Source organism: Salvia hispanica, chromosome 1 (genome assembly GCF_023119035.1).
Source record: "Salvia hispanica cultivar TCC Black 2014 chromosome 1, UniMelb_Shisp_WGS_1.0, whole genome shotgun sequence".
Lineage (NCBI taxonomy): Eukaryota > Viridiplantae > Streptophyta > Magnoliopsida > Lamiales > Lamiaceae > Salvia > Salvia hispanica.
In genome coordinates, this window is record NC_062965.1 from 17,676,812 (window position 1) to 17,897,402 (window position 220,591).

At 36.9% G+C, this 220,591-nt stretch overlaps 32 protein-coding genes, 1 long non-coding RNA gene and 1 pseudogene across 38 annotated transcripts; 25 read left to right on the top strand and 9 right to left on the bottom strand.

Moving 5' to 3' along the window:
• Positions 1-14,790: 14,790 nt before the first annotated feature.
• On the top strand, positions 14,791-21,365 carry LOC125215651 (putative disease resistance protein RGA3). 3 transcript variants are annotated; one of them, XM_048117144.1, is made up of 3 exons: positions 14,791-16,176; positions 17,187-19,451; positions 21,011-21,365. In XM_048117144.1, exon 2 carries the CDS (start codon positions 17,913-17,915, stop codon positions 18,954-18,956), a length of 1,044 nt encoding a protein of 347 aa, XP_047973101.1. In that variant the 5' UTR covers positions 14,791-16,176; positions 17,187-17,912; the 3' UTR covers positions 18,957-19,451; positions 21,011-21,365. The 3 variants fall into 2 exon arrangements, with proteins under 3 accessions (XP_047973101.1, XP_047973109.1, XP_047973093.1); XM_048117136.1 differs by having other exon boundaries at positions 14,791-19,451.
• Positions 21,366-23,209: 1,844 nt separating this feature from the next.
• LOC125202733 (berberine bridge enzyme-like 22) lies at positions 23,210-25,115 on the top strand. The gene is made up of 2 exons (XM_048101178.1): positions 23,210-23,727; positions 24,165-25,115. The coding sequence occupies exons 1-2, from the start codon at positions 23,218-23,220 to the stop codon at positions 25,014-25,016; spliced, it is 1,362 nt and encodes a 453-aa protein (XP_047957135.1). The 5' UTR covers positions 23,210-23,217; the 3' UTR covers positions 25,017-25,115.
• A 1,811-nt stretch (positions 25,116-26,926) lies between these two features.
• On the top strand, positions 26,927-29,272 carry LOC125211413 (tetrahydrocannabinolic acid synthase-like). The gene is made up of 2 exons (XM_048111190.1): positions 26,927-27,762; positions 28,182-29,272. The coding sequence occupies exons 1-2, from the start codon at positions 27,046-27,048 to the stop codon at positions 29,064-29,066; spliced, it is 1,602 nt and encodes a 533-aa protein (XP_047967147.1). The 5' UTR covers positions 26,927-27,045; the 3' UTR covers positions 29,067-29,272.
• Positions 29,273-31,723: 2,451 nt separating this feature from the next.
• Positions 31,724-33,449, top strand: LOC125219830 (berberine bridge enzyme-like 18). Its single transcript, XM_048121906.1, has one exon. The coding sequence runs from the start codon at positions 31,724-31,726 to the stop codon at positions 33,302-33,304; it is 1,581 nt and encodes a 526-aa protein (XP_047977863.1). The 3' UTR covers positions 33,305-33,449.
• Positions 33,450-37,287: 3,838 nt separating this feature from the next.
• LOC125204434 (berberine bridge enzyme-like 8) lies at positions 37,288-39,555 on the top strand. Its single transcript, XM_048103102.1, has 2 exons — positions 37,288-38,038; positions 38,544-39,555. Exons 1-2 carry the CDS (start codon positions 37,334-37,336, stop codon positions 39,420-39,422), a joined length of 1,584 nt encoding a protein of 527 aa, XP_047959059.1. The 5' UTR covers positions 37,288-37,333; the 3' UTR covers positions 39,423-39,555.
• Positions 39,556-47,173: 7,618 nt separating this feature from the next.
• On the top strand, positions 47,174-49,002 carry LOC125216988 (tetrahydrocannabinolic acid synthase-like). Its single transcript, XM_048118793.1, has one exon. It carries the CDS (start codon positions 47,266-47,268, stop codon positions 48,862-48,864), a length of 1,599 nt encoding a protein of 532 aa, XP_047974750.1. The 5' UTR covers positions 47,174-47,265; the 3' UTR covers positions 48,865-49,002.
• Positions 49,003-50,645: 1,643 nt separating this feature from the next.
• On the top strand, positions 50,646-52,402 carry LOC125218948 (berberine bridge enzyme-like 28). Its single transcript, XM_048120767.1, has one exon. The coding sequence runs from the start codon at positions 50,653-50,655 to the stop codon at positions 52,261-52,263; it is 1,611 nt and encodes a 536-aa protein (XP_047976724.1). The 5' UTR covers positions 50,646-50,652; the 3' UTR covers positions 52,264-52,402.
• A 5,680-nt stretch (positions 52,403-58,082) lies between these two features.
• On the top strand, positions 58,083-59,856 carry LOC125202003 (berberine bridge enzyme-like 18). The gene has a single exon (XM_048100314.1). The coding sequence runs from the start codon at positions 58,143-58,145 to the stop codon at positions 59,808-59,810; it is 1,668 nt and encodes a 555-aa protein (XP_047956271.1). The 5' UTR covers positions 58,083-58,142; the 3' UTR covers positions 59,811-59,856.
• An 812-nt stretch (positions 59,857-60,668) lies between these two features.
• Positions 60,669-66,151, top strand: LOC125201330 (tetrahydrocannabinolic acid synthase-like). 2 transcript variants are annotated; one of them, XM_048099394.1, is made up of 2 exons: positions 60,676-62,008; positions 65,678-66,151. In XM_048099394.1, exons 1-2 carry the CDS (start codon positions 60,744-60,746, stop codon positions 66,003-66,005), a joined length of 1,593 nt encoding a protein of 530 aa, XP_047955351.1. In that variant the 5' UTR covers positions 60,676-60,743; the 3' UTR covers positions 66,006-66,151. The 2 variants fall into 2 exon arrangements, with proteins under 2 accessions (XP_047955350.1, XP_047955351.1); XM_048099393.1 differs by lacking the exon at positions 65,678-66,151 and having other exon boundaries at positions 60,669-62,478.
• A 1,060-nt stretch (positions 66,152-67,211) lies between these two features.
• Positions 67,212-68,780, top strand: LOC125188818 (tetrahydrocannabinolic acid synthase-like). Its single transcript, XM_048085879.1, has one exon. The coding sequence runs from the start codon at positions 67,212-67,214 to the stop codon at positions 68,778-68,780; it is 1,569 nt and encodes a 522-aa protein (XP_047941836.1).
• Positions 68,781-71,377: 2,597 nt separating this feature from the next.
• On the top strand, positions 71,378-73,105 carry LOC125202066 (berberine bridge enzyme-like 18). Its single transcript, XM_048100387.1, has one exon. It carries the CDS (start codon positions 71,392-71,394, stop codon positions 72,976-72,978), a length of 1,587 nt encoding a protein of 528 aa, XP_047956344.1. The 5' UTR covers positions 71,378-71,391; the 3' UTR covers positions 72,979-73,105.
• A 1,749-nt stretch (positions 73,106-74,854) lies between these two features.
• On the bottom strand, positions 74,855-76,615 carry LOC125202065 (berberine bridge enzyme-like 18). The gene has a single exon (XM_048100386.1). It carries the CDS (start codon positions 76,589-76,591, stop codon positions 74,987-74,989), a length of 1,605 nt encoding a protein of 534 aa, XP_047956343.1. The 5' UTR covers positions 76,592-76,615; the 3' UTR covers positions 74,855-74,986.
• A 2,630-nt stretch (positions 76,616-79,245) lies between these two features.
• Positions 79,246-81,240, bottom strand: LOC125202605 (berberine bridge enzyme-like 18). Its single transcript, XM_048101039.1, has one exon. It carries the CDS (start codon positions 81,215-81,217, stop codon positions 79,487-79,489), a length of 1,731 nt encoding a protein of 576 aa, XP_047956996.1. The 5' UTR covers positions 81,218-81,240; the 3' UTR covers positions 79,246-79,486.
• Positions 81,241-84,222: 2,982 nt separating this feature from the next.
• LOC125190355 (berberine bridge enzyme-like 18) lies at positions 84,223-85,952 on the top strand. Its single transcript, XM_048087675.1, has one exon. It carries the CDS (start codon positions 84,223-84,225, stop codon positions 85,828-85,830), a length of 1,608 nt encoding a protein of 535 aa, XP_047943632.1. The 3' UTR covers positions 85,831-85,952.
• Positions 85,953-88,656: 2,704 nt separating this feature from the next.
• Positions 88,657-90,393, top strand: LOC125202521 (tetrahydrocannabinolic acid synthase-like). Its single transcript, XM_048100926.1, has one exon. It carries the CDS (start codon positions 88,690-88,692, stop codon positions 90,283-90,285), a length of 1,596 nt encoding a protein of 531 aa, XP_047956883.1. The 5' UTR covers positions 88,657-88,689; the 3' UTR covers positions 90,286-90,393.
• A 1,440-nt stretch (positions 90,394-91,833) lies between these two features.
• LOC125216776 (tetrahydrocannabinolic acid synthase-like) lies at positions 91,834-93,683 on the top strand. The gene has a single exon (XM_048118544.1). It carries the CDS (start codon positions 91,882-91,884, stop codon positions 93,508-93,510), a length of 1,629 nt encoding a protein of 542 aa, XP_047974501.1. The 5' UTR covers positions 91,834-91,881; the 3' UTR covers positions 93,511-93,683.
• A 2,847-nt stretch (positions 93,684-96,530) lies between these two features.
• Positions 96,531-98,371, top strand: LOC125215387 (berberine bridge enzyme-like 28). The gene has a single exon (XM_048116794.1). The coding sequence runs from the start codon at positions 96,603-96,605 to the stop codon at positions 98,220-98,222; it is 1,620 nt and encodes a 539-aa protein (XP_047972751.1). The 5' UTR covers positions 96,531-96,602; the 3' UTR covers positions 98,223-98,371.
• Positions 98,372-98,932: 561 nt separating this feature from the next.
• LOC125202456 lies at positions 98,933-100,806 on the top strand (annotated as a pseudogene).
• Positions 100,807-101,956: 1,150 nt separating this feature from the next.
• LOC125217818 (cannabidiolic acid synthase-like) lies at positions 101,957-103,929 on the top strand. The gene is made up of 2 exons (XM_048119358.1): positions 101,957-102,715; positions 102,948-103,929. The coding sequence occupies exons 1-2, from the start codon at positions 102,005-102,007 to the stop codon at positions 103,809-103,811; spliced, it is 1,575 nt and encodes a 524-aa protein (XP_047975315.1). The 5' UTR covers positions 101,957-102,004; the 3' UTR covers positions 103,812-103,929.
• Positions 103,930-104,820: 891 nt separating this feature from the next.
• LOC125212727 (berberine bridge enzyme-like 8) lies at positions 104,821-106,947 on the top strand. The gene is made up of 2 exons (XM_048112969.1): positions 104,821-105,546; positions 105,809-106,947. Exons 1-2 carry the CDS (start codon positions 104,836-104,838, stop codon positions 106,700-106,702), a joined length of 1,605 nt encoding a protein of 534 aa, XP_047968926.1. The 5' UTR covers positions 104,821-104,835; the 3' UTR covers positions 106,703-106,947.
• A 3,367-nt stretch (positions 106,948-110,314) lies between these two features.
• LOC125202306 (berberine bridge enzyme-like 8) lies at positions 110,315-111,578 on the top strand. Its single transcript, XM_048100684.1, is given in 2 exon segments — positions 110,315-111,055; positions 111,058-111,578. Coding segments are annotated over 2 exon segments (1,122 nt in total). The 3' UTR covers positions 111,439-111,578.
• Positions 111,579-111,764: 186 nt separating this feature from the next.
• On the bottom strand, positions 111,765-113,763 carry LOC125212977 (cannabidiolic acid synthase-like). Its single transcript, XM_048113302.1, has 2 exons — positions 113,039-113,763; positions 111,765-112,796 (listed from the first exon to the last, which is right to left on the bottom strand). Exons 1-2 carry the CDS (start codon positions 113,747-113,749, stop codon positions 111,906-111,908), a joined length of 1,602 nt encoding a protein of 533 aa, XP_047969259.1. The 5' UTR covers positions 113,750-113,763; the 3' UTR covers positions 111,765-111,905.
• Positions 113,764-114,810: 1,047 nt separating this feature from the next.
• LOC125201634 (berberine bridge enzyme-like 8) lies at positions 114,811-116,516 on the top strand. The gene has a single exon (XM_048099822.1). It carries the CDS (start codon positions 114,887-114,889, stop codon positions 116,477-116,479), a length of 1,593 nt encoding a protein of 530 aa, XP_047955779.1. The 5' UTR covers positions 114,811-114,886; the 3' UTR covers positions 116,480-116,516.
• Positions 116,517-120,908: 4,392 nt separating this feature from the next.
• Positions 120,909-122,659, top strand: LOC125201848 (berberine bridge enzyme-like 21). Its single transcript, XM_048100114.1, has one exon. It carries the CDS (start codon positions 120,935-120,937, stop codon positions 122,531-122,533), a length of 1,599 nt encoding a protein of 532 aa, XP_047956071.1. The 5' UTR covers positions 120,909-120,934; the 3' UTR covers positions 122,534-122,659.
• Positions 122,660-126,667: 4,008 nt separating this feature from the next.
• On the top strand, positions 126,668-128,555 carry LOC125200971 (berberine bridge enzyme-like 13). Its single transcript, XM_048098824.1, has one exon. The coding sequence runs from the start codon at positions 126,828-126,830 to the stop codon at positions 128,457-128,459; it is 1,632 nt and encodes a 543-aa protein (XP_047954781.1). The 5' UTR covers positions 126,668-126,827; the 3' UTR covers positions 128,460-128,555.
• A 16-nt stretch (positions 128,556-128,571) lies between these two features.
• LOC125200972 (dihydroceramide fatty acyl 2-hydroxylase FAH2-like) lies at positions 128,572-131,206 on the bottom strand. Its single transcript, XM_048098825.1, has 7 exons — positions 130,960-131,206; positions 130,273-130,346; positions 129,862-129,954; positions 129,577-129,773; positions 129,358-129,463; positions 129,089-129,235; positions 128,572-128,967 (listed from the first exon to the last, which is right to left on the bottom strand). Exons 2-7 carry the CDS (start codon positions 130,321-130,323, stop codon positions 128,848-128,850), a joined length of 714 nt encoding a protein of 237 aa, XP_047954782.1. The 5' UTR covers positions 130,324-130,346; positions 130,960-131,206; the 3' UTR covers positions 128,572-128,847.
• A 7,312-nt stretch (positions 131,207-138,518) lies between these two features.
• LOC125200794 (C2 domain-containing protein At1g53590-like) lies at positions 138,519-143,038 on the top strand. 3 transcript variants are annotated; one of them, XM_048098563.1, is made up of 12 exons: positions 138,519-139,041; positions 139,129-139,203; positions 139,795-139,938; positions 140,030-140,125; positions 140,195-140,326; positions 140,412-140,564; positions 140,650-140,691; positions 140,788-140,836; positions 140,974-141,066; positions 141,134-141,317; positions 141,536-141,659; positions 141,829-143,038. In XM_048098563.1, the coding sequence occupies exons 1-12, from the start codon at positions 138,913-138,915 to the stop codon at positions 142,834-142,836; spliced, it is 2,229 nt and encodes a 742-aa protein (XP_047954520.1). In that variant the 5' UTR covers positions 138,519-138,912; the 3' UTR covers positions 142,837-143,038. The 3 variants fall into 3 exon arrangements, with proteins under 3 accessions (XP_047954520.1, XP_047954521.1, XP_047954522.1); XM_048098564.1 differs by having other exon boundaries at positions 138,520-139,041; positions 141,832-143,038; XM_048098565.1 differs by having other exon boundaries at positions 138,681-138,768.
• Positions 143,039-158,646: 15,608 nt separating this feature from the next.
• On the bottom strand, positions 158,647-158,982 carry LOC125188827 (dachshund homolog 1-like). The gene has a single exon (XM_048085890.1). The coding sequence runs from the start codon at positions 158,980-158,982 to the stop codon at positions 158,647-158,649; it is 336 nt and encodes a 111-aa protein (XP_047941847.1).
• A 6,365-nt stretch (positions 158,983-165,347) lies between these two features.
• LOC125188837 (loricrin-like) lies at positions 165,348-165,746 on the bottom strand. The gene has a single exon (XM_048085901.1). The coding sequence runs from the start codon at positions 165,744-165,746 to the stop codon at positions 165,372-165,374; it is 375 nt and encodes a 124-aa protein (XP_047941858.1). The 3' UTR covers positions 165,348-165,371.
• A 5,723-nt stretch (positions 165,747-171,469) lies between these two features.
• Positions 171,470-174,923, bottom strand: LOC125188846 (glycine-rich cell wall structural protein 1.0-like). The gene is made up of 3 exons (XM_048085909.1): positions 174,554-174,923; positions 173,294-173,531; positions 171,470-171,767 (listed from the first exon to the last, which is right to left on the bottom strand). Exons 1-3 carry the CDS (start codon positions 174,921-174,923, stop codon positions 171,470-171,472), a joined length of 906 nt encoding a protein of 301 aa, XP_047941866.1.
• A 3,881-nt stretch (positions 174,924-178,804) lies between these two features.
• On the bottom strand, positions 178,805-179,158 carry LOC125188854 (glycine-rich protein 5-like). The gene has a single exon (XM_048085919.1). The coding sequence runs from the start codon at positions 179,156-179,158 to the stop codon at positions 178,805-178,807; it is 354 nt and encodes a 117-aa protein (XP_047941876.1).
• Positions 179,159-187,344: 8,186 nt separating this feature from the next.
• Positions 187,345-188,225, top strand: LOC125188863 (polyphenol oxidase, chloroplastic-like). The gene is made up of 2 exons (XM_048085931.1): positions 187,345-187,692; positions 187,830-188,225. The coding sequence occupies exons 1-2, from the start codon at positions 187,345-187,347 to the stop codon at positions 188,223-188,225; spliced, it is 744 nt and encodes a 247-aa protein (XP_047941888.1).
• A 2,752-nt stretch (positions 188,226-190,977) lies between these two features.
• Positions 190,978-192,226, bottom strand: LOC125206759. Its single transcript, XR_007173916.1, has 3 exons — positions 192,056-192,226; positions 191,571-191,635; positions 190,978-191,068 (listed from the first exon to the last, which is right to left on the bottom strand). It is a non-coding gene; the product is annotated as an uncharacterized LOC125206759 (long non-coding RNA).
• Positions 192,227-201,247: 9,021 nt separating this feature from the next.
• LOC125216681 (polyphenol oxidase I, chloroplastic-like) lies at positions 201,248-203,208 on the top strand. The gene is made up of 2 exons (XM_048118443.1): positions 201,248-201,859; positions 201,952-203,208. Exons 1-2 carry the CDS (start codon positions 201,258-201,260, stop codon positions 203,060-203,062), a joined length of 1,713 nt encoding a protein of 570 aa, XP_047974400.1. The 5' UTR covers positions 201,248-201,257; the 3' UTR covers positions 203,063-203,208.
• Positions 203,209-220,591: the final 17,383 nt, after the last annotated feature.

A 220,591-nucleotide genomic window follows, 5' to 3' on the forward strand; every position in this document is an offset into this window, starting at 1 on the left:
TTGGTGAAATTTTGGTGGGCTCTCATAATGTGAAGCTAATATGTTGAATTTGGGCTAGGGTTTTGAGAAATTGCTTGTCTTGCTATGTTTGTGCTCGTTTTTTACGATCTCTGGTATATGTTGAGCATGATTCTTGGTGTTTCTCATGATTGGAGCATGTTGTAATAGTTATATTGTGATTCTTTATGATGGGTATGAAGTTTTGGATTGGGTAATATATGTTGATTGGGTAATATATGATTCTTGCTCTATTGTGTTGATTGGGTAATATATGTTGCTCAATTGATAAATTTTGCTTGTTGAGAAGCTTTGGATTATGATTCGGTGATGTTTTTGTGCTACATTGTCAACTATGGAGTTGTTGCTTGATGTTGGGTGTGAAGCTTGTTGGTTGATTACTTGTTCCATGATGGGGGGTGAAGTTGATGATTCTGTAAGCTTTAGGGATTGAGTCTATCTCCCTAGCATGATTTTTTGAAAATTGGGCATAGGGATTGAGTCTATCTCCCTAGAATGGTTGTGTTATGTTTTGTTGATTTTAGAGATTGAGTATATCTTTCTAAAATTCTTCTTCTTGCTTGCTTGCCCTTGATTTTAGGAATCGAGTCTATCTTCCTAATATCACCTTGTCTTGTCTACGTTTATAAATCTTTGATTATGGACTAAAGTTTTGGGGAGTTGGCTGTTTGTTGTGGTCTAGGTACATCTAAGATGGTCAAATTTGCAAACCCCCGGAATGTGAACGTTACCTTAAGAGGCAAGGATGAGAAGACAAGATGGGCAGCTCTTGCACCGTTGGATAGTATGTCGTCCCGATACCCGGTCAACGACTTGATCACAGATATGGGCATTCAAACATCTTGGGAAGCCCTCTTGGAAGCAGGCTACCTCCACTTCCTCTTTGCACACCGGTACGGGTGGTACAAGGCGTTAACCTTGGAGTTCTTATCAACTCTTCAGGTGAACTATGTCCACAAGGCCTTGACCTCCATCACCTTCCGCATGGAAAACGTCGAGCACACACTCACGCCGGCAGAATTTAACTAAATTTTTCATTTGCTCGACGACAATGAGGAAGGATATATTGAAGAGCCCCAAGATTATGACAGGAATGATTTCTGGGGCCGCATTACACTTGAGGAGGCTACATCTAGCCAAGGCCCTACTTTCTCTCCCTCCTGCGCTAAAATAAACTCCATTCGGAATCCGGTTCTGAACTACATGGCTAAAGCATTGGTTTGCTTCCCGTTCGCACACAAAGAAATAGGTAGCATATCCTACGAGATGCTTTTCATTCTATGGGGCATGTTGGTCACCGGAGGATCAATACCGGATATTATATGATAAAGCACTTGGAGAGACACGCAAAGAAGAAGAGTGGAAAATTATGCTGCGGAGGTGTGATCACTTGCTTAGCCCTCCATTTTCAGGTCGATTTGGATGAGCGGGATGCAGATTCGGGGCCCATATCCATTGATTGGGACATTCTGAAGAAGTCGGGTGTAATCACTGTTGATAGAAAGGGCGTTGAGTACTTCGTTATCGCCCCGAAGACATAATTCAGATTTCCCGACCCTCTACTTACTTCAGTTGGAGGTTGGACCCATCAGGCCAATTGGAAGATGAACTCTGATGACCATTTGGCGAAAATGGCGAGTGATCCTCCCCAGGGCGACGGTCAGCGACCGATGCGTGTAGATGCACATTTACTCCCACGCCCTGAGATCTTGGACGAACCCCTACCAATTCAAGAGGATGCATTGGACAGAGAGGATGAGGATGAAGAGGCAGCCACGGAGCACGAAGTAGGGGAAGGCAGCCGGCCGAAAAGAAGCCGCCCAATAGGCCGCCCTTCTGGGGACAGCCGAATGGCAGACATAACCTCCGGGATCCACCGCCTGCAGCTCGGCCAGGACAACCAATGGAAATTTTTGCGCTAATGGAGAGAGGAAAACCAGCTGATGATGGCCCGACAAGAGTCTCGCCTTGAGGTATGCGAGACGCGGATAGATCATCTCCAAGCTCAGGGTGACGCCAGGTGGGCCGAGGCTCAAGCGTTCTACAAAGCCTACTATGCTAGATTTCCGCCTCCATCTGAGTAGAGGTACTACACCATCCACTTCTCTTCAAACTTATTCATTCCTTCGCATTGAATAAGTTTGGGGGGGGAGGGCTGACGTGGATTGGTGATGCTCTCCCTTCTCACTCTCTCTGTGATGATGAAGCTTTGATTTGGTTGATGTTTGTTGAACTATTTGTGTTAATTTGTTTTTCTTTTTGATTTTTGTACGTCCCTCCTGTCGGACTTGAACTTGGGCATGTACTAATCTTATAACTTTTCATATTATGAGGTGTTTACTTTGGGCGCTTATGATGATTTCTTGTGAAAAATGCTTTGTGAAAATGGTGGGAATATGCGTTATTGGTTATGATTTACTTTTGAGTGAATTGCTTGTTTACTTGTTCAATGCCGATTCCCAATGAGATTTGAGCCAAACCTTCATTTCCGTGTGATTTTATCATATACTTGTTGTTGTCTCTAGAACTTGCTCCCAATCATATTAAGTCTACATAGTGAATGTGAGTTTAGGAGATGACGTTAGGCCCTCTTTGTTTTTCACTTCACTAATGTATATATTTTTATCCCTAGTTAACCCTCCTAGCCTAAAAAGTTCTCCAATGATTTTGATTGTTAATTCACTCTCAAACATTTTCTTTCTTTTATGTATTTGATTGAATCCATTGTTTGGTTTTCATGAAGAACATGAGTAGCTAAATTTATTGTGGAGTTTTGGTGAAGACTACAATGGGTGTTTGTGTTTAATTCAAGGACTTTTTTTGATTGCTTAGCTCTTGTGATTTCTTTGTTCATTCTTGTGCCGTTTCAAATTAATTGCTTAGCTACCAATTGAGTTTGTTTACCTTTATAGTTGTAATCGAGAGATACCTATCTAGGTTTGATAAAAGAGTGAGCATCACTTTGATAATCTACACTCGAGAGAGGGGACCTTTGTGAGGGCTTGGGTCTTTTATTCTTTGGAGTTAATCTAAACATATTAGAAGGAGAATTTGATATTAAGGGTTAATCAACGGGGTGAGTACACTCATGAGGGGGCTCAATCTAGACTAGCGACTTTCCTAGTAATCCTAGAGACATAAAATGGGTAATCGAAGTTGTTGAATCAATTGCATGACAATTCCATTGTAGTTGGATCCAAAACTCTACTCTCCTCTTTGTGGTACCTTTTCACTTGTGTTTATTTCCTCTTGTTACTTTTAGTTTCTTTTCATTGTTATATGCTTATAGTAGTGTTAGAACAAAACCATTTCTCTTGGATTGTCTAGATAGTAATTGAAATTTGTTCATGGTACTTGAGTTGATACAATCTTGTATCTGTGGGATACGATACTCTTGCTTGCTAATTGCTACACTAGCCCCGTACACTGACGGGTATTATTTGTGTTAAAGTAAGTTGAGTCACCGACTTAATAACTCTAGAGACCGTAATTCAATGAAGTCAATTGTGTTTTGAATCCTTAAATTCTACTTTCTTACGCTTGCTTTGTATCATTGTTTTTATGCTTTTTGTTATTTGTTTATTTATTTTCTGTCTAGTTTAATTAATCCAAAACCAAAACCTCTGTGTCTCTAGATAGTATGTGATGCTTAGAATATTGTAGTCAGTTGCAATCTTATTCCCTGTGTTCGATATCCCGGTATTGACCTTTAGCTATACCAGACCTATCTTGTATGCTTGCAGGTATTTTTAGTGCTAATAAATAGTGCATCATTGGTGCATAGGTCATCACCTCTGGCACTCAGGATAAGGCATCAGCTACTGAATATTCTATGCCCTTCTTGTATCTGATCTCATAATCAAATTGCATAAGTTTGGTCATCCAGGCTTGTTGAGTGGGAGTGGTAAGCTTTTGCTCTATCAGATACTTCAGACTTTGATTATCTGTCTATAACAAATTTATTTGCTTTGTAGATAATGGCACCACTTTTTTACTGCCATAAGAATAGCTAGCAACTCCTTTTCATAGACCGATAAGGCTTGATATTTAGGAGAAAATGATATGCTAATAAAAGCTATTGGATGCTTATCTTGCATTAAAACTGCTCCAATACCAACAACCGAAGCATCTGTCTCCACAACAAATTCTTTGGAGAAATTAGGCAATGCTAGCACAGGCGCTGTGATCATAGCATTTTTCATATTATCAAAGGCATCCTGAGCTTCTGGTGTCCATTTAAACACATTTCCTTTAATCACTTCTATCAATGGTCTAGCTATCACCTCATAATTGTGTACAAACCTTCTATAATAACTAGTTAAGCCCAGAAAACTCCTCACCTGCTTAACTGTCTTAGACTGAGGCCAATTTTTTACTGCCTAAATCTTTTGTTGGGACTACCGCAGCGGAAGACACGGAAAACAAACAAATCCTTAACGGATCTATTTAGGTGATTATTCGTTCGATTCCAATTTCATGCAATAAACTAAATCTATAATCAAATAAACACATATACATGCTAACTTGATGTAGATTCGATTGTTACCTCTTGATCCATCAAAGGATCGACATTGCTAGCTCCACCACCTTGAGATCCTTGATTTATCGACCACGAATCTTCCATACTATTCTCGTGTCCTTGATTATTCATCCGTGTGAGCGGATCTTGAACAACCGAATAAAAGTGATATGAGATCTAGGGAAAACCAATCACAAAAACGAGATCGTCTCAATCTAATCCTATGGATTAGGATAGAACAAGAACAAAGATCAAAACCCTAATTCTCCCACGTGCTAGACATGAAATTCGAGACCAAGAGGGAGAGAGAGAGGCACCGATTTTGGCGGCTAGGGTTAGGGTTTAGAGTGTGTTGTCTTGTGTGGTGTGTGTACTAGGGTTTCTCATCTCTACACTATTTATAAGCTTGGACTTGTTGGGCTAGTATGGGGATCAATAGAATGAAATAGATATTGGGCTCACCCATTAGATAAATATATAATTAAATCAAATGACCCATGATTTAATATATTATCAATGGAATATTATTTTGTTCCACTAAAGAATAATATTGCACTCCCATCTAAATCACCAAATTACAAATAACTTGGGTCCATTTTATTTTACAATATTTCCCGCATTTAAGATTATCTTGATTCGTCAATTTAATTCTTTGGTCTACCATGTGACTTGAATTAAATTAATTTTCTGAAGAGTTTTCTAGTTTGAAACTTTATTTATTATTCGTGGAATAAAATTTCAATTGCGCAGATTTTTGAATAATAAATTCCTTTTTCAAACAGCTCTTTGGGGATCACCCTTTTAGGGATTTAATCATACCACACTGCGCATGCAAATTATATGAAATAATATTTCAATACCTTCATGTTATTCAATTACTACCACCCAAGATATCATGTTTGAGTTACGTACATACTCTCCCATATTGATAAGTCAAAGTGGCGTTTGATTAAATAAACAATATTGATATTAATATCATAGACTAGAAAATACTAAACTTTCTTAAATATATTCTTACAGTAGATAGCAATAAAGAATACATTTCGTATTAGATCCTTTTAATGCTTTACCACACCGGTGTTACTAATCTCTTCTTAGGTAAAAGAGAACTATCACAAACACCGCAACCATACCAATAGGTAGCCAAAGCCTATCTAGGTTGTGAATACGTTTTTCTTCTTACTAGATCCAGTCAAGTCCTCTACTGGTGAACACATGGAAACCATCATATCCCCTTACTTTAACCTTCTTAGTAAGAAACCTTAGACTTGTTTATTATTTCAATAATAAAAATTTATATTATACTCCCTCCGTCCCTTAAAATTTGGCACCATTTGACCCGTCACAGGTTTTAAGAAATTTAATAGAAAGTGGGTTGAAAAAGTTGGTGGCATGTGGGTCCTACTTTTATATATTAGTTTTAAAATAAAATGTGAGTGGAATGAGTTAGTGGAATGTGTGGTCTACCACCAAAAATGGTAAGAGTGAAAGGTGATAAATTTTTAGGGACAGACGAAAAAGGAAATAGGTGACAAATTTTCAGGGACGGAGGGAGTATTATTTATTCTCGTAATTAGGTAAACAAGTGGATATGGCGTTTCTTGTATACGAGCATGAGCTGACTGTACAAAGACATGTACGCTCGAAGCATCTTTTAGTATACAAACCCCAACATCTTTCCCTCATCAGTAGCTATACCCTCAGCTGATATCACATGGCCAAGATACTCTACCCTTCTACACCCGAAGGTACACTTACTTCTCTTTGCCAATAAGCTGTGACTCCTCATCAATTCCATTACTATCTTCAAGTGATATTTATGTTCTTCCTTACTGCTGCTGTATACAAGAATATCATCGAAGAAGACCAAGATAAACTTCCTCAACTAATCCCTAAAAACTATATTCATTAGATTTTGAAATGTAGCTGGGGCATTAGTTAAACCAAAGGGCATTACCAAAAACTCATAATGACTCGGATGAGTTTTGAATTCAGTTTTATTTATATCCTCTGGTCTCATCCTGACTTGCCAGTATCCAGACCTCAGATCTATTTTTGAAAACCAAGCAGCCTTTCCTAACTCATCAAGCAACTCCTCTATTACTGGTATTGGGTATTTATCCTTAACAGTTATTGTAACAGCCCATCATTTCTAGGGTATAATAAATACGGCGACTGTTAACTAGGCGAACTTAAGGCGACAAGAATGTAGACTAGGGTTTCATTTAAAGAGATTTGACCAAGTGTTTAATGAGGATCAAGGCAATAAGTCAACGGCTTTAAATACGAAAAACAAGATTTAATAGCTAACATAGGCTAAGCTCAAAAGTCAAGGGTTTATTGTAACTCCAACACAAATGCAATATCTCACAATATTCTAATTCAAAGAAATGAGTTCAAACCAACCAAAGATAATAAGTTTCAAAATATTCAGCGGAAGCATTTCCAAGAGAAAGCGAAGCCATGTATGAGGACACGACTACACTCAAAATCCCAACCATCCATATTATTCGATTCAACTGTCTCAACACCACCGACCGCCCATCGCCGCTCAACCTGCACATAGGGAAAACACATGCAGGGTTGAGTATTTTAAGCATACTCAGTGGACTCATGCTAAAACATTTTATAGTTATGTCACCCTTACCATAGTGAACTCGAGGTTTAGCATTTAATTTAGAAGATAGCATCGAGTATCACAAAATATTTCATGGACTGGCCAGTCAAATAATACCTCCCATTTTCTCATCAATCAACATTTCATATGGTGCGACGAAGTATGGCCACACTTTCACCCACGAGACCGGCCGACTAGCAAGGACGGCTCCCGATCTCCCGTGTACACTAGCCTGATAGGGTTTGCGGCCCTACTCAGACCCGAATTCGTTTATATAGCCCTATAGCCTAATGGAGCGCACACGCAAACTAGGCATCAGGCACACACAATATCCAAAATAATCATAGCCATGGCATAACAGTTTAATCCACCCTTATTGCTCCACTTTCATAAATTTGCAACATAAGAGAGAGTTTAAGAATAAAGCCCACCTCGATTTCCTTCAATTTCAAGTACGTACTTCTTCTTGTTTTCACACCGAGAACGCGAGCTATCACCTTTAGTTCATGTATTTCAAATAAGTCTCAATCATGGATCAAAATCATGCATGTCCTCACGTTTCCCTTTTTTCCATCGATTATTTTCAATATCATCATCCAAAATCAAAGTACGATTATCATATCATTTTTATTCACACAACAACTCTAGATTTAACATCAAATCGTGTCACGCATGAGTGTTTTCCACACACAACGCACGCACACACACACCACCCATGTACACGCCTACCGAGGCGTGCACACACACACGGTCACAACACATACACACACGATCACACACCCACACGGTCACACACCCGCACGGTCACACACCCACACATGCATCCAAATTCATCGATTAATTCCCTTTCACTCGATCTAAATGCATGTGGACTCAAGAACACCGATTGATCGGTAGAAGAAGAGAAGATCAAAATAAAAGTACCTTTTCAATAGAACAATCGGTACAAAACAAGTAGGATCTTGATTCTTCAACGAATTCTTGAATTTCAGCTTCGATTCTTCTCCAAAAGATGAAGAATTAATGGAGAAAGTAGAAGAAAAATTTGAGAGAGAGTGGGGGGTGTGATTTTGTGATCTAGGGTTTAGGTCTTCTCTCTTATTTATAGAGTGCAAGATATAATATCTTTAATTAAATAAATTAAAGATTTGGAAGAGATATGGAAGAGAAGTGGCGTTAATTTGGTTGAGAAGATAGGGGATTTCGAATTTCTAGACTATTTAATTAGCCTATGATTTAATTTGAATATTTCACGGAGTAAAATAAAATATCACGGAGCAAGAATATATTAATAAATCTCCCCAACATATATGGAAAGTGGCGTGTAGTTTCAAATCCTCAAAAGGGATTTAATAAAAATCCTATTTAAATTAGGATATGGTAAGATCTTTTTAGATTTGGCAAGATATGCTAGAATATTTGAATTTATTTATGGAAGAGAATAAACAAGGGATCAAATAATATAATAAAAATAATTCCTTCTCCCATAATAAGAGATTTTTTAAAATCTCCAAGAAATAATAGGGGTTTCGAATTCATCATGGAATAAATAGGAATATCCGGACTTTGAATATAATTCGGATAATTATCCCAAGCAATAATTAAATCCAAAAAAAATAGGATTTCTTTCCAATAAATAGGAGGGGTCGAAAATTCCACATAATTAAATAATGCTCCTATTTAATTCTCACTCATCCTTAGGAAAAAAATTCACCACAATTATTATTTCACCCCGCATCAAAATATTCACATATTCGAATTTCCACCTCCACTTCACATTTTCCAACGACTTTGACCATTCCACGGCCACGTCATATTTTCCACCATGTTGACTATTCAATAGCCACGTCACATATTCAACAAGTTTGACTATTCAACTCAAACTCAACTCCATATCGCAATTAATTACTCATCATTTAATCCACATATATCATAGCATTAAAAGCATTTAATGCAAAAATTTCCACGTCATAAAAGTTAGGGTTCGAAAAAGCGGGATGTTACAGTTATGGCATTCAAGGCTCTATAATCCACACACATCCTCCAAGAAGAATCTTTCTTTTTAACCAACACAATAGAGCTTGCAAAAGAGCTTTCACTGTGTCTGATTACTCTAGCATTCAGCGTATCTTCAATCATAGTTTCAATCACATCCTTTTGTTACGCAGCATACTTATAAGGTCTCATATTCACTGTCTCAGCACCCTCTTTCAATATTATCTTGTGATCTTGTTCTCTCTGTGGAGATAATCTTCGGCTGATCAAACACTGCTGCATACTCTTCAAGAATCAAGTTAAGACCAGGCCAAATCTCTTTTGTACTTAATCTCATAACAGCAGTTAAAATCTGTTTCAACCAAAGGCATCCATTGGCTTATCTTTCTTTCATTTACATCTTCTTCCCCTTGGTTTAAAACATGTAAGTAGTGAAGCTATTCAGCTTTTGGTGACCACCTTTCTCCTAGAAGCTTAACATCTTCCCCGTCCATTTCAAAATCCATACTGAGATTGTTGAAATTCCACTTAATCTCCCCTAAAGTGGATAACCATTCTCCTCCTAATATGAGATCATGAATCTCCAAGTTAATAAGATAGACTTCCCCTTGAAACATGGACCCTTGCATCTCCCATTCCAGATTATTACACTTTTATTTACATTGTAGAATTTGCCCATTGGCTACTTCCACTGCCTTTGAGTTAACTGGAAGTAATTCACAATCAATCTTCTTTGCTGCCTTAGCACTTAGAAAATTATGAGTGCTACCCATATCTATCAAGATTCTTATAATTTTTTCTGACATTTCCCTTTAATCCTCATGACTTGAGGACCATCTTTTCCCCATACAGCATGTAGAGACAGCTGCAGATCAGCCTTCTCTTCCTCTGTCTCTTCCTCAACCTCCTCTGACTCTTCAGCCTTAACTACTTCCCCCACTTCCAGCAATTGTATAACATAAGATTTTCTTTTATTGCACTGATGATTGGGAGTGAATTTCTTAGGGCACCAGAAACATTCTTTCCTTGCTCTCTTCTCATCCATCTCTTTAGGTGTTAAGTTTGTGCTAGCTCTCACCCCCCCCCCACTACTGTCCTTATTTCCTCCATTCCAATTGCTTACATCTCCTACAACCTTACTAGTAGCTGTAACTGCAAGAGATTTACTACTCGAATAATAGCTGCTACTAGCTTGCACACCACTTTGAGTCACTTTAGATGTAACACCTAGAGCCTTAACAGTAAGCTCTTGTAATTTTGCTAAAGAATAAGCCTCAGCTAACCCCTTAGGTCTAAACATTCGTATAGGCATTTGCAATTCATCAATTAATCCAGATAGAAAGAAACTCAAATCTTGATCCTCTCTAATTCCACCCTCGGATATAATTCATCAAAAGTATCCATATAGTCTTGCAGCGTACCTTTTTGTTTGAGATTTCTGAGATCAGCCAGTGGATCCTCATAGGCATGTGCTCCAAAACACGCAGCTAAGGATGAGCTATAGCAAGGCCAATCCGCATATGCCACATCTCCATGCAAGCTCTCAAATCCTCGATGCCATTGCAACGCCTTTCCTTAAGATGAATCGCTGCTATTCTCACTTTCTCCTCATCCGGCACCTTTGCTACTTGAAAAAAATATTCTGCTCTCATCATCCATCCTTCAAATCCATCTTCGTCGAATTTGGGGAACTCATACCGAGTGGATCTTCCCCAGTCATTTCCCCCTTCATTCCGATTTCCTCCACCTTCATTCCGAATTCCTGTGAACTCGAGTTTTAAGCAGTTACAAAAGAAATATCACGAGTATCACAAAATATATTTTCATAGACTGGCCATTCAAACAACTTCCCAATTTCCTCATCAATTTTCACAATCACAACATTTCCATAGTGCGACGAAAGTGTGGCCACACTTTTCGCTTATGAGACCGGCCGACTAGCAAGGACGGCTCCTGATCCCACCGTGTGGCACAGCACTGGTAGAGGCTTCTTGCGGCCCATACTGCAGACCCGAATTCGTATAAAGCATATCCAACATCACATTAAAACAAACATAGGCATGGCATAACAGCTTAATCCACCCTTATAACACCAAACAACATTTTGATAAAATAAAAGAGAGTTTCTAGAGTAACGCCCACCTCGACTGCTTAGTTTTCAAGTAGTTTCGCTTTTCCATTATCCGGCTTCGCAACCAAAGTTTCACCTTTTAATGACATAGGCACATATCACAAATTAGGTTCAATACTACTCTTACTCATGCGACTCCACGTCATCACTAATAAATTCTAGGGCTCTAAAATTAGAGTTCTAAATTCCGAGATGTTACAATTACAATGATTTGAAAGAAAGGAAACTCTCTAGATCCACGATCTAAGCTCAGCAACAACACAAAAACACACGTAAAGAAAAGGCAATGGCTCTCTCTTTTGTACTCTATTCTTAGCTCGGTTAGTCACGCATTCCTCGCCACTTTCCATGTCACCTTCCACGTCAGCTTCTTCTTCACATGCAAGCACGCCCTTTCCACGTCACAAGTGCCACGTTTCTGCCACCTCAGCTGCCACATCCCTGCCGTCTCAGCCTCTATTTAATATGTGCCGCATGCTTCAACTATTGATCAAGCATGGCTTATTATTACTCTTCGTTGCATGCATGTGTGATGTGTAGATAATATCATGCATGCAACATATATCATGGTCTTTTGTCTTACTACTATATTATTGTCACTTGTAATTTGTGATGGATTCATAATTTCGATCTGGGGTGTGCCGGACACTTTGTGTTGAGTATTGCGTAGCTATCAGGGCCATTGTTGACAAGTATGCAGCGACAACTAGACAGCCACGCAATGCAATAGTTGAGTGTCGGCTCTTGTTTTCTGTTTTTCCTTCCTTTTTTGTTCTCTCCCCCTACTTTTGAATAGACTGCGGAAATGTGGTTACATGGGTTATGGAGTATTGATGTTGGTCGTTGGATTATAGATGGTACTCCATCCGTCCCACAAAAGATGTCACACTTGTGGGATGGCACGGGATTTCAGGAGGTTTTGTTTTGTGTGTTAGATGGAGAGAGAAAATATAATTTTTATATTAATGTGAGAGAAATTTTTTCAAAAATGGAAATGTGACATCTTTTGTGGGACAAACTTAAAAAATAAGTGTGACATCTTTTGTGGGACGGAGTGAGTAGATGATAAGCTTTTGAATTAAAACCAGGGAAGCACAATTTGATTTATACTAAATGCCTCATAATAGCTCCCCCCGTCCTTAATTAATCGTTCACTTTTGTCTTTTTGTCCGTCTCTCATTATTTGTCCTCTTTCACTTTTTACTACAAATGATAAGTAGACCTTACATTCCGTTAACATATTTCACTCACATTTTATTGTAAAACTAATATATAAATTAAAAATGAGACTCATATTCCATTAGCTTTTTCAACTCAATTTTCTTTATTCTATTTCTTAACTTTTGTGCCGGAATCAAAGTGAATAACTATTGAGGGACGGAGGGAGTATATAATACTAAAAAATAGAGTAGTTGTGTGACTAAATAAACATACAATATTGTACTCCATCTGTCCATTAAAAATGAAACATTTTTTAAAATGAAAACATTATCATTTCTACCTTTTCATTTCTCTTACTTCATTCTCTCCTCATTGATTCACAAAATAGCGCTACATACAATCTCTTGCCGAAAAGCAAATGCTACATTTCTAATGTGACGGGGGGAGTATTAATGTGGAGATCGAGTGTGCGCCGGCAATGCCGAACACCTTGCGCGACTGCGGAAAACGATCCCATCATAATCCTATAGTTATAATGCTATATTTACTTCATTTAAAACTAGAAGGTGATATCATGTGTTTTATACTTTCCATTTTCATCCGTCCCACAAAAATATATGCATTTCATTTTTGGAAAGTTATCCTAATTACATAACTTATATACGACGTATACCACCATTAAACACTATTTATAATATGGGTCTCACTATTCACTAACACTACTTTACCTATCCTTCTCCTCTTTCTCCAGCTTACTTTACCAATTTTATCTTAATTTTCATGTCATATTTATTGCCCATATTTTTAAGGGAAGTAGGTAGTACTGTACTATTTAATTTCAAATAGTTTAAATGCTATTAAAGTTATAAATAGCTCTACAGTATTATAGTAAAGCTAGTAACATTAATTGTAATACTTAGATAAAATTTACTCTCTCAATCAATAGTCCTATTTTTTCGTTATTAATCATTTTAATAATTAATCATTTTCTATTTTAATAATTTTCTCATTCTAATAAAATGAGTCACATTGTTCAATTATGTTAATCACTTCGGAGTTAAATTAATTATGTCAGTCCAAGCATTTAAATTTCCAGCCCACAATCTGGCAAAACAGTCGGCCCATTTATTTAAACAACTCCAACCCCACTAAACATTAGTTTCAACATATAACAATTTAATAGGCCCATCTTAAGAAATTTCCCTTGTGCAAAAACTAAATACATGTTCCAAACAAAAATTAATTGGTCTAGTTGGCCATGAAAATCAAATTCCCAGCCCAAGTAAAATACTTCCCAATCAAGATCAAGAGCAGGTCGTATCAAAAAAACTACTCCCTCTGTCCCGCTCAAGATGACTCGTTTTTCTTTTTAGTTTGTCACAACTAAAATGACACATTTCATTTTTTGGTAACTTTCTCTCTTCAATTAATACACTCAACCACTTTTTCTCACTCCTATTAAAATATTCATCTTTCTTTATCTCTCTACTTTAATACTCACACCCACCTTCTCTCTCTCCAATTAAACACTTTAGCCAATAACTCATAAAATACCGTGCCGGCTAAGCAATGTGTCATCTTAGTCGGGACGGAGGGAGTAATAGTGACAGAAAAAAACTACTCTCTCTATTTATGAATTATGAAATATTGCTCAATTTTGCCATTTCGATCTGTCCGCAAAATGTTATCAGCTTTGTTTTTTTACCATTTTTGGTAAATGAAACTCATGTTCACTTAACTCATTATACTCACATTTTATAATAAAAATAATATATAAATATGGGACCTAATTCCACTAACTTTTCCACTCACTTTTATTCATTTTTGTTAAAACTCGTGCCAGGTCAAACTTGGACAACATTTCGTGGATATAGGGAGTGAAAAATACTAGACTAAAACTTAAAATTGGATAATCTATAGTTCTAATATAATAGTAATCCAAAACCAATTTCATTTTTTATTTTTGAACGAAAATATCTATCTAGATTTAAACTAAACCAATAATTTTTTTTTTCAAATTTTGTTAGTAATAAAGACAACATAGAGAATATTCTTTTAAGTTTGAGTTTAATGTAAAAGCATCTCCAATCATTTTTACTAAACTCAAACTCATTTTAGTATAAATATCAAATCAAATATAATTTTACTCTAATAATTTACACCAAATTTAAATTTATAAAATTATTCTCTATATTAAGTCTTTTTTACTCTCAAAATTTTAAAAAAAAGTTTATAATTTTTGTTTAGTATAAACTTTAAGATAAGTATATTTTTCACTCAAACAAAAAAATAAGATTGATTATAAATACTACTATAACAGTTAATTACCTATTTCATTTTAAGTTTGAATGTATAATAAAAAATAAAGTAAAATGGTTGGAGTAAAATTACAATGCTAAAATTAAGCTGGAAATGCTTTGCAAACTTAAATCCCAACCCAAATCTCAAATTAGAACCAGAGTCTAATTCTATTCTCCGGCGGAAAATCAGCAGCTGAATCTCCTCCCCTTCTCCATCTTCTCACAATTTCCGAATCAACAGACACCAAACTCTTTTTCTCAAACTCTCGCCTCCTTCGACTTCATCGCTGCTGCTGCTGCCGCTGCCGCTGCCGCTGCCTCTCCATCTCCGAGCTCCAGCCGCCTCGCAGCCGCTGTCACCATCGCAACGCCCTCAGCAGCCCATTCACGCCAGGAGAGTTTCTCCCCCTCCTCTTTAAAATAGTTTAATGTTTTTTTCAAAAATAACTCGTGTTTTAAATCCAGCCTTTGATATTTTAATTTAATGATTGTGATTTGATCTCTAATTATACATTAGACTTTCCTGAACTCTACGTCTTCAGTTCCATAAGAATATGCATTTTGGATTGGGTATGAGTTTTAACGCACAATTGATGAAGTAAGGGGAATGAGTACTAGAGAAAAGAGTTTTCGGAATTGGAAGGTGAATATTTTTGTGGGATAGGCTAAGAATGATAGAGTACATATTCTTGTGGAATAGAATGAGTACTATCTTTGTTTCTCAAATATTTTTTTTTTTAAACTACATGAATTTTTAATTCATGTAGTAAAATAAGAGATGAATTGAATGAAAAAGTGATTAGTATCATTAGTAGAAAATGATATTCATATAAAAATGATAACCATGTCATTGAAAAGGAAAAATTCCCTAAATATAAAGTTTCTAGTTTTAATGTCAGGAGCAAAAATAAAAATAGTTGCTATTTCGATGGAGGTACTATGTTATTTGATTATCAAACCACAGTAGTACTATTAAAGCAAAAAAAAGCAATTGTCAATTTCTTGAAAAAGAAAAGCATATTAGAATGAATGGCTCCGGAGCTCTTCAGTTGCATATCTTATCCATTTCTTTACATTAGTGCATCAATTATTAATTTCCATTCCTAAACCATAACCCTTCTCTCTGAGACAGCTCTCAGCACAAAGAATGGAAGAAGCTGCCGCCGCCGCCTTGCTTCAAGTTCTATTTGAAAGCCTCAAGAATGAGGTCTCACTTGTTCGAGGTTTCAGACTTGAAGCAGAACAGTTAACTCAGAATCTGGACATGATCCAGAAATTCTTGAGAGATGCAGATATGAGTTCCGTCTCCGGTGGGGCTGTCATGAAGTGGCTCGCGGATCTCGGAAACGTGGGGTTCAATGCTGACAACGTTTTGGATGAAATCAAATATCATCAACTCTCCAAACATGTCAAGGCGGATACAATGAAACAAAAGGTATTATCATGCTTCTCATTCTGTCTTCATATTTCACGTTCTCGAAGTATGGCTCTTCAAATCCAACAAATCAATCGGAGTTTGGGATCCATTAACACCCTGGCGACCGGTCATGGCCTCACCATGAGACTTGCTGCTGCACCGGCATTGGTTTATGCTGCTCGCGAAACTGACTCATTCTCTCTTGATCCAATTTTTATTGGAAGAGATGAGATGAGGTCAGAAATAGTTGAACAACTTACCGCTTGTATCACAACTGATGAACCTATTTCTATCCTTGCCATTGTGGGAATGGGAGGATTGGGGAAGACAACTTTGACTAAGGAAGTCTTCCATTTTATCAAAGAAAAGAATCTGTTTGGGTCACATATTTGGTGCATGTTTCTCAAAATTTTGATCCACTCATTCTTTTCAACATAATCGTCAACGGATTGACTTCTCCTAGTCAAGTCGAAATTGGGAATAAGGAAGGTGTTTTAAAAAAACTTGAAGATGTTTTAAAAAATAAAACATATCTTCTTATTCTTGATGATATTTGGAATGAAAATGTTCTCACATGGGAAAAAAAATTTCATCCCATATTGAACCTTAGTTCTATGAAAGGTAATGCGATTGTTGTTACCACCAGAAGTATGGGCGTCGTTTCAATTATGAAACCACTTCATTATACCCATGGGCTGCAAATTTTATCAAATGAAGATTGTTGGTCAATTATCAAAGAAAAAACCTTTGGAAAAGGGAATGTTCCTTCAGCATTTGAGGCCTCTGGAATTAAGATTGCAGAAAAATGTAAAGGTTTGCCATTAGCTGCTAGCGTAGTTGGTGGAGTACTGTATGGTAAACCTGAAGATAAATGGCACTCAATCAAAGAGAATTGGCTTTCACGTAGTGATGAAAATGAGATCGCACAGATATTGAAGTTGAGTTTTGATAATTTGTCTCTACCATCGCTCAAAAAGTGTTTTGCATATTGTTCGACTTTTCCTAAAGGTTACGAATTTGAAACACAGAATCTGATTGAGTATTGGATGGGCGAAGGATTTCTTGAAGCTGATGGAAGCAGTGACATGGAATCTATGGGAGAAGAATTTATCTATGTTCTTCTACGCAACTCTTTACTGCAAATTGTAGAAAGAGATGCTTATGGAAATGTGAAAAGTTGTGTGATGCATGATCTTTTGCATGATCTTGCAGCTTCTGTGTTAAGAGGTTCTTTTAAGAAAGATGAAGATACCCAAGTTCGATACATGTTTCTCAAAGAAGATTCAAGTGCTGTTTTGGAAAAAAATGAAAAATATTTACGCACATTATTTTCCATGTATTACATTAATGATTACATGTTCTCAAACTTCGAATCTCTTCATGTTTTAACTTTTGGAAGTTGGGAAGTAAAAGAGTTGTCAAATGAAATCAAGAAGTTGATACATTTGAGAGTTCTTGATATTGAACGAACGTCTATTGAATATCTTCCGGATTGAATAGGTGAACTCTTTTACTTGCAGACATTGAGAGCGTGTAATTATGATTTAAAGCAAATTCCAAGTACTTTGAAGAACTTGAGAAACTTAAGGCATCTTTATATTAAGAAAAATGTAGAGTTGTTTGCCAAGATTGGTCTGTTAACTTCTCTCAGGACCCTAAAGTTTTTTAGGGTGGGCGACAAGAATGGCTTCAAAATTGAAGAGCTCGGAAGTTTGAATTGTCTCAAAGGAAAACTGCAAATTGATAACCTTGAAATGGTTTGTAACAAAGAAGAGGCTGAGAAAGCAAATCTATCTAACAAGCCAAAATTATTGGAGTTGTATTTGGGATGGCAGACTGGTAGAGAAGGTGAAACTACAAATGATGTGAATGTGTTGGAAGGCCTTCAACCTCACTCTCGTCTGGAGAAGTTGGAGATTTCTGGATTTGCAGGCAGAAGCTTTCCATCATGGGCTCGAAATATGGAAGTTGATAATGGACGTCAAGGTTCTAGGCTACCACTTAACAAGATGGTTAACATAACACTCTCCGATTGCTCAGAATGTGAAGAAATCCCAATGTTTGGGAAGTTGCCAAATCTCAAGTATCTTCGGTTGCAAAGATTGAGTAATGTGAAGTCCATAAATTCTTCGTTCTATGGATCATTGAATGATGAGACACGTACTGTTTTCCCAGCACTAGAAGATCTCGTGTTGGATACCTTGCCTAAGCTCACAGTGTTGAAGGGAATAGAATCAGTGGATGCAAGTGTTGTCAATGTATTTCCTCACCTTCAACACTTGATGATCGCGGATTGCCGTGTGTTGATGAGTTTTCCTACCCATTTTGGGTCTTCCCTCAAACATTTGAAGTTTCGTCGTATTGGCAGCTATAAGCCTTTGGCAGACATATTTCATACGGAATTAACGTTGCTAACAGATCTCTTTATAGAGGAAATACATGATGTAGAAAGTCTCCCAGGTTGGCTATTCTATAGTAATCCCAATCTCTCAAAGTTGGATATAAGGCTGTATTCCAATTTGAGAGAAATACCAGATGGTCTAGGCACCCTCAATTCTTTGAAAGAGTTGCGCATATCGGATTGCCCAAATCTGAAACGGATAGGAGATCTTGGCGTACAACAATTACAAGAAAGTCTCAGATCCCTTACAACTTTGGAGATCTATATGTGCAAGGCTTTGCTGTATTGGCCATGTGAAGTGCTTGGTTCCTCACTCAAGTATTTGGAGTTGGAGGATTTAAGTAGCCTAGAGAATCTACCCGAAATAATTGCCCGTCTCCCAAAATCCCCCGTCTAATACATTTGGCAATTGTTGGTGTTCCTCAATTCATGACCACTTGTTTTGATGAGATTCGGCCTCGTTTTCGTAGCTTGGCATCGTTAAGAATAGATGTCAGTGTGGGGGGATTAATGGAGACTGTTAATTGCATATTGCAAGGATGCAGCTTACTTAAACGCTTAGAATTGAAGGGGATGGAAAGTTGGGAAAATCTGCCGGAATCTATTCAACATCTCACTACTCTTTCTGAGTTAAAGCTGGAGAATTTTGGAATGGAAGAGTTTCCTGAATGGTTGGGAAACCTCTCATCTCTGAGGGAGTGGCGTATAAAAAATTGTAAGAAGTTAAGGCGTCTACCCTCTACGGATGCAATGCGGCGCCTCACTAAATTAAACTTCTTAAGTATTGAGGGATGCCCAGAAATATGTCCTGAAAAGGCAAGTGATGCAGCTGATTCTCAATGGCCCCAAATTTCCCATATTCCCTACATCCAAATTGATGGACGATACATCGGTGAGTTTAAAAATCTTTTCTTGGTTTGTATTTTGTAAAGAAATATTGGTCTCTAATACCATAAACTTTGGCTAAATTTAGTATTTACCACGGACTTTTTAAATTGATCTTAAATATCACAAGCTTTACATGTTGTTTCTTATTTCCCAATCCAAGCCAAACAAGATATCTGAACCGAAAAACTTATTTTACGTGGGTAACTATAAAATATTTTTATGATATTTTTGAATTCTTTTTAGTTTCGTTGCATGTAGGATAAAAAGCCACATAGAAAACCTTGTTGATTTAATAGCGCCAAATGGGATAAAATATGCATATAAGCGTGTTGGATATCATGATTGACATGCTATGGGAAATAATAAACAAAATTTAAAATTTATAATATTTAAAATCAATTTAAAGTTCGTGGAAAATATCAAATTTTGTCAAAGTTTATTATTTTAAGGACCAATATCCCTTTTCATAAACGGTTGCATGTCTATTTCCTCATCACCACTTTATTAATTTATAGGAACAATTATGTCCGTACATTTTTGTAAATTATCTACCCCCATAGTCACGACTAAGACCATCTCCAACCATTTACACCAAACTCAAATCCATTTTCGAGTATACGTCACACCAAAAAGTAGTTTTACTCCAACCATTTACATCAAATTCAAAATTTACACCATTTTTGGGTTTTTGTCTCACAATTTTTTTTATGTCTCTCACATAAAATATGAAATTGTGTTGTTTTGATATTGGTGCTACTAGGTTGGAGCCGGTCTTTTCAAAGTTGATATTCAATTTTATCTCATTATTTTAGGATTTTAATAAAAATGTCTCATCCTAAATGTAAATGAAAAACATACCATCGTTTTAGGATTTTAATTAAAATGTCTCGCGGTTGAATTTTATTTGCAGTTACCTTAGGATGGACATTTTCTTTAAAACGTTAAAATGATAAGACAAAATTGAATATTTAGATATATACGTACAAAATTTCTGGCTTTGTCTCTATGGTTTGTGGTAGATCATAGATGCTACTTTTGGATACTAATTTTGGATGTAAGTTCTTAGTTCAAATAGCGCATAGGAGTTGGGACTCATTGAGCTGGCAATGATCTTTAGGGTGATGATTATAAAGAAATAAATATGGAGATTTTTTGTTTTCTGATTGGAAAAATTCCAAATAAAATTTTTATTACTAAACAATCTTGTAAATAATTTATAACTAAAACGTTTATAATTTTTAGGTGCAAAATTGTTTTCTTATAGTACCATAATTTAATTATAAGTTGATAAAGTATATAAATATTATTAATGAAAAATGAACTTATATGTAGTGAGCTAGTAAGGTTTTATAATACTATATTTTAATGTGATTTGCTATTGTGCCATGGTCTTGTTTACTTGTTCTTTAACTTCTAATATTGTCTAGGGGATGATTCTAGTCTGGAGCTAGTATTATTTAGTACATCAACTTACAAAGTTAAGTTTTGACACACTTAATCCCAAAATGATTAATCTAACACTACTTTGTCTGTTTGTCACTATCTTTTTCGTGTTTTATATAGATCGTCGCCGTGCTGAAGAACAAAGCAGAAGGAAAGGTTCGTGTTTGAGTTTGAGTTGCTTCTAAAGAGTGAGGAGGTGAAGGAGTGTGTGCCCATTAATTTTCTCCAACATGATGTCAACATTTTCAAATTCCTGCAGGTAAGATTCAGTTTCACAAACAACCCCCTATTCTTTGATTGTTATATATGATTGTATAGTGTGGATATATATAGATATATATACTCTTGCGTTAGCACTAGGATTTTTCGTTGGACTTCGCTAGGTTGTGTTCTTGTTGTGGTGGTGGTGTTGTTGTTGTTGGACTCTTCCTTATCGTTGTTTGGTTGGAGCCTCTAATTTATCAAAAATTATATATAGGAGTATATTAAATTTGTGACTTTATTAAGTGATGGATTCATAATTTCGATTTGGGGTGTGCCGGACACTTTGTGTTAGAGCAATTGCATTGTGTAGCTGTTGAGTCATTGCTAGCAAGCAAGCAACGACAACTCAAAAGCAACGCAGATGGGGTGTGTTGTTGGTAGAGTGCCGGACTATAATCTAGAGCTGAGTCGTAGCCATAAGGTAGGTTGGCATAGCTAGGCTGGGAAATCCAGTGGATTGTGGCTGCCCGGAGGGTCCCAGCAGGTTGCAGGCCTTTGTTGGACCTGGTGCGGTGGTTGGTTTGGTGGCGGCAGGTTCCAATTCGAATTTGGCAGGTATGGTGGCAGTGCGGATAGGACCCCAAAGAGGGCCCTGGAGCGTAAAAGCAGGGCGCCGGAATCGGACCGGCGTTGCCTGTGTTGCTGCAAATCCACGAAAATCAGCAGCGTTAATTGAGGATTCCAGTTATCTGCAAATAACAACCTAGGACTCGTACATACTCCCTCCGTCCCAATAAATATGTAACGTTTGCTTTTCGGCACAAGATTTTATGCAGGTTTGTTTTATGAGTTAAAGAAGAGAGAGTAATGTAAGAGAGAGAGAAAAGTAGAGATAAAGTTATTTCTATTTTAAGAAACGTTTCATTTTGAATGGAACAATCAAAAAAAGGAAAACGTTTCATTTCTAGTGGGACAGTGGGAGTATATAACAATAATTTTCAATTTGATAAATTTGGGAGTTTTTATTTTCATTGAAAGTTCATAAAAGATGGGCCAACTTTCTAATAACCCAATTTATATGTTTTGAATGCTCAATTTAATTAACAACCCAAATTAGTTTGGCCACCCAAAGCCCACTTAGGCTCAATGTCCAATAAGCACATTGTCTGGGTTACTTAGGCCCACTAAATGATTTCTCCCCTTGTTTCCTTCGTACTTTTGCAACCATTCAATCTAAAGTAGCATCCGCCATCACAACGATCTCCTTGGCATTCTCGACAATCAAATTGACAACACTCTTTTCGACATTGGTCTCGGCTCTTCTCGTGTATGCTCGTCCGTTCCATATCGGCAGCTTCTCCTCAGCTTTTCCCTTCCCAAAATTCTCATTTTGTTGCTCGACGATAATATTGCAACTTGCAAGTAGTGCTTGAACTTATGGGTTATTTTTAATGGACCGTTTAATGGGTTATAAGGATAATGTCTTTTTTTTTTCACTTTTTGATTTTCTGGGATCAAAAGCCAACAGCTTCTTAAGAATATTACTCCCTTCGTCCTACTTAAGATGACACGTTTTCTTTTTTAGTTTGTCCCAACTAAGATGATATATTTCATTTTTTGGAAACTTTCTCTCTCCAATAAATACAGTTAAACACTTTTTCTCACCCCTATTAAAATATTCATCTTTCTTTCTCTCTCTATTTTAATACTTCCACCCACTTTCTCTCTCCAATTAAACACATTAACCAATATAACACCTAAAATCTCGTGCCGGCTAAGGAATGTGTCATCTTAGCCGGACAAAGGGAGTAGATTTTATCTAATACTCTTTGAATATGCAATTTGATTTTAACATTTGTAATTTTATCCCTATTGTGTGTTCTTAACACAAAAATAAAATAATATATAAAAAAAACTTATATTTCAATAATTTTTTCACACACTTTATTTTACATTTATTTAAATTCGAGTCTTTCAACTTGTATAATTAATGGCAAATGGAGAAAACAATAGTTATTTACTATACAATTAAGATTTAATTATTACTCCATTTATATAGATCTCCAGTATGCTGTAAGCATGAGAAATTTGGAAAATTATTCAAATTCTTTCTACAATGCATAATGAACTATTGTTTGACTTTGAACACTAAAACCCCAGAACACGAATCCCAGATCCCGCCAGTCATATACTGTGCCAAAGAGAAGGGCATGCAAGTCAGAACCCGAAGTGGGGGCCATGACTACGAGGGGCTCTCTTACGTATCACAAGTCCCTTTTATGATCATTGATTTGATCAAATTCAGTGAAATAACTATTGATGTTGGTGAGAAGACGGCGTGGGTCGGATCCGGGGCAACCACTGGTTCTTTATACTACAGGATTGCAGAGAAAAGCCCGGTTCTTGCGTTTCCCGCTGGTGTTTGTACGACGATTGGCATCGGTGGCCACTTCAGCGGAGGAGGCTACGGAACGTTGATGAGGAAATATGGCTTAGCTGCTGATCAAGTTATCGATGCAAGAATAATCGATGTTAACGGCAGGATTCTTGATAGAAAATCAATGGGCGAGGATATGTTTTGGGCCATCAGAGGCGGCGGAGGTGCTAGCTTCGGCGTCATAGTTGCTTGGAAGGTATTACACGAAATCTATACAAGACCGTTTACTTTTCATGTGTTAATAAAATATTATTTAATGTGTTCTAATTTTATGTATTACTTATATTTATTAGTTTACTTTATTGTGTTGGTTTATTATAATATATGATAGAAAATGAGTACTCCTTTCGTCCCAAGGAAGTTGACCCTTCCTTGCGCGACACGAGATTTTATACAGCTTTATTTTGTGTGTTAAGTAGAGACAGTAGAGTAAGAGAGAGTGAATAAAGTTAGATAAAATGTGTTTCTAATTTTAGTAAGAGGTCATCTTAGTTGGGACAATCCAAAATGAAAAGTTGATCATCTTCAATGCGACGTAGAATATTATTTTTGTTTAATATTGGACGTCCCAAAAATGGAAAAATGAAGAATGAAAAGTGTGTGACATATAATGGGGTTGAATGATTCCAACAGGTAGAACTGGTCGACGTTCCAGAAACTGTCTCTGTTTTCAACGTTGCCAGAACACTAGAGCAAAATGCTACTCAACTCTTTCACCGCTGGCAATACGTAGCTTCCGAACTCGACAAAGATTTGATCATCGGAATCACGGTAGCCAAGACGAACACAATCACCGTTTCCTTCTTCTCACTCTTCCTCGGTGGAATCGACAGACTCCTTCCACTGGTGCAAGAAAACTTCCCCGAACTCGGGCTGGTAAGAGAAGACTGCATCGAAACGAGCTGGATCCGATCAATCCTATTCCATTACGGTTTCCCCATTGATTCTTCAAAGGAGGTGTTGCTCAACAGAACTCAACGCAGCGTCACAAACTTCAAAGGAAAATCGAATTACGTGCAGAAACCCATTCCCGAACACGGGCTGGAAGGTATGTGGAGGCTGTTTAGCGAGGAGGAGGCCGCGGGCGCGTCCCTCATTATTTCCCCGTACGGGGGCAGAATGGCGGAGATTTCTGAATCCGCCATTCCTTTTCCGCACAGGGCGGGTAACTTGTACAAAATTCACCATATAGTATTTTGGGGCGAAGATGATGCTCAGAAGTCAGATATGTACATAAGTTGGACTAGGAGGTTTGACAAATACTTGACTCCTTTCGTCTCGAGGCGTCCTAGGGAAGCGTATCTCAACTATAGAGATCTGGACCTCGGAGTTAACAACGTTGTGGGAAACACTAGCTATGCTCAGGCAAGCGTTTGGGGGAAGAGATATTTCAAAGGCAATTTTGACCGGCTGGTTCGGGTGAAAACTGTTGTTGATCCCGAGAATTTCTTCAGGAACGAACAGAGCATTCCGCCATTGCATTAGTGTGTGATTCACTCTAGAAGAAAAAAAATAATAATAAAATAAAATTTGTAAAGCAAATTCTCAATAATTTACTTATTTTGTACTGTGTTTTATGCATTATTGTTTGAGTTGAGCTATCTCATTTTTATTATCTTTGTACGGTCCTCATTAAATGTAGTGTATTACTTTTGCTATCTTTGGTAAGTGGATCTCATATTCATATAACTCATTCCTTTCACAATTTTTATAAAGGTAATATATAAAATATAACTCACATTCCATTAATTTTTTCCTCCTACTTTTCTTAAACTAGTCAAATAATTTTTTAAAACCTGCACAGGTCAATTATAAGACAATTAATGGAAAAGGAGGGAGTATCTTACAACATCAACAGTTGGAGAGAGACATAGATCATGTGTGCCTATATAGTTAGAAAAGAGTAGATTTGTAATAGTGAAATCTATCAAAATTAAAGTGAGCTAATGTTATAGTGAACGAAGTTTGGAAAAAGTTAAAATTGACTCAGTTGCTGATGTGACAATTATGATAACACCGTAGTGGATGTTCTTGGTGAATGAATGTGCAATTGGAAAAAACTTAAATTGATAGCTAGGGTAGATCATCATGATATATCTTGTACAGAAACTGCTATACTATATATCATATGGCAAATTCATGAGTAAAATCATATCATTATCTTACTATAACTCGTTATACAGAACTTTCGGTCGTACTAATTTAAATATCGATACCATTCCAAAATTAATGCAGTATACCAAAAATTTACTGCATGCTGAATTTCCATACGGTATACCACAGTACCATTATAGAATATTATATTATAAATTTATTTATGTAAATATGTTCTGTATTTATGATAAAACTTTTACAAAATATATTAATGTCGGAATGAACGCAAGCAAACACGTCATCCGCTACTTAGTAGATGGCTTGCAACAAAACAAGACTATTTTCGATAGTTTTCGATTTTTTTAGTGCTCGCGGTGGATAGAATTATGCTGAAGCAGGGTTAAAACGGTCTAAATTGTGAAGGCTAGGAAAGTCATTTACAAGTCTCTCAGGGTTAGTTTGCCGTATTTGTTGTAGGTATACATACACAGGTTAAGCAATTATTTATTTATGTATACTTTATCTTTTGTGTTGTTATCTATTATCAACATGAAATATAAAATGAAATTAAAGAAGACGAGGCGTAATAATAATTTGGAACATTGTAATATTTTTCCAATACATAATTGTTTGAGATTGAAATATGAACAACTACAATTGACTAACTTTTATGATAGCTCAACTTTGGTTTATTTAATTTGATTTTATATCTTATTTTATTCCATGATGGTTATTAAAATATGGCATAACCCATCTAGAATTCCTTATGCTGATATATTTTAATTTATTAGATCTATTTATAATTTTTATGCCATTAAGTCCTTATACAAATGAATTGTTATTTAAGAAGTTATTTAATTGGATTTTTATTTAATGACTTCAAATTTTAATTCACTTTGCCTATTAATTAAATTTTTGTATCTCTTATTTATTTTGAAGATAATTCAGTTGGAATATTATTGACTAAATAATAATTGGAAATTTGAAAAATTTATAAGTTGATTATGACATGCGATATCAATATTTTTTTTTTATTTTGAAAAAAATATTATAAGAAGACCCAATGAAACAAAATGAATTAGTACAATTACCTAATATAACAAAATTTTGTTAAATTAAGGGCCTAATGAATCCACTTGTATCATTAGTACAATGACCTCATTAGACATCGATGACAATTAACAAGCAATAATATATGGCATAAAGTTTCATTGGTTCTGAAAATTTCGCGTGGCAATATGTCCGAACCACTAACTATTCACTCATAATATATTTATTAGACTATCTGAACATTAGTACTATAATATGCTCATTCATCTAATCCCATCTCTTTCCACCTGAAGATAACATGATACCTTAACTTTAATTCTTTATGTGATTGACTTATGCTTGTGACCAAAATTAAGATCATTTCTCAGCTATGAAGGCAAGTTTTTTCACCATCACTTTAATCCTTCTTCTGATTAATGTTTCATGCTCAAAAGAAGTATCTACTGATGACTTCCTTGAGTGCCTCTCCCATCAATTCAACAACTACTCTTCCATTTCCAACCATGTCTACACCCAAATCAACTCTTCCTTTTCTTCAATCCTATTGTTTTCCATTCAAAATCTGAGATTCGCCTCGGATTCTACTCCAAAACCACAAGTGATCATCACCCCAGAGCACGAATTTCAGATCCCGCCAATCATATATTGCGCTAAAAATAAGGGATTGCAAATCAGAACTCGAAGCGGTGGCCATGACTTAGAGGGGCTATCTTATGTATCACAAGTCCCGTTTGTGATAATTGATTTGATCAAATTAAGTGAAATAACTATTGATGTTGGTGAGAAGACGGCATGGGTTCAATCCGGCGCAACCCTTGGTTCTTTATATTACATGATCGCGGAGAAAAGCCCGATTCTTGGGTTTCCTGGTGGTGTGTGTCCGACAATTGGTGTCGGTGGGCACATCAGTGGAGGAGGCTACGGACCGTTGATGAGGAAATATGGCTTGGCTGCAGATCAAGTTATCGATGCAAGAATAATCGATGTCAACGGCAGGATTTTGGATAGAAAATCAATGGGTGAAGATCTGTTCTGGGCAATCAGAGGCGGTGGAGGCGCTAGCTTCGGTGTGATAGTTGCTTGGAAGGTATTACTCAAAAACTAGTAGAGTATTTTCCAAAAAGTCTCTGAACTTAACTTACTAGATAACACTATTTGAAATATTCTGATTTGCTTTGAATAAGAAAAGGGAATAATTTAGACCAAAACTGACTAGTAAACAACCATAATTACACTAGAATATACTATACTATTTTCAATTTGCGAGATAAATTTTAAAGCAAAATTAGTAAAGTAATAGCTGGAATAAAGAAAAAAAAATAGCTGAAGTATTGTTAATAGAAAAGGAGGTTCACCTTAACAGAGAGATAAATTTACAACAAAATAATAGAAGGTGATTAATTTTTCTGGACGACTCAAAATAGCAAAATATTAAAGGACTACTTCGCACATTCAATTTTAATATTTTGTATTTGTAGCATTCGATAGCTTGAATGATTCCAACAGGTAAAATTGGTGGACGTTCCAAAAACAGTCACTGTTTTCAAAGTCGACAAGAAACTAGAGCAAAATGCGACTCAACTCTTTCACCGCTGGCAATACATAGCTTCCGAACTCGACAAAGATCTACGGATTGGGATTGCGGTAGCCAAGGTGAACACCACCCAGCAAAGAAAGAACCAGACAATCAACATTTCTTTCATCTCACTCTTCCTCGGCCGAATCGACAGACTACTTCCAACGATGCAAGAAAACTTCCCCGAGCTCGGGCTAGTAAGAGAAGACTGCATCGAAACGAGTTGGATCGGATCAGTCCTATTCCACTACGGATTCCCCATTGAATCTCCAAAGGAGGTGTTGCTAAACAGAAGTGAAAGCAGCGTCACAAACATCAAAGGCAAATCGAATTACGTGCAGAAGCCCATTCCCAAAAAAGTGCTGGAAGGAATGTGGAGCCTGTTTCGCGAGGCGGAGGCTGCAGATGCCTCGCTCATCATTTCCCCGTACGGGGGAAGAATGGCGGAGATTTCTGAATCCACCATTCCTTTTCCGCACAGGGGGAGGAATTTGTACAAAATTCACCATGTAGTATTTTGGGATGAAGATGATGCTCAGAAGTCTGACAAGTACATAAGTTGGACTAGGAGGTTTGACAAATACTTGACTCCTTTCGTCACGATGCGTCCTAGAGGAGCGTATCTCAACTACAGAGATCTTGACCTTGGAGTCAACAACGTTGTGGGAAACACGAGCTATGCTCAGGCAAGCGTTTGGGGGAAGAGATATTTCAAAGGCAATTTTGATCGGCTGGTTCGGGTGAAAACTGTTGTTGATCCCGGTAATTTCTTCAGAAACGAACAGAGCATTCCGCCATTGCATTCAATTGTGTGATTGTGCTACTCTAATTTGATTTTACATTTTATGTTGTCTTAGAGTATATATGTTGTTATAGTAACATACTCTAAAGCAAAATACTGTGTAATACTTTACGTTTCCAATGTATCATTACTTTTGGACATGTGTAATTGTGTATTAAGAATTGTTATTGTAAATCTGTGAAGTTCACTATTGGGAATAAATTAGTTTTTGTAGAATGAGTAACTTGTAATGTAATGATTCGAAAATGAAAACATGTCATTTTTATTGAAAAAGGGAAATCAACTAATTGTTTTATTACCAAATTGATCACCTTTTAATTGCCTTTTTTTTAGACTCTGAGATTGACTGGAATTGTACTAAAACTTCTTGAAGATTTTGGTAATTTTCCCCATCTATAATGATTATCTCGGTTTTGTCTCTGTTTTTATAAGGGTAAGAAATAAGAAAATAAGTTCAAGCAAAATATAATATTGCCTCCTGAAAAATTATTTAATACTATAAATATTGATCCCAAGCTCAATACCTCATGCATATATTTTCCACTAAGGCGGCCGGAGTTGTGGCGGCGGCGGCGGGCAGCGGCAGCGGCGGAATGAAGGATATTTCCAATTGTCTTATATGAAATTGGTAAATTTTCATGGGATGATTCTACTTCACGATAGTTATTTTTATGTTTCAACTCATAAATATTACTCCCTCAGTCCCACTGAAGATCGACCTATTTTTCTCTTTGATATGTACTACCTCTGTCCCTGAAAATTTGATACATGAGTTTACTATTTCGGTCCGTCCCTGAAAATTTAATACACTTCACTTTTACCATTTTTGGTAGTGGACCTCATATTCCACTAACTCATTCCTACTCACATTTTATTATAAAACTAATACTTTAAAAGTAGGACCCATATTCCACCAACTTTTTCAACTCACTTTCCATTACATTTCTTAAAACCCGTGTCGGGTCAAAGTGTAGCAAATTTTGGGGGACGGAGGTAGTATATCTCAACCAAGATGACTCATTACTAAAATAAAAACATTTGTATTTCTAATTTATTCCATCTCTATTACTTTATCCTCTCTATTTAACACAAAAATAAAATTGCTAAAAATCTTGTACCACCCAAGGAAGGAGGTCATCTAGTTTGGGACGGAGGGGGTACTAAGTTATTTAAAGTTTCAGTCCACATTTGATGACCTGCTCTGAAATTTGATTATGTAAATCTCACTTTACAAGTTACAGTATTTGCTTCAAATATAGATTTAGAAGAAGATGGATACAATAGGTCGTCTATAAGACTATAAATGTTGAAATTTAGACATGTTTTGCACAATGTTTTATGATCAGTATGTACTAATAACTTGAACGAAAGAACATAAAAAAAATAACGTGAACGCAAGCGTTGAATCATGAATATAAAGTGATATGATTAAGTTTGAATGAAGAAAAATATTACCAATTAAATAGAATAATGGGACAGTTGAAATCTCAAAGTGATATGATTTAAGTTTGAATGAAGAAAAATGTTTCCAATTAAATAGAATGGGACCTTGGCCTTGTGACGACTTTAACCCATGACCTATAAGATTAATAATAGTGTCTTGCCCGCTAAAATTAAATTCATTTGCCTATAAAAATAAAGAGTGTCTTACTAACTAAGTGATTTAATTTGTATCAATAATGTAATTTAGAATACTGATATGTATATTTTTCAATATCACACTATCCACATGACATATTTAATGCCAATGAAATGATACAATGAAAATAAAATAAAAATTGTAACTTACGTGACAGTATGAATTATGAAGAGTGTGTCGCCGAAATTACGCATTGGGTCCATGTTCTATTTTATTTTATTCATTATTGTCGGAGTTGACAGTTTATATCACTTCATCGTATTTGATTTTTCATCTTCTCGTGTTCCACAAAGGCTATTAAATTATCAACACATGATGCATGGGATGACATGTGTATAAAACTAAGAGGTGGTCGGTCGGTGGTGCAATAAGAACATGTGTGGGGGCTGTCACTAACAATGTATGATGCGGTGGATTATGGATTCTGAGAGAAAGTGAATTAATCTACAACACAACAACGATCAAACTCGATTCCTTTTATTCATAGGATTACGGTTCATTACTTTTACCACTATGGTATCAAAGAAATTATATAGTGAATCTGTGACTTGACATTACCCTAGACTACTGTCATATTGAAGTGGGTAATCAATTCATGGTGAACTATGAGTTCAGCAACAACTTTAATAATTGAATTTAATAGAGTTTTTCGTTCAAGATGTGATAATAGTTCTTCATCTCAAATGAATAATCTATTGTCTAAACATAAAAGTTGATTATTCAAACATTGTAATAGTACTTCTTCTGTCCCACAAATATTGTCTTATTTTGATTAGACACGAATTTTAAGAAATGTAATGAAAAGTGAGTTGAGTTATGGAATGTGAGTCCTATTTTATATATTAGTTTTATAATAAAGTGTAATTAAGAATGAGTTAGTGGAATATGAAGTCCCCTACCAAAAATGGTAAGAAGTGAAATGAGACAAATTTTGTGGGCGGACGGAAATGAAAAATTGGGACAATCTTTATGGGACAGAGGGAGTACTATTTAAATGTTCATTTCTCATCCCTTCCCATTATCTCTCAAGCATGAAGACTAGCATTCTCTCTGTTGCTTTAATTCTTCTTGCTTTCATTTCATGCTTAGCCGCCTCATCTGCAGACAAATTTCTTGAATGTCTGTCCAAACAATTCAACAACTATTATTCCATATCCAACAATGTTTACACCCCAATCAACTCTTCTTATTCATCAATCTTGGAAACTTCCATCCAGAATCTGAGATTTTCCCCCTCAGATTCAACTTCAAAACCGCAAGTGATCATAACCCCAGAACACGAATCTCAGATCCCGCCGGTCATTTATTGTGCCAAAAGGACTGACATACAAATTAGAACCCGAAGCGGCGGCCATGACTTCGAGGGACTATCTTATGTCTCACAGATCCCGTTCGTGATCATCGATTTGATCAATTTTAGCGATATCACAGTCGATGTGGAGACGAAAACCGCGTGGGTTGGACCCGGTGCAACCATTGGTTCTTTATACTATCGGATTTTCGAGAAAAGCCCGGTTCTAGGGTTTCCCGGCGGCAACTGCCCAACCATTGGCCTCGGCGGGCACTTCAGCGGAGGAGGCGTCGGCCTAATGCCGAGAAAATACGGCCTCGCCGCAGATAACGTCGTCGACGCGAGAATAGTTGATGTCAGCGGCAGAATCCTTGACAGGAAATCGATGGGAGAGGATCTTTTCTGGGCCATTAGAGGCGGCGGAGGCGCCAGTTTCGGCGTGATCACCGCCTGGAAGGTGCAACTGGTGGATGTTCCAGAAACGGTCACTGTTTTCAGAATCAGCAGGGCGCTAGAACAGAACGCGACTCAACTGGTCCACCTTTGGCAACACATTGCTCCTAACCTCGACAAAGATCTGCTCATCGCAGTCGATGCTTCGAGGCAAAATGACACCATTGAGGTGTTGTTTTACTCTATGTTTCTTGGCGGGATCGACAAATTGCTCTTGACCATGAAACACAGCTTCCCGGAGTTAGGGTTAGTGAGAGAAGACTGCACCGAAATGAGCTGGATCCAATCCGTGGTGTATATAGCTGCTCGTTTCCCCATTGAAACATCGCCCCGAGTTCTTCTCAATAGAAACAATCCGTTTAAAGGATACTTCAAGGCCAAGTTGGATTACGTGCAAGAGCAGATTCCTGAGTCCGGAATCGAAGGCGTCTGGAGACATCTGCTCGAGCTGGAAGCTGGGCAAGCTCGTGTCGAGATGGTTCCTTATGGTGGAAGAATGGCAGAGATTTGCGACTCTGCCATTCCTTTCCCGCACAGGGCGGGAAACTTGTACGAAGTCATCCAGATGGTGACTTGGGACGAAAAGCAGAATGAAGATTCGGAAAAGTACATAAGCTTTAGCAAAAGGCTTGAGAGTTACTTGACTCCTTATGTGTCGAAGAATCCGAGGGGAGCGTATCTCAACGCCAGAGATCTCGACCTTGGAGTCAATAATGTTCGAGGAAAGACGAGCTACGAGCAAGCTAGCGTTTGGGGGAAGAGATATTTTAAGAACAATTTCGAGCGTCTTGTTCGGGTGAAAACTGTGGTTGATCCCGAGAATTTCTTCAGAAACGAACAGAGCATTCCGCCGTTTCACTCGCATTGAGATTGGATTGTGTTTCCGACACATAATGTTTCGTCTGCAGATTTCTTCATGTGGCAAATAAAATCAGACATCTTCTTTTGATTGTTTTTGGTTGTGGAAAATATGCATGTAATAATTATTTTTAAGTCAATTTTTTTATAACAAAGTGGCTTGTTTGTGGAAACTAATTTTACATGATTGTACTCGAGCATGGTCACAATTTTTTATCCTGAACAATATATTGATAGATTCATGTCCTAGACATTATGAATTGATGCAATTTTAATCCCAAAATATGATTACTTTATAATTTTATCTAGAACATTATCTTTTCTCTCTTTAGTTGTAAATATTATGAATTGGTTCAATTTGTATCCTAAAGAGTAACAAAGCCGTAAAATTTGAACAGTAGTAGGTTTAACTCATGGTTTTAGTGGCTTCTTGGTATGATGGAATGGAATGATGGAATGGAATGTATACTTCCATTCTATTCATTTACTTGGTGTGATGGAATGAATGAGTGAATGGATGAAAATGCAAAGAAAATCCAAGGAAATTGTCATTTCATTCCTATCTTCATTTCATTCCAACCTCTATTCAATTCCACCCTCATTCCATTCCATTATACCAAGCATGCCCTAATTAATTATATATATATAGTTAATTTTTATTTTTTATATATCTTTTATCAATTATTAATAATATATTGGTACTTGACAATATAATCTGAACTAACCATTTGAACTTTGAACATGAAATCATTTGTTTATCACAAATTAGTTTATTTTCGACATTAATATATGTCAGAATAATAACATGTATTGATGTATACCAATTAAAAATATCACTATGCATATGGGAGCATTTATGTAATACAAAATATTATAATGTCGCGTTGATCGCACTACTAATTAAAGAGTATGTTGACAACTTGCTTTTAAGTGATTCGATCTAATTCGTTTTTATTACAAAATCATTCAATTATGTTCACATGGATGCCATGTCAAGCAACTTTAAGCAAAAAATTTGATTGATAAACATATCCTCAAGTTCTTGTATTTCAAAATTTTGTTTATTTTAGATTCTTTCGCAATTTTCGGTTTCAATAAATCCTCAGCATTTTATATTTATACTATCAAATCCTTAGTTAACATGCTCAATTATTTATGCACTTAAACTTTTATGTTACTAAAATAAAAACATAATTCATTAATATAGAAAATAAATTCCACATCAGTTTACATATGCTAAAAACCTAAATCTAAATCCCTAATGAGATGAGTAAAATAATGAATAATGTGCCATTTAAGTAATTGAGAACTTAGCCGAATAATTTTATTCCGTTAGATAATAATTTTACTCCCATCCCATCTCATTCCATTATTTTCGTCATAACTCGAATCTCAAATTTGTTTGTATTAGTCCTCCTTAATTGTTCTGAGTTAAAACTATTATTCTGTTATTACGAAATAATAGTCCTCTTTAATTTGTTTGTATTAGTCCTCTTTAATTGTTCTGAGTTAAAACTATTATTCCGTTATTAGTCCTCTTTAATTTGTTTGTATTAGTCCTCTTTAATTTTTTTCCGTTAGATAATAATTTTACTCCCGTCCCATCTCATTCCATTATTTTCGTAATAACTCGAACCTCAAATTTATTTGTATTAGTCCTCTTTAATTGTTCTGAGTTATAACTATAATTGATCCGAATAACTTCTTTCGAAACGAACAGAGTATTCCGCCGTTGCTTTTAAGGTTAGTTGAATAAAGCAAAAAATGTTGTAATAATAGATGATGTTGTATTTGCATTAGTGGATCAATAATGATTTCTCATTTATTTTCGTAATAACTCGAACCTCAAATTTGTTTGTTGTATGGAAAGCGTTTTGCCAACTAAAAAGCATTTCATCTTTTGATATTAACCTTGTTTTATTCATTGGAAGATTCCTATAATTTTTTCATAATAAGCTTCCTATGATTAGTACAGTACAGTCCAAAAAGAAATGTTCTACACTTATAAATTATACATAGTACATCCGATTTTATACAATTTGATACACTATATTCTTTTGTATCTAAGTTGCGAAGTAAGAATTCTAAAACTACGTGCTTGTTAAATTGCTTCAACATATTTATTAAAAAATTAAATTTATGTAAGTCCTTGAAATTGAGTAATAATAATTGCCGTTTTAAACAGACTTAATAATATTCTAATGCTCATTAGTTGAAGCCCACTTGCCCTTGCTATACGGCCCACTCTTTTTTCGCCTTCTTTACATTTTTTATTTGATTTCGATTTCTTCTATTTCTACTCCATTTATTAAAAAATTAGGGTTAGCTATAAGAATAAAAATTATTTCATCATTTAGTATTTAAATCTATAGTCAATTATATTTAAACACATAACAGCTAACAAGAAACGATGGTCTGCGTGTACGCCAAATCGCAATAAATAAATTATTGTCCATTTTGACAAGTCAATTTGCGTGATCATGTTTTATTTTTATCTTTGGCCATTTCTTATCTTTTATGTTTATTTTAAAAGTTTTTCTCTGTTTGAATTTGAATTATCTACACGCGTAACACACTCATCCGATTTAATCAAACTTTCCAAGAAAATGTGTTTAAATAATTATATATTGGTTCTTGACAATGAAATCTCAACTAACACCAATAACAAGTAATTTAAAAATTCTATGAGATCTCATGGATTGGGACACATAATAGTTTAAATCTGATAGGAACCAATTTTTCAAAGATATGTTTGTGGATAGTAGACTATCAATAATTTAGAAATGCATTATCTTAATGAATCATAAGTTGATTTCACTTTATATGGCATCGTTAGTGCAATAATTAAAGCACGCACGTCATATAAAATGCCCTATCTTAAAATAGCAAAGTTGATTCACCAAACAAGTCATATACTATAATAATAGAAGGTTATTTTCCACTTTATTAGATGTATTGATATAGTAAAACACTTTTCCTCCAACTGTCGGTTGTTCGATTACTATTACCGCGAAAATTTGAGTCACGGTTGAATGAAAAATTATATTGATTCTTTAAAAATATATTTCCCCACCCCACGCAAAACAAGGTGTTATTTTATTTGTGAATGACATGAGTTTTAATATATTATTTTTAACGTCGCAGATAGGCCAGTAAAATGCATATAATAGGAGAAAGAGAGAGAAAAACTGAAAAATGTGCAAGGAAATAACACTAATTTTGATAAACAAATCACAATGAAAAAAAATAATATTAGTGATAACATAATTCATTTTGGCAATTTGGTCTGTTTACTAATACTATTATTTTTCTTTTACTTTTACTATATAGGGCTCCATTCATTATTAAGTACGTATACTATGTGTTGGAAATAGAATATGAAAGTCTCAAGATTGTGAGAAAGAGTAACTTTAGGATCTCAATGGAATAGGAGTATATCATTATTATGGTAGAGATTCTAAGTTTATAAATCCCTAGACACTTTATTTCTCTAGTCCTATAAATAGAGACGTAGAATGTATCTCAAATAATAATTCAACCTTAATATAATATAGTCGAAAAAGTCTTTAGCGCTTATTTTTTGCATTTTACTTTTCAGCCGTATGAATGTTCGTAATTCATTCCACTTAAATTTATTATTAAAATACTGTAATTTTTTCCACTAAAATTAGTTATGTTCTATTTTTAGTATCAATAGTATGCGTACGTACGTGTCTAAGACTCTAATGAGTTGGGACATATTTGTACCACCGATACTCTAATTAAATTTTTTTGCTCTATCTTTCTTTTATTTTACGTATAAAAGTGTGATACATGTTCTTTTAACTTTTTTCGACGCAAATTATTTCAAATTCTTGCAAACGAAGTAAATAGTACCGAGTCTTTGATCTAGTCAATTATTGAGGTTCCTTTTATATTTTTTTTATCAGTTTAAAAACACGACCTATAGATTAATTTAAGTCGAGTAGATTTGATGACAAATTTTCTATAAATCTAACATAGAAGAAACTAGTTTCCACAAACAAATAATCACACAAACATGAAACCTTCAACCATTCTATCTCTCATTTTGCTTCTTCTAGCCTTCATTTCTTGCTCACAAGCATCATCTCCTTCTAACAATTTTCTTCAATGCCTATCCAAAAAATCCATTTCCAACATCATCTACACCCCAACCAACTCCTCATATTCCTCCATCTTACAAATAACCCTCCAAAATCCAAGATTTAACACAAATTCAACCTCAAAACCCTTCGCAATCATCACTCCCGAACACGAATCCCAGATCCCGCCTATAATCCTCTGCGCCAAACGCAGCGGAGTGGAGACCAGAACCCGAAGCGGCGGCCATGACTTCGACGGGCTGTCTTACCAATCCCAAGTCCCGTTTGTGATCATTGATTTGATCAATTTTAATGAAGTGACGGTTGATGTCGAGCACAAGACCGCTTGGGTCGGAGTTGGCACGACGCTCGGTGCTTTCTACTATGCGATCGCGCAGAAAAGCCCGGTTCTAAGCTTTCCAGCGGGGATTTGCCCTACCGTTGGCATCGGCGGGCACATCACTGGCGGAGGCTACGGTGTAATGATGAGGAAATATGGTATCGCGGCTGATCACGTGGTTGATGCTAGAATAGTCGACGTTAACGGCAGAATCCTGGATAAAAAGTCAATGGGTGAGGATCTGTTCTGGGCAATCAGAGGTGGCGGTGCAGCTAGTTACGGCGTGATTACTGCTTGGAAGGTACTCATAGATAATACTCACTCCTTCCACTAAAAATAGACTAGTTTTACTATTTTGGGGTGTCCACCTTAATTACACTAAGTCTAAAAATGAAAACTTTTCAACAAATACTAACCATACACGTCATTCTAAATGTGGACCCCACAATCCACTAACACTCATTCTACTACCTTTTCTTTCCTCTTTCTTATTGTACCAATTATACACTAAAACACAGTCATTCACAATCTTGTCTATTTGTCATAGATGGAAGGAGTATAATGCAGAAAATAAAAGACCGAAAGAATCAAAATACTATATTGTATTATGCTCTTGTTAATCAACTTTAACGCATCAAACTCTTTATAAAATTCTATTCTACATTACAGGGAAAATAAATAATTTATTTATAACTCTGATTATCTTTTGATTGATCTAATTAAATTGATTTCTACCTTTCTTAAATAGGCTATAATTGTGCGGTGATTATTTCCTTCAATCACACATATTCTCTTTATTCCAACAGGTAGAGCTAGTCGATGTTCCTGAAACTGTCACTGTTTTCAGAGTGAGCAGAACGTTGGAACAGAACGCGACTCAGATCATTCACCGCTGGCAATACGTGGCTCCTCACCTAGACAAAGATTTATTCATCGGGATCACTTTAACCACAGTAAACTCCACCGAATCCACCAACAAATTGACGATCAACGCCAATTTTTTCTCGTTGTTTTTTGGTCAGATCGACAAATTGCTCCCGTTGATGAAAGAAAAGTTTCCAGAGTTAGGGTTAGTAAGAGAAGACTGCACAGAAGTGAGTTGGATAAAGGCGGCCGTGTTTATAAGCGGTTTGCCCGTCGAAACTCCAACAGAAGTTTTGCTCAACCGAACCTATGCCAACACAAGAAGACCCTTCAAAGGGAAATCGGACTATGTTCAACAACCCATTCCCGAATCCGGGCTTGAAGGCTTGTGGAGGCATTTCTTCGAACCGGAAGGCCGTTTTGCTGCGTTCGCAATGAATCCTTACGGGGGAAGAATGGCAGAGATCTCAGAATCCGCCATTCCATTTCCCCACAGGACCAGAAACCTGTTCAAGATATTGCAGGTGAATTTCTGGAGAGAAGACGAGAACAGAGATTCGGAAAAGTTTATAAAGTGGAGTCGGAGGGTTAATAGATACTTGGCTCCTTATGTTTCAAGGAATCCGAGGGCAGCATATTTCAACTATAGAGATCTTGACCTCGGAGTCAATAATGTTGAGGGTAAGACGAGTTACGAACAAGCTAGTGTTTGGGGGAAAAGGTATTATAAGGATAATTTTGATCGTCTTGTTCAGATTAAGAGTGTGGTTGATCCCGATAATTTCTTCAGGAACGAACAGAGCATTCCGACGTTGCACTAAATGTTTGTGTGTGATTTGCTTTAATTGCTGCATTTAGTATTTGGATGAATACTTGTAATAATTATTATGTTCTTATTTTTATGTAGTTATCCATACATATATAAAAGACGAGTTTTAAGCCGTTTTTTTTAAATATTTATAAATTGTGAGCTTCAATTTGAATATTTATAAAAGTGCATAACCAATGCATCATTATAAGAAAAAAAAAACATCCTTTTTGTGATTCAACATTTAAATTCCACAATTAATATTACCCTACCTACATAATGATAGAAAAACATGTCATTATAGCTTTGACCACTAATCAATTTTTAAATTTAATTTTCAGTTTTGTAACTTATTTATCACATTTAAAGGGGGACGTTTATAAGTTTAGAATTTGGAAGGTAAAATGCATTTTTCGTTATAAATGGAGGAAGTGAAAAGTTATGGAGAGGCATTTATTTTTTACTATAAATATGTTGTTAGCTAGATTTTAATCCTCACGTTCCTATCTTTTTTTCATAATATTCTTTGTTGAACGTTTTGCATAAATTTGAATTGATTTTAGGTATGTTTCTTACTCTTTGTCAATATTGCTGTAACATGAAATTGGTTTTCTATATGATTTTTTTTTCATTAGTTTAACATGAAATCTGTTGAACGTTGTGCATAATTTAAATTGATTTTGAGTATTTTTCTTATGATGATTCTTTTTTTTTTTCATTTGTGTATTAATAATGTTTGTTTTGCAACTCCAATCCACCCATTTTTTCTATTTTTTTTGTGGTTGGAGAATTATTATTTTTATTTTGTTAATATGATTTTTTCAATTCAAAATTCAGAATGTCACCTTTAATTTCCCATGATTTTATGCACTCTTTATTTTTTTTAATAATGTATTTGATGTTGCTGAGAGTTTTGATCTTATATCTTTAAATCTACTAATTTTGAGTTTGATTTTTTAAAATATTTTTTAAACCTACTAATTTTAGTAGATTATATTTAATATAATCTATGATTTTTAATATAATCTATGATTCTTTCTATTGTCCTTTTCAATTGCAGAACTATTACTATGTTTTATCTTACAAGAAATTAAAAGATTTTTATATATATGAGTTTTAACGGTATGTTAGGGTGTAAAGTATCATTGGATGTTCTAAAATCTTTACTCTCTTTCATTTCACCACCAAGAAATGGTATACTAAAGAGTTAAAGAACCGAAAAAACATCTAACCTACTGCGCGAAGAAGAAAAACAAGTGTGGATATATGAAAAACAAAAATATAGCATAAAACATTTAGTTTATTATTGGTTTATATTTCTTTATTTTAGTCATGTAGTGAGCTAAGGTTATATTTTTTTATCTTTAACAATATGCCTTGATATAAAATATTGTTATATTCTTATTGATTTTTTTACATTCATTTGTGATTTATTTTGACTATTTTAATATTTAACACTAATTTAAGTTTGACATGTTAATTTCAACTTTAATTTCATTGATTTTGTTTTCTTAGCTCAAACCAATAGGGGCTTTAATAACAAACAGGCTGCTAACGGTTTCAAACGAGAGGTAAGTCGGACGTTGCTTTGGCTCCATTGCCTGTTCATCAATCGTGGAAGTGTCTCCTGGGCTTCCTTCTGCTTCCCTGGTCTATTGATTGATCGGACGTAAACGAGCATCCCAAGAGTCATTCGTTTGAAAAATATATAAGAAAGTCATGAGAACACACAAATAAAACAAAAACTAACCATAAGAATATTAAACCCGTTTGATAAGAAAGGTAGGATATGAGAAGATATGTAAAACAAGATAAGAAATACGGGTTTTATGTCAAGGTATGTGAAAATAATATTTTTTTTGTTGTTGTTTGATAGAAAAAAATTACTATTAACATTGGCTTAACTTGATAAATTGGTGGGTTACATAAACATGGTTAAAGTTATATGATAGACCCTTGATCTATCGGACTAGAGCACCAACGATTTGTAGTCAAAAGAAGAACAAGATAAACCCTAGTTGAGGTGCTAGGGGCGGCGTTCACGCCAAGAACGGGAATGAGGGGCAGCAACATCGCGGCAAACAACATCAGAGAAGTGCTGCCCATAATCTACCACCTGTCTCGTGGTATTCCCCTCGATATACAGCTTGTTGTTAATACATCCCCAACTGCGCAAGTGTTTAGGTTCCTTCTCATCAGAAACATCTGCTATCAATCTCGGAGTGCAAATAGACTCGCCAGGGTCCCATGTAGCCGGCACTTCCTCCTCATCTTTTTCACATAAATGATTTATAACATAGGAATCAAATATCATAGCGGGCACATTGCTTCGACCAATTAAATCTGTTGAGACTCCCTTGTTCGCTGCTTCTTCTAGTGGATCCTTTGGACCACCTCGTGACAACAGGGGTTGTGAATCAGCTGGAAACTCAGATTGGGGGTTGACTGAATCAAGAAATTCGGTGCAGAAATAAGTCTCGGCAAGAGCTTGCTCCTCAATATCCTCGGCAGCGATGACTCCATTATTAATACTCAAATTCTTGCAACAAGCTTGATCAATGTGACTGTCATCTATGGGATTTAAATCAACAGAAATACAGTCCCTATTACATCCGTTGTGCTCCTTAGTGACCATATCCACATATAAGGTATTCATGCCCATATTCTCATCGCAAATAATTGAATTGGCACCACTCTGATTAGCAAAATTATTGCTAGAAACAGTCACATGTAGAACACCAAATTGATTGACACTTACTTGTGTGACCTCCTCTTTACGCTGTTGTGGCTGATGATCGAGCTCTTGATTCGCAACTAGGCACGCCGTTTTGCGGTTGGGCTTCCGCTGGTCTCGGCTGGTCGCCTCGTATGGTTTGTAAAATTCGGGATCGAACCGTTGCTCTACTGCCCACAAGAAATCGTCCCAGTTCTTTCCTTTGTTAGTTACCTCCCAATATTCCCTCCAATCCGATGCTGGGGGATCGAATAAGTATTGTGTAAGATAAAGACGATCATCTAGCGGTGTGTAGTGGTGGTTATAGTACGTTTGGATCTTACGTATCCAATCTGGGGCATTTTCTCCGTCGAATCGTGGTGGTTCGAGGCGAAGGCGTGGTGGGGAGTGGGGCTTGATACCCTGCTGTGCCTGCGTGACCGACGGCGGAAAAGACCAACGCCGTATAGGCGCCGCGATATCGGGTGGTCGCTGATGCAGAGGTGAGTACTCAGCAAGGTTGTCCGGAGACTCCCTGATCAACGTTTGTGGCTCGAAACTTTCCGCCAAGGTTTGATTTTGAGTTTTGATCATCCGCCTTAATTCCAAGAGCATATCATCAATGGTTGGGTGGTGAGATTCCTTGAGAAAAGACATGGAAAATATGATTTCTTTTCCAACAAGAACGATTTCCAAACAAAGAAACAATTCTAGGGTTTTGAGATAAAACCCTAATTTGCCGTGAATTTTGAGAGAATAGTTTGAGAAAAAATTTGGAGAGAGGTTGGTGGGAGAAGAGTAAATCAATGAAGCACCAGTTGATAGACCCTTTATCTATCGGACTAGAGCACCAACGATTTGTAGTCAAAAGAAGAACAAGATAAACCCTAGTTGAGGTGCTAGGGGCGGCGTTCACGCCAAGAACGGGAATGAGAAAAACGTTTAGTTTATTTCTCAATGGTTTTGACTCTCTAATGGACTCCATTATTTATAGAGTCCGGACCCTACTTGATTCGACTTAAGATTCGGGAAAGAATCAAGAAGAAAACCCGAAAAGATTTGATAATATCTAATCCTAATCAAAACGTGAATATCTCAAAAATAAGGAAACATAATCATAACAAAATAAAAGAGTGATCAACTAAATCAAACGCAATTATAATTGCGGTCACGAGCGGGCCTCGATGTCTTCCTCTTCGGCCCTTCTTCCCTTGGGCCCACGTCCTTGGCTGCTCCCGCTTCAGGTCGACTCGTAGGTGCAGTTGTCTCGGCATTGTCTTCGGGCCAATTGATTGCCGTCTCTGCCGTAGTTGTTGGAGCATGTACGTTGGAGTCCCTATCTGTAACATCCCGGAATTTAGAACCCTAATTTTAGAGCCCTAGAATTAATTGTTAATGACGTGGAATCGAGAATGCTTTTATTTCATGAGTTAATATGGTCGAATTGAGTTTAGGGTTTGTGTTGAAAGTTTGAAAAGTCAAACTATTTGATTTAATGACGTGGCATGTGATTTATTTATTGGTGAGATTATGTGGCAATTATTTGTTTAAGGGTGAGTGAGAATATTAGAGAAAATTTCCATAAATACTTGTCACCCAATTCTTGAAATTTTCGAACCCTAGCCCCCTTTGAAGAGAAATTCTATTTCTTCCGGAATTCATTTAATCCTTGGGATATTTATCCAACTTAAATTCCAAGAGCCAATTATTTCCTTGTTTAAAGATGGAAAAATCGAGCCCCCTTATTTTCTAGTGATTTTCGAAAATCACCATATTTGGGAAGGAAGGAATTATTTTATTTTATTTGACTCCTTACTTGATTTCCTTCCATACCTAGAATTTAATTATTCTACTCTCCAATATTTTGCTATCTTTTGGAGAAGAATTGAAGTTTAATCCAAGAACTTTGAAGAATCAAGGCTAATACTTGTTTTCTACCGATCGTTTTTCTCAAAAAGGTATTTTTGTTTAAGAGTTATGCTTGTTCTTCTTCTACTTCTTCTTTTTCTTCTTCTAACCGATTAATCGGTCTTCTTGAACCCTCATGCATCTTGGTTGAGTGAAAGAGGGATAAAAAGGGATGTGGGAACATGTGTATGTGTGTGTGCCGTGAGTGTGTGTGTGGCGTGTGTGTGTGTGTGCCGTGTGTGTGTGTGTTGTTGTGTTGTGTAGTGTGTGATTGATAGTTAAATAATCTTGTGTGATGAACATGGTCTTGATTAATTGGTAATGATAAGATGAATCGTTGGGAAGAGGGGAAAAGTAATGAGACATGCATGAGTAAGAGTAGTATCGAACCTAATTTGTGATATGTACCTATGTGATTAAAAGGTGAAACTTTGGTTGCGAAGCCGGATAACGGAAAAGCGAAACTACTTGAAAACTAAGCAATCGAGGTGGGCTTTACTCTTAAAACTCTCTTTTATTTTGTCAAAAGTATTGATTGGTGTTATAAGGGTGGTTTAACTGTTATGCCATGCCTATGTCTGTTTTATTGTGATGTTGTGTGCCTGATGCCTAGTTTGTGAGTTCGCTCCATTGGGCTATATGGCTATGGATATGTTTATACGAATTCGGGTCTGAGTATGGGCCGCAAGCCCTACCAGGCTGTGTACACGAGGGGATCGGGAGCCGTCCTTGCTAGTCGGCCGGTCTCGTGGGCGAAAAGTGTGGCCACACTTTCGTCGCACCATGGAATGATTGTGATTGTGGATTATGTTGAGGAAAATGGGGAGTTATTTTGACTGGCCAGTCTATGGAAAATATATTTTGTGATACTCGTGATATTCTTTTATAACTGCTTAAAACTCGAGTTCACTTGGTAAGGGTGGCATAACTTATAAAATGTTTTGGCAATGAGCTCACTGAGTATTTCAAAATACTCAGCCCTGCATGTGTTTTCCTTATGTGCAGGTTGAATGATGACGAGCGGTGGCGGGTGTTGAGCAGCTTAATTAATTAATATGGATATGTTGTACTCTAAGTGTAGTTGTGTCACCATACATAGCTATGCTTTTCTCTTGGTCGTTTTCTGCTGAATTTTTGATACTCTTTAGAATTTCTTTTGGGATATTTGCATCTTACTTTCGGTTGTGGCCTTAGCCCTTTTCTTGTGATTTTGTCTTGGATACTATGTCGTACTCTTAAGGTTTTGACCATCATTTATGATATCTATCTTCCTTTGAACTTCTAGGTTAAGTTATTGCATTAAATACTCTGATATTCCTTCCAATTCTTTCGGTTAGTGCTCTTTAAATGAAACCCTAACCTATGTTTACTTCTTTTGAGTCGGTTTCGGGTAGCAGCCGCCGCATTTATTGTACCCTAGGAGGGCGGGCTGTTACACTATCATTATAATTTTGGCAAGATTGAGGCGGATCCTTGTCTTCTGTTGGACTTTGAGTTAAGTTTAAATATGATACCAAACAATTAGAAATGTCCAAATATATTCTCTATATTTTGGTATCACTATCTTATCAAATACGTCTAATTGGAGGAAGCTTCCCATGAATAGTAAGAAACTCAAAATGTGTTCATCTATAAATTATACACTCATCCCGTTTAAGCATAAGCTCATCTTAACCGGAGGAAAAGTCTCTTTTTTATGTAATTACAATTTAAAAACTAGATATTTCTTAAAAAAGTTAATTTACCTATGTCCTTCAAATTGAGCTTAATAAATGATAATTGCCATTTAAAACGGACTTAATAATACTCGAATGCTCATTAATTGAAGCCCAATTGCCCTTGCTTTTAGGCCCACTCTTTTTGTCGCTTTTTTATTTTTATTTTTATTATTATTTGATTTCGATTTCATGTGTTTTTTTGCATTTAACATATTAAGGGTTCAATATAGCCATAAGAATTTAAATTGATTTGTAGCATTTAGTTTATAAATATTTAGTTAATAAATTTTAAATACATAACAAGTTACAATGGTATGCGTGTACGCCAAATCGCAACAAATATGTTATTATCCATTTTACCAACTCAATTTGAATCATGATGTTTAAGTTTTAGCATTGACCAATGCTTATCTTTTATTTTTATATATATGTTATCTATGTTTGAATTATCAAACCACGTAACCTTCATAGATTCAAAAAGTATTTGTACAAACTTTCCTTGTAAATGTGTATAAATAATATATTGGTTCCTTACAATACAATCTCAACCATCCAAAATAATTTATAAAAAATTATGACAGATTTCATTGATTTGGATACATAATGGTTTAAATCTAGTAGATCCCAATTTTCAAACAAAGGAACTGGTATAGAAGAAGACTATCTGTATTTTAGTAATGCATTATCTTAGTTAATCATAGTTTGTATTCACCTTATGTGTTAAGGTTAGTGCAACAAGCTACTTAAATCACGCACGTCATATATAATGTCTATCTTAAGTGGGAAGTGATTCACCACAAGTTTATTATACAATTCATTTAGATATTTTAGTCTGTCCAGTATTACTTGTTACATTTAAATTTTTTTAAATGTGATAAATAGACCATATATTATGTTCAATTAATAGTTTTTCTGTTCACAACCATTAGATATGTTTTTATTTTTCCTTTTAGTTCGTCTACAAAAATTAGTCTTTTTCTATTTTTAATAGTATCGAATGATGTGTGATCGATTGTCCATTAATAATACTAAAACTATTTTTTCTTCCAAATCTCTCGCTCTTTACTAGTATTGAGTTTAAACTCGTATCATCACTGCAAAGACTATTAATGTTGGACATATAGGTGGTATTCGATTTCCTAGATAAAATAGTACGAATCGATATAATCTAGGATTGAGATGTGAAATTATTTTAGTCACATGGAATTACCTATGACTAATTAATATACATGATTATTCATCTAGGATTGAGTTGTGAAATTGAATCTCATGAACCAAACACACTACATATTTAATTTCGGGATACAATCTTGCAAATCGAACACCCCCGTAAAACCCCCCACAGAGTATATAAACGTATCTCACATGGCCACAAACGTTTGACACATATTTTGAAATTCGAGCCGACATAAATAGTATTAAGTCGTCCATCTAGTACACAATTATTTTGGTTCCTAGTAATTCTATAAATCGAACATGGAATAAACTAGTGTCTACATACAAACAACAACTCAATCATGAAACCTTCAACCACCATCTCTTTCATTTTGGTTTTTCTTGCCACCATTTCTTGCTCACAAGCATCATGCCGTGCCAACAATTTTCTTCAATGCCTGTTCCAAAAATTCAACAACTACTCTTCCATTTCCAACAACATCTACACTCCAATCAACTCTTCATACACATCCATCTTACAAATAACCATCCAAAATCCAAGATTTAACACAAATTCAACCTCAAAACCCCTCGCAATCATCACTCCCGAACACGAATCCCAGATCCCGCCTCTAATCCTCTGCGCCAAACGCAGCGGCCTGCAGACCAGAACCCGAAGCGGCGGCCATGACTTCGAGGGCCTGTCTTATCAATCCCAACTCCCGTTTGTCATCATTGATTTGGTCAATTTCAGTGATGTTTTGGTTGACGTTGACAGCAAGACAGCCTGGGTCGGATCTGGCGCAACCATCGGTTCTTTATATTACGCGATTGCCGCGAAAAGCCATGTCCTGGGCTTTCCAGCTGGCACTTGCCCCACCGTCGGCGTCGGCGGGCACTTCAGTGGCGGTGGTTACGGCGCAATGATGCGGAAACACGGCCTCGCGGCCGACCATGTGGTCGACGCCAGGATAGTCAACGCCAACGGTACAATCCTGGACAGAAAGTCAATGGGCGAGGATCTATTCTGGGCAATCAGAGGCGGCGGTGGGGCCAGCTTCGGCGTGATCACTGCCTGGAAGGTACAGCTGGTGGATGTTCCAGAAATTGTCACTGTTTTCGGAGTCAGCAGAACGTTGGAACAGAACGCGACTCAGATCGTTCACCGCTGGCAATCTGTGGCTCCTGAGCTAGACAAAGATTTGTTCATCGGAGTCTCGTTTTTAACCGCAAACTCAACTCAATCTGGCACGAAATTGACCGTTGTAGCTAATTTTTTCTCGTTGTTTCTCGGTCGGATCGACATACTGCTTCCGTTGATGAAGGAGAAGTTCCCGGAGTTAGGGCTAATGAGTGAAGACTGCGCGGAAGTGAGCTGGATACAAGCAATGGTGTTTATAAGTGGTTTGCCCGTCGAAACTCCGCCGGAAGTTTTACTCAACCGAACCGATCCCGCTACAAGAATTCCCTTCAAAGGGAAATCGAACTACGTGCAGAAACCGATTCCTGAATCCGGTCTCGAAGGGTTGTGGGAGCGTTTCTTCGAAGAGGAAGGCGCGAATGCTGCGTTCGCGTTGAATCCTTATGGTGGAAGAATGGCGGAGATCTCAGAATCCGCCATTCCGTTTCCTCACAGGGCGGGAAACCTGTACAAGTTGTTGCAGGTGGTGTTCTGGAGCGAAGACGAGAACGGAGACTCGGATAGGTATATAAAGTGGAATCAGAGGGTTGAGAGATACTTGACTCCTTATGTTTCGAGGAATCCGAGGGCAGCGTATTACAACTACAGAGATCTCGACCTTGGAGTGAACAATGTTGTAGGTGAGACGAGCTATGAGCAAGCTAGCGTTTGGGGTAAAAGATATTTCAAGAATAATTTCGATCGTCTTGTTCAGATTAAGAGTGTGATTGATCCCGAGAATTTCTTCAGGAACGAACAAAGTATTCCGTCGTTGCACTAATTGTTGTGAACAAAACAAACATCTTGATTTTTGTATGTTGATTTGGTTTGCTACATTTTGATGTTTGGGAAAAATGCTTGTAATATTTACTTAATGTAAATAATTCTTCTAGTCCATAAAAATTTTCATATTTTTTCATTTTGGATAATGACTGACGACCCCATTATACGAACCCACTTTCATTGGACCACTCGTTCAAGCCCAATCATTTTCAAGCCCACGCACCTCGAGCTAATTTAGGCCCGCCCACGATGATAAATCATAAGTGGGTCTAATCAATTATAAAGAATTTAACTTTAGATTAAGACTTGTTAGAAAGAAAAGTTTATGAAACATAAAAATGAACTAGTTTTAAAATCCCAAAAAGTCAAAAGTGAGCTATATTATTTTTAGGACGGAAGGATTATCATATAATTTGAAATTGATTTTCTGAGGTCAATTTTGTCATTTTATACAGAACAATCTATTTTATTCTGGTTGCTATAGCTTTATTCCAATTAATTTAAGCCCATTTTATAAATTAGGGTTCATATAACCGATTAGAATATAAAATATTTTCAGCATTTATTTTTTTTAATTTGTAGTTAATAAATTTTAATGCGTAGCAACTAAATGGTCTGCAGGTACGCCAACTCGCAATAAACAAATTATTATCCATTGTTTTGACAACTCAATTTGCGTAATATATCTATTTTAATTTATGTTTATTTTAGAAGTTATCTATGTTTATACTCCTTATCTACTCACACATCACATATTAAAAAAATATTTAGATTGGCACAAATTTGTTTAAAAATAAGTATAAATAATATACTGGTTATTGAGAATACCATCCCAACCAATCCAAATAACAAAATAATTTTAAAAATGTTACAAGATCTCATGGATTGGGATATGAAAGAAAAGTTTTGTATGTGCGTTGTGTGCACATGTCCTTGTTAAGAAAGTTTCAAATTTCTACTTCCCAAAATACTACTTCCTCTCCTCTGTTTATAAAAAATATTTTTGGTAATGAAAAACACGGATTTTAATGCAAAACTAGTAATGTAATAATAAAGTGATGAAAAAAGTAATTGAAATATTAGTATTAGAAAGTAAGACCCATCTTATTAGAAAGAAAAAAAATCTAAAAAATAAATAGACATTAAATTTTGTGACTAACCCGTATAAGTTTAAAAAATTATTTTGTGGATGAATACATGTCAAATGATATCCCATGATTAAAAAGTTTGGCAACACTACCACGCTCTAAATTAAGGTTAAGGGAAAAATATAAGAAATATAAATTATACTTACATCGAAGGTGGGATTTGGGAACAACTTTCTCAACTAAAATACAGTAAACTAATCAGAGATGTAAGTCTCTTGATACGATTTTATTTTGGGATGTCCCACTTTAAATGACATATTTTTTTAAATAAAAACATCAATCCCTATATTTTAGTCTCTATCCACTTAACTCACAAAAAATGTAACATAAATTCTCGTGCTACATAGGAAATGATTCACTTAGAGTGCGACGGAGGGAGTATCAATTATGAGTCCAAAAAATTATGTGCAAAACTAATAAAACGAATGGGATAGATATGACATAAAATAGGTTGCCAACTTTATATTTTGGTATTTGTTTATCTTATCATCTAGTTCATGCATTCAATTATTGATAATTCGTATTAACATGAGGTTCCTTGTTACTATGGTTTTTCTAAACTCGAACTAGTGACTATTACTTCTATAAATCAAACATGCAAGAAACTAGTTTCCACCAACACATAATCACACACAAGCATGAAATCTTCAACCATTTTAGCTCTCATTTTGACTCTTCTTGCCATCATTTCTTGCTCACAAGCATCATCTTCTGCTCATAATTTCCTTCAATGCCTGTCCAAAAAATCCATTTCCAACAACATCTACACTCCAATCAACTCTTCATATTCATCCATCTTACAAATAACCATCCAAAATCCAAGATTTGACACAAATTCAACCTCAAAACCCTTCGCAATCATCACTCCTGAACACGAATCACAGATCCCGCCTATAATCCTCTGCGCTAAACACAGCGGCGTGCAGACCAGAACTCGAAGCGGCGGCCATGACTTCGAGGGTCTATCTTATCAGTCCCAAGTCCCGTTCGCAGTCATTGATTTGATCAATTTCAGTGAAGTAACGGTTGACGTCGAGAGCAAGACCGCCTGGGTTGGAGTTGGCGCAACCGTCGGCTCATTGTATTATGCAATTGCCGCGGAAAGCCCAGTGCTGGGCTTTCCAGCTGGCATTTGCCCTACCGTTGGCATCGGTGGTCATTTCAGCGGCGGAGGCTACGGCGCCATGTTAAGAAAACATGGCGTCGCAGCCGATCACGTGGTTGACGCCATAATAGTCAATGCTAGCGGCAGAATCCTGGACAGGAAATCAATGGGCGAGGATCTGTTCTGGGCGATCAGAGGCGGCGGAGGCGCCAGTTTTGGCGTGATTACTGCTTGGAAGGTACAACTGGTGGATGTTCCAGAGACCGTCACTGTTTTCAAAGTGAGCAGAACGTTGGAACAGAACGCGACTCAGATCATTCACCGCTGGCAATATGTAGCTTCTGAAGTCGACAAAGATTTGTTCATCGGGATCATTTTGTCCACAGCAAACTCGACTCAATCCAGCGAGAAGTTGACGATCGATGCTTCGTTTTACTCATTGTTTCTTGGCAGGATCGACAGATTGCTACCGTTGATGAAAGAGAAGTTGCCCGAGTTAGGGTTACTGAGAGAAGACTGCACGGAAATGAGTTGGATACAAGCAATGGTGTTTATAAGTGGTTTGTCTGTAGACACTCCGCTGGAAGTTTTGCTCAACCGAACCGATCCTGCCACAAGAAGACCCTTCAAAGGGAAATCGAATTACGTGCATCAACCTATTCCGGAATCCGGGCTTGAAGGCTTGTGGAGACATTTCTTTGAAGAGGAAGGCGAGTCTGCGGAATTCGAGATGAATCCCTATGGTGGAAGAATGGCGGAGATCTTAGACTCCGCCATTCCGTTTCCCCATAGGGCTGGTAACTTGTATAATTTGCTGCAAGTGGTTTTCTGGAGAGAAGACGAGAACAGAGATTCGGACAAGTATATAAAGTGGAGTCGGAGGGTTGACGAATACTTGACTCCTTATGTTTTGAGGAACCCGAGGGCAGCGTATGTCAACTACAGAGATCTTGACCTCGGAGTTAACAATGTTTTTGGTGAGACAAGTTATGAACAAGCCAGCGTTTGGGGTAAGAGATATTTCAAGAACAATTTTGATCGTCTTATTTGGATTAAGAATGTGATTGATCCTGAGAATTTCTTCAAGAACGAACAAAGCATTCCGACGTTGCACTATATGTCACAAACAAAACAAACATTTTGATTTGTTATGTGATTGCTTTACTGCATTTGGTGGTTGGATTGATGCTTATAAATTGTAATAATTATTCTGTATCAATAATGCTATTTTTTAGTAGCTTTAATCTTATCTAAAATATGAGCTGGTGGACAGCGTTTGCTTATGGACACAATGTCTCTACACAATCCCCATAACTATTCCTCTTACATCATTCGTTTTGGTGCAAATGTGCTGTAAGAATGATTGAACAAATAGAGAAAACATACAAAAGCCTAATTTCTTGAACTCAAAATATATTAATAATGATAAAAAATTATCCTTGAAAAGTATGAACATTTAATTTTTTATACTTATGTTTTAATATATGATGTCGGAGGTCTGAAATCCATCATACATCATGGCTAAAGCCATATAGGTTTGACTCGTCAACTCATTTCGTAAGCACAGTATGAATTTCAAATCATTTTAATACAGTTGACGTTTTCAACGTTTTGGTATTGAGTAACAGAGAATTGCATCACATTGTGATACCCCCAAGTCTTCCGAGGCAAGAACTTGGAGTATCGAGGGATGTTAAGGATTTGTAAACTTGCGAGAGAACTTAAGCGAAAGAAGAAGAATTCAATTATTCCAATTCTTTCTTATTGCATAATGAATGAAGTAGGACTATTTATAGGACTAAGCTGTCCTACTCAAAAGGAAAGAAAATATCTCAAAAGGAATTAAATAATGTAAGCTAATAAACTAAACTTGGAAACAATAATTAAAGAAAATTTCCATATCTCTTGGGCGGTCCACAATTCCTTTACTGTCTTCCTTCGATCGCCGCGGGCTGGTGAAGATGAGGCTGAGGCAGAGCCTCCGCTTCTTGGGCTGATGGTTGTTCTTCGCACTGCTTTGACTCCGTATCAACTCCCCCCTGTTAGCAACAGCCTTGTCCTCAAGGCGGACGTCGGGAAAATGTTGTTGAACATGATCCCTTGGCTCCCACATTCCTTCATCGTTTTCATCATTTGTCCAACGTAGTTTCCATTGTTCTTGCGGAGTGTTGTTGACCAGAACGGTGCGACTTTCGGTAGCTGTAACAGGTACCACCACTGGTCGATTGCCCAATGCGTCTCGTGGCAACGTCGTACTCGTAGGTGGGGAGGTTCCTGCGACAAACGGCCTAAGGAGGCTCACATGGAACACATTGTGAATCCGAGCATCAAGCCGCCTGCTTCTGGGTTGAGTACTTGTTACTTGACATGCGAGACAGGCACCCATAAAGGCGCGTATATCCTGCCGCATATTTGGCCAGTAAAAAACTGCCGCAAGCTTATGAAATGTATGATCAATCTGATGTCCTGCCACTGGGGAACCTGTGAAATTCCTCCAATAATCTAGCACGGAGCGGAGAAATGGGGCTGATGTATATTCCCGTTTGTATTATAGGAGGCCATCCTGTACTGATATATGGCACGGGCTGTTCCCGCTTTGATCATGGAGTGCAAAAGACGGAGGTGATCATCTTCCCTATTTTCCGTCTGAGAATGGGCCAAGATGTTCGGAATTGGTTGATCTACGACGTGAACAGAGTCGCCAATGTTGCTCCTGACTGCCTCCCTTCCGTGACAATGCATCTGCAGCTTTATTTGACGCTCCTGCTTTTATATTCGATGTAAAATTTGTAACCCATCAATTTTCGAATGTAGAATTGTTGGTCCGGGGTTTGAATGACTTGGAGCAAGAGCCCTTGAGGCTGTGTTGACTGTGTTTCTACCACAAATTCACGGCTACAAATATTGCCTCCACTTTTGAACTGTTTCACGATTGCATGGGTAGAGTTCCTTGTGGTATGTTGATGCGATGGCGCTGAGGACCGAATTTCTTACTAAAGAAGGCTATTGGTGCCCTCTTGTAACAAGACTGCTCCAATACTTCAAGTTGTGAGGCATCTGCTTCCACGATGAATATTTGTTGAAGTTTGGAAGACGAAGGGCCGGTGCAGTAAGCCGCTGCTTTCTTCAAATTCTCGGTTACGAAGCGGACTCGCCCCAGATGAAACTGGTCTTTCTTGGAGCAGGTCGTGAGTGGGGCTGCGATCATTGCACATTGACTTACAAACCGATGGCATGACTCCCGGAGCCTAAATCTCGCAATTGTTTAACTGGTTAGGAACTGGCTAACTGGTCATGGCTTGGATTTTAGTGGCGCTCCGCTTGTAAATTCTCAGCGCCGATGATGTGTCAAGGTAATCTATTGTCGATTTGCAGAACGGTAACATTTTCCAATTTCACGAAGAACGGTCGTTGGTGGAAAGTATAGTGAGTAATTTCCATTCAAGTGTTGAATATGCTCACGATAGTGGTACTATTGACTAATATATCATCAAAGAACACAATTACGAATTTTCTTTGAGTGAATGGCCTAAAAATTGCATTCATTGTGCTTGAAAGGTGGATGGAGCATTCGCTCAATCCAAATGGCATCACCAAGAACTCGTAGTGTCCCGAGTGCGCATGGAATGCAGTTTGAAATGTCTTCTCGTGCATTCGCATTTGTTGGCACTGACTGAGATCCAGCTTAAAAAGCATCGCTACTGCACCTAGTTCATTTAACAGCTCGTCAGCGCCGCCGGAAATGGAAAATGGAAATGTCATTTGTGGGCCGCATTTAATGCTCCTATAGTCAATACAGAAGCGGTAAGCGCTGACTTTTTGGCGACGGCACGCGCCCGAGGATGAGGAAAAGGTGAATTGGTTGCCTTCTGACGAATCTCCAGTCCCACCCGCCTGCCCCGCTGGTCCCAGTTTTTTGATCGTTTTTAAAAGTTATGATATCAAGGGCGCCATTGATAGGCGCTTTATGACTGTAAATTGATTCCGCCGTGGCGACGGGGCAGAGCTTCCGGCAGATCGAAATACCTGTGTGTGCGCGTGCAGCACTTCGAACAGAAGGGGGAAGATCCATTGGGAGTTCGGCGACTGCGTTATTGCTGTCAGGGATCGGGTCCTTTGTACTGCACGAGCTCTGAACAATTCAACGTCGTTATCTTCTGCCATTAGCTACCAAGTCAAAGCGCTGAACGAAATTGGCTCGACGCATCCGGCGGCCGTGAGTCGGACCAACTGATCCCTCCAATAAAATTTTGACAGTAAGATTTGCATAATCATGAGTCACGTCACCCAAGGTTTGCAGCCACTGAACGCCGAGGACAATATCTGGTTATGGCCTTGGAGTACTATTGGTGTCTTCGGGCAGAAGGCCGTGCAGGTGAGGGAATCACCGTTTCCGACGTAAACACGGAACGGATTGACCGTTTTTAAAGGTAAGCTTAGCTTCTCCACAATAGATGGGTGAATAAAGTTATGAGTACTCCCTCCGTCAAGTAAGACCTGGAACGGAGTGTCACGGATAAGCCCCACTATCCGAAGCGAGCGCGGGTTCTGCATGCCGTACAAAGAGTGTATGCTAGATACGTCCGCAGTGATGACCGTAGGTTCCATTGTAGTAGCCTCGATCAAGTCTGGTGGTGGCGGTAGCATTGGAATCTCCGGGCAGGCTGTACCGTCGTCGTCACCCATAAAGGCGAGGAATGTGCTGCTGCACTTGTGGCCTGGGATCGACTTTTCCTCACAGAAATAACACAGACGCCGTCGCTGGCGATCCGCTTTCTCAGCTGGTGATACGCGAACAACTGGTATTGTATGCGGCGATGGAAAAGCAGTCGCCCGGTGGACTGGTGCTGCGGCTGGAATGACCGGCTTATTACCTGACATTGGGTAGTTGTTTTGCCATTGTCTTCTAGATTGGTGTGAAACCGACGGAGCAGCTGCTTGGTGACACGCCTCCAGTTCCCGAGCTAGAGCGAAGACTGCCGAGAGAGTAGTTGGGCGGCGAATATTCAACTCGCGCTGAACCGGTTGCTTGAGCCCTGCGATGAATAACGAGATCAAAGTTGACTCCGCCGTTCCGGAAATCTTCTCTAAGTTGCCTTCAAAAGCAGCTTGATAGTCTTGCACAGAGGTTGTTTGCTTGAGGTTTGAAAGGACACCCACATAATCCACATAGTAATCCGGGTCGAAACGATGGCGGATCGCTTGAAGGAAGTCCTCCCACGATGAGTCGCAATTGTTCGCACGGTAATAGCGAAACCAAGCTGAAGCCGGAGGGTCCATGAGCATTCTAACCAAAAAAAGGCGTTCTGTAGCTGGTGTCTCATTGTAATCGAAATATGTCTCGACATGGTCGATCCAATCCTCCGTATTCTCACCGTTGAAGCGTGGAGGATCGAGGCGAATTCTTGGGCCGGCATCTGGTGGCTTGTCCTGACGGTTCCGGTTGCGGAAATTGTTGTTGCCGTTGTTATGATTGTTGTTGTTGTCGTTGTTCCCGGCAGTCCCGGCAGTCCCGGTGAAGTTGCGGACAGCCGCACGGAGGTTCACCTGATCAGCTCGTGTGTCGGGGAGGACCTTGTTAGTTGTACCCAGCTCCGATGTCAAGTGCGTGATGGCTTCAAAGAGCTCGTCCAGGCGGCTGGCGATGCCTTCCCCTGAGGACGTTGATGGTTCCGTGATCACAGGCATGACGGTGGTGTTTAGAGTACAATGATAGAGAGTTCGGGATGAAAGCACCAATTGATACCCCCAAGTCTTCCGAGGCAAGAACTTGGAGTATCGATGGATGTTCTACTAATATTTGGAATGATTGATCCATTTTACAGATAGTATTTCACAAATTTAAAACAACAAAAGCCTCTATTCATAAGTGGGTTTGAAACTCAAGAGTAAATAAAATGCAATTATAGAAATACAAAAATGCCGAAAAAAGAATAGTATGATGATTTTGCCCCTCTAAATGATGTCGGAAGTCTGAAATTCATCATATATCATGGCTAACGCCATAGGTTCGACTCGTCAACCCATTTCATAAGCACCGTGCAAATTTCATATCATTTTAATACAATTGACGTTTTCAACGTTTTGGCATCGAGTAATAGAATTGCATCACATTGTTTACATCCCTGCAAACGTAATGGATTCGAGTCTAATTCTACTCCTAAACCACAAGTGATCATAATCCCATGAGGACATTTCCGAGCAAGTACGGCTTCAATAGGCAATGTTGTCCATGCAAGAATAGTCGATGTGATCCATAGAATCTTTTGGAAAATGAAAATAATAAATATCTCACATTGATATAATGAGTGAATTGAAACCATTATATAAGTCTAAGAGTTAAAAATTTAACTAACTCAACAACATATACGAGGTGATAAAATAATGACTGACCCAAGAGTACACGAGTCCGATTGCCACTAATAATTTCTTAGCCAGCAACAAAATCATTTGTCCTTGAAGCTTGACTCACATTGATTATTATGTCATGTGTAGGAAACAACTTTACATGATATACGTATCCCACCAACTTTTTTCCTACAATCAAATAAAATACTCCATCGGTTCTTTAAAAATAGATCATATTTGTCATTTTGGAATGTTCCTTCAAAATAGACTAATTCTATTTAACGAAATTAATGAGGTGAGTCTCATTCACCACTAACAATACTCCAATAACTTTTTCTTTCTATCTCTCTTAGATTATCAATTGTGCATTAAAACATGTGTTATTTCAAATTTATCTATTTTTTAGGGACGAAAGGAGTACTAATATTTATTGTAAAAATAAAAAATTGTAAGATGAAAAAAAAAATGATCTAATCAATAAAAAAAATTAGATTGAATTTAGTCCATACATATATTGTGTGATAGATATTGCTGCTTTTTCGGTTGTTAATGAAACCGATATTGTCGTTTTCTCTCTATCATTTTTCTCCTTTATGAGTTGTTACTAATATTTGGAATGATTGATCCATTTTATAGATAGTATTTCAGAAATGAAAGCTTTATTCAATCTCAATAATGATTCATGAACACTTTCATCTTCTTCTTCTGGTCATTTGCTCATGCTCATGGGCAGCTTCTGCTTATGGCGCCGACAATGATTTTCTTCACTGTCTCTCTCAACAATCCCATAACTATTCCTCTTTCTCCACAGTTGTTTACACCCATGTAAACTCTTCCTACACTTCCGTCCTTCAATTCTCCATCCGAAACCTCAGATTCGAGTCCGAATCAACTCCTAAACCGCAGGTGATCATAACCCCGCGACACGAATCCCAGATCCCGCCTGTCATATACTGTGCTAGACAAAGTAGTTGGGAAATCAGAACTCGAAGCGGCGGCCATGACTTCGAGGGTTTGTCTTACGTATCCCAACTCCCGTTCGTGATCGTTGATTTGATCGGTCTCAGTGACATCAAAGTCGATGTTGAGGAGAAAACCGCATGGGTCGAAGCGGGTGCAACCATCGGATCTTTATACTACAGGATCGCAGAAAAAAGTCCGGTTCTCGGATTCCCTGCCGGCTTTTGCCCGACGGTTGGCGTTGGTGGCCACTTTAGCGGCGGGGGTTATGGTACAATGCTGAGAAAATACGGATTGGCAGCTGACAACGTCGTTGATGCAAGAATAGTCGATGTGGAAGGCAGAATTCTGGATAGAAAATCAATGGGTGAAGATTTGTTCTGGGCCATCAGGGGCGGTGGAGGTGCCAGTTTTGGCGTGATCACTGCCTGGAAGGTACAACTGGTGGACGTGCCAGAAATAGTCACTGCTTTCACAGTGGTAAAGACACTGGAACAGAATGCGACTCAACTAGTTCACCGCTGGCAATATGTGGCTTCAAAACTCGACCAAAAGTTGTATATCGGCGTCACCATGATTATGGTTGACGCGACGTTCCAAGCGATTTTTTGGTTGCATTTCCTCGGCTCTGTCGAGGAAATGCTTCCGATGTTGCAAGAGAGTTTCCCTGAGCTGGGTGTGGTAAGAGAAGACTGCTCCGAGATGAGCTGGATCCAATCTGTCGTGTATTTCTCCTCGGCCCCGTTCAGGCCGTCTTCCCCGGAGCAGCCACCAGAATTTTTACTCGACCGGACTTTGTTTGTTGCACCGAACGCGAAAGTGAAATCCGACTATGTGCAGAAACCCATTCCTGAAAGCGGGCTCGAAGGCATCGTGAGACTGCTCAACGAAGCGGGAGGAGAGGGAGCGATGGTGTACACAATTCCATATGGTGGAAGAATGGCCGAAATTTCTGGATCCACCACTCCATTCCCGCACAGGGCGGGAATCTTGTACAAACTTGCTTGTATAGTGAGCTGGCTGGGAGACGAGGCTCGGGATTCGGACATGTACATGAGTTGGAGCAGGAGGTACTACAGGTACATGGCTCCTTATGTTTCGAGGAATCCGAGGGAAGCGTACCTCAACTACAGAGATCTCGACATTGGAGTCAATAACGTTGGAGGTAAGACAAGTTATGCGGAGGCGAGCGTTTGGGGGAAGAAATATTTCAAGAGTAATTTTGATCGGCTTGTTCGGGTGAAGACGGTGGTTGATCCACACGATTTCTTTAGGAATGAACAGAGCATCCCGCCGTTACTTTCTAGATACAATATTAAGAAAGGGACTAAGATGCATGCTTCAGAAACTGTAGATGGTGATGTTCTGAGCTTAATAATGTGATGTTATTTGTCATTGGGGCAATAAATGGTTGTATGTTTATGTGTTACTACTTTCTATCATTTTCTTTTATTAATTATAGATTCATCAGTCTCACTTTTCATGACACGTATTCTTTTATATACGCCACAACTAGTACTCATGGATTGATTTAAGGACAAACATTCTTCCCTCAAGATAATACACTCACGGAATGACGTACTGCCTCCAGAAGTAAAACGACTTTCTCCTATGTAGAAGCAACTTGAACACCCTGAGGACCGTCGAACTTAACATAGTGGCTAAAGGCCTCGACTACCAAAAAACGAAAAGTCTTGTCGTCATCACAATTCGAAGAGCAATGGTCATTATTCGAAGCCCGATGCCCGTGTAGGGCTTGTAATGTAGAAATAGGAAGGATATCCTTGTAGCAAGAAGAATGAAATGGACTAGGAAAGTACCTACTTGATCAACATGTCGAATAAATACCATTTTTTCAGATACTCTAGATTGTCATTTGTCATGATCCTGTCTTCATGTGTGAAATAAACTATACTCCATATTTATATTTTATTCAGTCATTCAATGAATCTGATGAGACGAAGAAAATATTACTACATGTTGCATTTTTTCCAAATAAAAGAATTGAGATGGAGAGTGAAGGACTACCACTGAAAATATTATAATATGAACTGCTGTTTCCACTCTCCTTCAAGAAATGAAGAAATGTCAAAGAAGTTTAAATAAAAAAATGATTTGTTGAACTAACACATTGAATATAACCTTGTCTGCCTGAAAATTTGTAACATAGTTTCTTGATAAGTAATTATATTTCCAGAAGCTTTCTAGAAATTATTTCTTCCCCCTTAAAACTAATAACTAATCATTATAAATAACCACAACTACATTCCTCTGAAACACCACAAACACAATCTCATCTTCTCAAAATCACAAGTCATGAAAACTTCTTCAATAACTCTCTCATTCTTTCTTGTTTTAATCTTGTTGAGCTCATGGACAGTTTTTGCCGATGAACAAGATGATTTTCTTGAATGTCTCTCTCAGACATGCCAAAACTACTATTCGATTTCCAACGTTGTTTACACCCCTGCAAACTCTTCCTACACTTCCATCCTTGAATTCTCGATCCGAAACACGAGATTCATGTCGGAATCTACTCCTAAACCGCAAGTGATCGTAACCCCTGAATACGAATATCAGATCCCGCCTGTCATACTCTGCGCCAAACAAAGCAGTCTAGAGATCAGAACTCGAAGTGGCGGCCATGACATGGAGGGACTGTCTTATGTCTCACAGGTCCCGTTCGTGATCATTGATTTGATCAATCTCAGCGAAGTCACGGTCGACGTTGACGCAAAAACGGCCTGGATTGAAGCGGGCGCAACCACCGGCATCGTATACTACAGGATTGCGGAAAAGAGCTCCACTCTGGGATTTCCTGGAGCTATATGCGTAACGGTCGGCGTAGGCGGGCACTATAGTGCAGGAGGCTACGGTGCAATGTTGAGAAAACACGGACTAGCAGGAGATAACGTTATTGATGCAAGAATAATCAACGCGAACGGAACAATTCTTGACAGGGCATCAATGGGCGAGGATCTGTTCTGGGCAATCACAGGCGGTGGAGGTGGCAGTTTCGGCGTGATCACCGCCTGGAAGGTACAACTGGTGGACGTTCCAGAAACTGTCACTGTTTTCTCAATCAGTAGGACCGTGGAAGCACAGAACGGCACCGGACTCTGGCACCGCTGGCAATATGTTGTGCCTCAAGCCGACAAAGATTTGTTTGTTGGAGTCATTGTTTACAGGGTGAACTCGACGGTTATTGTTAACTTCTTCTCAGTGTACCAAGGTGGCGCCGACGCATTAGTTTCATACATGCAAGAAATCTTCCCTGAGTTAGGACTACTGAGAGAAGACTGCACGGAAATGAGCTGGATCCAATCGACCTTATTTAGCAACCAAATGCCGATCGATCCACTAGAAACTCTTCTCAACCGGACTCAGGCCGGTATCAGCCAGCTCAAAGCCAAATCCGACTATGTCCGAACACCGGTTCCTTTGGACGCGATTGAAGGTATGGTGACTATGTTACGCGAACCGGAAGCAGATGGGACTATTTACTACATGGTTCCGTATGGTGGAAGAATGGATGAAATACCCGAATCGCAGACTCCATTTCCCCACAGAGCCGGTGCACTCTACAAGCTTGCCGGCCTAACTTACTGGCCAGACTCAGAGGCTGCTAACACGGACAGTTACATAAGCTGGAGCCGAAGGTATTATGAATACATGACTCCTTATGTGTCGAGCTCGCCCAGGGAAGCGTATCTCAACTACAGAGATCTCGACCTTGGAGTTAATAACGTTGTTGGTGAGACGAGTTATGAACAAGCTAGTATTTGGGCGAAGCCGTATTACAAGGATAATTTCGATCGTCTTGTTCAGGTGAAAACTGCCGTTGATCCGGACAATTTCTTTAGGTACGAACAGAGCATTCCGCCGGTGTCGACTTATGTTGCGGATATTTAAGAAGTTAGATTTAGACTTTTGCTTTTGTTTGTTTAGATTTGAATAAGGATAATTAATTAACCTTCTGTATTAGTCTTTTTTCTGGCTGTTTAGTCCTAAATAATTCCATTGTATCGGTTAAGATATTCCTTGAAGTTTTGATTGACTAGTAATAGTATTTATTTAGATATATACACATCAAATATAGTTAATTCAAGAAAATGTGATGCAAAGATGAGTTGGGGCGGCTATAGGATTTGAATAAGTACATAATTGAACAAGATATGAATGTGACAGTTGCTAGTGTGCAATATTAATAAGTCCAAGTATGATCAATAATGAATTTTATATTATGGGATGATTATGTGTATGATTGATGTCGTAAATAGAAAATATTCTATCGCTTAGAGGCGATCGAGGATAATTACAATTTACAATAACATCACGATCACATTCTTGAGGTACTAATCAATTTTTCATTTATACTTGCAACGATAGAATTCCACAACATATTAGATTAAGAAGAAGCGTTTTGCTAACTAAATTGAGTTTTTCATCAACCCATCAACTTCAAGCCACATCAATTGACAATTCTCAACTTGTAACTTTGGTTGGTAAATAAGGTTGATTGGATCCAGCTCATTATTTATTACGTAGATCGGTTTCGGGTTTCATGTTCTGGGGTTATGATCACTTGCAGTTTAGGAGTTGGAACAGATGCGAGTCTCGTGTTTCCGATTTCGTATGGTGGAATCTAGGACGGAGTCGTAAGAAGGGGTTGAAGGAGATATTCAAGAAAGGATGAGACGTTTTAGGTTGAAGGAGTTTTCATAGTTTGTGATACATTGAGAAAATGAGTTTGTGTTGTGTATATGTCTTGTCTCTTTGTGTTGAGAAATATTAATGCATTGCACCCTATTTGTAAAATTCTTAAGGGAAAATTTCGACCATTGAAAGTTTCTTGTAGAGTATAAACTTATCAAAAAAATCATATTCAGTTTTATTGCAGACACGCTTAATTATTTGTATCTATTCGAAATTTATTATTATTATTTCTAGACTTCTTTGACCAATAGAATTTAATGAGCTACGTTGACTGGTCAATTAAAATATCAATAATTCACGTTGCATATTTAATTTATTTCATATATCATGATTAGCTAAACATAGCTATCAATAGAATTTCGACTCATCGATTTTCTAGACTACAATATTGCAGCATAAAGCCCCACTAGCAAAGGAAAGTGTGTTGAGAACATAAGGTGTCCACAAAATTTTAATTTCTTTTGCTTTCTAAGTCTGCTTCATATTTGCATCATTTAATTTTAATTGGGACTCTTTTTTGTTGAACATAAATTAGCATGATTAATTGAATAAAATATGTCTTTAGCCATTTTTTTTCTTCAGTGCACCTAGTTTTCAAACCTTCCATTGAAGGTACTCTTGAAAGCTCGAGATCAAGAAACTAGATTGTGGTTATACATTAAAAGAAACATATAGAAACGAAATACTCTCTCTGTCCCATTAAAAATGTAACGTTTTCCTTTTTTGGTTGTCCCATTAAAAATGAAACGTTTCCCAAAATAGAAACAACTCTATCTCTACTTTTTCATCTCTCTTACTTTACTCACAAAACAACACTACATAAAATCCCGTGCCGATTCCCAAATGTTGCATATTAAGTGGGACGGAGGGAGTATTTGTTTTTCGCCATGAGATTTTATGTAGTGTTGTTTTGTGAGCAAATAAGGAGAGAATAGAGTAATAGAGATGAAAAAGTATAGATGATGTTGTTTCCATTGTAAAGCGTTTCATTTTTAATGAAAAAATCCGAAAAAAAAAATTTCATTTTTAATGGGACAGGGGAGTATGTCCTTAGCCATACAACTACAACGTTTTGTAGAAATTTTAATGAAAGGTTCCGCTACCATATAGTTCTCTCAAATAAAGAACAACGACCGATTAAGGGACTTAAGATCTGATACAAACCAAACAGAAGAATTCATCTGAAAAAACTAGTCTGTTAGGAAAGGGAGCCCATTCAGTCTATTTACCCCACATCAGTTGTTCTTACGATCAATGTGAGAATTGAGTCCGTAACAAGCTCTTATCAATCTCTTGATTTTATTTTATCATCACATTTGTCAAAATTGTGAAAAAAAATATCTCTGAGTTAATGGTTACCCATGTTCAAGGCAGCCGTGGGATTCGCTTGATGGCGATGTTTGTGACGATTGTGATGCTTAGCTAATTAGGATAAGATAATAATTAATATGCAACTTGGATCCTAGAATGAATTATCGATATTTTATTTGATATCTCATGAAATATTATTGGTCAGAGCAGTCTAAAAGGTAGACCTAATAAAATTCAAATAGTTTTCAATTAAACGTGTCTCTGCTTCGGAAAATTGACCTTGGCTCATTTGTTATGTTCATACAATTTCAAGGAACTTTCTATGGTGAAACTTTCCACCGTAACAAAACATTATAAATAGTGCACAATGCATCTCAAACACCACAAACAAAAACGCAGACACAAACACAAACACAAACACAAACACGAACACGAACACAAACACAAACACATTTTCTCGAAATATCATAAACCATGGAAACTCCTTCATCAGCCTCAAATGTCTCATCCTTTCTTGAATGCTTCTCTCAAGAATGTGAGAACTACTCTTCCATCACCAATATCATTTACACTCCTTCGAACCCTTCATACGAGACCGTCCTTGATTCTGCCATACAAAACTCGAGATTCACATCCGAATCCACTCCCAAACCGCAAGTGATCATAACCCCAGAAAACGAAGCCCAGATCTCATTGATCATACGTTGCGCCAAAAAGACCGGTCTGGAGATCAGAACCCGAAGCGGAGGCCATGACATGGAGGGACTGTCTTTTGTCTCGAAAGTCCCGTTCGTGATCGTTGACTTGGTCAACCTCAGCAAGGTCACGATCGAGGTCGAGGAGAAAACCGCATGGGTCGAAGCAGGCGCAACCACTGGCATTGTAGGGTACAATATTGCACAAAAGAGCTCCACTCTGGGATTTCCCGGGGCCATTGCTCCAACCGTCGGTGTCGGCGGGCACTACAGTGGAGGAGGCTACGGCACGATTTTCAGAAAATACGGCCTGGCCGCGGATAACGTAATTGATGCTAGAATCGTCAACGTCAATGGAGACATTCTCGACAGGGAATCAATGGGTGAGGATCTGTTCTGGGCGATCAGAGGCGGAGGAGGTGCCAGTTTTGGCGTGATCACTGCCTGGAAAATCAAACTGCTGGATGTTCCAGAAACAGTCAGTGTTTTCTCAATCAACAGGAGCGTGGAGGAACAGAACGGCGTTGACTACAAGCTTGCTAGCTTGACATACTGGGAAGACTCTCAGGCGGCTGATTCGGATAAATACATAAGCTGGAGCCGAAGGTATTACGAATACATGACTCCTTATGTGTCGAGCTCCCCCAGGGAAGCGTATCTCAACTACAGAGATCTCGACATTGGAGTGAATAACGTTGTTGGTGAGACGAGTTATGAACAAGCCAGTGTTTGGGCGAAGCCGTATTACAAGGACAATTTCGATCATCTTGTTCGTGTGAAGACCGCAGTTGATCCGGACAATTTCTTTAGGAACGAACAGAGCATTCCGCCGTTTCCACGTGCCGCAGATATTTGAGTATGGGGATTTACATATTTGGTGCCAATTTGTGTGTTTATTTTGTTAATGTACCATTTTTACTTGTAATATTTTGTTTACGTAACTATTGTATTAAAAATCATTTTCTTGTTATTCAATTATAAAGATTTCTTTTGTTACATGTCCCAAATTCTCTTCATTAGTCTCTCTAAAAGGCTTGATTTGGTTTTGCTTATTAACTTGGTCAACGATGGAAGGCAGCACATCAAATTGAACCTCAACTTGCAATTTTCCGTTTTTTTCTTTGTTCAAGTAAAATTCATTAATTTTAACATTATGAATATTTTTATTAGAAATTAGATGAATTGATCAGTTACTCATGAATTATTCGTATTTGAACTTGATAAACTTATTCCAAACGTATTTAATAAAGGTAATTACATATAATTAGTAAACTTTTTTAAGAATTTCATTTTCTTATAAGAAAATAGTTACAACTTACATGAAGTATCAATTTCTTATAAAAAATTGAATATACTCATAAGTCTCAAAGGAAAATTTGAACTAAATTCCAAAACAAAGCAATATTCCATATTGAGTTTTCCTGTCAATATGAACTCAATTTCGCCACTTATAATTCAGTGCTTCATTAATCGTCATGATGATGTGATTAGAATTGAATTTTTAATTTGAATTCGAATTTGCTAATGGCACAAATGTATTTTTTAATTAGTAAAAATGTTTGTGATTCAAGTCTCACATAATTATAATATTATTTTATTTGGGCATTTGTCTCGTGTGTACTAATTTTAGTTGTTGCGTGATTATCTTTGTCATATATTTGACTTATTAGTTTTTTATTAGGCGTATTCTTGAAGCAAGACAAAAAAATTGAAAAGCGGTAGGAAAGGTAACTACTATTCTACTAGCATTAAGTTTTTACTTTTTAGAGGTTATAAGCTGTTTCAAAAAGTTATAAGAGGTTTTAGTCTTAAAAACTTTTGTGAAAAAACTGAATAATTGTGTGTGTAATACATTACTTATAAGACTATTAATACCTAGAGAGAATTACTTACAAACACCACTTACATTGCTTGTAAGATTTTTAAAAAGTACATTGAAATATAGGGAATCAACATTTCTAAGCACAATATTTTCGTTAAGAATTAGTATTATAAATAGGGTGCAATGAATATACCTTTCAAACACCAAACAAACAAACTCCTCTTCTCAAAATCATAAATCATGAAAACTTCTTCAATCTCAACTTTTACATTCTTTATTTTATCAATCTTGTCCATCTCATGGCCAACTTCTGCTGATTTTCTTCAATGTCTCTCTCAAACATGCCACAACTACTCTTCGATTTCCAAAGTTGTTTACACCCCTTCAAACTCTTCTTACACTTCCATCCTAAGATCCTCCATCCGAAACTCAAGATTCCTGTCGGAATCCACTCCTAAACCGCAAGTGATCATAACCCCAGATCACGAATCTCAGATCCCGCCTGTCATACTCTGCGCCAAACAAAGTGGCCTAGAGATCAGAACCCGAAGCGGCGGCCATGACATGGAGGGACTATCTTACATCTCACAAGTCCCGTTCGTGGTCGTTGACTTGGTCAATCTCAGCGAAGTCACAGTCGACGTCAAGAAGAAAACAGCCTGGATCGAAGCGGGCGCAACCACCGGTGTCGTGTATTACAGGATCGCCGAAAAGAGCCCCACTCTGGGATTTCCCGGGTCTCTTTGCACCACGGTCGGCGTCAGCGGGCACTACAGTGGAGGAGGCTACGGAGCACTAGTAAGAAAATACGGCCTCGCAGCTGACAACGTCGTAGACGCAATAATCATCAACGTCAACGGAAAAATCCTAGACAGAAAATCAATGGGCGAGGATCTGTTCTGGGCAATCAGAGGTGGCGGAGCCGCCAGTTTCGGCATCATCACTGCTTGGAAAGTACAGCTGGTGGATGTTCCAAAAACAGTCACTGTTTTCTCAATCAACAGGAATGTTGAGAAACAGAACGGCGCTGAACTGTGGTACCGCTGGCAAACAGTGGTGCCAAAAGCCAACAAAGATTTGTTTTTCCGTGTCATCGTTTCCCGGACGAACGCGTCAGTCATTGTCAACTTCTTGTCAGTGTTCCAAGGCGGCGCGGACAGATTAGTTTCATACATGCAAGAAATCTTCCCTGAGCTAGGGATAGTGAGAAAAGACTGCACGGAAATGAGCTGGGTCCAATCCACCTTATTTAGCAACCGATTGCCAATCAATCCACTAGAGGCTCTGCTTAACCGGACCCGGCCCGGTCTCAGACAATATAAGGCCAAGTCGGATTATGTTCGGAAACCCCTTCCGTTGAACGTAATCAAACACATAGTGAACATGCTACGCGAACCGGAAGCGGGCGAGACTACTTACTGGATGGTGCCATACGGCGGGAGAATAGAAGAGATATCAGAATCGGAGACTCCGTTTCCTCACAGAGGTGGTGTGCTTTACAAACTTGCTGACTTCACTTACTGGCAAGACTCTCAGGCTGCGGATGCGGAGAGTTACATAAGCTGGAGTCGAAGGTATTACGAATACATGACTCCTTATGTGTCGAGCTCACCCAGGGAAGCGTATCTCAACTACAGAGATCTTGACCTCGGAGTTAATAACGTTGATGGTGAGACGAGTTATGAACAAGCTAGCGTTTGGGGGAAGCCGTATTATAAGGACAATTTCGATCGTCTTGTTCGGGTGAAAACCATTGTTGATCCGGAGAATTTCTTCAGGAATGAACAGAGCATTCCACCATTGTTGTAATAGTTGTTATGAAAAAATTATACTGCTCCCCGTCCTTAATAATTTGTCACCATCTGACCCAGCACGAAAATTATAAAAAATGTAACAGAAAATGGATTAAAAAAGTTAGTGCTACGTGAGTCCTACTTTTATATATTACTTCCTCCGTCCACGAAAATTTGTCCCAGTTTTTCATTTCCGTCCGTCCCCCAAAATTTGTCCCATTTCACTTTTACCATTTTTGGTAGTGGACCTCATATTCCACTTACTCATTCCTACTCACATTTTATTATAAAACTAATACTTTAAAAGTAGGACCCACAACCCACTAACTTTTTAATTCACTTTTCATTACATTTCTTAAAACCCGTGCCCGGTCAAACTGGGACGAATTTTCGTGGACGGAGGGAGTAATTTTATAATAAAATGTGAGTGAGTGGACTGTGGGTCCATTACTAAAAATGGTAAATATGAAAGGTGACAAATTTTTAGGAATGAACGAAAATGAAAATAAGTGACACATATTTAGGGAGGGACGGAGGGAGTAGTAATTTTCATGAATTTACTATAGTATTACTATTTTACCAAGCATGAGTTTATATGGGCATAAATGTCTTTCATTAAGCAAATGTACCATCATATGATAATATAAATAGCAATACATTTATTTACCTACCGTTAGTGGGGCAGCTGATATGTCAATGGTCTTTTAATCTTAGTCTAATAGCCGCCTTAACTCTACCTACTTCTATTTGAAGAAAAATATATCTTCTAAGTCGAATGTGAATCACGTAATTAGAGTAATATATTTTGATCACGAAACAGGACAATTAATAGCCAATTGAAGAATTTGGTTTAGGCAAGGAAATACTATTAAAAAAGACTTCCAATGAAAAATTGCTGACGCGTGATAAAGTGACAAAGTAGGTAATTTTAATTAATTATTCAATATAATTGGCTTGGTGGTTCAACACCTCATACCTCATCTTCACAATATTTTATTTTATAGTAATTTATTAATTAAGTGAATTATTAAAACTAGAGATGGTGTTAGTTTGGAGTTTATTAAGTTGTTCGACTTATTTATCTTATTAATAACATTTGTTGCTGGGCCATAATAATCATGCCATATCAAAGTGGGCTCTGCCTTAGAATAAAAATATGGAAAAAAGGAAACGTATGAGCCCATTCTAGGCCCAATATAACAACTCAACGAAAATGACTGGTGCGAGACGTGCTACATATTAACATCTAAAAATATACTTAAATAAAATATTAAAAGGATATTTTGAAATACTAACTATTCAATATAAAATTCATATCGTGTATCAAAAGACAAAAAAAATTACATAATGTTCAATTTTTCATAATCTTCTTCTTCTTCAAAGCGATTAAAAACATTTCTATCGAAAACTTGTGAAAATTTAATGAAAGTCACTAAATAATTATTCAAAGATGACCATTATTTCAAAATGGCAACACTCTTTCGACATTTCCGGCAGTAAACCAGAAGAATTAAAATAAACCTAGTACTGTGAGATCTTCGGCCTTAATTCTCAAACTTGGTCAAGCAGAATTAGTTGAATTCCGCCAAAGACGACTTCGGAATGCCTATGGTCAAACCCCCCAAAAACAACCTAATCAGCAAAACCCAGAAACTAGATTGTTAGACCAACAACATATTTGTTGAATTGTTAATATTATTTGTGTAATTTTCTAGAAGCAAAATGTATTTATTATGCTATTCATAAAATATATAGAATGATTTGAAGTAAACGTCTACCGTTTCCAGAAAGAGCAATATTTTAATCTTCTTTTGTTTTACATTAAGTAAAATTCAACATGTTAAACTTTCATAAACGCTCATGATTTCAGTGTTCGAAATTGAAGAAATTTAAAAGGGAAATTGTTTGGGAGTAATTATTTCATGATAATTTACATATTAATTGTTTGAGAAAAACTATTCATAGTCAATAGAGTAATTAATCATTATCCTACCATTCATCCAATAAAAAATCATAACATTCAATTTTTTTCTTCCCAAAGACTGACAAGATATGTGGATTTTTAACTAACTACGACATAAAAAAACGTAGGGTGTACAACACCGTAACAAGACCTACTATTTCCAACTATATGGAAAATTTTACATTACGCCAAATTTTTAATGCAGATTTGGTAAAATATAAAATATAGAGAGAAAAATTGGTTATAGTAGAAGGACGGCCCCACATCATTAAATTTTACTAGTATTGTTTAGTAGTATTAAATTAACCAATTAACTTGGAGTTTTTATAGCTCTAATTGTTTTGTCAAGCGCACCAACAAATTATAAATTTTCTTGTACACAGTATAGTGCAATAAAATATGAGATGAAATACCAATTTTCAATGTAAATAAGAAAAGGGTTTAAGATTTGAAGAAAAATGCAGCAAAATTAAATTTCAAATATAGCTGCCGCTGTTTGTCGGAATTTAAAGGTGTGAGGAATGTGTCAGAATTGATTATTCAAATCTCTTTGCAACATTAATAATAGTACTATATTCTAATGAAAAGCCTTATAAATAGAAAGACAACATTGCATGCAATTCTCAAACACAAAAGTACAATTACATCTTCTCAAGTCACAAAAATGAGTCCTCCATCAATCTCAACTCTCTCTTTCTTTCTTCTTTTCGTATCGTCGTGCTCATCTGCAGTATATGCGGATGGCCACGGCGATTTCATCCAATGCCTCTCCCGGCAATCCAACTACTCGTCCCTTTCGAACGACGTTTACACTCTCGCAAACTCGTCCTACACTTCGATCTTGCAATCCACCATCCGTAACACAAGATTCGCGTCCATATCCACTCCCAAGCCGCAAGTGATCATAACCCCTGAACACGAATCCCAGATCTCGCATGTCATATCATGCGCTAGACAAACCGGTCTGGAAATCAGAACCCGAAGCGGCGGCCATGACATGGAGGGACTGTCTTACGTCTCGCAAGTCCCGTTCGTGATCATTGACTTGGTCAACCTCAGCGAGGTCACGGTCAACGTTGACGAGAAAACAGCCTGGATCGAAGCAGGCGCCACCACCGGCACTGTATACTACAGAATCGCAGAAAAAAGCCCTATCCTCGCATTCCCCGGAGCCATCTGCACTACAGTGGGCGTCAGCGGCCATTTCAGCGGAGGAGGCTATGGCCCATTGATGAGAAAGCACGGCCTCGCTGGGGATAATGTCGTCGACGCGAAAATCATTGACGCCAACGGCAAAATCCTGGATAGGAAGTCAATGGGCGAGGATCTGTTCTGGGCGATCAGAGGCGGCGGAGGCGCCAGTTTCGGCGTGATCACTGCCTGGAAGGTACAACTGGTGGATGTTCCAGAAACAGTCACTGTTTTCTCAGTCATCAGGCCACTGGACCAGAACTCCACTGAACTGGTCCAGCGCTGGCAATACGTGGCGTCTAAAGCCGACAATGATTTATTCGTTGGAGTCTACCTATTCAGGGTGAACTCCACCATCCAAGCTAACTTATTCTCCCTCTTCCTCGGCCGCGCCGACAGGCTACTTCCACTGATGCAGGAAACCTTCCCAGAGTTAGGGTTAGCAAGAGAAGAAGTCAGAGAAATGAGTTGGGTCCAATCCACATTATTCCTCAACCAAGGTCAACAAGAGCCGCTCGAGGTCTTGCTAAACCGGACTCAACCCGGTCTTAGACAGCTTAAAACTAGATCCGACTACGTGCAAACCCCCATGCCAGAAGATGGATTCAATGGCATTTTACGAATGCTTTCTGAACCGGAAGCAGATGAAACCCTAATGTACATGGTCCCATACGGCGGGAGAATGGACGAGATACCTGAATCCGCCACTCCATTTCCGCACAGAGCCGGAAACTTGTACATGATCGCTAGTTTAGTTTACTGGCAAGACAACGAGGCTCGGGATACGGAAAGGTACTTGAGCTGGAGCAGAAGTTACAACAGTTACATGATTCCTTACGTGTCGAGCTCGCCTAGGCAAGCGTACTTCAACTACAGAGATCTCGAGATCGGAGTGAATAACCCTAATGGGAAGACGAGTTATGCGGAGGCCAGCGTTTGGGGGAAGGCGTATTACAAGGATAATTTCGATCGTCTTGTTAAGGTTAAAACGGTAATTGATCCGACTAATTTCTTCAAGAATGAACAGAGCATTCCGCCGTTGCATTCTAAGTGGACTTAGAAAGAGCAAAAGAAGTCATCGGTTGTTTCTTCTATTTGGTTTTGAATAAGGCCTCTTTATTTTTGTTAATTTATAGAGGAGGTACTAATAAATTGATGGATTAGTAATAGTAATATTCTATTTTCAATTTACACGATTTTGATGCAATTATAATATTTATAATGAATGGTACTATTATTATTACTATTATTTCTAATTTCTTATAAGATTGCTGGAGTTATCCCATCTTGTGTGAAAAAATAGTAAAAGTCTATAAGACCAAAACGCTTTCTACATTGACCATATACGTTTTGTGAAATTGAATCCAGATTGTTATGATGATTAATTAAGTGGTTCATGAAAGAAAAGTAGGAATTTGGACTTGGACTTAGACTTGGTCATTTAGTTTTTACCCATAATATTTTAATGGTTATTTATTCTGAATATACCAGTTTTCAAAGTGATCATTGGCTTGAAATGTTCAACTTGGTGGATGTTTCCAGAATCAATAACAGTTTTTTCGATCATCAATGGAACATAACTCGGACTCAATTTATCCAACCAAGTAGATTTGTCAAGTGTCGGCCCATCAGTAAAAAAGGGAGCTTGTGTGGGACTCATAAAAGATGGGCTTAGCCCATCAAATACTCAACCTAAGCAAACTTAGGATCAGCCCAGCCCAACTCAGGCTCAAGATTGGCTTCGCTAATTTTTATTATGTGTCTATCATAATTATTTCTATCTATTTACATTTATCATATTCCTCCTTCGAATTGATAACTTTAAACATCCATATATTTGATTAATAAATATTGATATAGTATTTCATTAAATCATAAAATCATCAAACGATTGTATTTGCGCTAGATGAAATTTTACTCCACTTGATGTTATAAACAAATTTATGTTGCATTTAACTAAAGCCTCGTTTAAAAATAAACCTACGAAAGTTTTGTTTGGTCTAAAGAAAGGTCTCATTTATATTTAAGGGAATTCTAGTTTATGAATAAAAAGTCTTAATTTGTTGATTAAAATTGTATATATTATAAAAATCTTATGTATGTTTGAGTATAGTCTTATCTGTAAATTTAAAACAATAAAAAATAAAAAAATAAAAGGTCGAATATATTGATAATATATTTGAATCCCTAAAAATAAAACAATGCAATTTTATCAGCGTTGAATTTCTCCCCTTTCCTAAATAATTAGATCAAAGCACTTTCTATTTAAATATTTGAGCTATGGAGAAATCCTCGAATTGAAGACATATAAATAGTCAACTTGACCAAAAGTTATGACTTGACTTATAAATGAAATCAACAGCTTTGATATGGTCTTACAACACATAATTAGGACTACGAATGGAAAAGGTATTTTTACTTACACATTGTTGTATATAGGATTGAATTCACATAAACCTTCTTAAAATAAGAATGTTAGATTATGTAAATTGTATTTATAAATTACTTGAATTTCACATAAGAGGCCCTAATTATAGTTTTATCATACATATTGCACACAGTTTATGCATCTGAAGTATTATATATGAAGAGATATAATGTTAGGCAACATATTTTATGTGAGCATCCTCCGCGAGTATTTCTATAATTTAGTCCATTGCATTATTCGTTTTATTATAATACCTTGTAAATTTTTATTGATATTATTATAATGCTAATTGCATAAAATTTGTTGTTTTATTATCAAGCAAGTTTTTGGGTTTTGATTTTCATATATACTCTACATGATTAGTAGATAATACAGACTATTGAATAACATCAAAAAATTGGATATGAGACTAAATAAAGAAATCAATAAATCGAACAATCAAAAAGTTGACACAAAACAAGAATTTCTATTGCAAATCAATACATTTATTAGTACACCATAACGAAATTAAAAGAAAAAGATCTTTATCAATACAATTCACCTTGCATGAATAACAAATACAAACATTATTGTTAACAACATAAAAGAATAATCAGAAAGCCTTATTCAGAAAAAGTTGGCGGTTACTGCAGAATATAACTCAATTCCCTTTCTTAGTCCACTTCGCCTGCAACGGCGGAATGCTCTGTTCATTCTTGAAGAAATTGGTCGGATCAACCACTGTCTTTACCCGAACAAGACGATCAAAATTATCCTTGTAATACGGCTTCCCCCAAATGCTGGCTCGTGCGTAACTTGTCTTCCCGTTAGGGTTATTCACTCCAATGTCGAGATCTCTGTAGTTGAAGTACGCTTCCCTAGGTGAGCTTGAAACATAAGGAGTCATGTATTCATAATACCTGCGGCTCCAGCTTATGTAACGGTCCGCATCTGCAGCCTCCGAGTTTTGCCAGTAAGTCAAGCCGGCAAGTTTGTAGAGTGCACCGGCTCTGTGAGGAAATGGAGTCTCAGACTCTGATATTTCATCCATTCTCCCACCATATGGCACCATGTAGTAAATAGTCTCATCCGCTTCTGGTTCGCGTAACATGGTCACCATGCCTTCAATCGCGTTCAAAGGAATGGGTGTCCGAACATAATCTGACTTGGCTTTGAGCTGTCTAATACCGGCTTGAGTCCGGTTGAGCAGAATATCAAGTGAATTGATTGGCATTTGGTTGCTAAATAAGGTGGATTGAATCCAACTCATTTCAGTGCAGTCTTCTCTTACTAGCCCTAACTCAGGGAAGATTTCTTGCATGTATGAAACTAATCTATCTGCGCCGCCTAGGAAAACTGAGAAGAAGTTGACTTGGACCGTCGTGTTCACCCTGAACACGATTACTCCCACAAACAAATCTTTGTCGGCTTGAGGCGCAACGTATTGCCAGCGATGCCACAGCTCAGCTCCATTCTGTTCTTCCACGTTCCTCGTAATTGAGAAAGCAGTGACTGTTTTTGGAACATCCACCAGTTGTACTTTCCAGGCAGTGACCACACCAAAACTGGCACCTCCTCCGCCTCTGATGGCCCAGAAAAGATCCTCGCCCATTGATTTTCTATCAAGAATTCTGCCATTAGCGTCGATTATTCTTGCATCAATGACGTTATCACCAGCAAGGCCGTATTTCCTCAGCATTGTGCCATAGCCTCCTCCACTGTAGTGGCCACCGACACCGACAGTAGTGCAAATAGCCCCGGGAAACCCTAAAGTGGAGCTCTTCTCCGCAATCTTGTAGTATACGATACCCGTGGTTGCACCTGTCTCAGTCCACGCCGTTTTCTCCTCCACATCGACAGTGACTTCGCTGAGATTGATCAAATCAATGACCACAAACGGGACATGGGAGACATAAGACAGTCCCTCCATGTCATGGCCGCCACTCCTTGTTCTGATTTCCATACCACTTTTCCTGGCACAGCGTACGACAGGCGGGATCTGGGATTCGTGTTCTGGAGTTATGATCACTTGCGGTTTAGGAGTGGATTCCGAAGCGAATCTAGGGTTTCGGATGGAGAATTGGAGGATGGAAGTGTAAGATGAGTTTGAAGGAGTGTAGACATCATTGGAAAAGTAGGAGTAGTTGGTTGTTTTGGAGAGACATTGAAGAAAGTTGTCTTGCTTATCCGCAAAAGCTGCTGATGAGCATGACAAGATGAGAAGAACAAAAAAAGAGAGATGAGTTGAATTTGAAGGCATTTTCATGGTTTATGATTATGAGAAAATGAGTTTGTGTTTGTGTTTGAAGTGTTTGAGAAGCATGAATTGTGACCTATTTATAAGAACATTATGGTTTGAAATAATCTTCATGTCCGTAAAATATTTATTTCAGATATGTCTATCCACATAGCATTTCAAAAGTCAACTGTCTCAATAGCTGCTTTATTTGAACTTTGCTACAGTCAATATATTTATATTAGGATGTGTAATATTGCTAACTATTTAAATTGCTAACTCTACTAACTCATCAATGTTGTGTATTAAAAATTTCAAAACGGTGACATTAATGTCAACACATAATATCAACATATTATATTGAAGTTCAATAAAATTATGTGTTGACATTTTAATATAAACGTATTGACATTTTTAATACGCATCGTTGATGAGTTAGCAAGTTATTAACTTAAGAAAGTTAGCAATTGATCACACCCTTACATTATCTTTAGATTCCATTTCTTATGAAAATATAAAAGTATTTAATTCACTATAATGATTTAATATTTCCTTGTGATTGAGAATTCATTTCTGAGTCCCTTGCTTATGAAGCTAGGTGCTATCTTCTTGGTAAGCTTAATTTAATTAAGTAAATTGATTGACCGATTTCAAGTTGCAAAATATTTTTAGATAAGTTAAATACCAATTGCAAGTCATGGTTATTATGTGGAATGGTCAATGATTGTTTTGACTTTCAGTTCGCAGACAATTTGAATGGCTGGGACACGGCTTCATTGTAAAAGTTGTGTTTGTGGTATTTGAGAATTGAGAGCGTTTACAATATTTCACACACACGGTGATGATTCAGGCATATTCGAGATTGAATTCTTCTGAGATTAATTTTGTAATAGTATTACACCAATTAAGGTTTTGAATAGTGTTGCGGAGTGGATCCCGCGCGATGTGAAACTAGGGTTTCAGATGGATTCATTGGCAATTATCTTACGACAAATTCTTTCGATGAAATTGTACGTTTATGATATTTTAGCAGTGAAATCAGACGTAGATATCACCGTCACTGAGTTAAACAAAATTGTCTATTCATATCATTTTGTTGAAAAACATAAACAGGATATACATGTAGTCATTGTTTTTTCGCTATGGGTAATTGCAAACAAATTCGAACTTCATAGTTTTTCCGCACAACTTTTAAAGTTGTGAGATGGACATTCAAGAATTGTTTTTGATCCGATCATTATGAATCAATAGAATAGTCAAATCCCTTATTATACACCAGATATGGCTCGGTTATTGATAGAGTGAATAGATTTACCTTTCTTAAAATCTCTCTTTTGATTCAAAATCGTGACTAGAATTTGGCCAAATATCATCGTTTCATTGAAAATTTTCCCTCTTTAGAATTTCGAATCATTAATTTTCTTATACGCATTCCACTGTGAAGATTTGGTTTTGCACAACAATTGACACAAAATACCGAAAATTCGACCGTCAATGCTCATAAGGTATGATTAATCCTATACGGAGTACTCTATTAATTTGCTTACCACAAGTCCACAATCGAACAGCATATTATTTAGATCAAAACAACTTCTACCTGCAGTCGATAAAATAAAAAAGGTTTTCCATGAATGAAGAAACAGAATATTGTCAACTTGACCAAGGTTAAAATGTCAAAGAACCTAGATAGTTATGACTTGACTTGGTTCATAAAATAAAAAGAGCAACCTTGACTTAGTCATAAATTAGTATATACGTATTTAATAAAGTAGAGCAATAACGGAAATACAATAAAATTATATACTACGTACGATTAGATACCAGTTTTGAATGTCAAATCCCAGGATTTAGGTTGGAAGAAAATTTAAAAGTCAATATAGATTGATCGTTTTCATTTTCCTTTTTAAAATTTTAATTTCTTGTGCTTAATTATGGTTGATGATATTGATATCCAAACAGGACATATAATTAATATTATACACTTCTTTCCGTTCCATGTTAATAGAGATACATCTTTTATGCACATGGATTAAGAAATAAATATTTAATATGTGAAGTGGAGAGAATAAAGTAAGAGAGATGAAAAAGTATCAGAGATAGTGTTTTACTTTTTACCAAATATAGAAATAAGTCGATTATGTTGGAACGTCCCAAAAAAATGAAAAACGACTCTATTAACATGGAACAGAGAGAGTATCATTTGATCTTTATATTTTGTATATTATTAGGGCTAAATATTCCGTTATTACTTTAGTATATAGAGTACCAACATTACACCTAGTGAATGTGCGAGCCACACCGATTCTTTGAAGAATCAAAAGGTAACCTTCTTGAAACACATTTTATTCATGTATACTATATAAATTAGATGTGTGTTTGCATAGATGTGTTTGTTTTATACGAAAATAAAATTAATCTCATAATCACTTAAACAGATCCGTATATAGGGATCCGTTTGCTAACAGCTTACTTCCGCTACGCTATCCCCAACACACCCCACCGATCAATTTGATTGTTATCCTTGTCGTTCTGGGACATGAGCACAAGGATGAAAGCACCAGATAATGAGCGTAGGAATCCTTCTCGAACGAGCTAGCACCACAAACCTGCAGCAATTCACGCAAGAAAATAGGCGAAAACATGGGTTTAGTAATTTCCTTTTTCGTAAACTTGAGAGAGAAGTATTTGGAGAAAATATCAATTTTATTATTGTATTTTTGTAGTGAATATCGTTGATCTCCATATTTATGAGAAAGAAAAAAGACCTAGACCTTAGCGGTTCGACATAACCAATAGGTTTGGGAAGAACCGTCAAGAAAACCCAAACGGGGCCGTGAAAGCCCGACTCATTACATAAATTAAATAACAAAGTAACCCAAAAGGAAATAACTCAAAACGGAAAACTAAAGCTACGATCAGCTTCTATCACGGCGCGTAATCCGTAATGTAATCACGCGGCCTCTTCTGTCGGCGTGGTCTCTCGTATGGCGATTTTACTACATACTTTGATACCTCCGCTCGAGCTATCGAAGAGCCTGTCTGTTCATGTGCGTCTTCTCCCACTCCCATGTTGGTACTATTCGTATTAGGAATGCTCTGTTCATTCTTGAAGAAATTGGTCGGATCAACAACTATCTTCACCCGAACAAGACGATCAAAATTATCCTTGTAATATTTCTTCCCCCAAATGCTGGCTTGTGAATAACTCGTCTTCCCATTAGGGTTATTCACTCCAATGTCAAGATCTCTGTAGTTGTAGTACGCTTCTCTGGGCGAGCTTGAGACATAAGGAGTCATGTATTGATAATACCTACGACTCCATCTTATATAACTGCTCGCGTTCGCAGCCTTAGAGTTTTGCCAGTAAGTCAAGCCGGCAAGTTGGTAGAGTACACCGGCTCTGTGAGGAAATGGAGTCTGCGATTCTGGTATTTCACCCATTCTTCCACCATATGGAACCATGTAGTAAATAGTCTCATCTGCTTCTGGTTCACGCAACAAAGTCACCATGCCTTTAATCGCGTTCAAAGGCATGGGAGTTCGAACATAGTCCGACTTGGCTTTGAGCTGCCTCAGACCGGCCTCAGTCCGGTTGAGCAAAGTTTCAAGTGGATTGATTGGCAATTGGAAGCTGAATAAGGTGGATCGGACCCAGCTCATTTCGATGCAGTCTTCTCTCACTAGCCCTAACTCTGGGAAGATTTCTTGCATGTATGAAAATAATCTGTCGGCGCCGCCTAGGAATACTGAGAAGAAGTTAACAAGGACCGTCATATTCACCCTGGATATGATTACTCCAACAAACAAATCTTTGTTGGCTTGGGGCGCCACGTATTGCCAGCGGTGCCACAGTTCTGTGCCGTTTTGTTGTTCAACATTCCTGTTGATTGAGAATACTGTGACTTTTTTTGGAACATCGACCAGTTGGACCTTCCAGGCTGTGATTACGCCAAAACTGGCACCTCCTCCGCCTCTGATGGCCCAGAAAAGATCCTCCCCCATTGATTTTCTGTCAAGAATTTTGCCATTAGCGTTGATTATTCTCGCATCAATAACGTTATCTCCGGCTAGGCCGTATTTTCTTAGCAATGTGCCGTAGCCTCCTCCACTGTAGTGGCCACCGACACCAACGGTAGGGCAAATACCCCCGGGAAACCCTAGAGTAGGGCTCTTTTCTGCAATCTTATAGTATACGATACCGGTGGTTGCACCTGCTTCAATCCACGCTGTTTTCTTCTCCACGTTGATTGTGACTTCACTGAGATTGATCAAATCAAGTACCACAAACGGGACTCGGGAGACATAAGACAGTCCCTCCATGTCATGGCCGCCACTCCGCGTTCTGATCTCCAAACGACTCTGCCTGGCACAGCGTATGACAGGCGGGATTTGAGATTCGTGTTCTGGGGTTATGATCACTTGCGGTTTAGGAGTGGATGCCGACGCTAATCTAAGGTTTCGGATGGAGAATTGAAGGATGGAAGTGTAAGATGAGTTCGCAGGAGTGTAGACATCATTTGAAAAGTAGGTGTAGTTGGTTGTTTTAGAGAGACATTTAAGAAAGTTGTCTTGCCTATCAGCAAAAGCTGCTGATGAGCATGACAAGATGAGAAGGAGAAAGAAAGAGAGATTGACTGAATTTGAAGGAGTTTTCATGGTTTATGATTATGCGAATATGTGTTTGTGTTTGTGTTGTTTGAGAAGCATGGATTGTGGTGCTCTATTTATAACAACATTGAGGTTAAAAATATTCATAGTATGTTAAATGTTAACTACCTCTATGGCTGCTTTGCATGAAATTCTTCTTTAATTAATGCTTTTTGATTAATGTGTCATTCTTATCCCATTGCCTATTTGATTATTGGAGGAAAGATGAAAGTATTTTCATTTTAAACGGTTCATAGCTAGTCCCTTGCCAATCTCTAGTTTATTTATTTTCTACTACAATGAAGGAGTTATCTTATTGGTATATAGCTAATTACTAATATTGAGTAAATTGAATGAATAAATACAAGTTGCTAACATTAATTACCAATCCCAAGTCATGGTGATTATGTCGATTCTATTATAGTTTTGACTTTCAATCCGCAGACAATTTGAATGGCTAAGAGCGTTTACAAATAATATTCACATAGATGGTGTTCGGATATTCGAGATTGAATTCTTTCGATATTAATTTTGTTATAGGAGTTACAACATTTAAGGACGGGATTCGTGTGGTGGGATTATGATCAGTTATTGTTTTGGTGTGGAGGATTCCGACGTGAATCAGGGTTTCGGATGGAGAATTGCAAGATGGAAGTGTAAGACAAGTTTGCAATGGAGTGTTGGTTTAGGAGTATATACTATAAATCACAAATCGCCGAAAAAAAATCCACTAAATTTGATCGAGTTCTGCTATGTCCTGCAACTTTTAATGAGCAGATGAAGTTTGAATTTGTTGGCAGTGAGTTAAATGTTTTCTTATTGTAAACAATTAACACCAATTGGTTAAAAATTTAACACTCCCTCCGTCCCACGTTACTTGAGTCACTTCTTTTTCGCACTCGTTTTGAAAAAATAATAATAAATAGTTAAAGGGAAGAAAAAATAAAGTAAAAAAGAGAATACTATACTTAAGACTCTTCTCTACATTATTATCTCTCTTACTTTTCTTTCTCTCCACTTTAACTATTTATTATTATTTTTTCAAAATGAGTGCAAAAAAGAAATGATTCAAGTAACGTGGGACAGAGGGAGTAATATATTACACACAAGTGACCAGATTTTTCACTGTGGGGTAGTTGCAAGAGAATCCAAATTTGATAATGTTTCCGAGTAATTTTTAAATTTATAGGCCGGGCTAGAAACTGACCAAATTTCATGATTTTTTCACCGAAATTATAAGTTTCAAGTTTTAAATAGAGAGTCAATAATTATTATGTATTTCATTGGGAAGATAGGGGCGGCTTTCGCACAATTATTCACACAAAATATAAAAAATTTAACAATATTATAAAAAAAAACACGGCTTCCCCATCTTGCTTTTATATGAGACCATCAAGGCTCATAAGGTAGAATTAATCATACAATATTATCTCGAGACTAAGTATTGAATCGCGTTCACTACAATCGAACAAAATTTGATTTAGATCCAGTGGTGGAGGGTGGGGGGGTGAGGGCTCCGTGCGACTATTTTCCCGTTATCGGGACGTAAAATTATCATGTCTGCCCCCTCCGTTTGCCTCCGGCATCACCCCGAACAACGTAAAAAATAGCATGTCCGCACTAAATCAAATTAATACAATATATTCCGCCCCCTCCATTTTCGGATTTGGATCCGCCACTGTTTAGATCCAAACACCTTCTACATGCTGTCGATAAAATAAAAAGGTTTTCCATGACTTGAAAAGCAGAAATTATTGTCAACTTTACGAGGGTATGAGAACCATATGGTAACGACTTATGACTAGGTTCATGGAATAAAATTAATATACTATATATCTAGTTAAGTAGAGCAATTAATGATGAAAAACGTATCTTTATTGTACACGTTGTTTCCTTTTTTTATTTAATTAAAAAATGAACAACGTTTTATTATTAATTATGCCAAATAGAACATATAATAGTTTATTGTGTTTAATTCAATTTTATATTGTCAATTATGGTTGATTATGTCCACATAGGACATATAATACCTTTTATCATTTAATCTTTATGTTTTATTAACTGTATTGGACTAAATATTCCATTATTAGAATGCAATTTAACTTTTAAACTTATTTTCAACTATATTATTAATTAAAGTTGATTGTCTAAATATTCCATTATCGAGTTTCAATTGTAATCTTGAATTGATTATGTGCAAGACGATTTTCTTCAATATGTCCCAATAATTCGAGAACTACTTGACCCTTATCCCCAAATTAAAATGTGTTTGACTTATTCTATTCTCTACGGATTGAATATCAAAATATCACAGAAAATACATGTATATCAAGACCATGACTTGGTTCATAAAAGAAAATCAGCAACCCAGCATAACTAGAAGTTATTCCAGCAACTTGAATTTGATATCATTCAGTTGATATAATTAATTAAGCATATATACCTAATTAATCGGAATCCAATTTTCAATGTCAATTAATTAAAGGTAGGGACTCATCATTCAACATAAATAATGCAATTCAGAGTCATAATTAATTGAAATTCGCACTGGGATTTCGTAACAGGCTGACGTGTCAAACTTATCATGTTTCGTAATTTGACATCATTTAAGGAGCGAAATCATAATTTTATTGTTTTTCTTGTTTTTATTTTAATTTCTGTGTATATAATTGATTTCCTTTTAATTTTATATTGTGTCCAATCTTAGTACTTATGAAAAATGGGTTTGATAGCAAACCATAAAAGGTGTAAACTCGAAAATGACCATGACTTGACTAGTAAAATTAACTTGGAATTTAAAGAAGGGTATATTAAGAATAAAAAATTTGTGCAGGTCAATTTCAAATAAAGCTGCAACAGTGGACTTTGAAAGCTTCATTATTTACGCGGCACATAGTATATATGATTAATTCAAACATTAACTTAATATTCCTATAAATAGGGGAGCCATGCATGCCTTTCAAACATCACAAACACAAACCGTTACTCATAATCTCAAAACAAAATCATAAATCATGAAAAATCATTCAATCTCAACTCTTTCATTTTCTCTTCTTCTCATATTGTCATGCACTTTGGCAGCAAATGCTGATAGACAAGACAAATTCCTTCAATGTCTCACCTATCAATTCAAGAACTACTCCTCCATTTCGGATGATATTTACACTCCTTTAAACTCCGCTTACACTTCCATCCTCCAATTCTCCATTCAAAACCCTAGATTCGCATCGGAATCCACTCCCAAACCGCAAGTGATCATAACCCCAAAGCATGAATCCCAGATCCCGTCTGTCGTACGTTGTGCCAGACAGAGTGGTCTGGAGATCAGAACTCGAAGTGGTGGCCATGACATGGAGGGATTGTCTTACGTGTCACAAGTCCCGTTCGTGATCATTGACTTGATCAATCTCAGCGAAGTCACGGTCAACGTGGAGGAGAAAACTGCGTGGATTGAAGCAGGTGCGACCACCGGTATCGTATACTACAAGATTGCAGAAAAGAGCCCTACATTAGGGTTTCCTGGGGCTATTTTCACTACCGTTGGTGTCGGTGGCCACTTCAGTGGAGGAGGCTATGGTGCAATGGTGCGAAAACATGGCCTCGCTGCAGATAACGTTGTTGATGCGAGAATAATCGACGTTCATGGAAGAATCCTCGACAGGAAATCAATGGGCGAGGATCTATTTTGGGCGATCAGAGGTGGCGGAGCTGCCAGTTTTGGCGTGATCACTGCCTGGAAAGTGCAACTGGTGGATGTTCCAGAAACAGTCACTGTTTTCTCAATCAATCGGAACGTGGAAGAACAGAACGGTACAGAGTTGTGGCATCGCTGGCAATACGTGGCGCCTCGAGCAGACAAAGACCTGTTCGTCGGTGTCATCGTGTTAAGGGTGAACACGACGGTCCAAGTCAACTTCTTCTCAGTTTTCCAAGGCGGCGCCGAAAGATTAGTTTCATACATGCAAGAAATCTTCCCAGAGTTAGGGTTAGTGAGAGAAGACTGCACAGAAATGAGCTGGATCCAATCTGCCTTGTTTATCAACCAAATGCCGATCGATCCAGTAGATGCTCTGCTCAACCGGACTCAACCCTTCGGCCTCAGACAGCTCAAGACCAAGTCCGATTATGTCCGGAAGCCAGTTCCTTTAAACGCGATCGAAGGCATGGTGACCATGTTACGCGAACCGGAAGCAGATGGGACTATGTACTATTTGGTTCCATATGGTGGAAGAATGAATGAAATATCAGAATTGGAAACTCCATTTCCTCACAGAGCCGGTGCACTCTACCAACTAGCTAGCCTGACTTACTGGCAAAACTCCGAGGCAGCGGAAGCGGACAGATACATAAGCTGGAGCCGTAGATATTACGAATACATGACTCCTTATGTGTCAAGCTCGCCCAGGGAAGCGTACTACAACTACAGAGATCTCGACATTGGAGTGAATAACCCTAATGGGAAGACAAGTTATGCACGAGCCAGCATTTGGGGGAAGCCGTATTACAAGGATAATTTCGATCGTCTTGTTCGGGTGAAGACAGTGGTTGATCCGACTAATTTCTTCAAGAACGAACAGAGCATTCCACCGTTGCAAGCGAAGTGGACTAGGAAAGGGAATTAAGATATATTTTTCCGTAACTGCCAACATGTTCCATGCATGTTGCTGAATATGACTTTCTGATTATTATTATTTTGTAATTCTATGTTTGTATTTGTTATTTAACGCCATATTATACTAGTAAATTGATTGATTTGCAATAAAAAATTACTAATATTTTCAAATTGTGCAATATATATTTTAGCCAAGCCCATAAAAATGTTGGGCTTATGTTTTTGTTGGGATTAACTCTGGGCCGTAAAATGAAACATGTGTTTTGGGCCTACCAATACAGATTGTAGATAACGGTTTTACATGTTATATGACTAAAATTTATAACAAATAGTATTAGTTAAAAGTTGATTTTATATGAATTATTTTTTTCGATGATTGTCGATGGTTTCAAGAAACAGACATCGAGAGAAAAATATCAAAATTGGGGTGAAAATATTATGGGGTAGTTTGGTCCAATTATAAATATTGTTAAGGAAATAATTATAAAAAAGAAGAGAAAAAAGAGAAAATCTTTTATTCTGAAAAATTTATATGCCTCAATCTCATATTCCGAAAAGTCAATGAATTTAATCCCAAATTATAAAAGGTAAACGAATTTAAGTTTTTCTTTTTCTGAAAGCTCTCCTTTTTCTTAATCTCAACTGATCAATTTTAAAAAGCGCGATTTCTATTTGACCTTTCAAATGCGATTTATATTGCCTTGCCGCCCATTGGTTAATTTAATTTTGGCAGCCTCTCCTCGTACATAACTTTCTTTTAAATAATTAGATTTTGGTAAGAATGTTGTAGTTGATAATTCTAAATGTGAAGTAAATTGAACTATAATTTCTATAGATATAATATCATTGTCTAATTAGAGCGTCAAATAGGTAAGAGTAATATTATTTATATTGCCTTGCCGCCCATTGGTTAATTTAATTTTGGCAGCCTCTCCTCGTACAGAACTTTCTTTTAAATAATTAGATTTTGGTAAGAATGTTGTAGTTGATAATTCTAAATCTGAAGTAAATTAAACTATAATTTCTATAGATATAATATCATTGTCTAATTAGAGCGTCAAATAGGTAAGAGTAATATTATTTGTTTGGTCTGTTTATGTGTTTGTATATGACGCCGTGAATATTTTTTATATTCAAACTCCATGAATTCTAAAATATTTACAAGAAAAAGTCAGCTCTAAAAAGCCAAATACAACTAATATAACCATTAAAATCTTATCAAATAATTATCCAATATAACTATTTTCATTATTAGAACTTGCGTTATAAATAATGACGAAATACGGCCTAGCTAGCTCTAGAGATAACACTATTGATGCAAGAATAATTGACGTTCATGGAAGAATTGTTGATAGAGAATCAATGAGTGAGGATGTGTTCTGGGCAATTAGAGGAGGGGGAGTGGCCAGCTTCGGCGTGGTCACTGCTTGGAATGTATAGCTGGTGGATGTTCAAAAGTTGTAACTATTTTCTCAATCACGAGGACTATGGAAAAATAGAATGGCACTAAACTGTGGCACCGCTGGCAATACGTAGTGCCTCGGGCCGACAAAGATTTATTCTTCAGAGTCGTCGTATATCCAGGGTGAACACGATGGTCCATATTAGCTTAAAAGAGGGAGTACTTAATAGTCTTACTTGATTAACATTTCCAAAAGTATCATGAGTTAAAAATAATATATTGCGTGAATAAAATTAATTTTATGCATTTGTAAAATTGGGTTTGAGTTTAATACCAAACTTTTCATAAATTCGTATCGAACCCTACACTTTATTTACGCCTACAATTATAGTATTTCCCATCATCAGTCCAGACCCATAATAGTTATTTGGGCTTTAAGCCTTTAACTATTGTTGGGCTTAGCTCTAGGCAAATATTATAAACATTTTAATCACCTTATTCAATTTTTTCTATTCAATTTATTGTACTCTGTTTTTACTTTTTAACTATAGGATTGAGCACAATTTATATATAATAGGGTATGAATTTCCAAGTTTGATTGCAGTTCATATAGCATGATCATTTATACATAATTTATCTTCTTTAGAAATTTTAATTTTATTTCTAATTTTCAATCATTTATTTTAGTTTTAGATATATAAAAATTTAATTATATTCTAAGTGAAGATAATGCACTAAGTGACACATTAAAAAGAAGAACTGTATAAAAAATTTTGTGGTTAAAATATCCGTACATTCTTCCTCCCATAAGTATATGAATAAAATATACTTATTAAATAATATAGCTTCAAATTTAATAATGTTATGGTCATGGTCTGGACGATTTACTTGACCTTGATACCTAAATTATTTTTTTATTGACGTATTCCATTGTCTCTACAGATTGTACGTCAAAATATCATAAAATAATAAGTTTGTCACTTACCAAAACAATGACTCGGTCAATACATTCTTCATCTTTTGAAAATTGAAACTTACGGCACGAATTTAAATACATGTGAATAAGATTGAGAAAGAAACAATATACTATTAAAAATATCACAGAATCCTTCAATTAAATACTTCCTTACATAGGAATATATAATTTAAAGATCGATCAAAATAAAAATAATCGTTATATTTAAAGGACAGAAAAAGGAAATCAGCATGATTAAATATTCTAGTCAATTATCTCATTAAGTAGACCCAGAAAATATTCAGCCATCTTGGGTAACCTATCGTCGATGTCGCATTATTAAATTGAATAAAGATTGGATAAGCACTCAAAATTCAGAATTCAGAAATCAACCGTTGAAAATACTCCATAAATTAATAGGCAGAATAATATTTATAAATTGGGAAGCCATACATGATTCTTAAAAACAACAAACACACACTTAAAACTCTTATTATCAAAACCAAAAAATCATGAAAACTCCTTCAAACTCAACTCTTTCGTTCTTTCTTCTTCTCATATTATCATCAACTTTGGGAGCTTTTGCTGACAAACAAGACAAGTTCCTTCGATGTCTCACCTATCAATTCAAGAACTTCTCCTCCATTTCCAATGATGTTTTCACTCCTTCAAACACCTCTTACACTTCCATCCTCCAATTCTCCATCCACAACCCTAGATTCGCATCGGAATCCACTCCTAAACCGCAAGTGATCATAACCCCAGAGCACGAATCCCAGATCCCGCCTATCATACGTTGTGCCAGAAAAACTGGTGTGGAAATCAGAACTCGGAGTGGTGGCCATGACACGGAGGGATTGTCTTATGTGTCACAAGTCCCGTTTGTGATCATCGATTTGATCAATCTCAGCGAAGTCAAAGTCAACGTGGATGACAAAACAGCGTGGATCGAAGCAGGTGCAACCACCGGTACCGTATACTACAGGATTGCAGAAAAGAGCCCTACTCTTGGGTTTCCGGGGGCTATTTTCACTACCGTCGGTGTCGGTGGCCACTACAGTGGAGGAGGCTACGGCGCAATGATGAGAAAACACGGCCTGGCCGCAGATAACGTTATCGATGCAAGAATAATCGACGTGCATGGGAGAATTCTGGACAGAAAATCAATGGGAGAGGATCTGTTCTGGGCGATCAGAGGCGGTGGAGGTGCCAGTTTTGGCGTGATCACTGCCTGGAAAGTGCAACTAGTGGACGTTCTAGAAACAGTCACTGTCTTCTCAATCACCAGAAGCGTGGAAGAACAGAACGGCACTGAGCTATGGCACCGCTGGCAATACGTAGCTCCTAAAGCCGAAAAAGATCTATTTGTCGCTGTCATCGTATTAAAGGTCAACACGACGGTCCAAGTCAACTTCTTCTCAGTGTTCCAAGGCGGCGCTGACAGATTAGTTTCATACATGCAAGAAATCTTCCCAGAGTTAGGGCTAGTGAGAGAAGACTGCACAGAAATGAGCTGGATCCAATCCACCCTATTTAGCAGCCAATTGCCAATTGATCCACTAGATACTCTGCTCAACCGGACTGAGCCCGGTCGGAGGCAGTTCAAAGCCAAGTCGGATTATGTCCGGACACCCATTCCTTTAAACGTGTTTAAAGGCATGGTGAGTATGTTACGCAAACCGGAAGCATCAGACGAGACGATATACTACACGGTGCCATATGGTGGAAGAATGGATGAAATATCGGAATCAGAGACTCCGTTTCCTCACAGAGCTGGCGCACTCTACATGCTTTCTAGTGTGGCTTCTTGGCAAAACTCTGAGGCTGCGGATGCAGAGAAATATATAAGCTGGGCTCGAAGGTATTACGAGTACATGACTCCTTACGTCTCGAGCTCGCCCAGGGAAGCGTATTTCAACTACAGAGACCTCGATATTGGAGTGAATAACCGCAATGGGAAGACGAGTTATGCACATGCCAGTGTTTGGGGGAGGAAATATTACAAGGATAATTTCGATCGTCTTGTTCGGGTGAAGACCGTTGTTGATCCGACCAATTTCTTCAAGAATGAACAGAGCATTCCGCCGTTGCATTCTAGGTGGACTTAGAAGCAAGTATAGGCAACTAGTTCTTATATTGTACTTTAAACTGATTAATTTTCAAAATAAATGTTAGATTTTTCAAATTGTGAAATGTATATTTGAGTCATCTTTTCATTGCAGATCAATCAATAATGACATGTGTTAAATACTACTAATATACTGCATTATTAATCATGAGTGGTGAATGTGTTGGTCTTGATTAAATTGAAAAAAAAAATGTTTTACTTAGGCCTTTTGTGATGGTGGGCTCAAATTAAATCCCTAACCTATTCATAAATTCGTAACCCACTAGCTATAATATGTAGACCAACCAATTCAACAATTGGGCCCAGTCTTTATTTTATCCTCTTTAGTCCTATGAACTATTTTCCATCATCAGCCCACACATATAATTTATTAGGCTTAAGATATTGATTGGCTTCTTGGGCTACCTTGGGCCCAAAATAAAACATGTGTTTTAGGCCCATAAGGATAAAATCATACTCCCTCCGTCCTTGAAAATTTGTCACTTATTTCAAATTTTTTCCGTCCCCAAAAATTTGTTACGTTTCACTTTTACCATTTTTGGTAGTGGACCGACCCCACATTATACTAACTCATTTCCACCCATCTTTTATTTATAAAACTAATATATAAATGTATGACTCATATTCCATTAAATTTTCAACTCTCTTTCTATTGTATTTCTTAAAATATGTGGCGGGTCAAATAGTGATAAATTATTAGAATGGAGTGAATAATAGTCTATCTATCCCAATATTCATTGATCAAAACATCGGTTGAATTTGATGTACTTTGTAGCTAGTTTGAAAAGTATTTTGACCAAAGTAATTTTGTTTAATTTAAGTGATTTAAAAAGTATTTATACACTATTTTTCATCATTTGACGATGAATATGATTTTTTTTTCTTTGTACTTGTGGCATATCTATCTTTTATTTTTAAAACTAAAATTTTAAGGATTGTGTTAGAGTTGATACGACCTCCAAACTTTGAAGTAAGACATTAATCACTCTACCTCTATATGAACACTCATGTCTATATTTTATTTTGATTCATCAATTTTTATGGTGATATTACTACATAATTTATCATACGAGAAAATGAGTGAGTTTAATGCAAACACCGTGCACACACAACATAATTAAGTAACTAGTAATATGCTATCATGTTATTTGCATATGTCACACACAAAATTCATCTTGTGCCAGCTACTACATCGACAACGATAGGTTGCAAGTAATACTTTTTTATCCTAATTAAACAAATGGTCCAAATAAGTGACTAAGAAATGACCAAGAAACCTACACACTTGTGGAAATAACATTCCAAGTAGACTGCTGGTGTGAGCCGCCAAATATATACTCTATATAATAAACAATTATAATAAATAAAAATTACTACCTAATTCTCTTAAAAAATGAAAATCAAATAAGGCTGCACTACATGTTTGAACAATGAGTAACTATTAGTACTTCAATACTAACATAAAGCAATTAAATAAACAAAACTAACACTAACTTCCAAGCCTCATATTCTTATAAATAGAAACTTCCATCCCAACTGCCATACAAACCATCATCTTCTAACACAGTCACTAACCATGAAGACTCCTTCCATCCCATCCCTCTCACTCACTCTCCTCCTCATCTTCACGTGCACCTCGGCAGCTTCTGCCAATGCGCACGAGGATTTCCTGACATGCCTCTCACACGAGTCCATGAACAACACCTACTTCGCCAACGACGTCCACTCCACCGCTAGCTCGTCCTTCGATTCCGTCCTCCAGTTTTCCATCCGAAACCTGAGGTTCGCGTCAGAATCCACTCCCAAGCCGCAGGTGATCATAACCCCAGAGCACGAATCCCAGATCCCACCTGTCATATACTGCGCCAAGCAATATGGTGTCGAGATCAGAGTCCGAAGCGGTGGCCATGACTTGGAGGGATTGTCCTATGTCTCTCAAAATCAGTTTGTGATCATAGATTTGATCAACATGAGTGAAATCAACGTTAACGTCGAGGAGAAAACCGCGTGGGTCCAATCCGGCGCGACGCTCGGTACTTTATACTACAGGATCGCGGAAAAGAGCTCCACGCTAGCGTACCCTGCCGGCCTCTGCCCAACCGTGGGCGTAGGCGGGCAGTTCAGCGGAGGCGGCGAAGGCACATTGCTGCGCAAATACGGCCTTGCCGCCGATAACGTTATTGACGCGAGAATAATCGACGTCAACGGCAAAATCATGGACAGGAAATTAATGGGCGAAGATCTGTTCTGGGCGATCAGAGGCGGCGGAGGCGCCAGCTTCGGCGTGATCGTTTCCTGGAAAGTCCAGTTAGTGGACGTTCCAGAAAAAGTCACTGTGTTCACAGTAAACAGGGCACTGGAACAGAACGCAACTCAGTTGATACAACGCTGGCAGGAAGTGGCGCCAAAGCTAGACAGGGATTTATTCATTGGAATATTCTTTTTTGGGCTGACCGCCGCCCAAACCGGGGCAAACCCGACAATTCTCGCCTCTTTCTTCTCTCTCTTCCTCGGGGAGGTCGACAGACTCCTCCCCATACTGGAAGAGAGATTCCCTGAGCTGGGCGTCAGAAAAGAAGACTGCTCAGAAATGAGCTGGATCGAATCGACCGTGTACTTCGCCACGGCCCCCATCATCCCGCCACCCGAGCCACTTCCGCTCGAGTTTCTTCTAAACCGGACCCAACCCGGTCTGAGACTCCTAAAAATGAAATCCGACTACGCGGTGAAGCCAATCTCTGCAGAGGCTCTAGAAGGCCTCTACACTCAATTCTACGAGCCCGAGGCGGCCGAGTCCTTCGAGCTCATGCTCCCATACGGCGGAAGGATGGCGGAGATCTCAGAATCCGCCATCCCTTTCCCTCATAGGAGCGCTTACATGTTCAAAGTTGCTTTAACAGTGGCCTGGGAGGAAAGTTTGGCTCATGATTCTGTAAAGTACATCAGCTGGAGCAGAAGGTACCACAGTTACATGACTCCCTATGTTTCGAAGAATCCGAGGGCGACGTACTATAATAACAGAGATCTCGACATTGGAGTGAACAACGTTGATGGGAACACGAGCTACGCGCAGGCTAGTGCTTGGGGAATTAAGTATTTTGGGGATAATTTCGATCGTCTTGTTCGGGTGAAAAGCGTGGTTGATCCGCACAATTTCTTCAAGAACGAACAGAGCATTCCGCCTTGCAGTAAGAAAGAAGATTGAGAATTGAGATGATTTGTTACATTTGAATTTTTTTTTTCTGGTAATAATGATTTATGGTTTACTCTCCTTATGTAGTAATTGAAAGTTGTTTTAGTTTTGGAGTTGATGTAATGAGAAAGCAAAATATCTTTGGAGTTAATGAAGAAATTTTATCATGGAAAACAAATTTTGCATGTGTTTTTCTCTCTTATTAGTGAACATATTGATATTTGTATATATTTATTATAATTTTTTTACATAAAATTTCAAGGTGCAAAATGTGATTTTTTTTTATATTTTTTATATGTATGCATGCAACATTCTTTGAATGAATGTTTGCCCACTTGTGTTGTGTTGGTAGTTTTGTTGAAAAGAGCATAAATTTTTAGGTCAAACAGTCAAACGAAGTATATAGCTTTATTAAATACTCTTATTATTGTTAATTTGTTATGTCCTGAGTTAATTTTATAGTTTATGATAATACCAAATTTTACCAAAAACATATTTTTATAATAACAGTATAGATTTAGCAGCAATAATGCTAGTCAATTATTTCGTTAGTATTATTATATGTTTCGCATTAACATAAAATTAAGCAATATTACATCGATATAACCGATGCAATAAAATGATAAATATCCAAATTATACCGATATATTCACAAATCACAATAGACACAATGTATTAAGAAAAATATTTGATTAATAAAATGCATATGTACCTTATATGAGCATCGTTCTCGTTTAGCGCATGTTTAGTATTGTTCGTTTTGATTTATATATTTAGTTTAATTTTAATACACTGAAAAATGTTATTGAAAATTTTAATTTTATAAATTCATAAAAAAATCAAAGTTCAATTTGCAAGATATAATACTATAACATGCGTTGCCAACTTTGAAAAATAAAAGAAATGTATTAAACAATTCTTTGTTCAAAGAGATTAATCTTTTGACTTTATATAGAATGATCCTATAATGAGTTACTCATTTGTTTTATTTCCAGTCACCTTTAAGTCTTAATCATGTAGATACATGCATATTAACAGAAATAGTTTAATATAACTCTTAGAATAATATATATATATACATATATATATATTTCATTTTTTTAATCCGCCATTCCACATTTGTTTAATTTAAGAAGTGGTTGGTTTATTTGCATGAAGATATTTTAATAATAGTCCTAAAAATTGATGGGCTTTTTATGGATAGATTTAGCAATGGATATTCATTGCCTCAATTGACAGGCCCATTTTGTAAACCAATTAGGTCACAAAAATAAAATAAAATTGAATGGAAAAATTATTGATTATTGTTTTTCAAAGTTGAGTTAACTAATTAGTCAATTATATCCAATCTTATGATGTAAATTTCTAAGAGTACCCTCACCAAATTATTATTACTATCGTTTATCCTCAATTTGTTGAAGGAAAATGGTCGACGTTGATGAGCGATCAATCTCTTAATTTTTGTCCTAAATCATAATTAATGTATCATCGTGTGGATAATCCTCTCACTAATCAGTTTTTTTAAGGAGGTAAGTGACTCATTTTTAATAGAGTATATATCGAGAAAGTTGTTTGAAATGAAGAATATAATGGATTTTTTTATTTGATAAAGTGGGAAAAAAAAAAGAAATTATCTATTTCTTTCAAATAGTTTCCGCTCCGAATTTCGAGCAACCGAATGTCGAATCAATTTATTATACACATAAAAGTGATAAAACATTAAAACCGACCTCCATTATTGCGTTTCTCATTATTAAAATAAAAGTTTATTTTCTTTATTAAAATAAAAGTGGCTATTTTCTCTAAAGTCTAAACACTCAATTCCAAAAAAATACTTCCGCGTTCCCTCATAGTTGAGTCATTTTTCCATTTCAGGAAGTTCCTCATAGTTGAGTCATTTCCATATATAGTAATTTTTTCCTCTTTCTTACTTTACTCTCTCTTACTTTATTCATCTTTTACTTTATTCTCTCTACATTTTTCTCTTTCTTACTTTTCTATCTATTTATTTAACACACTCAACATTCATTTCTTAAACTCCGTGCCAAAGAGTTCCGCCTCAACTATGAAGGAACGGAGGGACTACGACACTCATTGTATAACACAAATATGGGTCATACAGCTAGCTTATGCGATAACTGATATGCTTTCTTATGTACTTATTTGTTTGTCGGGCAATTGTTGGAAGAATAATGAATTAAGGTTAAATTCTGCCTATTTCGCAATTATAAAATTAGCTTTACTAATCATTAATTTTAAATTGATAAAATATTTGGGGCCTTTATATTTTGAATTAGTGGTGTGTTGATGTATTTGCTAAAAATTGTGTTAGAGTAGAACTGAGATAATGACAAAAATTACTCAGGCAATCTAATTCTCATAGAATTTTTCAAATGACATACAATTTCATCGAAATTAGATCTCATAAAAATTTGAGAAAAAATATTAAAATTCAAGGTTTTAAGGCAAATTTTTAAAATTGCGAAGCTAGTATTCGATTAAAATTCATGATTAATTCACCAATTTGTCCTTTTTCAATTGTAAAATTTAAAAATCATCAGCATTTTCTAGGAACGGCCGGGATGTGTGTAAAGTTCACAAAACCAAATCAAGTGAAAAAGGGTATTATAAAAATTTCAAACTTGAAAATAGTTACTGTGACAAATCGTATTTTTAAACTGAAATTCGTCAAGTATGAGATCACATCACAAATTCTATGTCCAAAACAAATAAAATATCTTTTATATCCACATGTTTATAGTGATCAAATTGAATTATAACACTTGAGCCGCTGGTTGAACCTTGTGTGGTTGTAGGTCAAAAGTTGGTCTGCAAATGTATCAATTTTAACTTTTGTAAAATGTTGAATAGGAAAACTTTCATACACACACAAATCTTATCATTTTGAATTTCTCTATGGAAATTTTGTACACACTATATATGGTGCTTTCATAAGCAACTTTTTCAATTTCAACTTCCTCCATTTCCAAAATATCTATATGCATACATATGATATATTAATATCTAATTATGACACTACTGAATGTTCTAAAAAACTATATATAGTTATAAGATAAGACCTACTATCCTACAAGAAGTTAAAGATGAACACTACTACCACTTCATCTCTTACTTTCCTTCTTCTCGTGCTCTTTTCGTGCTCGCCGGCGGCATATGGCGACGGCCGCCGCCTTTTTCTCGATTGCCTATCCCAAAAACTCCATAACTACTCTTCCATTTCCAACAACATAGTTTTCACAAGAAACAACCCTTCTTACACTTCCATCCTCCAATTTTCCATCCGAAACCCGAGATTCGCCTCAGAGTCTAACCATAAACCATTCGCGATCATAACCCCACAACACGAATCTCAAATTCCGCCTGTCATATACTGCGCTAAAAGCTCAGACATAGAGATCAGAACCCGAAGCGGAGGCCATGACTTCGAGGGACTATCTTATGTCGCACAACTCCCCTTCGTGATCGTTGATCTTATCAATCTAAGCGAAATAACCGTTGACGTCAAGAAAAAAACTGCGTGGGTCGGAGCTGGCGCGACCATAGGCGCATTATACTACAGAATCGCCGAGAAAAGCCCGGTTTTAGGATTTCCCGCCGGTTTCTGCCCGACCGTCGGGGCCGGGGGACACTTCAGCGGCGGTGGCTGGGGCCTCATGATGAGAAAGTACGGCCTCGCTGCGGATAACGTCGTCGACGCGAGAATAGCCGACGTCAGCGGCAGAATACTAGACAGAATGTCAATGGGCGAGGATCTGTTCTGGGCAATCAGAGGCGGCGGCGGCGCCAGCTTCGGCGTAATCACTGCCTGGAAGGTACAGCTGGTGGATGTTCCAGAAACTGTCACTGTTTTCACAGTGAGCAGAACGCTGGAACAGAACGCGAATCAACTCATTCACCGCTGGCAATACGTAGCTCCAAATATCCACAAAGATTTGTTCCTCGGAATCACGATAAGCAGAGTGAACTCCAATGCCTCCGGCCATGGCGGGAGGATCATGACGATAAATGCTTCTTTCTTTTCGCAGTTTCTCGGCGGCGCCTCCCGATTGCTGGCGTTGATGCAAGAACATTTCCCCGAGTTAGGCCTTAAAAGAGAAGATTGCATAGAGATGAGCTGGATCCAATCCGTTCTCTACGCCGACGGAATCCCAACTGAATCTCCGCCGCAAATCTTGCTAAACAGAACTCAACCAAACATAGCATTCTTCAAAGGAAAGCCGGATTACGTGGAGAATCTGATCTCCGAGAAGGAATTTGAAGGAGTCTGGCAATATTTCTACGAGGACGAGGGGGCCTCGGCCTTCGTGCTGATGGTGCCTTATGGGGGGAGAATGGCGGAGATTCCAGACTCCGCCATTCCTTATCCCCATAGAAAAGGGAATCTATACACATTTGGAAGCTTAGTGGTGTGGCAGGAAGAGGAAGATTCCGAAAGGTATATCGGTTGGATTCGGAGGCTGTTCGATCACATGACTCCTTATGCTTCGAAGAATCCGAGGGGGGCGTATGTCAACTACAGAGATCTTGATATCGGAGTGAACAACGTTGATGGAAAGACGAGCTATGCGAAAGCGAGCGTTTGGGGGAAGAAGTATTTCAAGGATAATTTCGATCGTCTTGTTCGAGTGAAAACGATGGTGGATGCAGATGATTTCTTTAGGAACGAGCAGAGTATTCCACCGATTATTAGCAAAAAAGCATAAGCATCCCACTGGTTTCTTCCCTTCTGGAAATTTGTTCTCTGTCCATGGTATAACATGTATTGCCATAAAATAATTTATATGTCACTAATCACATGAAAAATGACTAATTACTTATTGAATATCGAATAATTAAGCTTATGTTTGGTTGATGTGCTTATCTTAAATGAGATATTGATAGCATATGATTGGGACATCAGCATTGACATTTTAGGTACATGAAATTTGGTTTCTTAATGTAGATCATGAACTTGAGAAAAGATAGGCTGTCAATTTCAAACTATATATTTTTTGTGTTTCTATATATATATAAACAAAGACAATCTTCTTCCATATATTGAGAACTGGATAATTTAATTTGACCTAAACTTATACTCCCTCTGTCCTATTAGAAATGCAACGTTTTCCTTTTTGGATTGTCCCACTAAAAATGAAACGTTTCCTAAAATGGAAACATCACTCTCTCTACTTTTCCCTCTCTCTTACTTTACTCTCTCTTCATTAACTCACAAAACAACACTTGCATAAAATCCTGTGCCGAAAACCAAATGTTTCATATTTATTGGGACGGAGGGAGTATTAGTGAAGAAGCATAGGATTTCAAACTAGTAATTTTAGTTTAATCAAGCTTTGATGCAATGTTTTGCCAATGCTCCATCTATAAAACAAAAAAGAAAAACAGAGGACACAAACACATCTCTAAAGTCTAAACCATGAAAACCTCAACTATTTCTTTGATTTTTCTTTTCATCTGGTCTTCCTCATTGGCAGCTTCTGCCACCGATGACTTCCTACAATGTTTGTCCGAGAAATTCTATAACTACTCTTCGATTTCCAACGTTGTTTACACCTCAAAAAATTCATCCTACACTTCTATTTTAAAATATTCCATCTTCAACCTTAGATTCGCTACGGACTCTTCACCAAAGCCGCTGGCGATCATAACCCCAGAACACGAATCTCAGATCCCGCCTATCATACACTGCGCTAAAGAAGCTTGCCTTGAAGTCAGGACTCGAAGTGGGGGTCATGACTTCGAGGGACTTTCTTATGTATCACAAGTCCCGTTCGTGGTAATTGATTTGATCAATCTCAGCGATGTTACAGTTGACGTGGAGGCAAAAACTGCGTGGGTTGAAGCCGGTGCCACCATCGGGACTTTGTATTACAGAATTGCTGAAAAAAGTCCAGTTCTTGGATTTCCGGCAGGTGGTTGCCTAACTATTGGTGTCGGAGGCCACTTCGGTGGTGGAGGCTATGGCTTAATGCAAAGAAAGTATGGATTGGCTGCCGATCATGTGATCGATGCAAGAATAGTGGACATTAATGGCAGAATTCTCGACAGAGAGTCAATGGGCGAAGATCTGTTCTGGGCCATCAGAGGAGGTGGAGCTGCCAGTTTTGGTGTAGTTGTTGCCTGGAAGGTATTATATACTCCTTCCGTCCCCAAAGAGTATAAACATTTAGTTCGGCACAGGTTTTAATGTATATTTATTTAAAATTGATAGTTCATAAAAGCATGGATAGTTATTTCAGTTACTATATCCCTTTACAATGATGATATATGTTTTAAAATTAATCTAAACAGGTACGACTAATGGATGTACCTGGAAAGGTCACGGTATTCACCTTAAACAGAACTTTAGAACAAAACGCAACTCAACTCATCCACCGCTGGCAATACATCGCTCCCAACATCGACGAAGATTTATTCATTGGAATCTTGGCATATCGGTCGAGCACCGGGCCAGGACAAACCAATCCGACCATCCATGCCTACTTCTTCGCCCTCTTCCTCGGGGGCATCGACAGATTGCTCCCGCTGATGCAGCAAAGCTTCCCGGAGCTCGGCCTAATGCGAGAAAACTGCACCGAGACGAGCTGGATCAAATTCACCGTCGCCTTCGCAGGAAACCCTATCGAAACACCGTTGCAAATCCTTCTCAACAGAACTCAGCCCCAAAAAGAGTTCTCCAAACAGAAATCAAACTACGTGAAGGAACCAATTCCACAACAGGGCTTTGAAGAGTTATGGGAACAATTCCACAAAGCTGAAGAACCTATGGGTGGTTTATTAGTCCTCGTTCCTTATGGCGGGAAAATGGCGGAGATTTCCGAATCCTCCATTCCTTTTCCTCATAGAGGCGGGAATCTTTACATGATCTCTCATCTCATCAATTGGGAGAAGAGAATGCTCGGGATTCGGAGAGCTACTTGAGGTGGTCGAGGAGGATTGAGGACTACTTGACTCCTTACGTGTCGAGTAATCCGAGGGAAGCGTATCTCAACTACAGGGATCTTGATCTCGGAGTTAACAACGTTGTGGGGGAGACGAGCTACGAGCATGCTAGTGTTTGGGGCAAGAGATATTTCAAGGACAATTTTGATCGGCTTGTTCGGGTGAAAACCATGGTTGATACCGGGAATTTCTTCCGAAACGAACAGAGCATTCCGCCGTTGCATTACTAGTGGAAAACAGGGGATTTCGAAATTATAGATTTAGGCATATTGTGTATGATTATGAATAAGACGTTGTAAAATATGGTACTATATTCTTTCGAATTCAAGAAATAGATTTTAATGTAGTTATTTATTTTTGAAGTACATTAAAAAAAATTGTTATTATTTGTTTTTGAAGTATATTTAGTAACTTGAAAAATGTTGTACCCAATCCAACTCAACAGCATCTTCATCATTTGAGCAATCGAATTACATTCATTTTATGTGACACGTCTCTATATTATGTGTCGTTCTCATTCTTGGAACTTAAAAGAAAGTCTTTCAAATAAGGTTTGCCAATCACATAAACATTTAGGTGGTGTTCGGTTCATAAAATAATAATAGGAGGATACAATACAGGATAAGATAAGATAGGCTTTATTTGAGTTTAAGGCAATAGAGAATAGAGAAAGGTAGTAGTAAGATTAAATAGTTGGAGAGTCTAGGCTGCGATGGATTCTCATACTTGAAGACTAAAAATGGTTATTGGCAGACGGGCCTATTGCGGGCTTTTAATTAGTAGTGGGCCATGAAAATTTTATAACTTGCCAACTGAACGCATGATTTTGGCTTTAGTCAAACTTTATCTTGGACCAATCCTGTTAACCGAACTGGGCCTTAGAGTACTACCTTCGGTCTCAGTCTCGGTCTCGGTCTCTATTAACCGTCTCATTTTGTATTCCACCGGTTACTAGCAAAAAGTCATAAAGATTTGGGATTAAATAAATAAAGGATTGATTTTTTGATGGTGAAGATCAATAGACATCCCACTTGTTTCTTCCCTTCGGATAATTCGGATTTCTCCAATTGTGCTCTGTCATTAGTATACCATGTATTGAACTAAATTAATGTATATGTCATTAATCACACGCAAAATGACTCATTAATACTGAATATCGAATAAATTTATGTTCGTTTGATGTACAATTAAACGAGATATTGATAGCAATTGATTAGGACATCGAGCATTGACATTTGGTATTTTGATGTATGTCATGAACATGAGTAAAAACAAATACTCTATTCGTTTTCATTCAATATTAATTTCAAAGTTCAAACTGTATAATTTTGTCTTTATTGGTTTTTATATACAAACAAATACAATCTTCTTCTCTATTGAGAACTGGATAATTTAATTTGACCTTAACTTATCTTAGTGAAGAAGCATATGATTTCAAACTAGTAATGTTAGTTTAATCAAGCTCTGATGCAATGTTTTGCAAATCCTCCATCTATAAAAAGATCAAAAAAAAAAAAAAAAACACAACCACATCTCTAATTAAACCATGAAAACTCCAACCATTTCTTTGATTCTTCTTCTCATCTTGTCGTGCTCATTGGCAGCTTTTGCCGCCGATGACTTCCTACAATGTCTGTCCGAGAAATTCGACAACTACTCTTCGATTTCCAACGTTGTTTACACCTCAAAAAATCCATCATATGCCTCCGTCTTGAAATATTCTATCTTCAACCTTAGATTTGCTACAAACTCTACACCAAAGCCGCAGGCGATCATAACCCCAGAACACGAATCTCAAATCCCGCCTATCATACACTGTGCTAAAAAAGCTTGCCTCGAAGTCAGGACTCGAAGCGGGGGCCATGACTTCGAGGGCCTATCTTATGTATCACGAGTCCCGTTTGTGGTAATTGATTTGATCAATCTAAGTGAAATTACCGTGGACGTTGAGGCAAAAACTGCGTGGGTTGAAGCCGGGGCTACCATTGGCTCTTTGTATTACAGAATCGCGGAGAAAAGTCCGGTTCTTGGATTTCCAGCGGGTGGTTGTCTAACTATTGGTGTCGGAGGCCACTTCGGTGGAGGAGGCTATGGCTTAATGCAAAGGAAGTATGGCTTGGCTGCCGATCATGTGATCGATGCAAGAATAGTTGACGTTAATGGCAGAGTTCTCAACAAAGAATCAATGGGCGAAGATCTGTTCTGGGCCATCAGAGGAGGTGGAGCTGCCAGTTTTGGTGTAGTTGTTGCCTGGAAGGTATTATTCTAAAACTTCACTAAAATCAAAGAATAAAGGTCAAAGGTCACATATGCCGTTGGATCAGATGTTTTCCTGTTTTACCCAAATAATGTTGTTTGGTCAATTAAAATTTAAGCCTAGTATTTCATTTTAAAATCAATTGGTGATTATTAAAATAATCCATAAAACATATGTAGTCATTTTAAGTTATTTCTACACGATACATAAATTTTTAAATTTATCTAATCAGGTACGACTAGTGGATGTACCCGAAAAGGTTACCATCTTCCAGGTAGACAGAAAATTAGAACAAAACGCAACTCAACTCATATACCGCTGGCAGTACATCGCTCCCAACATCGACCAAGACTTGTTCATCGGAGTCATGACATCCCGATCGAGCAATCGGACCGTCCTCGTCTCCTTCTTTGCACTCTACCTCGGCGGCATCGACGCATTGCTCCCGCTCATGCAGCAGAGCTTCCCCGAGCTCGGCCTAGTGAGACAAAACTGCGCCGAGACGAGCTGGATCCGATCCACCCTCGCCTTCGGCGGCTACCCCATCGAAACACCGTTGCAAATCCTTCTCAACAGAACTCAAACCACAAAAGCATTCGCCAAAGACAAATCAAACTATGTGAAGACACCTATTCCTCAACATGCCTTTGAAGGCATATGGGAACACTTCTACAAAGCAGAAGCTATGAGTGGTTTATTCATCATCATGATGCCGTATGGCGGGAAAATGGCGGAGATCTCCGAATCCGCCATTCCTTTTCCTCATAGAGGCGGGAATTTATACCTGATCAATCATGCCATCGGTTGGTTAGAACAAAATGCTCGGGATTCGGACATCTACGTAAACTGGTCGAGGAGGCTTGACGATTACTTGACTCCTTACGTGACAAGTAATCCGAGGGAAGCGTATCTCAACTACAGAGACCTTGACCTCGGAGTTAACAACGTTGTGGGCGAGACGAGCTATGAGCAAGCAAGTGTTTGGGGCAAGAGATATTTCAAGGACAATTTCGATCGTCTTGTTCGGGTGAAAACCATGGTTGATCCCGGGAATTTCTTCCGGAACGAGCAGAGCATTCCGCCGTTGCATTACTAGTTGAAAACAGGGGATTGAGAAATTAAAGATTTAGGGAATACTCTGTATGATTATGACTGAGATGTTGTAAAATTTGAGTTGTGTGTTGCTTGGATAATATAAATCAGTTGTTTATTTAGTGATTTGCTTATGATTTAGGAGATTCACATATCTCAATAAACCTTTAAACAATTTCAAACTTTTAAACATTTTCAAACCTTTAAACACTTTCAAACTTTGAAATAAGGATACCTAATTAATACTACTAGATGTTATGTATCACCTTTTGCATATAATTCTAGTTTTTCTGGAATTCTTTTATTCCACTTTGTTGAAGGCTTTATTTAATATTATTTCTGCTTTTAACTTTATAATTTCATAAGAATTCAACCATTTTACTTTTACTTAATATTTTCGCCGAAAGATTTCAAGTCGCGCGTACTGTCGCATGTCCCTTTACACAACGCAATTTGACAAATTATCAGTTTACTTTTTTGGATTAAAATTTCAAATTTGATTTAACTATAATAGTTCCAATTTAGCCTAGTTTAATTTCTGTATTTTCTTCCTTTACATCCAAATTTGTCAAGTACTACTATTTGAAAAGTGAGAACAAATTGATAATAGGATCGTATGTATTTTCTTTAGACGACGGCGGGAGGAAAAACTTCTTTCAACGTTTTACTAACTGAGTTATGCTTCGTCGTTCACGTAATTAACATCTATAGCAACAATTAATGTTAATGTGATTGCTTAAATATAAAAAAAAAAGTATATTTGTAAAAAATCCAATTCAAAATGTCTCCTAGCTATTGAATATCGAATAAGTCTATGTTTGGTTTATCTGCTATTCTTAAATGAATTATTGATAGCAATTGACTGAACTATGATTGTATAATTTAATTTGACCTGAAAAGTTCTTCATAGACAAGCTAAGGATTTCAAACATGATGTCACATTCTAACAAACTTGTATTATTACTTTAAAAAAGCTCCATCTATAAATAAATCACAAAAACAAAGAACAAAACACACATCTCCAAACCATGAAATCTCCAACCATTTCTCTGATTCTTCTCCTCATCTTGCCGTGCTCATTGGCAGCTCCGGCCGCCGGTGACTTCCTACAATGCCTGTCGACGAAATTCGACAACTACTCTTCGATATCCAACGCTGTCTACACCACAAGAAATTCATCATACACTTCCATATTAGAATCAACCATATACAACCTAAGATTCGACACGGAATCCACACCTAAGCCACAGGTGATCATAACCCCAGAACACGAATCTCAGATCCCGCCTGTCATACACTGCGCCAAAAAAGCTGGCCTCGAAGTTAGGATTCGAAGCGGGGGCCATGATGCCGAGGGACTATCTTATGTGTCACGAGTCCCGTTTGTGGTCATTGATTTGATCAAATTAAATGAAATTACTGTCGACGCCGCAGCAAAAACTGCGTGGGTTGGAGCCGGTGCCACTCTCGGCTCTTTGTATTACAGGATCGCGGAGAAGAGCCCAGTTCTTGCATTTCCGGCAGGTGGTTGTCTGACACTTGGCACCGGAGGCCACTTCGGTGGAGGAGGCTATGGCTTGTTGATGAGGAAGTATGGCTTGGCTGCCGATAATGTGATCGATGCAAGAATAATCGACGCTAATGGCAGAATTCTCGACAAAGAATCAATGGGCGAAGATCTGTTCTGGGCCATCAGAGGCGGCGGTGCCGCCAGCTTTGGTGTAGTTGTTGCCTGGAAGGTAGTTTTCTCTAAAATTATTACTCTTTATTATATCTAAGTCAAACCCTTTTAGGCATTTGACTTTTTTTCTTTGACCGGCCGTCGTACTGATTTAAATTTGAAGTTCAAATATATTGTTAGATTAGACTTTTTTCTGTTCGTTAAGATATTGTTGAGTTAATTAATATTTGAGTAGATAGTCAAAGTTTCATTATGAAACTTATCAGTATAATTAAATTAGTCTATGAAACTTATATAGTTGTTTAAATTAATCTAAACAGGTACGACTAGTGGATATACCGGAAAAAGTCACTGTCTTCAGAGTAGACAGAACACTAGAGCAAAACGCAACTGAAATCGTCCACCGCTGGCAATACGTCGCTCCCAGCATCGACAAAGAATTATTTATCGATGTAATGATATCCCGATCGAGCACCACCCAATCACCAACCAACCGGACCGTCCTCGTCTCATTCATCGCACTCTACCTCGGCGGCATCGACACACTGCTTCCCCTTATGCAGAGAACGTTCCCCGAGCTCGGCCTAGTGCGAGAAGACTGCAACGAGACGAGCTGGGTCGAATCAACCCTCGCCATCAACGGCTTCCCCATCGAAAACTTGCAAAGCCTCCTCAACATAACTCAGCCCAAAGGCTACTCCAAACAGAAATCAAACTACGTGAAGAAGCCAATGCCAAAACAGGGCTTTGAAGGGATTTGGCAAAAGTTCTACAAAGAAGAAGCCAAGGATGGCTTGATGTTCCTTTTGCAGCCCTATGGCGGGAGAATGGCGGAGATCTCCGAATCCGCCATTCCGTTTCCTCATAGAGGTGGCAATCTTTACCTCATCACTCATCTCATCAATTGGGGAGAGGAGAGTGCTCGGGATTCGGAGAGCTACGTGAGGTGGTCGAGGAGGATTGAGGATTACTTGACTCCTTACGTGTCGAGGAACCCGAGGGAGGTGTATCTCAACTACAGAGATCTCGATATTGGAGTTAACAACGTTGTCGGGGAGACGAGCATCAAGCAAGCTAGTGTTTGGGGAAGGAAATATTTCAAGAACAATTTCGATCGTCTTGTTCGGGTGAAGACCATGGTTGACCCAGGGAATTTCTTCAGGAACGAACAGAGCATTCCGCCGTTGCGATCCAAGTGGAAAAAAGGGGAGTGAGAATTCTAAGATTTAGGTAATAATTAATAAGACCATTGTGATGTTTTATGTTATGCTATTTATTTAATCCTAATTTAATCTAGAAATAAGGTTAAGACATTGTTGTTATCATAATCTATTTGTAATTTCTCTATGAATAATTTAGTGTAGGTTGTCTTCCATGTAAAATCTTGATATCGTTTAGTCTCTTTTGTTATGTACGACATTTATAACAATCTATGGTTGTATTGATGATACAGTTTCAACTTTCAAGTGTTTTCTATGTTGTATATTCAGAGTAGTATTTTTTTTAAAAAAATCAAGTAAATTTCAAGTTCATGCAAATTTAAAAAATTGAGTTAATTGGCATGTCAATCTTGAATAAAACTTGGTCAGAATTGATTGACAGATTGATAATACTATATTTAGAATATTCTGATCTTAATTCTTAATTGTTTTAGAATTATTTGAGGCTGTCTAATTTGACGAGTTTGTATAATTTTGATTCAATTGGGAAGATATAAAAGACAAAAAGAATATGAAGTCATTTTGTGCACGTGTGAAATGTCATTATCCATCATCATATTTTACACCTGTCTAGTTTAAATTTGCAGAAACGTTTTGTTTAAACCAATTTGTGATCGTTCTAGAAAAAACATGATTTGACAATGAACATTGAATTAAGTCATTATAGATGGATCGATTGGTTAATGAAGTTGAAGCTCTATAGTTCATTCGTTTATAGGAGTATTTAATTATTCTTCCAATGTTAAAGCTTTACTATTTATCCTCATTGGTTTCATAACAAAATCATCCTTTAAAGTTATTAGTGTAAAATAGTACAAGTACTATAAGTTATCTAAAATTATACTAGTACATAAGGATTAGTATTAATTAAATAATTTATGTAGAAATAATACTCTTGTCCACTATATTTATACTATTGTTAATTACATCATATAATTACAGTTAGATTATAAGTTAATGAAAAGGTGATAAAACTATGGCCCGCCGTAGCCTAATTTGCAAATATCAAACAATATCGCTTTGAGATTTACAAAAAATATTCTGAAATATCGATTTTCTCTTACTAATTTTAAAATGAATATCTTCTTCTCACTCTCGTTTACTAAAGCTGCAAATTATTTATCGTCAATAATTTTAAATTATGTTCTAGATCAACTTTGGCGAATAATAAGTCAAACTAATATTCATGTGACGCACGCATATACGAACGAAATATGAAAAAGTCAACTTATTATGATCGAGAATAATTTTGTGTATTTCACTATATAAAATAATCGATATGCCCATTTAGTATTTTGCTAATGGACATGAATTGGGCCTCACTTTTATACTTTTTTAGACCGTTTTAGATATATATCATTTCAAAAAGTTTCACATTTTTTATTTTTTAAATTAAAATTAGTAGTATTTTTTTCTAGTGTCACATTTTATATTTTCAAATTAGAATTAGTATTTTTCGATATTATGTTTTTTTATATTTGGGTGGTTGGTCTATAAAATTACAAATTTTAGTTGAACTTAAAATTTGATCATAAAAATAATGAACTTATGGAGTGTGGTGAATTTCCCACGTTTGGAATTCCAGTGAAATTTCAAAGAAATTTTTAAACTCAACTAACGTGCAACTGTGTACGCCCCTTAGAAGCCATATTGTTTCTTAAAATAAATGAATATATTATACTGTCATACTGTCAAATTATATACACATGTTAGCGTAATCCAATTATGATTGTTAATTCGATAACACTAATCTAAGCATGTTTCCGCACTTTCTATGTATCCAAATGGAATTTGGACACATCTACAAAATCAAGCTTACAGAACTCCAGCATCGTATCATAATCCTCTATCCCTTTATTATAAATAATTATAATCTTGTTATTTAAATGTTAATTTGATTTCGTGCAAGCTATCAAGTACTCCTTCCGTCTCACATTATTTGAGGCATTTCTTTTCGGTACGAGATTTAAGAAAATTATTTTTACTAAGTTAAATAAAGTAGATGGGAGAATAAAGTAAGAGAGAAGAGAGATGATAAAATAAAAGAAAGAATAAAGTAAGTGTGATTAGATGTTTTGTTTTTAGCGAAAAAAAAAGAAAAGAAAATGACTTGTGTAACTTGGAACAACCCAAAATGGAATACGAATCAAGTAACTTGGGACGGAGGGGGTATAAACTTGGTTTATTTAGGTTTCACTTAATTAATATATGTGTGCAAGAAGTTCAAACACATACGAGTAAAAGGGTTTACTTTTTTATTTTTGATTTTTTGAGTTGCTATTAGGATGGTTTTAGGGGATACCAATATATTTCTAGAACCTCAACTTAATCAATTAGCATATAAGTATTGACTAGGAATTACATTAGGGATTAATATTAGTACATATTTGAACTACTTCATTAAAGTAGGCTATATGATGAAGTATAGCTTGGTAGACGTGTCCTTTCAATTTATATTTTAAATAAGCTACAATAAACAATATACAAATATACGTTAAACAATATACATATAAATGTTAAATTAAATAGAAAATTCTTCTACAATATATGCAAATCCTTTTTTCAATAAATACAGATTTGATTTGCTATAAAAACACAAAAATGGCATGTGTGCATTAGATCTTAACATTCATCGATTTAGATTTGGTCAATTAGCATAGTATAAGATTTGGCTCCCAATTGAGTTCAAATTTTTATCCAAAATATAGTCTGATTAATATTATAATTCCCAAAATAAATAATAAATAAATAATTGTAATAACATAGGGAACTGTTGAAGTCAAATATTTAATCTCATCCAGTTATCATTTTACATTGGACAGTTTTTATATGTTAAGGAATCACTTCTTATACACTTTCAACGATCTCATTCATCTATTTGAATATATTTTCAATTATTGATGTATCTACGCCAGCAGTATAATTACCTATCAAATTAGTCAACTAAGAATTCCATTTATCGTTTTTAAATCAGAATCATCTCTATTAGTGGGAGATTAGGCTGACGTATTTTCTGTTAATTATCACGTAATCTTTAATAAGTAGTGGTCATGCATAAATCCAAAAATGAATAGCTTATATTTTTTTTAGGAAAAATATTACATATTGTTACAAACAGTAGTAGTATTCAATTGTGTAAATAGCAACTACTGTAGACATTTTATACATTGATAAAATAATTGAAAAGAAGAGAAGTACTATAAGATTAGTTCTACCTCCTTATTTTCAAACCCAATTTAATAGCAGCTAATTTAGACATTTTATACACTCATAAATGTCAAAATTTCATATTAATTTCCCTTATACACTAAAAACAATTAACATTTTGTATACGAAAAATTAGTCATCTCAAAACACTACATATAAATAAATACGCACATGTCGCCTACAATTCTCTCATAAATCAAATATTCACGCAAGAAATTAAAATCATGCTAAACCAAACATTTTGACATTTGAAATTTTCAAATGTCAAATGTTAGACAAATTTTGTAATGTCAAATTGTTATCCAATTTGCATCGAACGTGTCTGCCCTTACACTCCAAAATTTCCTATATATATTCACGTCAAAACCCTCATTACAAAATCAAAACATTTTTCACACAATGAATTATTCAAGAATTATACTATCAATCTCTCTCCTCCTCTCCCTTCTTCAATCTCTCTCATTTGCAACCTCATCCCACGATGCATTCATTCAATGCCTTGAAAACCATTCCAATTCTTCCATTTCTTCTCTAATTTACACTCAAAACAACTCCTCATATTCCTCAATTCTCCAAAACTACATAAGAAACCTTCGCTTCAATGAATCCTACACTCCAAAACCCCAAATCATCATCATCGCCGGCCAAATTTCCGACATTCAAACAGCCATCTTCTGCGGCAAAGCCCACAAAATGCAGATGAAAATCCGAAGCGGCGGCCACGACTACGAAGGCGTGTCGTACTGGTCCGACGAGCCCGACTTCTTCGTCTTGGACATGTTCCGTCTCCGCTCCATCGACGTGGATGTCCAAGACGAATCCGCTTGGGTCGAGGTCGGGGCGACACTCGGCGAAGTCTACTACAGAATCGCCGAGAAGAGCCCCGTCCACGGCTTCCCCGCCGGAGTCTGCCCCACCGTCGGCGTCGGCGGCCACCTAAGCGGCGGGGGCTATGGCAACATGATGCGGAAGTTTGGCCTCACCATCGACAACGTCGTCGACGCGACGATGGTCGACGTCCGCGGCCGCCTCCTCGACCGGAAGGCCATGGGCGAGGAACTCTTCTGGGCCATCACCGGCGGCGGGGGATCGAGTTTTGGCGTCGTGGTGTTGTATAAAATAAAGATCGTCCGCGTCCCGGAAACGGGAGGATGGCCGACATTCCGCCGTCGGAAAAGCCGTTTCCGCACAGGGCTGGCAACATTGCGAAGCTGCAATACGCGACGAACTGGAACGAGCAAGGCGCGGAGGCTGCGAACCGGTACTTGAATCTCACGAGAGAGCTGTACGAGTTTATGACTCCGTACGTGTCCATGGCGCCGCGCGAAGCCTTCTTGAACTACAGAGATCTTGACATCGGAGTAAACCACAATGGGAGGAACAGCTACTTGGAAGGTCTGGTGTTTGGCACGAGCTATTTCAAGGAGAATTTCAATAAGTTGGTGAAGGTGAAGACGAGAGTTGATAAGGATAATTACTTTAGAAATGAACAAAGTATTCCGGTATTCCCATGGAAGAAATGATCGAATTAATATATGTATATGTGATTGTGATTGGAATTGGACTAGTATAGCTAGATTTTTTTTATGGAATTGAAGAATATACATGTACAGATGTACTATCATTTTATTGTAATTAATAAATTTATTAGGCTATTCATGTATCTTGTTTTGTTTGTACGTTTCTCTAAAGCTCGGCCAGCGACAATATATTTTGATCTATCTAGTACAAAAATTACATTTGACTTGTACGTCCCTTTTAAAAGTTACTCCATCCAGTGCCTAATAGATGTCTCATATATGACTGCTACGGATTTAAGAAACTATTTAACTTTATGAAGAAAAGCGTATAAAAGAATAACAAATTCATTATATCATCAAAGTTAGCACAGTATATTACCCCAACAAAAGATAATACAACACAAATTTAACAAGGCCTTATTCATAATCAAACACATTAGCACAGTATATGCTTCCAGACAACAATCCCCTCATTTCCACTTGGAATGCAACGGCGGAATGCTCTGTTCGTTTCTGAAGAAATTCCCCGGATCAACCATGGTTTTCACCCAAACAAGACGATCAAAATTGTTCCTGAAATACTTCCTTCCCCAAACGCTCGCCTGCGCATAGCTAGTCTCCCCCACATCATTATTAACTCCAATATCGAGATCTCTGTAGTTGAGATACGCTCCCCTCGGATTACTCGAAACGTAAGGAGTCATGTAATCCTCAAGCCTCCTCGACCAGCTCACGTACCTCTCCGAATCCCGAGCGTTTTCTTCCTCCCAAGCGATACGATGCGAGATCATGTACAGATTCCCGCCTCTATGAGGAAAAGGAATGGCGGATTCGGAGATCTCCGCCATTTTCCCGCCATAAGGAACGAACAACAAAAAACCTCTCGTAGCTTCCTCTGCTTTGAAGAATTGTTCCAATAATCCTTCAAAGCCCTGTTGAGGAATTGGTTCCTTCACGTAGTTTGATTTCTGTTTGGAGAATCCTTTTTGGGGCTGAGTTCTGTTGAGCAGGATTTGCAGCGGTGTTCCGATGGGGTTTCCGGCAAAGGCGACGGTGGATTTGATCCAGCTCGTCTCGGTGCAGTTTTCTCGCATTAGGCCGAGCTCCGGGAAACTTTGCTGCATCAGCGGCAGCAATTTGTCGGTGCCGCCGAGGAAGAGCCCAGTGAAGGAAGCACGGATGGTCGGAGTGGTTCCATTTTGTGTGGTGCTCGACCGGGATATCATGACTCCCATTGACAAATTGTCATCGATGTTGGGAGCGACATATTGCCAGCGGTGGATGAGTTTTGTTGCGTTCTGTTCTAACGTTCTGGCTACTGAGAATACTGTGACTTTTTCAGGTACATCCACTAATCGTACCTGTTTATATCAATTTCAAAATATATCTCTCAATAGTGTAAAAGACATAATTTCAACGACTATCTAAATTTTATGGGCTATTTCATTTATCATTATTTTAGTCTTTTTAGTCTGTCTCAAAATAATATTACATTTTCATTTTTGAAAAATCTAAATCATCATTAATATTTTACTTTTTAGTTTGTGGACTGCAACAAATATTAATTAACCCAACAGAATATCTGGACGAATATGAATAGTACCTTCCAGGCAACAACTACACCAAAGCTGGCAGCTCCACCGCCTCTGATAGCCCAGAACAAATCTTCACCCATTGATCCTCTATCTAGAATTCTACCGTGGACGTCGACTATTCTTGCATCGATCACATGATCGGCAGCCAAGCCATACTTCCTAAGCATATAGCCATAGCCTCCTCCACTGAAGTGGCCTCCAACACCGAGCGTTAGGCAAACACCCGCCGGAAATCCAAGAACCGGACTTTTCTCTGCGATTCTGTAATACAACGAGCCGGTGGTGGCCCCAGCTTCGACCCACGCAGTTTTTGACCCGACATCGATTGTGACTTCACTGAGATTGATCAAATCAATGACCAAAAACGGGACTCGTGATACATAAGATAGTCCCTCGTAGTCATGGCCCCCGCTTCTTGTCCTGATTTCGAGGCCAGCTTTTTTGGCACAGTGTATGACAGGCGGGATCTGAGATTCGTGTTCTGGGGTTATGATCGCATGTGGCTTCGGTGTAGATTCCGTATCGAATCTGAGGTTGTAGATGGAAGATTTCAAGATGGAAGTGTATGATGAATTGCTTGCGGTGTAAACAACGTTGGAAATCGAGGAGTAGTTGTCGAGTTTCTCAGACAGACATTGTAGGAAGTCACCGGCGGCAGAAGCTGCCGATGAGGACGAGAAGATGAGAAGAAGAATCAAAGAAATGGTTGGAGTTTTCATGGTTTAGAGATGAGTTTGTGTTCTTTGTTTTCTTTTCTTTTTCTTTTTATAGATGGAGAATTGGCAAAACATTGCATGAATACATTATTAAACTAATAGGGCAAGTTTGAATAGGTAAAGAGGTTTATTATATTTTTATCCGGCAACAAATGATTTGGTCAAAGTAATTATCTAATTCTTAGGTATATACGGAAAAAGATTTTTTTTTTTCGTATATAAAGACAAAAAAGACAAAAATACAAAAGTTATTCAAAGACCTAGCAATTTATTGAATTAACTAAAGTTGTTAGGAGTACAAATTTTGAGCTGGTGTCTAAAGGGCATATTAACCGTCGTGATTAATTTTTTAAAAACTTTTTACTTTTTTTTAATAAAAGATTAGTAGGAAAATGTTTTGAAATATTCAAAAAATTTAGGTACTTGAAATTATTGTTAGGAGTTTTATTAAATTTGAATATACTTTATAATTGAAAAAATTTGAGAAAATAAGGTGGTAGGGGATGATCTCATTCCATGTTCTATTTGTGATAGGAATGTTGGATTGATTTAAAATTCTAAATACCATGACAATTTAATACTACTCTATTCGTTCACCATTTAAAGAACTATTTTGCAATTTTTACTTATCCATGATTTATAAAACCATTTACTTTATTACACTTTTAGTATACGCACCACATATATATCTATCAACTTTTTACACTCACAAATCACAATCTAATATAAAACTAATATTTTAAACGGTCTCACATTCCACCCACTTTATTCCTTTAGTTTCTTTCACAAATCAAATAATTTTTTAAAATATATACCGAATTAGAATGAATTATTTAAATGGTGGACAAAGAGAGCATTAGATCAGTCAATTTTTTTGACTCCGAAAGATGATCACAGTCTAAATGACTGTAAACTGAATAGCTCAAAATTCAATAGGATTAACCCGGAATTTGTTAATTATTTTTAGTTTTCAACTTTCATTAAACTTCTAAAAGCTAGGAAAAAAATATTTTAATTTATTATTTGAAAAATACAAGAAGAGCTAATACCAATGTGTATGCCTGTCGATACTATCTAAAATTCATCTTCTCAATTTATACTGCAAATCCAACTCAATCCAATTTCAGAGAAACAATAAAAATGGAAATTTCAATAAAAACAATTTCAACATTCTCTCTCCTCTTGCCTCTCTTATTTTCTCTCTCATCAGCCTCAACAGTTGACCAGTCTTTCCTCCGGTGCCTGGACGACCACTCCGACCCCTCCAGTCCGACCTCTGCAGTTCTCTACAGTCCAAACAACTCCTCCTTTTCCTCACTCCTCCAAAACTACCTCAACAATCTCCGCTTCAATTCCTCCTCCACTCCAAAGCCCCAATTCATCCTCACCGCTCTCAACGTCTCCCACATTCAGGCCGCCGTCGTTTGCGCCAAATCCCACAGCCTCCAAATCAAGATCCGCAGCGGCGGCCATGACTACGAGGGCCTCTCCTACCGCTCCGATTTCTCCGATTTTTTCATCCTAGACTTGTTCAATCTCCGCGCCGTCGACGTCGACGCCGGCGCCGGAACGGCGTGGGTCGAGGCCGGCGCGATCCTCGGCGAGGTCTACTACGCCATCGCCGAGAAGAGCGCCGTCCTCGGCTTCCCCGCCGGAGTCTGCCCCCGGGTCGGCGCCGGCGGCCACTTCGGCGGGGGCGGCTACGGGAACATGATCCGCGCGCACGGCCTCTCGGTCGACAACATCGTCGATGCGCGGCTCGTCGACGCCCGCGGGCGCCTTCTCGACCGGGAGGCCATGGGCGAGGATCTGTTCTGGGCAATCACCGGCGGCGGCGGGTACAGCTTCGGCGTCGTAGTGTCGTATAAAATCGAGCTCGTCCCCGTCCCGCCAAAAGTGACGGTTTTTAGAGTCACACGGTTGTATACCGAGAATCTGACGAATCTCGTTTACCGTTACATAGAGGCTGCGGCGACAGAACTGCCGCCGCAGCTTTTTATCAGGATGAGCCTGGACGTTGTGAACGTCTCGAATGTTGCGACGAATCGGGCTAGATTCGTAGCGATGTTCCTTGGTGCATCAGGGGAATTATTTTCCCTGATGCACCAGAAAATTCCTGAATTGGAATTGAAAGAGACAGATTGTCAGGAAATGAGCTGGATTGAATCAGTGCTATTTTGGAGTAGTTTTAAGCCGGGAACTCCGACAACTGCTCTTTTAAATCGAAAACCTCCGAAAGTCGATTACCTAAAAAGGAAATCGGATTACTTAAAGAAGCCGATTCCAAAGCCAGATGTCGAGCTCATGTTGAGGAAAATGGTGGAACTCCAAGCTCCGGAGTTGGTGCTCAACCCCTATGGCGGTAGAATGGCGGAGATTCCGTCGTGGGCGAAGCCTTTCCCTCACAGAGCAGGCAACATTGCAAAGCTACAGTATGCAACCAATTGGGAAGAAGGCGGCGAGGTGGCGGCGAATCAATACGTGAATTTGACGCGTCAGCTATTTGATTTTATGACGCCATACGTGTCAGCCGCGCCTAGGGAGGCGTTTTTGAACTATAGAGATCTGGACATTGGAATCAATGATAACGGCCGAGATAGCTATGAGCAGGGAAAGGTCTACGGCCTAAAATATTTCAAGGAAAATTTCTATAGATTGGTGAAGATCAAAACAATTGTTGATCCCGATAATTTCTTCAAAAACGAGCAAAGCATTCCGGTTTCACTCAAATAGAAAATGGATAATTTTATGATAAAATGCAACATAGTTGATTAAATGTTCTCTTTTGGTCTATAGGTTTTAAAATAAAAAGGGAACATCTTTTTTGGTCCACAAACTTTGGCAAAGTATCATTTTAGGTCCGTGAACTTTGAAAATATCATTTGAGGTCCATCAACTATGGGTTAATATCATTTGAAATACTTTTTTACTATTTTCAAGTTTTTCTAGATGAAAATACCCTCAATATCTTTAAGGGTATATATTTTTAATAAACTTATTATATACTCATATTTTTTTATAAATATCTTTACTATATATTTTTGATGAATTTTCTAAATATAATTTGACCTTCAATATTATCACTTAATTTTGTGGCATGCAAGAAAATATCCTTATTCAATTTTTTATTGTTAAAGAAAAGTTTTTTATTCAACCTTCAATATTATCACTTAATTTTGTGACATGCAAGAAAATATCCTTATTCAATTTTTTATTATTAAAGAAAAATTCTTTATTCAACTTTCAATATTATCACTTAATTTTGTGACATGCAAGAAAATATCCTTATTCAATTTTTTATTATTAAAGAAAAATTCTTTATTTAACTTTCAATATTATCACTTAATTTTGTGACATGCAAGAAAATATCCTTATTCAATTTTTTATTATTAAAGAAAGTTCTTTATTCAACCTTCAATATTATCACTTAATTTTGTCACATGCAATAAAATATCCTTATTCAATTTTTTATTATTAAAAAAGTTCTTTATTCAATTTTAAAATTCTTTAATATAAAAAATTGAAGAAGCAATTTTACTTGCATGTCACAAAATTAAGTGATAATATTGAAGGTCAAATTATATTTAGAAAATTCGTCAAAAATATATTGTAAAGATATTTATAAAAAATATGGGTATATGATAAGTTTATTAAGAATATACCCCCTTTAAGGTATTGAGGGTATTTCGTCCAGAAAAACTTGGAAATAGTAAAAAAGTACTTCAAATGATATTAACCTATAGTTGATGGATCTCAAATGATATTTTCAAAGTTCATGGACCTAAAATGATACTTTGGCAAAATTTGTGGACCAAAAAAGATATTCCCTCTAAAATAAATGGATGGCTTGGCCCATTAGCTCTTCTAACATATTATTGCACATGACATTTTTCCTAGTAATAACCACAACCTATAATGTCTATTGGGCCTATAAATCGGATGATGGGCCACGGTCTACTTTTTACTTTCTCAGGTCTCAACATTACAAAAGTTGGGGGATCGTGATTTCAAACTTTATTCTCATAATTAAGATTTTTAAATGACTTTAATCAAACAATAAGATCTAATATAAACTTACTTGACTAATAAATCTATAGACATGACACATGAACATAAGAAAGTGAAATTTTTATTCTAAATCCTTGAAATATTTATAACGTATTTGCTTGTAAATTTATAAACTTTCATTAAATTATAATTAAAATCAAACTACTGATTTTATGTATCAAAACTTTAAAATACGTTTATAACCTATCGAACTATTGATTTGCATCAAAACTATAGTGATAAGGTCTGATGACTACTTACTCACGCCAAAATGACGTTATTTTGTAGGTAGCCAAACAACGTCATATTATACTAAATTTAATAATTTCATTTGCTGTACTTTCTTTTACCACAATCCTTGTTTCTCGTTTTTTTTCTTTTCCATCACATTATTTCTTAATATAACTATAATTTTCGACAAAAAAAATCATTTAATTTAGCATACTACATCGGAGTTTCTTTGTCTAAAATATAAAAATGTTTTTTTTAACTTTCGATAGTACCACGTAAGTAAGTCATAAAAACATGTTAGCGTCAAATTTTGATTGCTAACAAAATCATAATCAATTCAATCGTTCAATAATTTTTAGGCATTTTAAACTAAGTATGCGAAACCAGAATTTAGTGAGAGATTAGAAATATACGTCCAAATTATCTTCATAATATTCAAACTTATGACCTCTCAAATCTCAATTATAATATCGTGGCTCTATCAATTAAGTCATCATTCCATAAAGCAGCAGTTTCAATGCTTTTGTATACAAAAAAAAATGAAATGTCAAATGTTAAAGGGTAAATGTCACAGCTCATAACTCTCAACAGGTACTTTTCTTACATTTCATTTTCATATATAATACTTTTCCTTTTAGAAAATACTTTTCATCTATATCATCTAGAAAATGCATATGACGACAAACTCAGTAGAATAACATTTTTCAATTTTCAAAAAGTTCAAAATTTAATATGCGGCGTAGACATTTGGCAGGTGTTAAATTGAAGTAGTTTACGCGACTAAGATATACCGCAATTTTAGGACACTGCTACCACATAATTTGGAAGAGACCAAGTCAAACATTAAATAACTATATAAGGTGTTTGACTTTGGAATCGTTGATTCTTCCCCTAATTAATTCCATTACCTACCAATTGGACCACAAATAAGTTTTTTTAACTAAGCTATTATTTTTAGAATTTAATTAATCGAATGGATATAACCAGTAAATTATTTTAAACTTACAGTTTTATTAATATGCACGAATTATTATACTGTATCAATTTTTGAGCTTGTGTTTGCAAATAAACACACCCCATAATGACTCGAATCACAATCACCTTTTAGATGTATGAGCATTTTACTAGTTAAGATTAACTTTATAATGAAATGATTTAAAACATTTTTTTTCCATCTTTTTTTTATCATAATGGTTTTCTAGAATCACAATGATTAACTAGATATACGAACGTTTTACCGGTAAGATTCGCTTTATGGTCGGTCAAATGATTTAAAACGTTTTTTTATCTCTCTTTTTATCATAATGGTTCTTTTTTTCACAATCCGAACCATCAATCTATTAGATAGAAATAAAATATATTGGGATTGTTCAGTTCACAAAATTATATCTCAAATTAAATACTCCCTCCATTAATAGAGTCATTTTATCATTTTGGTACGTTCCATAGTAATAGAGTCATTTTTCTTTTTAGTAAAAATCAACACATTTTTCCACACCTACTTTACTCTCTCTTACTTTTTTATCTCTTCATTTCTATACTTTTTTCATTTTCCACTTTATTCTCCCTTACTTAACTCACCTAACACAATATTTCTTAATCTTCGTGCCGAAAAGAAACGTCTCCATTATTATGGAACGGAGAAAGTATTAAATATATATATATTTGGTTCATAAGATTGAATTTCACAACATAATCTTATACTACTATATATGAATAATCATATGATAATAGATAATTGTTTGATAATTACATATGTAAACCGAACGTCACCATTATCAAATTAAACTGTGCATTACCGTTGACCAATTTAATAGGAGTATATCTTTCTCCGTACATAATTTCCACACGTATAAATCGTCAAAACCTCACATGGAAATTAAGTAAACTGGGTGCACAAGTCCACCAAGGAAAGCGTGTTCATTCGCCTCCAATCATGCAATTATGAATTATCCATCAAATCATACTGTTAATCTCCTATGATTAGTCGCTATATGTAGTCACTCAATTAATTAGTAACGGCAATCTAACAGTATTTGGGTTCAAAGTTTAATTATCTTCTCAAAAACCAGTAATTTATAGTAGTAGTATATATTTAACAGTAAAGGCAATCTAACAGTATTGGGGTACAAAGTTGTGAAATGACATGGGAATAATTGATAAAATAAAAGAGAATAAAAAAAAATATATGCATAAACAGATATGGATTATTCGAAGAAGCGAATGAAAAGGAAATAAAGCATATTTAAATGAGAGGGAATACATATTTTTCTCTCTTAATTAATTTTACAATAAATTTTTATGCACCATACCATATACTACTATTACTACTATACAGTGTTATTTGATTGCTACGACTTATTATCATATAATTATTCATCTAAATTAAATTGTTAGATTATTTAATTAAACATGATGGCTATGACTCATTATCATATTATTATCCATTTACGATTAAGTTGTAAGATTATTTTAATTGGATGATCGGTAACTATAATTCACTATCATATAATTATCCATCAATAATTAAGTTATGGGATTATTCGGTTAAATGGCTATAACTCATTATCCATGGTATGATGAATTAAATTAAAAAATTAATTTTAATTGAATAAAATAACTATAATTCATCATTATAGTTGTGAGTTTTATTACCAAATATAATACCTATTCAATTATATACATTGAAGATATAATTTCATGAATTTCCTAAAAAAAAGTTACCAATATGGCTCCCGACATATACATGGCAATTTGTCCTTACCAAATTGAATACTTTTCCATCGTGACATTAGCCGAATCAACCCCCACTCATATCCTTCCTTTTATTCCCACTCTATCTAAAACTATCTCCTCTATATATATACTTGTGTACAAACTAAATTCTTCACCAATCTTTCTCTTACTAAAATGACTAGATTTTCGCTCTTAATAATCCTCCTAACTCTCACAATCACCCACACTTCCGCGCAAGATGTCTACGACTCGTTTGCCCAATGCTTCTCCGACACAAAAATCCCCCAATCCGAAATAACCACCACCCTCTACTCCCCAAACAGCCCCTTATTCCCCACCCTCCTCCAATCCTACATCCGCAACCGCCGCTTCAACCTCTCCTCCACCCCCAAACCCACCACCATCATCACCCCCACCTCCGACCTCCAAGTCGCCGCCGCCGTCTCCTGCGCCAAGCGCCTCAACGTCCTCCTCAAAATCCGCAGCGGCGGCCACGACTACGAGGGCCTCTCCTACGTCTCCGCGACTCCCTTCGTCGTCCTCGACATGTTCAACTTCCGCTCCGTCGAGGTCGACGCCGCTGCTGACTCCGCTTGGGTCGGCGCCGGCGCCTACCTCGGCGAGCTCTACTACCGGATCTCGGAGCAGAGCCCCGTCCGCGCCTTCCCCGGCGGCGTCTGTCCGACCGTCGCCGCCGGCGGCCACATTAGCGGCGCCGGCTACGGTACCCTGCTGCGGAAGCACGGCCTCAGCATCGACCACATGGTCGATGCCAAGATTGCCGTCGCGGACGGCCGCATCCTGGACAGATCCTCAATGGGCGAGGATCTGTTTTGGGCCATCCGCGGTGGGGGCGGGGCCAGCTTCGGCGTAATCATTAGTTACAAAATTAAGCTGGTCCCAGTCCCGGCCACAGTAACCGTTTTCCGCCTCGAAAAGTACGAGGCGGACAACGCGACGGACGTCTTCGGCCAGTATCAGAATTTCGCTGATACAACCGATGACAATCTCTTCGTCCGGGCTCTTTTACAGCCCGTGACAAGGAGCAAGAAACGGAGCGTGCGCGCGACGTTTATCGGGCTATACCTCGGCCAGGCCGACGAGCTTCTCCCGATAACGGATTTGGATTTCCCGAAACTCGGGCTTAAAAAGTCCGATTGCCGGGAAATGACATGGATTGAATCAGTCCTATTTTGGGGGAATTTTGACAACAAAACATCTCCGTCAGTGCTGCTGAACAGAACGCCGGATTCCGTCAACTTCTTGAAACGGAAATCGGACTACGTGAAGAAACCGATTTCAATTTCCGATTTGGAAACAATTTTCAACAAAATAGTGGAAATTGGGAAGGTGGGGTTAGTGTTCAACCCATACGGCGGGAGAATGGCGGAGATTCCGGAATCTTCGACGCCATTTCCTCACCGCGCGGGGAATAAATTCAAGATTCAGTATTCGGTGAATTGGGACGAGGAAGGGGAGGCGGCGGACAAGGACTACGTGGAGCAGATAAGGGAGATGTACGGATTCATGGCGCCGTACGTTTCGGAGAATCCGAGGGAGGCGTATCTGAACTACAGAGATTTGGACATTGGGACGACGGATAACGGCGAGAACAGTTTCGCTGACGGAAAAGTTTACGGCGTGAAGTATTTCAAGGGGAATTTTGATAGGCTGGTGAAGGTGAAGACGGCGGTGGATCCGGATAACTTTTTTAGGAATGAGCAGAGTATTCCGGTTTTGCCCTTTCGTGGAGGGAGGAAAGGGGGGAAATAGAGGGGTAAATTTGGATAAGTCGTTATACAGATTTTTTGTGCTTGTTTATATTTTGTATTTTTATTAGTTTATGAAATTTTAATGGATTCGGATATTATATATTGCTATCCTTTTTGGCTTTCTCGATTTTCTTGTGGTGGTGAAAACTTTGATATTGCTTTATTAGTTGGATGAAATACCTTTTTATCATTGTGGGTGTAGATATTAATATACAAGTAACGAGTGTGTGGAGCATAACTACCCTATAACTGCATTAGTTAGTTGCCTAGTTACTTAAATCTCATTCTTATTACTCCATCATTATTGTGTGTGTACATATACACATTTTCGTCCCATAAGAACACCCGTACTTTTTATTTTCATATGTACCAAAAAAATATGTTCATTCATTTTTAAAAAGTTATATCAATTTAATAATATAGATTGAAGAAGGCATTTGAGGTGTGCTCTTTTGTGGTTTTGTTGCTTTTTCTCTCTTTCTTTCCTCCGGTGTCTGCTTTTCTGTTATTGGTGTCTTGTTCTTGGTTGAGCTGGTGGTGTGGCTTTTTGTTGACGGATGGCTCGTGGTCGGGTTGCTGCTGCCTTGTAGTGTTTCTTTGCTTAGCTTATTAGTTTTTGTTTCAGTGGCAAGTTCGTGGGGGTTTTCTGCTTTGTTTTTAGTTGTCTTTTTGCTTTGTTCGTTTGTTTGGTATCGACTGTTTTGCTCGCTGAGCCCTCAGCTTGAGCTTTTCTCTTGTATCAAAAAAAAAGGTGTCCTATCCACTAACACTACTTTGCCATATCATTCTCATACTTTATCAATTTTGTCTTAATTCTCGTGCTATATCCACTGCCCATATTTTTATGGCACGGAGGGAGTATAAGATTGATGGAAAAGATATTGGAGTATAACTTAGAAAGGGTTAATTGTAGTGATGGAACCGGGGAACGAAAATTCATGGGTTCAGACGTGATGAATGTTATTGCAAAAATCTGTCGTCAGGCCTAATCCGATGTTTCCGTTGGCGCGGATCAGACCGAGGGACTTTCAAAAAATAAAGAGGGTGATGGCAAAGATAGATGCGACGACCTGCATCATGACGGGGTTTTCATGGAAGTGACATGTAACAGCCCTAGTGCTAAACAAATATCTCTCTGTTAAGCATGCCAACTATTCCTAACTGCACTAGTTAGTTGCCTATTTACACAAATATCATTCTTATTACTCCATCATTATTGTGTGTGTATATATACATATGAGATTGAAGGAAAAGATATTACTCCCTTTCATATATATACTTAAATAATCTTGATTACAAATGAAACTGCAGAAAAGAATTAGAAAAGGCCTAATTACCAAGTATTAAAACATTAGCAATGTTCTTAAACATATATTTTATTTTTCTCGTGTGTATTATACGCATATTACATCATACACAAAAAAAGTAGGACACAAAACCATCCAATATGACCATTATTAATTAAGCCCATAAATATTTTAAGGGAAACCCTGTATATGATCCATTAAATATCAATGGTTTATGGACTCATATTAAGCCCACAAGGCATAACCAAGATGTGTTTTTCTTTGAATTCAACTAATTAAGTAGATATTTATACTTGTAACTCTAATTACATACATCAAAAACCAACCTACGTACTGTCACGAAAGACCCAATTCATTTGCTGCGAATTTCCATTTTACTATCGTTAATTTTATTAAAGGGTGTTGTTTATATACGATTACCATTTATTAAATTGCGATATGTTGATTTCATTAATGTCATACATAGGATTTCTAAAAAAATGTACATAAAACAAATTTTGGAAGCAAGTAAGTAACGAAATAAAAGAATTATAGTAGCAATTCTCAGTAATTAGGGGCTTAGAGTGGTTGATCACAAATAAGTTATGTTACATACCTTATGTGACCTCAGTAACACTATAATTAATTGTTGTATTAAGTGTTATTTAATTAAAATTAATAGTGCCAACAGCAAATTTTACGGTGTTAGATCAAAATAAATGTCATTTAAAAATGTTACACAATATAAATCTATACCTACCACTATAGTACATGGAAATTTTGTTTTACGTCACTAGTTTAATTTGCACTAAACTTGACAAGAATTGCTGACAACTAAGTGGGATTCATCTGAGGAAACTACTTTGCGGCAGTGGACGGCTTATCATTCATGATAATGCAGAAACAACCACTCCACTACCAAGTTAAATTTCATTTTTCAAACAAGTGGGCTTAAGTTTCTGCAAAAATCTCTAGATTCTTACAAATTTGTTTTCTTTTCCCCTCAATTTTGTGGTTTAGAAAATGATTTAGTGGTGTGTAGCAAATAAGTACTCCCTCCGTCCGCCATTAGGAGTCTCATTCATGGACGGCACGAGTTTTAAAAAATGTTTTAAAAAGTGGGTGGAAAAAAGTTAGTGGAATAGGAGTCTCACTTGTATATATTAGTTTTAAATGAAATGTGAGTAGAATTAGTTAGTGGATATGGTGGAACCCTATTACCATTTATGGTAAAAGTCAACCGGGACTCCTATTCGCCGACAGACTAAAATGGAAAAACGGGACTCCTATTCGTGGACGGAGGGAGTATGATTTAAACAAGTAACTTTGTGTGTTTGGTATGATTGTGTAAGATTTGAACACCTTGAGTTATAATTTAGATATTGGTTTATGCTCAAATCATGTGTTATTACTATTTGATTGTGTTGATAATTCCAAGGGCTAACTTGTCTTGAAATATCATTGTATGAACACATTAGAGTATTTAGATTCTCGCAATAATAATGAGCACACACTGCAATCATTTTGCTGTTGTTGTAGTCATGGACTCATGGTTTTCACACATTAGAGTATTTAGATTCTTGAAATCAATTATGTCAACTTTCTATTGTTAGAAATCTTTTCATCACACACGTTACACTATTAATAAAGCGTGTGTTACTATTAACTAACACTATTTAATTAAATTATTTTCTCATTCTCTCATATTTTTGACAATTTGGCAGTAAAACTTGTGTCGTACCAGAAGCTCTATTTTAGTAGATAGAAGTATATAATTTTTCTTACGAAGGCTTACAAATCAAGCATGGGTTAACGATTTAATTAGTTATTGGGCCACAATTATATGTCCAATAGTGAGTTGTATTATAAGGATAAAATAAAAATTAGGAGTACAATTATCAAAATTTTATATAAATATATTAACAAAAATATTAAAAAATTATTGTTGTATCCCTTGTTTTACAGTCGGACTCAATAATAATCTACTCGTTCAATTATAGACACCTCGAAGGATGAAGCTGTAGACCGAGAAATTTAAAGTTGTTCCATACTCAGAATCAACTATCGATCCTCCTACGTTCGGATAAGAATGGATGAGTCTCTTTTCTCAACTACTATTAAATTTTAATTATGGTTACTATATAAACTTTAATTGCGACACTTTGTATTAGAGGCTTTGTGGTGTGCACGCGATAATGGACAGAACATCCACGAGCAACCCATTACCCCAACATTTCCATTTGGGCCAATCAATTAAATATATCAATATTTTTTATTGCATTTTTTCATTTCAATATATATTGCTTTCTTTATTTCAGCATCACTAATATTAATGGATAATATAACGAATATATATGCACGCGAAATCTATATTTTCCTCATTAGTTAATAGCTTATTTTAACAATGAGTGTTGTTTAGTTACAAAAAAAAAATCATTTATCTGCATTTAGAGAATTTCTATTTTCTATTACTACCGTATTTGGAATAATTTCTTGCCCAAAAGTAACAGTCTATTGCTAGCATTCATCACACATTATGCATAAATTCTCTCCTTTATTAATTATTCAAGTATATTTTAGTCAAAAGTTAATGATTATTTCCCCATAAGATAGAGTGGTATGATCAATTTTTTTTCTAAAACTCCAAATCTGAATCAATAAACTTGACCAATATATTAATGTGGCAAAATGAGTCCAAAAAGAATCAATTAACATGACATCTTAGCTACCTCATAGGCACCCTTGAAGCAACAAATGAGATGATATTAGAAGGCAAGAAACATAATTCCTACTAGAAGAAAATAGTGTCTTTACAACATGGCCTAAAAAAATCTTGCAATTTCCCAAAGCAATTTGTGCTTCAATCCTCGGACAAATAATCACCAAACTCGCAAATGTCCAAATCTTGCTCGTGACAATGAAATTAGGTCACACCACCATCAACCAAAGAGACCACCAAAATCTATATATAGTCCCTCTATCTCTTCAAAACAAAACCAATTAAGCAACATGGGATCTCCAACCTCATTCCTTCTCACACTTACCCTAGCAATTCTTGCACTATCTTTGCCCACATCTTCCCAAACCATCCAAGACAAATTCTACCAATGCATCACTATTAATTCCGAGCTCTCCATCCCTTTCTCCACCGCCTTCTCCGCCCCCGACAACGCCTCGTTCACTGCCCTACTAGAGTCATCCGCACAGAACCTCCGGTGTCTGGTCTCCTCCGTGCCCAAACCCGAGCTTATTTTCACCCCGTACACCGAGAACCACGTCCAAGTCGCGGTCACCTGCGCCAAGGACCTCGGGGTCCAACTCCGGGTCCGGAGCGGGGGCCATGACTACGAGGGCCTCTCCTACATCTCCACCGCGGCAAATGAGCCCTTCATCATCCTAGACCTCTCCCGCCTCCGTTCCGTCACGGTCGACCTCAAGAACAACAGCGCGTGGGCCCAGGCCGGCGCGACCGTGGGCGAGCTCTACTACAGGATCTCCCAGCGGAGCAAGACCCACGGCTACGCGGCCGGCCTGTGCCCGAGCCTCGGCATCGGCGGCCACATCACCGGCGGCGCCTACGGGACGATGATGCGGAAGTACGGCCTCGGCGCCGACAACGTGATCGACGCGAGGATCGTCGTCGCTGACGGCCGGATCCTTGACCGCGAGTCGATGGGCGAGGACCTCTTCTGGGCCATACGGGGCGGCGGCGGGGCAAGCTTCGGCGTCATCCTCGCGTGGAAAGTCAAACTCGTTCCGGTCCCCGAGACCGTCACCGTCTTCACAGTTCCCAAGACACTCGAGCAAGGCGCCACCCAGTTACTCTACAAGTGGCAACACATCGCCGACAACATCGACGACGACCTTTTCGTCCGAGTCATCATCCAGCCGGCAAAAGCCGCCGGAAAAGACGAGCGGACGATAATGACGCTCTACAACGCTGTCTTCCTCGGACGAGCCGACCGACTACTCCAAGTGATGCAACAGAGCTTCCCGGAACTCGGGCTCACCAAGAAAGACTGCACAGAAATGAGCTGGATCCAATCCGTCCTCTACATCGCCGGCTTCCCGGGCAACACGCCGCCGGAGATTCTCCTACAAGGAAAATCCCTCTTCAAAAACTACTTTAAAGCCAAGTCAGACTTCGTTAGAACTCCCATACCCGAAGAAGGGCTCCAAGGGCTATGGAAGAAGCTTCTAGAAGAAGACTCGCCATTGTTGATCTTCAACCCCTACGGCGGAACAATGTCGAAGATCCCGGAATCCGAGATTCCGTTCCCACACAGAAAGGGAGTGATCTTCATGATTCAGTATCTCAGCCTTTGGAACGACGACAAGCCAGAGACGGCTGCGAAGCACGTGGATTGGATCCGGAGGCTGTACAACTACATGGCAGCATACGCCTCCATGTTCCCGAGAGAGGCGTACATCAACTACAGAGACCTCGATTTGGGAGTGAACACAAACGCCACGAGCTTCATACAGGCGAGCTCTTGGGGTGCAAGGTATTTCAAGGATAACTTCAACAGACTCGTCGAGGTGAAGACGAAGGCCGATCCCGGTAATTTCTTCAGACATGAACAGAGCATTCCCACTCTGCCATTGATGAAACAGAGTGAGGAGAAGAGCATGATGCATTGATTTCTACTTGCTTAGTACATTAATGTAAGAGTTTTAGAAGATATATGCTATGTTTGAATCTTAATTTTATTATCAATGATTTCCTTTTTCATTTTATTAACTTTAATCACCCTAAAAAACAATAGATCATCTCAAATTGAATGGAATTTTTAAAAAATTGTACATATTAATAGCAGTTCCTAAACAAGTAGCTAAACACACATTCACTCCATAGCAACTTATACAATTGGATCCACAAATTACAAAGGTGCAACTGCTCGGAAACTGCTAAGGAAACACGACGTACATTTTGAAGCTTGACGAACCAAATGGTGGATACGAAAAGCTTTTCCAGAGAAGGCGATTTTAGTAACTTATACTAATGAAAGAATCCACTGCAAAAAAATATTTATCGACTCTTCCCTTCGACTTTTGATGGTGGTAGAGTTCCGAAGACCTTGTCCCAGAACGAGGAAGTGATGCCGTAGCCTTTGTCATGGATGCGGAAGTGGTGGTTTAGGTGATATCTCTGCATAACAAACAAGGGAAAGTCGCGTTACAGCCACTATTCGAGAATATGGCCTATTTAGTCGAACAAGAGATGGAATGATTCTTTCACATGTTTACAAGGAGAAAGGCCTCATTTTTACCTTGAGATTTTTCGGGAATTCGCTGATTGGCTGCCCGTGGTGCACGTAGTAATGAGTAACGTCGTACATCACGTAACCGAGAAGTATACCAGCGAATAAAGCAGGAGCAGTGGAGGGAGCAGACACCAATTTAATTAAGTTCCAGAACTGCAATTGATGTTTGGTGAATAAATTGAAAAATTAGTGACATAATTTGGAAGAAAGATGCAATCTTTTTGGCTGGAAAAGGAGAGGAGTGTTTGTTTCTTTAAAGGCAAGAGAAAACATACGGGAACCAAAAGAATTGCAGTGGCGGCAGGTGGAAAAACGAGGCGTAGGCCATCCATCGGGTGCTTGTGGTGACAGCCGTGCAGAAGATAATGAAGTGTGTTGCCCCTGCAGGTCGTTAAGAATTTCAGTGTGTTTAGTAAAGACGAGATGGTAGGAATCGAGATACATACATGGAGGCTAAGATGATGAATTGGAGAAAGGTGTAAGAGCAAACTCACACATAAGTCTTTGTCTCAATGTGGAAGAGGAATCGATGTAGGGAATATTCCATCAACGTCCAGGTGAAAATGCCAAGGGCCGCCACTAAGGCCACATCAGGAATTGTATTACCCATATAGATGGACTTAACGAGGAACCAAGCAACGACCGGGAGCCAAATGAGAGGAATGTACCACCATTTATTTTTTGTCAAAAACTGTTCAAAGAGAGTGTTTAGTAACTTAAAAAACAATGGAAAACAATTGCATAGCTATAAATTTCTTCTCAGTGAATAACATCAATACCTCAACAATGTCATTTCCAAAAAATCGAGGGCTTTCTTTGCAGACAATCGGCTGGTGAATCCACTCCTGATAGTCCTCACCAAGATGGCCAACCTATGAAAGATCAGAGAAATAATTTAGAACAAGAAGAACGAGTGATGTACAAACAGGATTGAATACTCGAAATACTTTTTCCTAGGCCACCATCTGAAACTGTGACAACAACCATTTACTTTACAATCTCAGACTACCAACATTATGGAAAGAGACATGTATAGCATCAAAGGTAACAGCCACCATTCGACTACAGATGATGGAAGAGAAAAACACGAAAGATTCTAGGCACTACCCAGAAAGGGTATAAACTTCAAGTTCAAAAACACAAATACAACCAATCCACTCATGATTCATCAACAAGCAAACCAATCTTACTTGGAAAACAAGGGGTTTGTTTAAGTCAACTATAAATCCCTTTGCCACCATCTCCGTTCACGTAAACTTCGCCCCTGCAGAGTAGACGGTAACACCACAATTAGGCATAGTATACATAACAGGTTTTGGTAATAAATCATTCTCAATGCTTATAACTAATCAAAGAACAATTTTTTCAGTTACAAGAACATCTAAAACTCTCGAAAACGGCTAAATTTAAATTCGAAATCCTCAAATCTCTCGATGGGAAGCTACTCCCACAGTCAGATTTCAGAGCTACACAAGCCATTATCTTGAAGCACATTCAAGAGTACTAATCTTTCCACTGAGCTAATCCAACAAAAGCAAGAAAAAATACAAAAACCATTCAAAGCTTCTAAACATCTACAAATTCAACTAACAAACGACAATCAATAATCTACAATGCTTACATCCAATCAAAAGCTGAAGAAACAACCGCAGCCACACACAGATCTAAATGTCAATATCAACTATCCTAATCACAAAGAAGAATTACTTGGCATTGCAATTAAAGCAAAATCAATCAGTGGGTCCAAATCCCCAAGAGCTATTTCCCATCAAAACCAAACCCAACAATCAAGATTCAATTTTTTCAAAAATCAAACTACCGAAATCCAATTTCAGCAAGAAATCACAGATCCAATCCGAAAAAGACTCAAACTTTACCACGAAAGGAGTGAGATAGAGACGAAGCGAGGACAATGCGGGGAGACTGAATCCACAGTCGTCGCCGGCTGAGGCAGTTGAGCAGCTGCGGATGAAGTAGAGAGTGAAGGAAGAAGGATGGGAAATGGAATTGGATTTGTTGATAGAATAAAGAAACAAATAAAAAATGTTGTTAAATCGGGATTGGGGAGAGAAGATCGTGGCCGCAGAAGAGAGGGAATCGGCCAGCAGATATTCACGTTGGATTCCTAACCGGTTCACAGGCTGGCGATTTCATGTTCACAGCTCAAATATCATCATGTGATGCTGACGCTTTCATTTCTTTATTTATTACTCCATCGTCCTATTTTTAGAGTCTCAGCCACTTTCACACTCATTTTATAAAAATCACGGAATAATAAATATTTAAAGTGAATAAATAATAAAATAAGAAAGAGAATAATTTAGATAAAAGTCTTCTCTATATTATTGTCTCTTTTACTTTATCATTTCACAATTTTAACTATTTATCATGATTTTTTATAAAATAGGTGTGCATAAGTGATCGAGACTCCTAAAATGGAACGGAGGAAGTAATTTATTAAATCTTGTTATTTTATTTTGTTTTATTGATTATTATTGTGATGATATGTTGGGAAAAAAAGTTTGAGATCATGACCCCAACACCTGTCGTCTTTGTTCAATTATGTTGGGACAAGGTTGTATTAATTCAAATTGACTATTTTATTTATACTTACTATATTTTTCATGTTATTGTAATTTTGAATAAGATTGATAGACTCTTTCTATTCTATATATTTTATTACAAAATTTTCAATTAAATCGTCTTAAAATTACAAACTTTATTTGAAATTTGGTAGTATCATAAATGAACTTAATAATTGGTCACAAAATAATAATTTTGATATTTGTAGTTAATTTCTCACTATTTAAAATTCTTGCGAATCAAAAGAGACATGGCAATACAAAATGTTGAGGTGCCTAGTAAATGTATAAGGGAATCCACAACCATATCTTTTATTAATCTCTCCCTTTACTAATGCCTTAGATCAAAGTCCATAATTTTTTTACCAATTTTTAATTTAGTAAAAAATATCAAATTTAAGCCAATGTTTCTTATTTAAATGGCATTGTTTGATAGATTGACTTCTCACTTTAACTTTTCCACCTCAAATTTCGACTTGTCACGTGATTCAGTATCGTGGAAAATTGTCGCAATATTAAATTTCATTGTTTTTCCTGACAATTTTTAAACTTCGTAAAAAATATCAAATATCGAGCAAAATGCAGGATTTCATGGCCTGGTTTCATAAATATATTCAACATTTTTCACGTATATCAAATCACATTTCACAACAATTATCTTGAAACCAAGATTACAAAACTCTTTTTCACAAACCATGTTGACTCGGACTGCTATGTCTATTATTTTGGGATATGAGAAGTTCAAATCTGCAAAGTCCTAAATTTCATCAGCAATTCTTGAAACTGAAAATATATGATGAATTTCCATGAAAATAACCTCAGCGTCAATTACAATACTTGCTATTATATCTTCAAATGTTTCCTGATCAAGACCAGAAATCAATGATATTAGTACATATTGTGTCATAGGTGGTGATTTTATTTGCAACACACCCAAAAATAAAAAAAAGGGAAATTTATCAGAAAATTCACAAATATGTTAAATTCTGATTCATCCCACAACTTTGAAAATCACCCAAAAAACCATGGAATTTGGATTTATTCTCAATTATCACATGACAAAAAAATACGGTCGCCAACGTATAATATAATGACGACGTCTTTCAACCAAACGATGTTGTTTTTGTTTGCGAATAGACGACATCATCTAACTCAATTACGATGACGTCTACATATGATTTCTCGCCTTCATGTGAGATACAAGTTCACCTATGGTTTTTGCATCAAAAAAAGACAATAAATGATCGATTTATTGCCTTTTAAAACCAACTAAATGCAATAAATGATCGATTTTTGCATACATGAGCTTCAAACCCAACTCCCTCACAGAGAAACATCCTTATCCACGGTCTTGTCTACGGGGTCTTCCCAACTACACGAAAATCACGAAATGCTAGTACATGAATCAAGATCTCAACTAGAAAATGTAAGAAATCAAAAGTTTCTATATGTATAAGAAAAAAGCTTAAAAAAGAAATCAAAAGTTTCTATATGTACACACAAAGAAAAAGCTTATAAAATCATAAAGTTCGGGCGAATTCTTTGAAAGTGTGCAATTTTCCCAACAGGACACAAATAGAATTTTTTTGCCGATTTTGATCCTATGTGGCTAGTCACGAAATATATTTGGCTTAGTCTGAATTATACATGAAACGAAGTCATTTCGATATCCTAATTCTTGAATTCGACGTTGATAGGATAAAATATGTCTTATGGATCTGCCAGGTTTTATGAATAACCGCATGTGTCACCAATTTTCAAGTTTGTGATTTTTAAGACCACTGGTTCACAGGAAATACAAGAATTCGCCCAAAAATTATAATTTTTAAGACCAGTATCCCGAGAAATTGATCACATTCTTCTCTATGACCAATAAAAATTGCCATAGCTCATCCCAACTCTTCAATCAAGTAATGGGAATACAAACAGTTTTGCATGGATTAATTGAAATGACATTGTGGGCTTTGTAAAAGTTTAAATGTTAAAGGGCCGTTTTATTTTATTATGGCCCAATTCAAGCCTACCAATTTATACTGCGGCCCAGATTCAAGCCCGCCAATTCATGCCTAGTTTTTAATCATAATAAAATAATTTACTTGAAAAAGATGGGTTGAATGACAACAAGCTTCATGGGCTTTTAGCCTATTCAGTTTTAAGAGTTTAACTGAATAATATGGACATGAAATTTTTATTAAAAATTTTCCCTATACTGTATTGCAAGTTCAATAGATGCGAGGTTTCATAATTTGATATGCGTGTATATATTTTCGCTTTTTTTTTGGTTTGAAATAACACCACGTCACGTGTTTTACTCCTCACAAATTAACAAGTGGATATGATATTTTTTTTGTATGAATTAATGATGTACAAGAAATTGCCATGTTGACCTAGAAAAAATTCAGCGGTCCAGGCATACTATATTGGCACGATGACATGGTATGTTCGGCAAACAATATTTTAACAAGTGGAAGTAGATCCATGTCATACTCTGATGAATTTTCTGTACATAAAATATACTTCACTCCATACAAGTAATATAAAAGCAACAAATTTAAACTATGATCATACTTTTTAATTCTCATTTCTCACGCATTTATATACTGCATATAATAAGAGAGAAAGCAATTTCATATAATTTTCAAATTAATGGCAAAATATAAATACTCCATTTTAGATTATTACAAATCGTCACATATGCGGTTATATTGCATAAATGGAGAATTGATATGCTGAGGGACAATTAGTAAGGGATGGTGAGCGCCTCATTCCATGTCAGCAATCTTTATTTATTTATTTTTCCTTCTACAAAATTCTCTCTATTCTCCGGTTCTCCCCTACCGCTATTTAGTACTACTATTTACTTTATCCAAAATTTCGTTGCTCTCCTATAATCTCTCTTTCTTTAATACAGTACTTAACAAAATTTCTCTGCATCATTTCTCTTCCCACCACTTCTTAATTTTTAATCACAAATGAAGAGAATGATAACAAAAAAAAAAGTAGGAGATGAACAAAATTAGTTTGAATTCAATTTTACTAATGCGCAGATTCTCCATAAACATTCACTTTTTATTTGCAAATTCTCCATAAACATCTCATACAAAACTCATTTGTGTAGTTGAGGGAATTTGTTGAATAAAATCTATTGTGATGCAATTTGGTTGGATTTGGAACTGCAATGGAGGATGATGGATATACTTGAATAGAAGTTGATCACTCTGTACGTGAAAATGATGTCAAACAATTATTGAATACTGAGAATGACTTTGGCAATTGAATCTAGAATCTAGAAAGGAGTGATTTGAGATTGTGAGGAAATAAATTGAAATTTCTTGCAACTCAACTGTTTGTAAAAATGCTTTAAGTAATTCTAAAGCATAAATTTTTTCTGTGATGTATACTTGTGCTGTGTTTACTGACTAATTCATGAGATGGACATGGAAGATGAGAAAAAACGACGAAGGTCGTTAATTTTTTTGGGGAAAAAGGATAGTAAAATATGGTAGGCATATAAATAATAAAGATATGGTGAATCTTCATATTAAGAAAGGGAGGGTAAATTTTGTATGAGGAAAATAATAATGAAAAGATTGCTAATATGGAAGGAGAGCTCACCATCCCTCACCAATTGTCCCTCGGCATATCAATTCTCTCCATAAATGAATATGTGTGTGTATAAATATAGTATAGGAGGTAAAAAAACAAAATGTTTCCATATTAGAAATTTAGAAGTAAATCTACGTTTAATACGGATATTTAATTGAAAGTAAATCTTCTACAATTCCATATGTCAAATTGTCATTAGTGAGACATACCATGTCATCATGCCAACGTGGTATACCTAGATCATTCAATTGTTTCTCATGTTGACCAACTATAATAAGTCATTACAAAATCTTTCTTTTATTTGTTAGACCAGAAAGCATAATATAAATTTTAGGGAAAATGTTTTAGAGACATAATGTCTCCAAGCCATAATGCCATAATGAGGGTGAAATAGTAATATTACATTATATTTTATTTTTAATAAAATTTGTAATTTATAAAGGTTCTTTTTTGCCCCTACATCTAGAAAATGGAAAATTTGAATAAGGGGTATTAATTACGTATGATATAACTTCATTATGGGAACTATATATATATGGAAGATATGGATTAATATTCCAATACATTCCTATATAAGTTCGAAGATTATTTGTCTAAGGGAATAATTTTTATACATAGTTGATTTATTTATTTTTTTAATTTGCTAGAAAAATAAATTAATGAATGTATAAGTAAAAGTTTATCAATTTTTAGCTATTTTCCATTAATATGAAAAAATAATAAAACAAATAATTTTAAAATATTAAAAAATCAAATGCTTTAATAATTTTACAAAAAATATAAATTTAATATTTGCTCTTTCGGACATATTAATTTTGGTCCGTCCACTGCAATTAGTACCCTTTTTATTTGCGGAAATTTGTTCACACTTTTGATTTATTGGTATAAATTAAGTTTGTGATTTTGATTTTAGGAATTACATAGATTTTATTGTAATTCTTTACGATCCCAAATTTAATTTCATTAATTCTTCATTTTTGAAACTCTATAGTCATATCTTAATAAAAAAAAAAATCTTATGTTATTAACTCATTTATTATTTACTATTTTTAAAACTAAAAACATTGAGTTATTATCACCATAATATTCAACTTCAAAGTCATACATATTATAAAATTAAAATAGTTACTTATTGTATAGCACAATTAAGAAAACAAGTCATATCATATAAAACTAACAATATTATAATCACAAAATAAAAAATAAAAATACAAAATACGGAGTATATCTTATATAAAAATTAAAATACAAACTAACTAATGGTATATAAAAGTATAAAAAATAGAAAGAAAATCAAACTTATACAAAGCACATTACGAATATAATTAAGATATAAAAATAATATAATAATAAGATATACTAGCTTCCTAATACTACTACTTATATAATAAAATATAAAAATCTGCCTAATATTTGTAAAAATAATGTCTAATCTAATGCATTAATGAAAACGGAATATTACAATTTAGCTAAAATCAATACGGATATATATCTAATTTGATTTGGCATGTATAATCCAATTAGGGTATATTAGTCCATATTTGAATTAATCTTACGTCAGAAAGACATAAGAGTATTATAACTTGGAGACATTATGTCTCTAAATCACTACTCAAATTTTAGATAGAATGGAATTAGTGGATTACGTAGAACTACCATTTTTCCACACCTAGCATATCAACAAAACAAAACAACGAAAATAAATAAATAATTTTGACGGCCTAATGGTCCAAATTATTAGTTAATTCTTCTAAAGGATAATTTTTGTGTTTGCAAATTGCAACTGCTCCATTAATTCTTTGTCAAATACTATATGTCGCAATAATTAATAATTTACTCCTACTCATTTAATTCTACTGACTTTGATATTATTACCAAGGACCAAGCAGTCTCCTCAATTGCCAAACTTTATCTATTACTGACATAATGATAACCACAATTGTGCATTCAACCAATAAATTCTATCAGCAGTGTGGGCCGTTGAACATGTTGTGCTCGCACGTTGGTTCGTATGCGGGCATAAATATTGTCCAACCCGAGTCCGCACATGGCATTATTTTAGTTTTTTTAATAATTAAAAAAAAATCAAATATTAATTAATTTATTTTATTCTTATTTTTTCATCTTTAGATATACTTATTCCTAAATTTTAATCTAGATGCAATGCATGGTGTTGCACAATTGAGGGTTCCACGTTACCCTTTCTTAAAATCTAGACTATAGTATTTGACAAAATTATATGATCAGAAAGTGACTTTATTTTTTAAAATAGTTGCAATTTGCAAAGATATGAAAGTGATATTTTTGCCGACGTGCTAGTAGTCTTTTGTGGGGCATTATTATTTATTGTCAAAAAAGTACAAGTATATAAAGTGGAGAAATAAAGGAAAAAGAGATAAGGAAAGATATTTGTCTAAAGATCAATTCATATGACTCATTAGATTAATTAAATCACTTAAACAAACAAAGAAATAATTAAATAACATAATTGAATTATTAACCCAAATCCAATTATTTTTAAGGCATAATACATTTATTATATGGCACCGTGGCGCGGGAATGACGATAGCTATGAGCGCGAGCACAGGCAGAGCTACTATGAGGTGTAAGTGCATGACTAACAATTTTTGCAAATAGTATATTTATACCAAAATTTTGTATATACTGATCTAATGACTTAATTTGATGATTTGGATCTCTTTATAATGTTTAATATCGTATTATTTTAACAAAAATTTAAAATTTAATAATAGAAAAATATTTGTATAATTGATCAAATAACTAACAGACTTTCTTACTTTAATAATAGTACGAACGGAGAGAGTTTAAATACAGTATACTACTATAATATTAGTGATTTAAATTAAAAACTAGTAATATTTTTTATTAGTTATATTTAATTCCTTTTTATTAACTGAATTATCTAATTTGTTGAAATAGTGTTGTAAGATTTCAAATTTTAGGATATTCTGTATGCCACATGCAAACTTATTCCATATTTTGTCTCCATCCAATCTTGTTGCAGGATATTCTTCGTTCGCATCCTTACAAAAACTTTTTTTTTATACTTTTCAAATTTTGTGTCGACTATCATACATCGTTAAATCTCCATTTTAGTGTACTTCTATACATTTTTAATTAAGATTTTACAAAATTATCCACTTTACCCCGCGTTGTGGGCCCCTTACGTGGCACCGACACGTAATCCCTTTCTTCCCCAATTTTACAAATTTTCCAAATTCAGAAAAACATTTTAATTATTCATCAGAGCTAACGGAAAACCAGAAATCCAACCTTCCCCGCCGCCGGAACCGCCGCCTTCTCAGCTAAATCTCCGCACCAACACTCAATCCACTATCTCAATCAAACAATTCCCGATCATAATCAGTCTTTCCCCGCATCCACCGCGTCAATTGTTCATTCAATACGACGCCGTCGCCGGAAAAAAAGAGAGTTCGCCGCCGTCGTTTTATTCGAAATCGTGAATTGGAGTCAACGGTGGGCCCCCCGTGAACAGTAGACCGGGGGATTTTTGAAAAGATCGTTTTTTTTGTCTGTTAGTTCAGTTTTAGTCCGTGAGATTTTTTTCCTATTTGGTTTTGTGAATAATAATTGAGAGGGTTTTTAGAGAGAGAGAGAGAAATGGGGAGTGTTCTCGACTCTACACTGCTGCATCATGTGTGCATTGTGCTGATTTTTCTCTGGTTTCTGAATTCATTCAATTGGTGCCATCCAATTGCGTATTTTCTCTCTCTAATTTACCTCTATTTGGTGAGTTTTTTTTTTTTCTCTCTCTCTCTCCCACTCTTGTTTATTTTCAGCTCTGTGCGATGGTGAATTTTCTGTTGATTTTTGAAGGTTCATGAATTATATGTGCTGAAATTGAGAAAGAAATTGCAATTTGAGGAGAAGAGAGAGTCTGATCAGAGACGGGTAATTCTCATTGAAGGATAATTTCTGCTTTTGGAATTTGGGGTTTTTCTTCCATTTTGTTAAAATATGCCCTTTTTAGTAGTAATAGTAGTCTTGGTTGATGAGGTTGACCCCTTAATAGAATTTGGAGAAAGAGATATTCTTGATGCTTGCCTTGAAGGAGTTAAAGAAAAAAGAATAATTTGATACACGAAATTGGAATTAGTATTATGTGGAATTGAATTTGAAGCAATTCAACCAAATCCTTTGTTTGGTAAAAAATGACTCAATTGATATAAAATTGAATTTGATGAAATTATATAGTGTGTGTGCATGTGAGTAGTATGTGTGTGGTGTGTATGCAGTGAGTGTTGCGTGTATAGTTTGTGAAAGTGTCCAATTTTATAAATATTTGGAATTCCAGTTATCTACTTTTGATATGGAATTCAAATTCTGGAATTGGGAGCACAATTCTATGATATTGAATGGAGCCTCAGCTCTTTATATCTTTGGAAGTTCTCAAACTTTTCATGACAGATTTTTCAGTAATTTTATTTGTACTCTTTCATTGAAATCTATTGTATGCACTTAATATTTTCTGTGGTTCGGTAGGTGCTTTCAGATTCCGAGTCTCTTAGATGGTTGAATCATGCTATTGAGAAGATATGGCCGATCTGCATGGAAGAGATCGTTTCTCAGAAAATTCTCCTCCCTATTTTCCCATGGTTCTTGAAAAAGTACAAGCCGTGGACCGTGGTATGTGGCTTGAAACAACTCCTCCTTTACACTTGCTGCCTAGTTGATTGTGCTTCTAATATTAATGATAGTTCCGTTTGCGTAAATGCAGAAAGATGTTGATCTTCAGCATCTTTACTTGGGAAGATCCCCGCCAATGTTTACAGAAATGAGGGTTCTTGGTCACTCCAATGGCGACGACCACTTGGTAAGTGAGGCTGGTGAGCAATGCAAATGAGGTTGTGACGTTACTGATATTCTTGTTGAACTTCTGCAGGTTTTGGAACTAGGTATGAATTTCCGAACTGCGGATGATATGAGTGCTATACTTGGTGTGAAACTGAGCAAGAGATTGGGTTTTGGAATGTATACTAAATTGCATATGCTAGGAATGCACGTTGAGGGAAAGGTGAGATGAAGTCATTTGACGTTGTGATCGTATCATCCTTTGTTTTCATGAAAAAATGGTGAAGTGATCGAGATGTTTCGTGTAGGTATTGGTTGGGGTTAAGTTCCTGCCTCAATGGCCTTTCATTAGCCGCTTGCGTGTGTGCTTTTCTTCACCGCCATATTTTCAGATGACTGTGAAGCCTCTCTTCACTCATGGTCTCGATGTTACAGAGATTCCTGGGATAGCCGGCTGGATAGTAAGTACATAGCTATGTCATTCACCCACACACGGAGAGAGACTCAATCTTAACTTAATATACTAATATATGTTTCTTGTTCTAGGATAATCTTCTGGCCCTCGTCTTCGAACAAACTCTAGTGGAGGTGAGAAAATGTGTTTGTGTGCTATCAAAAGCATTGTTTCACTTTTTTCTCCGTAAACACTACTGGTTTGCTAACTAGTCTCTGTAATTTCCGCAGCCTAATATGCTGGTGGTTGACGTTGAAAAATTTGTGTCACCACTACCAGGTACTCATGTCCGGATATAGTCATTGAACTCGTTGTCTTGGGGAGTTCGGTTTTCGTTTCCAGCCTGCTATAATTGTAAATCTGATACGAGCTTGAATGATTGGTTTATCTCCTTAACCTCATCTTTTGCATGTTAGGAAATTGGTTCACAGTCGATGCAAAGGCATCAATAGCGTTTGCTACCGTGACAGTTCTTGAAGCTACTGAACTGAATCCATCGGACTTAAATGGTTAGTTTTAGCGTTTCTTCTACAATTTTCACAAGATATACTGGTTCAAACACGAGTTGATTTTCAGGATTGGCGGATCCGTATGTTAACTTACAGTTGGGGCTTTCAAAATTTCGGACCAAGACTAGGAAGAAAACTCTTTCGCCAAAATGGCAAGAGGAATTCAAGTTTCCTATCTTCACTTGGGAATCAGATAACTTGCTTGTTTTCGAAGTTCTTGATAAGGACCACTTATATGATGACAAGATGGGGTGTGTTCTCGTTCGACTTTATTCCTTCATGTCCAAGGGTTATGCTGTTGCTTTCTTTCTATTTGTCTTCGTATCGGTGCCATATTCCATATTTTCTCCGTCTTTGCATTTGCAGTTGGTCTTGTTTTAAATTTATTTCTCGTTGAAAAACTACGTTTGTCTAATACTGTTGTGTGCACCATCTGATTAGTCGTTGAAACGGTCTTCAATCGTTGCAGAGAATGTTGCATAAACATCAACGAGTATCGGGATGGCCAGAGGTATGACTTGTGGTTACCTCTCAAGAATATAAAGACAGGAAGATTGCATCTTGCTGTAACTGTGTCCGATGTGACCGAAAAGGTACTCCTTAAAATGTAAATTAGCACGAACTTCTACCTTATTGAGATGTCTCATGCTTGAGTTCGAAAAAAAGAGCGTAAATTAGCCAATTGTATGATGTGACTGCTAGTTTGCTGTTGTTCGTTTTTACTGCAATAGCCGATGTGCTAACATTTCGAGCTGCTGAAAGAAGGCTGCAGAGTGTTCGCCCGGTGAAGAAGATGCCGGTGGTGAGAAAAGGAAAGACGAGGTGGGTGGTGAAAGAAGCAGAGGCTCCTTCGCGGATGACTCATCTCAGAGAGTATCGTTCTCATCTACAGCATCGGATAAGTCCCCGAAAGCAGGAGATACGTTCGACCCAATTGACGTTGAAGGGCAGTCCGAGACTGGGATTTGGATCCACCATCCGGGCAGAGAGGTCACACAAGTGTGGGAGGCAAGGAAGCCGAAGAATAGCAAACATCACGAAATCAGCAGACAAGTTCAAGTCGAGTTCGGTGATTCAGTCGGTGGGCGGACTTCTGGTCAGAACGAGGGCAGCAGCGCGGACGAGAACTCGGATTCTAACAAGCCGCAATCAGGTAATCCGGTCAAGAGAGGTTTGAAAAAGATCGGGTCAGTTTTCAGACGGAGCCCGAGGGAAGCTGACAAGGCGACCTCGCCTAGAGAGTCCGAACCGTCCCCCAAAGATAATTTCAACACCACGGCGTCGTCTAACCTCAAGAAAGGTGGTGTCAAGGTGATAATAGACGACTCCGTTGTGCCCCCACCTTCCAAGACTCAGAAAGGTGACGAGAAAGACGTGCAACCTCCGTCTTCCAAGACTCCGCGTGAAGAAACCGGGCCGGAGAGCCCCAGCCAGAGGAACGGCAAGGACATGGCGAAGGGCATTTTGAAACATGCTGGAAGATCTGCTCGCGAGCTGAAGTCCTCGCTCTCTCGGAAAATAAGAGGAACGAAGGGAGAGATTCCTGAGGAGTCGGGTTCAATAGATGATGAGTCGGTTACATCATCCATGGATTCTGCGGTTACGGATGCTGGTTTAGTCTTTCCAAGTTCAGCCGCTTCCCCTCCAGCGCCGGCTTCAAATGACGACTCGTTGAAGTTGAAGGACAACATTCAGACGGAAAACCTCTCCGTTAGCAACACCTCCGTGACCGGAGATGTTGCGGTTCCAACCGGCGACAGGGTTTTGTAATGTTTGTTTGGAAATGCGAAGGGAGGATTCTTGTATGTGTTAGTATTGTATAATGGTGTTTTGATGGAAAAAAAATAAAAAATAAATATAGAAATGTAATGAGGTTTGAGTGTATCATCATTTGTACAAAGGAGTTGCACACAACTTTGCATTGCAAGTTGTTTGTATGATCATAAAATTTTCAAGTAGAAGACTTTTGTAATTTTTTGTGTTTTCTTTTGATTGCAACTCTTAGGATGTCCAAGTCTAATAATTTTGGCATTATAAGTGTTTAAGCAACAAAGGACTAAAAAAATAGGCACAACAAACGTGACTTTGTCATACAGAGATCTTTCATACTTTGACACTTCTGCAGAATAAATCCACAGCGAAAGCAATTGTCATCAACATTCTACAAAATACAAATAGAAATTAAAGAATATAATGCCACATGTCAAAATCTAATTGGTACTCCTTCGATAACACTATTTAAAATCGAAATTCATAAATACAGAAAGATTGGCAGTCTTTGATGATAATTGAATTGTTGTGAGCTGCAACGTCTAAAGGGTTTAAAGAACTCAAACTCTCAAGCACTCTAGCATCTAAGTAACCAAAGAGAACCAATGTTCAATTTTTCAAGATTTTAGTTGAGTTTACACATATATAGAAGATCGATAGTTCATTTCAGAATTTTTTTTGAAGTCTAGACATAGAACTATATCAATTTTCAAATACATTAATATCTGTTGCGATCATAAAATATATCAGTTCCTGACTCAAACCGAAGCTTAGCTATGCTCTTTATTGCGTTTATTTGTTGGAATAATATGAGTTGAAGCATTGGCCACATGGACAGCTAACCTTAGTGATCATATTACCATTCATGTACCACTGCACTATTAAATGATTTGGTGAAGTATGAATTACGATTATATATTAAAGATTTCAGCGAATTATAAATGGTCACATTGTCATGAAATTTCCCAACATTATGCTGATCACTGCCGCAGACAGTCTAACTGAACACCATATATTTTATAAAATAAATTTTAATATTAAAATTGCTTCTACGTACTGCAAAAGAAACATTTCTGGTCGGTTGAATTTTGTTTAAAGTAGAGTTATCTTTTTTGGCTAAAGGCATTTAGTTATTCCAATAAAGTAGTAAAAACCCCAATATTCGAGGGGTTTCAGGGAAAGTGCAATACACAAAATGGGTCAGATGTGTATATATTATTAAAAATTTGTATGAATTTTCATAAATGATTTAATGTTTAAAAATGACTATATATACTAAAAATAGTGATAAATGATTGAGTACGGAGTATTTTATTTTGATGGATCCCAAAAATAACCAAAAAGCCCATATAAGTAGATAGATTTTGCCATAATTATATTGATACTTTAAAAAATAGACAGGACTTTGATTTGGTTTATTTGTCAAGTGAACAAATATTAAGAATAAACAAATCACAAAAACTTGTGTGATTATTCTTATTATTAAAAGTGATAATTGTGTAAAAAATTTGTGTTGAGAATAAAAAATTATATTCCTAATAAATATGACACTTGTTATTAAAAGAAATATAGTTGCAAAATTATTAATTATTCTTGTTAAGAATGAGTATGTAGATGGATCATTTATCATCCATCTACGCTTTGCATAAATAAGTACTCCCTTACTTATTCTCTAGAAAGTAGAAACAGTTCCCAAAATATATAGTCAATTTGCCCTCATTTTGATGGAATGCCAAGTTCATGAATTAGTGTATTAATTGATTAATGTATCTACAAGGGTTTGGAAGACACACGTGCACGGAATGAACACATCTATAAAAAAAAATTACATTAATGTATGATGGATCTAAAATTAATTCTTTTTATACAAATAATTTCCATTTAAATCACAATCTTTGACGTGCAATCTAATTTCGACGTAATTCATAAGAAATTGCACACAACTGTCATTCGAGTTCGAAATTTTTGTAGTGGTATATGAATTTCAAATTACTTTATTCAAATTAACACTCATGCTATTTTATCTGCCTCAATCAAGATAACAACTTTCTTGTATGATGTAATATTTTAAGTTCAATTATAGAGTGTAATAATATATACTCCCTCCGTTTCATAGTAATAGAATCATTTTGTTATTTTAGTACATTCCATAGTAATAGAGTCATTTCCCTTTTTAGTAAAAGTCAAATATTTTTTCACACCTACTTTACTTTCTCTTACTTTTTTCTCTCTTCATTTCTCTATCTTTTCATTTTCCACTTTATTTTCCATTTACTTAACTCACCTAACACAATTTTTCTTAATCTCCGTGCCGAAAAGAAACGTCTCCCCTATGGAACGAAGGAGTAGATTATATTATGCAACATAATGACTTTATTATACCACTATACTATAGTGATTGTAGCATGAAGGTATGTTGATTATATTATAACACTATATACTGATCATATAATATAAGCAATGTTTGGTAGAAGTGATATATTGTAAGGCAACGATATATATAAACTATATATAGACATTATTAGAGACTTATTTTCTTCTTGGAGTTGGGGCAATAAATCGAGGAGAAATTGAGGTTAATTCTCATGACATCTTGAGAAATTTATTGTCCACATACATTATGAATCTACATGTAAGCTATTGATCATACTCAAATTGCACATGCCAAAAGTCTTGCTCATCTTCAAGAAGAGGAGAAGGGTTGTTCTTCATTAAACCAAATTGATCATCATCATTATCATCAATCACCCCTTGTCCATGGTGATCCATGCCCCAACCACCACCACTAGGTGAAGAAGGCATCTCCACATCCATCCAATCAAGGTGATCAACGACTGCCATCGAAGGAAGTCCTCGACTGTACGATTCATCATCGTTCGATGATTGACAATCCACCAAATGATCACTCTCCCATGCATAATGATCCACACAATCAAGCTCATCTTGCAAAGATTGGATCACTTTTGTTAGCCTTTCATCATCACACTCATCAATTTGAGTTTCATCGAGTAACGACATGAGGAGATTGTGGTTTCGTGGCGACAGCTCAGAGTTCTCTGGCCAATCTTGGCCGTCCACGCACCCCCAATTCTCACCTACTATAGAGGCCATAGTACTCAAGAAACTAGCAAAAAGATAATTCTACACTAAACCCTAATTAATGAAAATATTTTGAGGAGAAAAATGTAGTTTCGCACTTAGGCAAGTTTCTTGTGATTCTTCCAATTGAACAAACACAACCCCTTTTATAGGCAAATGATACTAAGGAAAAAGAGTTGAAGAATGGTTGTGAAGAGTGGCACATGGTCTTCTTTTTCAATGTCAAATATCTACCCACCAATCAGAAATTAAATTTGAGTATTATAAAGGCAACCAATCATGTGACGTTGTATTAAAAAAAGAGGGACACTTGCACTAACAAAGGCTATAAAATTTAGATAAAATGTCTCTGTCTACCACCAAGTGACTCTCAAAGGACACCTAGAGTATTATTTCATGTATGGTCCAAACAAGGTAGCAAAATAATGCATCAAAAGTACAACCACACAATATCTTCAAGATTATGTTTCATCAAATAGCTGCAAAGTTTAGTGACCAATTAACTTATCCCATTTAGAAAAAGTGAATGACCGGATATGTGGAAAAGATGATGCCCGGGTTTTTATGGTGTGGTATATAAAAGGCTAAAGCTTAAAGAAACACATAAACGCATAAACAAAAGCATAGGAGCAACGCACATCATGGCGTTATTAGTCAAATCATCATTCACCAAAAAAGCCTGTCAATTTTCATATACCAAAGAGAGAGATCTAGTAATGGTTTCACCGGCCCTCTAAACAGAATGAGGAGTTCCAATAATAAACTCACGACAATTATTTTGTGCCGCCTACCCAAACATAGAAACGCGGATCATAAATATGTTGGGTGACAATTAGATATACAAAGATTGATGATTAATTCATTTTCTATTTTATATGTTAGTTGACACTAACTTTATGTTCATGAATGGTTACGTAGGGTATTATCTATCTATCTATCATGATTCGAGCATTTCATTTTTTATTTGCTTTTTGTGATTTATAGATAGATTATATATGAGCTTTATGTAGCTAGGGAGTTACTTTTTAGGCCAAGTACTACTACTTATAATATCTACTAGTACTAACTTTTTTTAAAGGTTAGGTTGAGAGACTTTGCATCAATTACTTCCTATAGCCTAGTTATAAATGTAACTTTATTTTTTGTGATAACATAAAATATATAGTTCTTTAAGCTTTTGTTTATCCTAAAGGATGGTTGGATACGCACTTTTGATTATTTAAATCAACATGGAGTATTAAATTTTATTATGTGCATTATTAAATTTTATTATGCATTGTTCATCATTACAGAATATTACACAAAATAGCCACTTAATTTTTTAAATAATGAATAGATATTTATGATTTTCTATTTATGTAACGAACTTACAAAAATATATTGATATGCGATTATTTAGTTTATTTCTTATAACAGAATATGCATATTTATATTAAAAATAATAATATTATACTACTGAACAACTAACTAATAATAGAACAAACTAAAGCTAGTACAATACATTAATTTAATTTTTATGTAAGCAATTTTATTGATTTTGCTTTCTATTCTTCAATTTGACATTTTTTTTATTTCTTATTTCTCAACCAATTTTTTACATCTTTTGCTTCTTTCTCAACCCTTTCAACCTTGATAATTGATCTTCATTTGGGTCAATTTATTAAAGAGTAATAATAATTTTAAAAAATTTCAACAAAATTATTAATAGAACTTTATAAAAGAAAAGAAATAAGTGCTCAAGTCCCTTCACCGTTATAGTGTGTTCATGCCATTGATTAAAGGAATATACTATTAAAGAAAATGCATTTTTCATTACAAAAATATAAATATATAGTGGAAGTTGAATTTATTATTATTATTATCTACATATATTCCTTTTGGTATGATAAGTGGAGGCATGGATGGATCACAAAATGTTAGGTCAATAACAAAAGATGTGATTCTGCACCTTTGACACCAAACATTTGCCAGGTGACCAATTTAAAATGCTTATATATAAGGAATTCCACAAACATAAAAATTGCACCTTTATTGTTCATATACTATTGACTATTGATTATAATGATTTTGCAGCTTTTGACTTAATAGATGTTATTTTTCAGCAATAACTGATTGGTGATAATAATTAGTGGATATTTAAATGTACTATCAACTTAAATAGAATCTATTAATTAAAATTAGGATGGAAGGAGTAGGGAGGTAATCAATTGCTAACTAATTATCAATATCAAATTGAGACCAATTTTCAACTATTAGATTAGAAGATCTTGTGGTTAGTATAATGCCAAGTGTAATATATTTTAAATTTAAATAATTATTAATTAAATAAAAAGGGTATTAATGTCAAATCCTATATGTAGTAATTATAACTAACTACTTTCTCTCTCCTCAAAATCATCTCAAATCTTTAAATTTACGTAAACTCTCTCAATTTAAATTATTTTTTCGCAAAAAATATATCAAATTAAAGATAATTTAATAAGGATTCCAACGAGATCTCAATTGCATATGTTCCGACGATGTTCGGGTGATGAAATTTGATAAATTATATTTCAATTTTCGTACATGTTGATAAGCAGGCTTTTATCAACAAATGCAACAAAAAATCTCAATATATTGTAGGCAAAATCTCAATATTATGCATGTCCAATCTCAATAAAAATGTGTTGATATTTTCTTGTCCTTGTATTGATATTCTAATGTCATATTGTTGATATTTGTAATACACAATGTTGATATTAAAAAACACCCACGAAAATTATCATATGATAACATAATGACGATATTACCCTTTTGTTGATATTTTGTCTACTATTTATTGAGATTTGTGAGCTTTAACTCCACTCATTTTAAAATCCAATAATGAAGATTTAGTCTTGATTTTAGATTATGGTGCTATAAGCATTAGAATAGGACCCTACTTAAAAATATTTTATATAATATTTTCTTCTTTAGATTTATTTGTCAATCCCAAGTCCTAAAAAAAAAAAAAAGGCTCATGTTATTGCTGAAATTGCTTTTAAAAGGACGTTATTATATAAATTAATTAAGGTTCAACAATTACTATAAACATATATAATGGCTGGTGAGTCAAACCCAAAAAACAATTTGATATGATTCGATATCTTGTGGCCACCAAAATCCCACCTTTTTATCACATCAATCTTATTTCTCCACTTTGTTAGTCTTATCATAGTAATACACTGATTCTTGAATAGTTATTCGGTGGAGGCATTACATAGTAAATGAAAAACAATTATTAATTATAAAAAAAATATAAACGGAATACTTAATGTTTGTGCATGAGCATATGTTAGCCAGATAGTAGAGTAATTGATCAAGCTTATACAGTTACTAAAAATAATTTGATTTTAATTATCTACACTAAATTTTAAACTTTTTTTTTTACAATTTCCCAACATCTCTATTTCTACCTATAAATACGGAAATGCCCCGTTCACCCATCTTTTTAAATAAAATTATGAATTTAATTAATTTAGAATATAAAATTAAAATAATAAACAAAGAAATGAGTACAATATTAAATGGTGGAAACCATTAATACTTAAGGAAAGAGATGGTGGATCGTATATATTACTCCCTCTGTCCCGGTTAAGATGACACAATTCTTAGTCGGCACAGGATTTTAGGAGTTATTGGTTAATATGTGTTTAATTGGAGTGAAAAAGGTGGGTGTAAGTATTAAAATAGAGAAAGAAATAAAGATACATATTTTAATAGGAGTGAGAAAATATGGTTGGATGTATTAATTGGAGAGAGAAAGTTACTAAAAAAGAAAATGTGTCATCTTAGTTGAGACAAATTCAAAAGAAAAACGAGTCATCTTAAATGAGACGGATGAAATATTTTTTAAGTATGAAATAAGGGGGAAAATGTTGTGGGTGGAATAGAAGATTAGATACGCGCATTGTGGTTGACCTTAATAGAGAGAAAATGATGCAAGTGTGCCACAATAATGATGAAGACAATATTTATTTTAGTTCATCAATTGTTATTTATAAGGTCATAAGAAAATAAAATAATATTGAGGAACTTGTTATTTTTATGAGATTATTTTGAATTTGGACTACTAGTTGATGCTATTTAATTACCATACCATTAATTATTAATGTACTAGGATTGTAGCCTTTTAATATTCAGAACTCTTAAAAGATTTGAAATATATCAATGCAAAGTATTATTATACGGTTATACCATTATTAATATAGGCTTGTAGCCTTTCAATATTCAGAACTCTTTAAAGGTTTAAACTATTTCACCAAAGCTATTACATATGCTAATAAAGTCAATTCTAAAATTAAATCCTCGATTGTTTGAGTTGTACCAAAAATATCAATGAATTTGAAATTATACCAATAAAATATCAACATCACACCAAAAGGTGTGTAAGGATAATTAATTACGGAAAAATCATAATGTTTTATCGAATTCGATTCATCCGCAAATAATTTAATAATTACTTGGAAAACCATAAAGTTTGAATTATTTGTGTAGCTATTTCATCTCGAAAAATTTCAGTCTCCAGTGTGTAATTGGAATATATTATTGTGCTTTTTCAACCAAATGACATATTTTATCATGAATAAACGACGTCGTTTAACTCATTAGCAGTGATACCTATGTATGATTTCTGGTCTGTTATAATAAAATTTCTTAAAAAAATATTTGCTATTGAATAACTGTGAACATATCCAAATTTCATATTTTTTCGACTGACTTTTAAAATTATAGGAAAGCTAGAATTTGTCAAAATTTATAAAATTTTCAAATATTTTCCATAATAATAATAATATGACGAAATTTTATTGGAGAGAGAATCAATTATGGTAAATGGTGAAATTTATATGATTTAACTAATACTTCGTCCGTTCATGATTAATTGCCACTAATTTTTTTTTCATCCGTCCACGATTAATTGACACTCATATTTTTTTTTTCTATTTTTAATAATAGACCCCACGTTCCATTAACTTTATTTCACTCATATTTTATTTTTAATTTAATATTAAAGTAAATTTCACCTTCCACTAACTTTTTCAATTCACTTTCCACAATATATTCCTTAAAACCCGAGTCGAGTCAAACAAACTTAATTAATCATGGACATGGGAAGTAATAAATTAATATAGTACATTGACTTAACTTATTTTTAACACAAGTATACCCGATCCCAAGCTACAAATTCCATCAAGTTAAGTCGTCGAATTATGCACTTTACCACTACCTAACTCGTACTCACCTTGGATTCATGCTTCACTCGGGATGTATATATGTTTATATTCTCAACTTCAACCATTACCAAAACACTTCTAAAAAATAACTAGACTTTGTCTAATTTCTTCCCAACTTCCAAAGACCTTGAATTATTCTCTATATACTATTTTTTTTCTTTTCCCAATTTTTTTTTATTTTTTCTTTCTTTGCTTCTCTTTTTTTTTTCTAAGTACAACCAATTTCCAACTTGATAAGCTAACAAACCCAATTTCTTTAACAATAAACTCTCGATTTATTTTCAGAAATATATATAGATACAGAGTCAAAGGTTATTACTTGATTAGCTTGGCAAAGAAAAGGCAATAGGCTCAAACATGGCTATCAAGGGTATTATTATAGCTTTAAAGGTAAAAAATGAAATTTAGCAATGATAGCCTAACATCTTTCCTATCTTTAAGGTCACGTGAACTCAACAAGACAAGGAATACTTCTACAAAAACACGTACACAATTGATGATAAATCACCAAGAAGAATTAGCTCAAGTCTCGGGAAAATAGTATATTCAATGAAACAAACGGTCGTTACTTGTATCTCTATGGCTCTCAAGTCAATAATCATTTAGCTCAAGTGAGTTAACATCATAGGCGACTGCTTCACCAAATTACTACAAGTTTTTCTGTTAGATTTCAATTTACTCTTGATAATCCCAAACAATCAAAACAACATTTCCAAGAGTTAACAAAATAATTCTATTCTAAAATAAAATAAAGCAACAAAAGCAATAAGATACGTGCCTGAATTATTTTTATCCACCATATATCCCATAAACTTATTCCGACTAACCAAATAATAAGTTTGAAAAGTTGAGTGGAGAAGGGGAGCTTACATAGTAAGCAACAACAAAAAAAAACACACCAAGAAACATAGTGAAAGCATTAAAATTTAAAAGTTAACACACTGAGTTTACCTCCCTATAGTGCCTTTGGTTATGTGTTCAGCTCGACGTCCTCCATGAGCTACTGGCATTGCTGTCACGCCATAAATAGTGGTGTTGGATTTTTCTATCAATCTTGGAAGCATACTTCAATCTCTTCTTCCACAATAGTTTTCAAAGCTCCATCCTGAGAATTTTGGTTTCCACTTTGGGTGAATTTTCAGTTTTGTTTTCTTCTCCTTCACTTTGGTTGATGCGGTCTCTTCTTTTGAAATTGGTCTGCATGAACAAACATCCCATCCATGTGAAACCTCCCCAATGCGCACTCAATTTAACTACTGTCTTTTGGACCTCTGGCAGCCACTGCGACTTTGCCTCCATCTTCATAACAAGTTTCTCGTCTTCACGACTCTTCTTATGACTGTCTCGATAGACAAAATGATTTGTTGCCCATAAAGTATGCATTTCTCTTTTGCTATATCGTGCTTTTCCCATTGCTAGAATGACCCTAGGATAAGCGGCACATTCTGCTTCCTTCCTCCATATCTGACACTTCCCCACAAAATGTGTGGAAATATGAAGTGTTGGCACCTTCCTGAGAACATCCTCAACGGTTCCTTTGGGATAGTGTGATCTCATATCTATATGAGTGTGATTATAGTGGTTTGAGGTAAGGTCTTCATCTTTAAAATGATAATGACATCTGTTATCTCTTGATCACCGGTGCTTTTTATCCCATTCTGTCATTTTCAATGGCCTTTGAAATCTCAACTGGATCTGCTACAAACTTGGGTAGCTTCTTTTGAATTGTCGCACCAGTTTTCCGGATATGTTCACCGTCTCATAATCAATCCACTTCTTCTTCTTGGAAAGCACTTGTTTTAGGAACTTTGCATATGTAGGCATCTCTTGCGAGCTTCACCAATGGTATAATGGAACCTGTAAAAACATCGAGAAATGCGGAGAATTGCTCATCCAACTTCTTAACTGTACATAAATGGGAAGGGCACCAGCATCGTAGGAATGGAATGAGGGAGCGGCTTTTCTGGCATTGCGTCTTTCTTGGTGCGAATGTCCACCTTATTCTTTCCTTAGGTGCTGCACTCGACATCTTCCTATTTGGAGTACTCTTCTTTTCCTCTGACTGGAAGGTCCTTCATAGCTTTTACCACCTCTCAAGTGTATGGCCTTGGAGTCTTTGGGATTGTTTATGGTCTTTCTTTGGAAATTGCCTGGCTGATGTTGGACACCTACTGACTTGAGAAATTTGACTAGCTCCCAATATCAAATGTTCTTCATATGCACATTCAAGCTTTGCACGTCGTTTCGACCTTCCCCGACCTTTGACTAGTGCTCTCCCCTGCAACATGGCTTTTCTCCATGTACTTGGTAGTCTGATTCATGAATGCTGCCAGAATATCTTCGATAGTAGGCTTTTATTGCATGTTCTACCAATCCATTGAACAACGTAGATCGGCGGTGGTTGCTGAGCATTGGATTCAATAGAGGTGGGATGCGCTTTGTTACCATAGTTGTTATAGTTACCACCACCTTGGTTGGGGCGATAGTTGTTGAAGTTTATGTTATTCCTCCTTGGTGCACATAGTTGACACCTTCAACTCCTGCTTAGGTTCTAGTCCCGGGTTGTCTCATATCCATGATCCCGAGTTGAGTGGTCAAAAGATCTAGGCTGAGAACTGAGTTTGTCTATTACATCATCTTCAATAACGAAGGCCACCACTGTATGACTTGTTTCTTTCATTATTCCATCCTTCATCGATTAGGCTACTCTCTCAATCACTTGCATGGCATCATTCTCTCCTAATTGAAGGAGTGCTCTCACAGCTCAGTCCCAGTTCAGCGTAGCATCTGAATTACACCACAGCAAGAAGTTATGAGCTTGGTGTCTGAACTTAGACCATGCTTGGGGCATCTTTCAGCGGTGTCTTGAATCGCCCATGCTTCTCGGATTGTCTCATGAGATTTCATCTGGGCGGAATTATCTCTTTGTTATTGCAATAGGAGTAGGCGGTTCTATCTTAAGAGGCGAAAGTGATCGCCCTTGGTTGAGCCTTCTCTGAGCGTTTCTCCTTCGGTTGGATGCTTCGATCTCATGATCGAATAACTCTAATGGTTGCCCCTTAGAGCGAGTGAGCATACAACCTGAAAAGAAAAACAAACACAATGGTGAGAATAACTCAAAAAGAAAAGAAAAAAAAATAAAGCAAGTAAAATCTAGATTAGTAATCTTAATTTTTATCACGATATTAGGCTATAGTAACACAAAATTGTTCCCCGACAACGGCGCCAAAAACTTGACTCAACTTACTTTTAACACAAGTATACCCGCAAGTGTACGAGGCTAATGTAGCAAATAGTAAGAAAAGAGTATCGTATCCACAGAGACAATCAGTGTCAACCTAATTACCACGAACCAACTTCAACTACTATCTAGATGAATAGGAAAGTTTGGGTTTTTAAAATCTACTTAAAAGAGTAAAGCTGGCACGGGGGTTTGGTGTCCATACTGCTTCGGAAGCAAAACAAATAAATCAGGCGATGATCTATTTGACCGATTATGCGATTAATCAATTCACATGTTAAACATATAATTGCATGCTAGAAACCAAATAATTCATGCTCAAAGAAAGTAAATCCTAAAACATGAATTCTACGGTTTAGAGTTACCGATTTGATTCTCCAAAAGAATCGACGATTGCTCCGCCTTCTCCACGTGATGATCTTCAATACTAGACCACGGATCTTCTCCTGTTCCCGACTATCTGATATCGGGGTGGGCTGATCTTATCAAAATACTAGGACTCGAATAAAGAAGACAGAAGAAATCCTTTTGGGAAAAGAGTGGAATTCGAAAATTCCTACGGCTCGGGAAGCTAAAATTTTCGAAAATTACAAATAATGAAATTGTGATTCTTAGTCTCCTTTATTCTCATTTATATTAAGTTCGTTATGGGCCCGGACAGGATCTATGGAAGGTTTTGGATATGGGATCGCCCATTTTATCAAGACCTAGTCTTTAAGTCAGTAGATAGCATAAAGACACGTCTTGCTGTTAGATCCATTCAGTGCTATACCACACCAATGTCAAATTATTTCAGTAAGGCTTAGGAATATGCGGACTGGCATTGCAACCTTTCACGATAGGTGGCCAAAGCCTATCTAGGTTGTGAAATTCTTCTTTTTCTTTTGCAAAGCATTGCATAGATCTGACCGTGTTACCTTAAAGTGGACGACGCCCACAACCGGTCTACTAAGCAAAAGACTTAGACTTTGTTTACTTCTTATGCATTTAAATGTTTGTAAAACATCTTATAAATGTACAAGCAAACACAATGTAATAATAATAGTGATTCTATTCGTGCGAGACTGCTCGAATAATACTGAATCGGGTTAAAAGTGGATTGTAGAGTTTTATGTATACAAGCAAGATTCTATTCTCGCGAAACTTGCTCGAAACATGCTTTTCAGTATACCAAACCTAACAAAAACAATTACAAACAAGTAGAGAACTAAAAGCAAATAAGAAAACGGATGTAGATCAAGGATGAGAAGGGTAGAATCCTACAGGATCGATAACAATTATCCTATGCACAAGTAACTTCCTAACTACGCCAACAAAGGGTCTCAAGGGTTATTAAGCTATCACTAAGTTGAAACTATATCTTTTCTCAAAGCATATAATTTGTAGATTGCTACCTAGAACCGAAGTGTCCTTCCTAGAACTAAGGTAACAACTCCTAAAAGCTCCTAAGATACATAGCTCCATTCAAAGGCTCAAATCTGTCGATTATATTGGCAAAGACGTCAACTTCTCTTCTTTCAAATTAAACTACTCACCTCCCGAGTGTTGTAGTAAAATCCACATGCATTTATAAGGTGATCAATCAAATAAATGTATAAGCACAAAAAAAAATCAAAATAACCACATGAGCCAAAACATAGAAAAAGGAAATCAATTAAACATAAGAATCATTGTATCTCCCCCGTAGAACTCTACGAAGGATTTAGCTACTCATGTTCAACACAAAATTCAAAGAAATATTAAAAAACATTGTTTGAACAAAAATAAAACTAAAAGATGAACTCCTGGAATTGGATTGGGCGATTGGAGGCCTCGTCTTCAATCTTGTGATAAATACTCGTCCTCTGCTTGTTCTTCTCTTCTTTCTAGGTGAAAAATTGGTATTTTTGGGGTAGGAGGCGTGTAAGTTGTTTTTGGAGGCGTTTCCTAGGCATATATATACCTAGGGTTGACTTTGGGCCCGAAATAAACTGTCGGACGAAGCTGGCGGGTCGCCAGGTTGGTTGTTCGTCGAAGCCAGCTGGCGAGTCTCCAGCTGCTTACGACATTTTTCTCGTCTTTTGCTAGAAGGTCGCCAGGTTCGTTTGCATGCGAACCTGGCGGGTCGCCAGCTATGTCACTGCTCTATGCAATCTTGGTAAAACGACCATAACTTCTTCTACCGAATTCCGATTAAGACGTTTAAGATATCCACGCGAAGATCTTTCGAAGACAAAGAGAATGGTATGCATTATGTGCGAATCGGGCTTCAAAATCTCCAGAAAAACTGTCTTGAACCAAAGCTGCTGCGCATCCACCTATTTTGTACATTTTTCTACACATTCTTCACAAAATGGTCAAAATACCAACATAATAGAGAAGTAGCTATAACCATGTCTCAAAGTACACATTATATGATCAAAACCAAATAAAACTACCCTCTAAAACCATGTAAAATCCAAGTGAATCATACGTCAATGGTATAACCTTAATATTACAAAATATGCACATATTCTAATAAGAAACTTCATGTGTCCCATTATAAACGAGTCACTTTACTTTTTTAGATGTCCCAACTTCCACCATAAGTGAACAATTTCCTTCTTAGCAAAAAAGTAATACATTTCCTCTTTGTTACTTTATTCTCTCATGTATTTTATTCTCTCCACTCTTTTAACTCTTCAAATATTAAGTACACTCAATATTTATATTCGAAATTAAGTGGATTTGTAGTAAATTTACTCAACCTCCACAGCCACCGCAGCCTCCTCCACAGCCGCAGCCTCCTCCATGAACTATCATGCCACCATCCTTGGCTCTTTTTCTAGCCACTTTATCATCTTTCTTGACGTTGCGGTGGCGGTACACCAGCTGGGGACAAGGAGGAGGCAGATGAGGGGCGTTCACGGCCGTGGGCCGCGTTTTTTTCCGGCGATAACTGCATAAGCAACACATGTAGTCGTGAATTAATTGCATATCTAATATTATGCCAAACCACTCATTTTTATATAATGATACCCAATGAATAGTTTATTTTTTTATAATTATTTTACAATAAAGAGAAGGATGAAACAAGCCTGAAATTTACTAAAATTCTTCACCAACATTCACTAAAATATTATGTGGAAATGTAGATGAAATTTTATACTTGGATTAAGATTCCAATTTCCACATGTAATACCTTGATACTTAAAAACGCAATTTAATTTTCCGAGGGAATTTTTCTTTGGTAATTAAATGATTCATATTTCTTTTTTATTGTACCACTATAATTATGACATATTTTTAGCAAAAAACTATATATTTATTTTTTCTTACTTTTTTCTATCTTGATTTATTTTATCATACTTTATTCTCACTCTTGCTTTATTATCTTTCCAATATCATTTCATTAATTTTGTGCTAAAAGAGTGCCCCACTTATATTATTTCAATATCTCTTTTCGGAAAAGGAGTTAAAAAATACTTAAAAGGTTAATAATTACTCCATCTGTTCTATTAGAAATGAAACATTTATTTTTTTGGTTTGTCCCTTAAAAATAAAATGTTTCTAAAAATAGAAATAATACTTTCTCAACTTTTTATTCTCTTACTTTATTTTTTTTCCAATAAATCATAAAATAACACTGCATAAAATCTGTTACTGAAAACCAAATTTTCATATTTAATGCTACGGATGGACTAGGGAGTATAATGACCCATATTTCGTGGGCCTTTAGCCCACTTCAACCTTAATAAAGAATTAGTAATTCGGCCCACGCCAATGAATGCATTGAGTTAACTTATTTCAAAGAAGAGAAATTTTGGGATTCAAATTTCCCTTTCTTCTTGCTTTCCAAACCCTTCGGTGTTTTAATAACAAACTTATAATATTTGGTTTTCGGAAATCATGTTTGATTAACATGGGGTTTGTTAACATATTCAATAATTCCATTTAGCTTTTATTACTAAACAATAAACTTATTTAGAAAATAAAGTCTAGACTGAGCATATAAATGCATATAGTATAATACAGTAGTAATCATTTTTACCATATTTTTGTACTCGAGACGGTATAAGAGGCCACTAAATAGAACACTATCATCACATGTTCAATATACAAGAATTATTATACATATTTTGAATTACTTTGGCGTAATGAAAATAAAGAAATACATTAATTACAAGTCGATTAAAACAAAAGAAATACTACTTAAGTATACATAATATTTATATTTACTCAACCTCAACAGCCACCACCTCAGCCACCACCGCCTCCACAGCCTCCTCCTCCTCCACAGCCACCACCGCCTCCTGAGTCAACGCCGTCGAAGCCCCCTCCGCCAGTTACAGCAGCCGCTGTGGCGACGGCGGCAACAGCAGCCGCCCTTGCTCCAAGGGCCATCATCCCACCATCCTTGGCTCCACTGCTTCCCACCTTATCTCCTCTCTCGACGTCGCGATGCACCGGCTGAGGAGGAGGCGGACGAGCGGCGGGCTGCTTATTTTTCCGGCGATCACCGCATAAGCAACTCAAGACTATAATTGCTGCGGCGACAGATCCAAACACGATTAGTACAATTGCATATGTTTCCATTTTGTTGAATATTCATTAATTACATAGCTAATAATATTCCTCCATCCTATCCTTTTTATATATTGTTATTGTTAGCCTAATTAGTCAACTACTTATCACTTTATTTTTATTATTATTATTATTATTATTATCATAACAAAAAGAGGAGCGGTACAATTCAAGCCTACAATTAGCAAGATATATAGGTTGACATTGACTTCGGAAATTCCTCACTTATTTGTTGGTAGAAATGCAATTTTGTGGCCCAATTATTCATGTTTTTACTTTAGGCCCAATACTGAGCCCAATACAAACTTATAGCCCGTTTTCGCTCTAACCCGAGATTTGCCCCAGTGGGATTCCGTGTCTTTTGTTCACGGAATGAGAGACAAACCATTTCTCGATTCATGCATGTCATCCTTGCGCAGGGGGAGACGGATAGACCTTATAATGATTATCATGTAAAAATGACTTGAGCTATGTTGATGACTAAATTTAGAGAAAACCCTAAAAAATTAAGTGAAACTTTCAATTGGATTGACATTCCGTATGTAAACTTTCTATCATTACACGTATATATAGGGCTGACAAATTGTGCGGGTTGGATCGTTAACAGGTTATCAACGACCTTACCCATGAAGAGCTAACCCGAATCTGACTTATTAGGAAAACTCCCATCCGGAACATGAGCCTAACATTCTACCTTCAAATCCGCACATGACTCATACATGTTAGTCACACGACAACAATCCATTATCAACACAATATAATTTGGGTAAACATAACAATTGAAACTTGATATTACACTTAAAAACCATGATTTTTAAACATAATGTAAACTTGATTTACGTAAACTTAGAGAACAAAATTAAATAATAATTTTTTAAATTAGAATTAAAATACTCCATCTGTCTGTGAATAGGAGTCCCGTTTTTTCATTAAAAAAAATTAGCTAATTGGCCTTCTGATTATTCAAATATAAATGAGTGAACTACAAAAATGGTCCCTGGACTATGGATTTGTCTCGCCCATAGTCCCTGGACTTTAAAAATATCCAGTAGTCCCAGGACTAAGGGTTTATCTCGAAATTGGTCATTTTGGCTTTTTTTGGTACGAAAATACCCTTTGATATTATTTTTGGGGGTTTGGGCAATTTGGTCTTTTTACACTTTTAACATTTTAAATCTGATACTCCCTCCGTTCCCTCATAGTTGAGGCGGAACTTTTCGGCATGAAGTTTAAGAAATGAATGTTAAGTGTGTTAAATAAATAGATAAAAAAGTAAGAAAGAGAAAAATGTAGAGAGAATAAAGTAAAAAGTGAATAAAGTAGAGAGAATAAAGTAAGAGAGAGTAAAGTAAGAAAGAGGAAAAAGTTACTATATATGGAAATGACTCAACTATGAGAAAACTTCCCGAAATGGAAAAATGACTCAACTATGAAGGAACGGGGGGAGTATTATTTTAGTTATGTACTAACTTTGATATTATTTCAAAATTATCATTCTTCTTCCATTTTGTTATCCTTCACTGAATTTGTTTTTTTTATATTTCAATATTAGATTTAATTTTATAAAATTAAATTTAATATTTAGATTTTTAAATATCAATAAATTTTTTTAATGAAAACTATTAATTCATGGACACTATAAATATTGATTAAAACTATTAATTTTTGTTATTTAATATAATATTCAATTGAATTGAAGAAGTACAGAAAAATAATATTAATCATGATGGAAAAATAAGAGTTATTCTATTTAGCCTCCGTTCGGTTGTTATAATTGCTTGTGATTAAATATTATGAAGTTGACTAAAAATTTGATCCTACTTAAAATTTTATATAGGAGTATTTTTGTTGAAATTTTCTAGTAAATTTTGATTGATTTCAAATTAATAAACGAAAATTATATTAGTCTTACATTAGCTGCATATTTATTTCAGAATAAATTGTGTTATATAATCTATTTATGATTAAAGCTTAAAACTAAGGCGTTGTCATCCCTTATTGATTACATAGTACTATACACTATCAAATATTGATTATAATTATTAATTTTTGCTATTTAATAATTTTTATAATTAAAAAAATTTATTGATATTTAAAAATTAAAATTTTAAATTTTGTAAAATTAAATCTAATATTGAAATAAAGAAACAAAGTGAAGGATGACAAAAGGGAAAAAGGATGATAAATTTGAAATAATATCAAAGTTAGTACATAACTAAAATAATATTAGATTTAAAATGTTAAAAGTGAAAAAAGACCAAATTGCTCAAACCCCCCAAAATAATATCAAAGGATATTTTCGTACCAAAAAAAGCCAAAAGGACCAATTTCAAAATAAACTCTTAGTCTAGGGACTACAGACGATATTTTTAAAGTCCAGGGACTATGGGCGAAATAAACCCATAGTCCAGGGACCATTTTCGTAGTTCACTCGGTATAAATATAGTTCAAGGCTACAAGACCCTATATTTGTGTTTTTTCTTGTCTTTTTCATAGGAGGATCTGTAGACATTATTAATAATTAACTAGAAATTTCATCATTAACATCGATGCAGTCGTGAATTAATTGCATATCTAATATTATGCCAACCTCTCCTTTTTATATATTGATACCCAATTAATAATTTTTTTTATAGTTATTTTACTATGAAGAGAAGGATGAAACAAGCCTGAAATTTGCGAGATAGTTTAACATTGACTTTTCTTCACCAACATTCATTAAAAATTAAGTGGAAATATATGTAGGTAAAATTTTATATTTGGATTAATAACCACATGTAATACCTTGATACTTAAAAACGGAATTTAATTTACCGAAGGATTTTTCCTTTGGTAATTAAATCCTAATAATCCGCCGGCATTTATCGGATGGATCGATAGAGTTGGTAACATATTTACTGATGGAAAAGCATGTTAATTGGTCATGAATTTTACCGAAAATTGTGTTTGTTGGAAAATTTCATCCAGTAAAACATTCTCTAAAATTTACCGACGGACTATATATCCGTCCCACTATAAGAGATTCATATTTCTTTTTAATTGTACCACTCTAAATATGTCATTTTCTTTTTTAGTAAAAAAGTACATATTCATTATCTTCTTACTTTTTTCTTTTCTCTTACTTTATTTTATCTTTACTTCTCTACTCTATTCTCACTATACTTTATTATCCCTCCAGTAAACATCATTTCATTAATTTTATGCTAAAAAATGCCTCACTTATTTTTCAATCTCTCTTTTTAGAAAAGGAGATAAAAAATATGAGGTTAATAATTATAATGGCCCATATTTCGTGGGCCTTTGGCTCACTCCAATCTTAATAAAGAATTAGCAACTCGGCCCATGACAATGAATGCGTTGATTTTAACTTATTTCAAAGAAGTGCAATTTCGGGATTGAATGTTTGATTAACGTGGGGTTTGTTAACATATTCAAATAATTCCAATTAGCTTTTATTACTAAACAATAAACTTTTTAGAAAATAAAGTCTAGACTAAGCATATGCACATAGTATATTCTAGTACGTACTTATTAAAAAGTCTAGAACGAGATGCATATAAAATTATTAGTATTACCATATTTTTCTACTCAAGATTGTATAAGAGGCCAATAAATAGAACAGTATCATCACATGTTCAATATAAAAAAATTATTATACACAATTTGAATTACTTTGGCACAATGAGAATAAAGAAATACATTAATTACAAGTCGATTATAACAAAAGAAAAACTTAATTATACATATTATTTATATTTACTCAACCTCCACAGCCACCGCCGCTGCAGCTGCTGTGGCGACGGTGGCCGCCCCTGCTCCAAGGGCCATCATCCCACCATCCTTGGCTCGGGCTCCACTGCTTCCCACATTATCTCCTTTCTCGATACACCGGCCGAGGAAGAGGCGGACGAGCGGCGGGCTGCTTATTTTTCCGGCGATCTTCACATAAGCAATGGTAGACTAGAATTGGTGCGGTGAGAGATCCAAACACAAATAGTATATATGCATATGTTTCCATTTTGACTAATATTCATCCATCCTCTCCTTTTTATAGCCTAATTAGTCAACTACTTATCACTTTATTTTTATATTATTATTATTGTAATGAGGAGCAGTACAATACAAGCCAACAATAGGTTGACATTGACTTCGGAAATTCCTCACTTATTTGTTTGTAGAAATGCAATTTTGTGGCCCAATTGTGCATGTTTTTACTGAGGCCCAATACAAACTTATAGCCCGTTTTTCGCTCTAACCCGAGACCTGCCCCAATGGGACTCAGAGCATCCACATTCATGTTCTTGCCAAAGAGTATGAATGTGGGCCCGGACTTACATTTATTCATTTTTAATTCTATGCTCTTTCGCAAGAGCACAACACTCACATTCATGCTCTTCCGCAAGAGCATACTCTTAGGAGATGTTTAACTTTCCCGATATACTACGATATGCCATGTTTTGGGATTATTTCTTTGCAAAATCATGTGTTCAATATGCATGATTCATTTCTGCCATGCCCAAGATATGAGGTCCAGCCCTCACTATTCATTCAACAATTCTCATGAATTAAAACAGAACAAAATAGTGTTATTCAAATCTGGAGTGGACTATTGATCTAGAATTAATGGTGCAAAAGACTAATTTATTCCTGCAAAAGTCAAAATCATCCCCAAAATTGAAAAATTCAAGGAGATTTTTGTCCACTCGTGTAAAACGGTAGAGCTGCACATTTTTCACTACTGCTACAAATCGTAGTTACCAAATAGAGAGTAATAATACCACTTGGTGGGCCACCTTTCTTCAATTCTTTCCCAGTTACATATATGATCACTTTCAAAACAGACAAAGTGAATGGGTCCATCATTTTATTATTCAAGTTAAATACTTCAATTACTAAAAATATAGAATGCATTCAAAATATCTAAAATAATATTATAAATTACTAAAAAATTTAAAATTATATAATTAAAATCCTAAAATTTAAAATTACATCCGTGGAAATTTAAAGAAGACTAGTTTGATGGCGGCTGTTGGATGGGGTTGGGGGGCATCCCCAATTGCTGTCAGGGGAAATATTTTGGAGTAAAAATAATAAAAAATAAATTAAAAGTGGAGAAAAAATGGATATATTTTATTGGAAAGTGGGAAAACATATTTTTTATTTAAATCTGAAAAATTCGGATTTTTGAATTTAAAAAAAAATGAAAAATGGCAACTGCATTGCCGTCAGCGAATCGCGTTGCACCACGTCGCCGAGTTTGTCGGCACGACGCTGCTCATTGGCAAGAACACATCCATGCCATCGGCAAGAGCACAACGACGAGCAGCGTGCTTGCCGCGCCGACAGCACGGCACCTGCTCGTTGCAACGAGCAGCGTTGCGCATGCTCTCAGTGTCTTTTGTTCGCGGAATGAGAAACATACCATTTCTTGATTTATGCGCGTCATTCTTGCATAGGGGAGACAGATAGACATTATAAGGTTTATCATATTAAAATAATATCCCCTTCGTCCCACCATAAGCGAGTTACTTTCCTTTTTGGGATGTCCATCAAAAGTGAGTCATTTCAATTTTAAGCTAAAAATAATCTCTCTTACTTTATTTTTCCTCCTATGTTATTCTTTTCACTCCTCTACTTTTTCCTCTCTCATACTTACTCTCTCCATTTTAACTCTTTAAATATAAATTTCTTAAATCTTGTGCCAAAAGAAGTGGTCTGCTTATGACTGAACTAAATACTTTTATATTTTTAATAGGTTGTACTAATCTCGCAATCCAACTTGAGGTTCCTAATCGGTCGACATGGAATTTGCGTTTTCATATCAGTATCCAAAAGTAACAGCCTTTTGTTCAAGGCACAAAATAATCATCAATATTGATGATTATACAAGTGTTGTATGTTTATGGCACTCAAATCAATTATACTCCCTCAGTCTCTATTAAGTGTCCATTTTTGCTATTTTCCTACATCCCCGATTAATTATCTATTTTCACTTTTTACTATAAATGATAAGTATGTCTACATTCTATTAACTCATACTACATACTTACATTTTATTATAAAACTATAATACAAAAATGTGACTCATATTCTACTAACTTTTCAATTCAGTCATTTATATTTTTTAAAATTCATGTGAAAACTAAAATGGACAATTAATGGGGACGGAGAGAGCAGTTGAAATCAGTATCTTGAATTCATGTAGGAGTACATAATTGATTTATTTTGGCACGTTGAAAATGAAAAAATGCATTAATTACTGAGTAGAAGGAAACAAAGATACACTTATGCATGCACAATAATAATAAATTTAGTTTTTCAGTGTAAATTCAATTACTTGTAACGGAACGGAGAGAGTAACACATTTATACTTGTATAGAGTAGATTTATAGTAAATTGACTCAACCTCCACAGCCACCGCAGCCTCCACACCCTCCTCCACATCCACTGCCACCATCTCCGCCACCGCCATCATCTCCACCTCCGGAGTCAAGGCCGCCGCAGCCCCCTCCGCCGGTGACAAAAGCTGCTGTTGCGACGGCAGCAACAGCAGCCGCGCCTGCTCCAAGAACTACCATGCCACCATCCTTGGCTCCACTGCTTGCCGCTTTATCTCCTCTCTCGACATCGCGGTAAACCGGCTGAGGAGGCTGACGATGGGCGGTCACGGCGGCAGGCTGCTTCTTTTTCCGGCCAATATTGCATAAGCAACACAAGACTATAATTGCGGCGGCGACGGACCCCAACACAATTAGTACAATTGCATATGTTTCCATGTTGTCGAATTTTAGTTACATATCTAAAACTCATCCAGCCTCTCTTTTTTATATAGAAATGCTAGTCATTTAAATATCGAAACTTGGTACTATAATAGGAATGATGATATACATAGTATCTAATAGTAGTAGTCATTTAAATATCAAAATTTGGTCAAATTCTAATAGATTCATAATGTTTATTGAAACGAATTAAATATCTAAGTTACCAATTTTCATTTTTTTCTCAACTAAAATAAGTACTTTCATTCTTTTTTATTTTCTTTTCATATTTAAACTAAATGTTGTTTTGGACATCATTAAATTAAGTTATCGTTTTATACACCGATAAGATAATTGAGAAAATTGAAATGTTTTGCTTTTAAAATTTCGTTTTTAAATTTATGGAACTGATCTAATCTAACCAAACTTTGAAATTTAAATCACTACTATCTCTTTTTGTATTTTTGTCATAATTGGTAGACTAATTGAGGCTTAATTTTTATACTATTTTATTGTTATTAAGAGTGGTACGAAACTAGCTGAAAATTTCCAACATTGACTTTCGAAATTCTTCACATAACTTAACTTTGTTCTGCGCAGAAAAAAATGTTTATTTAAGACTTAGATGCAATTGCTTAAATTACTTTTGATAATTGAGCTATGACGTTGACGAATTCAACTTTAGAGAAACCCCTTTAATATTAAGAGGAAATTAAGATGAAATTTTCTATTTGGTTGAGATTCCATACTATAAACTTGACCCTTTTTTGATAAGTTTTATGAAAATTGTAGTGTGGTTACTTGTGTTGGAAAGTAGTTTACTTGATTAACGGCTGGAAATTCAACTATCCTATCCCATTTTGAGAGCTAGGATAAGCTTGAGTGATTCGATTCTATAACTTGAAATGGTAACATTCATTTGTGAAGATACTATTATAAGTTGAAGACCATATCAACAAGTTTCGTCTTGCATATTAGGCACATACTGTCTTGCCAATTTATTTTGAAAGAGCCAACTTCAAAATTGATCGCTAAAAATGGTGTTTGCATATTTTAAGTACCTGAATCTGAAAACTCACACCACAAAACTATGAAAAGTGCAAATTCTAAAAGCGTAAATGTGTTTCTCTTTTCTCTTTCGCGGCGATTCAATGTGCTAGTGGTTTTTAGGGGTGAACCGGACCGGACTGCTTTTCGGTTCACGGTCGAACCGGCCGATCTGGTCCAGTTTTTAAAACACTGAGTCACTCTTTATTTTGGCGCTATTTTGTCGCTTACTTTAATTTTACATTTATGTGAAATATATACAAATCATTCTTGGTTATAACTATAAAATAGTATTCCCTTTGTTCCCTCATAGTTGAGGCGAAACTTTTCAATACATTGTTTAAGAAGTTGATGCTTAATTAATATGTTAAGTAGATAGATAAAAGAAGTAAGAGAGAGAAAAAAGTAAAGGAAATAAAATAAGAGTGGTAAAAAGTGTTAATTACTATGGAAATGACTCAACTATAAGTAAACTTTATAAAATGGAAAAATGATTCAACTATAAAGGAACAGGTAGAGTATTGTATGTTAAGAAAATTTTGTGGCACTGTAGAATAGTTGAACTAAGTTTTACAAAAACATTTTTGATATTTTACCTTCACTATGTATAGATTTTGCCTACACTAGATTGATATTTTTTTTCATTTATTGATAAAATCTGCTTATCAACATGGATGAAAATTGAAATATAATTTGTCAAATTTCATCACCCAAACATCGTCGGAACATATGCAATTGAGATCTCGCTGGAATCCTTATAAAATTATCTTTAATTTTATATATTTTTTGCGAAAAAATAATATAAATCGAGAGAGTTACGCAAATTTAAAATTTTGAGATGATTTTGATGAGAGAGAATTGACATTAATACCCTTTAAGTTTATTTAATAATTTTGTTAATTTAAAATATAATCCATGTGTCATTATTTCAACCACTAGATTTCCTAATCCAATGACTAAGATTTAATCTTAATTTGTGATCGCTAATTAGTTAGTAATTGATCTTCCCCTTGAAAAATAGTATTACAATTTTTAATTTTATAAAAATCAAAGTACCATTTACTCGTTTTTTCTATAATTTTAAATAAATTATTAACAAAACAACTAGTAGTCCAAATTAAATACTCCGTTATTTGTTGTAGTAATTGAATTAGTATGAAAATTGTAGTGTGGTTACATGTGTTGGGGTTCGTTTAATTTACTTTAATGTTATTCGATTGATTACAATTTGGATGATTCACGAGTTTGAAAATAAAATGGACTGACTCATAACTTCAAATGATATAAATGTGTGTCATGAGTGGAAATTAGGATAATTAAAGTATTAAACAAAGTTTGAGTTACATTAATAAATCTTTTTGGAAAAAGAGTTAAAAAAAAGGGGAGTGTTAGGGTGCCACCACCTTTTAAAATAACATCATACCACCATTCCTAGCCAATCATTTGTACACGTGGACGAATAATAAGCTGCCACGTGGCAAAAAAAAAAAAAAACTAAAAAAGACGGCCAACAATATGGTATACACTATACAACAATTTTTCTTGGCCAGCAATATCCGACACACTATACATTAATCTATAGATTGCTGTGTAGTGTTTATAATATTGCTGTGTAGAGTTTATAATATTACAGTATATGTGGTATCACGGTGTCACTTTAAGAGGTGTTTTCATTTTAACACAAACCGTTAAAAAATACTTAAAGGTTAATTGGGGGCCAAACACTTGACAATGAATAGCTTGATTTAACTTATTCCAAATAAGTGAAATTTTGGGACTGAATTTTCCCTTTCTTTTTGCTTTCCAAACCCGTTGGTATTTAATCAAAAACGTATACTTAGAGCATCCGCAATGGTACTTAGGCCAGTCATAAGCCAGCCATTCTCTCCTCTGCCACGTCAGCAACACTAAAAAAACCACCTGCCACGTCAGATTTAGGCCAGCCATAGGCCAGCCGCAATAAAAATAATTCAAAATATACTACATTTACGGAATTAAATTTACGACACATATACGGGAAAAATAATCCATTCCATTAAAAAAAGTACAAAGATTTAAAAAAAAAAGTACATGATTTTTTTTAAAAAAATAGGGCTTCAACAAACGAGCCCCGCCACTCTCTACTCCTCATCGCCGCCGCCGCCGCCGCTGCCGCCACCCGTGGTATCTGAGCCCACGTCGGAACTCCCCAGCCGTGACCTCGCGATCTCTAAATCAGCACGCATGCTCTCGAGTATCTCGTAAAGAAACCTCTTCTCCGTGGGTCAGTGGCGTTCTTCCACTCTCGGAAGACCTGTAACATCTGAGCCCGCGTTTGGTTACGCGAATGGAGAGTGTACTCGAGTGGGGCGGCTGGGAGGGTGGAGGACTGGACCTCGCGGGGCGATAGGGGGGATCCGCCCCTCGCAGCCCGCTGCGCCCGCTTCTCGTCCAACCGGGCGGGACCAGTAAATGAAGGAGGGGATGGAAACTCCTCGGCATCCGGGGGAGGTCGTGGGATCCGCCGGCTGCTGCCGCTGTAGTCGCCGCTATAGTTCGATCAGCTGCTTTTCGGCCACCCAGCGTCGCACCCCGCCCGGAACTTCTCGGAGTCCTTCAACAACAAGAAGCACTCCCGAAGGTGAACTCCTTATACTTCCCCTCCAAGGGGAACTGACTCGCGGCTATCCTCCGGGCGTCGTCCTCGGTCTGCCCACTTCTGAGCTGACGAAGGGCGTTGGCATACAAATTCGCAAAATGGCCCACCGCGGCCCTGGTGCGCTCCCACCCCTTCCGGACCTCCTCGTTGCTGAAGTCCTTCCCGTGCGGGCGGTGCCTCTTATAGGCAGCTCTGATCTTCGCCCACATGTTGACGACCCGCTGGTTGTTCGCAACCAGCGGATCGTCGCACACCTCCAACCACCCCTTGGCCACCCCGGCGTACTCATCCTCCGTCCACTTCCTCCGGCCGGTGGCAGCGGGCTGCGATGACTCGCCGACCGCCTTGCCCTTCCCCCTCCCCCTCGTCTTCTTCTTCGGCGCGGTCGGCGTCGCTAGAACGGGAGTATCATCGTCCCCGAGATCGATCCCCATATCATGCAATGACAGAAGGTCATCGCCAGAGAACTGCGTCTCCACCGGGGTCGACGTGTGAGACGAAGCCGTCAAAAAATCAAGCGAGGGCCGATATACCGCGTCCCTCCCGGTGACCCACAGAACCCCCCTCCCCCGGCATCCCGGGATGCATACCGTGCGGCATCCCCCCCAAGCATCCCCCCTTGCCACATCATCCCCATCATCTGCTGCAGCATCATCTCGATCTTGCATCTCGGGGCATACCCCCACCCGGGCGGCTGACCCCGCCCCTCCCCGCCCGCCGCCCAAGCCATCCCCCACGGCATACCCCCGGCATACCCCCTGGTTCCCCCCCATCGCACCCCGGGCGCACCAGCCATCATCCCCATCATCTCGATTCCAAGGAATGTTAAACCCCGGGCCCATCTGCCCCATCCAGATCCCACGGGTACCGTGGGAGTCTGAGAGCCGCTCGTCGCCGGACTGGACTCGTTGTTGTGATCCATCACTCGATGATGCTCTTGAACAGAAAGTTAGAGAGAGAGAAAACTCGTTAAAACAAGTGGTGCAAATGAAAATGAAACGAAAATCGCGTTTATATATGATTTAAAAAAAAAATAATAATCGAAAATCGGCGCTGGCCGATCGGGCCTCCACAATAGCGGCTAGCCGATCGGCTAGCGCTTCGGCCAGCGACGAGCGATCGGCCAGCCCACGCCGATCCGCTCGCCGAAATCGCGTTTGCCGATTGCAATGGTTCGGCTATCCGATCGGCTACGCGACGAATCGGCTAGCCGGTCGCTAGCCGACCATTGCGGATGCTCTTACTCAGTTTTTAAAAAGTAAGAATTTTGGAAACGACAAAGAGATAGAAACAGAACAAAAATAAAATAATTTCTATTTTAAGGAAACATAAATGATTTTCGGAAATCATGTTTGATTAACGTGGGGTTTCTTAACATAAATAAATAATTCGAATTCTAATTAGCTTTTATAAATTACTAAACAATAAACATAAGAAAATAAAGTCTGGACAAAAGCATATGCACATACAATACAATAGTACTCCATCAATCTGTCACTAGTCGTCACTAGTCGTCCCGTTGCATTTTCTGCACCCATTTTATAAAAATGATAATAAATAGTTAAAGTAGAGAAATTATAGTGTAAGAGAGAGAATAATGCTACATTATTTTCTTTCTTATTTTACCATTTCTTCACTTTAACTATTTATTATTCCCTCCGTTCCTTATAATTTGTCAGCATGCGATCTGTCACGGTTTTAAGAAATGTAATAGAAAGTGGGTTGAAAAAGTTAGTAATATGTAGCCACGTGAGTCATAATTTTATATAGTACGAAGTATCAGTTTTATAATAAAATGTGAATGTGAATGAGAATGAGTTAGCGGAATATGAGGTCCACTATAAAAAATGGTAAAAGTAAAAGATGACAGATTTTCAAGGACAGTTGAAAATGGAAATAAACAACAAATAAAGTATCATTTTTATAAAACAAGTGCAAAAAATTCAACGAAATTCCTAATGGCAGACGAAGGGTGTATTAAAAAATCTATGAACGAGTATTGTCTACATGTAAACTTATTTATTACTCCTTACCATATTTTTCTACTCAACCTACCTTAATAGTCACCTCCTCCTCCAAAGCCACCACCGCCTCCTCCTCCAAAGCCACCACCTCCTCCTCCTCCAAAGCCACCGCCGCCTCCGCAGTCAACGCCACCGCCACCGCAGCCCCCTCCGCCACTGACAGTAGAGTCTGTGGGGTCGGGGGCATCAGCAGTTGGCCCTGCTCCAAGGCCATCCATCATGGGGCCACCATCATTCTTGGCTCCACTGCTTTTGAAATCATCCCCTCCCTTGCCGTCGCGATCCACCGGCTGAGTAGGAGATGGACGACCAGCGGACTTCTTATATATCCTATCAACGCAAAAGCAACATAAGACTATAGCTATAATTGATGCGACGGCACCTCCAAACATAATTGGTATAAATGCAAAGTCATTCATTTTGTTGGTTAATATTCGTTACATGTCATATCTAATAATATTCCTCCATCCTCTCCTTTTTTATAATATTGTTATTGTTAGCCTAAGTGGTCAACTAGCTATCACATTATTTTATAGTATTATTATTGTTATAATGAGCGGCTACGATACAAGCCTTCAATTTCCGAGCTAGTTATATATGTGATTGACTTCAGAATCCACATTTATTTGATTGTAGAAATGCAATTTTGTGGCCCAATTGGACTCCGTGTCTCTTGTTCCCGGAATGAGAGACGGATCACTTCACGATTTATGCGTGCATCCTTGGACAGGGGAGGTAGATAGACTTTTGAGAATTTAGAAAAAGCCCTAGAAAATTAAGAGAAACTTTCTATTGGATTGACATCCCGTATGTAACTTTCTATCTTCACATTTATAAGAAGGACTGATAAATTGTATGGGTTAGGTCGTTAGCAAGTTGATTGATAACTATTCTATCCAAGAAGTGCTAACTCGAAATCGACTTATTAAGAAAACTCCCAACCGAAACATGTTGCGGACAAATCCATATTTCATGATTTTTTCGATTGACTTTTAGAATGATGGGATGAGTTAAAATTTGACAAAATTGGGAGAGAGAAATAATTATGGTAGAATGGTGAAATTTATGTGACTTACTCTAAAAATAAATTAATTCTCTCTCTCTATCCCATTAAAAAGGAAACGTTTTCTAAAATGAAAACAACATAATCTCTATTTTTCATCTCTCTTACTATATTACCTTTGTTAACTCACAAAACAATACTGCCTCTGTCACAACTAAGTTGAGTCGTATTCCTTTTTGGAATGTTACAACTAAGTTGCGTACTTTTATTTTTTAACTAAAAACAAAACATCCAATCACTCTTACTTTTTTCCCTCGCCTACTTACCTACTTTACTCTCTCTTTATCTTTCTTACTACTTTATTCTATCCCTCCTACTTCTCAACACAATTTCTTAATCTCCGTGCCTAAAAGTTTTATATCAACTTACTTGGGACGGAGGAAGTATTATATAAAATCATATGCCAAAAAACAAATATTTCCTTTATAGTGGGACGGATGGAGTACAACCAACATACACCAATTAAGTGGTATAATCCTTTGTACATATACTAATTAATAAGGTACGCCTTGTGTTTCACATGTGAACGAGCTATTTTCTTTTTTGAGATATTCCATCATAATGATTAATTTTCCTTTTTAACGGAAAAAATAAATTTCATCAAAAAAACAAAAAAAAAAATACATTTTCTCTCGCTTACTTATATATTTAATTATATTCGAAATTAAATGGATTATTTGTAGTAAATATACTCAACCTCCACAGCCACCGCAACCGCAGCCACCGCCGTAGCCGCAGCCCCCTCCATGAACTATCATGCCACCATCCTTGGCTCTTTTGCTTGCCACTTTACCATTTTTCTTGACGTCGCGGTGGTGGTACACCATCCTTGGCTCCTCCTCCACAGCCACCGCCGCCGCAGCCCCCTCCGCCAGTTACAGCAGCTCCTGTGGCGACGGCGGCCGCCCCTGCTCCAAGGGCCATCATCCCACCATCCTTGGCTCGGGCTCCACTGCTTCCCACCTTATCTCCTCTCTCGACGTCGCGATACACCGGCCGAGGAGGAGGCGGACGAGTGGTGGGCTGCTTATCTGTGTGGCGATCACCAAATAAGCAACACAATACTATAATTGATGCGGCGGCAGATCCAAACACAATTAGTACAATTGCATATGTTTCCATTTTGTTGAATATTCATTACATATCTAATACTCCTTTTTATATATTGTTATTGTTAGCCTAATTAGTCAACTAGTAATCTCTTTATTTTAATATTATTATTTTAATTATTATTGTAATGAGGAGCAGTACAATACAAGCCAACAATTTCCAAGATATATATATCTTGGGAAATTCCTCACTTATTTGTTTTTGGAAAAGCAATTTTGTGGCCCAATAGTGCATGTTTTTACTGAGGCTCAATATAAACTTATAGGCCCAATCACTTGCGCAGGAAGACGGATAGACCTTATAAGGTTTATAATGTTAAAATAATACCCCCTTCATCCCACCATAAATGAGTTACTTTCCTTTCGAGATGTCCACTAAAAAGTGAGTCATTTTCATTTTAAACTAAAAATAATCTCTCTTACTTTATTTTTCCACCTACTTTATTCTTTTTATTCCTCTAGTTTTTCCTCTCTCTACTTTCTCTTTAAATATCAATTTCTTAAATCTTGTGCCAAAAGAAGTGGTTTGCTTATGGTAGGACGAAATACTTTTATATTTTTAATAGGTTATACAAATCACGCAATCAAACTCAAAATTATTAGATTCCTAATCGGTCGACACGAAATTTGCGTTTTCATTTCCGTGTCCAAAAGTAACAGACAGCCTTATGTTCAAGGCAAAAAATAATCATCAATATTGATGATTATACAAGTGTGGTATGTTTATGGTACTCAAATCAATTATAGTAGAAAATCAGAATCAAGAATTCATGTAGGAGTATATAATTGATTTATTTTGGCACGTTGAAAATGAAGAAAATAAAGATACACTTTATGTATGCACAGTAATTATAAATTAAGTTTTTACAGTAAATTCAATCACTTGCAGTGGGACGGAGAGAATAGCACGTTTACAGAGTGGATTTATAGTTAATCGACTCAACCTCCACAGCCACCGCAGCCTCCACACCCTCCTCCACATCCACCGCCACCATCTCCGCCACCGCCATCATCGCCACCTCCGGAGTCAACTCCGCCGCAACCCCCACCGCCGGTGACAACAGCGGCTGTGGCGACTGCAGCAACAGCAGCCGCGCCTGCTCCAAGAACTACCATGCCACCATCCTTGGCTCCACTGCTTGCCGCTTTATCTCCTCTCTCGACGTCTCGGTAAACCGGCTGAGGAGGCGGACGAGGGGCGGTCACGGGGCCGCGCCGCTTCTTTTTCCGGCCAGAATTGCATAAGCAACACAAGACTATAATTGCGGCCGCGACGGACCCCAACACAATTAGTACAATTGCATACGTTTCCATGTTGTCGAATATTAGTTTCATGTCTAAAACTCATCCAACCTCACCTTTTTATATAGAAATGCTAGTCGTTTAAATACGAAATTTGGTATTTAATAGGAATGATAGTTATTTAAATATCAAAATTTGGTCAAAACACGAATTAAAGTACCAATTTTCATTTTTTTTTCTCAATTAAAATAAATACTACTACATTTATTTCCTTTTTTTTCTTTTCTTATTTTAACTAAGAAATGTTATCGTTTTGGTATATGGATAAGAGAATCGATAAAAATTGAAATGTTTAATTTGCTTTTAATATTTCGTTTTTAAATTATGGAACTGGTCTAATTGATAGGGACCTGTTATTTTATTTTATTCCGGAAGGGAGCTGATAATCTCTACGTATAATTAGTTAGCTTATTTTATGTTTAATTATTTAGTTGTTATGATTTGATTTACTTGCCCTAGTGGTTAGGATTCGATTTACTTTACTAGTTTATAGGAGATTTTTTTGTACCACACATATTATAAATATGTGTGAAGTCTTTTATTATTATCAAGCAGAATGAAGAATTAAATTATTAATCTCGTTCTCTCGGTTCTCTCTCTTGGAAAAACCGTCAATCTACGCTATTTTCCTCCCTTTGTGCTCTCTTTTCATATTCAATATTCAATTGGAATTAATCTCATATTAATTGAAATTAAATCACTACTATCTCATTTATATATTTTTGTCATAATAATTGGTAGTCTAATTAAGGCTTACTTTTTATACTATTATTATTGTTATAAGAGCGGTACGAAGCAAGCTGAAAATTTCCGACATTGACTTTGGAAATTCTTCACTAACTTAACTTCGTTTTGCAGGAAAAATGATTATTATAAGACTTAGATGCAATTGCTTAAATCACTTTTGATAATTGAGCTATGTTGACCAATTCAACTTTAGAGAAACCCCTAAAATATTAAGTGGAAATGTAGATGAAATTTTCTATTGGGTTGAGATTCCATATATAATAAAATTGATATTTTTTTGATGAAATTGTATGAAAATTGTAGTCCGGTTACTTGTGTTGGAGGGTCGTTTACTTTGAGTAACGACTGGCATGGAAATTCAACGATCCTATCCCATTTTGAGAGTTAGGATGAGCTTGAGTGATTCGATTCAATAACTTGAAATGGTAACAATCATTTGTGAAGATATTATTATTATTTGAAGACCATATCAACGAGTTTAAGATATAAATTGTCTTGGCAATTTTTTTTGAAAGAGCGAACTTTAAAATCGATCACTAAAAAATGGTGTTTGCATGTTTTAAGTAGCTGAATTCGAAAAATTACACAACAAATCTTTGAAAAATGCAGTCGCCCTATATTTTGCTGCTATTTAATCACTTCTTTTCGGGCATGAAGATTAAAAAGAGATTTTAAATATATTAAGTAACGAGATAATAAAGTAGGACAGATAAAAAAATAGAGAGAATATAAAGTAAAAGAGGAAATAAAGTAATAGCGTTGAAAAGTGTTACTCCCTCCGTCCCAAGGAAGATGACCCCTTCCTTGGGCGGCACGGGATTTTATGCAGTTATATTTTGTGTGGTAAGAGGAGAGAGGGAATAAAGTAGAGATAAAGGTGTTTCCATTTTAAGTAATGAGTCATCTTGATTGGGACAAACCAAAAAAGAAAGTGAGTCATCTTTAATGGGACGGAGGGAGTACTTTTTACTAAATAAGGAAGTGACTCCATAATAATGGAATGTCTCCAAATGGAAAAATGATTCCATTATCGTGGACGGAGGAAGTACGTGAGCCGAAAATTTTTGTGCCATGAATGGAATAATTGGACTAAGTTTTTCGAAAACTTTCTTGGATATGGACTTTTGTGATGACATTCTCCCATCCCTAAAAGAATTGGTTAAAGGTTAATTAGTATAATGGCCCATATTCTCACCTAGAAAACAACATCAACCTAAATTTTATTCGGCCCATAACGATGAATGCCATGATTATAGGTTAATTGGTTATTACCGATAGAACCGATACAATAATTGTTTGGAATTAAGAAATCGAGAATCAAGCGAAGAAAATCGAGTCAAGAATTGCAATCAAGAAGAGATTAAACCTAGAAATGATATACCAGTAAGGAATTAAATACATTGATTGGTAGTGATTTACAATATTGTAAAAAAAAGAAGTAATGTAAGTAAGTTTATATGTTTTTGCCAAATTATAATTTGCATATCAACGTTAAAATTTATTTGTAAATTATCAAACACTTATTTGTGTTAATTATCCCTAACATGCTGAAACTATAGATTTATTTTGATTTTGCTACCAATCATACTATAAAACCTAATTCATGATTTTTTTTTATGTCAGTGGAATTTTTTTTAACCGTTCCATAATCATATTTGAAGGAAATTATGTATGATACCGCAGGGACAAAATATTAAACTATTTAAACATTATCGTCAAATACACCTAGTTAGTCACATCTCTAATTTTAAATAGGTACACGCCACGTACGTCAACAATTTTAGCTCGTAGTACACCTGAATTTTTAGTCATGGGATAAGTAAGAAAAATGTAAATGATATACTAGTAATTAACCATTTTTAAAATTAAGGGAATGACAAAAAATGACAAACTTTGTGAGTTTTTCCACCAACTTGCTTTTTATGAATGAGATGATTAATTTAACCGTACAACTTGAATTTGTGTTCAAGTGGCTAATTGGCCTTCTAATTATTCAGATATACATATATAGTTGTGTTTCTCTTGTCTCTTTCGTTGGAGGATCTCTAGGCAATATCATGGTTAAACATTTAACAATAACTAGAACTTTCATCATCAACGATGATTTATATAATAAATTACTCCCTCTGTCCCATTAAAAATGCAACGTTTTCCATTTTGGGTTGTCCCACTAAAAATGAAACGTTTTCTAAAATAGAAACATCACCCTCTCTACTTTTTCCTCTCTCTTACTTTACTCTCTCTTCATTAATTCACAAAACAACACTTGCATAAAATCATGTGCCGGAAACCAAATGTTTCATATTTATTGGGACGGAGAGAGTACATGACAATCTTAGGAGTTGGGTTTTTCAATGTTTATTTTAAATATTTTTTTTAGTAATGAGGCTAAACTTTTAATAACTTTGTACTTATAACTCCGTCCACCGTGACGCGGTTTCAAAAATTGGATGGTAATATTTACCCTACTCATATTTGACACATACACAAAAGGATGAGATTATAAGTGTAACAAGATTACGGTAATTAAATATATAATATTTACCATATTTTTTTTCCTAGTAAATGAGTTTAAATATTAGATACATATAGAACACTAATAAAACGATATACCGATATACGGATATACTAATATGCTAACTAATTTTAAAGTGCTAACGTACATCCAGTCACGTGCTGCCACGTGGCACGAAAAATGCAATATTATATACAGAAAAATGCAATATGCATGTGTAAAAGTTATAATTGAATTTCAACAGATTGCATTTTTATTATATGTAGATTGCATTTTTTATTGTTGAGTTTTGTATTTTCGATATTAACTATTTAAAATGCAATTTATGTGAAAATGCAAAACTTAACAATAAAAAATGCAATTTTCCTATAACTAAAATGCAATCTGCGGAAATGCATGAACAACTTTACAAATGTGTATTGCATTTTTATATATACAATATTACATTTTTCGTGCCACATGGCAGCACATGGTTGGATATATGTTAGCACTCTAATTAAGGATGCGCCCTAGTGCTCCCCTACCGATATATATATAACTTTGGGACAAAGGAGAAAGTACATAACAAGTGATTCACGGAAATGACAAAATTAAAGAATAGTTCCACAGAGTGAATTCGTTGTAAATTTACTCAACCTCCACTGCCACCGCAGCCTCCTCCACATCCACCACCACCATCTCTGCCACCGCCATCATCGCCACCTCCGAAGTCAACGCCCCATCCGTCGCCAATGGCAACGGCGACGACGGCGACAGTAGCCGCGCCTGCCCCAAGAACTACTATGCCACCATCCTTGGCTCCATTGCTTACCGCCTTATCACCTCTCTCGATGTCGTGGCGAGGAGGTGGAGGCGGACGAGGGGCGCCCACGGCGGCGGGCCTTTTCTTTTTCTGGCGTAAACTGCATAAGCAACACAAGACTATAATTGCTGCGGCGACAGACACTAAAACAATTACTCCTAGTACAATTGCATATGTTTCCATGCTAGCGAATATTAATTACTCCCTCCGTCCCAGATAATTCGACCCAGTATTTCATTTCGGGGCGTCCCACATAATTTGTCTCATTTCACTTTTACCATTTTTGATAGTGGACCTCATATTCCACCTACTCATTCCTACTCACATTTTATTATAAAACTAATACTTTAAAAGTAGGGCCTACATCCTACCAACTTTTTCAACTCACTTTCTATTAGATTTCTTAAAATCTGTGCCGGGTCAAAGTGTTCCAAATTATCTGGGACGGAGGGAGTACATAACTATCATCCAACCGCTACATTTATATAGGAGTGATATTCATTTAAATATCGAAATTTGGTCTAAGTTCTAATCAGTCTCAATAGGTATAAAACGAGAGAGTATTAAATTGTAAATTTTCATTTTTTAATAAAAATTTCCACCAAATTACATATTTCGTTAAAATAATACGTGCTTCTTTTTTATTACCTTTCTTATTTTAATGCGACAATTTCGATTTGAGCTCATCAAATTAGTTATTGTTTTTTACATAGATAGACAACTGAGAAAAATTAAAAGATTCTGATATAATATTTCTTTCTAAACTAACTGAACTGATCGTAGTCTAATAAGATTTCGATATTTAAGTGAGTTTAACTACCGTATCTTTTATCTTGCGTTTGTATTTTAAAAGAGTGGATCTATCTTTTCATAATGATAGAAATCCATATGGTTCTATGACTTCTATCATACAACCAATTGGTGTCGGGAGTAAAGACTCATAGATTTATATAGTGGTTTTAGTTCCCTTTTTATATCGATTTGAGATAGTTTTATTTTATTTTTAGATCATAGTATAAAAATAAATATAATTTTTTTTTTTGCAACTTGGAGTATATACATTTTATCATATAGATTTAATTTTCTCGATTTCTCTCAGTGCACGCATATAGATGTACCTACCCCTCCCATATGTACTACTCCCTCCGTCCACAAACAATAGATCTATTATTGTTCGGCACAGGTTTTAATGTAGAATTGGTAAAGTAAGAGAGGGGGGGAGAAAAAGTAGTAAAGTAAGAGAGATAGGGAGAAAAAGTGAATAAAGTATGAGAGAAGGAAGAAAAAGTGAGAAAAGTATGAGAGATAAACTTTCCATTTTTAGAAAGTGATCTATTTTTTGTGGACGTCCCAAAATGACAAAAATGATTTATTTTTTATGGCCGGAGGAAGTAGATTGCATCTAGGGAATTTGTTGGATAGCACAATTCTCGTTAACCTCGTTGCTGATTAAAAAAAGTCATACTAGTGTTTTTTTAAGGGAAAAAATTTGGTTAATTTTTGTCTAACTCCACAACTTTTGAAAATGACTGAGTATCCATGATATCATACTATTTGGTGGAAATTGTGTAATAGTATGGAAATTGTGTATGATATGATGGATGAAACATATTATGTGGACAAAATGTCATGCTACTTAAACGGGCATTGTTTGATTTAATAGTCAGTTATGTCTCTAATTTTTACACAGGTACAAACTACGTCAATAAATTTGGACTCATAGTGCGGGCTGATTTTTCGTCACAGGATAATTAAATGCCAAAGTTGTGATATAATTGACCATTTTCAAAACTACAAGAATGGCCAGAAATGACAACGTTGTATGTTTATTCGTCAACTTGAGTACTTGACCTTTTTTTTCAACTTGCTTTTTTTAAATGAGATGATTAATTTAACAGTGCCACTTGAAATTTTCGTTCAAGTAAGCTAACTGGCCATCTAATTATTCAAATACTATATACTAGTTCAAGGCTACAAAACCCTAGATTTGTGTTTTTTCTTGTCTTTTCCGTAGGAGGATCTCTAGACATTATCAATAATTAATTAACTAGAAATTTCATCATCAACAAAGATTTACACATGACAATCTTAGGACGTAAGAACCTAGTGAAAAGTTAGAAATGTGTACACGTTGGATTTTGAAATGGTCTGAAATTTTTTTATGAGATAAACTTTTTATAACTTTATTCATATAATGTTAAAACATGATGCTATAAATTTACTAAACCTCAATAGCAACCTTCACAGCCACCACCGCCGCAGCTCCCTCCGCCAGTAACAGCAGCCGCGCCAGCGAAAAAAGCCTACAAATTTTATATAGTTGACAAATTGACATTGGCTTTGGAATTTCCTCACTTATTGGTTTGTATAAATTCAATTTTTGCGTATGTGATTTTTGGCCCAATTATTTTTATATCGAGGCCTACTAATAAAAGCCCAATACGTACTTAAACTCTCTTACCTTTGTAGTATAGGCCCAGAACTAATAAAATGCAATTCAACGTGTTGCGAGATATGTAAGCGAGATAATAAAAAGATACTCTTAACTCTAATAAACTAATTAGTAAAGTAAGAAATAAAAGTAACTATAATAATAAGATTAATTATCAACGGGTATCCAAACTCGACCCAAACTCAATCGAAAATTGTCATGTTCTTACTGAGTCGATCGAGTAAGAAGACGGATACGATAAAGTTTGACACTAATTCATTAATTTCATGCGTATTCATATTGCATCGAATATTGCAAACCTTAATTTTAAATATTATTCATTTGTGAAAGTTCCCCTAATAGATTGATGACCATATCAATGGTTTTTTTTAAATCTTATTTTAGTATCCAAATTAATTATTACTCTGTTCTTCTTAAAAAATAATCTTATCTCGCTATTTTGGTATGTCTATCAAAATTACTCCCTTCGTCCCGCTTTAGGAGTTCCGGTAGATCAATTCGGGCGTCCCACTTTAGGAGTCCCGATTGGGATAAACTAATAAAAAATATCTGCAAAGTAAGTAAAAAAGTGTTACAAGTGGGTCTCAACATCTACTACAACATTTATTTATTACACACTCAATTAAAAGTGGGTCCCAACATTCATTACAACATTTATTTATTACACACTCAAACACGGGACGGAGGAAGTAGTTTATTTATGTTTCTATAAAATTTTCCATCACGCATTACCGTTCTCACTATCCACTGATGCATTACAGTACTTACAAACTTCGCATTAAAACTAATTTTGTCCTCAAAATCTCTAAGAAAGGGGGACGAATTAAGAAAGGAGTACCATATAAATTTAAATATTATTCCCTCCGTTTTTTAAAAATAACAACTTTTCATTTTAGTCCGCTCTTTAAAAATAGCAACTTTAAAACTTTCTATTTTATGAAATCTTTACACCCCTATACATCAATTTATTTACCACTTACACCACTACAATTAACAACTTAAAGTGGACCCCATGATCTACTAACATTAACTCCATTACTTTTTTCGATCCCTCTTTCTTATTTTATCAATTTTTTATTTTCTCTCTTACTTTACCAATTTTTTCCCCTCTCTCTTACTTTACAAAATTATGCATTAAACCCCGTGCCGTTTCAAACCTACATATTTTTTAAAAAAGGAGTGAGTAAATTAATTGTCATTTGCCATCTTATCGGGCAACCACGACATATAAATACAAACAATCACATTATATATATAAAAACGCTTTCGGTCTCCTAATAAAACAAATACTATAATCTATTTAATAAAACGATGTGGTGATGAGAGCAATTCCAATTATGCGTGTTAGAATTCCTATTTTTGTATACAATAGTAATATTAAATAAGGCATGGTGCACATGGTATTGAATGCTTCAATGATGACAAAATTATGTATCTAAACCATGGGAAAAAACTGTGCTCACCTAGAATTAATAATCTTAAATGAATCCAATATATGTAGGCTCAATTCGGTTATGAAGCTAGTTTTGGTGTCTTACTATATCCAGTCCATCCCAACGAAATTATTTTATTTTTGAAATGTTTTCAAATGTAGTCTACTTTATTAACTTGAAATGTGGGGGAAAGATAAATAAGTGGCACGTATAACAGTTATATATAAATTACATTTGTCAATATTGAACATTAAATTTATTCTAGTTATAATATGCGTTAAAAAATTGAAAGTGACTATCATGTGGGACATTTTCTTTCAACCGTTCAAGGAGTCATTTAGGTGAACGATGGATGTTGCTTTTTTTTTATGTATTACAAAACGTTCAAGCTGAGAAAACAGCAAGCAATAGAATAGTAACATTAAAGAAATAGTAGTTCAATAAAAATAACAACAAAATTTTCATGTAATCAATGTATAGACAAAATATGCTTTGATGGTTTCAACCCTTATCTATTTGATGGATGAGACGCGTATTACCAACTGACTTGTACTTCCTCATCACGACCAAGATTTATCTAATCTTTAAATAACAAGCTGTTTTCTAGATCATGTAAAACAAAATGTATGTAGTACTTTGCATTCAAGATCTATCTTATATTCAAATAAAAGTTGTTTTCTTGATCATATAAAACAAAATAAATTTATTGTACTTTGATAAGATTTAGGTTTCTGCATTTTGCTCAATGCACACTATTAGATGTAACTACCCACTAATCAAGAATAATTAAAAAACACACTCATAGGTGCTAGATCGATTCATTGACTTTATTGGATAGAATAAATCACGTTGTTGATTAAAAAATTGAAATAATATTTTGAATTGCCACGAGAAGATTTTTTTTCGCTCAAGTAGCCAATTCGTCTTTCAAAAGGATTAGGGTTATGAGCCAATTGGTCTTTTAAAAGGATTAGGGTTTATCTTCTCTCTCTTTGGAGGATCTCTAGGCATTATCGTTATAGTAAGATGTTTTTGGTAGTGTTCGGATTATCGACTGCAACAGGCCTCAAACTAATATTGTCCACTTTGGATCACTCTCCGAAGGCCTTAAACTAATTGAGGTTGGACAAAAGTTGTACTACACCTTCCAACTTCCCTCAATCTCCCGATGTGGGATGAGTTTGTACCCAACATATAGTACATTGGAATTAGAATTGCACCTAAAATTAAAATTGTAATTGGAATTTATGTACCACATTGAATTGAGGATATAGAATTGGAATGAATCTTCGATTTCAAATTCAATATTAGTACCACAAAATTACCTCAATTACAATTCCAAATCATATCAATTCTATAATTTGAATTCCATATACAAAGTATATATTTGAAATTTCTAAGAATTATAAAAGTGGACACCTTCATACATTGTATACACATATCACACATGTTGCACACATACTCACACAAGGCACACATTGCACGCACACCTATACAATGTACATATTGAGCGCGCACACACACGCAACACATAATTCATACACACATACGACATATACACACACAAGACATACACTGCACATAGCGCACACATACTAACACAACACACACACCACACTCACATGACATACCGTACATATATTGCACACAACAAATAATACAAACACTGCACACATATAACACACAATATACATAATACACACACAATACATATACAACTTCGGATTTTGAGGATGAGGGCTCTAGTAAATGTTAACAGTTGTGAGGTATTTATCGGTGTCAACGTAATTGGAAGCAGTTGCGACATTGACACAAGTTCACAACTTTTTGATGATGGGGAAACATTAATCTCTATCCATAGTTTGCAATTGCATAACCACAGAATTTCAGTCAAACTACTCTATATGATATTAATTAATATATCTTCAGGTGGTCCTGCGTGTATATATCATGTTATACAGTTGAAATATCATTTTGTATTTCTTGATGATACATGTGCCCTTACTAGAAAAGGAGAAGAAGCCGACAACAAATCTAATTAACAATTTATGAAGAATCCCAACCCTTTATTTAATATATGGAACCAACAACTTATGCACGAATTATAATGCTACAACTTAATTAATTTAGGAATGAATTAGTGAGCTTAGCACATGCCATTAATTGTTATATTTTTAAATCATCTTCTAAATAATTAAATGTAAACCTTCCTTCATCGTGCGTCGTGCGAGTGGTTATGGATAAGTCTCATCATTAATACAAATATTTTTTTGCTTTCTCTTTTATATTCTACCAGTTTTGAATAAAATTTGTGTCGTCCCCAAAATAAGTAGAAGAACTTACATATATATTTTGTGTGATTTTAAAAATCATAATCATAAAAGTCATTTTTCCAGAAAACTTAACTTTCGTACCATATATTTAATCCGTCCAGCCATAAACGAGATGCTTCTTTTGTGCACGAGTTAAAGTAGAAGAGTAAAGAGAGAAAACAAAAGTAAAAATGAGTCGTTTATTGTAGGATATAGGGAGTAACATCTTTAGCCATACTAGTGACAGATCTCTCTCATCAAATGAAACACATACGTATATATTATGTGCTAGCACTACCCTTATGTAAAATATAAAATGATTTAGAATACTTCTTAGACCATTCAAACGTCTATTTCATATATCGATGTGTTGAAGATAATATTCTTAATTATGTATGGAAATTTTCCAATTTCAGTATTCAATTAAACTGGGCATGGTGCACATGGCATTGAATACTAGCTTAATGAAGATTAAGGCATCCACCCAAATTTATTTGTTGGTCTTTTGGCAAGTGTGTACCGGTGCATAAGGAAAGAAATCATTAATAATGACATAACATAAAAGATATTGTTCAAACACTTTTGAACGTACTTTTAAATTAATATCAGACTCTAGTTTGTTCATATTTGATTATTGAGACAATCAAGCCAAAATATAAAGTATGGACTAATAAAAATATTCATTTTAAGATAATAAAATTTAAACTAAACTGTGAACGTAGGAGTGAGTCGATACGGTATACCGTATCAAAACTGACATATAGTAGTACTTAGCCGTTTTGAAAGTTTCAGATTGAGGAAATATTATACAGTTACCTTATCGGAATTTTCGGTATTACCGAACTTATATTATGACCAATTTTCAATATCAATACCATCGATATTTCGGTATGTTGTACCAAATTCGATATATCATATTTTTACAGTATGCCGAATTTTAGTACAACATAGTGCAATACCAAGTTTTTATGTCCGCTCACACATGATAGAAAATTCGGTATACTGCTGCATAGCATATTGTTGTCGTAACGGAATCTTCTGATACAAAATAATACCGTGTTGAAAATCACACTATACCAGAATATTAATATTCTTAATATTTTTTCAATACGAAAAGTGCGGTACAACACTTTTTTGTTCTATTTTCCCACCCTTGCCTGCATGCAACTACAAGATATAACCATTGCCGGATACACATTTTATGTGTGGGACAGTGGGAGGGCTTAAGCCCCTGTTAAGCTGTGATTTATTTTTATACAGGTAATATTTTTAAATTTTGATATTTTGTGTTTATCATTGTAAAAAAGCCTCTATCATCCAAAAATGATTATTCTCTTAGTTTGATACTATGTGCATTTATATCTAGGTTGACATGGGTTTGTACTCTGCATGAAAGTCCTCAGACGTAAAGACATGCCTTCACTTTACACCAAGTCCTACTAAAGCTAATTATCACAAAGTTTTTTTAAGAAACATAAATTTGAAATCAAGAAGTGAAGGCAGTTTAGTTAATTTAAAAATTAATCAATGACATAAATCACAGAGATTGATAAGGGCTCAACCGCCTACAGCTCGAGCCCGCCGACATCACCACTCCCATGGTATACCCGAGCTGCCCCAAATTGCTGCCGAGCCGGAGACTATGTTTAGTCAAGTGATATTTATCTTTAATTATTAATGTACTAATTCTTTATCATTGAGTCGAACAAATTAATGTAATCGCGATCCTTTCTAGATTTTTCGTGTAGGTTCTTTCTAGATTGCAAAAGAGAGTCAAACTGCATAGGTCCATAGATAACTTTATGAATATTAGAATTATCTTTTCTACTTTCTCTCCCTCATTTACTCTATATTTTCAAAAATCTCGCAAAACCCTAACCCTAGGAAACTAGGATTTCATCTCCTTCACACTCGCATCGGCGACAACTTGCCATCCAGCTGCCGTCTGTTGTCCTTTCCTAGGTACCTCTGGTGCCACACACATACACACACATTTAATTATGTATAAGAACTTCAAAAGTTGTATGGATTGGTTTTGCACATCATATTTAATGAAGGAGGTGAACATCAAAAATATATTATTGTCAGTAAATTTTCACTTCAAATACACAATATATTATGATTAATGCAAGTGTTCTCAACAATATCTAGGTTTTCATTTTCTTTAACCAAATGCAACAGGAAATGATGGTGCAGCCCGACTCTGCCCTCGCATTCATGGGCCAGCCTTACAGGGCCGGTGATCCGCCACCAGGAGGTGCCAGTGGCGGGACATCCAAGCGCGGATCCCACGCTGGCATCCATGTCTGGACCGGAAACCCCGACAATCCTTTGAATGAAAACATGGGGAACTTCTACTCTGCAGCAAGGGACCCCATCTTCTACTGCCATCACACTAACGTCGACAGAATGTGGACCGTCTGGGAAGACCTCCCGGCTGATTACCCTAAAACCATCGATGATCCCGATTTCTTGGACGCGGCCTTCATGTTCTACGACGAGAAGAAGAACCTCGTGCGCGTAAAGTCCGCAACTGCTTGGACACTACACGCATGGGATACACCTATCGATCCGGCGACTTTAGGCCATGGAGGTACTACAGACCACCTACGAGAGAAGTCCCAGCCAACGTCCAACAACTATCTGAAATGGTGCAGACTGCGGCCCAAGCCTTCCCGGCCTCGCTCGCGGAGACAATAAGGGTTGTGGTGCCCAAACCGGCGAAAGGAAAAGCGGACGAAGTGCTCCTCATCCAGGGCATTGTCACGGACAACAGCAAGCTCATCAGTTTCGATATCTACGTCAACGACGACGAAAACAGCACGGATGAGGCGGTGAGTGCGGAGCGTGCCGGGAGCTTCACGCAGGTCCCGCACAGGTCTAGGAGCGCGGAGACTCCCAGCGACCTCCGCATCATCTTGACTGAGCTCTACAAGAATATTAACATTGCGGATGATGATGATATCATTGTCGTCACCATCGTTCCCCGCTCCAACGGCGACGCTGTCACCATTGGTGGTGTTAAGATCGAAACTCGCGTTCCCGCTGCTTAGTTAGTTCATTCGCCGATCTTTCTCAGTTTCTGCTTTTGCTTTATGATCAATCAGCCTTTGTTTCCAATAACAGTGCATTTTCGGCCCTGCTTTCTTTGTGTTTTCTATGTACCAATGCCGAAACGTTGAATCATTTCCTTTGATTAATATAAGTCTTTCTATTATCTGGTAGAATATGTGCAAAGGGGTGCGGTATGTTGCTAACTCTATTAAAATGTCAACGTAATTATGTGTTGAAATTTTAATGTTATCGGATTGACATTTTTAATACACTGCGTTGATGAGTTAACAGAGTTAGCAATTGATCACTCCTCGTGCAAACAAATTAGGTTTTCCTTATACATGTAAATCTACTCTCTAAGAGTATTAAACACATATTCCCTCCGTTCTTTTTTAATTGAGATATTTCTTTTCGGTACGGAGATTAAGAATAGTACGTTAAATGGATGATGAATAAAGTACTAAGAGATAATAAAGTAAGAAAGATGAAAAGAGAATAAAGTAAGACTTGAATTTACTACTTGCTAAAAATACAAATGACGGAATTATATTAGAAATTTCCAAAATAGAAAAATGGTTCAATTAACAGAGAATGGAGGGAGTACTATTGAACGTAATATATAGATCTATTCCATCCATCCTTTCTCAAACATGGCGTCAGAGAAGGAAATTTGAGGCTCAGAGAATTCTCTTTTGGGGTTTGTATACTAAAAGATGATTCGAGCGTACATGTCTTTGTACAGTCAGCTTGTGCATGTATACAAGAAACGCCACGTCCACTTGTTTACCTATTTATGTGAATAAATAATATAATATAATGGTTTATTATTGAAATATGATAAACAAGTCTAAGGATTTTTACAAAGAAGGTCAAGTAGGGAAATTCGATGAATCTCCTCATGAGTTTTCCAGTAGGGGACTTGGCCAGATCTAATAAGAAGAAAAACATATTCACAACCTAGATAGACTTTGACTACCTATTGGTACGGTTGCGGTGTTTGTGATAATTCTCTCTTACCTAAGAAGAGATTAGTAACACCGGTGTGGTAAAGCATTGAAAGGATCTAATCCGAAATGTATTCTTTATTGCTATCTACTGAAAGAATATATTTCAGAAAGTTTAGTATTTTCTAGTCTATGATATTAATATCAATATTGTTTATTCAATCAAACGTCACTTTGACTTATCAATATGTGAGAGTTTGTACGTAACTCAAGTTCATGATATCTTGGGTGGTAGTAATTGAATAACATGAAGGTATTGGAATATTATTTCATAGAATTCGCGTGCCCAGTGTGGTATGATTAAATCCCTAAGGGGTGATCCCCAAGAGGTGTTTGAAAAAGGAATTTATTATTTAGAAAACTGCGCAGTTGGAATTTATTCCACGAATAATAAATAAAGTTTCAAACTAGAAAAAATCTTTGGAGAATTAATTTAATTCTAGTCACATAGCAGACAAAAGAATTAAATTGACGGATCAAGATAATCTTAAACGCGGGAAATATTATAAAATAAAATGGACCCAAGTTGTTTGTAATTTGGTGATTTAAGTGGGAGTGCAATATTATTCATTAGTGGAACAAAATAATATTCCATTGATAATATATTAAATCATGGGTCATTTGTTTTAATTAGTAATTTATCTAATGGGTGAGCCCAACACTTAAGTCATTTCATGGATCCCCTTACTAGCCCAATAAGGTCCACTATAAATAATGAATGAAAGGGAAACCCTAGCACACAATCCAAGACACCTCAAACCCTAATCCTAGGAGGCAAAGTCGGCGCCTCCCTCTTCTCTCTCACTTGTCTCGATTTTTGTGCCTAGCACGTGGGAGAATTAGGGTTTTGATTATTGTTCTTGATCTATCCTAATTCATAGGATTAGATCTAGACAATTTGGTGTTTGTATTTGGGTTTCCCTAGATCCATTCAAAGTTATTTAATTGATTATCTAAGATCCGCCCACACGGATGGAGAATCAAGGACAAGGGAATAGTACGGAAGATTCGTGGTCGATAAACCAAGGATCTCCGGGTGGTGCAGCTAGCAACGTCAATCCAATGATGGATTATGAGGTAACAATCGAATCTACATCGAATATGCATGATTATGTGTTTATTTGATGTTATATCTATAGATCTATGTTTATTGCATGAAATTAGAGTCGAATGTATAATCACCTAAATAAATCCGTTAAGGACCTGTTTGTTTTCCGTGGGCAATTAGGCAAAAACAAGACTCAATACAAACACTCACATATAACACATACTATACATACATACTGATAAGGACGCCAATCTTGAGCCTCAACAGCCCCAGGACTCAGCGACGAAGCCATCGAACAACTTCAGCACGGGGCAGCAAGGATCGAACCATCAAGTATGGAGGAGGAAGCAAGCACGACTCAAGATGAGGGTAATAGGCGATCAATGAGGAAAAAGACGCGTCCACCAAAATAGGTGTCACGACCGCCCTTTTTAGGGTTAATAAATGCGAGTGGTCGCGACTAATGGGACTTTAAGAAATGATAATTTTCTAGGGTTTCAATAAAGTGTTTGACCAAGATAATTAGTATTCAAATAACAAGGGAAAATCAGAGTAAATTTTCAAGCTTCAAATCCAAAGTCAACCGTTATCATAATTAATGATCCAAGAGTGAAAAGAGGTTCAAAAGCGTAATGGAGAAAAACAGTCATAATTCAGTCATAATTCAGCGGAAGCATTCAAGAGAAAGAGTAACGCCATGTATGAAGACACGACGCCCCTCGGAGTTCAAAATAAATCCAACAAAAATTTAGGTTCGACTCAACACTACCCAAGCTCGTCGCTGCTCAACCTGCACATAAAGAAAACACATGCAAGACTGAGTACTATAAAATACTCAGTGGACTAATGCCGAAAACATTTTAATAATTATGCCATCCATACCATAGTGAACTCGAGTTTTGCATTTAGAAAAGAATATCATCGAGTATCACAAAAATAATTATGTAGATTGGCCCGTCAAACAATTTTCCCATTTTCTCAACAATCCATCAAACACAACCTTTCCATGGTGTGACGAAAGTGTGGCCACACTATTCGCCCACGAGACTGGCCGACTAGCAAGGACGACTCCCTGTCTCAACCGTGTACACTAGCATGATAGGGTTTGCGGCCTTACTCAGACCCGAATTCGTTTACATAGCCCTATAGCCTAATGGAGCGAACTCACAAACTAGGCATCAGACACACAACATCATCAAAATAAGCACATGCATGACATAACATTTAAACCACCCTTATAACACCATAATCATGATTTCAAAATATTAAAGAGTTTAGGAAATAAAGCCCACCTCAAGTGCTTAGTCCGAAATTATTTTCTTTCCCTTGATATCACTTCTTGCTTGCAAAGAAACACCTTTAGCATTTTAATAATACATAGATCAACATAACAATTCAAATAAATAAATGAGATGCATGCATCCTATATCTCAAATTATTTTCTTGATCAAGTTTACAAAATTTTTTCCAATTAGAGACTTGGTTATTCCGATTAATTTCTGTCGCACTATATCAAATTTAAATAACCCAAAAACTCAAAAAAAGTACTCCCCTTCTAGCCTCATACATACACCACATTTCCCATTCCACTTTTAAACTCAAGATAAGTTATGAATTTGCTTTCATGAATTAAAGTCCGATTCTTTAATTCAGTTTGCTTCGATTAGTAGACTGATTACAGATCGTGGTAATTGTTTTGATTATGCGATTTGATTGAGTGAAAAACATGCTATGCAGTTCATGGATTGTGGAATTAGATTAGGGAAGAAGATTATACCTGTAGACAGTGAATGAATTGGCTTAGCAAGGATTGGTTTATTCTCTTTCTCACTCACGGTTGATTGGGATTGGGAGAAAGTAGGCTTGTTCTTCTCTATAATCCTGTGTAATGGATGGTCCTTGAATTATTGTGAAAGGAAAAGGTGTATGAAGAATGGTGTGCGATACATTGAAGATTGAGATCAAGAATTTGAATTGAATGGAATTTCTCTGCTCTCTCTCTCTCTAGCTCTCTCTTCTCTCGCGAAACCGATCTCTGTAGTGAATTGAGAAGGAGTGAAATTGTGTGATCTCTGCAGTGAGTGAATTGAGATGCAGTGAATAGTGAATAATTTACTGTTCCCAACATGGAATTGAGTCCAATAAAGGAATTATTAACCACCGTGATTTCAACCAGCATCAATTATTCAAACAGCCACGTCACTTAATCAACGAAGTTGACTCAGTCAACACACAACCAAAACTCCAACTCAAAACTAGGTCACGAAAAAATATAACCAAATTTACTCGCCAATTAATCCACGAACTCAACGACATTAAAAGCATTAAATGCTAAAAAAAAATTTAGGATTCAAAAGGTGCAGCGTTACAATAGGACTCACATTCGGTGTGAGCACGAGTTTCAAAAAGTGTAAAGAATACTGAGTTGGAAAAGTTAGGGAAATATGTGGCTCACTTTTTTATATTGGTTTTATAATAAAATGTGAGTGGAGCGAGTTAGTGGATTGTGAGGCCTACTTACCATTCATGGTAAAAGTGAGGACTCTTATTGTGGGAATGACCGAAATGCCAAAATGTGACCCTTATTGTGGGACAACGAGAATATTTTATATAGGATAAATTTTGATAAATCTTTTCGTTTTTTTTAATTTTTTCCCAAATAGTAAGTCGAATCAAGCAGAGTCCGAACTTTGTAAATACCAGAGTCCATTAGACAGTAAAAACATTGAGAATTAAGAAAGGAGTAAAAATTTAATTTCTCAATCTATTGAGCGAAAACTTCGATAGGATCTGGCACCCTATAACATATAATGCCAGAGCTAGGATTTTGATGAAGAGGGCTCAAGTAAATATTAACAGTGGTGAGATATTTATCGGTGTTAAAGTTATTGGAAGTAGTAGCGAAACTGACAAAGTTAACGACTTTTTGATGATGGGTAAACAATCTCTATCCATAGTTTGCATAACCACAAAATTTCAGTCAAACTACTCGATGATAGTAATTTATATATTTTCAGGTGGTCCTGCGTGTATATATCATGTTATACAATTGAAATATCATTTTGTATTTCTTGATGATACATGTGCCCTTACTAGAAAGGGGAGAAGAAGCCGACAACAAATAAAATAAACAATTTAGGAAGAATCCCAAACCTATATTTAATATATGGAACCAACAACATGTGCACGAATTATAATGCTACTACTTGAATAATTTAGAAATGAATTAGTGACCTTAGCACATGCCATTAATTGTTCAATTTTTTAATCATCTACTAAATAATTAAATGTACACCTTCTGTCATCGTGCGTCGTGCGAGTGGTGATGGATAAGAGTCTTATCCATCATATAAAATAGATTGAAACAATGAAGAAAAAATAATTAAAGTCTCATTTAATATCATTCTTAGTTATTAAATTTATGTGTTTAATTTCATAGAAACATGAAAAGGAATTTGATTCCTAAAAAGTTAAAAAGAGAAATAGTTATGCCCAAAAATAGTTCTCTTTTGCTATTTTTGTCTATTTTTAATAATTTATTACTTGTACATGTTACACTATTAACAGACTGTTGATGTGGGTTCCATCATCAACGAACACATTCAAATATTATTATTTTTCTTTCTCTTTTGTACTCTGCCAGTTTTGCTTAATTTGTGTAGTCCCTAAATAAGTAAAAATACTTACATATAATTTTTGTCTAACTTTAAAAATCATAATCCTAAAAGTCATTTTTCCAGATAACTTAACTTTTCTACCTTATAGTCAATCCGTCCCGCCATAAACAACACGCCTCTTTTGATCACAAGATTTAAGAAATTGATATATTAAGAATTAAATGGAGAGAGTAAAGTATGATAGAGACAAAAAGTAGAAAAGTTAAGAGAGAAAAAAGTAAAATGACTCGTGTGTTATAGGATGGATCGAGGGGGTAATTAACATGTTTAGCCATACTAGTGACAGATCTGTCTCATCAAATAAAACTCATATTATGTGCTAGCACTACCCTTATGTAAAATATAAAATGATTAAGAACACTTCTTAGATCATTTAAACGTCTATTATATCGATGTGTTGATGATAATATTCGTAATTATGTGTGGAAATATTCTAATTTCTGAATTCAATTAAATAGGGCATGGTGCACATGGCATTGAATGCTAGCTTAATAAGATTAAGTATATAATCTGACATAAAAAGAATAGTATAATTCTTGCTGGCATCCTGCTTGTAGATGATTGAGGCATCCACCCAATATTAATTTGTTGGTCTTTGGCAAGTGTGCACCGGTGTTTAGGGGAAGAAATCATTAATAATGACCTAACATAAAAGTTACCGTGGAGAAAAGATAAATGTACATAAATTATAGATGTACATAATATCCGTAAATTTTTAAATTTAAGTGAATTTAATTAAAAATTAGTTTTGTTACTTATTGTATTATATGTAGCAATAAGAAAGAAGTGATATAGAAATTTTATGTCGAATCATAACATGATTTTCAGCTTGATTTGAATTATTTATACAATATTTAATAAGAAAATATTTTTTGCTTAAATATTTGTATATTTAAGTAAAAATTTAAATTTTTTTCAAAGTGATGCAAAATGATTAATATAAAATTTATTTTAAATTAATTAATGTTTATAAAACGACTTTCAATGTAAAATGTTAAAAAAAGTTCAGTTATGTACGTACAATTATGTACGTTTATCACTAAATATTGTTCAAACACTTTTTAAGGTACTTTTAAATTTGACATCAGACACTAGTTTGTTCATATTGAGACAATCCACCCAAAATACGAAGTATAGACTAATAAAAATATTCATTTTAAGATAATAAAATTTAAATTAAAGTGTGAATGTAGAGAGGATGGGTACGGTATACTTTATAAAATTGTCATATAGTAGCACATAGCCATTTCAGAAATTTCAGATTGAGGAAATATTATATCATTCCCTTATTGGATTTTTCGGTACTACCAAACTTATATGACAAATTTTCATCATCGATAGCATATCTATATTTAGGTTTGTTGTACCAAATCCGATATATCATTCTTTTACAATATGCCGAACTTTAGTACAAAATAGTGCATACCAATTTTTATGTTCGCTCACATATGATAGAATATTTGGTATACCGCGGCATAACAAAGTCTGTACTGTGGTCGTAACGAAATCTTCTGATACGATATAATACTGTGTCGAAAATCACACTATACCACATTCTCAATATTTTTTCAATACGAAAAGTGTGATACAACACTTTTTCGATCTGTTGTCCCACTCTTGCATGCATGAAACTACGAGATATATCCATTGGCGAAACACATTTTATGTGTGAGAGGGCTTAAGCCCCTATTAAGCAAATTTGTGATTTATTTTTATACAGATAATATTATCAAATTTGATACATTTTGTGTTAATCATTGTGAAAAAGTATAGCTCCTATACAAAAATTATTGTCTCATTCAAAATTTAAAAAGTATAGCTCCTATGAAAATAAATTCCTGCATCCGCTATCGATAGTCTATTCCACTTAGCAAAGCATTAAATAACGGAACTAACCTACCCCTTATTTCCTGGATCTACTAATATTGTAAAATAACCTCGTTAAACACATGCTTGATATATGTGTAAATTATTATTCAAATTGGTTGTATATCCTAATTGTATCACACATTTTCCCAAGAGAAAATTGCGCCACTTTTGTCGCGTTGCATGTGATTTATCTGTACTTCATATAATTGTAGTCATGGCCTTTCGATTAATTAAAAGGTTACAATATACTCCCTCCGTCCCAATAAAGTTGAGTCGTATTCTTTTTTAGTCCGTCCCAACAAAGTTGAGTCATTTTCTTTTTTAACAAAAGACAAAACATCTAATCACTTTTATTGTATTCGATCATTTACTTTACTTTCTCTTATCTTTTACTTTTTATATCTCTCCTATTTATTTAATATAAATTCTTAATTTCCGTGCCCAATAGTTTTGTATCAACTTTCTTGGGACGGAGGGAGTATCAATTCTTTTACTCCTAGAGTATTTCCTTATATGGTATTTATTGCAAATTTTAAAAAATAGAACGAGAAGAAAAAAAAAATAGTTAATGATAATTATTTCGAAGTATATGTATTCCAGTAGTTCTTTGATGCAAAATGGAGGAAAATAATTAGTATTTTTAACTCTTTTCCACACTTTCTCATATTTTGTAGAATAGATTTTCGGTCATATATTCCATCCTATCATGATATAAAAAAAGATGGTGATCACTAATTTTGATAAAAGTATTTTATTTTTCTTTTTTATGATAAAAATACAAAAAAAAATGCCACAAAAAGGGTATATTTTATGTATTAGCAAATAATTACAAAAGTAATCATGAACATATAACTAAATAAACATATGGATTACTTATCCAATTTGATACGATATGTATTTATGTCGGTGGTCGATATTTGTATATACTCTGGCTCAAAGTCCACAAAGGTAAAGGCGTGCTTTCGCTTCATCTTATTTTTATTGCCTACAAAAGATACTCCCTTCGTTCCTTATTAATACATGCATTCCTTTTCGATACGAAATTTAAAAATAGTGTGTTGAATGAATGGTGAAAAAAGTAAGAGCGAGTAAAGTAAGAGAGACGAAGAGAGAATAAAGTAAAAAGGAGAATTACTTTTTGCTACAAATATAAATGACTCAGTTAACTTGGAACTTTCCAAAATAGAAAAATGACTCTATTAACATGGAACAGAGAGAGTGACTATCACAACTAGGGGGATAACTGCGAGAGATCGTAGAGAAGATATTGATTCGTTCGCGGGGAGAATCCCTTCGAGCAGCCAATTATCGTTCAAATAGGGCTGAGCAAAAAAATAAAATGCATGAATCAAAGAGACGATAAAAATAAGATAAATCTGATATATTCATTGGCTTGAAGAAATTAACAATGTCTCCTATTCATAATAGGAGTATTCTAACTTAATCAGAAAGAAATAAACCTAACTTACTGAACAAGAAATAAATATGCTAGAAAGATATATTAACTAAATAATTAATAAGACATGAGGGATATTCTTGAAGATATTCCCGTATCATACTCCCTCTGTCCCACAAAGATTGATCCATTTTTCTATTTTCGTTCGTCCCGCAAAATTTGTCCCATTTCACTTTTTACCTTTTTTGGTAGGGGACCGACCCTATATTCAACTAACTCATTCCTACTAACATTTTATTATAAAACTAATATATAAAAGTAGGACCCACATTCCACAAATTTTTTAAACTCACTGTTCATAACATTTCTTAAAACTCGTGTCCGGTCAAAATGAGACAATCTTTGTGGGACGGAGGGAGTAATAGAGTAACTGATACAGACTCCATATACAGCCTGCCTCCAACAACATAGTCGAGCTTGCAAGAAGAGAGTTCGGAGTCCAATATTCCTCCTATCGGGCGGCACGAGGCTCGATGTTCGGTGATGGCCTTCTGCATCGAGCAAGAATTGTGTTTTAAACTAGGGTTTTGCTTTCAATGGTGGAGGAGAGGAGGAAGGTCAGTGTGATCTCGTGGATTCTCGAGCTTCTAGATCTGGCATTTGGTTCAATCGGTGCCGGAGGAGGAGCTGTGGATTCCAGTGATTGTTCCTGCTCTGGTTGTTGGAGGTCGCTGAGAATTTCCATGGCGTATTCGAAGGGATTGAGCTGTGGCCTGTGGGACTTTCCACATTTTCTTCTTTTCCCCTAACTTTTATTTTTTAATGTAAATATATGAACTATGATTATTTTTTTATTTTTTCCCCAACAAAAAATTTTAGCCAAATTAAAACATGTTATTAGCATGTAAATACACTAACTTTCGACATGTGATGGTTTTTTTCTAAAATTTTCCTATTTCCAATTCAAATATATAAACAATGAGATTTTCTATTTTTTTTTCCAATGAACAATTTCAATCAAAATAATACTAATAATTTTACTCGTTTTCTAAATTATACTCCCTCCGTCCCAGAGAAGTTGGCACACTTTCCTTTTTAGTTTGTCCCACAAAAGATGTCACATTTCCATTTTTGGAAAAAGTTCTCTCTCACATGAATATAAAAATTATATTTTCTCTCTTCATTTAACACATAAAACAAAGCCTTCCAAAATCCCGTGCCATTTTCAAAGTATGCCAACTTCTCTGGGACGGAGGGAGTAGTTATTTTAGACAAAAATTTTAGTAATTATATTTAACTGTCTAATCTCTTGAAAAAATTAACAAATTTTAAGATATTTGTTATATTTCCCTTCCAAATTTCATTTGATTAGAATGGTGTTTGTTTTATTTTTACATACTATTGCTTTATTTTCACGATTTAAATGATCATGTAAAAATTTGCATAACTCATATTTTATTTAAATGATGTTATTTTAAAAATGTTATTGAATTCAATATTATTTTTAAAAGGAGTGAACTACATAAATGGTACCTAATCTTTCACTTTCGCATATAAATGATACCTGAAAAATAACCCTAGGTACCAAACATGTGATATTATTGTTACGAAGGATATTTTTGGAAATTTCAATTAAACAATACCAAACATGTGATTTGTTTTTTCTTTATTTCTTATTTCTTTTTTTCATTTTCTTTCTTTTTTCTTGATTTCCTTCTTTCTTTTTAGTATTTTATCTTCCTTTCTTCTTTCTTTTTTCTCAGTAGTTTATGTTTCCTCTTTTTTTTCTCTTTTTCTTCTTCTTTCTTTTAGTATTTTATGCGTACATCTAATTGCATTCATAATATAAATAAAGAACAAAATACCTAATTAAATTAGTTATTTAAAGTAATTAAATCAATTGAATATTTATTAATAAATTATTTTATACTTAGTTTAGGGTTGAAACACCTAACCAAAAATATTCAACTCTTTATATCATTATGAATACAATTCACAATTTTAAATTTTTATTAAGACTATATTGATTAGTTATTAATTTAAATATATAATAATAATAATAATAATCATAATTTATTATTATTATTATTATTATTATTATTATTATATGATTCATAAATTAAATAAATATTCTATAATTATATAATAAGTACTAGTTTTTATTATTATAACAATAATATTATTATAATAATTAAATATAATTATAACTATAATTATAATTAAGTATATTTGAATGATATTAAGAAATAAATTAATTATTAATTTATAACATCAACATAATAATAATAATAATAATAATAATAATAATAATAATAATAATAATAATAATATTAATTAATAGTAATAGTATAAAGAGTGAGGAGAAAGAGAATTTATTATAATACTATCATTTTGGTACTAGTTTCGTGTATGCCCAAAATATCCTTTATGACACAATGGGAAAATGTGTTTGTTTAGAGGGCATTTTGGGGTGAAAATTGCATCAGGTACCAAAAATATGATTTATAGATACCAAAAACGGTACTATAAAATAAAGATCGGATACCAGGGTTTTGATATATGAAGACTAGATTTAAATACAGAAACGCAGAACAAAGTCATACGTAGGGCATTTTTATGTCATAGATAATTTATTTTTAGGTCATGCTAACAAAGCATGACCTAAAATGATCTTAACATGACATAAATCCAAATCTTATAATATGAACTAAAACTACTTAATTATGACCTTCCGTGTTTTTGATTAATTATTGACCATTAGATCATCTAATCCTAGGGCTAAGATTTGGGCTGCATTTCTGGATTTAAATGCATTCTTATTTTGATCATCTCCCTCAAGTACTATTTATGTTCTAAAGTAAAAGAACATATACAATTTATGTAGTTCACTCTTTTAAAAATTCACTCTCCATAATTTTTGATATAGTGTATATAAATATTCACACCTAAATTATAAAAAAAAAAAAACAAAAAAATCTAATTCTTTATATCCGAGCCCGCCGACATCACCACGCCCATGGTATACCCGAGCTGCCCCAAATTGCTGCCGAGCCGGAGACTATGTTTAGTCAAGTGATATTTATCTTTAATTATTACTGTACTAATTCTTTATCATTGAGTCGAACAAATTAATGTAATCGCGATCCTTTCTAGATTTTTCGTGTAGGTTCTTTCTAGATTGCAAAAGAGAGTCAAAGTGCATAGGTCCATAGATAACTTTATGAATATTAGAATTATCTTTTCTACTTTCTCTCCCTCATTTACTCTACATTTTCAAAAATCTCGCAAAACCCTAACCCTAGGAAACTAGGATTTCATCTCCTTCACACTCGCATCGGCGACAACTTGCCATCCAGCTGCCGTCTGTTGTCCTTTCCTAGGTACCTCTGGTGCCACACACATACACACACATTTAATTATGTATAAGAACTTCAAAAGTTGTATGGATTGGTTTTGCACATCATATTTAATGAAGGAGGTGAACTTCGAAAATTGTACTGAAAATATATTATTGTCAGTAAATTTTCACTTCAAATACACAATATATTATGATTAATTCAAGTGTTCTCAACAATATCTAGGTTTTCATTTTCTTTAACTACATACTTTACGTGAGCACTATTCTCGTTTAGTTTACATTTAAAATATTAGCTTATTTTATACTAATCTTTTTACTTGTTTTCGTTAAATACATGCATGCACATATAACATACTATATGAACCATTTAGCTTGTTTATTAATAACATATAAAGTGGAAGTAGAGCCATTTAGTCTTTATATGTATAAACACTGACAAATCGGCAAAAGGTTAAATTATGCAATTGATTAGCTGGTCCAAAAATGTCATTAGTTAATTAGTTGCTGCGTGGGTTACATTAAATATTGTATGATTAATTAGATCCAGATCATTTATGAGTAAGTATTTAATTCAATTAAGCATTAAGTAGGTAGCTAGGTCTTGGGAAATATTACTATAAATAGGCATGCATCCTCACCAAATAAATCATCTAATACCGATTTTAAGATATAATTAAGGATGGCTTCTCTTCAATCTTCCTTCACGGTTCTGGCCACCAAGCCCACTCCCAACCCCCGCCTTTCCCAGCTCAGGGCAAGGCGGAGCATGGTGTCATGCAGCACCAGCAACGGCGGCCGTGTAGACCGCCGAAACATGCTGCTTGGCTTAGGTGGTCTGTACGGTGCTAGCAGCCTCGTCCCTGGCCGTACAGCCAGGGCCGATCCGCTTTTACCTCCCGACCTGAGCACGTGCGACCCGGAAGGTGCCTATATTCCCGAGCGGTTGAATCCTGACGGTACGGTTAATACGCCTGCGATTCAACTCGACGTCAACTGCTGCCCGCCCTACACCGACACTATCACTGACTACGAGCTCCCGCTTTTTTCCCAACCTCGGACTAGGCCGGCCGCGCACAGGATGACGCCAGAATACTTAGAAAAGTACGAGGAAGCTATCAGGCGGATGAAGCAACTGGACGAGGATGATCCCAACGATCCCCGCGGGTTCACCCAGCAAGCCAACATCCACTGCGCTTACTGCAACGGCCCCTACGATCAAGTGGGCCACCCAGGCGTCGATATCCAGGTTCACAACTCCTGGATATTCTTCCCTTTCCACAGGTGATAATGACATTAGTCATATACCAACAGTTTCAGTTCTCTCTTTACATCGATGATGTGAGATATTTAATTTTTTTTTTTTTTTCAAACAGGTGGTACCTGTATTTCTTTGAGAGGATCTGCGGTGAACTCATCGGAGATCCCACCTTCGCCTTGCCGTACTGGAACTGGGACCACCCCGATGGCATGCACTTGCCCGCCCCCTTTTCCGTGGGCTACTCACCACTGTACGACTGCAACCGCGACCAGAGGCATTTTGGAAACGCGATCGTGAGCCTGCTCCCTGGTAGACCTGGGGCGATTGAGACGAATCTCAACCAAATGAAGGAGGAAATGATTAATCAATCTGTATCCGCCATCACATTCATGGGCAAAAACTACAGGGCCGGAGATCCGCCACCAGGACCTGCCAGACGCGGGACATCCGAGCGCGGGTCCCACGGTGGCGTCCACGTGTGGACCGGAAACCCTAAAAACCCCTTCAACGAAAACTTGGGGAACTTCTACTCTGCAGGAAGGGACCCCATCTTCTACTGCCATCACGCTAACGTCGACAGAATGTGGACCATCTGGGAAAGCCTCCCGGCCGATTACATAAAGGCCATCAATGATCCCGATTACTTGGACGCGGCCTTCTTGTTCTACGACGAGAAGAAGAACCTTGTGCGCGTCAAGGTTCGCGACTGCGTGGACTACAAAGCACTTGGATACGTGTACGAATACAGCGACATTAAGCCATGGCTGAACTACACACCACCCCGGAGAGAAGTCCCAGCCAACGTCCAAGAACTCACAAAAACGGCGCAGGCTGCAACGCAAGCCTTCCCGTCCACTGTCGCCGAGACAATCACAGTAGTGGTGCCCAAACCGGCGAAAGGAAGGGCCGACGAAGTGCTCGTCCTCGAGAGCATTGTCACAGACAGCACCGAGCTCATCGCGTTCGATATCTTCGTCAACGACGACAAAAACAGCACGGATGAGGCCGTTAGTCCTGAGTTCGCGGGGAGCTTCTCGCAGGTCCCACACAGGTCGAGGACCGCCGAGACCCCCAGCGATCTCACCATCGTCTTGAAGGAGCTCTACAAGAACATTAATATTGCAGATGAAGATGATTTCGTTGTCGTCACCATCATTCCCCGCATCAATGGCGAAGCTGTCACCATTGGTGGGATCAAGATCGTCCCCCTCGCTGCCGCAACTTAATCCATTCGCCGAATCCTCGCTTTCAAGTTGAATGTTTCCAATAACAGCGCATTTTCCGCGCTGCCTTTCGTTGTGTTTTCCATGTACCTGTGCTGAAACGAACTATCATTTCCTTTGATTAATACAAGTCTTTCTATTATGTGTTAGAATTCAGGAGAACAAAATTAACTTTACTTCCCCTATAAACATGGATATACAAATAGTTACAAACAAATTATTGTTCACACAATCATATAATAGAGTTGCATTTCAAGCAAGACTTGTGTTTTAAACTAGGGTTTTGCTTTGGAAAAAAAAAGAAGTTCACTTTCTCTCTCTTCTTCTTCTCACAGAAAAATAAAAATAAAAATAAAAATAAAAATAAAAATAGAGTTCGCGGACATCATCAGCCATGGCGATTAGGTAGGAGGAGCAGGGACGGAACTAGAAATCTATATAAGCCGGTGCTAAAAAATTTCTAAAAAGTAATACTCCATATGCGTATATATATTAGTACAAAATTATAATTCACAAATCTCACATTTTATACTTTTGTTACATACTTATAGAATGATAATAAATTTCGAATCAAATATCAGTAGTTTATTTTTATTTGGATAATAATCATTTAAGTTATAAAGTTTATTTAAATAGTTTCATAACATTTTAAATCAAAATACAGAATCACGAAATTTCAAGTTTTTAAATGATCTTATCCGTATATAAATATTGTCTTATAAAAATGTTGTTTCAATACAAAAGAAAAGGAGAAATGCATCATTTTGAACATCACCAAGAACAAAGTATTTTGTACATGAGATAATATTAAAAAAATTAAAAAATATATTTAATAGTTTCATTTCAAACTTCTTAAACTGAATAAAATTAAATTAAATTCAATTATTTAAATAACTATTAACACTTTTCAAAAGAAATACTACATCTTTTTTGAAATAAGTTATTAAAATACTAGGAGTACTATTTAAAATATGAATTCAGCAATAAACCTTAAATGCAAATTAAGTACACAATATTCTTTCAGATCATACTATATCGAAACAAATGAAAAGATAATGACACAATATTTTAATTATTATTTCTCCAAAATCCAATATTTATGAATCAAAAGAAAATACCGGCACAATATTTAAATGATTATTTCTCCAAATCCAATTAACCACAAAAAGGAGAAAATTCTATAATGGGTCCCATATTTGCCAACGGTAAACTAAACCCTGCATCTTTTACCCCTCTCTCTCCTCTCCCCCTCCTCTTTCACACGCTCTGTAAAAAAAACAAAAAACACATTCCGATCTTGGAATTCTTCACGCAAGCATAGGTAAGGGCAGGTCGGCCATGGTGGATGTTGGGTCCGGCACCGGCCAAGCGCCCGCTGGAGCGGCGGCTTGGCCTGTGCTAGGTCCGTCCCTGAGGAGGAGAGGCGGTAGATTGTAGACGCCGCTGGGAGCTTCTCGGATGATGAAGATTGGGAGAGTTTCGGTGGAGGAGGAGGAGGAACTGTGGGGGAGGGACGTGAAGCCGTTGGAGTAATAAATAGGAGTAGTTAAAGTGAACAAAGAGTAAAGTAAAAGAGATAATAAGGAGATATGTTTACTTTTTGCTAAAAACGTAAATGACTCGACCATATTAGAACTTCTGGAAGTAGAAAAATGACTCGATTAACATGGAATGGAGGGAGTACCATTTGTGCCGCCAAAAGTGGTAAATCAATTTAAAATGTTACTCCCTCCGTCCCACTTTAGGAGTCCCGGTTTACTACTTTTAGGTGTCCCACTTTAGGAGTCCCGGTTGGAATATTCCATAATTGGTAATAGGCCCCACATTCCACTCACCTTTTTTCACTCACATTTTATTATAAAACTAATATATAAAAGTAGGACCCACATTCCACTATCTCTTTTCACCAACTTTTCTTTATATTTCTTAATACCCGTGCCGAACTCAACCGGGACTCCTAAAATGAGACGGAGGGAGTATTAGGATGTCAATACACCGACTTTCGGCATTTTCTGATGTTTTCCTAAAAGTTTCCTTTTTCTAATTCAAATATATGAACAATGAGTTTTTTCTAATTTTTTTCCAATAAACAAACACTTCTAAATCATAATTTTAGTTATTTTAGTGCAATAGTTTTTGTATTATATTTAACTAAATTTTTAAGGATATTATCATTAATTAATTAACTAGAAGCATCCCCAATAGGGATGGATGTCCCAGCGGACAAGCCCACGGACATCCCAAAAACATCTCATGCCACGTCATATGAACATCCTACTGCGCTACAACGTCATAAGGACAAAGGACATCCCACTGCACAATCGCGGACATCCCCAAGGACCCAACGGACAAGCACAATAATAAAAATTCACAAATTCACAAATATGCAATTTATGAAATTAAAATTTCGACACGAATAGGGGAAAATGCAACCACTTTATTTCAAAAAATACATACATATTTAAATTAAAAAAATACATAGTTAACCGAAAAAAAAAACACCCAAAACCAAAAACGATTCAAACAAAGTACATGTTATGCCTTGAATCTGTATAGTTTGCATCTAGCCGAACGACGACGGTATGATATGTTTTTGTTTTAGGCCTTCATTTTCGACGATCATATTGTGCATGATGATACATGCGTTAGCCGGTCACTCATCCGTGGTGCAAATGAAACGAAGTGCAACGAGCCGTATATATAGAGTTTTGAAAAAAAAAATCGAGTCACCACAATAGCGGACGAGATGACAGACATCCCAACAGACATCTGCGCATGACCGTAGAAGACCTCTCATCCGTCCCGGATGTCCGTCGAGCTGATGTGAGCCCCAATAGTGGACGTTCCGGACGTCCGCCGGGACGTCCACTATTGTGGATGCTCTTAGGACGTAAGAACCTAGTGAAAAGTTAGAAATGTGTACACGTTGGATTTTGAAATGGTCTTTTTTTATGAGATAAACTTTTTATAATTTTATACATATAATATCAAAACATGATGCTAGCTGCCTCCACAGCCACCATCGCCACAGCTCCCTCCGCCAGTAACAGCAGCCGCACCAGCTAAATAAGCCTAAAATTTTTATGTACTAGGTGACAACTTGACATTGACTTTGGAAATTACTCACTTATTTGTTTGTGGAAATGCAATTGTGCTTATGTGATACTTCCTCCGTCCCGGCTAAGATGACACATTCCTTAGCCGGCACGGGATTTTAGGAGTTATTGATTAAAGTGTTTAATTGAGAGAGAGAAAATGGGTGTAAGTATTAAAGTAGAGAGATAAAGAAAGATGGATATTTTAATAGGAGTGATAAAAAGTGGTTGAGTGTATTAACTGGAGAGAGAAAGTTTCCAAAAAAGGAAATGCGTCATCTTAGTTGTGACAAACTAAAAAAAAAAAACGTCTCATCTTAAGTGGGACGGAGGGTGTAGTATATTTTTGGCCCAATTATTATTTTTATCGAGGCCCAGTACTAAAGCCCAAAACATACTTAAACTCACTAACCTTTGAAGTATAGGCCTAGAAATAAAGCCCAATTGTTTTAACGATTTTTGAAGACACGTAATGTGGGTCACTGTGTGCACAGAAAGAAATAACAGGTTTCCTAGGTCCAGCAAATCCGCTAGATCACACGGTCTAGGAACTCACTGGTCGTTGGGAAATCCTGGTCGTCGGACACACATAACACTTCTTCAAAAACCCTCAACCACTTATACTAAAACCTAGCACAGGGAAGTAGGGATCGATCCCACAGAGATGGATGCGTAATAATCATGCTCAAGGATTTGGGAATTATTTTTGGGTTGGCTGCTGCCACGCATTTTTTTGGGTTGAGGAAATTAAACTAAACTTGGGATTTTAAACTGCTACGCTAACAGCTAGATCTAGGCGAAACAACAAAAGCATGCACGTAAACAAGAACCGAAATAATCACTAGATCTGAGAGACTATTCTAAATTACCTAGATTTGGGAAATAAACCGACGGTGGGGACCATAACTGAAAAAGCAGAGTACGGACCAAAAGCTGGATAACAACTAACTAAGGTACTAACTAACAGCGACATCATCTTCTTCAACCAATTTGCATAAAAACTCAGAAGAAACAAGTATGAGCATAATCGGAAACAGAGCAGACTGGATTTTAACGATTAAATGAAGAACAATTAAGAACTAAACAGATCTACGGATGCTAGACGAAGTAAAACAGAAAGTAAACAGAAAACTCAAAATCCATGCATAACTCGACTTCCCCTGTTCAAATCCAACCTCGGATGCTAAATCCACTCCGGATCCAAGCATCCGACACAAACTCCAGCCAAAAAAAAACATTCCATAACTTCAGATTCAACCAACAACCTCCGATCAACAACAACACCGCAGATCTACAGCCAAATTCCCCAGATCGAGCACCAAAGTGACAGAAACAGAGATCAACATGCAACTCGCCGAAATAAAAACTCTTAACAGCAGGATCAACGTAGATCAACACGAAATAACACAAATATAACGAAAACTAAGAAATGCATAGATAATCAGTAACATCAACAACCAAATCGACTTCCAAAAGTGAAGTTCGAACGAAATAGAGTGCAAAAGAACCGAAAGTAAATAGATTGTATCTTCGCCCTCACGCGGACGGTGTTACGACGGAATTTCTCTGAAGATTTGACCCCTTGAAACCTAAACTACCCTAGAACTCCCATTTCCCAAGTGTGTGTGTGTGTGTGTGCTAAGAGTGAAAAAGTTGTATTTTTCTCGTGTGTTGCATGCTCCTCTATTTATAGGCGTTGAAGTGGGGCCCAGCGAGGTATAGATAGACTTTGTTGCCCTCAGCTATTGACTCCCTTCTTCTAGCCTTCTTTTCCTTAAATTCTGCTCACTTCTCCTTCATTCTTTCGCTAGTCCGTTCCCTCCAGCATCTCCTGGATCTAGCGATTCTGTCACACACCTGGCTTAGAAACTGTGTTAGACCCAACAAAATATAGTGCTTTTCACATATAACCGATGCATGAAATTAGCCTTATCAAACTGCTCACACTTAAACCATACTTGTCCTCAAGTATAAAGACAAGAAAAAGAATAAGGCGAATTTCAAGCAAGGTTATCCCCTGACCGACTCTTTAGACTCTAGACATACTCCTAGACCTAGACACAATTTGAAACAAAACACTTAAGGAAAAACATACAAACACATAAACACATAAACACATATGCATGAACTAGCTTCAACTTTTAGACAACCGTCCCCACAAGATTAAGGTCAATCCAACAGGCTGCATTCCTCCAAATAGGCCCTTTCCCTTCCTCTACCTAGCCAATCTGTCAGTTCGTCAAGATAGCCTTTTACTTACCCAATTATTGGATTCACTCGATCACTCATTCCTCACCACGGATGTTAGGATCGATTCTCTCTTAAGTTATTGCCACACCACTGAAGCGTCGGGTTATGAGAGTTTCCTCCTTTTTTCCTGGGTCAGGTTATTATCGTTCCTGCCCTTTAAACAACTTCCCCCTGGACTTCGTCCAGCTTATACCTCCTTTTTTTTCCATATATATTTTTTTATTTTCTTCCCCCTTTTTTTTCCTCTCTTTTTTTTTATATATTCCTTTGGACTTCGTCCAGCTTATTCCTCCATTTTCCTCTTCTCTCTTCTGGACTTCGTCCAGCTTATAACACCTTACCTTGGACTTCGTCCAGCTTATACCTTCATAACCCAATCCCCCTATTTTTCTCCTTCACAACTCTTCTCCCTAAGCATTCAGTGGCGGCCCTTTAACATGTGTTAGCTCGAAGTTATTTAAGGCTTATAACTCGCTATTATAGTAGGGCTTCACAACTAAGTAAGTAAAGGCATCCTCTATCGTTCTCGCTTCACTCAGATTGACTTGGCTTATTAAAGGAAAAGGCTTCTAAGTTGAAATACCTCCTATTTTCAATTACTTTCACTAAGGGGATCATGCCGTATTATATTCACTGGCTCATGCGACACAACAAAACTAGACCTAAAGACTCTTATCATGCGGACAAATACATGCATTGACTCCTCTCCCCCTCCCACTTCACTCAAGCTTGTCCCCAAGCCATCGTCGTGAAGGGGGGAAACAGAGAGATCAATGCAACAAACAACAACAGTTTATATAAAAAAACTTCTCACACTTAGACCAAGCATTGGGCTAAGTGGGAGAAAACACAACAAAACAGAAAATACAAACTTCTCACACTTAGACCAAGCAGTGGGCTAAGTGGGAGAAAACACAGACAAATACATATCACAAATAGGAAACAAAAACAAAAACAGATAACTGAAAGCAAAAAAATAAAAGTTACTTGGTCATGGGGGTGATTCACTTCTGGGGCTGGCTCCCTCGAGAGCCAGACTGGGGTGGGATTCCGGGTCGGGTCATTTTCACCTTCTTCTTCGCCGGCTGCTCCGGCTCTTCTTCTTCCTGTTCTGGCTGGTCGGGTACTGGCTTCTTCATCAGAGACTTTGATTTTGTTGGAACTGACACTTGCTTGGGAACGGGTGGGGAGACCATCTGCTTGAGCGATTGCTGTGGTCGCTTGACGGAGGGACTGCTCTGGACGGGCTGCTTGACCTCGCTGCTGGACCCAGGAGTTACCTTCGACTGGGTCAAGGGGAGTGTCTGCTGCAACCACTTCAACATCTTCATTGAAAGCTCCACCGCCTCCGTCATCCGCTCATTTTGTTTGGCAGACTTCACCGCCAAATCTGCAATATTGCCCCTCAGGGTCTTCACTTCCTCCCGGCTTCCGTTCAATTCCTTCCTAATCCCCCCAAGTTCCTTCACCATTTCTTTCCTCATCAATTGCATCTCCTTTCTCATATCCTGGACATCCTTACGCAGCTCTTCAACATCTTCACTTGGCATGGCCTCCTCAGCTTCTCCAGTCTCCGCCTTTACCTTGTCTCCTATCGAGTAGAAGAAGGTCTTGGCGCCATGAGCTTGGAGTAACCCCTTGTTGAAAAAATAATCAACGCTGAAAATCTCCGGGGGTTCGCACATGACTACCAAAGGAGCGGTTTTGGCAATCTTCATTTCGATGTTCCGCTGGAGGTAGGCGCCGAGGAGGTGGCAGGTATACATATGACGAGCAGGGTTGCTCGCCATTTGGTGGCATGCTTGAGCCAGCCAATAACCTAGGTGCACCTTCACGCCCTTCGCCATGCACCAAGTGAAGTAAAGGTCGGTAGTTGTAAGAGCTGAATTAGCGGTTCCCATCAAGTTGTAGCTGATAAACGTCTGAGCAAAGCGGAGGATTCGGTCTTCGATGTGAGAGGCTTTGGAGTAGCTGGACTTAAACGTTCCCGCCTTGGAGTGGGTGATCAGTTCCCATGCTGTTTGCACTTTGAAACCCGGCGTATTCTTCGGCACACCGATCATCCTCTCATTCCATATCCCCTCATCATCCTCGGCTTGGGTGAACAACCCCATTTTCAAGGACCACTCCCGGATGCTCATCTCATGTTCTTCATTAAAAAGCCTGAAAGTTATGGAGTCCGCGTCAAGATCAGTGGTGTTTTTCAATCGAAAAGTGGAGAAAAACTCCCTTGCTAGGTCCACCGGCACCCTCTCCTGGCTGTGCTTCAGTAACCACTCAAATCCGATCGAATAGATACAAGCGCGGAAGTCCTCGTCACATGCAATCATTTTAAGCTCTTTGGGGCTGTACTGCTTCCCAGACTTAGCCATCTTCCCGGCGCTGCATCTTTCCTTGTACACCGTGGTCCTTTTCTGATCGTCGAACTGCCTCATCGCCTCTAGCAGCTCCTTAGTCAGCCAAACTTCCGGGCGTCCTGGAATAAACTCTTCTTCAGCTTCTTCAGATTCATAGTCGGGTTCATGGGTAGGCTTGTCTTGTTCCTCGGCAGAGGGATCTTCGGTCACTGGGGAAAGGGTCTCCTCAACCTCCTTGACGGAGGGAGCTTTCCTTGACCGGGTAGATGAGGTCGCCGCTGCCTTTCCTTTTCTCGCCCTCTCCTTGGCCAGGCGACGTTCCTCTGCTTCCGCAGCATCGGAACTAAGTCATCAACTTCGTCGAGCAGAGGTCCACAATCAAGTTCCTCCTGGTCCCACCAGGTCCACAATCAAGTTCGGCCCTCCGGTACTCCAGTCACATGTAGATCTGTTTCTTCCATCAATTTTTCCGGGGTTTCCCCCTCATCATCCACCATCGGGGTTGCCCCCTCAATATAAATGGGGTTTCCCCCCTGACATCACTTGGGGTTACCCCCTCTTCCATGGGTTTAGGGGTCGCACCCCTGAAATCAGTTGGGGTCTCATCCCCAGTTTCCATAGGGGTTTCCCCTCAGCCACTTCTTCCACAACAGGGGTTTCCCCCTCAACAATACTTTCCACAATAGGGGTTTCCCCCTCCACAACGTCATCTATAACAGGGGTTTCCCCCTCACCATCTTCCTTACCCTCAGAACTAGGGTTTTCGTCACCTTGCTGTTCGGTCTCCACCTCTGCTCCGCTGTTCGTCTGTCCACCATCCTCCGGCCGTTCGTGCACCGCCTCTCCTTTTTCCGCCTCCCGTGAAGCGGTTTCTGCATGTTGAGATCCAGAGTCTCGAGGCCCTTCTTCATGGAGAACTGCCGGTTGCGCCGCCGAATCTGCCGGAATCGTCAGTGATGGTATGGCCGCCACGGATGTCATTAGGCTAGCGGAGAACAGGGCGTATACTTCTTTTGCTTTCTCGACGCTCCCCAATTTCTGCGTCAACTCTGCCAACAGGGCTGCGTCGTACACCGTTTGCTGCGAACTTCCGGTGAGTTGGGTTGAATCCATTACTGCAGATCTGAAATTAGACAAAAACTGGGTCGAATTTGGTTAGGGTTTGTGTTCTAGAGAGAGAACGAAAGTAGAGAGAAGGGAGAGTAATTTCGGTTTTTTCGTCGATTGGGATTATTGGAGAGAGAGGCGACGGTTGCCTTTTCTGATGAAAAGATGGTGCGGTTGCAGGCGTGATGTAAGCAACCGTACAACTCCCATAAATATCGGCCAGATTTTGAAATTCAAATTATCTCCATCCCTCCTTGACTTCTTCCTCCAGGTTTCCTTCCTCTAGCTGATTTCCCTGACCATGACCCTATACCCTATAAAAAAATTGAAGACGCCAGACTCCTAGGTCAAGGTTAGAATATAAGGCATCGGTTCCCTTCGGAGTCTGGTGCTTCGAAAATATTTTTGGAAGATTTTAAATTGTATATACTCCATTTTTTTGGATTTTCTTTAGTTTGCAAAGCAGTTAAACTATTTACACATTCCCTTTGAGTATCCTCGAGATTCCCTGGTTCAGCACATATTTTCAAAAATGTCAACCATTTACCTGACCCAGGAATTCATCGAGAATACCTCCTCGTCCGTCTAGGCGATAGTAGAGAGTGCGTGTAGTGGAACTTCATCCACCACACACAGCTCAGAATTATCCCTATAGACTTTCACTCTATGACCATTAACAAGAAAAGGGACAGAGTTAGAGGCACTTCCCTGGATCTCCACTGCTCCGTTTGCGCGGAGGCCGACGATGGTATATGGACCGATCCATTTAGACTTCAATTTCCCTGGCATCAGCTTGAGCCGGGATTGGAAAAGGAGCACCTTCTGTCCCACATGAAGTTCCTTGACCCGGAGATTCTTGTCATGCCATAACTTCGTCCTTTCTTTGTACCACATGGCAGACTCAAATGACTCCAGCCTAAGTTCCTCCAGTTCTTGTAATTGTAACTTCCTCTCTTCTTCGCAAGCTATAGGTTTCATGTTCAACTCTTTCACTGCCCAGTACGCCTTGTGCTCAATACCCACAGGTAAGTGGCACATCTTGCCAAACACAAGCCTGTAAGGCGACATTCCAATAGGCGTTTTAAAAGCAGTTCTGTAGGCCCACAATGCGTCACCGAGCCTCTTGCTCCAGTCCTTCCTTGACGGATTAACTGTCTTCTCCAATATCGCCTTGATCTCGCGATTAGAAATCTCTGCTTGGCCATTAGACTGAGGGTGGTCGGAGTCGACACTCTATGGTGAACACCATATTTCTTCATCAGAGCCTCGATGGTGCGATTACAGAAATGAGTTCCTTGATCTGAGACGATGGCTCGGGGAACTCCATATCTGTTGAAAATATTGGCCTTCAGAAATTTTGCCACCTCCTTCGATTCACATGTTGTGGTGGCCTTAGCTTCTATCCACTTAGACACATAGTCTACTGCAACCAATATATAAGTGTTCCCACAGGATGATGGGAACGGTCCCATGAAGTCCATTCCCCACACATCGAAAATTTCACACACGATCACCGGGACCTGAGGCATCTCGTCCCTCCTTGAAATTCCCCCTGTCTGTTGGCATCTCTCGCAACACTGGCAAAACTCAAAGGCATCCTTATTTAGTGTCGGCCAATAAAAACCGCTGTCCAGAACCTTCCTTGCTGTCTTCCTTGGTCCAAAGTGACCTCCACATGCCAAAGTGTGGCAATGAATTAGCACATCTTTTTGTTCCCATTCGGGAATGCAGCGTCTAATCACTTGATCCGAGCACATCTTCCACAGGTAGGGGTCGTCCCAAAAGTAATATTTGGCTTCGCTTTTAATTTTCATCTTCTGGGCCCGGGAAACTTCGTCTGAGCTTGGCACCTCTCCCGTGACCAAGTAGTTGGCTAAGTCAGCAAACCACGGTTCTGCGTTAAGTGTGCGCTTCCCTTTATCAGATTCCCCTAGACCGGTTAAAGCCAAAACTGCTTCCCAGCCAATTGGTCTAGGAAATTTCTCCAGAAAGTACAAATGCTCTTCAGGGAAAGCATCGGGTATGGCCTCTTCTGTTTCCCCTTGATATATTCTGCTCAAGTGATCGGCTACTCTATTCTCCGTTCCTCTTTTGTCTCTCACTTCCCAATCAAACTCCTGCAAGAGCAACACCCAACGGATTAACCTCGGCTTAGACTCTTTCTTAGCCAGTAAGTACTTTATTGCTGCGTGATCCGTGAAGACTATAACCCTCGACCCAAGAAGGTAGGGTCGGAATTTTTCAAACGAGTATACGACAGCCAACATTTCCTTCTCCGTGGTGTCATAATTCTTCTGAGCCTGATTCAGCGTCTTAGAAGCATAGAAGATCACATAACTTTTTCCATCAATCTTCTGTCCTAGGACAGCTCCCACAGCAAAATCACTCGCGTCGCACATTATCTCAAAAGGGTGATTCCAGTCTGGCGCCCTGATAATTGGTGCTGACACTAGTCTGTCCTTGAGCAACTGAAATGCCTTTTTGCATCCTTCGTCAAAGACGAATTCCACATCATTGTGCAACAAATGAGTGAGTGGTTGCGCGATTTTCGCGAAATCCTTGATAAACCTCCTATAAAACCCTGCGTGACCTAGGAAGCCTCTAACCTCTTTTTGGTTCGTAGGGTATGGTAACTTTGATATCACATCTACCTTTGCTTTGTCTACTTGTATTCCTCTCTCAGAAACCACGTGACCCAGGACAATGCCTTCCGTCACCATGAAGTGGCATTTTTCGAAATTCAATACTAAATGCTTCTCTTGGCATCTCTTTAACACTAGATCAAGGCTGGCCAAACAAGTATCGAATGAGTTCCCGTATACGGTAAAATCGTCCATGAATATCTCAATGCATACTTCCAGCAGATCCGAAAAAATGCTCATCATACACCGCTGGAAAGTTCCTGGTGCATTACACAATCCAAACGGCATTCTTCGGTATGCATAGGTACCAAAGGGGCACGTAAACGTGGTTTTCCCTTGGTCCTCTGGGTTAACGTAGATCTGGAAATAGCCACTGTATCCATCAAGGAAACAAAAATACTGTTTGCCAGCCAATCTTTCTAGCATCTGATCAATGAAAGGTAGGGGGAAGTGATCCTTCTTTGTGGCCTCGTTCAGCTTCCTGTAGTCGATGCACATCCTCCACCCCGTCACTAGTCTAGTGGGCACCAGCTCGTTCTTTTCATTCTTAACAACCTGTATTCCAGACTTTTTAGGTACCATATGGACAGGACTGACCCACTCGCTGTCCGGAATGGAGTAGATGATCCCTAGAGCAAGCAATTTTAACACCTCCTTTAGGACTTCCTCTCGCATGTTCGGATTCAGTTTCCGTTGTGCATCTCGATGAGCCTTCGCACCTTCTTCTAGACGAATGTGGTGCATACAAAGATCCGGACTGATTCCTACCAAATCCGAGAGAGTCCACCCTATTGCTTTCTTGTTTCTTTTGATGACTTCCAACAACTCCTTCTCCTGCTCCTTGGTCAGGTTACTGTTGACTATTACTGGGAATGTCTCATTCTCCTCCAAGTAAGCATACTTGAGGCCTGGCGGAAGTGTCTTCAGTTCCTTCTTTGTTCCATTCGTCTCCTGGGGCAAGGGATTTTTTTCTGCAATATCTGGTAATGCCTCCTTCCCAGACCCAGGAGAAGTCTCCAGACTAGCCACGTGAGCCGATCCCTTAGATTTAGCTGACTCGGGATTTCTGCAAAACTCCATGATGGCCTCTGTGAGTTCCTCATCTGTCAACTCCGTTGTGTTCATTGCTGCACACCATCCTACAACTTCTCTGTCAATTGAATGGCTCAACTCCGAGTTGTCAATTTGTTCCTGTATCAATTCCGTCTCAAGATATTCTTGGACCAGGGGGTTAATAACATCAATAGCATACAGATTCTCAACATCTAAAGGCCTTTTCATCCCCTCATCTATGCTAAATGTATATTTTCCCCCATTATAATCCAAGCAAATTGTTCCATCGAAGACATCGATAATGGTCTTAGCAGTACGCAAAAATGGTCTCCCTAAAAGCACGCCACTAGACTCAGCAGACTCATTATCATTCATCTTGATCACATAAAAATCAGCAGGATATAGAAAATCATGCACTTTGACTATGACATTTTCCAACACACCTTCAGGACAAATGCAAGTTCTATCTGCTAACTGGATCACTACTTTGGTAGCAACCATCCTTACTCCTGTCAATTTCTTATAGATCGAAAGCGGTAAAACATTGATAGACGCCCCTAGATCACACATAGCATGCTCGACCTTGATGTCCCCTAGAGAGATGGGTAATGTGAACATACCTGGGTCCGTGCATTTTGAGGGCATCCTTCTCTTTTGTATCACAGCAGACACATTCTCCCCGATCACAATCTTTCCGTCTGGTTTGGTCTTCCCTGCAATGAATTCCTTGATGAACTTGCTGAAAGCAGGCATTTTTAGGGCTTGCAAGAATGGCAGGTTGATTTCCAACTTGCTAAAAATCTCCATGAGATCCTCTGTATCATCCTTCTTTTTCTTTGCTTCCCCCCGGTATGGAAATGGTTTTGCTCGCTTTACTGCATTTGTGGAAGTCCCAGCCTGGGTTTCACCAACTTCCCTGCTTCCTTCCTTGCTCACTACCTCAGGTTCTGGGTCTAGGAAGAATGGGTCACTTGGTCGAGGTAGGGATCCCCCTAAATCTCCCTTCTGGAGGTCATCCTGAACAAGGATTTCCCTGGGTCTAGGGCTATCCCCTTGAAGCACCTGACCTTTTTCCCTTTCACTAACCTGCATGGGTACCTCCTCGTCAATTTCCAAGGTCGGTCCTTCATAGCCCCGCCCAGATCTCAAGGTGATTTGACTAATGTTTGCTCGGTCTGGTGGTTTGACCGTGGCAGGAAGTTTCCCTTCATTTCCCCGCATCTCATTCAAAGAAACTGCGATCTGGGACAGTTGCTTTGCCATCATATCCATGGCGGCTTTATGTTCCGACTGAGCGTCTTGCAATTTGTGCACCACGTCGTTGTTGGAATGCAAGTTATTCTGCATGAACTGCTGTGAATTCACTAGGTCGTGGACCATGTCATCCAAACTCCTTTGTGGCCTGGAGTTGAATTGATTAAAATTCGGTCCTTGACCTTGGTTCTGACGATAGTTCCCTTGATTCCCTTGATTCCCTTGATGGTTGTTATACTGGTTGCTAGACCCTTGATTCCCTTGATGATTCGGTTGGGAATTCTGATAGTTCCCCTGGTTATTTCTCTGGTGAGGTGGCACATAAGAACTCCCTGGATTGTTCTAATGCCTATTTCCCCAATTAGTATGGTCCTGATTCCTGTACCCCAGTTGCAGCTTGCCCCTCTTGACTTTTCCCTGACTAGTTGGACTGCCTCTCCGGAGGGTGTGCATAATTCGTGAGCTGCAGTGGGGGTGGCTGACTTTGATCATGGTCAGTCCATCTAAAATTTGGGTGAGTCCTCCATGGAGCATCCCTCTGTCTTCCTTGGTTCCAACTTCCATCTGGATTCCAACTTCCCATCGAATTTGCTTGAGCTTGGCATTCCCCTTCACAGGGCTGACTGTAGTACGACTGAAGTTGCCTTTCCTCTGGACCAGGGGGTTTCTCATTTTCTGCTGGAGCATGCGGATTGTATTTCTCTATTGCATTCAGCAATGCTTTCTCCAGCTTATCTATCCTATCTTCCACTTTCTTGTCATCTTGTTCCGTTACTGCATTGGCCGACCCTCTCCTCAATATGCTTCGCGGGTTATCATAGGCCTTCTTCGCCTCAATCAGCCTTCCCAAGGTCTCTCTGGCTTCACTTGCTTTATTTTTGGTAAAATTTCCCCCGCTCGAGGAGTTCATCAAGTCCTTTGATTCAGGATTTGCACCTTCGTAAAACAGATAGTAGGTCTCCGCTTCTATCATCCTGTGGTTCGGACAAGCATCCAACAATCCCTTGAACCGGGACCAATAAGAACTCAAAGACTCATCATATTCCTGCTTGCACTCCTGAATCTCCTTCTTCAAGGCATTCGTCTTGTTGGAAGGGAAAAAATAATCCAAGAATTCCAGCTTGAAATCTTTCCATGTGTTAATCGAGTCTGGTGGAAGCCTCAGTAGCCAAGTATTGGCTTCCCCTTTGAGGGCAAACGGAACTGCACGTAAACGGTAGTCCTCCTCAGTCGCCTCGTTAGGTCTCTTTTGAATGCTGCACAACTTACTGAACTCGTTTAGGAATTCGTAAGGACATTTGTTCCTTCGTCCAGAGAATGTGGGCAAAAATCCGAGCACATTTGTCTTGATATCAATAGACCTCCGGCGCGGGTTTGAGACTATGGCATGGGCCGGCTCGCCGTCTAGATGCGCGGTGAGCGAACCTATCTCCGGATCGGGGTCCACTATGTGTGCCATATTCACGTCCTCCTCTTCCTCAGTCTCGGATTGCTCTGTTTCGTTGACGACTTCGGGTCCTCTTCTCCTGATGAGTTCCACTCCTTCTCACTTTCTGATTCGAACGGAAATGGGTCCTTCGTCCTTAAACCTGATCTGGTGGTGATGGTAGACGTAGACTCCTTGACTCGCCACTTGTATTGGCCGCTCCCTGACCCAGATGAACTAGCCCAACTTCCAAAATTGAAGCCTGCGTTCATAAACTGTCAAGGAGAAAAAAAATAACAGAAATTAAATTATTTACACCAAATCCTTAAACGCAATAACAATAAACGCCATCCTTCCCCGGCAACGGCGCCATTTGAAGATACGTAGTGTGGGTCACTGTGTGCACAGAAAGAAATAACAGGTTTCCTAGGTCCAGCAAATCCGCTAGATCACATGGTCTAGGAACTCACTGGTCGTTGGGAAATCCTAGTCGTCGGACACACGGAGCACTTCTTCAAAAACCCTCAACCACTTATACTAAAACCTAGCACAGGGAAGTAGGGATCAATCCCACAGAGATGGATGCGTAATAAACATGCTCAAGGATTTGGGAATTGTTTTTGGGTTGGCTGCTGCCACACATTTTTTTGGGTTGAGGAAATTAAACTAAACTTGGGATTTTAAACTGCTACGCTAACAGCTAGATCTAGGCGAAACAACAAAAGCATGCACGTAAACTAGAACCGAAACAATCACTAGATCTGAGAGACTATTCTAAATTACCTAGATCTGGGAAATAAACCGACGGTGGGGACCATAACTGAAAAGTGCAGAGTACGGACGAAAAGCAGGAAAAACAACTAACTAATGTACTAACTAACAGCGACATCATCTTCTTCAACCAATTTGCATAAAAACTCAGAAGAAACAGGTATGAGCATAATCGGAAACAGAGCAGACTGGATTTTAACGATTAAATGAAGAACAATTAAGAACTAAACAGATCTACGGATGCTAGACGAAGTAAAACAGAAAGTAAACAGAAAACTCAAAATCCATGCATAACTCGACTTCCCCTGTTCAAATCCAACCTCGGATGCTAAATCCACTCCGGATCCAAGCATCCGACACAAACTCCAGCCAAAAAAAAACATTCCATAACTTCAGATTCAACCAACAACCTCCGATCAACAACAACACCGCAGATCTACAGCCAAATTCCCCAGATCGAGCACCAAAGTGACAAAAACAGAGATCAACATGCAACTCGCCGAAATAAAAACTCTTAACAGCAGGATCAACGTAGATCAACACGAAATAACACAAATATAACGGAAACTAAGAAATGCATAGATAATCAGTAACATCAACAACCAAATCGACTTCCAAAAGTGAAGTTCGAACGAAATAGAGTGCAAAAGAACCGAAAGTAAATAGATTGTATCTTCGCCCTCACGCGGACGGTGTTACGACGGAATTTCTCTGAAGATTTGACCCCTTGAAACCTAAACTACCCCAGAACTCCCATTTCCCAAGTGTGTGTGTGTGTGAGCTAAGAGTGAAAAAGTTGTATATCTTCGTGTGTTGCATGCTCCTCTATTTATAGGTGTTGAAGTGGGGCCCAGCGAGGTATAGATAGACTTTGTTGCCCTCAGCTATTGACTCCCTTCTTCTAGCCTTCTTTTCCTTAAATTCTGCTCACTTCTCCTTCATTCTTTCGCTAGTCCGTTCCCTCCAGCATCTCCTGGATCTAGCGATTCTGTCACACACCTGGCTTAGAAACTATGTTAGACCCAACAAAATATAGTGCTTTTCACATATAACCGACGCAAGAAATTAGCCTTATCATCTTGATAGATTTTGGATGAATTGATAAGGAAATTTTCGTGTTGTTTACTTTTGATTAACGACTGGCAATTGAACGATCCAATCCAATTTTCAGAGTTATTGATGAGCTTGAGAATTTGGATGATTTAAGAGTTTTAAAAATAATTGGAGTAATTCGAATATGTAACATAAAATAGCTCTGACAAATCGTTTGGGCAGGGTTGTTATCTAGTCGGCCTGAATACAACATGTTAAGAAAGTCATAAACCCGAATTTAAATCATCATGCTCCGTTTAAACCCGAACATGGTTGGTACACACGAATTTGTTAGCGACATGACGCTATTTGTAGGGATCAGATTAGGTGTGGATTCACTATTTACCAATACCTCTTTGTTCTTCATTAGGAGAGACTAGTCAAACTCTAACCACGCGACTGATTTTGTTGAGTTATCAGAAGTACAACCAAAGAACTATCAACTATTACAATATTAGTCGATATGCTAGTCTAGGGTTCTTGAT

Coding starts and splice junctions, on each gene's coding strand:
- LOC125202521 (XM_048100926.1), top strand. CDS start 88,690: ATGAAAACTCCTTCAAACTCAACTCTTTCGTTCTTTCTTCTTCTCATA.
- LOC125202066 (XM_048100387.1), top strand. CDS start 71,392: ATGAGTCCTCCATCAATCTCAACTCTCTCTTTCTTTCTTCTTTTCGTA.
- LOC125200972 (XM_048098825.1), bottom strand. CDS start 130,323: ATGGTGGCAAAGGGATTTATAGTTGACTTAAACAAACCCCTTGTTTTC. Junction 129,955..130,272: donor ACAAACCCCTTGTTTTCCAA/GTAAGATTGGTT, acceptor GATCTTTCATAG/GTTGGCCATCTTGGTGAGGA. Junction 129,774..129,861: donor TTGGAAATGACATTGTTGAG/GTATTGATGTTA, acceptor CTCTTTGAACAG/TTTTTGACAAAAAATAAATG.
- LOC125212727 (XM_048112969.1), top strand. CDS start 104,836: ATGAAATCTCCAACCATTTCTCTGATTCTTCTCCTCATCTTGCCGTGC. Junction 105,547..105,808: donor GTGTAGTTGTTGCCTGGAAG/GTAGTTTTCTCT, acceptor TAATCTAAACAG/GTACGACTAGTGGATATACC.
- LOC125215387 (XM_048116794.1), top strand. CDS start 96,603: ATGAACACTACTACCACTTCATCTCTTACTTTCCTTCTTCTCGTGCTC.
- LOC125212977 (XM_048113302.1), bottom strand. CDS start 113,749: ATGAAAACTCCAACCATTTCTTTGATTCTTCTTCTCATCTTCTCGTCC. Junction 112,797..113,038: donor GTGTAGTTGTTGCCTGGAAG/GTACTATTCATA, acceptor TGATATAAACAG/GTACGATTAGTGGATGTACC.
- LOC125202733 (XM_048101178.1), top strand. CDS start 23,218: ATGAACTATTGTTTGACTTTGAACACTAAAACCCCAGAACACGAATCC. Junction 23,728..24,164: donor GCGTCATAGTTGCTTGGAAG/GTATTACACGAA, acceptor TGATTCCAACAG/GTAGAACTGGTCGACGTTCC.
- LOC125188837 (XM_048085901.1), bottom strand. CDS start 165,746: ATGGAAACATATGCAATTGTACTAATTGTGTTGGGGTCCGTCGCCGCC.
- LOC125188827 (XM_048085890.1), bottom strand. CDS start 158,982: ATGGAAACATATGCAATTGTACTAATCGTGTTTGGATCTGTCGCCGCA.
- LOC125218948 (XM_048120767.1), top strand. CDS start 50,653: ATGAAATCTTCAACCATTTTAGCTCTCATTTTGACTCTTCTTGCCATC.
- LOC125202065 (XM_048100386.1), bottom strand. CDS start 76,591: ATGAAAATGCCTTCAAATTCAACTCATCTCTCTTTTTTTGTTCTTCTC.
- LOC125216681 (XM_048118443.1), top strand. CDS start 201,258: ATGGCTTCTCTTCAATCTTCCTTCACGGTTCTGGCCACCAAGCCCACT. Junction 201,860..201,951: donor ATATTCTTCCCTTTCCACAG/GTGATAATGACA, acceptor TTTTTCAAACAG/GTGGTACCTGTATTTCTTTG.
- LOC125201634 (XM_048099822.1), top strand. CDS start 114,887: ATGGAAATTTCAATAAAAACAATTTCAACATTCTCTCTCCTCTTGCCT.
- LOC125204434 (XM_048103102.1), top strand. CDS start 37,334: ATGAAACCTTCAACCATTCTATCTCTCATTTTGCTTCTTCTAGCCTTC. Junction 38,039..38,543: donor GCGTGATTACTGCTTGGAAG/GTACTCATAGAT, acceptor TTATTCCAACAG/GTAGAGCTAGTCGATGTTCC.
- LOC125202605 (XM_048101039.1), bottom strand. CDS start 81,217: ATGAAAACTCCTTCAAATTCAGTCAATCTCTCTTTCTTTCTCCTTCTC.
- LOC125200971 (XM_048098824.1), top strand. CDS start 126,828: ATGGGATCTCCAACCTCATTCCTTCTCACACTTACCCTAGCAATTCTT.
- LOC125211413 (XM_048111190.1), top strand. CDS start 27,046: ATGAAGGCAAGTTTTTTCACCATCACTTTAATCCTTCTTCTGATTAAT. Junction 27,763..28,181: donor GTGTGATAGTTGCTTGGAAG/GTATTACTCAAA, acceptor TGATTCCAACAG/GTAAAATTGGTGGACGTTCC.
- LOC125201848 (XM_048100114.1), top strand. CDS start 120,935: ATGACTAGATTTTCGCTCTTAATAATCCTCCTAACTCTCACAATCACC.
- LOC125188846 (XM_048085909.1), bottom strand. CDS start 174,923: ATGGAAACGTATGCAATTGTACTAATTGTGTTGGGGTCCGTCGCGGCC. Junction 173,532..174,553: donor AGGCTGCGGTGGCTGTGGAG/GTTGAGTCGATT, acceptor ATCGCCACACAG/ATAAGCAGCCCACCACTCGT. Junction 171,768..173,293: donor CCGCGACGTCAAGAAAAATG/GTAAAGTGGCAA, acceptor TTGCGTTGATAG/GATATATAAGAAGTCCGCTG.
- LOC125216776 (XM_048118544.1), top strand. CDS start 91,882: ATGAAGACTCCTTCCATCCCATCCCTCTCACTCACTCTCCTCCTCATC.
- LOC125202003 (XM_048100314.1), top strand. CDS start 58,143: ATGATTCATGAACACTTTCATCTTCTTCTTCTGGTCATTTGCTCATGC.
- LOC125201330 (XM_048099393.1), top strand. CDS start 60,744: ATGAAAACTTCTTCAATAACTCTCTCATTCTTTCTTGTTTTAATCTTG.
- LOC125215651 (XM_048117136.1), top strand. CDS start 17,913: ATGGTTTGTAACAAAGAAGAGGCTGAGAAAGCAAATCTATCTAACAAG.
- LOC125190355 (XM_048087675.1), top strand. CDS start 84,223: ATGAAAAATCATTCAATCTCAACTCTTTCATTTTCTCTTCTTCTCATA.
- LOC125188818 (XM_048085879.1), top strand. CDS start 67,212: ATGAAAACTTCTTCAATCTCAACTTTTACATTCTTTATTTTATCAATC.
- LOC125188863 (XM_048085931.1), top strand. CDS start 187,345: ATGCAACAGGAAATGATGGTGCAGCCCGACTCTGCCCTCGCATTCATG. Junction 187,693..187,829: donor AGAAGAAGAACCTCGTGCGC/GTAAAGTCCGCA, acceptor GAAATGGTGCAG/ACTGCGGCCCAAGCCTTCCC.
- LOC125217818 (XM_048119358.1), top strand. CDS start 102,005: ATGAAAACTCCAACCATTTCTTTGATTCTTCTTCTCATCTTGTCGTGC. Junction 102,716..102,947: donor GTGTAGTTGTTGCCTGGAAG/GTATTATTCTAA, acceptor TTATCTAATCAG/GTACGACTAGTGGATGTACC.
- LOC125188854 (XM_048085919.1), bottom strand. CDS start 179,158: ATGGAAACATATGCAATTGTACTAGGAGTAATTGTTTTAGTGTCTGTC.
- LOC125200794 (XM_048098563.1), top strand. CDS start 138,913: ATGGGGAGTGTTCTCGACTCTACACTGCTGCATCATGTGTGCATTGTG. Junction 140,565..140,649: donor CTGGGATAGCCGGCTGGATA/GTAAGTACATAG, acceptor TTCTTGTTCTAG/GATAATCTTCTGGCCCTCGT. Junction 141,660..141,828: donor TGTCCGATGTGACCGAAAAG/GTACTCCTTAAA, acceptor AGCTGCTGAAAG/AAGGCTGCAGAGTGTTCGCC.
- LOC125219830 (XM_048121906.1), top strand. CDS start 31,724: ATGAAGACTAGCATTCTCTCTGTTGCTTTAATTCTTCTTGCTTTCATT.
- LOC125216988 (XM_048118793.1), top strand. CDS start 47,266: ATGAAACCTTCAACCACCATCTCTTTCATTTTGGTTTTTCTTGCCACC.